At 44.0% G+C, this 287,689-nt stretch overlaps 6 protein-coding genes, 1 long non-coding RNA gene and 1 other non-coding gene across 19 annotated transcripts; 3 read left to right on the top strand and 5 right to left on the bottom strand.

Annotated features, from left to right (window-relative positions):
- Window positions 1-1,529: 1,529 nt before the first annotated feature.
- ARHGEF37 (Rho guanine nucleotide exchange factor 37) lies at window positions 1,530-63,331 on the bottom strand. Of its 6 annotated transcripts, none has more exons than XM_010989489.3 (15): window positions 47,083-47,444; window positions 45,528-45,692; window positions 44,361-44,472; window positions 32,554-32,750; window positions 31,226-31,349; window positions 23,388-23,535; window positions 17,170-17,369; window positions 15,797-15,927; window positions 15,007-15,111; window positions 13,164-13,274; window positions 12,194-12,523; window positions 9,600-9,728; window positions 6,943-7,138; window positions 5,281-5,438; window positions 1,530-4,481 (listed from the first exon to the last, which is right to left on the bottom strand). In XM_010989489.3, exons 3-15 carry the CDS (start codon window positions 44,455-44,457, stop codon window positions 4,272-4,274), a joined length of 2,136 nt encoding a protein of 711 aa, XP_010987791.1. In that variant the 5' UTR covers window positions 44,458-44,472; window positions 45,528-45,692; window positions 47,083-47,444; the 3' UTR covers window positions 1,530-4,271. The 6 variants fall into 6 exon arrangements, with proteins under 6 accessions (XP_010987791.1, XP_064340500.1, XP_031305186.1 ...); XM_064484430.1 differs by having other exon boundaries at window positions 45,632-45,692; XM_031449326.2 differs by lacking the exon at window positions 44,361-44,472.
- Window positions 24,740-24,845, top strand: LOC116152433 (U6 spliceosomal RNA). Its single transcript, XR_004136064.1, has one exon. It is a non-coding gene; the product is annotated as a U6 spliceosomal RNA (small nuclear RNA).
- Window positions 63,332-63,467: 136 nt separating the features above from the next.
- On the top strand, window positions 63,468-107,746 carry CSNK1A1 (casein kinase 1 alpha 1). Of its 6 annotated transcripts, none has more exons than XM_010989483.3 (11): window positions 63,468-64,119; window positions 64,748-64,854; window positions 81,625-81,751; window positions 85,265-85,363; window positions 87,762-87,845; window positions 91,969-92,108; window positions 93,304-93,382; window positions 94,433-94,507; window positions 97,060-97,166; window positions 98,111-98,223; window positions 100,005-101,833. In XM_010989483.3, the coding sequence occupies exons 1-11, from the start codon at window positions 63,997-63,999 to the stop codon at window positions 100,037-100,039; spliced, it is 1,089 nt and encodes a 362-aa protein (XP_010987785.1). In that variant the 5' UTR covers window positions 63,468-63,996; the 3' UTR covers window positions 100,040-101,833. The 6 variants fall into 6 exon arrangements, with proteins under 6 accessions (XP_010987785.1, XP_010987787.1, XP_010987784.1 ...); XM_010989485.3 differs by lacking the exon at window positions 100,005-101,833 and adding an exon at window positions 105,233-107,746 and having other exon boundaries at window positions 63,469-64,119; XM_010989481.3 differs by lacking the exon at window positions 100,005-101,833 and adding an exon at window positions 105,233-107,746 and having other exon boundaries at window positions 63,472-64,119; window positions 98,111-98,259.
- Window positions 107,747-146,055: 38,309 nt separating this feature from the next.
- Window positions 146,056-167,196, bottom strand: LOC105097023 (uncharacterized). Its single transcript, XR_837894.3, has 3 exons — window positions 167,000-167,196; window positions 155,332-155,453; window positions 146,056-153,001 (listed from the first exon to the last, which is right to left on the bottom strand). It is a non-coding gene; the product is annotated as an uncharacterized LOC105097023 (long non-coding RNA).
- A 13,988-nt stretch (window positions 167,197-181,184) lies between these two features.
- Window positions 181,185-186,876, top strand: IL17B (interleukin 17B). Of its 2 annotated transcripts, XM_010989507.3 has the most exons (3): window positions 181,185-182,245; window positions 184,494-184,789; window positions 186,500-186,876. In XM_010989507.3, the coding sequence occupies exons 1-3, from the start codon at window positions 182,225-182,227 to the stop codon at window positions 186,729-186,731; spliced, it is 549 nt and encodes a 182-aa protein (XP_010987809.1). In that variant the 5' UTR covers window positions 181,185-182,224; the 3' UTR covers window positions 186,732-186,876. The 2 variants fall into 2 exon arrangements, with proteins under 2 accessions (XP_010987809.1, XP_064340498.1); XM_064484428.1 differs by having other exon boundaries at window positions 181,185-184,789; window positions 186,500-186,764.
- Window positions 186,877-191,241: 4,365 nt separating this feature from the next.
- PCYOX1L (prenylcysteine oxidase 1 like) lies at window positions 191,242-202,719 on the bottom strand. Its single transcript, XM_031449324.2, has 6 exons — window positions 202,606-202,719; window positions 198,541-198,747; window positions 196,913-197,087; window positions 194,950-195,161; window positions 192,707-192,847; window positions 191,242-192,221 (listed from the first exon to the last, which is right to left on the bottom strand). The coding sequence occupies exons 1-6, from the start codon at window positions 202,688-202,690 to the stop codon at window positions 191,563-191,565; spliced, it is 1,479 nt and encodes a 492-aa protein (XP_031305184.1). The 5' UTR covers window positions 202,691-202,719; the 3' UTR covers window positions 191,242-191,562.
- Window positions 202,720-205,476: 2,757 nt separating this feature from the next.
- On the bottom strand, window positions 205,477-215,308 carry GRPEL2 (GrpE like 2, mitochondrial). Its single transcript, XM_010989478.3, has 4 exons — window positions 215,211-215,308; window positions 212,700-212,853; window positions 211,649-211,730; window positions 205,477-208,294 (listed from the first exon to the last, which is right to left on the bottom strand). The coding sequence occupies exons 1-4, from the start codon at window positions 215,285-215,287 to the stop codon at window positions 207,930-207,932; spliced, it is 678 nt and encodes a 225-aa protein (XP_010987780.1). The 5' UTR covers window positions 215,288-215,308; the 3' UTR covers window positions 205,477-207,929.
- A 3,978-nt stretch (window positions 215,309-219,286) lies between these two features.
- AFAP1L1 (actin filament associated protein 1 like 1) lies at window positions 219,287-276,841 on the bottom strand. Its single transcript, XM_031449317.2, has 19 exons — window positions 276,718-276,841; window positions 253,795-253,923; window positions 252,671-252,754; window positions 251,765-251,862; window positions 251,007-251,115; window positions 247,735-247,833; window positions 246,844-247,055; window positions 244,986-245,165; window positions 242,972-243,064; window positions 239,712-239,793; window positions 239,316-239,468; window positions 237,995-238,206; window positions 237,185-237,330; window positions 236,483-236,555; window positions 234,819-234,930; window positions 225,718-225,882; window positions 223,557-223,735; window positions 221,462-221,590; window positions 219,287-219,634 (listed from the first exon to the last, which is right to left on the bottom strand). Exons 1-19 carry the CDS (start codon window positions 276,731-276,733, stop codon window positions 219,611-219,613), a joined length of 2,295 nt encoding a protein of 764 aa, XP_031305177.1. The 5' UTR covers window positions 276,734-276,841; the 3' UTR covers window positions 219,287-219,610.
- Window positions 276,842-287,689: the final 10,848 nt, after the last annotated feature.

The raw sequence follows: 287,689 nt of genomic DNA, 5'->3' as shown, positions 1-287,689 counted from the left end.
ACATGTTCCCTCACTACACAGCATGGACGCTCCGGTTGTCACCCACAACTGTTCACATCAAGTGTTTTATTTAATCTTCTTACTCACCCTGTGAGAAGAGGAATTGGACCCATTTTACAGATAAGAAAACAGAAATTGCTAGTAATAGAGAAGAGCAAGGTTAAGTGAACGGATTGTTCAGGATGCAAGCTCCTTGGGATGTTGTCAGGAGTGGCATCCAGCTCTTTCCTCACCCCTAGTCCAGGTATCTGAGTCTCTGTCCTGCCACAACAAGCCCTAAAATGACTCTTCCAAAATGGAAGGTAGGTCCTGGTGGAGGAAGCCAAGGACTCCTTAAGATAAGCTAGAACCCCACAGTGAGTACTTTGGGGCCGACTGGGGAAGACAGGGAAGGCTTTGGGGTTCACCAAACTTCCTCACATGCAGAAACTATGATAAATGAGTTTGCAACATGCCTATGGTCAAGTAGGCCTTGAGCTCAGGGGTTCTAAGGTCGAGCACTGGGCACTTCTCACACCACTACACTGCCTCCCCAGGCCTGAGAAGACCTCACTTCCTTTTTGCTTTCCCCAATCCTACCTATCCCACAAGGCCAGCACCTGCCCCGCTTCCTCCAGGAAGCCTCCCTGACTACCTCAGTGACTCCAAAGCTCCTCCTTGTCTGAGCACCTATAAGCCTGGTCCATTGCATTCTTCTGGGGCTGACAGCATCCTGCCCTCCAGTGCCAGGTAACTGCCTGATACTCATATGTCTTTTACAGCTGGACAGGAGATTCCTTGGTGGCAGACTTTGGTGTCCCATGTCCTCTGTGCTATTTATCTGAGCAATATGTATTGAACATTTATTTCTTGAGGCACATACCTCGGAAGATTCTGGGATGAACCAGAACTTGCATCCTAAAAAACAACCCTGGGTATGTCACTCCTCTGCTTCAAACCCTTTAGTGCCCCACTTCCACTGCCCTCAGAATAAAATCCAAAGCTCCTTACCAGGCAGACTTTGTTAAGCCATTTCCCACTGCACCCACCACCCCTACACACACCGTGTTCCAACTCTACAGTTTCAGTTCCCTGACAAGCCTTACTTGCTCTAACCTCTGGGCCTTTTCATGTGTCCTCCCTCCCACCTTCATCTAACCTGCCCATCAGGCCTCAGTTTGGCTATCACTTCTTCCAGGAAGCCCTCCTTAGCCACCAGGTCTGAGTCAGGAGCTGGTCCCTCTCCTGGACTATGATGGCGCCTGTTGCTACCTTAACACTTACACTGCGTGTCACTGACTGTTGCCTTGTCTGCCTCCCTCATCAGACTGTGGGCTTTGAAACGGCACAGCCCTGGTCTGTCTGATGTTTCACTGCAGCCTTGGCAGCTAAGGCCAACTCCTGGAGGCACCAAAGATGTACAGTAGATACTCATTAAATGAACACATGAATGAGGTGCCATTTTTATGTATAGCAAGTGTCCAATGAACAAACATCACACTGTGGCATCTGACTATACAATGGTTAGAGTCATACACATTCCAGAAACATTTTCATCTTTGAAGCCCTTTATTCCCAGTAGTTCATATCAGTTACTCCCCAAGCTAGAGTCTAACATATTAACCAAGAATTCACTCATCTTTCCTTTGATATTGTAATCTTGTCCTCATGTCTAAAACTAGGCTGGGGCCCAAAAGATTAAAGAAGTCTCACTCCATTGCAGGGAGCAAGGGGCACCCTTGTGAATCTGTCTTCAGTTCCTGAAAGTCTTGTTCAATTCACAGGCAAACACCTTAGCAAGTCTAATATGTGACAGCCCAGCATTGAAATAAATAAGACACAGTGGAATGGTTCTAGGCATTTGGGGGGAAAGAAAGGCACATTACACAGAGTCCCCTGGAGAAAATTCAGGCCATTCTCCATCTTCTCAATATGCATTTTCTCACCCTTCAGTAATTTTTAATCTCATCCCCTGATGTATGAGAAACCATAACCCATGTGCTACTGAATACATTTTTATTTTCCCTTCATGAGATAGATTTGGTTCCAAGTTATTTCAGTTTTCTCCCTTATACCTACAAGAACATCCAATTTTGTTCAGGCCCCTTTTAATGGCACTTAATAAGTATACATTCTGGGACCTGACAGGACAGGCTGTCCTATTTCAAACCACCTCTCAAGCTGCCTGTTTGAAACATGTGAGCAAGTACAAAGACCAGCTGGGGCACACCCTAGCTCACAGCTTGTGGCCATTTCTGACCCCAGGTCTGTCTTGCCCACCACTGTGTGTCTAGGGCAGAGGTCGCCAACCCTGGCCACATACTAGAAATACTCGGGGAGCTTTCTGAACTCCTGAGGCCTGGGCCACACCTCAGACCAATTATAACAGCATCTCTGGGTGGGATCCTGGCCTCAGTCCTAGTTGAAAGCTGTCCTGGTGACTGCTGTGGGCAGCCACGTTGAGAAGACCCCAAGCTAGGGTACTAGCACACAGGAGGCTCTCGTAAGTATTGTGGAACCATGGCTGGACTTCCTATTTTATTATCTGCTCCCCTGTGTTTCCTATTTGTTATCAGAAATCTGAGCAGGAAAGACAAAGGAAAATGAGTCACGAGCATTTTAGAGAGTGAATTTGGTCCTGGGAGAGGGATTGTGGGGACTGAGTTTCTCCTGCATTATGTATGCAGCCTTCACGCTTTCACAAGCCCAGAGGAGGTAAGTTACAGACTGTCTGACACAGACATGTATACACTTCTTAAAGGCTCTCCAAAAACCAGAGCTAACAGTTTTAGGCACTACAGTTATAATAATACAGAGATGTTCTTGGAATTAAATCTAAATTGCCACCTGTTTTCACATGTACTCTAACTTGGATTGGTTCCGACATTTGTAATTGGTTTTTAAAGTCACACTGGACAACTTTTCCCTCTACTATGAATCCTGCAATTTATCTGAGCCCAAAGCGAAAACCTAAAGATAATGATCCAACAGTGGCTGCACTCAAATATTCCCCACTGGGTCAGTCTTCCTTGAAAAAGAACTGTTTTGAGGGGCTTTGCTTTCTAGGTTCTAGAAAGGATGACAGTAAGTTTGACCTCACGAAGTTCAAGAGTCTGGTGACCTAGCATGCAGCACTGAGAGAGATCCTTGGTTTATGGGAAAGGATACCACATTGATTAACAATGTTGGCCTTGGCCATGGGCATGGGGAGTGGTCAGCTGATGGCTGGGGACATCCTGACCACTTCTGGCACATCCTGCTACCCCTGGCAATTTACATTTATATCACACTTCACGATTTGCAAGGAGCTTCCACATCCTTTGCATGATGGCATTCTCACCACAAGCCTGTGAGTACGAACTTTATGGATGGGAAAACTGAGGTTGCGCCCTATGTCTGAGGTCCTGCAGCCAACTAACATCACCTCCACTGTTGCCTCAAGGCCCTCAGCAGCCTCCTGAAACCACCGGGGGTTCCCCTGGCCTCCCCTTCTTCCAGAAACAGGAAACCAAGTCATTACCCACCCACCAGGCCTTTAATTACCTGCTTCACAGAGTTTCCTCTGTGATTTGCATGCCCCCTTGTCCCCTAGTCCAGAGAACCCAGCAGCAGTGTGCATCCCATCTGACACACCTGGAAAATTCCCTCTTCCTTGGAGCAGCCTCTGCATTTGCCTACACACGTTCCAGAGCTGTGACTTGCTCACACCCACTCCCTGGCCCAGCCAAGAGCCTCCTGAGAGCCCCTCAACTGCCCAACAAGCCCTCGATCCCAACTAGAGAGGGTTGTCAGGGGTTTACTGCCCATGATAGCTCAGGTCCCAGCATGGAAAAATAAAAGCTCAGGTATCTCCTGGTACCACAGGTAGGAAGTATACTGTCAGGCCAGGCAGTTCTGGACTCTCCAGGGCCCCTCCCTGTAACCATACAGCATACAGGTTACGTTCACCTGGATGACCCACTCCTGTGGGCAGGCCCAGATATGGGCACAGGTAAGACTGGCCATAGGCTATAGCAAGTCCTAGCTGATCGGCTGTGACCTGCCATCCAGGGTGCTGTGACTCCAGGTTGGAACACCCTCTTCATACAGACATAATGAGCTGTCCTGATGGGAGCACTTCATGCCCACGCCAGGCACTCTGTAAGGCCCACCCACCTCTTCTGGCTGCTTTCTGGGTGCCCTTCACCCCACCATGGCTTGATCTCTCCTTAAACCTCTGCCTTCTCTTTGCTTTACCCTTTTGGGGTCAAAGCCTCTAAGCCTCTTGGAACATGGGCTCCAAGGAGGGAACCCTAAGAGGGCAGACTCCAGCCCCACGGAGCTGGGCTTGGGGCCCTGGCAAGGAAGCTGGAAGGCACATAGCCCCTCTGTCCGTTCACTTCCACAAGGCTCCATTCTGGGTTCCCCTTCTTGTCCTGGGCCTCCAGGACAGTCACCCGCTGGCCTGCCTGTAGACTCACTTCATGGCTGCTTCTGGCCGCAAAGGGATACACTGCCACCACCTGAAACACATGGAGAGTGACACAGAAGTGGTCAGGGTGGGAGGACAAACAAACTGAACCAGAGAAGCTATTTATCCTCTTCCCTTCCCCCACCCCCACCCCCCGCTTCAGTTCTGATTGCTGGGCAGTCATCGCCTCCCACATACATCCTCTGTCCAAAGACAATGGCTACTTCCACGGCTTCCACTAATACCTACTATGTGGCATGCTCTCTGCCTGGTTTTGATTTCCACAATTCTGTAATTCCATTTGCCCCATTTTTCAGAAAAGGAAATTGAGACTCAGAGAAGTCAAAGAACTTATTCAAATGAAATCACACAGCAGGGCAGCCAGGCCTGTCTGACCTCAGAAGGGGGGCTCTCAGTCCACTGCTGCCATCTCACTGAGCAGAGGAATCGGCACTCCCTCCCCAGATCAGAGGGTGTCATCTGCCCAGGTCAGTTTCCCAGCTTGGAGGAGAAACAGGAGGTTGAGTGACACCTTTATTCATATGATTATTAATTGCTGTTTTCCCCATCCCCAGATTATAAATTTGAGGAAGGCAAGGGCCAAGGTTGTCTTTTCATCATTTTTATCACTCATCTAGCACAGTGCCTGTGAATATTGAATGCAGGAATGAATGAATGAACAAATGAATCCTACTTGCTCTGCTGATAGGGAGCGAGGGGTCAGCTCTCTGCTGTTGACATGGCAGGGATGATCAGACCCTGGGCTCACAGGGTGGTAGCTCCCCCAGACAGGAGGAAAATCAAAGCCCTAGTCCAGGTGGCCATGACCCCCACCCCTCTCCCAGACTCACCTGGGTCATGGTTGGGACAGAGGGGACTGGGGCTGGGGTGGGCTCTGGTGTCAGATGTCGGGAGTTCTCGTGAGGACTTGTTTGCCCTCTGAGGTCTTCCTCACTGGGGACCACACGGTACAGCTCCAGTTTCCCAGCTGGCACGTACCCTCGATGTCCTGTAGGACATGCAGAACATTATCTGGCTGCAGATCACCTTCCCCATCCCTTTTAGTGGTAGAGGAAGTCACCATCATTCATGGACATGACTACTTCCAATATAGCTTCTTGCACTAAAGTGGACCTCAAGAGGTTATCTAGGAACTTCACAAACCTACCCACTCCACCCCACACTCACTGTTTCCAGCTTTTGCTTGCTCATCCCCAGTGACAGGGAGCTCATCCCCTGTAGAGGCAGCCCACTCCATTTTGAACAGCTCTGGCAGAGATAAAAAGTTCTTCCTCAGACTGGTGGGAAAACTATTTTCCTGGTGCTGGCACCATGGGTCCCCTTTCCAACCAATGCTGCTTCCTCACCCCAGGACAGCCTTTCCCAGGAGGCAGAAACTGCCCTTCTCTTCTCCAAATGCTCCCAGCTCCGTCTCCTGTAGGAGCTATTCCACTAGTGTTCTAACTGCTGTCAACGTGAATGGCCATCACTTCTCCAGGGCTTGCTCAGTACCAAAACAGGCATCTGATTAACCAGTCTTCACATCAACTCTCGAGATTAGAATTGTTATCTCCATTTTATGGCCAAGCCAACCGAGCTCAGAGAGGCTCCATAACTCCTCCAGGATCATGTAGTCAGTAAAATGCTGGAGTTGGGAGCCAAACCAGGTCCTCATGACCCCAGGGGCTTTGTTTTCATCCCCATTCAGCTGTTTTTCAACTTGAGTCAGGAGACTGTTTTTCATGATTTTTGTCAGATTTGTATCATCTTAATTTTTTAATAAGCTTACTTTTTAAAACCTAGTGTTGTACAATATAATTGTGAATAAAATCAGGTGTTTCTGTACTAGTTATATTTTTTCTAATACACATTAAAGTACTTAATTATAATAAACTGTCTGAAGGGTGAAAAACTATCTGTAGACCCCCTCCCAATAATCCTGTGTAGCCTTCATCTTGTGGGTCACATGCCCCTCTGTGGAAGACACTCTGCTGGGCCACCTCCTCTTGGGTTCATGGTACCCCTTGCCTCCAGACCTGCTCCCTCCTGGGACCCTGAGCAGCATACCCAGGGGTGTGACCAGTGCAGAGGGGGCAGGATGACACCTCCCTCATTCTGGAAATCAGATGTCTGTCCACACAGCAGAGATCCAAACATCCTTTTTCTGCGTATCTCCATCTTTCAAGGTGATGCTGAAGTTCTTTCCCCATATCTCTGTCTACACCAACGATCTATGAGGTCCCCAAGGTATGGTCTTTGTCTTCCTTCCACAGCGCCCAGCACATAGTAGGTGCTCGATGACAGATGTTGCAACGTAAGACTAAATTTCTTTTTGGCATTTCATGCACCACACTAAGCCAGCTGTACCCCAAGCCCTCCACGTTCACCTGTGTTCATTCTCATCCTGTCTTTGCTCAGCTAGACTTTGGCCTACAAGAGTGCTGTGTCTCCCCACTGGCTCCCATTGGGAGGTTTTCCCTGAGGGGGGGAAGGGCTCACAAAGTCCTACTTACCTCCGGTGTCCACCAGCCAACGGCCACTGTTGCCTTTGGTGTCCTTGTTTTGAAGGAGGGCCACGATGTGACCCCGAGGCAGTGTCAGGTCCAGAGCCCCAGCCCCACTGATGTTGCTTGTCACCTGGTACAGCTTTCCCAGACCATACTTGCTCAGGAGAGCCTGCACTTGGCGTTCAGCCCCGGGAAGGAGTGGCTGGGAGAGACAGACACGAGTGTTTGAGCTGGCATGTCAAAGCTGGTGCCAACGTTGGCCCACGTGCTCACAGCCAGGAACCCCACCTCTGCTGCCGATCAGCCCATCCCCGGTGGGGCAACAGTCTCCTCACTAACAGATGGCCGGACTGGATGGAAAACAATGCTCTTAATACCCAAACGCACCTCAAAAGAAATGTCTAATTTAACTTCTAAAATACCTCTCTGGTCTAAACTTCTGGGGTTTTCTAAAATTCTAATTCAGTTTCTGAATTTCTCAGTTACAGAACTCCAGGACTGAGCCCTAAACTCTGCCCAGGGCATCAAACTAAGCAGCCCCACAGAAAAATGCCTTGTACATGTCTTTCAACCCCAATGAGCAAGACTATGAGTTTCATCTGGGCACCAGGCCTTACTCACCTGGCATCTTAAACAGCCAGCACACACATGTGAACAAAGGGAATGCAGTCTTTTATTCCATGGGTTTTGAGTTCATAGGTATTATTGAGACCCTACTGTGCACGAGGCACAGTAAGCTTTGTGAATGGCACAGCAGAAACAGAGGAGAGAGTCTTTCTCTGATGGAAATTGCCACCTAGCTGGGGAGAATGATTCAGTGCACATTCAGCGCATCCAAAAATCTCCTGGCATTGCCTTTGTTTTTTCATTCACTGCTTCCAGCAAAAGTATCAACAAGAAGGGACTCAGACGATTGTCCCCTTTTTGAAAAACAAAGAAGAAACTAAAAATGTTGAATATAGATTTATTACATATTTTCTATCACTGTATAGATACCTATGGACGTATATATATTCACCATGTTCTATATGGTTATTTCCAGGTGAGGAGGTGGTGAGTGTAGGGAGGTAGGCAGAGATGCTTTTCAGGGGCATTTGGGCCCAGTCTCTGCCATTACCCCTCCTCCAATGGGTTCCAGAGTCAGGATCAAAGACCAGAAGAACCCAAGGTTCCCAAACAGACCCTTCAGTGGAAGTGTAGAGACAGGGTAGTTTTTTTTTTTTTTTTTTTTTTTTTTTCCAGAATGGTGATGTTAACATGAGTAGCAAATGCTTGCCTTCTTTCTCAAATCTCTGCCCCTACCTGTGCAGAGAACAGCAGCACTCCCTGGGGGGGACCGGAGGAGGCCTGTAAAGATCTCACTGGGACTGCTCCTGTCCTGGGTGGTCACCTCACCTCTGTGGGTTCTGCACCCTTGGCCAAATAACTCAGGAATTTATAGGTGTGTGTGTTACCGCGGTGGGTGGGAGGGGAGGGGGGGACGAGGCGGGTCTCTTTTCCTATCAATCTGCAACGCACACTGGGACTGTGATGTTCCCATTTGTTTCTTGTTCTTATTTTTCTGCATCTTCTCTCTTTTTCTACACTTGGGCATGGAGTGCTTTTCCAATAAGAGAAATGCTATTTTGTCTTAAGCAGAAAAAGATAAGCGTTTCTATGACTCATCTGAGCGGCCGCTCTGTTCTTCCTTTTCTGCACCCTTCCTCTCCCCAAGCTGCAGGGCCTGCGTGGCAGCCCAGGTCAGTCCTCTGCTGAGGCGTCTCAGCATGGGCAAGCAAGTGGGGACAGCGGTGGCCCCAGGGGGACGCCACCTCCGCTTGGAGCTCACAACATCTCTGATGGTCTCTGACGTCCTCTGCACTCAGCTCAGGTGCGAAGCCCACCCGTATCTGCCCAGCTCTGCCGGGCTCCTTTTCTGTTCGTCTGTGTCTCTGGGGCCCCCTTCTCCCTTCTGGGGACTCTTGGAGCTTTCTCCGGACCCTTCACTTCACATCTCACATGCGACTGAAAACACAGGTTCAGTTTTCTCAAACTGAGTTTTCATCATACTCTGGGAACTCCTTCTCCCTTCATCTACTTCAGTTACTTTAAAAAATATACATGATAATCTATATATTCTTCAAGTGGACCGCAATTTTAGAGAAAAATACTTTGCTGAAAAAAAAGCCTTTGGATGGCCAAAGTTTTGTAAACCGTAACACAGCTAAAATACTGTCTTTTGCAATTAAAAATTCCATAGCAAAAAGAACACTTATATGACTTTTTATTCATTCTGAGTGCAGGTTCTATGAGAAGGTGATGAGAAAACAAGGTACATTTTGAAGAAAAATTTGAAGAAGTTCCAGGTTTCAGGATGTTAATGGCACTCATCCATTATCATGTCTGCTTTTACTTAATATTAAAATTTCTTATTCTTGACCTAAACCTTCTGTTCTGCTCTTATGCTTACTGGCCATGAAGAGCGCATGCGTGCGTGTGTGCGTGCGTGCGTGCGTGTGTGCGTGTGTGTGTGTGATTGCCACCTGAACCCCACCCCCAGCTCACAGAGAAAGGACAGAGGGAAAGGCAACATGTTCCCGGAGTAACAGGGAACACTGGGAAAAGAAAAGGGAAAGGAAATAGGGTGTTAACCTTACCCCCACTGGCAGGTGAGGGACACTTACTTGTGCGGTAGGAGGTGGCAGCACCTTCTCGAAGTTCTCTTGAAAGGAACGAAGCTGGTGACCAGCCTGGCCCAGTGCATCCTCCACCAGCTTCCTGAAGGCTGGCTCAGCCATGTGGTGGTGGGGCAGCTGTGTGGGGACAGACAATGTCATCAGAGCTTTCCTTGGGTGAGAGGAGAGAGGGGACAGGGAGATGCTGACAGCCACACTCTAGCCCCAGATGTGTTAGGATGTTATTTGATCATCTGTTGTTTCAGACTGGCTACTGCCCCACTTTCCTTTAAGAAAGTGTCCCTCTATGGGGGTCCAGTGGTATTGCCCCTCCTGGTGCTCTGGCCACAGGACTGGCCGTCAGGGCATCCCCTCTCCTATCCACTGTGATTGGTCAGGGACTGGACAATGGACCCAAGCAAGGCCAGTTGGAATCCTCCTATGAGATTTAGTGCATGAAAGCTGAGAACAAGAGGGTGACTCTTCCTTTAGATTCTGAGATGTAATGGTACACACTTGGAGCTGTTGGGAGCCGCCTTCTCCCACCATGCAGAAAAGGCCTCCTTGACAATAAAGCTAACCTGGAGAGGGAAACAGCTGGGAGATGGAGTGAAAGTCAGTGCCCCGAAAACACTGTTTGTACTGAATTCAACCAGGCCTGACTTGACACCCTCCTAGGCCTTCCAGTTATGCAAGTCAATATGTTCCTCTTTATGTCTAAGCTGGTCTGGAACCTGAGGAGTTCTGAGTGATGCTCCATCCTGAGACCTTGGCTCTGTTAGGCGTCTCCTGTGTTCCCATCAGACAGCCTTGGAGTAAGGAAGGCCCTAGAGCCAACAGAGACATGTCCTCTCTGATTGTCAGCAAAATCACAGCTCTTGGTTCTGACTTAGCGCCTTTCCCCCATCCACAGGATGCAGACAGATTGAGTTCTACTATGTTGGCCTTTCCCAGGCTCCACAGGACTGGTCCAGCTGAATGGGTGAGGGAACACTGACAAGGAAGCTGGCATCAGTCATTGACAGGCCCTAACATTTTGTATATAGGACCAACCAAGAAATGCCCTCTTTCTGTTCTTATAAAGTTACCTCCCCGTTACTGCATCCTAGAACACTCCCCGGCCCTGCACATCTCAGTCAATATACAAGGAGGTCTGGCCACCCTGCAGAGAGCACTAGAAGGTAGGAGGAGAATGAAAAGATCATCTAATCAGATTTACCCTCTGCCTTCAGGAAAGAGAAGTGCAGGTGGTTCAGGCTTCATTCAAAAAGAGTGTCTGAGACAGAACTCTGTACTAAATGCTGTGAGGGCCAAAAGGAAGAAAAGCCCATAGTTCTGGCTCTCCTCTAAGAAGGGAAACAGCTTCATCCAACATCCCAGCAGGAGGAAGGCTCTGATAAATGTTGCTGGAACAGAGGATGGTGAGATGGGTTCTCCCCATCAGGGGAGGAGGGATTCTGAGAGCTTCATGGAGAGACTCGTTCATCTGTCGCATATTTGTGGAGGTCCTACCTTATGCCAGGCAGTGTGAAAGGCATGGGGGTGACAGGGAGGGGCATTCTAGGCCGAGGAAGGAGTCTGTGCAAAGGGACTGTGGTCACATTCAGAAGCACTGGGCTGGAAGTTGAGGCTACAGTCATAGAGCGGGAATATGGGCTGGAAAGGTAGTGACAGTGGGGCAAATTTTGGAGGAATTTTCATGAAACAAACTGGATGGGGAAAGTTGAGCTGGGAAATGGGAAGCACAGGAGACAATATGCAGTATGAGGAATACTGAAATTGCTCTAGGGCTGAGACTCACAGGCCATTTAGCTCTGGTATCAACATCAGAGACAGTTTTAAAAGCAGTTAACTAAGTACTCTTTCCTATACTAACCCCAGTCTTCAAAATTCTAAAATCAAGTTTGCATTTGGAGGTTTGTCTAAACCTCATTGTGACCTATTTATGCTTTCAGCAGACGGCTCCTCTTACAGGAATTATGGTTCAGAACCCAGGCTCTGGAGTTGAACTGCCATGATTCAAATTGCACTACTAGCTGTGTGGCCTTGAACAAGCTGCTTAACCTCTCTGTGCCTCAGCTTCCTTTTGAAATGAGGATAACAATAACACCTCCTCTGTAGGATTACTGTGAGGATTAAGTGAGATAATACATGGAAGGTACTCAGTAAATACACTTACCGGAGCACAGTAAATGTTCACAAGGAGGCAGCTACTAGAATTAGTAACAGTGGCAGGAACACCAGCTTGAAACAATTACTCCTGATGTGTAGAAGAGACCCTGTCTCTGTCACCAACCTCTCATACATTCTGGGGACTGGCCGCAAGCTCTGCTATTTTCCAAGCAGAGCCTCCTCTGCTTCTGAGTTCCAGAGCCTGGGAAGGTCTGGAGTCACAGTTCTATCCTTGCTTTCATGGTCTTATCCATTAATGGAGGGAGAACAGGGAGGAGAAAGTTCCAGAAGGTCCCCATAGCCTCCTGCAAAGCACCTGTTTGAAAGGCCCAAACCTCACCCCATTCCAGCCCGCGCAAACAGCTGGCTGAAGGTGCTGTGAGGCCTCCCCTGGCTATTCCCCGGAGTTGCCCCAGTCCCAGAGTCCTCACCTGGGCCAAGGTGCCCTCTGCCCTCTGTAGCACTTGCTCTGCAAGGTCCCTCTGGAGGGTCACGAATGTGCACAGGATCTGGCCCAGCCACTGCATGGCCAGCTGGTTAAACTGTGGGAGCTCGGCCACCAGCAGGGAGTTGAGGGCCTGGTACGTGTGCCGGGCCATCTCCTCCTCGTAGGTCATGCTGCCCACCTCCAGCAGCTTCTCTTCCACCCTCTCAAAGTCCAGTAGTTTGTCCAGGCGCTTCTTGATCAGGTTCTGAGGGCCAGCCAGGGTTTTGGTCAGGCTGCATAGTGGCTGCCACACCAGACCTTCCAGACGCTGCTTCTGTGGGGAGAGGTGACCTTGGGAGTAGGGGAAGGAGGTGGCAGAGGGCAGCACAGGGAGAAGGGGCTTTGGAGGCAGGCAGGACTGGGTTCCAGTCCCACTCCTACAGACCAGCTGTGACCTCTAGCATATTACCTAACCTTTCTGGGCCTCAACATGCCCATCTGAAAAATGGGGCCAATGTATGTAACAAGCTTACAGAAGTGTCACTTCTTAATATGGTTACTGGGCACAAACCTTGAGAAAAATTTTTACGGAGTGGTGGTCAAAAGCACAGTCCTTGTGGCTCAGATCCCAGCTTCCTACTGACCATCTGAAAATCTAGGAAGGTCGCCCCCTCTGAGTCTCAAGCTCTCATCTGCAGAATGGGGCTACTAACAGTACATCCCCTGTAAGCTGGATTGTGAGGATTAAATGAGGTAAAGAATGTAAAGAGTTTAACACAGTGCCTGGCCAATAGCAAGGCTCAATAAATGTTAGTTGGGGCTATTTTTATCAGTAAAACACACTAATAATCTCTGCCCTGCTGACTGCCCAGAGCTGTTATGGATGTGACAATCATGGAAAGAGCCTGACTTCTAAATATTATTCATACGGGCTTGGCCACCTGCCTAACAAAGGAAGGAGAAGTTCCACTCACAAACTCGGGGAAGGCCTGGAGCTGCAGGTCTCTTGCCAGGTAACGGTACTGCACCACGGGGGCCCCAGGAATGTCCAAATCATATTCCTGAGGCCGGAAGCGGAGGAAAGCCTGGATGGAGTCAAACGAGACAGCCAATCACAGCCCGTCGTGGCCATCTCACACCTGAATCCCCCTCCACCACAGCCCAGGAGAGGTTGCCCAGGCTGCCTGCATACCTCCACTATGCATCTGCACAATCGATTCTAACCTTGCACAACTTGGCTGATCAGAAAGTTCTCCCTTAGACTGAGCCAACATCTTTCTCTCTATTCCAATGCTCTCCCAACTTCGTACATCTGCATACCCCCTTGGTGATTTTTTGCGACATCCATATTCCATGTGTTCTATTAATACTTTTTCTTAAATCAACTAAGCATTCCTATTTAAATCAATGCATTTAAAAAAAAAATCTTATGATACTCCCATAAAGGGAAAACCAGTAATAATTGTCATAAATAAGCATGTAAGAATAATTGCTATAAAAACAATGTTATTAAGCTCTGACTGGGCATCATAGCCTGCTACAGGCTCCCAGCCCAAGACTTGCTCAACCTGATTGTTATAGACATGCCAGCCAAAGAGGCTTTTCCTGGACTCTAAGGATTAAAACAGAGAGTCATTTGCTCACTATGGGATTCCATGTCAACACTGTACCTGTCGTGTAAATCCTGCATTTAAGGAAGCGCAGCCTTAATGCTTCCAAGTATCTGTTTTCCTCTGCAAAGCCAGATGTTTCTCTCATGGGCCTCTGGTTTCTCTCTCTCTCTCAAGGCCCCTCCATTCTTTCTCTGAGGGTCTTCCCCTTCTGGCTCACTGTGCTGTTCAGATCTTTCCACTCGGGGGGTCCAGGATGAGCCGGAACAAGCAAGGGATGTGCCTCACACAGAGGCCACGTAACTATGATCTCCCTCCTTTCACATACTTCCAATAACACCACCCCAAATCCTATTACCCAAAGAGCCTTCTATTGCCTGACTGAGCGGCTTTGCGCAAATGGATGTGACTGAGAACAAAACCACGTAAGAGGGATTAAGTGGTTGGAATGAGTCAGCAATGCTGACAAGAATGAAGGGGGAATTTTGGCGTAAGGCAAGAGATGTGCTGGATGGAAATGCAAACTAGTGTCTCTGTGGGCTGAATTTGGCTTGCAGAAATATATTTTCTTAGGCCTGCATAACATTTAAATTTTTATTTAATTAATTGCTCACGTGGTCACATCATGAGATTTCACCTAAAATTGTTAGTTTTCTTTTTTCCTTAAAATCAGAAGGACTGGCTGCAGTGGGTTCACATTCCCACACAGCAACAACTCCCCTGAGCCAAGGAAGAGCTGCCTCCTTAGATTTTACTCATTCATTCGCTCATTTGGTCATTCAAACTCCAAATATTACCATATATTGAACTCTACCAAAAAAGTCTCATAAACAGACGTTAAGTTTTGTATACTTGCACACTTTACTCAATAATATTACCTGCCTGGTCCCTTTGAGCACCCAAGTTTGTCACCCTGGTCTAAGAGCATCCCTCCAGAGGGCTCTGATTCCAGTGAATTTTGACCCTGCCCAGTGGGAACCTCACCCTCTGAGAACTCAACGGGCTCAGAAGCTGCCCCAGTCAGATGACCTGTAAGCTGAGGGGTGCTTGCCTGTGGCCCCTCTTCTGGCCTGAGGCAAGCAACTGGATGGTCTTCCTTTAGGTTTCTGCAGCTGGTGCCTTTACTAGTTTGTTCAATGGGCCCTGCACGCCTCCTGCCCGGGAAGCTCAGCCCTGCCCCACCCATTATTAACCATAAGATCCTCACCTCCAGGTTATCTAGGTAAGCAGCCACGTTGTTCTTCAGCTCAGTCACACAGAGCGACACCCAGTGGAACCTCTCTTCTAAGTCATCAAATTCCTTGTCTTCTGTCTGAGAATGAAGTTATGCTTGTGAAGGCTGAGAACATCCACATGGGGGCAGTGTACACCCCATACCCCTGTCGCAAATCCTCAATGGGGACCACCTTTCCACAGACCCATCCTTCAGAGGCAGTTCCTCTAGACCCAAAACCGAGTGGGATGATTAGAAGCAGTGAGTGCAGCTTAGTGATGCTGCATTCAGACTATGGAATCAGACACATGAGACTATGAGTCCTGGTTCACTTACTTCCTGGCTGTGTGAACTTAGGCAAGGGTTTTACCTTTTCTGAGCATGTTTCCTCCTCTGCAACATGAGGATAATATGAATACCTACTTCACTATGTGGATCAATTAATGCCTGGTTCAGAGTAAGTACACAGTCAACCTGAGCCGCTACTAGAAGCTGTTCAAGGCTGGTTTCTTGCCCAGACTCAGATATTAGCTCCCTGATCTATATAAAGAGGCCCCAGAGAAAGAGCAACACAAGATGCAGTGGAGAAAGCCCTACCCTGTCTCTTCAGAATTAAGTAGGGGTGCCAACCCTGCCTCTTCCTGGCTACGCAATGCTGGGAAGTTCACTCCCTCAGCCTCCGTTTCCTCATCTCTGAAGGGAGTCTAAGACCCCTGCCCCACCACTGCACAGTCTTGTCCCTTGGGATGGCTGGGACGGTACCCTTCCTCCCACCTGTGCTCACCTTGGATACAAGCCCTGCCTCCTGCTTCAGCAGCTGGCTCAGCCGGGTGGTCTTCTTGGAGAGGGTGTGTGTGTTGATGCGCGCCAGTCGCTCCCGGAGGCTCAGCTGCTCCACCTTGGTGTACTTGGAGGCTGCATCAACAGAGGAGAAGGAAGGCACATGGACCAGAGCCAACCCAGGAAAGCAAGGGCCCCTGACATACCCAGCTAGGCACCTACTTGGGCCTTCTTCCCAAATGTCAGGGTCACACCTATTAGAATGGCGAGTCACAGAAGAAAAGCACTGGGCTCAGAGCCCTCACTCTGAGGTGAGAGCCCTGGCTGAAGAGCTTCCTGACTTCTTGAGCCTCAGTTTCCTCATTTGTCAGTGAGGCTTGCCACCTCACAGGATCGCTGGGAGGATCACATAAAATAAAGATGTGAATGTGCTTTCTAAAGAAGAAGTCAAGTGAGAGGTGATTTGCCTAAAGTCCCTCAGTTCCAGGTCAGGATGGAACCATGCTTTCCCACTTATGGCTCAGGGCCTTCAACTGATCTGTCACCTGACCCCACACCTGAGTTTGAAACCTGGCTCTGGCCTTTTACCGGCTCTGTGACCCAGAGCAAATGACTTAAACTCTCATTTTACCCAACTGTGAAATGGGGCTAATAGTGCCAACCTCAGAGCTATTGTTAGGATCAAACAAAATAATGAACGAAAAAATGTGCCATAGTTACCCTCAGTAAACATTAACTAAATTATCATTACTATACTGTCTCATTGTGCAGTTGAGCTTTTCTTCTACTTAGGACACTACTGCAATTTCCAGAACTTTCTGTTTTAACAACCTGCACAGCCATGTGGTTTGGATAAGACTGATACCACTTTAGTTCAAGGGGTGGGTGCTGACAGCATAAGCCAATTCATATAATCCCATCCCCTGGACACAGAGATTGGTTCAAAGAAGGGCACATAACCCAAGGCATTCCTCTAGCCATGGCAATTGGTTCAGGGTGAGCACATGACCCACATGAGTCCTATCAAAGTAAAGCTCCAATTTAAGTATTACAGCTAGGAGGAAAATGGTCCCATTTTATCCTGGAAGGTGTGGTGTGCAGATGTGAGTCTTAGAATAGCAATAGCCATTTACTACTATGAGGGAAGCTAACCTGAAGAGGAAGGTGACACAGAGTAAATGCAGCGACAAGAGAATTACAAGGAAATGAAACCAGCACCCTGATCAAACCCTACCTAAAGCCCATCTTACCTGTAGATTTGTGGGTTACATGAGCTGCTATATTTCCTTTACTGGTGAAGCCAGTTGTAGATGAGTTTTTTGTAACTAGAAGCATTTTTACTCACGTACCCATCCCCTAAGTGACCCAAGTCCTTACCCACTTCTTTGCGCCTCTTGTACTCATTGATGTTGGTGATCACGTCCTGGAGGGCAGAGGTAGCCCTCTGAAGGACAGCATAGGCACTGGCATCAGGAAGTGTGTTCTCCAGAATTTTCTGCAGCAGCAATGGGTATTTGGTAATCCTCTGAAAAGGGATTACCAGCAAAAAACTGAGGCCTGAGGATCCAGCTTGCGGCCTGAGGGAGAAGGCTAGTGTTAGGTAGGCAAAGTTCACCCTTGGGGGCTCCGGGGGGCCCAGCCTCTAGTCCCAGCTCTGCCATTTAACTCACTGTGTGATCTCAGGCAAGACACCCTCCTTCTGTGGTCCTCGGTTTCCTTATTTGTAATGTGTGAGGTCTAGATGTTAGGTGGTGCTGCTAGTTCTCACTTTACCCCTTTCTGGGCCTTGGTTCCCCATCTGTACTAAATCCAATGGTCAGTTCCCTTCCATCAGATTACTTGGTCTCTCAACAGCATTCAAAGCTGACTGCTCCCTCTTTCTCAAACACGTTCTTTTTTGGTCCCAGCGATGCTCTTTGTCTCACTCCACAGGACACCCTCTTGGCCTCCTCTGCTCACTTCTCTCCAATGCCAGAGTGCCCCAGGGCCTCCCCGTCTCCCTCTCTCTCCACTCACTCTCTTACTGATCTCATTTAGTCCTATGGCTTTAAACACATCCCAAACCCAGATCTCTACTTTCAGCTTCTCTCCAGAGCTCCAGACTCACACAGTCAACTGTCTATGTGAGATCTCCACTTGGATATGTATGTTCCAAGCACAACTGTGTATGTTGGACATCCACATGATATTTCATTTAATAAAATGGTTCTGTTGCTTTATAAAAGAAAAGCTTTTAAGATCACAGGAACTTAATGTTTAAAGATGCACTTACGGTATTTAAGGGTAAAAAGCTGTAATATCTGGAATTTCCTTTAAATTGTTTAACATAAGATTAGATGAGGCAAACAGCAAACACTAATACTTATTAACTTCAGGTGGTTGGTATGTGAGTATTCATTACATTATTCTATTTTTCTATAGGCTTGAACATTTTTATTTAAAAAAGGAAAATGTAAAACAAAACAAAGGAACTAATAGTGTCACGGTCCCTTCCAGATGTACCATTTGATACAAGGATAACTATTTCCAGTCCCCTTTTTAACAATGTCTGGAATTTGCAGAAAGAATGCCCAAGTCAATGGCATCTGGGAAGAGATTTCAACAGTTTTTCCTTGATTATGACCAGTAGCCCTCAGACCCACTTTCTGAGAAACCCACGAGGGTTTCAAACCTCCATGTCTAAGCATGCCTCCTCCGTGAAGACTCAGAAATGCTGTTTACAATCATTATCTGGCCTCCTCTCCACGGTACTCTTGCCTCTTGTTTTTCTTCCTACGGAAAAATCTCCAGACCAAATGTCCAGGGAAGATCAGCCATGAGGCTAGAAACAGCAGGTGGGAGCCCCCTCATTAGCTGCAGGGGATGGGGGTGCATGGTGGGATTACCTGTCAGGACACACCTGCGCTGACCATCTGCTCTCATCCAGAGTTTCCTAGTGTGGGCAGGTTAGGTGGAAACAGTCACCAGAATTTGCAGAACTCTGTCCTCTGGGCTTACTCACGGGGACAGCTGTCACCTCACAAATCAGAGAGAAGTGGGGCCTTCAAGGAGATGATCACATCTCTTCTCCAAAAATACCAAGGAGTCATTGCCTAATTACAGCAGTCTCTTACATTTACAGCCTTTCCAAGGTAATTTGGAAAAAACTCTTTATGTAGCCTTTCAGGTAGACAACAAAAATTGAAGGATAATAGCCAGAGCTGGGTGAGTATGGGGAAACCAGCCCTCTTACATTCTCCTGGTGGGAGTATCAGTTGGTGGGATCTCTTTGAAGAGAAGTTTGACAATTTGTGAAATGTACAAACTCTTTATTCTATCAATCATACTATAAAAATCTACCCACAGAAATATCAACTCAAGTGAGCAAAGATAAAGGTAGAAGTTATTCAGCAACTCTATTTATGATACAATTTTGGAAACAACCCAAATATCCATTAATAGGGGAATGGTCAAGTAAACCACAGACTATGAGCTGCCCTGGAAAGGAACTCTATGCAGCCATTAAAAAGAACACGGTAGAACAATTCATACTGTCATGAAAAGATATTTATGGCCATGGTTAAGTGAAAAAGCAAGTTCTAGAACAGCATGTATAGTAGGAGCCCCTTAAAAATGCATCCATCCATCCATTCATCCATTCTATCTATCTATCTATCTATCCATCCATCCATCTATCCAACAACTACACTTTCCCATGGGAAGTCTATTTCCTGTCTGTCCATAAATACACAGAATAAAATTTAGATGACAGAAAGAATGTCATTCCTGCTACAATATTAGATCAAAGGATCATTGAGGACATACTGAAAACTTGTAGGCTCCAGGGTGCTGTAGGCATTTAGTGGGCAGGGACCAGGGCTGCAGGATATCCTGCAAGGACAGTCCTACACTATGCGGAATTGTTCTTTGTCTCATATGTCCCTCTCAACATTCAGGGACTGAATGAATGCCTTGAAATGGGCTGAAACTTAAGAATTTTTGTGACACTTGGACTCCATCCAGTCTCATATCATTACCCTTGGAATTACTATGACACCACCTTTTGCAAATAAGACCCAGATCATTTGCAAGAGCATCATACTTCCTTATTTCCTCTGCCTCCCAAGTATGTAACGTTATCCCTACTTTAATTATGTTCTTTCTTTCTCTTATCATACACAAGGAAGTCAAGTTTCATATCACTGCTCGTTCTTATTCCAAGGTACACATATTCTCTGTTCTTTACTTTTTCTGTACTTCCTGTACAGAATGGCTTTTGACTTTTCTTTGCTTAAATCCAAAATTATTTATTATAAGTAGATGCAAGCATCTGATTGTTTCATTGTATCTTCCAGTGTAGAGGTGCCCAAGCATTTGTACACTGAAATATATATTTCTTTATTAGAAATTATTTTCCTTTTATTTCTCCTTTACATTTTGGTTAAGCTATTATACTGGTTTGCTTCAGTCACGTATACAGGTAGAAGATATGTATCTTCTTTCCAGAATATATCTCAGGATAATAAATGTGTCTAATGTTTGTAGTAAAAATGGGACCAACAGTGCTGAAAATCACAGTGTGATATCAGAGAAGCATAATCCTTGCCTAGCCAAGATAACTATAGTGGCTGGGCTTTATTGAGTATCACTTGCATGCAGTGAGTTTATGTCTCCATGAGCTGCTATTATTACTCCCACTCTACATGTAGGGAAACTAGGCTCTGAGACACAAAATGACTCTTCCCAGGTGAATAGGGGCAGAGCCTAATCCACTGCCAGGCAGCCTGGCACCAAAGTCCATGAGAAAAGCTTGGATTCACCTGGCTGGGAAGACCAGAGTGCAGAAGATGTAACAAATAGCAGCCTCTGTGCCAACCAGGGCCCCCGCACAGTGTTTCTACATGTCTGAACTACATACCAACATTTAACACTTGGGAGACTTACATCAAAGTTTCTGGTTTCTCTTGAAAGATCAGAGGATCTGGCCACAGTGGAATCACATTTCTGCATGGCAACTGAGACAGATGGTTTACAAAAAATGGTTATTTTACTATCTGTATCTATATCCTTTGAATATGACTTTGGAGCTTCTCACATCAAGAAGTGGGGTCTCCTTCTCCATCACTTGAGTCTGGCACAGCATGCCAATTCCTAGCCAAGACCTCAAAAGACAAAGCTGAGTCAGCCCGTGCGTCCAGATACGTAAGAGCACCCAGCCAACATCAGCAAAGCTGACCCCTCGCTGATCACAGACACGTGAGGGTTTTCAGACAGGAACAGAAGAATCATTTACTGAGCCTAGCTAAACTGCTAACATGCAAAAGTGTGACCTAAAGAAATGTTTGCTTTAAACATATTTTGGGGGTGTTTTATATGTTAAACCACTATGTTCGTTACAGCAAAAGCTATGCAACACAGCAACACTCAGCTGAGGCTGGGCTGCAACTGCACTCTATACAGGGTCTGCTGGCTCTGGTTTACCACAGTCTCCACTACTCCCTTTTGTACTACATCTGGCATCTTGCTTCCCTCATTTCTGTTATCTGCCTCACAGCTGAAGAAATGTATTTAGTGACACTTGCAAAAGCCTAAATTTGTAAGATCCATGATGGGATCAAAAGAATCAAAGGAGAATATGAGTGTAGGTTTTTTTGGAGGCAGGGAAGGGCTAGATACTTGAAAAGGAGGCTTCAGGGGGCTAAGGATAAGATAAGGGAGAGAAGAAGGACAAGGAGCAGGAAGCTATGAGATTATAAGAATATACGAGATGGTGCAGGGGAGGGAAGGGATAAATTGGGAGTTCAAGATTTGCAGATACTAATATATATAAAACAGACAAAACAACAAGTTCATACTGTATAGCACAAAGAACTATATTCAATATCTTGTAGTAACTTATGGTTGAAAAGAATATGAAAATGAATATATGTATGTCCATGTATGACTGAAGCATTATGCTGTACACCAGAAATTGACACACATTGTAAATTGACTGTACTTCAATAAAAATACATATTAAAAAAAAAAGAATATATGAGATAATGTCAACTTCAAAGACCTAAATCTCCACTGTCTTTCTCTTGGGTATAAAGGAAAAGTCTAAGTAAGATAAAATAATAATAAAAACTTTTGTTCCTCCCACATTATTCTGATTTCTAGAAAATAGCCTTCATTTATTTCCATTTGGTGAGCTTGTCCTAGGAAGATATAAGCTTTTCTAAAACAGAAAAGAAGCAGAATAATATACAGGCAAGGAAATATAAATGACTCTTAGATATACAAAAAGATGATCAACTTATCAACATAAGATAAATGCGAAATGAAACCATACTAACATGCAATTTTCCACCTATCTTGGTGAGAAATATCCTATAATTTAATAACACACTCTGCTGGTGCGGCTATGGAGAAACAGACACCCTCGTACATTGCTCATGGGAGTGTCAATTGGTATAGCCTCGACCGAGGGAAATTTTGCAGTATTACAAAACTTATCAGTACATACTTCCATTGAGTAAGCAACTCTACCTCTGGAAATCTACCTTACAGAAATACTTGCACCTGAGTGAAATAACATATGCTCATGAATAATCACTGTAGCACTATCTATACTATCAAAAGAATAGAAACAAACCAAAGTCCATTAATAGAGACCAGTTAAATGAACTGTGGAATAGCCACATGGTAGAAAACCATGCAGCTGTTTAAAGAATCATACATGTATGTATTGAAATAGAAAGACCTCCAAGATATATTGTAAGTAAAAACTAAAACAAACTTCCATTAAAAAGGTAGGAAAATAAGGTATGAGTTTGTATTTGCTTACATAGGCATAATTGGGTATAAGAAAAGACAGAGTTGAGAAGATTTTTTTGTAACTGTATAAATTCAGTATGTTTTAAAGCTTTTGAACCATGTAGCTGTTCAAACTTTTAATTAAAAAAATTTTTTTCTCTACGTGTATCTACTTGGAGCTTCCGCCACTGGTCCCAGCTCTGAACTGAGAGGCCCCCCCCAGGGCAGTTCTGACCCTTTTCCTTGGAATGAGACTTCAGCCATCTATAGAGAGGCCTCCTCAGGTGATACAAACCTGCTTCCTGGCACTGCTGCTTACAGCACACAGTTCCCACCATCTCCCTGCACTTCCTATGGTAGTTATGAGCGCTGTTCACCAAATGTTTCTGCTTTTCCACCTTGAGAGATATGGCAGGATAGCAAGCCCTTGCCTTAGCTGGATGAAGCCATGTGATTAGTTCTGGCCCATGAATTATGAGATACAATGGCTATCATTTCTGGTCTAGAGCATGTAATTACCAGTGTTAGACCCCCTCTTCTCCTTTGTCACAATTACTGGCAATATTCCAGACAGTAATTGCTGTTAGCTTGGGTCTCAGAGTGAGGATAACGTACAGAAGAGCCCCAAGATAACCCACAACGGAGCATAAAAGTACAGACCTTGTTGTTCGAAGCCACTGAGAGATGGGAGTTGTTTGTCTCTACAGCATAGCCTAACCTAGCCTGACTGGGACACTCCTGAAGCAGTGTGACCAGCACCAAGCAGGGGTGAGACCTTTAAGGCCCCTGACTTTGCGGTGCATGGGGGTCATTCTACTCACAGCACCGCCTCAATGACACTCTGGATCTCCTGCTGCAGCTCCGGCTCCTTCCGGTAGGTCTCCACCAGCAGCAAGGCCTGTTCATAGTTGGCACAGTAGACCTTATAGACTTGCTCCAGGTCCTCTTGGAATTCCAGGAATAAGTTACCTGACAGTGAAAAAGAAACAAGTTTTCAAAGGCATGTCTGTATGTCCCCTTACTTGGGACAGAGACACAGCTGTAAGTGACACAGCTAAGCGCACCAGTTCTGGAGTGAGAATGCCAGGCTTAGCAGCACTGTCACCTTGGGTGAGTCCCTTCATATTCCTGAGTTTCCATTTCTTCATCTCACTTTCAAAATCTGCTGTAAGGATTAAGTGACAGAATGGTGTAGAGCTTAGACTGGTGTACTGTGTGTACTTAATAAATGGTAGCTATAATTTCAGCAATAATATTTGATAATTCTCATATTTGTACGGTGCTTCACAGCTTACAAAACACACTCATGTTATATTTTTACAATTACCGCGGACGGCAAGTGTAACTCCAAACCCCCTGTTTACAAAGACCCTATAGCACAGCACGGGTACTCACAAGTGTGGGCTTTGGGGTCAGAGAGAAGTAGGGCCAGATCTCCAGCCAACCCTTTCCCACTGGTATAACCTAGGGCAAGTATGTGATCCCTCCAACCTTCCATTTTCTCATCTATAGATTAGAATAAAAGCAGTACTCACCTCCAAGTGTTTTTATGAGGATTAAATCAAATAATGCAGACAAAGCATCTGACAAACTTTATTCACCAAAAATTTACCAACAATTTATTTATTGACTATGTGCCAGGAACTCTTCTAAGTTCTGTAAACAAAATAATGAACCTGCCTCATGGGGTTTATATTCTAGTGGGGAGACAGACAATAAATAAATACATATGCCAGGTAGGGATGAGTACCATAAATCTAAACAAAGCCATATAAAGAGCTAGAGAGTGGTAGATTTATCTAGGGAAGGCTTCCATAAAGATGTGAATGTTTATCAGAGACCAAGAAGACCTAGCCCTGGGAATGTTTAGTGGAAAAGCAGCACGAGGCCTAGGGAAGAACAAATGCAAGGGCCTGAAGGCAGGTGGGCACTTGACATGTAGGTGGCACGAGGCAGGTGTGGCTGGAGCAGAATGAGCAAGAGCACAAAGCAGAGAAAATAAACTTCTGGAAACTAAAGCCAGATCTTGTAGGGCCTTGAAGTAAGTAAATAAGGCAGAGGTATACATAGGTATAAGGCATTCAGATTTTATTCTAACGGTGGCAGGAAGCAACTGGAGGGCTTTAAGCAGGGTGACATGATCTGGTTTCTGTTTTAAAAGGATCGCTCCTATGTACAATTTCAAAAGCACTTACACTAAAGTTAGAACAATATGGAGAAGGTTAGCATGGCCCCTGCACATGAATGACATGCAAATTTAAGAAGTGGTCCTAATTTTAAAATCAGAACCTTATGAAACTGGTTATTTGTTGGAGGAGGTGGAAAGAGTAGGGAATGGGATGAGGCAGCAGAGATGAGAGGGGAGCAATGCTTTGCTCAATATACCTTTCTGTATAGCTCTGACCCTTGGAACCATGGTAATGTTTCACATACTTCTAAAATAAATATATAATTAAGACCAAGCAGGATGTGGAGGGGGAACCCCAAATGGAATATACCAACAATACGGAATGAACTTCACTCTATACAAATGAATTAACTGTGTAGGAAGAAATCCACATAAGTAACTGTTTTTCACAGGGATGCAGGTTAGTAATTCTGAAACCACTTTATGTGAGGACTAACTTTGAACAAATAAGTAAATATACTACAGATAATGTTTCTCCCTGTCACAGAAATATGTTAACAAATAAGAAAAGGGGGAAGATTAGAATGAACCCTGAGATGCTGGGCTGGAATTGGTATAGAGTATGAACTCATGGTTTTAAATACTTTAAATAGCTAAATACAGATGGATAGAAAAAGATGTAGATGTGTATATGCGTGTGTTGGTATATGTGCATATATTTCCTACCTCTATCAGCAGAGAGGGCCTAGAAGCAAAGACACTCCCGGAGCAATGAGCATATCTAGATCCTAGAACTTGGTGTCTAAATATTGCTCTCCAAAGATAGGAACAAGGGCTACTAGGAGAAATGGCCACTTCCAAGGCTGGGAAAGGGAGAATATACGATAAGCCTGAAACATCCTGTGGTATCAGAAAGTAAGAAAGTGCTCACAAATTGTTAGAGACATATTGAAAGGACACAGGAGCCAAATTGAAGGAGTTCCTGATGGACAAAGTTGGTAAAATTTGAGCAAGAAAATTATAGTACTGGATTCTGACTCATAGAATAAAGAAAATATCCAAGAATTTATACTTAGATAAATAAACATTTGAATAAAGAAATGAAAGGGGGAGAAGAGACAGTTCTTGCTTATAGAAGAATTCCAATTAATAAGTGTAGAAGGTAAAGGGGGTTGAGGGGAGCACAAAATGGGTAAAGGGGGTCAACTGCACGGTGACAAATGGAAACTAAACTTTCGGTTGTGAGCATGCTGTAGTACATACAGAAGTCAGAATATAATGCAGAGCACAGAGGATTTCTGGAGAAGAGAAACTATATGTATGATACTGTACCAAGAGATACACGACATTATACATCAGTCTAAACCCACAGAACTGAGCAACACACAGAGTTAACCCCACTGTATGCTATGGGCTTTAGTCAATAATAATACATTAATATTCATTCATCAATCATAATAAATGTACCACACTAATGCAAGGTGTTAGTAACAGGGGAAACTCTGTGGGTGGGGGAGAGAGTACTAGGAGCGCTCTGTACTTTCTGCTTAGCTGTTCTGCAAATCTAAAAGTGCTCTAAAAAATAAAGTCTATTTAAAAATCCACAAATGACAAATGCTGGAGAGGCTGTGGAGAAAGGGGAATCCTCCTACACTGCTGGTGGGAATGTAGTTTGGTGCAGCCACTGTGGAAAACAGTATGGAGATTCCTCAAAAGACTAGGAATAGACTTACCCTATGACCCAGGAATCCCGCTCCTGGGCTTATATCCAGAAGGAACCCTACTCCAAAATGACACATGCACCCCAATGTTCATAGAAGCACTATTTACAATAGCCAAGATATGGAAACACCCTAAATGTCCATCAGCAGATGACTGGATAAAGAAGATGTGGTATATTTCTACAATGGAATACTATTCAGCCATAAAAACGGACAACATAACGCCATTTGCAGCAACATGGATGCTCCTGGAGAATGTCATTCTAAGTGAAGTAAGCCAGAAAGAGAAAGAAAAATACCATATGAGATCGCTCATATGTGGAATCTAAAAAACAAAAACAAAAAAAAAAGGATAAACACAAAACAGAAATAGACTCATAGACATAGAATACAAACTTGCGGTTACCAAGGGGATGGAGGGTGGGAAGGGATAGACTGGATTTTAAAATTGTAGAATAGATAAAACAAGATTATACTGTAAAGCACAGGGAAATATACACAAGATCTTATGGTAGCTCACAGAGAAAAAAATGTGACAATGAATATATATATGTTCATGTCTAACTGAAAAATTGTGCTCTACACTGGAATTTGACACAACATTGTAAAATGATTATAAATCAATAAAAAATATTTAAATAAATAAATAAATAAAGTCAGTCTATTAGGTCTATACTATGTTGAGATTAAACCAGGGGTCCAAAGTGTTAACAGGAATAGCTGTTAGAAGGCTACTACAAATATTCAGGCAAGAGCATTTGGTTATCCCTCTAGGGGGAAGTGGTGATGGTGAAGAGAACTTATTAATCACAAAAGGGCAAGTGAGCCACAGACCATAGGAAGCCCAGGTGACCCAACTGCTGTGGGTTGTACCTCTGAAATGCACCAGGCCCTCCATGGGACACATCAGATGGCACCTAGACCAGCATGGTCCAGCTCTCAGCAAAGACTCCCACAGCAAGACTATCACCCCAGGATCAAAACCCTTCCCCAGTGCTGGTCCAGCCAATTCTCAGAAAGAATTCCCTCAGGAGAGCCCTGAAACTGAGGGAGACTGTGGCCAGGAAAGATCACCTTAAACCCACAGCAAAGGAGAAGGTGTGTGACAGGGAGATCAGTCAGCTGCAGAGATGATCTCACTAAGAGAGAGTTTGGGCGTAGCCCTCAAACCACATTCTCCTTGAGGGTGATTCTGCAGGAATGTGTCTAATGTCAAAGAAACCTATCATACCAGTATGGCCAGAGGCAAGGGCGTTTTAGTAACTGAAGGGTGGAGGAAGGCAAACTAGAGCAGAGCTGTCAGAGAGGTAGGAATGCTACAGGCACCAAGGACTTATTTCCTCTCCTCTTGTCTTTCTAGTCACAGACTGTAAAGAAGTCACAGCAGCAAAGAAGTTACTCCCAGTATCAAAAGGACACTCTATCTCTAGCCCGGGAGAAATAAGAAATGGAGGCAGGATGGTCAAGAGCTAAGGCTCTAGAGTCTGAAAGAGCTGGGTTCAAATCCTGACTACCTGGTTAAGTTGTGTGACCTTAGGAAAGTTACTTAAACTCCCTGAGTCTCAGATTTTTCTTTAGTAAAATGGGGACTACAATAGTTATAATAATAATAATAATAATCAACAAATAGCAGTGTCAGAAGAATGAAAAGGGCTACTACATGTTAAGTACCCACAGTCATGGCTGGCACAGAGATGGGTACTATTTTCACACAGAAGGCATGAAACTGAGGCTCAGAGACATGAAGGAGCTATGGGTGGCAGAACCTTCACAGTCAGACTCCACAGTCCCTGCTCTAAAACACTAGACCTGCAAGCCACAGCCACATGTGGCTATTGGGCGCTTGAAATATGAAGAATCCCAACTGAGATGTGCTGTCAGCTTAAAAGACACTGGGATTGCAAAGGTTTCACACAAAAAAATAATAATAATAAGTAAAATGTACCATGAATGAGTTTTACATTGATTAAATGTTGAAATATTATTTTGGATATATTGGGTTAGGTAAGATACATCATTAAAATTAATTTCACCTGCTTTAATTTTTTTAATGTAGCTACTCAAAATTTTTAAATTAAATTTGTGACTGTCATTATATTTGTTTTTCTTTATCTGTTTTTGTTTTTTTTGTTTTTTTTTGGTTGGTTGGTTGGTTGGGTTATTTGTGGGGGTTTTTTTGGGGGGTGGGGAGGTAATTAGGTCTATTTATTTATTTATTTTTATTGGAGGTACTGAGGACTGAAGCCAGGACCTCAAGCATGCTAAGCATGCACTCTACCACTTGAGCTATAATGTTCCTCCTTCACATTGTATTTCTCTTGGACAACCACTGCACTAGAGCATGATGACTTCCAGTGACAGGACCCTATGTGGGAACTCCTGCGAATATCTGAGTTGCACTGGGAGTCATTCATAAGGACAGGGAACCTGCCTCACTTGGGAGGGGAAAACTGTTAAAAACAGTTATGCCTAAGGTCCAAAAATCTTTTAAAATGCTGTGGCTGTGGGACTGGGAAAAGGACCTTTACAGCAGGGCCTGGGGGCTGGGCAGGGAACAGAGAGAGCTGGTAGGAAGCAGCCTGGATCCTAAAGCCTTGATCCAGCACATAGTTGCACCTAGGAGAAGAAAAGCCAAGTGGATTCTTTGCGCCTCTTCTTGGCTAACAATGAGGAGTAAAGGATGAGGAGGCTACTTTCTATAGACTCTGTAAATGCCAGGGAATAGGTTTGCCAAATTAGTGAGGGAAAATACAAGATGCTCAGTTAAATTTGAGCTTCAGATAAATAATAAAGTATGTTTCAGTATAAATATGTCTCAAATGTTACATGGGAATTACTAACACATTACTGTTTTTCTGAAATTCAAATTTAATTGGCCATCCTACATTTTACCTGGAAACTGTACCAGAGAAGCAGTGAAGCAGTGAAGGCAGGGAATGGAGATGTCACCAGGTATGCTTGGGGGACAGAGTGGCATCTTGACTCCTAGTAGGTCAAGCAGGAAGGCAGAAATGGACAAGCGAGGAACCCTAACAGGAATCAGGTCAAATCTCAAACCTACAGCAACAGAAGAGCCTGACTTCAGAGTCCCCAGACCCTTAGAGTGTCTGCAGCCTGAAGCTTATCTACCCAAATACTTTAAAAAACTCTTGTTCTTTTTTGTGTCTGTGTTCATCTATCATTTATAGGAAACAGCACCTCATTCACATTGCTGTTTTAAAAAAGAATCATATTTTCAAGGGAATAATAAACACACTATACACAGGCTTTAATCCCACTCTACTGCAAGGGAGCTGTTCAGTGCAGCAGTTGGAAGGCATGGGCTCCAGAGGCCTCCTGCCCCAATGAATATCCTGGCTCTGCCACTAGCTGGATGACCTTGAGCAGGTTACTTCCTCTCTTTGTGCCTCAGTTTCCTCAACTATAAAATGAGATGACAGCATCTACCTTTCCAGACTGTTGTGAGGATTAAATGAGTTAATACATATATATCAGAACAGTGCTGGTCATTCAGTGAACACTCAGAAAGAGGGCTTTTTCAAAAAATTTGTTTGCATATTTGTTACTCTTTATCCCCATCAACACCATTCATGTCTAAGAAAGGGTAGAAGATTGGGGGTGTGAAGGCCAGAGGGACTTGGGTGGCCACGGGACTGAGTGCCCTCACCTTGTCCTCTTCTCTGCCTGACACCATTCTCCTTGTCCCCTGACTCCATTTGAAAACCCCTGACCCTGCACATTTTGTTAAGTAGCCCCAGAACAGCAGATGGGAAGAGATTGCAGAAGATAGGGAAGAGGTTTACACCCACTCATCCCTCCTTCTTTATACTCTGGTCATCCTAACCATTTCAGCATCAGGAATCTACCTTCATTTCTCACCTATGTGATATTAAATCCCCCAGCTAGTCTCCCTACTTCTGCCCTTGCCACCCCCTCACAATCCATCATCCACCCCAGCCAAAGAGATCTTTGAAAAACAAATCTGACCATATCACTTCCCTGCTCAAAGTTGTCCAACAACTTGTCATCACATTTAGAATAAAATCCACATTCTTTACCATGGCCTAGAAGGCCCTGCACAATCTGTTCCTTCTCTGCCTCTTCTATCTCATCTCCAAACACTCTCCCCTCACTAATCCCCCTGGAGACACATCAGCGTTCTTTCTGCCCGTCCTTCGAATATCCCAGGCTCATCCCTGCCTCAGGACCTTTGCACAGCTATTCTCTCTACTCTCTTTCCAGATCTTCTCACTGATGGCTCATTCCTAACATTTAGGTCTCAGTTCAAATGTCACCTCCTCAGGAGGCCTTCTCTTATCTCAAAAGTTAGTACAACTGTTAGTCTTCAAATTATAAATTACTACTGAAAATTCTTCTGTTTATCTGTGTATCATCTGTCTTTCTCACTAATTTGTTAATCCATAAGAACAGAAGATCAAATTCTCTTGTTGATGCTGTGACCAGGCACACAGCAGTGACTGGCACACTGCAGGTGCTCAGTAGATAATTGTTCAATGCATGCATGTGAAAGAGTCCATACTATAGACTCAGCCATGCCACTAACCAATTATGTGTCCATGAGGATGTCCCTTCTTGTCTCTGGGCCTCAGTCCATCTGTAAAGCGATGGGGTTGGACTGGATATTATTTGAGGGTCTTGCCAGCTCTAACATGCAATGTTTCAGGGATTCCCAAGACAGATTAATTAAGCTGCATTTCCCTGGAACTCTGGAGACAGTACAGCAGTGACCACATGCTGAAAACAATTCCACAGGAACCTCAGGCTAACAGCTTCCTGATCTTTTGCTTACCAATCAGCTGCACTTGTTCCTCTTCCCTGGAGGCTGTTTCCTGCAGATCATGAAGCAATCTGCTGTTCACCTTGATGATATCATCAATGTTTGAGAACAGGACATCCAGATCTCCCTGTGGCAGCTGGAAGGAACAAAACAGCCACAGGAAGTCACTTGGGAGGTGGGAAGAGTGACTTTTTTTTTTGCAGGCTTTGATGGTAGTCTAGAACATTCACATCATCAGGGTCCCATCATTCTTGGCAAGAATGTCCCAGTGGAATGTCTGCAAGGAGTTTGTAATGTTATAAATTAGTTATTTTCATTACTCTACAAGAAGAGAGGACGAGATGGAGCGCTCAGCATAAAAGGAAAGCTGAACTGGGGTTTTATCCTAGATCTGCTGCCAACTGTAATTTTCATTCTCTCATTTTCACCATCTGTCATATAAGGGTGGGAAGCTGGACTTCTTTCCAGCTTTAACATACTTGGCATCTACCACCATTACCTTGAGAAACACTCTGAACTCCAGCCCCTATGAATTAAGCCATACCACTGTTTAAAAGGATGCAGGACATCTATATATGTTCATGGATAGACAGATGTCCTGGAGGCACAATCAAGTGGGAAAATCTAACTTAGAAAAACATCCAGAGTAAGCTCTTATTTTTATTAAAGTAAGTAACAAACTATGTTTGTTTAATGCCTGCAGAGAAAAATCCTAATTTCTGGAGGGTGAAATACAAGAAGACTTTCATCTTCCACATTACCTACCTGATTATTTCATTTACTCAACAAAGACTAATTGAAGTCTATTACTTATGTATGAAGAACTGGGATATATTGAACTAAACAGTTTCTCCCCTTATGGAGCTTACATTCTAGGGCATCCTTGAACATTTAGAGAGAAAGCCTGTGTTATTTCTGAAATCAGGAAAGAAAAAGATGCAAAAAAAAAAAAAAAAGAACATTAAAATAGAAACCCATCATAGTGATAACTTCTCCATTTTTACCATCCTCCAAATGAGACAATTAGAATGTAGGTCGCTTAAAGTAATCTGTTCTAAACCTAATAAATGGCTATTTTACCCATTAGCTCACTTAATTCTCTGAGGTGATTATTCCTCCCTACATTCAACAGGTGAATATACAAAGGTGCTAGGGTGTTTAAGGCCTTGCTGAAGGTTGCTGGGCCAGTAAGTGGAAGTACTGGGGCTTACATCCAGGTGACTTCACATCCACCACACTTTCCCCTCCAAGCCTGCTCCAGGAACAGATGTGAGGTCTCAGAAGCTGGGACCTACGTTTGCCCCTATAAAGACAGGCTAAGTGTGGCCCCACCCTCGTACCTGCTGCAGGTGGCTCCTGATGTCTGAGGCACAGAGCTGGAGCATGTGCAAGTAGGAGACCTCGGTGTCGATGAGTTCCCTGACTGCCAGCTTTTGATGAAGCAAGGATTTGTCCTCAGAGACCCGACCTTCCCCGTTCGGACTCCCTGTACTGGAGGATGGCTCATCATCCCCATGATCAGTCATGTCAGCAGGTTCTGAGAAGACAAACACATCCCGACTCACTTCTGGAAGCTCTACTGGGACATGCTGTCTCTAATCCAAAGACAACCTTTCATCAAGTGACCTAAAAACATCTTTAGCTGCATACAGAGTCAAGACCAACTGTGTATTAGTGTTTGTGGGCAGTATCTGAACAATCTTAAAAGGTAGAACGCAGCTCAGATAATTGTTGACATTTTAAATTCATTTCCCAGGATTCAGACAATGTGCTTGCCTGGCTTTTCTTCTATTTTCCCCCAGCTCTTGACCCAGATTTCTTCATCTGGTTAGCGGAGTCTCCCTCCCAGTAGTTCCCTCCTCTCCTTCCCGACTCCCCGACTCAGACTGTACTACCTAGTACCTGGGCTATTTCCACAGCCTCCAGAAACATCTTTCCAAATCCAAACCCCTCTCCCACCTGCTTCCAGCCACACCCGTTCATCCTGGACATGCTTCCAGTTTATAAACTTCCTGAAACAGAGCTTGTGATCCTTCTATTCCCTGCTGTGAGACTTCAGTAGCTCTCTGCTGCTCCATGGTCTGGCTCTAATCTCATTTTCCTTTTCCCTGACACATTCCAGTGAAAGAAAGTTATGTGCTTTTCTCCATTCCTGCATGGTCACTTCCTGCCTTCATGCTTTTGCACCTGCTGTGCCCCCTCCCACGTCTCTATCCTCTGACATTCATCTTTAAGGCCTTTCCTGATCCAGTGAGATGTACTTTTCTCCTTTATTTCTAACTTCAAAAAGTACAAAGGCAATACTGTAGACAAGAAGAATCTCCCTACTGCAAAACACCTAGAAATGCCAGATCAGCTATAACAAACTTCCTTTTCACTGCATGACAGGGCTTGCAAGAGAGTAAAGGAAATCAGCAGGGCCCCCAAAACAGGGGGAACTGAAAATCAGAGCAGAAGCAACTGAGCTGATGCAGCTCTAGCCAAAGTGGATGGAGTGGGCAGGGAAGAGGACACTGTTGAGCTCAGTGAACCAGAGTCTTGGGCATTAGCACCCATGCAGGAACAGGAGACAAGCTCCTTCACAGAACTGGGACCCTCAAAACACACCAGTGAAATGGTGAATCAGAAAAAAATGTCCCTCCACCCACACAGAAGATGACAAAGATGCTTCTACATCTTGGCTTGGATCCTGGGTGAAGAAAAAGATCTCCTCTGAAAATTCGTAACAACAAGCCTGCTTTCACTGGGTTGTAGGTTCAAATGTACACTCTACGTGTGGTCCAAGTAGCCCAATGCTGAGAAATAAACAAACAAAAAAAAGAAGTCCTGGACTAATGCTACTACGAGTACTCATAGGAAAAATAAAATGTCTCCAGGAGGACATATCCTTCACCTATGCCACATGGTACTCCAACAGATAACCCTGTCCTAAAGATGAGATAAATTCCAAAATTATAAGAACTTCATTGCAAGTGAGCATCATCAGAGACAACAAAGAGCAGGATCAGACCACAAGAACATCAGATAATCAAACTATTAGATAGAAACTATAAAACAGACAGGACCAGAAAATAAAAATAAATAAATAAATAAATAAATACATACATACATACATACATACATACATACATACATACCCATATGATTTTTTAAAGCACCAAGTAGAACTTACAGAAACTAAAAATTAGTCTTTGAAATTAAAAACTGAATGGACAAGTTAAACAATTATGATAAAGAGAAATAATAAAGGAGCAGACAGATGTTAAGAAATTATCCAGACTGCTAAAAAGAAAGAAAAAAAATCAGGAAAAATAGGAAAGAGAATTAAGGGATCTGGATATTGAAACAAAGAGGTCATGCATCAACTCTGTGTTCCAGAAGCCAAGAACAAAGAGAATGAGGAGAGGTAACATCTGAAGACATAAGACTAAGAACTGTCCAGAATTTATAAAAGCTATGAATTCTTAAATCCAGAAAGTGTAAGTCCCAAGCAGCATGTTAAAAAAAAAAATTACATCTAAACACATTGAGGAGAAACTGCAGAACCTTGAAGGCCTGGAGAATTTGTCTTATATATTCCTGTCCTCAGGAAACTGTAGGAGAATATGTTCCACCAAAATAAAGAAATAAGTCAATGGAGAGGCTGTGGAGTAAAGGGAACCCTCCTACACTGCTGGTGGGAATGTAGTTTGGTGCAGCCACTGTGGAAAACAGTATGGAGATTCCTCAAAAGACTAGGAATAGACTTACCCTATGACCCAGGAATCCCGCTCCTGGGCTTATATCCAGAAGGAACCCTACTCCAAAATGACACATGCACCCCAATGTTCATAGCAGCACTATTTACAATAGCCAAGATATGGAAACAGCCCAAATGTCCATCAACAGATGATTGGATAAAGAAGATGTGGTATATTTCTACAATGGAATACTATTCAGCCACAAAAACCAACAACATAACGCCATTTGCAGCAACATGGATGCTCCTGGAGAATGTCATTCTAAGCGAAGTAAGCCAGAAAGAGAAAGAAAAATACCATATGAGATTGCTCATTGTGGAATCTAAAAACAAACAAACAAAACATAAATACAAAACAGAAATAGACTCACAGACATAGAATACAAACTTGTGGTTGCCAAGGGGGCCAGGGCTGGGAAGGGATAGACTGGGATTTCAAAATGTAGAATAGATAAACAAGATTATACTGTATAGCACAGGGAAATATATACAAGATCTTATGGTAGCTCACAGAGAAAAAAATGTGACAATGAATATATATATGTTCATGTCTAACTGAAAAATTGTGCTCTACACTGGAATTTGACACAACATTGTGAAATTATTATAAATCAATAAAAAAATGTTAAAAAAAAAAGATGTCAAGAAAGAGAAAGACACAAGATACAAGGAATTGGTGATCTAATATGTGAGAGGGACTGAGGAAATCCCCAGGATAGAGGGAAGGAAATCCTAGGTTTGACTGTTGGCTACAGGGAGACAGCAAACAAACTGGGCTAGAGTACTAGAATGTCTCGAGAACAGATTTTTTGAATCAGTAGAGAATATGGTGCTTATTTAGGCATAATTACACAGACAATTCATACAAAACTGAAAAACAAACCAATGAACAAAAACAAGAGTTGTTGTAACTGTGCAGAAAAGATACAAGTAATTATATGTCACTACCTGGTTCGGATTATAAGTAGAATCCACAGATATAATAATGCAAGTGATCTAATTCATATTAAGTGCTGAGAGGATAGGGTGATGGAGAGGGAGTGAAAAAAAGCTAAAGCCTCATATTCCATAGAGGAAATCAAAGAACAATGCCTAAATTGAAAGCTCAAGAACCAGCAGTACATATGTGCTATAAAGTAATCAGCTAAAAATAATATAAGGAACTGCCTGGCAGTGGCTGGAGCAGGAAAGAGAAGAGGACGAGCTGCTTTTCATAACAAACATTATAGAATCATCTGTCTGTTTCTCATGACAAATGCAGAACTATCCATCTCTTTAAATTACACACTTTTATAGCTTTGAAGTGAACTAAAAACTAACTGCAAGAAAAAGTGAGAACCTCTTAATTTTGCTAGAGATCAATATTGAAAAAAAATTATCGTATTCCTATATATACCAACAATATATAAAAGTGCAATTTAAGGAAAAATAGCAGTACAATAATAAAAAGACTTAATAATATATTAATACTTACTCCTTCTTAAATATCGATTTAACAAAAGATGTATAAGACTTTTACAAAAAAATCATAAAATTTTATTGAAATACATCAAAGAACTAATTACAAGTAGAGATACACTATATTCATGGATAGGATGAATCAATATCATAAAGACAAAAAAAAAATTGCCCAAATGGCTTCAATACAATTTTAGTAAAACTCCCAATAGGGTTTGGGGGTTTTTTGTTGTTGTTTTTAGTAGAACATAATAAAATTATTCTAAAATATATATGGACAAGTAAAAGGCTATGAGAACTCTGAAGAACAAGGTAGGGGTATTTGTCCTACCAGACAGCTAGATCTATTTGAAAGTCATAATAATTAAAAAGTATCGTATTGACATAGGGGAAAACAGATCAGTGGAACAGGTTGGAGAGCCCAGAAACAGACCACAGTAAATATGGAAACTTGATATATGACATAAGTGTCACTATAAGTCACTGGGAAAAGACAGTCCATGGGACAATTGGTCTCCTCTATAAAAAAAACCCCAAAACACCCCAAATACACTCCAGATAGATTAAAGCCCTAAATGTTAAATGTGAAACTCTAAATTCTTAGAAGAAACAGGAAAATATTTTTATACTCTCTAGAAGGGAAGGATTTTTTTCAACAAAATACAAAATGTGCAAACCCCAAAAGAAAAGTTGATACATCTGATGACAGTAATATTGAAAAGTTTTGTTCATAAGCAATTGTAAAATCAAAATGAAAAGAGAGGCCTTGGATCAGAAGATATCTGTAGTTAATATAATCTAAAAAAGTTTAATATCTAGACTATATAAAGAACTTCTATGAATCATTAAAACAATGCAATTAAAAGAAAACCAGACAAAGGATATGATTGCAAATACAGTGTTTGGGTTCATTCAGTGTCAATTTTAATCTCCTCCTATTATGTCTTGCTGCAATGCTGATACTGGAGAGCTAAAACCCAGCTTTCCAGACTCCCTTGCAACTAAGATTCTAAGATCCCACCAATTTGATGGTCTCAAGTGAGCCCAGATTTGGAAATGAGCTAAGCAGGAAGAGAAGCAGTGCTTGAGATATCCATTTGATGAAGCAGGTACTGCATTGTGCCGAAGTCAATAGTTCTGGCAACAGACTGTGGCTAAAGTCATGGAATCCTGAAGCCAGCAGCAGGGACAGCAGCTCCCCAATTCTCATTTCCTGATTATTATGGGGTAGCAGTTTCTTTGGAGGGCCTTTCCTATATTATTGCTCTGGGACTCATTCCTGAGGCCCCTTCTGTGGCCTGCTTCTCCAGCCCCTCCACCAATTTGGTAAGCACCTTAGACCCTCTTTTAATGATTAAAACAGAATGATTTGTGTTATCTCCAACTAAAACCTGGCTGATACAGGCACGAACGGGTAATACACAAAAGAAAAAATTTAAATGGCTAATATATAAATGGAAAGATTTCCAATTCACTAGTACCTAGGCAAATGTGAATAATTAAAACCACAATGAAATACCATTTCATGTCCAACAGATTGGCAAGATATAAAAATAAAATGTTGGGAAGATTATAGATACATGGGAAGTCTCATATATTGATACGATAATGGAAATTGTTGCAACCACCCTGAAGAGCAATTTGGCAATATTTAGAGAAGTTGAAAATGTGCATATTCTCAGGCCAAGGAGTTCTTCTCCTAGATATATCCTGCCTTCAAGAGACTTCTCCACATACACACAAGAAATGTAGACAAGAAAGTTCACTGCAGTACTGTTGAAATAACAGAAAATTAGAGAAAAAAAAAACATAAACGTCCCAAGGAAAATGGACAAATAACTTGCGGTATAGCCGTTTAATGGAATGCTGAACAACAGCAAAAATGAATAAACTATAGATTCGTGTATCAATATGGATATCCTCACAAACACTGTAAAGAGGAAAATACATATATAAACAAGTCCTAGAAGGATACAGAGTATGATACCATTTTTTAAAGTTTAAAATATACGAAACAATGCTAGATATTGTTTAGAGATACAGACACATGTAGCACAGATACTAAATTTTTCATGGAAGTGATTAGCAATAAATCCAAGTGATGAAAAAAATTTTCATACAGTGAGGTATGGGGAAGTCATTCTGACTTATATATGATTTAACTCAAATTTTATGCTAACTAAAACAGCCTGTTTGTGGCCTATGGAACATACATTGTCACATCTGCTTTAATTATTAAAGAAAAGGGGGCACTGATCAGAAGTAAAGAATGTCCATGTTAAAAATAAATACTAAATGCAGTTGGAAGGAGTAATACAGAGGTTCTATATACCCTTTACCCAATTTCCCCAATGGTAATATCATGCAAAACTATTTAATACAGTAACACAGCCAAGATGTTGACACTGACACAGTCAAGATGCAGAACAGTTCCATCTCAAGGATCCTTCGTGTTGCCTTTTTACCCACTTAGTTCCAGCCCTATCCTACCCTTAACCCCCGGCAACCAGGAATCTATCTCCACTTCTACAATCTTGTCAGTTCAAAGTTGTATGTAAATCATATAGTATGCATATTTGAAGCAAACGGTATACAACCTTTTGGGGCTGACTTTATTTAATCAGCATAATTCTCTGGAGATTCATCTAAGCTATTGTGTGTTATCAATAGTTCCTAGTTCCTTCTTTTTTATTGCTGAGTACCTGAGATGTTTTGTTAAAAAAAAAAAACTGAAGCAAATATGGCAAAAATGTTAAAATTAAACAAAGCCACGTAGTAAGAACACAAGCATTTGTTGTTTTGTTCTCTGTTCTTTTCTGGATGGTTAAAATATTTCCTAATATTTAAAGTGGCATGCATCCCATTTGGCCTTGGGCTATTTAGAGCTATGCCTCATCTTCCTGGCTAGACACTAAGCCCTTGGAGACTAGAAGAACACCCATTCTTTGGGTCCTCCTCTGTCTCACAATGTTTATGCATATACAAATACATATTTGCATACATAAATGGCCCTTTCCAATGTATTAGTAGCAGAAGTTTCCATCCTGGGAACACTGACCCACAGATCAGATAGTATGTATAGGTGTTTGGGGACAGCAAGGTTGCTCAGAAGGCAGGGGGTTCAGAAAGGTCCTAGAACCCATTTGTCTGATGCACAGCTCTAGTCCAGATCCTGAACACTGCCACTGGCTTGCTGAACTGTCCCTGGCCTGAATTGCTGACATTTATCTCCCAGTACATTGCTTCTCTAGAAAAATCCCGATTGGATTTCAGGAGAGCTACTCAGGTTTCACTATTCAGAATTGTTGCTAAATAAACAAAAAGCATAAGCAATACTTCACAGAGCACTGCTAAATATTTAAAATAGCACTTAGGTTAATTTGCACTTAGGTTAATTGCAATCTAGACCTCCAAGCAGGCCTAGCAGAACATCTCTGTAGCATTTTGTTATTCTCTTAGTTTATAGCCCATATAATGGAAAGAAATACATTTTAATTTCATTAAAAATATTATATATTATTTGGCAATGAAAAGGAATAAAATACTGATTTGTGCTATAACATGAAAGAATCTTGAAAACATTTTGCTAAGTGAAAGAAGTTATTCACAAAGGACCACATATTTTATGATTCTATTTATATGAAATGTCCAGAATAGGTAAATCTATAGAAACAGAAAGTAGATTAGTAATTTCCAGGGCTGAAGGGACAGAGGTTTGGAATGTGGTGGCTGGGTTTCTTTTGGGAATGGTGAAATGTTCTAAATTTACTGTGATGATAGTTGCACAACTCAGTGAATATACTAAAAACCATTGATATGTACACTTTAAATGGGTGAATTATATCTCAATAAAACTGTTACTCAAAAAATATTTTATAATATGAAGTCCTGGCAAGGGTATGGAGAAACTGGACTTCTCATATGTTGCTGATGGGAATGTAAAAATGGTACAGCTACTCTGGAAGATAGTTTGTCAGTTTCTTTAAAAACTAAACATATACTTCCCAGCAATGACACCACAGGGCATCTATTCCAGAAGAAGAAAACTTATGTCTATATAAAAACCTGTTCACAAATATTCCAAATGTTCATAGAAGCTTTATTGGTAATAGCTAAAAACCGAAAACAACCAAAGTGTTGCTTAATAGGTGAATTTAAAGGTGGATAGCTAAAAAAAAAGTGGTATATCAAATATCATAGAATACTCAGAAATAAAAAGGAATGAACTACTGATAAACTGCAACTACTGAATGGTTCTTGAGGCTATCATGCTGCCTGCAAAAAAAAAAACCCAACCTGGAAAGGTTACATATTGTATTATTCCATTTATATAACATCCAAAATTATAGAGACAGAGATCAGAATAATCACCTGATTAGGGATGAGTGTTGGGGGCAGGTGGGTGTGACTACAAAGGAATAGCACCAGGGAGAAATTTGTGGTGACAGGATAGATCTGTACCATAATTGAGGCAGTGGTTACAGAAATCTATACATGTAATGAAACTGCACAGAACAATCATACACATATATTATGCCAATGCCAATTTCCTGGTTTTAACATTGTGCTGTGTTTAAATAAGATGTAACCACTGGAGGAACCTGGTAAAGAAAAGAACCTCTCTGTACTCTTCTTGCAACTTCCTGTTGACCTATAATTATTTCAGAATAAAAAGTCAAAAACAAAGTATTAGATAGCTTAAGTCATCCACTGTCTTTGTGACACTCTCAGGACAAATGCGGCTTAAAAGCCTGGGAGAGCAGGCGGGGTGCCTTTGTTCCATTTCCTCTTCTGGTCTGATAAGGAGGCTTGTCTTGGAGAATACATTTGGGAAAATAATGCCATTCAATATAGTCCCATGCTCAGCTCTGAGACCTCTTTGATGACCTGTGATAGGCAATTAAGAACTAAAATCGGTCTAGCATATAGTTGGTAATGAAAAAAAAAAAAAAGTCTGCTGAATGTTAAGCAGTGACTACTTCTGACTCTAGGATAGGATAAAACAGTTCATTCTCTTCTCTTTTCTCTTCATACTGGTACAGGAAAATTTGGACATTCACATGTTCATTCAACAAATATTTGGAGCAGTTATTTCATGCCAAGCATTTTTCTGGATTCTGAGTATACAAATTTAAAAGGGAAAAAAGGGCTCTACAATAAGGATGGGGCATTTAAAACACCTGGTTACTTGCTCCAAGTTTCATTTCACTAAAAGCAGAGAGACTAAATAAATGTTGTAGACATCCTGATAATTTCATGCCTTTCAAAATAGAAGTTAGAAGTAACAACAGCAATGATACTCTGAAGCTAATTCTGACCAATCAGAAGAACAGAATGAAGAAATGGAAGTAAGTAGATCCCAGGGAAAAGTGAAACCATCATCTTAAAGTTCTTTCATAAGAAAATGTAAAATGTCATGGCAAGAAAAGATGGACATCCATCAATCTTCCACCCCAGGTTCTAGAGGGAAGTCAATTTAAACATTTAAGAAAGAATTTTAAAAGGAAGTAAAACCTCTGTCTGAGATTCTAGGGATTAGGGTTCAGGGAAGACTGTCAAAGATGAAGTTCAAGCATCATGACAGCAAAAGACCCTGTTGAAGAATAAAGGGAGGAAATACCTATAGAAACAAAAGTGGCCACAAAGGGATCCTGGCTAATGAGCCTAGTTTATAAAGATATTCACAAAAGTCAGAGGGGAGGTCCCTATACAAAGAGATTCCAGAACTCTAAAATGAAGAAGGATCTGGGATTGAGGGGGAAAGGGGTGGGAAGGGATAAACTAGGAGTTTAAGATTTGCAGATACTTATATATAAAACAGATAAACAACAAGTTATACATATAGTACAGGGAACTGTATTCAATATCTTGTAGTAACCTATGATGAAAAAGAATATGAAAAGGAATATATTATGTATATGTATGTAAACATTATGCTATAAGCCGGAAATTGACCCAACACTGCAAACTGACTATACTTCAATTAAAACAAAGAAAAGAAGAATGATATGGGATTGACAAAAATGTAAGAATAACCTCCAAAGCTCTGCCCCTATCACTGCCAACTAAATTTTAAGATTTATGTTCAGAAAAAGTTAAGAAACAGGCACACTATTTGATGGCTTAGCTTTCCTTTTCTTACCCCTCAAGAGTGACTGCAGGGGGCACTGTGAAGATTAGGAGCCTAGACCCTGGAGTCAGAAAACCTTATTTCAAATTTTGATTCTGCAATCAATCAGCCAGGTTCCTGGGATAACTGTATAACCTTCCTTACAGGGCTATTATATAAGATTTCATAAAATACTCCATGTAAATTGTCCAGCAAAGTGCCTGGTACATGGTAAGTTCTCAATAACAGTAGCTGTTGTTTTTGTTACTATTACTGTTAAAATGGAAAGAGTGGCATGACCCTGGATGAGACACTTCGCTGATCATATTCAAGTAGGTGGTGAGAACAGCTAATCATGATGATAATAATAAGTAATGAGAACTACAAAGCAGAGCCTGACTGACAATGCATCTAATACCAAAGAAATAAAACTGAGATACAGAAAGACCATGAGTCTGAGCCCTGATGGCATTACTCAATCCAGCCATGATGGAAGCTGATTCCCTTTGGATTTTTTTGGTATGAGATAATACATTTTCATTCCCCATCCTGCATTGGCCTAAGCCACTCAGAGTTGGGTTTCTGCTACCTGATTAAAACAGATGGTCTATCAGCCCTTAGAAAGGGAAACAGGGAGCCAGCATAGGTTAACAAAAAAACAGAACAGGTCATGCCAGACTATCCTCATTCCCTTAACCAAAGTAGACTAGATCAGTAGATCAAAGGAATGCCATAGCCTAGTGTAACTGGATCAGCAAGGTGTTGATGGTCTCTCATGACATTCTTACAAATAAGGAATGAGATGCAGTAATGGAATAAGATGTGGTGATGGAGGCTGGGGGAGGAGGGGAGGCAATAAGAAAGTAACAAAAACTAAAAACTGATAAAACTGCCAAATTCAAAGAATGTTGATCAGTGTAAACGTCAACCTCTGGGATCTGTCCTGTAGTATTAAGGATAGCCATTAGTTCTTTTGGTGCTTCCCACCTCTAAGACTACCCAAGTCTAAACCTCCACCACCCTTCTCCTGAGCTGGATGCATAGCACTAGAGTAGAGTGGTGAAAAACATAAAACTGACTGCTTTATTTCTTAGCCTGAAACCCAGACAACTCTTCCCTGACTCCCATTCCCCCTCCAAAGAATCACTCCTCTCTCCCAATAATCATGTTTCTTATTCTATTTGTTTTACTGGTTCATTGAATGGAGCAGAAGCTCCATAAGGGCAGGGATCATGTTTCTTTTATTCATCAATTACCTTGGGTCTACTCTAGATCTTGCACATGGTAGGTGCTCAATTAATTGAATTAATGACTGAATGGCGTGGATAAACCCTGGCAGAACAGCAATCAAATTGCCAATGACACTCTTACAAATGGAGTTAGACTAATATGATCATACACAACTCCTGGAAGCCACCACAAAGTTTGAGGTAAGATAAGAGACAGAAACTTCCCTTGAATTTTATATAACGTATTATAAGGTATGTACACTTTTTTGTCTGGCTTTCTTCTTTAGCAAAATTATTTTGAGATCCACCCATGTTGTAGCATGTATCAATCGTTCATTACTTTTTATTGTTGAGTAGTATTCTATTATATAAATAGACCACAGTTTGTTTATCCATGCACTGGATGAACAGTTGGTTGCTTCCAGCTTCTCTATCACAATAAAGCTGGACCTAGGAATGGAATGTCTGGATCACAAGACAAGTATATATTTAACTTTTAAAGAAAATGTCAAACTTTTAAAATGTAGTTGTACCATTTTACATTCCTATCAACAGTGTGTAAGAGTTCCACAACCTCGACAACACTTGGTGTAGCCGTCTTTGAAATGTTACCTGCTTGTGGTTTTAATGTGCATTTCCCCAGTGATAATGATCTTGAGTATCTTCTCAAGAGCTTATTTGCCATCAATATATCTTCTTTGGACATCATGGGTTTCTTATTTGTCTGTTTAAATTACAAAAGAGGCTCTTGCTCATTACACAACTAGATAAACAACACAGAAACTTATAAATAATTAATAGTTTCCCACTCCCTTAAACACATAACTAGAGGTGCGTAAGAATCACCAGGAACGCTTATTAGGTATGCAAATTCTTGCCCCCACTCATGAAGATTGTGATTCAGTACGTCACAGACAGGGCATTTTGACAAGCCCTTAGGTGATTCTGATGCAAGTGATCTGTAGAAAATTTATGGAGAAATTCTGCTCGTACTCTTATCCTATAAAGGAATAGCTGAAGGAATGAAGACAACGAGTCTGAAGGAGAAGATATGTGGAAGGGGTACATGGGTCGTCTTCAAATAAGGAAGAGCCTTTGCCTGAGAGAGTGGGTGTTTGCTCTATGTTCTCCCATGGAGCACCAAGAGTTTGGAATCTAAAAATCAAATTTAAAAAAACAAAAAAACCTTTCTAACAGAGCTACTGTGAAACAAAATCAGGCAATAGAACCAGCAATTTAAGGAACCTGCCAAAGTCACCAAGCTTGGAGAAAAAGGACTCCTCTGAGTAGAGAAATTACTGATTGAGGGTGAAGAAGAGAGGGGAAGAGACATGCCAAACATACACATACATACACTCTCTCTTTCTGAGGAAAAACTCCCCTTTATAAATACACAGAGAGGAATGTAACCACCAATCAGGTAGTGTGTCTCCTAGCCCAAATTAAATAGCAGCTAGTTGCCCTAAACCATATTTCCCTGGCTCTATTTGCAAGGCCTAAAATGGTTGAGAAAGAAGACAACACAGTATTTGGTAAGAGCAGTTCTTTTTATAGATAAGTAGGTCTGCCCCGGGCCCTGTCCTCACAATTTTGGATCCACAGATTTTAAAGAGCTTAAGCCTGTCAATAAACAAACAACAGGCTTTAGACAATCAAGCTCAACAAATACCATTTTGCTTTAGTTACAGCACCCAAACAACCCCACCCCCACCCCCACCATCAGTTAAATAAAAAGCCATTTATTTGTTCTAGGGCAGAATCAACCAAGGCACTGTTTACCACAGCAAGACTCTGATCCAAGAGGGATGTGAGCCAACTGCCAAGTTAACTCCTGTACCCTGGCAGAAACTCAGCTGAACCTCCATCACTAGGCAAGTGCACACCATTGCTGGTGGTGTCCAGGTTCCCATGTATGTCCTTCTCTTTCTTCTCATTTAAAAACAACTACAAATAAATAAATAAATAAATAAATAAATAAATAAATAAATAAATAAATAAATAAATAAATAAATAACAACTATACAGGTGCTGGCTCCATTCAAAAGCGGCAAGAGAGGCCCAATAAATGGTCCTTGTTAGAATGTCTGGTAGTTTCTACTTTCAGCATTTGACCTTGGGTCAAATACTCAGCATAGTGCATTATTCCAAGTGCACTCTTGTTTAGGTTCCTATCACTAAGGTATGTGCTGTCCTTTGTAAGTCATAATAGGACTGACTTAATACTTGCATGTTTTTAATTTTTTAATTTTGTTTTCTTTTATTTCGGATAAGCCTAATTTCCCCCAGGTTATCACCCTTTCTTAACTGGCACAGCTTTGACTCACTGGGTTGTATGTACCAGTCTTATGTAGCATCTACTAGTGCCAGGCACTGGGCTCAATGTTCATTTGCAGTCTGACAATAACCTGAAAGAGGAGGCAGACAATCTTTTCTTTGGTTTACAAAGAAAACTGGGCCTTGGCGAGATGAAACTATGTGTCCAAGATCAGGCAGCTAGGGGCATCAGGACGCTGTCCGGACTCACAGAAGGAACTTACTCTTTTACCAGCTGCTTCCCTTCAAAAGAGCAAATAAATTGCTCTGAAAGAGCACAGTCTAAATGCCAGTCTTCAGTCATTCCTCACAGCAGGGACGCTTCACCCCGCTGTCAAATCTGAAACTGTATGCAAGATTATGCGTGAACCCACGGGAGGGAACCCAGATTTTTAAGGAGTCAGTGATTTCAAGGTTAAGAGCCAGCGCCTTGGCATGCTGTCAGCTTCGCCATTCCCAAGTTTCTGGCGCTCGCTGTTCAGGGAGCACTGGAGCCGGAGCCGGAAGTTCTGGCTTCCAGTTGCAGCCTTGGCACTACTTATCTGAGGGACTTTGGCCAACGCAGCTCACCTATGGACCACAGATTTCAGTTCTCTTTTCCCCTGGTCCTAGCTGTTTATTTATAATTATACTTACGTGGGTAAGGTTATTTTTTTGTTATTATTTTTGTTTTTTTAGCCATTGTTTGTATTATTTCATTGTTTTAATGTATGGATTCTTATTAAAAGTCGCCCCCAATCCTACAGTGAAATAGGTAAGGATAAACAAAGAAACACAAGGAAAAATAATTAGTTTTTACAAGACCAGCTTACCTCTCTGGGCCTGTTTCCCACCTGTAAACTGACCAGGTTGGGTCAGACGAATCAGATTGCTCATATTCCCTTAAGGCTCAAGACAAAAAGCTAGCTACTGAGCAACCCAGGCGTTGTTGCTCCCGCTCTCCCCCACCTCCCTTTCCGGATCTGATCAGCAACTGTTTTCCAGCACCCTTCCCCGGCCCCAATTACCCCGGTGGACTCACCGCGCTGCGCGCAAGGTGCCGGCTCCCGCGGGGAGCTCGGCCGCCCCGGTAACTGCGCAGCCAGGGCTGGAGGGGCGCGGGGGTCCCGGACACGGCCGCCGCGCGGGAGCTTGTGCGCGCTGTTCCCACGAAGGGCGCAGGCAGACACCAATCTGCCCACGCTGCGTATGTGCGTGCGCCGCGAGAGGGCGGCCCCGACTCCCGCCTTTGTTAATTGTCCATCTGGAGGCAGGTTGTTTTCCACTCGCTTCTCTGGGAGTTCGGCCCAGCCTGGGGGCCGCAGCAGCAGCAATGCAGTGGCCCGCAGGACCTCTGGGTTCCTGTCCTAGCTCTCCTGGGAGCCCTCTGCGCAATCTTAGATAAAGCTGCCAGTCTCCCTGCACCCTAGTTTCCTTTTCTATGACTCATAGTAGTAAACAGGACACTGTTCTAGGCACTAAATATTGAGCAGTCTACAAGACAGACAATTTTCCTGTCCTTTCGGGGCAGGTCAGACAATGAACACACACTTGAAACTGATCATTACTGTGAAAAGTATGGAAAGTTTCATTATCAGGGAAAACAACTGTTGTTTATGGAGTTATGCATAGACTAACTTTTCTCAATTCCCCGATTCTAACATTTATTCTTATTCTCATTCTGTGAATTTATTATTTATTATTATTAGTGATAGCAGTAGTAATATTGCTTACTCAGTGCCAGGTATTATACTGAACATTTTACTTGTATTTTCTCATTTATCTCGTTCACAGCTTCTCTAAGAGATAGGTATACTTATTATTACCATCCTGATTTTAAAGAGAAAAACTGAGGCTAGAGAAATAACTTGCCTACTGTCACATAGCTACTAAGTGACAGGACCAGTACTCAAATTTAGACCGTCTGAGGCCTCGGGCTGTTTAACCACTACTCTACACACATAAAAATCTGAAGAGCAGAATGATGCTGTATCTTGAACGTGATGGATGAGAACAATAGGACAGGAGAGGGTGGTTTTAGTCTGAAAATGAGAAAAGCAAAGGAAGTTGAGAGCTTTCTTAAAGAGCTGTCCATGGATAAGACTTAACACATATGACCTTAGAGGTCACTAACATGGGGAAAGACATACGGAGACAAACTGCAAATATGTAAGGAATAACTTCTCTAACAATCAAAGCATTTCAAAAATGACACCAGTTGCCTGAGGAGAGTGAGCATTCTGTCAGCATTTAGTGAAAACGAATACATGTATGTATATGCATGACTGGGCATTGTGCTGTGCTGTGCTGTGTACCAGAAACTGACACATTGTAATTGATTGTACTTCAGTAAAATAAATAAATAAATACATATTTTTTTAAGGCAAAAAAAAATTTTTTTAAGTCAGCATTTAAGCAGAGGTGCTTATTGGGGGTGCTTCAAAGAAGAGTAATGCAATAGTTAAAGACTGGCTTAGGTGGTCTCTAAGTTTCCTTACAATTCTGAAGAGAATGTGAGTCCTACAGTGGTTAAGTGACTTGTCCAAAATCACCCAGGGAATGAAGACCTTACCCCAAAACCAAGTCTGACTTCTAGATTAGACTTTGTTCGTGGGTAAAGGTCTTGTGAGTGTTCAGCACCTCAGTTTATGGTCCTTTAATACGTGTGTGTGTGTGTGTGTGTGTGTGTGTGTGTGTCTGTCTGTCTGTCTGTCTGTCTCACTAGCCTTGTCCCAGGTGTCTGGAATCATCTGCTTTACCTATTTAACTTTACATTACTAATATGTGCCCTTCTTCCTTGCTTGTGTTGAGTATTCTGTTGTTTTCAGACATAGTGACAACCTCCTTGGGCAAATTACTAGCAGTCCAGGAGGCGACGGGGGTCCCTCTTCCCCTGGAGTAGTGTTTATTTGCTATTTTAAGGAAAAGGAGACAAGCTGGATGCTGTTTTTATTTGAAACTGATGTTTCTTTGATTCTATTTTAGGACTCTGGATTATCTTGAGTTAAATTTTGAATGCACTGGCACTAATTCCCCATCTCTCATCCTAGTCACAAATATTTTGATAAGCAGCAACCTAGTTGTCAACTTCAGAAGAGGCAATCTTTTCTCAGAGCTCTAGAGAGCTACTTGGTGTTTTTGACTTAAACTTCTAACAAGGGAAACCAATTGCCTTTTGGGATTGATTTCTAGAACATTTACAAAGAAATGGACATCACCTTGTCCCCAGTGAACACTAACTCAAAGATAAAAAGAGTTCCCTTCATTTCTACCCTCAACAGAGTGATCAATTTTTCAATTTTTTAAAAATATATTTACCTGATTCAAAATTTCAAAGTATACTGTCAGGGTTATAGCTTATTGACCTTTGGATTCCTCTCAGTGCCTGGCATATTGCCTTGTGCTGCATAAGTGATTATTCACTATGTGGATGAGTGAGTGTAAATTATGAAGTTGTGGGAGACAGAGAAATAGGTGGTTTAGATTGGAGAAGCAGATATTTTCCATGAGGTGCATGGGCTTAAAGGGAGCCCAGACAGACCTCCCAGACCAGTTGCAAATTTGACCATGACTTTATCCATAGATCTGTACTAAAAGCAGCAGCATCAGACGCTTTCTGGGTTGAATATTACCTAAAGACTACATACTAACCAGAGTCTTTTGGTTGTACACAACAAAAACTGATTTTGGTTAACTGAAGCAGAAAAGGAATTTATTGAGAGAGTACTGGGGAACTCATAGAATCAATGGAAAGGCTAGAAAACCAGGTGAGGCAGGCACCAATGGAGGCTGGGTGGCTAGACCCACAGAAGAAACCATGCCACAGGAAGGATGCCCTTGCTGGACGCTGGCAGTGCTCTGGGGACTGGGTGCCACAGCTGACCAAGCTGCCATCACTATCACCAGATGCTGAATGCCATCACCACCAGAATAAATTTTACCCATTGCCTTCTTCTTTTGACTTCTATCTCCAGAATCACATTCCTTGAGGGGTGGGCTAATCAGTCATGCCTGGGTCCCAATCAGGAAAAGCTGATACCAGAGCCGTTTGGCTTCCACGAGTGAGATGTTGGGCCCTGCCTCACACAGTGGCCTGTTCCCCAAACTTATAAAGGCAATTTGGAGGCTGGGCAGCCAGGAATAAGATAAATGTCTATTAAACAGTCATCTTCTAATAATTTGTAGGCAAAAAAGGGAAAGAATTAAAGAGTATAATCTGTATAAAATACTTAACACAGCACCCAAGCTGAACTCTCAAACCCAGAAGAGATGGCTTTCATATTTATTACTCAATTAAAATTTTAGCTAGTCAAAGAACTTCTCTACAGTACCAATAATTTCTTCCTAAGCCTCTCCTTTTATTTCTTATTGGAATCACAACTGCAGAGTTGAGCAAAGAAAGGTTCAGAGGAAGAGGTAAATTGTGCCAAAAGTATACTTAGCATAATAGGGGCAGTGCCATGAGCATAATAAATTCAATTTATTTTTCTGATAAATTTTAAAAAACATTGCCTACCTCTTGGGATAGGTCTTGAGATCATATCTATTTTTCTCATTTAACTCTGTGAAATTTTACCATTCTAATATTTATCATAATAATAAAAATAGGTACTACTTACTGAGTGCCTAAAATATACCAGAAATCTTTGATGGATTATTCCTAATCCTGAAAAACATCCTATATAATAGATATTATTTGTGTTACAGACGAGGAAGCTGAAGCTCAGAGAGATTAAGTAAGTTGTCTAAGAGTACACAGCTCATAGATGACGAGTGCGTAGCCAAGTCTACTGCTGCACCATACTGTCTCTCATGTAGTTGCTCTCTCCAAAGATTCCCATCACCATTTAACAAAAATTCTAAGCCCAAATGTATGTTTCTTAAATCATTTCTTCCATCTTCTGAGATATTAAATTTTCAGAAAGACAAGTCAAGAAATTACTGGTTGCCGTGTCTTTAGCAGACTTAAACTTGTAACAGATAATAGGCTAGTGTGGTAAACTTATCACTAACATATAAAAATATTTATAACAAGAGTGTCTGCTTTATTGAGCCCATATTATAAGCCAGAAACTCTGCTTATCAGCCCTAAAAGAAAAGTATTACCATTTTCTTTTTACAAATGAGAAATCTGAGATTTAGAGAGATTCAGCAGCTTGCCAGGGGCCTCGCTGCTAGAAGTGGCAGAACTGGGACTGCAGCCTCAGCCGTCTGACTCCAAAGTCCGCATTTCTTCCAGTGTGTCATGCCCCTCTGGGCCAGTGTGATAATTTGTATTGAGAAATGCAACTTTGTACCTCTCCCGTTTCTTTCTTTTCCTGGCTTCCAGTGGTTTTTCTGTGGGTTCTCGGCTCTTTCCAGATATAACCCTTCTAAGGACAGAGCTGTTCTCTCTTCCCTTCCAGGTTTTCTGGTACTCTCTTCCCAAGGGCAAGGCCACAACCTCCCCACACAGGTTCAGCCCTGTGCTCTGGAATAGTTCTGTTCTTAATCTGTAGAAATATGTGGAGCCTTAGCTTTGAAGCTTAGGAGAGTCCCTCTAAATCTACTTTGTTGGAACTCATCACTGATGAGTTAGTTCTAGCAACTGGTTTAAACCTGTTACCATCATGATTTGTTAGCCCAGTCTGGGAGAACTTGCTTTGCTTTTACCATACACTTTGTATTAGTCAGTACTCCTCTGGTTCTAGGCCCAGAAATCCAACTCATCCAGAAACTATAATGTCCATTAGAAGAAAAGACCATCTCTGCCTGTGTGTCTCATCAAGAGAGAAAACCCTCCAAAAGGCTCTCCAGCAGACTTCTTCCATTTCATTGACTAGAATAGCATGTCCTTACCTAACCATACCTAAGCTCAATCACTGACTGGCTTAGATGGATGAGGAGTCAACATTAGGCCAGCCCTCTTCTGAAGCATATGGCCATATAGCCTTAACAAAATTAGAGTCTTGTAGGGAAAGAAGAAAAATAAGGTGGAATGCTCTTGGGTAGGCAGCCAACAGTATCCGCTGCAGGAGAGAGAAAGCAATTCTACAGGGAGGTTGGAGAGCCAAAGATAAGTTGCCCCTACCTGCTCAGTCTTTAAAGAGAATCCTTACCAAGCAGACAGGCATAGAAAGTTATGCCAGGTAGAAAGGACTACATGCAAAGGCATAACAATATGCAACTACCTTGTGTTTTTTAGAAATTGCAATCACTTCATTGCAACTGGATTGAATGATATACTTTGGACTTTGCAGTGATAGATAAGACTAGAGAGGTAGGCAGGCACCAGATCATGCAAGGCATGTATGCCATGCTAAGGAATTTCTACTTTATCTGTAGGCAATGGGGGAGTCACTGAGGAATGGGGATAGCATGATATTATTTGAATTTTAGGAAAAATCTCTGTCCAAAGAATGGAAAATAGATCCTAGAAGGATATAAGGCTAAAGGCTGGGAGATCAGTTAGAAAGTTGTAGTTTTCCGTCAGGGGAGAGATAATAGGCTTCAGGTTAAGGCTGAAGTAATAGTCAAGTAGAGGAGGGGAGGATAAGAGTAAAATGTTGAAGAAATACTATAGAATTTGATTTGATGACCTATAGGATGTGAGAGGATGGACGGCCTATGCTGACTCTGAGATTCGTGTTTTGAGCAACTAGATGGATAGTGGTAGCCCTCATTAAAGAAAAAGTATCCTAGAGAAGGAACAGGTTTGGAGCAAAGGTTTGGGGGAAGGTAATACAACCAGTTTGTGACTAGTTGATCCCTGCGGCTTATCCTAGTGAAAGTGCCTGGTGGGAAAATGGATATAAGGTTCTGGGAGAGAGAAGCTTGGTTTGGCAATATAGATTTGAAGGTCACCAGCACATCTATTGTACATGAAGCTGTAAGAGTGAATGAGATCACCTGGGAAACAGGAAGGACGTAAAAGAAGAAGGTTAAGGACAAAGGCCTGGTAAACACAACCAAGGGGCAGGCAGAGAAAAGGGAGACAGCAAAAAAGACTGAGGAGAAGTCAGAAAGAGCTGGGAGTAGAGCCAGCCTTTGATTAAACTTCCTTATGAACAATTCCCTTTAACTGCTGTGTTTCAATCTGGTCCCACACCACCAAGTAAAACTACTATCAAAATATTTGGCCAGGGCTTTTTAAAGTATTGCCTGAATTATTGTAATATTTGATTTTTATTCATCACTCTCTAGTTGGAAATCTCCTCTGCTGAGTCAATGCAATGCTTTCTTGGAAGCTGCATGAGAAAGAAGTCTAGTGAGAAAAGCAAACTAACTCCCTGTCCTGAAGTGTGCATTTACCACCCTGGAGTACAGCCTCAAAGGCTTGCTATTCACATTTAAGGATAAGCAATTGGGTGGGCAAGGGTATAACCAATTTGTAAGAGTGGGAGTTGACAAAACATTTTTGACTTAGAAATTTCACTTCTATTAATTTATGCCACAGAAATCCACACACAGATGCACAAAGATGCATGCATAAGGTTGTGGTTTGTGACTTTTTAAAAAAATCAAAGTGAAGAGCTATAAACAGACCAAAAACTATCAGCAGGAGATAGTTAAATAAATAAAAAAGCAGGTTTCACAGCCAAATGCTGAACATGTACATATGTAAATCTACATTATATATATATATATATATATGTATGTGGGTATATGTGGGTATGTATATGTATATATGTGTATGTGTGTGTGTGTGTGTGTGTGTATTCAGTCACTCAAAAGCTATTATTGAGGAAGGCACTGTTCTGGGGATACATTAGTGAACAAGACAGAAAAAGTTCCTGTCTCATTGAGCAAGTGTTCTAGTGAAGGAGGCTAAGTCAATACAAGAGTAAAATATATATATAATTTTAGATACTAGTAAGTATTGTGAAGGAAAATAAATAGGGTAAAGAGCTTAAGAGTAACTGGGTATGGGGGGGGTGTAAGGGGCTATTTTAAATAATTTGGTCACGAAAAGTGTTTCTAAGGAGAAAATATTTTAGCAGTGACCTGAATAAAGTGAGAAAGTGTATTAGAGTTCTCCAGAGAAAAAGAACCAACAGGATATGTGTGTGTGTGTGTGTGTGTGTGTGTGTGTGTGTGTGTGTGTGTGTGTGTGTGTGTGTGTGTGTACATAGAGAGAGGGAGACAGGGAGGGAGGGAGGGAGGGAGAGAGAGGTTTATTTTAAGGAATTAGCTCATGTGATTGTGGAAGCTTGATAAGTTCAAAATCTGCAAGGTAGACTGGCAGGATGAGACTCAGGGAAGAGTTCCAAAGAGTTCCAAAGGCTCTCTGCTAGAAGAATTCCTTCTTGCTTTTGAGAGGTCAGTCTTTGTCCTATTCAGACTTTCAAATGATTGGATGAGGCCCACCCACATTATGGAAAGTATACTGCTTTACTCAAAGTCTACTGATTTAAAAGTTAATCTCGTCCAAAAATACCTTCACAGAAACATTCAGAATAATGTTTGACCAAATATCTGGGCACTACAGCCCAGCCAAGATGACACATAAAATTTATTATCACAAGTCCATCCTTTAGCAACTTGGCACCAATATGCAACTCCTTAAACCACAATTACTTCCACCTAACATGACACAACTATCTTGTATACAACAGAAAACACTCTCTCCTCAGAGAGGATACAAAGTCTTTGGATGATGTTTATACTCTTTTTGATAACCTGTAACTGCTCTCTGCCATGTAAGAATACAAAAAGTCTGCAACCTGGAAGAAGGCCTTCACCAGAACTTGACCTTTCTGGAACACTCATCTCAGACTTCCAGCCTCCAGAACTGTGAGAAAACAAATTTCTGTTCTTTAGGATACCAAGTCTATCTATGCTATTTTGTTGTAGCATCTCAAGCTGACTAAGACAGGGAGAAAGGAAAGTTTTGCCAACCAGTGATGCTGGAGTAATTGGTTAACATATGGCTATATACATACATAGCCATATGGATATGTATCCTTGTTTTCATTCTTCTCCTCTTATCATGTAACATAAGATGCATTGACTTTATATCATAGCGTTCAAGTATTGTTAACAAGAAATAATCCAATGCTTGATTTTGTTCAGAAGGCACAGTATGTTTGCTCAAACTCCTGACACTTGCTTAACCCCTCAAATGTTATTCTAAGTTCCCCAACTCCAGCCCTTTCCTAGACATTTAACACGTATTCCGGCCCAGCATGATGCTAGGCTACAGAAGCCAGCTAATGCAACAGCAAATAAGGACATCCACAAGATGGCAGCATTGTGTAATTATTGAAAACCATGATCTGGCATGGGTTCTTTAACATACCCTTTTGTGGCATATTCTGTAATCTATCAAGTGGACGTCTGTTTTTATATCTTCACTTAATCTTGAAATAAATGAGCAGTGTTTTACAGTTGTGAGATGCATGGACTGGAGAAATGAAAAAGCATGTTCTTTGGAGTCAAAATAAAAATCTGACTTCAAGTACAGAATGCACCTCTAACTTAGTGCAGTTGAGCAAGCCAACTAAGATCTCAGGGCCTCAGTTGCCCTATCTAAAAATTTAAAACAATGAAGTTACTTTCTCCATGAAATCTTTTCCTTTTTTTAACATAACATAATATAGGTAAGAACAACACTGTATACAATGTTGTATAAACACTGAAAAGTAGTTATTACTTTGGCGCAGGAAAATCAATCAAAGTAGATGCCATCTGAAAACTTCTTCAGGTTGACTAGAAGAAAAGTTCTGAGGCCTTTAGAATAGCCTATAATATTTTATTTCTGTCTCCGATGACACATCTTAAAAGCCTATGGCGGTGACCTTGTCAAAAGGAATCACCTACATAAAAAAATCAGTTGTGGTAGTGTCAGAGTTGATACTCTTGTCTTATTTTTGGTTTTGGACAATTGTACAGTTTCTATCTCAGCTGACAGCCTGTCTTCCTCCACCAGAAAAGTTAGAAAAAGTCACCCCTGGCTTGAATGGGACTAATAACAGCAGCAGGGTACATTTGTATGAGGTTTATGGCTTAAACAAAGTACTTTCACATATCCTATTTCAATGAGGCAGAAGCTATGGTAATCAATGACATCGTGTGGAAGAAAATATCAGCTAAGAAGGTCAACAGAATTTGAAATTCTAAGCAACAAAAGAAAATATAAAAAATACGAGTTTCATATAGGTTAGAAGGTACTGGAACGTAAGTAGAAAGGGTCTTATGTCTATCATTTGCCTAGCCTTGAAGTACACAGATAAGAAGCAATCTTAGGAGTTCAGATCAGTTTCAGGGAGCTGGTAGGAAGTAAGGAGGGTCTGTAAAATCTGATAGATAGCTAACATTTCAAGAGGTCAGTTGGGCTTTAGAATCTGAAAGGGAGAGAGGCAGAAGTAATTAACCCTGGGGAGGCATTGTCTAGGAGGGATGGCTGGTAGGGAAGGAGAATGGAGGTAAATAACTAGGTAGCCAGGACTAAGGAACCACCTAAACTAGAGCCAGGGACTACTGAGTTTGAGATATGGATTTGGAGGAGATGGGTGTCAGCCCTCAAAAAATGTGGGAGTTCAGACACATCTGGAAGTCAGAACTCAGATCCTGCTTGAGCACCAAGTTACAGAACTTTTGACACTGAGAGATCAATTGAGCTGCAAACGGGCTGGATCAACCAGTTGTTAAGAGATGATTTTAGTCAAAAGTAGGTCTACTGAGGTAATGGCTGCTAGTATGCTCCCTAACCAGATCTGGAGCAGGCACCGAGGGTCTGGACAGGACACACTAACTGTGAGAGTGAACAGGCACACACAGAACAGTGGTATGGATCTTGGGGTGTTCTCAGAAGCTAGTGTTGTCTGGTAAGTCATCACACTTCTCCAGAGCTTCAGCTTCCTCACACATAAGATAAATATAACAAGATGCTTTACCTATCTCTAAAACTGGTCCTGAAAAGAGTTAGGGCATTACAAATTGTTTTATGAACTATAAAGGCTATGTAAATATAAATTTGACTTTTTTGCTCTGTGGATTAGGGGCCTACAATCCAGAGTTCTTTTGTTTTCCCCCAGTCAGGCCCAGAACTTTGTTCACAGTAGAAAGTCTTTTTGCAGTGGTGTGGGTTTGCCCAGGATCAAATGGTGCAGCTATTCCAATTTCTGTGATCAGTATCAGTGCTTCCTGGCATTAGCATGGACAGTTGAGAGTTAACCGGATGTGTTCTTAGGACCTGCTCTCCTCAGGAGTGGCAACTCAAGCATCTTCCAAATTTAGTCTCACAAAGAGTAGATTACTATACTGAGTAATAATGAGTCACTGGGCACAGAGTTTCATGCCCTTGCTAATGAACAATGCAGGGGAAGAGAACAGAGGTTGAGAAAAGAAAGGGACATAGAAATTGCAGAAACACCAAAACACTAATAAATTCTTCCAAATAAAAATAGTATACAGAAATATCCTCAAATGCCAATGCATGACACTGCATTTCCAGGAATTTTAATAGTTCATGTGATTAAAATAGAAAATTTAACATATAATTTGATTATCAAAATACTGCCAGGTCAGACAGACTGACCACAGCAAGACAAGGGGGGTTAAGTGGGGAACACAGGGGAAACCCAGGCATTTCAACTTTTATGTTGCCTTTCAAGTCCTGGCTTTGGTAAGGTATTCAATGAGTACATGGAACATCAATGATTTGAATTTCCTCCCTGTCAGGACACATCTCTGTCACTTAATTATTACACTGCAGAATGTTCACTGCAGACAAATGAGTTAAAGCCTCAGGCACTATTTCAAAGGAACTCTGGGAGGGAGGGATGGGGTTAGCAGAAGCAGTATTAGAAGAGGATACGGAACAAGCTTTGCTTGATTTTCACTGTTGAATCTCTTTCCTTGCCAAGAATAAGACTGCAATGAAGAGTAAGCACCATTTCATGCTTTCCCTGTATCAGAATCTAAGCAAGGAGTTTTTAAACTAAAAGGGACTGACTGATAGAGGTCATTTAAGTGAGGCCCCTCCCCCAGCTCCAGGGAAAGCTATACCTAAAACTAAGCTATAATTACTGCCTTTCTTAAATATTTTAAAAAGATAATTCCCAATTGTTTCTAATTTGGGAGTCTATTCTGATTTCTAACTACCTATCTATTGCTATGTTTCACGGTTATAAAATCTGATTTTCCTGACAATTAAGCATTAAGGAGAATGAGTGAGGACCTGCCCATCAGAATTTTATGTATTATCTGAATTTTAGGAAGCTATAAAAGGAAAAGAGCATGTTAATTTCTTCCTTCTACTTCAAAATACAAGACTCATCTTCAGTAAATTGTGCAATGTTTTTAAAGCCTGAAAGAACTTTAGAATCTGACTTCTCTTTTAAAAGATTACAACATTGAAGCTTAGAAAAAGTTTTTCAGGTAGTGTCACAATTTTCAAAAAACAAATTTTTATTTATTTGCTTTTAGGTGGAGAGGGATATAATTAGGTTTATTTATTTATTTATTTTTAGAGGTACTGGGGATTGAACCCAGGACCTCGTGCATGCTAAGCATGCACTCTACTACTTGAACCTCTACCCTCCCAATCCCCCAGTACAGTCACAATTAAACTTCAGTTTTTCTGAATACTTAGGTTAGGATACATTTTCTTAACCCAGCCTTTAAACACTCAAATGAAAGGATAATTTGGTTTCTCTTATCCCACTTCAAACTACTTTTTAAGAGTAAAATAAATGTCCACTACTCTAGTATTGCTTCCATGGGCTCTTGCTTAAAGTTAGGAAAACTCCTTAGTCCTCTGCTACTCTAAATGTAGACAGTAATATTGCATTCATACAGGTGACAAATGATACTTTCTCATTTAACAAAGTACACTGAAATGCTTAACTCAAGCATTTAAAAGACTTCTGTAGTAAATCTGGATTGACCTCAGTTTGGGAACAATGACAATTTGGAGTCTTCCCCATCTCTAAGACCCTGTACATTTATTTTTGTGGGAATACACTTTTATTTCTGCGGGAATACTTGAACTCATGCAAAATATGGGAGATGTGAACATATATGAGATTATTCTGTTTTTCATACTTGATTAACTATATTCTTAATTTTGAGGATCCTTTGATCCCCATTCTCTCTCACAGGAAACTAATTTTCCCTCCTCCTTCAACTAAATCTGAGTATCTATAGAATACAATTGCTTTACCAATGGCCAACAAAAGTGTCTTGTTAGCAATGTTCATAAAAGGGACACTTTCAGTCTCATGAGCACTTCCTTATAAACCACACAGTTGCAAAATTCTTGAGATTTTGAAATGGGTGGGGAAGGGAACAGGGGACTTGCAAAAAAAAGATCTCTTCTAATTAAAATGATTGGGTCTTTACAAAACTGGCTGGTCAAAAAAGAAAATCCAAAAACCCCTTTCTAGAACAGAATGAAAGGACAAGGATTTAAATTTGTAAAGATAAATCTGTATAGATACGTAATGAGAAGGGTAGTCCATGAATAGGGTTTAATCATCACAGACTGTACCAAAACAGAAGTTGTTGTTTATGATACAGGGATTTTAAGTCCAGCAGCACTTCTAGAAACATATCCTAACCAATTAATTTTGAATATGGGCAAAGGTTTAGCTACAGGATTATTCATTAAGGCAAGTATATTCATTTATACTAGCAAAACTTTGGAAATAACTAAAATACTCCATTGGGATTGATTAAATGTTGTTCTGTCAATATGATACATATTTTATATGTAGACACTAAAAATGATACTTTGGAAGATTACTTAATCATATGGAAACATGTCTTAAACAAATCATTAAGTGAAAAAACAGATCTCAATTCTGAATGCCCACTAAGACTATTTGTGGCAAATTTCAAGAAATAAAATAAATACATGTGCACACACATACACATACTGATAGATATACCCAACACATACAAACACGCACATAATATGCATAGAAAAAAAAAAAAGACTGAACATTTATATACAGCAAATTGTTAACATTTGGTAATTACCTCTAAGAGATTTTTTTCTTTTTTTCTGATTTATCTAAATTTTCTAAAATTTTGTCAGTTTTATAAGGACAAAACAATTGACATTTTATATGTGTACATGATTATTAAAAGATCATTAGGTGATAAATATATATGAAACTTAATCTTTAGATCTTGAAGCCATACGGGTAAAAAAAAATGCACAGATATGTTCAGAGTTAAATTAATTGAAATACATTTAAAAAACTAAGAAATGTTTGCTTACTTAAGAATGTCTCAAAAGTGTTTGAAGTTGCTATCATAGATGCAGCAATATACTTTCAAAAAACCCTATAAACAACACAGAGGGAGAGAACAGGAACTGAGACATGAAAGGGACATAGAAACTGGTGTCACTGTTTTAGACTGGAAAAAAGACTAAATGGATTATCACTCTGATGAATAGGACATTTCTAATGTTCTTCTGTTTTCAATCACTCCACTAATTCACATATCTGACACTGATTATGCACAAAGCTCTGTAACAGTCAAACAACACCTGAGAGTTTGTCATGTTCTAAGGTATTCCATTCTTCCACTTATTTGTACCAAAGAACTCCAGAGATGGGCAGGCCACCCTTGTGTTTTTATTTTCCTCCTTACTTCATCCAGCTATACTTCTTGTGCTTGTCCTTATAATTTTACTCAAAACACACTCTGGCTACCAGTAACCTTTCCTTGGGTAAATACTGTGATTTGAAAAAAAAGTTTTCAATTCATCTTGACCTCTCTTTGAAAACAGAAGTAATCACTGGGGCATGATTGTCCCAATTTGTCTTATACACTTTTCTTTTTCTCTTTCTTTTAGTTAGAGATTGGGGTTCTAGTCTTTTCTTTGCCACTAAGATCTGTAAGATCTTGGGCAAGACACTTCGTCCTAGTCAGGCACAACTGCTGTGTGTGAAAGCACGATACATATTGCAAAGCATTTAAAAATATGATTATTGAACTAGATGATTTCTAAATTACATTCAAGATCTAAAATATTTATTGTATACTTTAAATTATATTTTTGGTTAATTCATCTGATCCAGGAGTCGGGAATGGCATTTTGGCACATTTTAGAAGATGCCTTCTGTTACACTAAAGCTGCTGCTGACTCAAAAGTACAAGAATGATTCATAACTAAAATAGCACCCAAAACAGGTAATCCTTCAATTACTGAGGCTGAAAGTTACTACAAATAATACATGATTTTAAGGAGAAAGCTGAATTCATAGCCAATGCCTAAAAACTTCATTTCCTACAACAAAAAAACCCCCAACTTTTGCCCTTCTTAAATCTGATAAATTTAAATATTATGATGGAATCAACTGAAATCACATTTTAAAATATTACAACAACTCATACAGCATTTTAGTACATTTTGCTGGATATTGTCAATGCTGGAATACTGACTACAGCAAGCAGGAAACAAATGAAACACGCCAAATATACACATAAAATCAAAGACTCTCAGAGTTGAAAGGGCTTCTAAAAGTTATTTAGACTAGTAAGTCCCAGAGTATGGCATTTCAAAAGCTTACAAAATATGGGGAGAAAAAAAGGCAGACATAAAGCATCAACTTCTAATTTTGCCAAACAAGGACATCAATAAAACCACCATCCACCATTAGGACCATTTTATAAAAGGACACTTTAACAACACACATGTAGGAAGATGTAATCTCAGAATAAAGTATAATTTGAAATTAGATAAATGAAAGAAAAAAAAGCATTATACTGCAGTTTTGTAGTATTTCATGGGAAAACTTTGTTAGACTTGTCCACTGTCCACACACGGACCTCTGGGAAGCCCTAATCTAGTCCACAACATGCACGTAGCCCACTGTTACCCCCCAGCCCCCAGTTGAGCATGTAAGCCTCACTACATCCAAAAAAAAAAAAAAAAAAAAATCCCTTTAAATGTATACCCCACAGAGAACTTCTTAGGCTGAGGAATCCATTAAAATTTGGATGGCTGTGGTAGAAAATCAGCAGAATGGTAGCTATCGCTGGGAACTTACAAACTTCAAGAGGATTACACTTGACTTTTTTTTTTTAAAGAACAAAATTTAACAGCAGAGAATTTTAAGTAGGCCAGACATGCTTTCGAGTCACCAAAGGAGAATGTCTAACAGTGCTGATTTGGAAGTCAGGCAGCCTGGGTTTTCATAGTGCCTCAAAATTTCAAAACTTCAAGCTAAATCTTAGAGCAATTCTCTTTCCCTGTTTTCAAATTCAAGACTTTTAGGTTAGAGCTTTATGAATACAAATATTTAAGTTAAAAATAGAGTAGTAACATAAAGGAATTCTAGTTATCTTCCAGGATGAACCCCATTACTATCTGATCAGCTTTCAGTGGCAGTTAAGCCTGTATGTTTTTTTCTGTTTCAGTGAAATTATTTTATTTGGGGTGGATTTTTTATTTAAATTTTCACTACTGAGGCTGTGACTTATTCATCAGGGTTTGATTCATATTGCAGGTGACGATGAATACGGTGCTTCCTTTTGTGATCATCATTACTAAGCCCAATTTTTCCAGGTGAAAATTTGTAAACCAAAATGTGTTCAAGATTTGACTCTTTAATCAATTTTTAGTAAAAAAAAAAATTTTCTGTGTAAAGTTTTAAACGTTGTCATTTTTATTTCGTAATAGTTGTTTCTACTCTTATGTTTTTAGGGTCAAAACTGCAGTTTTCAACACTACTAAGATAGGATTTTTCAAGGATTTTGGGGGGGAGGATAACAACTTTCATTATGTGCAGTTTTTTCACGACTGTAGGCCTTATTTCCTATTGATTATATATTCGCCACTAACATTGTAACTTGGGTATTTTTTTTTCTTTGGGGATCGAGTATCATCAGTAGGGACACAACACAAAGACAGAGCAACAGGGTTAATTCCTGCTTTCCCTCTTTTCCCCTCCTGTAGAAAGAGGGACCCTAGCACTCCATAAAGCGCAGAACTCTAAAATTAAGAGTAAGTAACTAGACTCCGCTAAAAACAGGGGGCCCTAAACAAACGCAGCCCACATAGGGCTGCTTTTCGTTTTCTCTCCACCAGAGGCGACAGCCTCTTTCAAAACAGAAATGGGCTGTAATAGGCCGGTTGGGGGAGTCGCCCAGTAAAGATCAAAATGTTAAAAACCGCCTCAAAGAGCAAAGGTCAATACCCGACTCCCAAGGAGGCCTGACGCTTCCATCCTCCACGAAAAATGAAGGTGACTCCTCCCTAACATGCTCTCGAGGCCTGAGGCCGCGCGGCCTCTCAGAAACCGGACCGGTCTGAAGTGACTAACAGGTAGTTAACCGTGGTACAACCGACGACCGGAAGTGGAAATGAGCCCGGGGCGGGGGTGAGGAGAGGCCACCGCACGCCTGTGCAGTCCGCAGGGTTACAGTACGCATGCGCATTTGGGCGGTGACGGGGTGACGCTCGGAGCGTGGGCCGCGACTCTCACGGATCCGGTTCCGCCCTCCCTGTTGCTGTCGACCCTCCGGGGTTAGCGCCCGCGATCCCTTTCCCAGAGTGCTCTGCGCCGTGAAGAAGCGGCTCCCAGGGACTGGGGGCATTTTGTGTTGGCTGGAGCCGGAGTAACAAGATGGCGGCGTCGGCGGAGTGACAGGGGTCCCTCCGAGCGGGAGCCGGCGGCAGTGGTGGCAGCGGTATCGCCGCCCTAACTCACCGCGCCTCTTTTCCAGCCCGCGACGTCGCCGCGAAAACGAGGCAGCGGCGTCCGCCGAGAAAGAAGTGGCCTATACTGGTAACCGCCAGAACCCCCTCAACAATCTGCGGCCTGGCAAAAAGAAACCTGACAGCGGCGGTGATCAGGTTCCGTTTGGCCGATCCTGGTCCCGGTAACGCCGAGAAAGCCAACGTTTTCCATTTCCGGCCGCCCTCAGCAGCCTTGCTCGGTGGACGAGCTCTAGCGGCCTTCGTTCTTCTCTTAGAGGTGTCGGGGCTTAGCCCCAGCCTCCATCTTCGTCTCTCAGGATGGCGAGCAGCAGCGGCTCCAAGGCCGAATTCATTGTCGGAGGGAAATATAAACTGGTACGGAAGATCGGGTCTGGCTCCTTCGGGGACATTTACCTGGCGATCAACATCACCAACGGCGAGGTAACCACCTGGGGTGGGGTTCACGACAACGCTGCGCCTGTCCTCACCGCCCCCCCCACCCCCAAACTGTTCGGGCCTTTTCCCACCGCACGCATGCACCCAGAAGTCCAGAGGGAGCCAGTTTTCCTGGCTTAGGAACCTCCTCCCTTCTCTTTCCCTTTTAGGGAAAGAATCCGAGAGAAAGGTTGGGTATACTGTGAACTTTCCCAGCTTGTTAAAAATATACCTTAATCGAACTTTTTAAACCGTCGTTTAAGGTGGGGACGGCAAAATCCTATTTCTCTGATCCCAGTGTTTTTCTTTATATATTCTTTAATTCTACTGGGGTTTTTGTTTCAGTTAGGTCAGCTTCCGATCGCCTGGCTCCTTCATTAACCTCTCATTACGTTTTCTGGATGAATCCTTTTCCTGAATTTTAGAGGACGTGCCGCTTTCGTCACTACCCCCTGAAGAGGACTTTGAGGCTGGTTGCTTCGTTTTATAATTACAAAGAGAGCTTTCTCTTCCCAGCGTCTCGCTTCCACCTTCTAGTCGCGAGTAGGAGCTTTACTAATGTCTCCCCCTCCTTTCCCAAGTGACATTGAATCCATAGGGATGTTGATGCCATCATCCCCTCTTTCCCCTGCAGGAAGTGGCAGTGAAGCTAGAATCTCAGAAGGCCAGGCATCCCCAGTTGCTGTACGAGAGCAAACTCTATAAGATTCTTCAAGGTGGGGTCGGCATCCCCCACATACGGTAAGAATCCATAAGCAAATTGACGATCCTCTGAGGGAAGTGGGGGAGATGTGTAAGAGGCCGGTAATACGACCAGCTCAATCGGCTCTTGACATTTGAGTTAACCTGGGTTTCCTAAGAACCATAAGTCATCACAATCAGAGTAAATTTTGGTTTGCCAACTTAGTTTAGAATTTCAGTTTGTTACTTTCTGCTCCATTTAGCGTCCATCATTCGTCCTGAGGTTTTCATTTGCAGTTTAGTGTGCAGGTCATCTTTGATCCCAACGCGGAAGCGTTGCCCGCTGCTTGTTTTACGTGGACACCTCTGATGTTCTTGGGTTTGTCCAGTGAAGTGGATTTGAAGGTGCCGAGGTGACCGGGCTCGGCCAGTTCGGGTTGCTATTGGAGCTGGCTTGGGAAATGGCTGCTCTTTTGTTGTGTTTTTGTTCCAATATGTCTTCCTCCTCCGCTTAGAAAATGGCGGAACGACGTGACTCAACCACATATTCCTACCCTTTTCTCTGCTTAGGTTCATAAGTTATGCTTCTTTGATTCCCTCTTTAGCCTTGAGTGACTAAACCTTTGAAAAGCCAAGAATAAAGCTGCAGGCAGCGGTGGGGTGCCAGGATGGAGATGGCATAATGACAGTCTGTGATCTCTGCAGCAGATGCGATGTGAAATTAAGTTATACTATGCAAAATACTTAATAGTCCTTTCAAAAGTGTTACTCTTTTGAGAATGATAATATTGGCTACTTTTCAGTCTGTACTAAATTTTTATGGGTAATGGCAAAGGCAGTTGAAGCAGCACTATATTGAAATTGACAATCAGTCGTATTAAAAGAAAACTTAATCATGTAACCACAGTTTGATCTGTAACTTTAACCTGTTGAGTTAACTTCCTCAGTAACTGCTCACATTTAGAATATTGAGGCCTCTTTTGGAGATGGGACATTGGTGAAGGCAAATAGTAACAGTAATGAGAATAAAAAATGACCAGATGAAGACATTGGGTTCTTTTAAATGATTAAAGGATTTTTAGAATAGTTTGCCTTTTGAGATTGAAGAGTCTCTTCCTAAAATAGACTAAAATATAGTTGGAAACCCAGCCATTTTCCAACAATTAATCAAAAATAAATTTTGCAAAAATATGCAGAGACAGTTGAGAATTAACTGGAATGGTATTTACTGTAGCTTATTCCTGCCTCTGTTCCTCAAATCTTGAATTATGGACTGGATTATATTATGTTAATTCTGATGTGAAAAAAACCAAAGTAACACTATTCTTAAAAAATTTCCAATCCTCATAGACGTTTTTAATGGAGAAGTTAAATAATACCATCTTTTATTGGTTAGAAGTGATAAATTATTTGAAAGGAAATTCCAGGTTTATCCCATGAGGTAAAAACTAATGTGAATTCTGAGATGATCCAATTTGATTTTTAATGATTTTTCATTCCTTAAGAGAAAAAACGGCTGTGTGAGAAATTAATTTGTGATTGTGGAAGAATGAAAATCTTGGTTAAAATATCTTGCTTTTCTCTTCACAAGATAAAAAAATGTCAGTTGCATTAGTCTAAAATTAAAATTCCTTTGCGTTTAATTTCATTTCTTCACCCTGGCCACCACTGATTTGCTTTCCATCACTAGGTTTTCCTAGAATTACATGTAAATGCAATCATAAAGTATGAGGTCTTTTGTGTCTGGCTTCTCTAACTTAGCATAATGCTTTTGAGATTCATCCATGTTCAGAGGTTTTCTAAATTTCACAGATCAGGTTGAATTTAGTGTATCTGAAATCATTTTCAAAAAGCATTAACCATCTGGCATTTTCACTGCTAAACCCAAATTAAATACACACACTTTTATCTGGTAGATTTTATTTAAGGGCAACTCTGATATACACCAACAGAGGGTAGCAATAGTTAATATACTGTATAAGCACATATATTAATGAAATTAACTTGTGAGCAAAATTGTAAAATATTAAATGCAGAGAGTTGTGGTTTTAAACTGTGGGTGGAGCTAAGAAGAGATTAACCTGACTGTCTAGTTAAGGCTTCTAGGGAGAGGAGATGGGATTTCAGGATCTGGCTCTAAGGAAGATAGCTTGGTGAACTGGTTGGGGAAGGCATCCAGGAGTAGAGTGTGGCTTCTGGGAGTAGTCTCCAAGACAGAATGTAGTAATTGGATAAAGGTGGGGGAAAAGTAAATTTGTCTTAGGAGTGGTATAGTCCCAGGACAAAACAAAGGTGGTTCATTGGTATTAAAATAAAGTGTGAGAATTGTTTTTCCACTGAAGTAGAGAAAATAAAAAAGACTTGTGAAAGCTCTCTTTATTTGGGGTAGTGACATCTTCCTCTCAGCTCAGTTTGTTCCTCACTATTTCCACATCAACTATATACAGTATACACTCAATAAACATTTACTTGGTAAGCATTGCATAAAATTGACTCTTTAGTTAGATTAAATAAGGCAGTGTATTACCCAGAGCGTTGGAAATGTTGACAGTAAATTTAAAGTTTTAGATTTTGCTGTATTTACGCCTCATATCCACCTCCTCCCCCAGTCAACCCTCCCTATTTTTCTTAAAGATACTATGAGATGTCTGAAAACAATGGCTGAAAATTACCTGGCATGTGTAGCATACCTCCCATATCAGATCCTTAGTAAATGAGGACCTTACTGAGGGATCTATTGTTACACAGAAGCATAGCATCCAGTGTAAAGAGCAAGAATGAGAGGATGGCATTCAGTCTCTTGATATTTTTAAGAAACTAAAAGACCTTAGGCCTTGTGAATTAACATCTGGGAGCTCTTTTAAAATTTCTGTTACAACCCTCCCTTTCTTTGTGCCACTTGGAAGTGAATTAAATTGTTCTCTAAAGAAGTATTTCTGTTATAACCAAGCTCTAAATCTGCCATGTGGTTTTGACTATGTGATCTGGGGTCAGTCAGCCCCTTAACCTCTTTGGGTATATCAGTTTCCTTATCTTTGAAATAAAAAGAGGATTTTACCAAGCTGGTAATTTTCTAATTTTATTGGAGTAGGAAAGGAGAATGCTGGACAGAAAAGTTTAGGATTTCCTTTTCTTCTGCTGGAAAAAGTTTCGCATGCTGAGCTTTCGGGTAGGATTTTGTTTGATCAAGTTTCCCTACTTATATAAGTCACTGGCCTCGTTGATCTTAGAACTTCCAGCTCTGAATCTTAAGATTTGTTTTCAGATGATGGTAGCTAGAAAGTATTTCATCATAGTTTGATGTTTTGTCTAGATCTTACTTTTGAATGTTATTTTAGTAGTGAGATACCACTCAGGACCTTAAAAATGCTGTCTCCAATGGATAAATGGGCTACCAGTTAGGAGGAAGTAAATTAATGGAATATATTTTTAGAGGAAAACATGAATAAAGAAGATGAGATGGCATAGGAGAATTTTTGTTGCCTTGTTTATTTAACCACTTTTTCTTTTTTGCCCTGTCTGAAGGTCAAATATTCTAGGAGATATAAAGTACTAGTTAATCCTTACTCTTCAGTGTTAAAAGCAGCTTAAATTTTAATCTTACCTTTTGGCACTGAGCGTATATCCTGTAAATAAGTTCTCATGCTGTTATCAGAGAAGAAAGATGACATCTACATTGGGTATGTCGTTATTTGAGAGAGAATATTACAGATCATTGGATACATGAGAAACACGATTTTAATTCATAGAGCATACTAAAGGTACTTATTTTGTCTTGTGCAGGATTTCTAGTAATGGAATAATGTGATGGTGCTTAGATAGCATTTTGAGCTTTGTGAAACCTGAGAGATGACAGCCCAACACCTCATGATACAAATTAGACTATTAAGTGTCAGAGGAGTTTCTAGAAGTCTCCTAACTCCCAATTTTCCTGTGAGCCATTTTCACCTTTATGTCAAGGTCAAATTATGTCTACTCACATACCCTACAGCTTTTTATTTGATACTGCAGAGCCATATTTTGCCTCCTTTACTTTTATGGCATTTGGTGTCATACAAAGAAACTGATCCTTGTAAGTAACCTATTGTTTGTATTATATTTAATTAGATGCTTATAATTCTTACTCTCCCTTTTGAATCCATGGGTTGCTGGGTGAGAACTTTTGTTGGACATTATTTGTGTTTAAAATTGAGTGAATACTTGTAAACCATTCTATATATAGTACATGGATTTTACTATCTTGGCATTGGTCATTTTTATAGCTAGGTCTTTTTGTTTCAGAGAATACTTAAGCTATACCTAAAGTCTCTTTTAGTAAGGCTTTCTTATGATAGGTCATACTTAGTAAAGAAATTTAATGTCAAGAGGTCTATACAAGAGAAAACTAGAATTTGAAGCAAATGTTATAAATTTAATTAAGCTTATTCTGTTATATTCTTAACATCAGCCCTTGAGTTTTAACAAATTTTCTTGAGTTAAATGAGTACCTTAATAGCTTTCATAATATAAATGAATACTTAGTTTAAATGATGCTTTTTGTCACTGTTTTTGTTTCCAGTACAATTTCTTTCAGGTGGCTCTTGGAATTGTGAATGACTAGAAACAACATTCTGAATGACTAGTACATTAACAGAGACTGATGCCTGTCTTAATGGGATTTTTTTTATGAGATGTAATTTTCATACAGTAGAGTATATAGATCAATGTGCCATTGAATCAGTTTTGACAAATGGGTACACTGGCGTAACTCACACTCCCTATTGACATAAAAGAATGTTTGATTTTTTTTTTTTTTAGTGCTGCTAATCCTTGATAAGATACATTGTGTGACAGTATAGGTTTTATATATGTGTGTATAAAAGTTGATCTTTTGAATCATAGTTGTATATTATTTTTCTTTGATGTTGATTTGGCTGTATGTAAGACTATAAGTTAGTACTCTTATCACCATGAACTATACTAGAACTTACCTAATAAAATGATCAGGTGAGATTGGTGAATACTCAGTGGTGATTGTTATCTTTACCTTATTTTCTTTTTTTAGAATACTGCCTTTTCCTTGTCTGAAACTCATCGCTGGGGTATGTTGTTTAATGGGGACTTTGGAAATGCTGTAGGAAAAGGTTTAGCTGGACCCTACATTCTGATCTTGAATATAAAGGGAAATGAAAGAACATTATATTGAGAGTCAAGAATTACAAGTTTTGTCAGTGATGTCATCTAGATTTGAACTTAGGCTGAATTCTATCAGGAATGTCAGCTTTGATTTCTTCTTTAATTTTTCAGTTTTGTTAGGTAGAATTACTACAGTTTGACTGCACATATAAAATATATTGCATATTAATACATATATACAATGTATTGCACATACTTTTTTAGTTTACATATATGTACTGATCATCATTTCTAAGAACAGTTTATAGCTTTAGCTTTTTAAACTTACATGATTATCAAAGTAATAAAGCCAACCACAGAAGAAGAATCAACAGAATACAGTAATCTAATCATAAAGGACAGTCAGAGGACAGTCAAATGTGCTTACACATATTCAGGAAATCAATCATGTAAGTTATAAATCATAAGTAGTTCGTTTGTGTCTTTTTTTTTTTATGATTCCATGTGGCATTTTTCTTTCTCTTTCCGGCCCACTCCACTTAGAATGACGATGTCCAGATCCATCCATGTTGCTGCAAATGGCATTGTTTTATTTTTTAATGGCTGAGTAGTATTCCATTGTGTGTATTCCATTGTGTGTAGTATTCCATTCCATTTTTATATACACATACACATCTTCTTTATCCAGTCATTTGCTGTGTGAACATTGGGGTGTGTGTATCCTTCTGAATTATAGTTTTCTCCGGGTATGTGCCCTGGGATGGGATTGCTGGATCACATGATAAGTATTTTTAGTTTTTTAAGGAACCTCCATACTGTCCTCCATAGTGGTTGCACCAACCTACACTCCCATCAACAAGTGTAGGAGGATTCCCTTTTCTCCACACCCTCTCCAGCATTTATTGTTTGTAGACTTTAATGGTGGCCATTCTGGCTGGTGTGAGGTGATACCTCATTGTAGTTTTGATCTGCATTTCTCAGCTTTCATTTCTAAAAGGGATTTTGTAATACCAATTAGGTCTTAAAAGGTTTTTTTTAATGCATTATATAAATTGATGGGATCGGTAGAATAAAAGATACCTCTTAACATTCTCTGATGCAATGACAATTTGTTTTAACTTCATTGTTGCCTTTTATTCATAACTTTGATATGTGCTTTGAAATAAGTGGGTAGTAGCTTGAATTTAGTGTAGCTAAACATTTTTTTTCCCATCTACGTGTACGAAAAAAAAGTCAACCACTATCCAGGCATTGCACATGGTCTCATTTAATCATTGCAACAACCCAGTGAGTTGGGGTTTCATATAAAGTGTAAAGTCACAATGTTAATTTGCCTAAAGTCATACAGCTAATGTGTTATTGGCATAGGTCTTAATGTCTCTTTCAACTGTATCAGTGGTTCTCAAACTTTGCTGCACATTGGATTCATGCAGAGAACTTTTAAAAAAAAATTGACACCTGGCTCCTAATCTCAAAATTTTGATTTAATTGGTTTTGGAGGTGTGACTTAGATACCCTGAGTTATAAAATGTCCCTAGGTGATTCTGATGTGTAGCCAAGTTGAAGGACCATTGTATTGCACCATATTTCAGAGATTAATTATAGTTGTTCCCTGTCCATATCCACCGATCTCCATCTTTTCCTAGCACTACAACTTGATACGGCTGGATTCTTAACTTACTTACCACCTCATATGAATTAGGAGTTGCATTCAGGAAATCCTATACCAGGAAACTTGGTATTGATTGGGATACTGTAATCCCATACAATCAAATGCTTTGATTTCTGAAAAGTATCTAAAACCAGTACGTGAAATCATTTTCCTGTTCATGTCTTATCTGCAGTCCTGCGAGAAAGCCTTCTAGAAACTCTTTGAGGGAAAGAACCTCCTCATGCTGATAGAAATGTATTTCATGTTTCTTAGCAAAGTGCTGGGTAAAAAGGTGCTAAGTATTCATAATAAGGAAATTCTGCTCATATTTTCTCTGTGTATTTACTTTTTCAAAGGAACCCTGTGGAAAGTTAAGGCACCTGCACATTTATAGAATTTTAGGAGTGCATGGTGCATGCATAGTTCCTTAGTTCTAATGGAAATACTTATCTCTGTAGTACTTAAGTGTTTCTGAAGTGAACTCAGCTGAACTGAATAGCTGGGAGCCAATTTACAAATGGAAATATGGCTGAATCAATTCATTTAGCTTTGAACTCTGATGTAAAGATACTACCGTATCATAAAATACTAACGTCCATTAATTTCACGGTAAAGCATTGCTAATGTGGACATTTGTTAGCTTAAGTATTTATTAGCATCTCAGTAGTGAATTGGCCTTTTGAAATTTCTTTTGGTTCAAAGTTGCAGTTTTTGTACTGCAGAATTTTTTTTTAAGGGAGACAAGATGGTGACACTGACTAAGCATACATAGCATATATCATATGTTTCATTTGTGCCTTCATTAAGTGTACAGTGGAGAGGTTTGCAAATTAATTTTTTTAATTGAGGCTGTTCTGTATTTCAGCTCATATGGAAGCTCCTCTGAGTAGTTATATTTCCCTGCACTGCCAGACTATTCTGTCCTTAAGGTGGCTTCTATGGAAAGGGGAGTGTGAGACCTGATTTAAAGCTACTTTGTTTATTGGGAAGTAGCATGAAGGTTTTTTTGTTCGTTTTTTTTTTAACATTTTTTTATTGATTTATAATCATTTTACAATATTGTGTCAATGAAGCTTCTTTTTAACAGTATCTTTCATTTTTTAATTTTTCTTTGCAGCTTAAGAAACATTACCTTCTTCAGTATCATGAAGTTTTTGTAAATTTTATTCTCAGTTCCAAATTTTCCAAATCTTTAAGACATACTACATGTGTCTAATATACTGTCTTTGGTAACAGTAAAATGAAACCCTTCTTAACCAGGCTGAATTTTATACCTTTATGTAAATACCATTCTTCCCTTTTTCATTCCTTTACTGTGCTGTTCACTACATATTCAGGTTAGGTTGTTTTGCTTTTGACTCTTCTCATTTGATTGGCATTTTTACAGTGAGCTCCACTTACTGAAATCCCAGAGTTCCAGTTTTTGAACCTCTGTAATGCTAATACTTTGTTTCCTTCTTTAAAAAGGGAGTGTGATGTTAGCTTCTTTAAAAATTAAAGCTCTGTTTTTGGAGAATGTCTTGGTGAATTTAACATACTTTACAGTACCTGTGTAGTACTTTCTAGAGCATAAGCAAACATTTCATTCAGTCAAATATATGTATTTGAGTGCCTGCCTACTATATACCATGCGGTTTTAGATACTGCACACCTTTCAGTGAATAGACAAAAATTTTGTGAGACTTAACATTCTTTTTTGAGCTTATACCATATATCTGACATATAGTTGCGAATTTGTCTCTTGCTGACAGTTAGGAGCAAAGATGCCTAAATCTCAAACTGTGTGAGGATGTGAACATTTCCTTAATATCGTTGGGATAGTATACTGAGTTTGAGCCCCAAACAGCATTCTGAGCCATCCAGAGATTGCCTTGATTGGACAGGTCAGCAGGGACCCAATTAGGTCTCCCTTTGAATCTTCCTTAGTTAGCATTTCTCAAACATCAACCATGCATAATAATTACCTAAAGAGCTTGTTAAAAATGTAGGTTTACCACCTCATCCCCAGATTTGTTTGACAGGTTCTGGAACGGGGCCCAAGAGTCTGTATTTTTAACACATACCTCAGATGATTTCTGCTAAAGAAAGACCAGAGAACAACGCTTTGAGAAGTACTGTGCTGAGGTTTTGACACTCCATTGTATTGAGCGGTAGGGGTAGTTAGCAATTATTTTGCTGAGAAGGCTTTGACTATTGTAGGAAATGGCTATTGTCTTTATTGTTGTCATTTCATAATTGTTGGGCAACTGCTTTTTGTAGTGAAAGTAATCCTTGTATTTGTGTAATGCTTTGCAGTTTACAGAAGTACTCTTACAATCCCATGATTATTACAGTACCTCTTGATATGTAGATAAGTTTCGTTAAGAATGTTTGACCAGTGAGCAAAAATAGCTTTTACAGAGCCAGAGAACAAGAAAATGGCAAAGCCAGAGCTAGAACCTGTGTTTTTGGCTGCTGGCTCAGTATTCTTTGCACTGTATTAGATATACTGTGAGTTTAGCCAGCTTCCCATTCTTAAGCCCAACTACTGGTTTAGTGGGCCACTTCTTAAGTGTCCAGTCACTGAAGGGCTTAAATTTTTAAGTATATATAGCATGATTCTGTGTTATTAGTTCAGGTTTGCCTAGAATTTAAATTTATGGATAGATATTCGTGTGTATATTCGTTGCTTTTTTTTCTTTAAAATCAGACCTTTCCTTTCTAGAAGCTTATATTGCCTCTTCTACATTCCCTTTCCTATGTCTTACGGAACATTTTAAGCCCAGACCTTGTGTTCTTTCTTCTATTACCTCTGCTTTGTTTTGAGGGTGTGTGTGGTTTTTTGTTTGCTTGCTTGTTTGTATGTTTTGGGTAGGGGGAGGTAACTAGGCTTGTTTACTTGCTTATGTATATATGTATGTATGTATTTAGTGGAGGTACTGGAGATTGAACCCAGGACTTCTTGCATACTAAGCACACATTCTACCATTGAGCTATAGGCTACCCCCCCACTTCTATTTTTAAAAGGTTATATCAGACTTTGGAATCATTCTGTTTTCTCATTGTGTTCATTTGCTAAAGTAGAGAAATTTGAGTTAATTTTTAAAAACCTAGAATCGATCTATTTTAAATGTTTTGCTAAGCAAATTAGTTAATGTAGAGTGGGGCGGGAGGAAATGTTCCATCCAACCAAAATTATTTGTTCCGTTAGATCTGTAATATAAGTGATCACTGTAGTGTAGAAATTACCCTGGAGGAAACGGTTTGGTCTCTGTATAGTGTACTAAGGGATAGTTTGATTTCCATTATTTTCTTGGTCTAACATTTTAATGTATGTTTTCCCACATTTTCTCTTCTTACGGAATAGAGGTAAGTTGCTTTAGCCTTGAGAATTTGAAGTTTAAATTAGGAAGTGAGAAAAGGGATGGGTTTGATACTAAGTAGAGTAAATAGTTGTAGCTTTGGACATGTTGAGTTTAAGGTGACAGTGTATCCCAAGTTTAGTTCTTGTATAGTTAAACCTAGGCCAGGGAATTAGGATTGGGGATAGATATGAGTAAGAATCAGCATAGAAGTGATATTGGAGAAAGTAAATTGAAAAGTGAGAACTGAAACCCTTGGTGGAAGTTCAAAGTTAATCAAGGCAGGAGGAGAGTTGGGATAATGGGCTGTGGAGTGTGCTGGGCATGTGCTCTACCACTGAGATATACCCTCCACCCAGTCTTATTCAATTTTAAATTACTTACGTGCTTGTTAATTCCCTCCCCAGGAGGGTAAAATTGTAAGGGTGGGAAAAGCAGCCAGTTTTAAAAGATTTGAACAGTTCTGGGAAAGTCAATGAAGTAAAAGATTGAATTAGTATCTAAAATTTCTTGAAATCATCACATTATCAGAATTATTACTCTGATCACCATACCCATAGCTAAAACTATGGTTCTTTTCTTAGTTACTTCATGTCTAAATCAGTATGGAGAAATGGGTCCATTTGGTATTTGTGTTTCTAGTTTTAATTGCTTGTATTCTATAGAAAACATATACTGTCTACTAAACCTAATTTTCCAGTTCTCTGAAGTAGCCAAATAGCAGGATTACCTAGCAAAAATGATCCGATCCCAAACCATTTCAAAGGTATTTCTGCAAGTTGTAAACCAAAAGGATTATGAATAAAAATTTTGTGTTACTGACCTTATAAAATCTGAATGTATTTTAAATGTGAAATAAGAAGAGAAGGAAATAGATTGATGCTCTTAAGTTTTTGATGGCAAGAGAAAGGATGTTAAGATCATGAAATTCTAGGTGTCTTCTATTCAGAGTACAATGAAGGCTACAAATGTCAGCAAATATGGGCAGGGAAGCTTGAGGAGAAAAAGAGTTACACAGCCATCTCATATACCAAAAATAAAGCAAAAATCAGGTGACCCACATTTAGTCTGGTGTCTAGTTCTTCAGAAGAGCTGAAGAGTTACCATGAATCAGAACATAGTCAAACCTGTACATTACAGTCCTGTTTTCATGATGAATGCAGTTAATAAGATGGAGCTTAATAAGTATTAACAATTTTAGGTTGAAGGGGTTATAGTGTCTTAAGACTCAAATTCACAGGTGGCCTGCAGCTTCCAGAAGTAATCAACAAGTGAATGCAGTACCAGGAGGACTGGTGACTTTTGAGACTCAGGAATTTAAATTGAGACTCAAGGGATTGTGTTGTGGTTGAAGGTAGCCTACTTTTGGAATCTGGTGATTTAGGAGGACAGGGGGAGTAAGAAGTGCCTTTCTTAACTGTTGTAAATGAATTGTTAACCCCAACACATACACCAAAAACAAAAAAAGGAAAAGAAGTCAACATGGCATGATTACAATAAGAAGCAGGAAAGGAAGAGGGTTTAGGAAAAGATAAACAAGAATTGCCTGTTGGTTGGTAATTTTTTTTGGCCCATAGTAATTTGGATGCTTTTGAAGGATGGAAAGAGAGCTATCTGTAATTTTAAGAATATTGTGAAGGGCAAAATTATACTGTTAAGGATGATACACATAAATATTAATGTATAGGAACATTAAAAGGAATTTAGACAAAAAAGAGTAGGGTAGCTGGAACTGTTTGCAATGACAACCTAAAGGGGGAATTTGAGCTAGTTCTTAGGTTTAGCAAGATTGTACTAGACCAGGTCCTTAATTTCTACCCTCATTAAAAGGAACATAAAGGTTGGATGATGGTGAGTTGGCAAGAGATTAAGATACAGTGTTTTTGAGACTTTAGATGCTATGAAAACGGATATGTTATAGCACTGATTCAGTGTTTACATTTTAGTCATTTAGTAGGGACTCTTGACATTACTAACCTAAAGATGAAAAGGTAAATGTCATAGGAAAAGATATTTACCTCTTAAAACTATCGCTTTTAAAATTTTATAATTATTTGGTTTATTTGAATCGAAGGTGAGTAGATGCTTCCTGATGACCTTATACTTTCAGTGCGTGAAGTTTTTTGTATTCCTTGCTTTGTTTTCCTTGCCACATCAAGCATTCCCTAGCCTGTTAAAACCTCTGATACAGCTTTTTATTTTTTAATTCAGCAAATGTTACTGAGCATTTCCTGCATGTAAGGCATTATGCTGGGTGCTAGGAATATGGCATTGTGAATAAGACCAAAAAATGGCTATATTGTGTTAGGATTCTCCAGAGACACAGAACTGATGGATTATATATACAGGCAGACCTTGGATGTATTACAGGTTCAGTTCCAGATCACCACAGTAAAGCAAAGTTACACAAACTTTTTGGTTTCCCAGTGCATAAAGTTATGTTTACGCTATAGTGTAGTAAGTCCTAACCATTATTTGAGCTTTCAGCAAGTTGTGATCTTTTTGCAGTAGTGACATCAAACATAAAAATCACTGATCACAGACGACCGTAACAAATATAATAATAATGAAAAGGTTTGAAATATTGTGAGAATTACCAAAATGTGACAGACACAAAGTGAGCAAATACTATTGGAAAATGGTGCCAATACACTGTTGGACACAGCGTTGCCGCAAAACTTGAATATGTAAAACGTGATATCTGTAAAGAACAATAAATCAAGATCTGCTTATAGATATACAGGAAGACATTTATTATGAGGGATTGGCTCAGGTGATTATACAGGCTAAAAAGTCCCATGATCTGTGGTCTTGCAAGCTAGGGGCCCAGGAAAACCAGCAGTAGTTCTAATCCAAGCCTGAAAGCCTGAGAACCAGGGAAGCTAATGATTTAGGTCCTGGTTTGAGTCCTGATGTCTGAACAGGAGCATGGCTGTCCAAGGGAGGAGAAGATGGCCGTCTCAGCTCTAGCAGAGTACATTTTCTCTTCCTCTGTCTTTTTGTTCTATTCAGGACCCCAGCCCTGGCCCCACTTTGGGTGTGGGGTGATCTTTACTTAGTCTGTTACTGAAATGCTAATCACCTCTGGAGACTCCTTCACAGACACCCCAAAATAATGTTTTACCAGCTATTACAGCATCCCATAGCCCAGTTAGAATGATGCATACAATTAACCTGTAGTCAATTCCCACTTACCTCATTTTTCTGAATTCTGTTAGCATCTTTCTTTGTCAGCACCAATAACTTGTACCAGTATCATCTTAGATGTATGCTTTTTGTGTGTGCCTTCATGTTTTAACTAGAATTTGTTTGGATATGGGTTTAGAGGAAAGGAAATGAGAGCAGAGAGATTTGCTTTGCCTTTTCTAGCATCTTCTTCAGACCTTAAGGTACCCTTTTTTTATGCTCTAAGTAATGATGGTTTTCTAAATTGCAGGCTCATTCTTCAGCCTACTTCCTTGATTGGCCAGGCAACACTAAGTCTAAAGGCATTGATTTGAAACAAAGGGAAATTGAGTCTCCTGCATTTCTTTTTCTTCTGTCCATTAAATTCCTTGATTCTTCTGTATGTTTTGAAACTGTTAGGAGGAATAGCTCCAAATCATGATCACTCCAAATCAAGAAAGCTCCAAGTCAAACCAGTTTTTTGTTTTTCCCCAATCTTTCAGGAATCTGAGCTACCTACAGTGCATACATTACTTTACCACAGGGTACTTAGTACCAACACATTGTTGCTCACATTAAAAAAATGTCTAAAGATAAAACCTAAGTTTCTAGGCTGAAGGCACCTCAAAGTGAAGAACAGAAGTGAAATTTTCGTGTTGCTATGTTTCAAATTAATCTGCAAACTTAAATGCTCTCAGAATCAGATTAGTACTTGCTCATTACCCAGGTTCTGTGAGGACTGAACATTAAGCTCTATCTTACCAGGTATAGAGTGAGAAATACCAAAGTAACTACTTGAATATTGTATTGTCAAGGGGTTAGATCTTGGGTCCAAGCAGTAGTCAGTGGCTATGGGAATTCCGTGAAATGGGAGAACACTGTAGGATAGGCTACTTAAGGAAGATTTCTTTGGCATTCAAAATTGAAATGGGGAGTTAGAAGCTCTCAGAGTAGAAGTGGAAAACATGGAAGTGAAGGTAGAACTGACTAAAAGTAGGATTTGGATAAGCAGCAGACTGTTCCTGGCTCCTAATCTGTGTGTAATAATATCTGGATGGAAAGCACAGATGGGGAGGGAATGAGGTGTTAGCTTTAGAGAAATAAAGCTATCTATTCCTTGAGATCAAAAGGAAGTATGAAAGATAGAAACACCTGTCACTTAGGTTTAAGGAGCTATAGTACCAATCTCTAAGCAAAAATCCTAATTATTTTAGAAATGGATAGTTGTTCCATAGAGGAAATGCCTTTGAAACATTTATGTTTTAGCAGTTTTTTTTTTAATGGACTGTTTATCTTTTTGACGTTGCAAATAGTGGGTATGTCTAAAACTCTTAAGTAAACAAATAAGGATAGAAGTGCCCATTAGCTTGACTTAGAGTATTCTGTTAAAGGTTTAATTTGCAGATGACTTCTCATAAAGTGCACTATGAAATTGTATAATTACATGGAGAAGTGTAAATTTGTGCCTTTTATATTTCCGGTTTGTATTTGGACACGGGTGGTTGTAAATTTTACTTGTTTATTGTAGTTTTGTTACGCAGCCATTGATGCACATCTGCTTGTGTAGACATGGCTTGTAATCTTAAGAGAGTTGATTTATGCTTTCCCTTTTGCCTTTGACTTTTTGTGACTTCCTGTCATTGCCTTAGCTCTTTCTGGAGTTGGTGTTCTTGTATAGAATCTTTTTTCCTTTAAAACCTAGATAAATTAGATTTACATAAAAAATCCTCTCTAACACTTACGATTGGACATTTAAAATGGCAAAGGCTGGTTCCTGCCAGCTTCCTAGCACAGATTTGCCTCTGCAGTTAAGTAAAGGAATACGAAAAAAAAGGAAGGAAAACAGTATAAACAGAGGAAAAAGGAAAGGAGAACGTAACCTTTTCACTTTGTTAATCACTTACCTTTTAAAATTATTATTTGTTATGTTTTATCCATCTTCACCCACCTACACACCCGCCCTACAAAAAACCCACCACCGTGAGCTTTTCTTTGAAGTAAATGTTTGAATGAATGTGAAGGGTATTGAATTCCTATATGGAAAATAAGGATAGAAAAGGGAAAATTAAAGCAGCTTGAACACAGTTTTAGGTGCAATAAGGACAGCCCAGCTCTACCATTGACAAATCTGTTGCTTTTCTTAGGCTAGTGGGGACAGTCTCTATAAGTTAAACAGAAACTCTTTACCTGTCAGGCTACCTTTTTTTTTAAAATTTTTTTTTTAACAAAGTCAGTATGAGAATGAATACCTTTTTATGTGTTTGATGATAGTTACTCATGTGTCATGTTGGGAAATAGTCCTCTGGAACAGTTGAAGCAAAAATGTAGTAAGGAATGTGAACTTTTTAAGCCTAGTACCTTTATGATCTTTACATAAGATTCCAGGGAGTATATTCGTTGTATCTGAATATGGGGCCATGCTTGCATTTTCTAGAAAAATATAATTATTAAGATATTAAACCCCTATTAGCTAGTTTCAGTCTTGGTTTTCTTTCATATCAACTAAAAACCTACATTACAGCAAAATTTTTAAAAAGGAGTAAAAAGCGGTAGACAGGTTCCCACTAGACCAATACTTATTAATGCTTTTGACACATATATATTTTTTAAGCCCTTTTCCCTTGTTTTGAAAATTCTTTAAATAAACTTTTCAAATGGTAAATCCTGGTATCAGTCTTAACTGGAGTTAACAAAAAAAATCATTCCAGTCTAACTGTAAAATACTCCCCCACACCTTTTTTTTGTTTTTGTTTGTTTGTTTCTGCTTTTTTTTAATATTTTAAATAATGGCCAGTTTTCTTTTCAAGCAGAATTCATAATCTAGATTAGTTTGAAATAAAAATAGTAGTGCTCATTTTTAGAAAATTACCCCTACCAGACTAAGAGGCATATAGAAACTTGAAATCATTTATTGCAGTGATTCCCAGTCCTTGGATTGAAGTCTCTGAAATTAGCAGTTGATATGCCTAAAGTTATTGGAGACAAGTGGTATGTTTATCTGCAGTAATGTAACATGGGATAATTAAAAGCATGATTCCTCCATAAAAAGCAGATGTCATCTTTGTGGTAATACTGTTCAGATTCTGTAATATGAAATTAAGCAAAAAACTTTATTAATATAACTTGGTAGGAAATGAAATAGTTATAATAAAAGATATCTCTGCTTTTTGAAATGTTTTGGAATGGCTATGTAATCTCCTTCATTTCTCCAGTTAGAAAGTAGACCAGATGAAATTAAGGAACTTGCCCAAAGTCACAGGCATCAGTGGCAGTTGGGTATAGAATTAACCTGCCCTGGTAAGAGGAGTGTTAAGTCTGCCACACAAGTCCTAACTTAATAGGACAATGAGGTCACTCTTTACCCTTATTTTGTGTTGGGCAATGTGGTCAGTTAGTGGGTTAGTGGGTTCATTGACTAAACAGAGGAAAACTTAACTTTAAGTAAAGCCTAACCAGAGAGGAAAAACAGTCTTATTCTTACTTAAAAATTTTCAATATTTGGTGATACTGACTTTTTATAATGCCCTTCCTTTTCGTTTCCCCCTTTCATTTTGTTAGGTGGTATGGTCAGGAAAAAGACTACAATGTGCTAGTCATGGATCTTCTTGGACCCAGCCTCGAAGACCTCTTCAATTTCTGTTCAAGAAGGTTCACAATGAAAACTGTACTTATGTTAGCTGACCAGGTATGTGAAATTTTTATGAGAATAAAAATTGAGAAATACTATTGTTCACCACTATTTGACTATAATTTAAATGTATGTAAGCTAGACTATTATAATCTTGTGTGTCACTATTTAAGCATTATATCAGCAAAAAAAGATATAGATAATAAGATGTACTTATTCAAGTGTATTACTCTAATATTACTTGTAGATGTTTTCCTATGGGTATGGAAAAAAAATGGATTATACTGGTTTATTACTCACCTGTAGACTGGTAGTTTTTAAGGTGCTTCCATCAGACGGAGTGTATTTGTTTTAGTGTTGAATGTAGCAGTTTTCCTTGTAAAATTTTGAAGAAAGGATTTGGAGTGTATATATGTATCCATAAATATGTTGAAATTTTGGTTAAATTAAACAAATTGAATGCTATGTATTATATGTGGAACCCTTATGAAAGGTGTATTTTTTGAGGAAAATAAGGAGGTACTGAAATAACTTAAGGAAGAATTTTTGACCAAGTAGATGTTTCTTGCAATAAAGGATTCTTAGCCATTGGTAATATTTAAGCAGCACTGGGGAAATTTTAATGTCATGAATTAGATTCATGCTGGAGGTTTGATTAAATTATTTAAAGCCAGAGCTCAGATTTTTTTTTAATCTAAAGGAGATAAAGAAAATTAGTTTTAAAGAATTTTAAAATAGGGGAATGGGGTCAGTAACAAGCCTTGAGGAAACCTAATACAGTTAAAGATAATAGGTAAATGTCAAGGAATTTATAATTTTAAAATTTTGGTCACGATACCTTGAAGGTCAAGAAAATGTTAGAAGTGCTTCAAGTTAAACTAAATGTATTTATAAAAATGCTGTGGAAGAGAATGACGTTATTAAAATTTAGATTGGATGTCATAATAAATTTAAGTGAGGTGATAAACAGAATTGGCATTTGAGATAGAGTTTTACAAAGTATGAATTCAAAGTATTAAAAAATAATAATAAAGTCAAGGGATTAGAAAGTAGTGCTTATTTTCTTAATCAGCAACTGTTATTGCCTAAGCTCAACGGAAAAACTCTTGAGTGGCTCAAGCAAATATTGGCAAATTACAGTGTTCTATTTGTGGCACGTTAAAAATTCAAACATTAAACAGTTAAAAAAACCTTTCAATATGTTTTAACTAACATGAGTGAATCTTAACGAAAGTTTATATTCTGTAGGTTCAGTAACATGCATTCATGCAGTGAGCATTTGTTTGGGGCCTGCCACTCTACTTGGGTACAAAGAAGAGTAAGAACTAGTATCTTCCCTCTAGGAGCGTAGAGTCTAGTGGAGAGAAATGGAAAGGTTCTGTCATAGAAGTTTATATTGGATATACTGGTATCATCAGAAAAAGAATGTAATTCAGGGAAGGGAGTTGCAAGAAAGCATTTGTTTTAAGGAAGTCACAGCTAAGTCTTGCTCTGTAGATGACAAACAACACTTGAAGTAGTCTGTAGTTTGTGCCATTAATTATCTTTTGCCTGACCTTAAACCAGTAAGTGAATAGTCATAGTGTAATGATAGATTTTACTTAGCTAGGACAAATATATACATAAAGTGAGCCAAATGTGTTTTACTTCTTTAATATACAAGTTGCTGTTGTACCTAAGAGTGGTATTTGGACATTGTATAGTTCAAGCCACAGATCATGATTTGGCTTCAAAAGGCATTTGCCAAGGTGTAGAGGAGTAAGATTTAGAATCTATATATCCATGGTGATAAAAGCTCTGGAGTTTGAGATTTACAAATGTTAGCCACTATATATAAAAATAGATTTAAAAAAAAAGTTCTGTATAGCACAGGGAACTATGTTAAATATCTTGTACTAACCTTTAATAAAAAAATATGAAAACATATATTTATGTATATGCATGACTGGGACATTGTGCTGTACACCAGAAATTGATACATTGTAGTTGACTGTACTTCAATTTTTTTAAATTAATAAATAAGTAAAATGGAATCCTGACATATACTACTGAGATGAGCAAGAACATATGGGTAGAAAGATAACGTTGGCAGCCTTTGGATATGAGAAACATTTTCAAATTCAGCTTGTAACTATTTTACAGAAAAGGGAGACATATTTGATAATTTGAAAATTAAAACTATTACAGAAGATGCCATAGTGAAGACACTTTTCACAATTTAAATCTATTTACATAATAAATGACTGATTAAAGACTGTCAATTATATGCAAAGAATTCTTTAAAATTGACAAGGACAAGCCAAAATAATAATGGACAAAGGCTGTAGATTGACAGTTCATAGAATAGTACTAAATCCAAATGGTCAGTAAAAATGAGTAATTACCAAATTGTTAGGAAAATTCAAGTGAGATCAATACCTGTCAAATTGGCAAGATTTAGAAAGAACTAAAATAACTTTGCTAGTAGGAAAAAAATACTGCCGCTGGGAAAGTGAGTTGCTATAGCCTATTCTGAAGGGCAGTCCTGTAGCACCCATCAAAATGAAAAAAACACGTACCCTTCAACCCAGTGACTCCCCATGTAATCTTACAGGATTCATAGCCCATAGAAATAAAAGCACTAGTAGATAAGGATATGTTGGAATATATTAATAACGTTATTGTTTACAATGGGAAAATAAGGCAAACATTGGGAGTACTGTGAGTTAGGGGATAATTGAAGAATACTTCCATCTATACCACAGAATATGTGTAGCCATTAAAAGCAATGCTAAAACCATACCATTTGACTTGGCAGATTCCAAGAAATTAAGAAAAGCTTGTTAGAATGGCATGTTTCCTTTTCAGTTTTTTAATACGATTGTAGTATGAAGGAAAATCATGGGAGTCCAAAAAACATGCAGGAAGGAAACTCAGCTTGTATATGTCCTGTTGATATAAAAGTTACATACTTACATTGTACGCTACCAACTTTCAGGAGTGTTTGAGATATGTAAAAACAAGGGAACAAGAATAAAATGAGTAGAATACTTTTATATCAGTTTAAAGCAATAACAACAACTTACAGCTTATATAACAACTACTCTCAAATATATGTGAATTTGTACGTACATATATAAGAGCTTGGAAATAGATATGGCTAATACTAGGCTTTTTTAACACAGGTACCTCAGGTGGCGTAAGATTGGTTTTTACTTTATATAATATATTACAACTGAAACAATTTTAAATTTTACTGCTTTTGTGAATAAAAAATTACAAACATCAGTTCTTCCTATCAGGTTAGGTACTATCTTGTTTATAATCATTAATATGGAAAGAATAAGCCCAAAGAACATGGCAGGTTTATTCTTAGATCACCATCAATCTAGAGAGAAATGGAGAGCCTGGTTGCCCCTTCTGTTTAATTTTGTCTAGCACTATCTTTGTGAACTCTAAATAAAATTAATAAAATAACCTGTGATCTTGAAAAATAATTGACATGTTGAAATAGTTGAGAAGTAATGTTGCTTTCTTTCGTCTCTTAAGTCAAATCACTTACCTTGATTCTCTCTCCCCTCTTTTTTCCAGATGATCAGTAGAATTGAATATGTGCATACAAAGAATTTTATACACAGAGACATTAAACCAGATAACTTCCTAATGGGTATTGGGCGTCACTGTAATAAGGTTAGTCAAATGTTCTTTGCATGACAGCACAAAGAGTAAAAAACTTGAAGAATTGCTTTGGTGAACTTTTCAGTCTTTATAAAGTCATAGTAAGTTGAATTTGCTATTGGTAGTTGCTTTAAAAGATTGTGCTAAAAGGATAATCTATTAACTTAGTAACTTGAAATACTCTATTAACTTAGTAACTTGAAATAAATTCTCTCCAACTTAACCAAGATTAGTTATCTATGTGGAAATATAAAATTCCAAGGGCTTTATAATGAAATGTAAATCATGTATATCATTTAACTATTCAAAAGTTGTATCTTTTTCATTCATTCAAATGGCAAAAAAAAAAAACCCCATAAACTTTTCTTCCTGAATGCTAAAAATTAGATTTTAACCTTTGTCTCTGAAGTGTGGGTTTTTGTAATACATGTGCTTGTGCCAGTGTGGAAACCACTGACATATCTGTCACCATGGCGTTAACATTTGCTGACTGAGCATGGTTGATAATGAGAATTCTTCAGTCCTTGGATTTGTGTATTCTAAGGATAATTTGGGGCGTGCTTCAAAAGTAGTTTACAGTTTTTACTTGGATGCCAAGTTGGGTGAGTTCTCCACCCCTCTTCTCCCCTTTTTAAGGAAAATAGAGACAAGTGAAATGAATATTCATACATTATTGAGGGGAGGTCCCAGAATGATTGAATTTATTGGGTCATTGGGTTTTAGCTAGTAACGTATGATTGCAGTTAGAAACTAATTATGTTGAAATTTTTTCTGCAATGATTAGTTTTACTGAGTGAATTGCTTTACCGATTTCAATGTTGAGCTCGGGCAGACAGGCAGCATTGGCAATGCACTAAGCATGTTGTGATCTGATGATCTGATAGAAATTTGTCAACTTCAGGACAACTTGGGGGCTTTTTGGGGGTTTTTGTGGTTTTTTTGTTTTGTTTTTGGAAGGACTATTCCCATGTGTTTTATTAAACCATTAGGGAATGTTTGGTGTTTTTAGGTCTAGCTATAAATGTTTACCTTTGTTTGCCTGTATGAATGCCAACTTGGAGCCATTACCATTAGAACTGGTGTTATTTGTTAATGTGTGAGACATTAATGTTGTTCTGACCAAGTTTTAGGAAATCTAAGGGTTTTTTTTTGTTGTTGAAAGCTTAGCTTTAAATAATAAAAGGTGTTTAAATCTACATATAACCTTTCTTGCCATTCCCAAATTGCATCTTTTTGTTTTTAATACTATGTGGCTTCTCTTTTTGAAGCATCCAGGTTCTTAATTTTCATTGTATAACCTGGTAATTTAATTGAAAAAAAAATTACTGGTCTTAATTTTGGGGGGCACTTTTGTTAGTCTGACCCTAATATTTTGACCATTTCCCAAGCCCTTTTCCTTCCCATTTTCTTCCTGCTTAAGATCCATTATCCTCATGTGATCCGTGTTCTGCATGTTGACATTGCAGTACATGGTTTTTGTTTTAAATTTAATGATGGCCTAGATAATTCCTCTTTGCTCCCCCCTCCTTTAAAAATAGCTTATTAATCACATAGTTGTGTTAGAAGTCCAAATTGCTCAGTGATATGTAAACCTTTATAGAATCTTGTGTCCTCTTTTAGAGATAGTAAAGAATATTGTGAAGCTGCTTTGCTGCCATACAGATTCAGAGAGACCCAATGGTAAAAATGCAGTGTTTACCTAAGGTTCAGATTCTAAATGTTGTTCTTGAACATTTTGGATTAGTGTTTGTTTACGTAGTTGGTTTTTAGTGTTTTCTGTATTGTAGTTTAAAAAATGCCAATTGTATGAGACTGGATTCTTGGTAGCTCGTTCCAGTAGTTTTCTGTTTGTGGGAAAGAGTGGAGGGGATGCTTTTGAGGTTGATTTTTAAAGTCAAATTTCTTACTTGGAAAATTGTTCTGAATTTGATATTTAGGAGTAGTCACTCCAGTCTTAGTGAATTTACTCATCTCTTCCAGTAATCAGCCCTGCATGCTTATGAAAATAAATTTTAAGGTGACTAAATGCCTTCTACCTCTTCCTTACTGAAGATTTTTTCCCTTGTACAATATTTTTTGGGGGAAGGGCAGATTGTGGTACCAAAGATTACAGATCCAAATTCCCCATTTTTGATTAAAAAATTAAAGAGCCAAATGTCACCATTGCTATCCCTGTTTCAGGCAGTGACACAATATAATGGCATTAAAAACCTGAGTAAAGAATTCAAATGTTCTTAAGCATGTGATTCTTATTTGGAAAACTGAGAAGCTACAGTGCTTGGTGGAAGAAGGATGGCATTTGGCTACCCTGTTCTTTCTCTAATGCCTCGGTGTTGCCTGTCTGCGCCGGCCATTGTTGCAATGTAAGCAATACTGTTTGATGCACTGCCACCCTCTATTGTCTGTTTAGTGTTTAGAATCTCCAGTGGGGAAGAGGAAAAGAAGCATGACTGTTAGTACTTCTCAGGACCCATCTTTCTCAGGATTAAACCAGGTCTGAAACTGTCTCCTATTCCAACCTCAATCCCAAATTCATGTGCTTTTCTTTTTATTGTTTTATTTTGATTATTTTTGTTTTGTTTTAATTCTGGAGAATGTAGATCTTACTCAAGCACCTCTTACGTTGGCATTATTCAGACATACTTGGCAAACATATAACATTACTAAGATGTTTCTTTGTGGCTTTTGCTTAAAGCTTCTAAAGTTTAGAGAAAACCTAAATGAAAACAGGGTTATGTTTAGATCTCTAACATCCACATGAAGAAATATGTTGGTGTAGTATTGAAATTCTGTACCTAATGGTAAACTTGAAGTAGACTGTTTAGTTTTTTAAAATGTATTTGGAGTTTCAGAACTTAATGCATGAAATTATATACATCTAAATTCAGTTGCATCAGTGCTGTGTGATGAATGTATTCTGCCTCAGCTATCTTCCCCTTCCCTAATGATCTTCAGGTAAGTGTAGATCAGATTTCAGATCTAGTGTTTCCAGAATTGATTTACCTCAATGTGAATTCTCTCACCTTCAACCAAGTGGCATAAGATGCTTAAAGAGCATTATATGTTCTGGAACTGGAATACATTGTATTCTAATATATATCTATCTAATAATGGTAATATAATTGAAGCACTTATCAATTCCCATTAGTAGCACATAAGATACATTAAACAGATGCATAACCTGATTTAGTGTTTAGGAGGCTAGATAAACATTTCAATAATTTTCTAATTTTTTTTAATGTAAGCAGAACTCTTCACATTTTATTTTAGTTTTATAGGAGTTACATAGCTTTATTACTGTATTAATTTTCAGATAAGGGAAAATAGCTTTAAAAAAAACACATTTAGGTTTGTAAATTTTGAAGCTCCTAAACAAAAGAATTTTTATCATTCAATGTAGTATATACTGAGAAAGAAGTATTGACATGAGTAATCAAAGATGCATTTGATGTGTGAGCATACTTTATAGTTCCTTAATTAAATCACACACATCATCTGGGTAATCATTTCATCCATTTCTATACTGCCCAGCATTATTTCAAGGACTACATTCTCCTGCTGCTAGAAAGGTTTCAGAAATTCAATTTTATTTTTATTCACAAATACCAACTGTGGTGCCTAGATCTTGGTTGGGCAGAGAGGTGTAGCATGGTGGGTAATTAGGTACATTGTAAAGCATCTGTACTGCCCTGTTTCTACTTATCTCCATACATTTGCACATTTTTACTTAAAATATAAGTATAACATAATCATTTAATAATTTCCATAAAATTGTGTTGAATTGGTCATACTCTTTACATATAGTTTATCTTGGTTATGAGAAAAAGTGACCTTGTGAATTTTTTGGAAGGACAGGGAAATGTGACCCCTGGTTAAGAGAAAAACTGCTTCAAATGCCAGAAACTAAAATTGGCAGTAATGTTTCTGAAGTGCACCTCTGCTAAGTAGAGTTATCTCAGTATAGCCAACGTTAACTCATTTCTACATGCCTTTGAAGAATATGCTGCATTCTTTAAAACAGGCACAAATTTTGCTTAGAACATGTAGTTAAAATTCATAGAAAAGCAATTTGACATACCAAAGAGATTAGACTTCTCTTTGCATCTGCAAACCTATAAAAATATATTGTTTTATTACTTATTGAATACTGACTTTTCCTTGTTTGGTTTTACCTTTGCATATTTGCAGCTGTTTGCTTATATCCTTGGTATTACCTGGTTTCATTGCACTTTCATTATATGTTTTTATTTATTTTAAATTCAAAACGTAAAGAGCTACTAAGGAAGCCTGATAGGTGCTAGAAGATAATGTACTATCATGAGATTTAAAATTTTTTTTATTTTAAGTAGTTTTCCTTTTGGTTGTTTGCTCTTAAAATGGATACCTTTGTTTAGCAGTAGCATTACTTTTCTTGGCTTATTTTCAGTTTTTGTAAGGAAATTTAAAATTTGTTTGCTTTGTTGTTTTTTGCTTTGATATTAAAAATTGAGATACATAAGGAAAATAGTGTCTACATTTTTTATTTTCTTAATAAGTTAGATTTCTTCCTTTAGAGTTGTGTAAGAAAAGAACTCTCTAGTGAACACCTAATTTTTATAAAGTAGTCTTTTAATTGTGATAAAATGATTACTGAGTTGCAAATGGAGCTACTGAAAGTAGCTTTAGACATGAATGTTACCGTCAGACATAATCATGTCAAAATTGTTCCTATTATTTTTCTCCTCCATTTTAGGGGTAGTAAAGGAAGCAATCCCAGAAAATAACCCTTAGAGAAGAGTCTATGTCTGAATCACTTTTCATTTATAACCCACATAATTTCTTAAGGGTCATTTTAAAGTACCATAAAGCTGGATGTCCTTTTATATTTGTTTTCCTTTGTTCGCTTTTCAGTGTGAATCTGTTGAATTTAGTCATACTTTTTTTTGTTTCACCTAACAGTGTATTTTGCTCATTTTAATATTTGTATACTGAGCTAATTTTCATTCCAAAAGAAACAAGAGTATGAGCTTTATTTCTTTTAGTGTTTTATAACATTTACTTTCATATTTCTATTTTATAATAACTCAGTTACTTAAGAAGTGGGTTTTTTAAAAGTGAGTTTAATCATACTAGAGAGCTCTCATCCAGTTACATTTTACTAAAACGTTAGTCTTCATTCTTTTGTAGTAGACCAAAAGAAATAAGTATTTCATTGTTACCATGGTTTATAGAAGCTCAAACCTCAGTCTTTGCCATTCAACAGATAACTAAGACAGTATCTTAGTTATTTTTCATCCTCCTAAAAGAAGCACTTGGTCATATCTTTTTCACCTTAATCAGTAACTTGCTTAATTTATTTTTTGATATAAACCCTAACAGTCTAGGTGATCAGGTTTCCCAGCGCATCTCAGACTGTACCTTCGGCATAAGGGACCTTATGTCGCCCTAGTGAGAAGAACTACAAAATTTAGGTGTAACTAGAAAAAAATAGTATAGGGCTACGTAGTATAAGGGCACAGAGACCTGCTTTGCTTGATAAACTTTATAGATATAACCCATAGTAAGTGATTAATGAAAAAGTCTAAAATTTTAAGTTGAGCTTATTTTGCTTTAGAAAGTAGGTAAATATGAATATATTTTGGGTTTGGGGTATTTTTTGTTGTTGTTGTTGTTTTGTTTTGTTTTGGCTTGTTATTTTGTGGGTTTTTTTGTTGTTTTGTTTAAGAATACTTTTGTTTGGTTTTTTTCTTCCTCTTGTAAAGGTTTTAATCATGGAGAGTAAACCTGAATTGCTTTGAACAATTAGCTATATTACAAATGAGTATCTTATTCCCTGTGTACCACATAAATGAGATAGCACTAAGTATTATTTTGTTCTAAAATGCTAGTTTGGTGTTTTTGTTTGTTTGTTTATCTAGTTTGGTTTTTAGTTGGCTCATTTAAACTGTTAGTTGTAAGCCACCTTGATTTAAATAAATACTTAAGTACTTTTTTTAAGATTTTAGATCAACTTGTTATGTTTTCTAGAAGCTTAAACTTACCATGTGCATAAATAAATGTCAGTTGGAAATGAAATGCATGCTTATTTTATAAATGCTTATTTTTAGTAAATAAAAATCTTGGTTTTGTTGTCAGTATCAAACTTTCAGAGTTGTCTTACTTTAGATAACCAACATTCTGTTTGCATACTAGGGAGTGGCCCTTGTTAAATGGAAGAGTTTCAGATAGTTTTTTACATTTAGTTTTTAAAATCCCATGCTTGTTTACTAGTAGTAACAGGATGTCAGCTTCATTATGGCACACAGCACACCTGTCAACAACTCTGCTATTCAAGCCACGTATACATTTCTCCACTACTTTAGAAATTCTGAAGACAGGCTCCTGAGTGTGTAATGAACTGAGCCTATGAAATTGTTCAGCTGACAAGGATCAACCATTTAACTTTTTTTTAACTTACTTTTTTGATACGGACTAGTAAAAGATGATTGGAGTGTTGAGTTTGTTCATTATCTGTTCTACTTATGATGCTTTATTTTGATACAATTGAACAAAGTAGAATAGAGATGCCATTTAATGAATAAGAAGCAGTTTAATTGAACAAGGTTGGAAACCTAATGTCTCTTTATTTTCTTTTAAAGTTATTCCTTATTGATTTTGGTTTGGCCAAAAAGTACAGAGACAACAGGACTAGGCAACACATACCTTACAGAGAAGATAAAAATCTCACTGGCACTGCTCGATATGCTAGCATCAATGCACATCTTGGTATTGAACAGAGGTGAGTTTGAAAATTGAATTTTTATCAAATCCATAGCAAAAACCATTAACAGGTTTTAGAAATATTTTAATTAGATTCTTAAAATTTTTAAAGATGTCTCTTGGCTGAAGATTTGAAGAATGCTCATTAATCCTTTTTATCTGCTGGTTTAGACAGTAAAGAGAAGCCAGTTAAATGAGGCCTCTTTTTTTTTTTTTTTGGAAGGTTGTCTCTTGGGGAGAAAATATTGCACGATGGAAAGTTAAAGGATAAATGCAACTTTATGTTTATTTTTGCAGCTGAAGACAGTACTTATTTTCTTAATACTGATCTTGGGCTTTTTATATTTTAGTGATGCAAGTTGAGTTTTGGGGAACAATGTATTGGTTTTTTTTTTTTTACAAGGAAAATGTTACCCTAGTGAACCAAAAGGGTGTTGGTGGACCAGCTCCTGTTCTACTCTTCTAGTCCTACATAAATTAATAGGATTTGATTTAAACATTGTCATAATTTCCATGCTTTCTATTTTTTGACCTGGGTTCTAGTTTTTCATCTACCTTCATCTTTCATCAGTCTTATTTTTGTTTTTGTTTTCTTAAAACAAGCATAGAAATGACATATTATATGCTTTCAGATTAGGGGACTTCATGAGAAGAGTTTTAAGCTTAGGAAATAACCATGAGTATCTGAATACCTTGAATTAAACTATAATTTCACATCTTCTGTAAGTCAGTGTATTACCAATCCTTAAATACATGTTTCTATCTGAATATGTGTGTGTGTGTGTAAATATAAGTGTGTGTTCATTTATATATTCATAAAGTTGTTTGAATAGCTTTAAAATATTAATTTATTTCAGTATCCCTAAATTATCTTTGTGAGCTTCTGCAAAACTTGTATGTCCTAATACGTGGTTCTTCCATCTTTATTAGTAATCTCATTTAGAAAATTATTTGGCTAAATTCTTTTCGTTTTTCTTAAAAATTAAATATCTGGATGATGTGTTTTATAGTTTTGGATCTTATAAGAAAATTTTGTTTAGAAGTAACCCATTATGAACTTCTTTTAAAAAATTACATAAACTAAGTAAGTTTTTCACTAGACACCAAATTAGTCTCTGTCCTTGCTTGGGAATATTTGTTCTTGTGTACCTGACTTACTTTCACATGTTCTTTACAATAATTCCAGCTTATAAACTTACGTTTTCTTTCTCTAGTCGCCGAGATGACATGGAGTCATTAGGATATGTTTTGATGTACTTTAATAGAACCAGCCTGCCATGGCAAGGACTAAAGGTAAGCCAAACTCACGTTACCAGTGTTTTGGTTTTGTTTTAATAATACAGATATATATTGGAGATGACCTTTAAGGTCCCTTCCAAGTATGAGGTTTTCTGAGAGTGAATAACTTTATCTTTACCTTTTATTGGGAAAATTAAACCTGATCACTTCAATAGGAAATTCAGTAGGAAATAATAGACTACCACTGTCACACCTGAAGAACAGTTTCCTTTGCAACAATAAGCAGGTACCCCATTGGTAACCAGTAACTTTATTGGGATAGAGCTTGACATGGGCTAAGAAGAGTGGAGACTGTCTCATTTTGATGTATTACCATTATGTTGACAATCCACATATACTTTTATGTATAGTGGAACTGGTTTATCCAGTAATTCTAGCTATATTATTTAGTTATCTTAACATTTTACTTCTTCCTATTAATTAGTTTTACCATTACTTTTGTGAATATTTGTGTGTTAATGATGAAGTACTATGTTCTAGAATTTAATGGCTATTTGATATTTTATTGGTCCTTTAAAGGAAAATGGTCCCTTTATTTATTGAGCATCTGAGTTCAGTGTTGTTTAGGTAACATTATCCAATATGAATACTTCTTTGTTGCAGAAACATTTTGACTTTAACATCAATTATAAATGTCACTAAATCATGGGCACTTTTTTTGGAGGGGTGGTATTGATCTGCTTATATATTTGCCCTGTTGTTGAATGTGGGTTAAGAAATCTTATTTCTCCCCCTCTTTTCCCCCCAAAAATCTCATTTCAAGTTTAACTCTACCCATTTTTACTTAAATCATGCATCTTGATGTTCCTGTTAGACTCATCCTTTCCTAATAACTAAAAACATTCTTAAAGTAGGAAGTCATGTGAAAAGTTAACAGTTTAGGAAAAGAAAAATTCAGATGCATTATACTTGGAATTCTTTTTTATCCTAGGCTATGATTTCTCTTGAATATCAAATTTTACTTTTATGTCTAGTGTGTTAAACTAATAAGGTTCTTCTCAGTAGTGTTGAGTATGTCTGTGTGGTTTAATTCATTTTCCACAGGCTGCAACAAAGAAGCAAAAATATGAAAAAATTAGCGAAAAGAAGATGTCCACACCTGTTGAAGTTTTATGTAAGGTCAGTGTACATGATGAGTTTTTTGTTTTTGTTTTTGTTTTTAAATATGAGTGATCCCCAAAAAGGGAACATTTTACTTCTGTGCTCCAGAAGCTAAGCACCCTATTAGGTAGCTATTTTATTATTTTAAATTTAATTTTTGATGATCTAGATATCTCTAAGAATAGCTTGAACATATGAGTCATTTTAAATATTGTTTTATGTTTCTGGTTTGTTTGGGCCCTATAATCTAATCTGTTTGAAACTGGAGGAAAAATAAGAAGGCAGGCAAATTTTTCTAATAGAACCATATCAATCCATGAGAAAATTAAAGTAAGAAATACTCCCCTTATCCCTAAACTGCTTCTGGAGAAGAAAGGATATCCACAATTGGAATATCAAGGAGTTAGGGAAACAAAGGCAGGCAGATCAGAACAGTCGAAATATAGCAAGTGTTCAACAATATAGATGGCATCATAGATGAATGAGGTTCATTTCTCTGAAATCTCAGACTTTATAGAGAGGCATGTGAGTTGAGAATGGAAAGATATTTGTTGTCATGATGGATGATCATGGTCCCTTTCATAGAAAGAAGACCGCTGGTCATCTTTGTGACAGTTGCATACCTGAAATGATTACAAAACTATAATTACATAGTTGGGCGATAGAAGGGAGAAACCAGCATGAATTGAAATAGTACTTTGTGGAAGGGGGGAAATGGTGATGTTTTTATGCATCCACAAATTTGCTTTCTCTTTTCCTACACACCTACAGGAAAAGAGGGGATGGTTTGGGAGAATATGATCTTTTGGGGCTCTTTGGGATTTGTTTTAAATTATGAAATATGTTTTAGGTTAATGAATAAAATATTCATGTTAATTGTCCTCCCCACCCAAATAACTTAAAAATCTTACACTTTAGGAAGCAAAACATTATATTTTCTTACACTACTTACTTCCAAAGATTCATTGCCTTATCGGGAAATTCAGCCATTTTTACAGGAAAAGAAAGGGAGGATTTGGTACATTCTCTACTTGTGGGCTACATCTTAATTTTGATCTTAAAAATTGTATACTATGTATTTCTGGATTAGAAACATAAAATTGATTCAGGGCACAGTGAACACGGCAGTATCAGGTATTACTTTAAGTAGTGGGATTGTTTTTAATCTCACGGTCCCGAGGCACTTCTTATTTCACATGTGTAATGTAAGTGGTGTTGGTGATTTTGTCAAGGTTTTGCCTGTTTTCATAAGGTGACTGTGCATAAAATTCACTATTTGACCTTCAGTTCTTCAGTTGTCGTTAACTCTGTTTGTAATACGTGTAAAAGCAAGTTCATTTGCTAAATGCTGCTTATCATCAATGCAGACCATGAATATATATTCAGAATTTAAAAGTCTTAATAAGTGTTTTTTAAACAATAAAAATGTACAATATTTTAGTTTTAGCTGTCCCCTGAAAAATGAAACAGTATGAAGGTATTTTGTAAAAATTAAATCTATTTGCATCAATGCAATCAATAAAAATAAATGTTGCAGGTGTATACATTCTACCTTCTGGGTGTGAAAAATTTCTCAAAAGCATAAGATTGTGGGAAGAGACTGCATCTTTTAACTCACCTCCCTTAACACTTCACATATACTCAAGGGGGGGAGTTGTATGGATTTTTGTTTTAATAATTTATTTCTGCATTCCTGAGGGTGAAGTCCTTTGGTGACCAATATCTACAGCCTTAAAAATGTTTATATAAATCCTCAAGAATCTTTCCTAAGAAACCAGACAATGAAAAAGTTCATGCCTATGGATGTACTTATTAGTGTTGTTTATAATAGAGAAAAATTGGAATCCCCTAAATGTCCAATTATAGGGAACAGGTTAATTATGATATATTTGCTAGATCAAATAATATGCAGTGTATTTGAAGTTTGTGAAGAGGTTGGAAATAACCTAGAAGAATGCTTGCAATCTGTTAATGGGAAAAAGCAGGCTTTTATGAATGGAATTTAGTAACAGTTATGGGAAAAAGAAAAGACAAGCCTGGTCAATTTGTAGGACATTGGATTGATCTATATCATAATAGCAGTTGCTTTGTATGATTGCACTCTTGGTGATTTGATTTTTCTGTGTATATATATTTCTCTACTACTATTAAAAAAGAAAAGTAATTTCAGAATGGAGTACCCATTACTTACCTTGTTCTAGCAAAGAACATTGCTGGCTTCCGTTTTGTCATTTGTTCATTGTTACCATCCGATTATTAGATACTCATAAAATAATAGATTAACAAGTGGGATATCTGGATTATTTAAAAACATGATATAGGAAAAGGATACTTATTTTCTTCTACCAGTATTAAAAAATATTGTACATAATAAGGTGCTCAGAACAATAAAATTTTGTTAAATTTATGTGAATACCAAGTCATAGTATAGTTTTTTTAAGTTCTCAGATCTTCCAACAAAGTAGTAAAACATCCTCAAATACAGTTTTCGCTTGTATTTAAATACCTCTTTTTTTCTGTCTTAAATAAATTTGTTTTTTTACTTTGTGTTTTAACTCTTAAACTTGTAGGGGTTTCCTGCAGAATTTGCCATGTACTTAAACTATTGTCGTGGGCTGCGCTTTGAAGAAGCCCCGGATTACATGTACCTGAGGCAGCTATTCCGCATTCTTTTCAGGTAGGTTTTTAAAACTATAAACTCCAGCGAGGGAAATTAGTTAAATCCACCCAACATTATCTATTCTGACAAGTAGTAAGTAAAATTATGTCTAATCCTTATGAATAAAATGTTAACCTGTAAGTTTTGACATTTTTCCATTTCCAAATGTCGTTGAAATATTTTAGTTTGGGATGGAGAAACTGTTGAATCAGACTCAAAGTAGAGTATGTTTTCCACAATAGTTACACAATTCACATTAGATACAAGTGGCTGTTGGTGGCACTTGGGACTCCCCAACTTGATAGAGAACTCTGTTCAATTCTAGCTGAAGAGCAGTTGAAGTATCAGACAGTTACGGAGTTTATGACAGCGTAGGGGCAGGCCCAAACTTTGGGATCCCTAGGTGCAGCCCACAAATGGTCTTGGAACAAACTATATATGTAGAAAATAGAGTATATGTAGCTCAGAATCTTAGTTGGAAGAGAAGAATTAGAGGTAATCTCTAATTCCAGCAAAGTCTTTCCAAACCACCAGCATAGATGTCTCTTTCACAGACTTGCAGTCCTATGTCTACTCCGTATTATTTTTAGAAGGTACCTCCTATTCTCATTATCCCCCTGGATAATTGGTAGCTTGACTTGGTTTTAGTTGCTCATGCTTTCATTCCCACTCCCCTGCTCCTTTCAGGAAAGTTTAAAGGCAGCTTCTTTTTGAAAAGGGGAAGGATTTATTCTTCTTGAATACAGCAGACCAAAGTGGTGACATGATTTCTCTCCAATCATGACATGTAAAAAGTAGACTTAACTGAACAGTCATCTATAGGGAAAGAAATCTCTTAAAAGCTACCACACCTAAAAGATTCATTTCCCTGAAAAATGCTCTCATTGTTTTGAAAGTTCAGTACAGTATTAAACTGGACCCTGTTACTAATGGATTGATGTATATAATTTTGTATTTTCCAGGACCCTGAATCACCAATATGACTACACATTTGATTGGACAATGTTAAAGCAGAAAGCAGCACAGCAGGCAGCCTCTTCAAGTGGGCAGGGTCAGCAGGCCCAAACCCCCACAGGCAAGCAAACTGACAAAACCAAGAGTAACATGAAAGGTTAGTAGCCAAGAACCAAGTGACGTTACAGGGGAAAAAAAATTGAACACAAAATTGGGTAATTATTCATTTCTAACAGTGTTAGATCGAGGAGGTGGTTTTAAAATACATAAGAATTTGGCTCTTTGTTTTTAAAAAAAGACGTCCTTGGAAAATTTGACTACTAACTTTAAACCCAAATGTCCTTGTTCATATATATATGTATATGTATTGTATATACATATATGTGTGTATATTATATCATTTCTCTTGGGATTTTGGGTCATTTTTAACAACTGCATCTTTTTTACTCATTCATTAACTCTTTCCAAAATAAACATTTGGTGTTGGGAATATGGTATAATCAATCAATCCAAAATCCTAGACCTAACACTTGTTGATTTTTGATAATGAATCTGGTTAGCCATGGTATTTTGACTTTCAGACTAACAGTTTTAAGAATTTTTCTGCATGTTAATGCATTAGCATTTAAAATGGAAAATTGTGAATATGATCTAATTTCAGGAGGTGAGTCTGGCATTGCCCCCACAGTGTCTATCTTCTCAGTTGCAGAGCACCTCATTTATTCTCTTACATGCTCAAGTAACTGAAAAGCTTGACACATCTTGTCTAGTCACAAAAATAAACCTCTTTTAGTTGCTATTCAGCTACAGATGTTAATTTCAAAATGATTCTTTTCTTTTGACTTTATTTTTTATATTATGCAAATATTCAGGGATCCACTGTGGAATTGAATCCTGCAGTTAGTCCTTGCAAATTGTGGGGTTGGGGGCAAACGGGGCAGAGACCATTGAGCTGCTACCTGTTTCCTTTCTTTCTGTCTGTGGCACTCTTAGTGCTACTAAGGAGTAGAATTGTTAGTGCACGGTGCCATTTCTTTCCACTGCTGCCGTACAGTTTGACTCCTGTTATTCCTTCGTTTTTCTTTTCCCCCTTCTGGGGCTTACCTCCTGATTGATACCTGCCTGCCTCCTGGAAGTGGTGGGCAGGTACGGTTTGTTTTTTGTTTCTAGTTACTTAATTTCTGAATGACTGCTCTAGTCTGAACTTGTTCTTCTTTGGTCCATGTTTTTAATGTTGAATTTTTAAAATTCTGTTATTTAAAAATAAACTCTAATCTCAGGATACTTTTCAAGAAATGTAATTAACTGATGTCATCCTCATCCCAGCAGCTCATCCATTAGGAATGAAGTTGAGATGCCATGTTTCTGTATTTGGGAAGGATTCACTGTTGAAGGTTTAATGTAGTGGGGTTCTTACATGATGAAATTTGAGCTCAGGATAGCAAACACTAATGTTTGCACAGTGTTCTGCCTCTGCATCATAGCTGGGACGTAATTGTCTCTTCTGAGTGTTTTAATCATTGTGTAACTAATCCTAGTATCAACAAGTTCTTAATGAGGTAGGTAGCTAGTATTGCTGAGGAATGGTCCTACCGTTTAGGTAAGACCACACAGAGTCTCAAAACTGAGAACTTCCTACACTTGACATCTACAGTGTATTTGCTTTTTCTCTCAAAATGAAACCAATTTTTTCCTAAAGCTGACTGGGATAATAGGATCATCACAAGTTACAGTTTCTGGAACTGAAAATTAGATTGAAATCTAATCTGACCTAGAATATTTTACTTCAGGCATTCAGCAGCCTTCAGAAAAAATTACCTTGTTTTGAGCTAGTTCCATTGTTAGTTTACTGTGTGTGTTTTACTCAATAAACAAGCAGAATTTTTGTCCTGCTTTATCCAGGTCTTAAAGATGAGAAGTTGGATCCACTGAGTTAGTATGTTTCCTTGGAAGAAACTGTAATTAAACTTAAGTTTAATCCTTCTTTTGTATTGTAGTTATTTTTCATAAAAGCAACTTAAAATCTTACAAAAAATTTATAGCATTATTAGATACAAGAGTTATACAAATTATCACATAAACACAGACGTGTAACATTTTGAAGAATTAGATTTTTCATAAACATACTACATATTATTGATTACTTTCAGAAATGCATTTCTAAGTGCTGTGTTTTGACTCCAAACAAAATATTGCTTGCTATTAAAACTTGCCACTCCACAGAATACAAACAACAAAATTTTAATCTGACTTGTTTTATTTTGGATATAGAACTTAGTGCCCTAAACAAAACTTACACAGAATCCACCATATATAAAGCCATGAAAGCATAGCAGGTTTGAGGGTGGCAGAAAAAAACATAGTACATTTTTCTAGGTAAGATTTTAGAAGTGCTTTTAAAATACATCATATGATTTGTTATTTGCAAGTTATACTTTCAGGGGCTTCCACATCAGAGAATTCAGTTTCTTAAAAGAATCTTCAGCAGGTAGATCTCTGTAATTTGCAGGAACATCAGTTCCTGAGGGGAAATCATTTCCCTCAATAGTGACATTTACTAATATGTTTTATAAGATTTTGCGGGGGAAATCTATATACCTGATGTTTCTTCCATGAAAAGCTATAAATTGTCTTAACAGTTTGCAAGAATGTGCAAAGACTTTAAACTCCAACTTATCCAGCTTAGATGGGCTTCTTACATGTAATAGACTTGTTTACTTTTCTCAAGAAAAGATCTTTTGAAATATTCCATTCTGAAGCCCATCAAAAGACTAACAAACAAGACATCACTCCTAATGCCCACCATCATCAGTACTATATTTAAGTGTTCAGGTACCACAAGACTAATTACTGTTTTTATACACATTAAAGAGAAATATAAAAGTTTTAGATCTGATACTTCCAAATGCATTTTCACTTTCTTCTGTTCAACTCTGTGTGATTATCTGGAAGGTACTTTTCAAGAAATTTAAGAAGTAGTAAAGGAAATATTTTTAGGACACTTAGAATCCATTTAAGTTCACCATTTCTTTAGTTGAGTGTGGCAGAGATGGGGAGAATTTCAGAAGGTAGTAGAGCCAAAGTTGGATCTTCACATAATTCTATTCTCAGCATCTCAACCCATCTGTTCACTATTTCAGCCATCAATACTAAGCATAGGTGTATCATAATATACATGGATGTCAAGTTATTGGCATTTAATAGATTAGAAGTATTTTTCCATCACATTATCCTACCATGTCCATGGTCTTCCTTGAATTACCTTCCAGTATTTACTGGGCTTCACCTACCATTTATGTCTAGCTTAACTTTTTCTGGCTTCACCAATTGCTGCTAGGATCGTGGCTGGTCATTCAGCAATGTAACCCAAATCACAGGGGAAGACCTTGAAATATCTGGAGAGACTGATCTGCTCTGAATACTCTCAATCCAAAGAAGTGCCAGGGAGCTGCATCTGCTTGCTGAAATTTTTGTCAGCTTGTTTTTACTGTGGACAATAAAGCTGGAGAGAAAAGAACCAAATAACCCAACAGGAAATGAAGATGGGCTCAAGAGTTGATTTGTGGTCATCTGAAGCCCACATATCCAAGGCTTGCTGGACCTATCAGACTTTTCGACTTGTCAGATTAACAACAACCATCAGGAGACCTAGAAGAGTACAGTGTTGCTGTGACTCAGTGGTGTATAATGCAGACCATCTACCAGTTGGGGAAGGAATCATTCGTAACAGGTATTTTAAAATTCAACAACCTCAGAAATCTGTAGCAGGATGTATTCTGTAAAAGGGAAGACAAAAGAAACCAGATCATCAGTCTTTTTTTAATGCAGTTTAGAGATGATGTGTACCCGCTGTACTTAAATTGTCATTTATCTTATTTGTAAAAATAAAATCTCTTTCCTTTATCTTTTTCCCAACTTGATACATTTTTAGTTACTGTGGAAAAGGGAGAGTTAGTCTAGTTTTTTTGTTTTTCATTAACCTTTATACTGCCCATCTGATTCAGAATTCTCTAAGCTTGATTCTATGAAACCAAAAAAAAAAAACACACTAGCATATTATAGGAAAACTTACTTAATATAAACGGCATTGCATAGTGAATGTGAATATTAGTCAAAATTAATTTCTAAAAGTTAATTCCTTATATTGTGCAAAAGAGCCTGAATTTTGAAAGTCCATCACAGACTTTCCAGCCTTACTTTGTGTAAATATCTCTGTGAACGAGTTTGTGGTTCTATTGAAAAAAATCAGATTCGTCTGAAGTTAATTCACAAATAGGAGCAGATGCATATTTTACAGATTTCAGATTGAGGGATAGAATCTCCAGGTTAGTTGTATGAAAATAAACGTTTCTTTTCTTTTTGCATATTTGAAAAGAAACTTAAATGTAGCTATTAACTCCTAAATTTGTCACATTAATCCTCCAACCCTATTTTAACTTTTTCCCCCTCTCTTTTTTAGGAACAAAAGGAGTCATTCCTTATTTTAACTGTTGTGGTGAAGATGGGTTTTTGGACTTTTAGAAGCCAGGAGACACCACCTAAACTACAAGACAAGCCAAGGACTGATGCACACTGGAGAAAAGAATGCTTAGTACTTGAAGATTGAATACTGAATACCTGCTGAATGCTTCTATTGAGATTTTTCTTAAACATCAGTAACATTTTAGGACTGATTCATTGGAGATACACTGATCTCTGGGTGGAGTATCCTACCATTGGCCAATCTGAAGAGTTAAATCTGGATTTGACGCTCTTCTCTACGAGGAATATTGTTAGGCTAGCCTTTAACGAGCCCCTAAACAACTGTAATCATTAATTGACCCAATAGTTCTTCAAGTATCAGATTAAAAGATGAACAGATACAATTCTTACCTAGATAAAACTTTTATCCATATTAAAGACAAGAGTTTTCTAATATTTTAACTGAAAATGTAGCATGTTTTCTTTTAGTTTGTTAGTGACAGTGGTTTCCATTTTAAAGCTGTTTGGATATTCAATGTAGTACAAGTTTCCCCTGCTATCTGAAAATAAGCATTCCAGTGAAATTTTTTGTAAGCTAAAATGCTGTAAAGTGAAGAAATAATTACCTTAGGATACTTCTTGCCAATAAATCAAGGTAACGCACAGATGCTCACAGACACTGTTCAAAGCTGTGGGCCCCTTGAGGCTGAGGGTAGTTCCCAGGGAAGGAACTTGGCAGTGCCACTCACTACTCAGGGCACATGCTACCTCTGTAATGACTTGCTATAAAACACTGAACACTATATTCGTTTTTTACTTTCTTTCGTAAAATCAAGTATCCTTTGGATTTCCAGTTAGTGAAACAGGTAATAATGTAGGTCTTTTGTAAAAAGTGAAGTGGCATAAGGTGAAATTTTGACAAGTAGGAGATACCTGTAATTAAATAATTCAGTATAATGTATAAGAAAGCTATGGGAAAAGAAAGTCCAAGAGTTTAAGAGTTGTGAAAACATTTTTCTTACATGTGTGTGTGTATATATAGTACATATATGTATAAATTATTATTATGTGTATGTATATGTGCAGTACATGGAACCAGTTGCTCATTGGGATAAAGTCATTGTTATTTAGCTAATCCATAGTTTTAATTTGTTTTAAAATACTCTTGTATCTTAACATTGGAACTAAGTTACAGGATATGGTTAGATTTTTAAACTTTAATTCAGGTTTGATTTGACAATCTCTTTGTGCTTGTGTTGTTAATCCTATTTAATAATATGCATCAAATGGGTAATATTCCTGTGGTAAAGTACATTTTCAGAAAGTTTCATTATCTTTCATTTTTGGCATTTGCTTTATAAATTTATTACTTGGTCAGGCAACAAAGATCTATTTTGCATCTACCATGTTAGGCACTATGGAGAGATAGAGAAGTTCGATACTCACATCTTTGTTCTCGAGGCTTGTCACACTATGTTTTCTAAATAAACAAAGATGACTTTCTGCCCTTAAATGAAAAACCTCCTCGTTAACAAGTGGGAGAATATTTACCAAGAAATGATCTGTAATTGTTTGGTATTATCTTTGAAAAAACCAAGGCATACATGCTTGAGAAGTAAATTACGGAAGTATTTTTCCCACAAAGCACGTTGGAGATAGTCTGGCAAATGTTGAAGTACAAGAAAAGAAGCATCTTCTGATTGACAAAAACATGGTTTGTGCAAAAGAAAGTGAGCAATCAGAGTGGGCTAAAATGAGCTGTAAATTAGTTTGGCTTTAAGAGAGGGGGTTGGACCTAGGGGCATTGAAACCTTAAAGAAGGACTGTAGGTGAGAGATGTTGATGAGATTTTCAGGATATTGAGAGACAGGCATATTTTCTCTACCTTTAGCCACAGATAAAGCTTGTAGTTAATAGAGAGTCATATTTTCTCTGATTGCCTTTAGCTGTGGATAGAACACACAGCCATTATTTATCTGAAGCAGCCTTGTACTCAAACCTGCCCTTATGTGGAAACCCTAAGGTCTAATTTGTGGTAAAGGTGTGTCTATAGGGGGAAAGCCTGAAGAAAACTCAAAAAAACCTCACTTGTTTACATTTTTGAATCAGTGATAAAACCTAGTCTTTTTAATATAACTGATAGAAGTAAAGAATTTTTAAAGATCTAAGGTTTCTGTGTAGAAATCTTATCAGATGTGTGTTCAGTGGAATAACTCGATAATTATGCCTTGAATACATTTATTACTAAAGTCTATTATTCCTCATTTGTATTAGAAATAATGTACAGAAAATTTCCTGTTCATGGTATATTTAAAACTGTGCTTTCTAGTTGATAAAGTAATTTTATTTCTTATTTGAGAAATATTTGAACACATAATGTGTTCTAGGTTCTAGAAATACAGAAGTAAACCAAACAGGCTCATTGGAATTACCTATAGTTCTCTGCCTTGAGACTGGAAGGCTTTAGTTCAGTGTACACTACTCCTGTCTAGAAGCATCTAGAACAGAAAAGTTTCTTGTTTATAAAAATTGACCTAGTGATTTTCAAGCAGATAAAAATAACATGAGTTGTCATTCTTAAAGTAATTTTCCTACTTTAGGTGTGGTTGAGGAAATTTTTTAAGTTGGAGTTTTAACATTCTCTTTTCTGTTTTAATTTTTTTAAATAGGTTTCTAAGCATGAATCGAGGAACAGAAGAAGCAGAGCAGATGATCGGAGCAGCATTTGTTTCTCCCCAAATCTAGAAATTTTAGTTCATATGTACACTAGCCAGTGGTTGTGGACAACCATTTACTTGGTGTAAAGAACTTAATTTCAGTATAAACTGGCTCTGGGCAGCATTGGTGATGCTGTGTCCCGAGTTGTAGCCGCTGTAATTGTGAATATTAACTGAGATAGTGAAACATGGTGTCCAGTTTTCTATTGCATTTTTTCAAGTGGAAAAGTAAACTAAATGGTTGACACACAAATTGGTGGAGAAATTGTGCATATGCCAATTTTTTGTTAAAATCTTTTGTTTTGAACTATACTGCTTTGAGATCTCCTTTCAGAAGAACGGCATGAACAGTCTTCAGCCACAGTTGTGATGGTTGTAAATGCTCACAATTGTGTGTTCTTAGGGTTTATCCATCCTGGGGTTTGCAAGTTGTTCACTTAAAACATTCTTAAAATGGTTGGCTTCTTGTTTGCAAGCCAGCTGATATGGTAGCAACCAAAGATTCCAGTGTTTGAGCATATGAAAGACTCTGCCTGCTTATCTGTGCTAGAAATAACAGCATCTAAAGTGAAGACTTAAGAAAAATTTAGTGACTACTAGATTATCCTTAGGACTCTGCATTAACTATAATGTTCTTGGTATTAAAAAAAAAAAAGCATATTTGTCACAGGAATTTAGTTAACATCTTACAACTGAACATGTATGTATGTTGCTTAGATAAATGTAATCACTGTAAACATCTATATGATCTGGGATTTTGTTTTTATTTTGAAATGGGAGCTTTTTTGTTTACAAGTTCATTAAAAACTAAAAACTGTTTCTGTAAGGAAATGAGATTTTTTTTAAAAACAAAAAAAATGCCTTGCTGACTCACTATGAAATCAAAATCTCCCTAATTTTTTAATAGACTACTTCAAGCCATTTGTTACATAGTATTTCTTCGCAAATCATTTTAGATTTAGTGTTACAACTTTTCCTCAGATTTTTTTATTTAAAAAAAATTTTTTTTTCCTGTAGGGGAAAGGCATTCGTCATTTTTCTTTTTTTAATGACTTACAGACACAGTACTCACTGCTGCGGCTGCAACTGCCAGGACTTGGTCGATAGCCAGTACTTGGTATTGTAACTCTTGCAGCCTCAGACTAACAAACAGCTGGACTGATTTTGAATAAGAATGAAAGCGTTAAAGGGTTTAACTATAAAGTGAAGCTTTTCTTTAAATTTCTTGTTAATTGGCTTTGAGCAGATAGACTCCTAACCTTGGAGAGCATTACACCATGTGAGGTTCACGTGATTGCTGACCCTCCCTGGCCCCTACCCATTTCTAGAAGTTATCTGCACTTCCTCTCTCAATTTTATATGCAGCTCTTTTGTCTTTCTGACCCAAGAGAAAGAAAAACTTAATTCTTTAGTGTAATTTATTCATTTATAGCATGTCACGATAAATTAAAAGAACTTTTGTCTGAAAATGCTGCCAGGAGCCTATCGTGTAAATGTAGATATTTTATAAAATAACCTTGAAACTGTAAATTGACACGTTTGGTCAGATTGTCAGTTTTAATTTGTTTTTTTGTTGATTTTTTTTGAAAACTACATTAGCAATAATTAATTAAATGGTTACCACATTCTGCCATTAACGGATATATTAGCACCATCATACTGCAGAAATCCTAGTGAGTATGAACTTTGGGGTAGGCAGCTTCTTTGTTTCCTTTCTATCCACCCATGTCAGTTAAGGTATTTGTTTCTTGACTAATAAACCCTTTGATACTTTTAGCCAGAAATCAGTCTCATAAAGCTATTTTTGAGTATAGTTTGTGTAAAATAAAAATGTTTAGCTCTGGTAATAACTTTTCCAAGCTGAACTCCCTCTAGCAAGATATTTTTCAGTGCTTTTATTTACTATGCACTTAGACTATGCACTTTTTCTGAAATATTTTTGTAACACTTAACTTTTTTGTATTTTTGCCATTTGAAAAGGTTGTGGTGTAGTTGGTCTGTAATTAAGTTGCAGATTTAAAACTGCTGTTAGCTTTGTAAATCAAAATAATAGGTGTTTTCGTCCTGGTATATTGTCATTCCATCTGCAGCTGGAGCTGGAATCCCAATGATCTTCTAGCTACCATTCATTTTCTTCACAGTTCACAAAAGAAGAATGTGAAATTCGGTGAATGCTGTTACTAATCCTGTCGGGAGATGAATCTCATTTCACCAAAATTAAATTATGTTTTTCCAGTAAAAATGATGATACAAGTTGAAGACACATCACTCTGAAATTTGGAAGACCTCACCACTTAAGGCTCCGCAGTGGCTTACTCAGCTGAACTCTAGGTTACTACTCTTTACTTTGTTCACCCATTGGGGGGTGCAGTTTTTTTAAATGTTGGGAGATGGCCATTCTAACTACTGTTGAATGTCTCTGTTTTGGGAAGGTATAACAAGAAAATAAAAAAGAATATATATGAAGGGAGAGACTGGTTATCTCCTCCCATACGGTTGTGCTCATGCTCCTATGACCTACAAGTGGAATTTTGGAGGGTTGCTTTTACTGTTATTTTCCATCAACAAGTATTACAAGATTTTCCTACTTCTACTAATCCTTCCAATACTATTAAATGTTTTGAGCAGGTTATACTTTAATAATTACAAACTTAATTCCGTTGTAATAATACCTAGCAAAAGGATTTTAGAACCCAAGCCAGTGACTGAGCTAGTTTTCCCTAACATTTGCTGAAATACCGAGAATAAGTTCTTGTAACTTGACTACAGTGAACCATGGGAATTTTAAGAGGGGGTGGCCTAGGTATTTTCAGCTTATTTCGTAAAAATTCAGCAGTAGTCTGAGATAGTTGATACTGAGCCAGACTGATACTTCGTGGTATTTTTGTTTTTCTTGTCAGTTTTTAAATATTGATAACCATGTGACTAATGGGTGAATGGGTCTATGTGAGGTATAGTAAAATGTTACAAGCAACTATAAGAATTTATGTATCTCAGATGTGCTGTCTCCTTTAAAAGGAAATTTTGTGAGACTATAACCATGTTACCATTGCTCACAATATTTTGAGGATCTCCTCCCTCAAAAAAAAGTACACTCCCTCTACTGCTCCTTCGGGAGTAGAAGTTCTTTATTTATTGACAAACTTTTAGTGCGTTGCTAACCATTGAAACGGCCAGAGATGTCAATGAGTCAAGTGTAACAGTCTAATGAGGTTGTGCATTCTGTATTTAATCGTCAGACAGTATATTGTTGAAGTGAAATGATTTATTTTCTCAAACGACCTGTTAGGTCAGTTTTCAGGATGTACACGATTATGTAGTGAAAATGTTGAGCAATTTCAGAGCTGCTAGAGAAGCTAGCTGCCCCAAGAGAGGTTTCAAGTTGTTGGTCAAGTACATTGTGTCTGTTGGTTGAGGCTATTGAACCCAAGGTGGCTAGAATTCTACAATGAAGGTGTGGCAAGTTGGAAAGACCTGGAAATTCACACAGTTCAGTTGTTTGGTCTCTGTTCCTTTTCATCTTGATGGGGTGAGTTGGTTTGTTACACCTGTTACCAAATCAGAGCCCTTAAATTTTTTTTTGAGGAACTCCTACCTACTGCCTTTCATGTGCATCTATCTGGATTGAAATTAAGAAATGTTTGTAATATTAGTGATTATTTTTAGTATGGGAGCAATGTTGAGTTACTTGGTGTCAATACCACCCAAAACCTGAGTGAAAGCACCTGACTCAGATGACTTCTGCATGAGTAGATGAATAGAATGGAGGTGGAGAAAGTCTGTACGAGACCAATAGGTCCATGTCCTTCATCGTGAGGAGGCCAACAAGGGCATATAAATCAGTTATTTTAAAGTCAGTTTTTCTATTTAATCTGGCCTATTTATCACTCCAGTCATGTACACTTTTCATAGGTAAATATTTGTGTATGGACAAGTTTGAAGAAAGGATTTTAACTATTTTAGCATCACACTGCATTCCAGCTTGACTTGATTGTCAGGAGCTGCACCAGCCACAGGGAATTAAAAGGTGACTAAGATAATTCCATGTTAACTCACAGTGTAGTAGAGGAGATCACAATTTTGTGTCCCAAAGTAACCATTGGTAAAGAATAGGCGTTCGGATGCTATGGGAAGACTTATCAGGGACACCCTCTTGGAGTTGTTTAAGGTTTTTGGAAGAGTAGGCTAGAAGTCTAAACAAATGTGGGAGCAAATATCTTAAGATGAGAGCAGCAAAGGAAAGCTCTGAAATACAGACGGGTCTAAGTGTGGCAGAGAATAAAATAGCTACAGAACCATCGGAAAGAACGGACAATATTGGAGGTGCTCTTTGGGAGGATCACAAAGTATTGATTGAGGGATATGTTAGAGGTAGGGAACCCATTTAAGCTGTTGTCGGAGACCAGGATCATTCCACAAAAGGAAAAGCATTGTGGAAAACTTGTGACTGAGTAAGAGACTAACCTATCCAGAGAGTCCAAGCAAAGAGATCTTTAGAATCCATTGGAATATAGAATTAAAAGTTGTGAGAGAGGGTTAGATCACCCATTGGTACTGAAAAGAGGACAGAGGGTGAAATCTGCTGAATATACTTTATTTTGAATGAAAAATACCAGAAGCATTTTATTTCCTGAAGTTGGTAAGACTCGGGTTGCATTTTAGGGAAATTTATATGGTTCATATCTGAATTTCAGTTCAACATGGTGACCATATCATTTGGAGGAAGTGGAAAGAGATTACTCCATTTTAAGGTGAAATTAAGCAGCTCTGTGAACCTACTTTACTAACCTTCAAAAACGACTTGCTTATAGTAAAATCTAGGTGTTCTATATCTACATTTCTTTGATACTATCCAAAATGTTAACACATCATTTTAAAACTCTTCGTACTCAGGATAAAAACATTTCATTGATGAAACAGTAAATTGCTCATTTATCATTGTTCAAACTAACAAGACAAACAGGAACTTAATACTAGATCATCTTAGTGCAAGGCCCCTATTAGAAATGACCTGTGGTTTGTATAGTCCTTTAGGTGACAGTGTGCTTTTAAGCTTTTTCTTTTTGTAACTCATCATTTAAAACAAAAATACAAGAAGAGTTTAGTGATCCCCTTATTCTCTTTACACAGATTAAACAGTTGATTCAACAGTTTGCCCCCTTTACTGTATGTACATTTGCTCTTTAAAGCCATTTGAGAATCATGGCCTTTTTAAAAATATATATATATGTATTTTTTGTTTTGGGTGGAGGTAATTAGGTTTACTTATTTGTTTTAATGGAGGTACTGGGGATTGAACCCAGGACCTGCGTGCTAAGCATGCACTCTACCAGTAAGCTATATGCTCCTCCCTGAGAATCATAACCTTTTACACCTAAGTATTTTAGTGTAGGTTTCCTAAGAGTTAAGATATGCTCTTAATATCAACCATTATGCAATTATCAAAATCAGAAATTTTAATATTGACCTGACTTTCTAGTTCTAGTTCAGTTTCATCAGTTAGCCTAGTGTCTTTCATAACATTTTTTTTCAAGCTCTGTCACAGATCCAAAACAAGGGTCATTTATTGTTCTTTGTTTCTGTCTAGTGTCCTGTAATTTGAAACAGTTCTTCACCCTTTGTCTTTCATAACACGTGTCTGTGTCTGTGTAACGTTTTATTTACTTCCCAACTGTGTCCACTGAGGGCCTAGAGTCCATGATACTACAGTAGCAGTGAGCACACCTACCACCTAGATCTTGATTTCTAAATACTAAAGGGAACTATGGCTCCTTGGAGAAATGTTTGACTTCAGGGCTGAGGCAGAGAAGGTACAAGATGAACCTGGAACATTCTGATGTGCCAGAAAGGAAGGAAATCTTGAAAAGTGATGGTTACATGTCAGAAGGACACAGGAGCCACTTGAAGGTTTTTACTGGCCAAATCTATCAGTTACATTATCAGAATATCGATAGCAACATAACTCACTAAATAAGAACACGATTTCCATATTGATACAAAAATGGGGAGACAGGAAAGCTAAAGTAGAAAGTCAGCTAATAAAGGTAAAAGTAATGATTCATTTAAAAAGTCAGACGTTGACTTGCAGAACATTTACATTGTCTTAAAAGTGTCTCCCTACTTTACTGAGTGCCTGAACACTTGGAAATATTTTTAACATTTTTGATCCTTATTCTCAGTGTTTTCGTAGAAGTCTTGCAGAATGTGAATTCATGTCGAATTTTATAGTTTTCAAGATTATGTACATCATCTCAATCCTCTTAATAATCATACAGAAGTTACTGTTACTCCCATTGGGTAACTGGAGGAAAGTGTGGAATGGGATAACTGGGGAAAGTGTGGGACTACCTCAGTCAAGACAGTAAAGTTTTGCAGAGCCAGAACCTAAACCTGATTTCCTTTAGTTTTTCATACTGTTAAACCGTGGTGTCCCTCCCTGTTTTTCACCACTTCAAACCCAGAGATTGATAATGTTAGTTACTGAGTGATTTTTGCCAGGCACTTTTATAAGCACTTCACCTGTTTCTACCTAAACTGTCACAGCTTCCCATAAGGTAAGTGTCATCTCCATTTCACTTTTGAAGATAACAAAGCACAGGGTTGGAGGAGGTACTTCTCCCTGTTCTCTTGGTTTCCTAAGTGAGAACTAACTATTCCCCTTTTAAAACTGTTTATATTGCCTATGTGTCTTAAACAACAAAGTACTGAATAGGATGGTAGCCTTGGAGGAATTAAAATTCAAAATGATGTGATAGGAAGATTTTCATAAACAAGTCATCCACTTAACTATCTGGTGTTAATAGAATCTACATTTAGGACCAAATACTAAAGCTTACTTTTCTTTGGTCTCAGAGATCAGTTGATGGACGTGAGGCCAAAAAGATGTACAGTACATATGTACTCAAGTTCCCAAAACCAAGACTAGGTTTTTTGGTCCAAAACCCAGACCAAACAATACTGTTGACATTTTAAAAAACTGTTCTTCCTAGTGGCACTTGCCATTAAGCCAGAGTGATTTTTTAAATACTGCACTTACCAGCCAGTCTCTACCTAGTTATCACTAAGTACCTCATCTGTGTGTTGACAGGAAAAGAAAGTATCTGCTAGTTTTGCTACTGAGCAGTCTTATTAAAAATTAACATTAGTTTCAGTCAGTTTAAACCTGTTGGTTGAAATTGTTGGTATTGGATGGACTTAAGACCTGTTGTCCATATCTAATACAACCATAGGATACATAAGTAAAATTGCGTTTTGCTGGATAAAAATCAAATTTGATCAAGTTATTTTTGCTTGTGGTTGTGACTACTTCATTTACACTTTTGGAGCAGTTGCATGTAACCAGGTTTATATAGGTAGGATATATACTAGTATATTCACTGGGAGATTTCTGTCTCTCCAGTACAATAGTACTTTTATAGCATCATATATGGAGTAGAATGTCTTAGGAAAGTGTGGCATTTTTCTCAACATTACCATTTTAAGTCTGCAGTGTTACTGATTCAGAGAAGAAATAACTGAAGTAACCATTGGAAACAATTTCTGTGGGATGTCAGGCAGTCATCTGCTGGTTCTCTGCCAATGAACAGTGGCACAAATCTTGGTGATGAAGTGCTGCATTAGATTTTTAGGGTTGGAAGGGGGTAGGTGGGTATTTTTAGAAACTGCTCTCAACAGTTGCTAAGTAAATATGTTTTTATTAATTGCAGAACTGGTTTGTACTGTGCTAACATGCTTAGTCTAATGTTTTAGTCTAGATTTAGACACAGTAAAACTAATAAATTAGCATCTAGATTTTGTGTGTGTGTGTGTGGCCACCAAAAAACACGAAGGTAAATACTTTGGACAGTTTTAATATGCTTGATTATCCTGACTCCTGCAAAACAGTGAAATGTGTTACCTTGAATTTTGTGATGGCGTGCATGATTTTTTTTTTTAGCCTGTGTACAAAAGTGCAAATTCTATAGAAACAGTAATAGAGATTAATTTTACTTGCAGATAGATTAGCAATTAAGGAGTCTTTTAAATGCCAGGCACTGTGGTGGTCCCCAGGGATTCAGGGGTGACAGTTCACATGAGGCTATATGCAATATGGGATGTTATCAAAATGGATTCATTGCTAGTGGAGCAGATGGAAATGAGAGAAGATGATCTCTGAATTGCATCTTAAAGGATGAGAATACCTGAGTAATACCTAAATCATGACCAATTTTTTACAAAATTTGAATAATATGGAAGTATGGAGTGTAGGAGGAAAAGTCCCATGCAGCCATGTCCCTATCCAGACAATTGTATAGGTCTACAAGCCCTTGCACTGCCATCAAGGAGGAAATCTGAGAATGGTAAGATAAATGACCTTAAGTGGTAGGGGCAGAGGAGGAGGATAAGTTGTGAGAAAATGCAAACAGCAAGCATAAAAACTTTAAGGAGTGTTGGGCAGGGAGCAGAGGACAGGACAGTTTTCAGAGCAGACTGCAGTCCCAACAATAGAGTATCTTCCTGGTGGTGGTTAGGACTCCTTGAGTTCTATTACATATTAAAGCACGTGTTTGTTGGATTTTAAGGCTGATAACCTGCCTCTATGAGATACATTGTAATGTGTCCTAAAATGCCACTTGTCTACAGTTTCTATCTTTAGAGGAAAATGTGTTATAACTGGACATCAGGAAGAAAAATACCATACATTCATTTTATTCTGTGCATTGTCACCCAGGAGAATATTAACTCTTGTAGGGGGGATTTTGCCGCTTGCAAAATCTGGAGATACCCACCCTTGTGCTTTTTTGTCTCCAGGTAGTGTATATGGACTGGTAACAGGCTAAGGTGGATAAGAAAACAGCAAGGCATGGAAAGTGTACAGTATGGTCATTGAATCTTGAAGCTCTGATCTTCCTTTGGAATAATGCCTGTCTAAGGTTACAGAACTGATTAGTGCCAGAGCTAGAAAAGGAACCTAGCTGGATCCTCTTGTCGCTAAACTGCGACTCCAGGCACAGGGCAGTGACTCTCCTAAGTAGAGTTCCAGAACCAGCAGCAGCATCTGGGAACTTGCTAGAAATGCGAATTTTCATGCTCTGCTACCAACCTGCTTAATGGAACTTTGGGGATGGAGTCCAGCTATCTGTGTTTTAAGAAGACCCCTTGAGTATTCTCATACTCACTGAAGTTTAACACTGGCAAAAGAGTGACACCAGATGGGTGCTAGAGTGAACCAGAAGAGACCTATGATTTCATTTTGTTTTCTCATCTATAAAAATTTATGATTATAAATAAACCCTAGATTGTTACCTGCTGGTGGTCGTGAGTGTGGAATGAAGTCAAACACCATATATAGGTGAATGATTGGTCGCAGATGATGGAAAGCTGAAGCATTCTCTTAGCTCATGAAAGCTGTGCATCTCCTCCCAACTCCACATTTGGTGACGTGTTGGTAACTCAAAATAAGCTGTGGTGGGAAATTGGAAAATCCTATATACCAGGGCTTAGCCACCACCCCCAATTGGTTTATGAGCATACTCCTGGTTCCAGATTACAAAGCTCATCAAATTTCTTTATCCTAGTTTGTGACTCTCAACTTGAGTTAAAATTACTTTTTAAATGATTGATGTAGAACCCTTTTAAGTTGGAAGCTTTTTTTAAAAATTAGGGGCAGGTATAGCTCAGTGCTAGAGTGTGTGCTTAGCATGCAACAGGTCCTGGGGTCCATCCTCAGTACCTCCATTAAAATTAAGTAAATAAAGCTAATTAACTCCCCCTCACCCCAAAAAGGCAAAAAAAAAAAAAAAAAGAGGAGAGAGATCTGATTTCTGTATCTTAACAGGACTTCACTTTCTGTCTAAACTAGTTATTGGTGAATCCTGTGTCACACCTCCCTGCCCTCAACACACATTTTCAGTAACAAAGGTATGGGGCCAGAAGTGCCCCAAGCCATATATGTTGCTTTGGGAGTTGCCACTACACAGGTGATAGTTGAAACTCCAGGACTCAGTGAGTTCTTCCAGACTCAGTTTTGACCTGAATGTGAAGAAGTTTGAACACAGAACTCTGGGGCAATACAAAGATAAAGAATGATGAATTACTGAAGAAAAATGGAGAGCAGTCACAGAGGAGGGCATCCAGAAAGCCATGTGTCATGTGGAGATGTCAAGAAGGAAGCTATATTATCAGTCAAGGTACTTTATGTTGATTCCTGCAACAAACAAACTGTAGAATAATTTCTTTACGAAAAATAAGTAAGAAAACAGCAAGGCAAAATAAATTTCTCCTTAATATGAGTGGAGGAGTCTTCCATCTCAGCCTCCCAGGTTGAAGCAGCAGGGGAAAGATGCTGGAGGCGCACCGGCATTGAATGGCCTCATGGGATTGACATGTATTACTTTTTCTTTTCACAGACCATTGGCTAAAACTAGTAAGGCCCAATCTGTCTGCAAAGGAGGCTTATAAACTTTGGAGCACAAATTGTTTGCAGGTGCTGTTGTAGAGAAAGTTGGGTGTGTCAGAATGTCCTCTGGCTCTTTGTGCCCTCAGGTTTTCAGGCTAGATCTTCCAGGACCGCAGAGCCTGGAGCCAATAAACTGATGGCTCTCTGGCACAGGCTCCTCACCTCTTTCAGGGCTTGTCACATAGGAAAATAAGCCATGAAGTCACTGTTGCTAGGAAATGTGTAAACACAGCAAGAAATCTGCCTATCTGCTGAGGGTTTAGTGTTGCAATTTTCCCATAAATGACCAGCAGCTGTTTGACCCCTGGGGCACTCTCTCTCCATGTTGACATAGGAATAAGTAAGAAAAGAGTATGTATCTACCCTGCTAGAAAAGTTTCTTTTAGGGCAGAAGCCATAACTTTTTTCCCTTGTTCATGGAATCTAGTACAAGAAAGTGACCAGTAAAACCGCTGTTGAATATTAATACAGACCAGGATAATATTAGCTTTCAGCAGTAGTATGGATTTTATGGTCAGTTAAAATCTATATATCTCTTTTTCAAGTTCTGTTGCTAGGCCACATCTATCTTGGACCTATGCAAACAAAAAATTATTTTTTGTCTAGCAGCTGGTGGTTTTCTTTTTTTCTTTTTTTAAATTGATGTATAATCGGTTTACAATGTTAATTTCTGGTGTACAGTATAGTGATTTATACATACATGTATATTCCTTTTCATATTCCTTTTCATTATAGGCTATTACAAGATATTGAAAATAATTCCCTGTGCTATACAGTAGGACCTTGTTGTTACCCTATTTTATATATAGTAGTTAGCATCTAGAAATCCTAAACTCCCAATTTATCCCTCCCCACATTTCCCCCTCCCCTAGTAATCATAAGTTTGTTTTCTATGTCTGTGAGTCTGTTGCTGTTTTGTAAATAAGTTGTGTCTTTTTTTCGAGTCCACACATAAGTCATATCATATGGTATTTCTCTTTCTGGCTTACTTCACTTAGTATGACAATTTCCAGGTCCATCCATTTTGTTGCAAATGGCATTATTTTATTCTTTTTTATGGCTGAGTAGTAGTCCATTATATACATATACCACATCTTTATTCAATCATCTGTTGATGGACATTTAGGTTACTTCCATGTCTTGGCTATTGTAAATAGTGCTGCTGTGAACCTGCTGGTGATTTTAGATTCAACGCTTTTAAATGGCTCCACCATTAATCGTTACTACCCCCAAAAGAGACTAGCAAAAGCTTCCCAGATTCAGCTTCTTTGAAAATTGTAATCTCCTCCCTAACTGTGAAAGGAATTTTATAGTTACTTGATACTTGATCCTGGGCTTGGGTATGTGTGTGTTGTGTTTAAGTATGTTTTCAAAAGGTCAGGGTTGCAGGCCTACCTAAATTGGAAAATTTTAATTCTTTTTCTTACTCCAAACAGTGCTGACCCTTCAAGTGGACTTAAAAACTGAAGTGCTTTTTTTTTTCTTAACATGTTTAAAATTGAGTTATAGTCATTTTACAATGTTGTGTCAAATTCCAGTGTAGAGCACAATTTTTCAGTTATACATGAACATACATATATTCATTGTCGCATTTTTTTTTCGCTGTGAGCTACCACAAGATCTTGTATATATTTCTCTGTAATCTTGGAAAACTGAAGTGCCTTTTTATGCTTGCCTTTTGCTCAAGAACCTGCTATCCATTCTGCTTTCCAAAAGGCCCTCAAAGATGACTTGAAAACTTAATTTGGGTCTGTTTAATAGCAAGCTTCAGAACCCATACTTAAGGTGGTTTGTTGCTTTGTTAACATTGTGTGCCTAGTGATTTGCCACATACAGTGTGTGATAAACTCTCACCTCTGGCTTTTTTGCAACCTGAGCTCCAAGATCCTCATGCATTGCAATGGTTAGCTAAGTTTCTTGATTGGCTCACCATGTCTACAAATGAAGCTACTATGTTGCCTCCTTAAACCTTCTTTTCCTCCTATAATTCTCTCTCTGTCTTGAAGAATGGAAGCTCCCAAGCAGGACACCTGGGGAGCCATCCTTCACTCATCTGCTCCTCACTGGTTCTCCCTAAATTTGGCCTTTAAAGCCTCTCTGAACTCTTGCAGTAGCCTCTAATATAGTCTTCTTGCCTTCAATCTAATTTCTCCAATACATTCTCCCCTTCATTCTTCCTGAATGTGCCACCCTTATTTCAGGATAATGATGAAACTCCATGGTTTGTCCCCTGCTTACCAAGCTATTCAACCTCATCTCTTGGCTTCTATCCTCAGCTCCAGTCTCCATCCCAACACCCTACATTCCAGATACACTCAGTTCCCAGGACTCACTGTGCCATCATGTCTTCATGTACTTCTTGTGTTAGAAATACCTTCCACTTTCTCCTCCTATCTGGCCACTTGTTCAATTCACACAACTCTAGGAAGCTGATGGCATTTAATGACGAACTAGGGCCCACACCCTTCCGGAGCAGCTCTGCTCACCATTGTCCTTTGAAAAAAAACACATGGACAAATACCAGTCAGAAATTCTACACCATTCCCTTTTCTCCTTGAACTCCTATTTCCATTCTGTTTTCCCCACAGGGTTTAATTGATTATACATGCGATTCATTTTCATGCCTTACTGTCTTTTGATGATTGCCATATTATATTTCCTTGAAACAAAGATATGCACTTAACTTCAATTTTTAATTTCTTGTGACCATGAAACTTGGAAGTGCTGTATCTTCTGTCTAGAGTTGCTGTTACAGTTTTTAGACCTAATTGATCAAAGCCACATAAATGTATTACAAGTTCTGATAACCATTTGAATATTAAGAGTTAAATTTTAGTTATTGAGATGGGTTTTTTAAAATGCATGTTCATATATACATTGATAAATGTTATTTATTCTTAGATTGAGACAGGAATCAATGCTATCCCTGTTTTTCATTTTAATTCATGTATTAGTTTAGAAGTCTTGTTCACATAAATATATGAAACCGGAAGAAGTTTTGTTATTACATTGTCACTTAATTCTTTGCCTTCTTTCCAAGATATATGTCCAAATCACTTAGAGATCTTTTACTGAAAATCAGTGAACAATTCCATTAGACCTTCCTTCAATGTTGTACCATGGCAACCTCTTTTCTATAAAGCTGATTCCCTGAAGGAAGAGCACTGTACGCCCACCGTTTGAAGGCCCATGAGAGTAGAAGCTTCTTGGGGTAGGGCTGCCGTCAAGGCCTTAGGCTCCTAAGCCCACAAGGGGCCACCAGTAGTTTTCTTCTGGCTCTCGCCTTACTCCTTTCCCTCTCCAGGCTTGAATCTCTGGATCTGGTTCTTGAAACTTCCTTGAGCTGAGTATCAGGATTGTTTTCGGCCTCCCACTCTAACAACCCCTCTCCCTGAGCTGACTATCTCTGCAGGACAAAGACTCACCTAGTATAATTAGCAAATCAACTCCATGATCTAAAATGATGGTGCTGCTCTTAAAAACGTCAACAGAGAGAAGGCCTCTCTGAAAGCCAGCCCACCACATTCACCTCCTGGGTTCAAAGTGATGCGCTTTTTAAAAGACAAGTTGGTTGGAAGCTTTCAGTGTCAGCTTTTTGAGCCATGTACAGTCAGCTCTTAAACAATGTAGGGAACTAGCAGGCTCTACCTAATTCCCTAAACCACTCTAGAAAATTGTGCGGTGCTGGCCCCAACTTGCCTCCGTTAGCATTTTAGCTCAGGGCATTAACTTCGCTTTTGTGTCTGGCCCTACTTGGATCCATGCCTCTTTCTGACCACATTAATTATCTCAGTTTTCCCCAAGACCCTCTCCTTGTCTTGCTCCCATTTCCAATAAAGATGAAGTCACAACATCAATGCTGTGTATGTTGGTAACTTTCTCTTGCATTAACCTTTGCTCTGAAACAGAAACAAAATCCTCTTTGCTGCTAGGAGGCAGCTTGATGCCTTGGAAATAGCTAGGAAGCTGGTGGAGACAGAAGACCACAGACCACAGTTACTAGACTTCACTTTATCTTTGACAGTGACCCATGTTACCTCCTTCCTCCACTCTGACACTCAATTCCTGCATGTAAACAATTGGATACAGTTTTTTGCCCTGTCTTATCCGCCTACCTAGGGTCAAGGGAAAAGCAAAAGTTTTGCTATGTTTAGAACAGTACCAAGCATACAATCAGCTGTTGACAGCTGTTGACAAATGTTAGCAACCGATATTGATATCCAAGGGGAAGGTAGTCCCAAAATTTGCAGCCTAGTTCCCAAGGAAATCTTTCTCATGATCTCACGGAACATAGATTATGTGGATTTTGATAGAGGAAGATGGAGCTCCAACTGGTGAGCAGACCTAGAGAGTTAAAGCATTATCTCCTTAAGCCCATCATCCAAATGGGAAAAGCCAAGAGCCACACTGCTGAGGCCTGGGCTGCTAGGGAAAGTTGGGGGACAGGCTGCTTTGCCAGCTCGGACTCAGCCCGCTGGTTTCCACAGCTCTTCATGGGGTGAGTCATGGTAGCTGCATGTCTGGGCAGCCCAACTTGCCTAGTGGAGGGAAGGCTCGGGACACCTGGGAGAGCCAGTTCTGCCCCAGGGTGACTGCTGGGAAGAGCCTCCACTCCCAGCCCTGAGGTGGATAATCGGGAATGCTCCGGGTGGAGCAAGGAAAAGAAGATATGCTGGACAACAATGGCCCAAACTGAAGTGGCTGAGGCCCAGGCCCTTTCTCAGACAGCTGTGGTCCATCCAGAGCAGAGACTATGCACCCAGGAGCTGGGAGAAGCAGTGTGAGTGGTTAAGAGCTCAGTGCTGGAGTCTCAGGACATCTGGGTGTAGCTTCCAGCCCCACCACCTATTGGCTGTGTGACTTTAGGCAAATCACTCAGCCTCGCAGCTCTAAAGGGGGAGATGATACCTGTCCCCTGAGGTTTTCATGAGAATTCAATAATGTTTTGTAAAAACACAATTCAGGATAAAGATCTCTGCAAATGTCTAGCCAATGGAGTTGGAGGCATTCCAGGCAAAGCTGAACCAAGGGGCTGAGGCTGGAAAGTGATGTCCTCCTGAGAGCTGAGGAGGCAGGCAACCGAGAAATTCACCGCACCGAGTGAGGTGCGGGAGGGGAAGGAGGCGTGGAGGAAGGTTTCTTCAAGTGTAGGGGGTCAAGAAGACCCGATTCCAGAGACAGCTTTTTACACTTTAGGACACAGGGAGCCCGTAAATGTGTTTTCAGAGGTAGGGGTGCCTTCAAAGCACTGGAATGCAGCGCTATACTGTGTTTTCAGGTGCAAGTTTTGGCACATTTCCTTGGGGAGGTGACATGGGCAATGAGGACAAGGCAAAGCAGCAGCCTACCCGGACACACCCACAAGCAGTCGTCAGCCTCACGCTGCACCCCTGGAGGAGGAGGTAAGAAGCCAGCGGGTGACTCGAGTCTCAGGTCTTGGAGACTCGTGGTCTGAGCTCCCAAGGCCCAAGCCCAGTGTAGAGACCGGGCGCTCCGCGGGCTCTCTGGATACAGTGTAGAATGAAAGAGAGCCAGGAGCCTCTGACCCAGCCCTGTAGCTGTGGAGGAGGAAGAACAGCCCAGACTGGGAGCCGGAGGTGCAGGAGCCCACAGCAGGCTGTGGGAGAGCTGGGCCTACAAGTGCGGGGGCTGCTCCCTCCACTCCAGCCTCCCCCTCCCCGCCCTCGCTCTCCGCCCCTCCCCCAGGCCGAGGAGCCCCGCCCCCACAGCCAGCGGGCTCTCACCCCCACCCGGGGAAGAGAGGTGAGGTCAGCAGTTTTCCGAGAGAGCAGGGTGCCGCCCTGCCTGACATGGTTTCACAGTCTCTCCCTCGTCTCTCCTTCTCACTACAGTCAGGAGCTTCTGATGAACCTTGCCAGGCAACCTTTGCCTCCTTGGAAACCCTCCAGCACACTCACAAGGAAACCGTCCTTGCCTGTATTCTGCATTCTCGGAAGCCCTTCGCACTCCCTGTCCAGAGAGGCTTGGCGCTGCTCCTCACCCACTTCCCCTGTTCTGGTGGCCTCCACACACAGTGCGGGGCACAAGGCCTTTCCCCTTCTCTCCACTGCCCTGGAAGGAGGTCAGTGGCCACCCGGAGAAGCACAGGTAGGAGGGCAGAGGCGCAGGGCAGTGAGTGAGCCTCAGGACTTGCCTCTCCGTGGCCCCCCTGCAGTCTCCCAGTGCAGCAGCAGCAGCCCAGTCCCCCTTCACAAATACCCAGCCAGGTCATGTCAGCCCTCTGTTCAAAACCCCACCTCAGTCTGGGTAAGGCCCAGGTCTACACAAGCCCTACACTCACGCTGTCTGTCACTTCCCTGATCTCATCTATGTGGCTCTCCCTCAACCTCCCCTCCAGTCACCCGGACACCTCACTGCTTCCCTCTCACCAGGACATGCCCACCAGTCTGGGGCATTTGTATGTCCCCCAGAGTCCTCCTTCTCATCTTTGCTGGAATGTCAGCTTCTCAGGGAGGCGGCCTTCCCCGACCGCGCTCTTTGCAGATTCTACCTGCTCTTCACTCCTCAGACCGCTCTCTCTCTGTTTTATTTTTCTCCAGCTAACCTACTGGATATTTTACTTATCATTTTAAAGTAACAATCATCTCAGTCCCAGATAGGATGATGGCAACACGAGAGCAGATGCTTTTGTCTGTCTTCACTGCTGTATCCCTGGGTTGTAGTACCATGCTCTGCACACAGCAGGCCCTCCACAAACACCTCTGAACACTGAAAGGATAAATGAGGGGATGCATAAATGAATTAAAACAGTGACATATGCTATTTTGCCCTCCTGGGCAGAGGAAGTCCCCTCCCAGCTATGGGAAGTCCCCTCCCAGCTTTGGAAATCCTGGAAAGTGCCAAATGCGGCCTTTTGTAAGAGAGAAGGGACCAAGCTGTGGGCCAGGATCTTGGCTGTTAAAACCACCAGGTGCAGTCACCTCCTCCCAGCCACCTCCTCTAAACATGCTTCTTTTATATTTTAGAGAGAGCTTAATCCACCCCTTTGGCCCCAATTGTCATTCTTGACTAAATTTTCTCCACTTTCTTTGCATCTTTCATATTTATTGGAAGTACTATAAAAGGCTCAAATCTTTAGCATGCAGCTTGATGAATTTTTATATATATGCCCACCTGGGTAACTGCCACACAATTCAAGATCTGAGCCATTTCTGTCACCATGGGAGGCTTCCCCAAAGGTCCTCACCCTCCTGACCTTGTCACCGTAGGATCGGCTTCGTCCGTTTTAGAACTTCATTTAAATAAAATCATACAGCATGTGCGCTTCTGTGACTGTCTTCTTTTGCCCAACATTGTGAGGTTTCCCTGCATTGTCCTGTCAGGAGTTTGCTTTGTTTTTTTGTTTGTTTTTTTTTATTGCTGTATGTATTCCTCGTCACATCTTCTTGAGCGTGGATTACATGATCTGGACCAGTTCTTTCTTCAGCCTCACAAGGGACACGGGGAGCCCCACACTCGCTTATCCCTCTGGTCTGTGGCTTTTCATGAATACACAGGTTGGAGAGAGACTTGGTTGCTCGGCTCCAGACTTGGAGACTTCATCACAGGCCATGGAAGGCAGACCAGCTTCACGGGCAAGGGCTTGGGCCTTGGAATCAGGCCTGGGTTCAAAATGCTCATCCATCACTTCTTGGCAATGTGAACTTGGGCAAATCCCCAGGCCTTCATTTCTTTTCTTCATCTGTATAATGCAGATATAATTATACTACTGACTGTGGCATTTCTGTGAATATTAAAGAAAATGACCATGAGTCTGGTGCTCAGGGCATTGTAGATGCTTGATAAATGCTGGTCCTGTTTATTATGGCTTTATACCACCAGACACTCCTCCACAATGGTCTTTATTGGCATCTTTGCCCAATAGGCCAATCCATAGCTATTTCCTGGCCATCTCGCCTCACCTCTACTGGGCTGCCTGCTGAGGCCTCAATTTCCCCAACTTTCAAAGCACTTTTATAAATGGGCACAGGGGAGCAACCAGAATCCAGAAGAAACACGAGGAAACGCACATATACATTTACAAGCATCATGATGAAAGCTTTGTATCCTCTCTGGATAAGATCCATTATCAGACCTTTCCCGTAGGACTTTGAACTTGAGCTTCACAAAGTGCTGAGTGAAGAGGTAGCTTAAGTGCAGGAGGCTGGCCCCAAATTGAGATTCAATCTGTTTTCCTGAACGGAGACGCCTGGGCCACTCACACCTACCCACAAGGAGCTGTTGCCTCCCAGCTAGAGAGCTGCCGTCTGCACCAACGCAGCCACACGTAAGACCCAGCCCCACAGAGGGGCCTGGGCATCTTGTGGGGTTCCTAACGTCACGCCATGACTCAGCTTCTGGGACTACCAGCCTGGCCACGACACAGCAACGTGGCACACGCCATGGCTGTGTCAAGGGTGCATTGGGAGCATTTAGTCACTCCACCCGCCACCCATGATGACCTAGGAACCATCACAAAGGACTGATAACAAGAGCAATAGTATTTGATATGGGTGACAAGTGACAGTCTCTCAGTCACAGATTAAGTGGGACACGGAGTGGCTTAGGAACTGTGGCTGTCCTTGCTGGTGAGAGATCTCAGCACTGTCAGCGAGTGCTGAGCCCCTCCTTCCTCAGCGTCCTCCTTGCGGTGAAATTCAGAGCCATGTACCAGGGCTCTCTCACTGTCCCTGCGGCAGTCACCCTGCAGGATACGCTGCAGCACACTGGCAGCCACTGTGCAGCAAATAATATGATAATAACGAACTTCCATTGCGTGATGACTCTGTGGCAGGCACTTCATGCCTTAGCTCATTTAATCCACTCAACGGATCTGTGAGATGGTGGTGTGGGTTGAATTGTGTCTTTCCTCCAAAGATGCTGAAGTCCTAACTCCCAGTATCTGTGAATGTGACCTTGTTTGGAAAGAGTCACTACAGATGATGACGTTAAGATGAGGTCATTAGATTGGGCCCTCATCCAGTACAACTGGTGTTCTCACGAAAGGGGAGGAATTTGGACACAGAGACAGCACACAGGGAGAAGGGCATGTGAAAATGAAGGCAGAGATCAGGGTGATGAGTCTAAAAACCAAGGAAGGTCAAAGACTGCCAGCAAACCCCAGAAGCTAAGAGATGGGCCTGGATCCGATTCTCCCCACAGCCCTCAGAAGGAACCTACCCTGCTGACACCTGGATTTCAGACTCAGCCTCCAGAAAGACACACTTTTGTTGTTTAAGCCACCCAGTTGGTTTGTTACAATAGCCCTAACAAACTATCAAGGTGGGGACTGTTTTTATCCACATGTTGCAGACGGGAAACTGAAACTTGAGTCTGCCGGGGCTTTAGAGAGAGCTAGGGAACTGAGGTGGGATCAGCAGAGTTCCCGAGGGGCTGTTTGTTCCCTGACAGTTGAGCAGAAGCCCCCTACTGCCGTCCGCCCACCATGGGTGTCCACTCCTATAGCAGCAGGAAGTTTCACACCCAAGCTCAGCTCTCTGTTGCCTTAAGGCCTGAAGAAGGAAGTCAGTGGCTGGGGAAAGGAGCTGCCAATACAGACCCAAGGCTGCAGGGTGGAGGGGCAGAGGCCTGACATGCGTGGGGGCATCTGGCTTGAGGATGAAGGAGCCACCAGAACAGCCTGTGTCCACATGTCCTCTCTTTACTCTTCAAAGTCCTGAACAGACCTCTGGTGGAGGTAAGGACTCTGCCAAGGCCACAGCACAGAACAGCATGGGCCCAGCCAGGAAAGGAAAGGGTCTTTTTGTCTAGAGGGTGTGGAGATGTGGTGAAGAGGGACTGGGTACACCAATGTCCAAATTCTGTTTTCTTCGCTCACTGACTGGGGAAATAATGATATTACAGCCTTACCTTATAAAGTAGTGGCAATTAAAAAAAAATCCTCACCTGGCACAGCCCCTGGCACAGACCAAGGGCACAGTGTTAGTGGCTGTTTTAATAACTGTTATAGGAATGACCCTGAGCAAATCCTGAGAATAAACATGGTGTGGCGAGAACGATGTCTCTGTCCTGTACAGAGAGGCAGAGCCGGGGCAGCCAGCTAGCAGGGCTGGGTGTCCCCTGGCTCTGCCACAAATCCCTGGGTGAACTTGACTGAGTCCATGGGAGGCTTGGGGAGCCGGCTTTTGGCTTTTGCAGCCTCTGTAGTAGGAGGCTGGAAGAAAAGGGGGCTCCTGTCAATTCTCCAATGTGCAAGGCCAGGGCTTTGCCGGCATCCAGGGCTCTGAATAGCTGCCAGCAGGATGGGGTGACGAGGCCTTCCTCTGGGTGCCAGAAAGAGTGGGGTTTTCTGGGAGCCAGTGTTTCTGGGTTTGGCTTGTTCCCCAGATAGGGTGTGGTGGAGGGGCTGAGCTTGGCAGACTTGGTCTTGGCTCATCCTGGACTCGCATTAGAGTGCTTTGCCTCTTTGGGGCCTCTTATCTCCCACATGTAAACTAACTGATTGTTCATTTCCAGTGATAAAATTCTGGATTTTCTTTCTTACCTCAAATGACAGTAGGTACTTACTGAGTGATTACTGTGTACCAGGGGCACAGCTTTTCACACACTTTATCAGCTTAAACCTCACAGCTCTAGGAGGCAGCTACTATTACTCTCCCACTCTGCAGATGAGGACGTTGGGGATCAGAGAGGCAGATACCTTCCCCGAGGTCACACAGCTGGTAACCAACAGAGATGGGATTTATGCTTTTGTAATTTTGTCTAGGAACTTGCTTCCCACCCCAGCCCTCTCTGCTCTCCCATGTTCACACACTGTGTAACTGGGCCTTTTCCCTGAGCACATTCACCAGAAATGCCTCCTCTTTGACTAATTTTTAAAGATGGTGTTAAGAACACAGTGGAAGGAAGTTGTGCCAGAGCCATGACTCATCATGGGAAGAAGGCAGTCAAGGGATGGTGTGGTTTTAATATGCGTGCTGCCTGACCAGGCGCAGGCCCCACTCCCCTCCTGCCCTCACCCCACCCAGCCCTGCTCTGAGCACTGGCCACAGCACTGACCGGCCTGGGAAGGGATGCAGCGCTGGCTGTAATGCGGGCCCTCTCCTGCCCAGGGTCAACCCAGTGCTCCAGTTTCCCAGGACCAGGCCTCCCAAGGAACGAGGCCCCCTGGGTTGCAGGCTCCCAACTGACTGCTGCCTGATGTGTGTTTACGCAGCACCAGGCTCTCCTGACACCCTCTGATGCCTTCAGGTATGCTTGTGTCTGGTGTCTGGACCCCAGTGCAGCCCACCCAGCCCTGCATTGGGCAGTCTCTCTAAAGGTTTCCTGCACTGAGTTCCACAGCTGGTCCAAGCTAGTTCCACGGTGCCCGGCCCAGAGCCACACTTGTCAGCCTGCTCACATTTGATTTATTGAAAATGCTATGAAATATTTGAATTGTCCGGCACTCCTTGTGCTGGCCCCATGTTACCCTCCTACCATGTCACTTCCTGGAGCCACTGCCACAAGGGTATGTGTGTGCATCCTGGCTCATCACTCAGGATTCTGAGAAGACCGAGAAAAGAATCCATGCTCTGGGCTGGTCAGAAACTGCCTGGTTTCTATGGTGACAAAGCGAGTGGCACTGGTGTGTGTGAGCACCTGGCAGAGCGTGGCTCTGGGAAAGCCTCTCTAGTCCTCACGGGCATCTGAGCACAGTGACACAGCAGCCCAGAAGCCCGGCACAACATCGAGCTTGGGCCAAAGGGCGAGAGAACCCGCAGTTTGGTTTTGGGGAGCTGACATATTCAGCCCTGCTCATGAAGGAAGCTTGTGGAAAATATTGGAGGAAAAAACCTGAGATTCTTTCTCCAGGGATATGAAACACACACAAATCAAATGCCACAAGTGAAAATGAGTGTTCTGAATTAGTTACCACAATTTAAAAGTAAAATTCACATTAAAAATGTGGATTTTTGTTTTCTTTTGAAAAACTGGAGAATCTGGCAGCACTGGGCTCTTGTGTGGAAAAATTCGAAGCAGCTGAGGATCCTCACCCTGACTTAGCCCTGAGCTCTTCACTTAGGATCTTTCTAACTGTGGCCCATTCTCCTTATGCCTAGCCCACTTCACTCTTTTCTGCTGTCTGCCGCCTTCCACAGGTGGGAGAATTTTTTTTCCATCTTTTTTTGGGAGGGAGGAAGTAATTATTTATTTATTTACTTATTTTAACGGAGGTACTGGGGATTGAACCCAGGACCTTGTGCATGCTAAGCACACACTCTACCACTTGAGCTATGCCCTCCCACTGTGGGCGAATTTTTAACTTCTATGTAGTCCAACTGTCAAAATAAGTCCAATAATTTGAGGAAGCCATGCACACTCTGACCTGCTCTTGTTCATGCACAGACCACATGAACATTTAAGGCTCTGAGAAGTCCTGCAATTTCATAGTGGTCCCCATTTGACATAATGGGTGTCTCCCCCAGACAAAAAGTGGGTGCCTCCTCAGACAGTCCCTGTGTCTTTGGGGCAGCCTGACCCTCCCCTTCCCTGCCCCCATCCCAAGCCAGGGTTGATGCTTTGGCATCTTCTCAGAGCACTGGGCAGGTCTCAATGAACTGCCTGAGGTGCACCTGTGTGATGTGGGGGATGCTGCCTGTTTGACTCACAGAGACAGAGACAAAAGGAGATCAGGTGACAAACTTCAAACCCAGAGCCACTGAGTCAGTGTCTTACACCCAGCCTTGACCTTGGCCTGGGCGTCCCCTCACAAGCCTGGATAATGCCAGTATCCTAAGGGCTATCAGTAATTAAGATCTCTCCCTCAGGACCACTGACCACTGATTTCAGGCCCCTCCCAGGCTGCGTGCTGTGTTAGGTAGGAGCGCTGACTCAGGCCACGCCAGCACCCAAAGCAACTCTTGAGATCACCCCATCTGGTCTAGTTCTTTCATGTCAGCTTGGCGATGGCTTCCTGGAGGGCACTGTCGATTCTGAGTGAGTCTGATTCAGCACTCAGCTCAGCGAACAGGTAATGCTATGATCCATTGGTAACACCGGCCATGGTTGGAAAGGAAAGAGTGGTGGGTTTGCTCCAGATTAACATCCTGGCTCTTGTCTGTGGATCAGTTCAGAGGCCCTTCCTGGGGTTGCAGGGAGACTATAAGAGGGAGCTGGGCTCTACAGGCTATAAAGGGAGCTGAGGCGTGAAGGAGACAGCTGAGGGCACAGCCATCTGGGAGGACCTTCTCCAAGCCAGCCTCAGCGTGCCTGCCACTCCCCAAGCCGCCTTCTTAGGAGCAGTCATGTTGGTGCCGTGTGACTGCACTTTCCTGGTTACAGCCGATTAGACTGCACTTGGGGGCTGGGGGGGCCCAGTCTGTAGGGTGATTCACCAGCCTTTGAGTAGCCCGGTGGGAAAATGAACTGGACCGAGTAGATCTCCTGGGGAATGTAAATCGAAGGCAAAGAGCAGAACAGTTTCCGCCACAAAAACTGAAGCAGATCCACAAACAGAATTGCAGGGAGGAGAGAAGCCGCGGGAGGGTCAGTGATGCACCCGAGAGTGACACCCCCAGTTCCTGCAGCTGACACGTCAGTGCTGGGAGTCACCCTAGGGCAGGGTGTGTAGGGGCAAAAGCCATGCTTGCCGGTTTATCCACAATCAGTTCCCTATAACCTACAGATTCTGATTCTGGCCAAAGGGGCTTTTCCTTCCCTTAGGGCTGGGCTGTCTGGGTGGGCTCCGGAGGGCAGGTCAGCAAGGTCATGGGTGGGGTTGGTCACAGTGACAGCCAACTCCAAGTAGAACTCACACCAGACGGATTCCTGGGCCACGACGGGCACAGCACCTACCCTGTGACACCCGCCCTCACTTGCAGGGCCTAGTAAAGCTCTCCATTTCAGGAAGGGATGGAATTGGGCCTTAAGACAACCTGTGTGAATTCATCATTGGCTGCAACCTGGTTTTAGTCTTTCATGACTTCAATAAACCTTGATAATGAGCAGATAAGAGCCTGGGCTCTCTAGCCAATCACCTGGATTTGCCACTTACTGTCAGCATGACTTTGGGCAAATCATGTAAACTCCCTGTGCCTCAGCTTCCTCAGCTGTGGAATGGGGGCAGGGATGACACCACTGGGATCAAGGTAAACACTGAGAATAAGGCCTGGCACAAAGTAAGGGCTACTGAATGTCAGGCCCTGTGCCAGGCGCTGAGGGTACAAAGGGATTTGGCCCCAGCCCTCGCCAAGCCTGAAATCTAGAATTAAGTGGCTGCTGAGGGCTCCTGTCCACCCTGGGCCTCCATGCTGTGGGGAAACTGGTCTCTTCTGGGACTGATCTCGCCAGCCTTGGTGAGACTGACATCTGCCCGTGCAGGTCCAGTCCTGCTTCAACCCTCCCGCCCAGCTGGCTGGCATGTCCTGGCCAGGCCTGGCAGCGGCCAAGCCTGTGCCCCAGGGGAGGGAGGCATTCAGGGCTGGGGGTGGGAGGAAGAAACACTACCACCACCGGAGCAGCTGTGGGGCTTCCTTCTGCTGAGTGGCCATGGTGTGGCGGGTACATGCTTATGGAAATCCCTGTGTCCATTTCCTAGGGCTGCTGTAACAAATTACCACCAACCAGTGGCTTAAAACAACAGAAATTTATTTCCTCACAATTCCCAAGGCCAAAAGTCCAAAATGAAGGCATCAGTTGGGCCATGCTCTTCCAAAGGCTCTAGGGGGAGAATCCTTCCTTGCTGCTTCCGGCCTCTGGCAGCTTCTGGCATTTGTTGGCCCACGGCAGCATCACCTCCGTCTCTGCCTCGGTCTTCACACAGCCTTCGCTCTGTGGGTGTCTGTGTTTTGTCTCTGTGTCCAAATTTTCCATAAGGACACTAGTCATATTAGGTTTAGGGCCCACCCTAATCCAGTATGACCTCAAGGGAAGAACCTTGATTACATCTGCCAAGACCCTATTCCCAAATAAGGTCACATTCACAGCTGCCAGTGGTTGTAAATTGTAAAGGGACACTATTCAACCCAGTACAATTCCTTAGGCATCCCCTATCAGAATGAATTTGGTGCAATTTCCCCCATTTTACAGATGAGAAAACTAAGGCACAGACCAGCCCAAGGACACATAGCAAGCAGGACTTCAAACCCAGCTCTCTGACCTATAAAAGGCCTCTGAGTCCTTAACAGCGACCAGACGCTAGGGCGCTGGAGGAGGGACTGGAGACACGTGTATGAGGAAGAAGGAAGCAACAGTAGGAAATTCCTTCTCAGGGCAATGTCCAAGGCTGCTTATCAGCCCAGGGACTGGACCTCAGCCTCCCAGCCCTCCTCCCCTCTTCCTCCAGCCCCACCACCCTCAGTCCTTCCCCGCAGCAGGCAGGAAGCAGCTTAGCCTGATGCTCTGCTGAGGTCTGTTCTGTGCTGATCTGACCGGAATAAGCCAGCAGCAGCTCAGGAGGCAAAGCTGGAAGGAATGTTTATCTGGGGCCAACAGAAGGGAGAGGGCTGGAGCCCACAGCCAGAGCCCTTTGCCTAAGAAGGGCCCCTATCTTGTGTGTGTGTGTGTGTGTGTGTGTGTGTGTGTGTGTATGTTTTGACTGGAGGCCCAGCAGAGTGCTGTGACCCAGCCCTGCTGCCTGTCCTGAGGCTCTGTCAGAGCTGAACAGCTGCTGATTCCGACCACAGGAGTGTGTTCATTAGGGAGGGAGGGCCCTAAGAGACATACCAGCCCAGGAGTATGAAATAAATGGCGGGTCTACTCCCAGACTCCCTTCCTCTGAATCATCCCCACCACCGTGCCCCACAGCTACTGTTGATCGATTGGAGCTGGCAGAAGAGATAAAGATTGCCCTGTGGCTCCAACTCCAGACCCAGGCTCAGACCTTCTATGACGTCTCCCTGAGGGGTTGAAGAACCCCCTCCAGGTCCTAGGGCTTGAAGACAGAAGCAGGCCAGGGCCGGGTCTCCCAATCTGGATCTCAGGCCCTTTTCCATGACACTCAGATTTATTACATAGGGTGACACCCAAGCCTTCCCGTCTTCCCGCTCCCCATGAATCATCCCTGGCTGCCTCCGAGAACCAGGCTTCACAGCTGCTGAGACTGCGGCCCTGGCGCTGGCATCCGATGACAGCTGCTGCTGCTGCAGGGCCCACCCCGCCCTAGGCCGGCGGTCTGGTTGGCAGGGAAGCACAGAATGGTTCTGAAGTACAGGTAGGGGCGTGCCCAGTCAAGAGAGTTCAAGGAGGGAATTCTGGGCAGAAGAATCCGCACGTGCAGAGGGCCAGACAGAGCTGAAGGGACAAGGGAGGGTGGGGTAGGGGCTGAAGGGGCTGGGAGGCGGCAGCCATCCTCATGGCTTCAATGACATGACGCCATTGTCCACAAGACCTGGGTTCTGATCTTGGCTTAGTCACGATCTGGCTGTGGTGCCTGGAGCAAGTCCTTGCCCATCTGTACAGTAGGGAAGCAGAACCCCGGTGCTCATATAGGCCATTCCTGCCCTGTCAAGGGTCCCCAGTGCACTCCTCACTGTCCCAGCTGGTGGAGGGGACCAGATGCAGAGAGAGGCTCAGCCTGGCTGGGAGCTAGCTCAGCTGTCCCTGGGTTTCTGCACAGCCCAACACAGGATTGGGGTGGGGAGAGGGACACTATATCCTTCTCACCTTTATGCGCTGGGGCAGGAGGCAGCTTGGCAAAGGGTACCAGCCACCACACACTGCTCTGACCCTGGGTGAGTCATGCACCTTCTCTGGGCCCTCCCCTCCCTAGGGCAACAGACCACTGGCCAGGGACCTGAGGCTCTGGCAGCTGGTGGGGCAGCTGGAGCCAGGGAGGGGGGTATGCCGGCACAGCCGAGGAATGTGTTTACTTCCCTCTGTGCTGGGAGGAAACTGAGCAAGGCCCCTACTGGATTCCTTCCCAGGCAGGCCAGCAGGCCTCTCTGTCTCCTCCCAAGGCTGGCCACATTGTTCTGGGAAGCCCCTCCTACCAGCCACATTTCAGGGCTCTCCTGTCTCACTTTATCGTTCCATAGTTAAACCTGTACCAGCTGGGGCCACCCACTGGTGTCTGGCCCTCGGCTTGGAACCAGGACCCTCTCTCCCCCAGCTATGTGTCTAACCACTGTGATGCCCCTGACAAGTTCCTGGCCTTCTCTGGCCTCAGTTTCCCCTTTCTATCATGCAGAGATGTGATGAGGTAAGAAGCTCTGACAGACCCTTCAGGCCCAGGTCAGGGCCTCCATGAGATGTCCTGGGAAGGCAGGGTGATCTGATGGGAATCATGGGTGACCATTCATTCAGTAAGGTTTCATTGCCTGAATGTGCCAGGCTTTGTTCGAGGTAATGACAGTCCAGCAGCAAACAAGACAGATGCAATCTCCGGCCTCAGTGAGGGAGACAGGTGAAAAAACACATAATCGTGGTGAAAAGCAGACCCCCTGCTAACAAGCTATCAGAGAGGGAAGAGATGGAGGGTCAGGGAAGTCCTTGCCCAGGAGGTGACATTTAAGTAGAGGTGTGGAGGAGAAGATGGTGCCAGTGTCACCATGGAAGAACACTCAGGCTGCAGAGCCAGACTGTCTCAAGGAGTGAGGAGGAAAGACTGGTGGGGGACATATAGTCAAGGAACTGACTCTACCATTAGAGGCCTTGGGACCTTAGAAAGTGCCCTTGATCTCCCTCCCCGAGGCTCACTGTTATCATCCGCAAATTAGCCGAAATATCTAACTTGCAAGGATTTAATTACATAGTGTCCCCTGCTAATTTCAGGGGCTTACAAAGAATACACACTTAATAAATGGCAGCAAAGTATCTAGTTATGCCCTGTGCATATATAATTTATAACTATTGGTCTGATTATATTTTATAATCCAGTCCTCTTTTTCTTTTTTCTTCTGCTCCTATTTTTAATTTGGAATTTCATGCTACATTTTTTGTATTCCTTTAAATTTCTGTAAAGAGGACATTATTATTATTATTACAAATAATAGTAATAAAATAAGAGTGTGAGAGAAAGTATGTAGGCTGCTAGGCAAATGTGAAGCATTCTTAACACGTATTTCAAGTGTCTCAAGCTGCATTGGTATATAATACCTTGCACCACAGATCCAAAAGATCCTTGCAAACCTGAAGCCTCACCTATGTGCCAAGGAGCTGTGGACATTAAGTCTCTTGTCCCATGGGGCTCTGGGAAATGGCACAAGGGATGCACTGGAAGAAGGCAGGCCTTGCAAGGAAGGGAGAGAGCCAGTAAGAGAAGCCCTGGGTGCCCTGAGCTCTGTCAGCAGAACTCTGGTTGACCGTCCTGAGGGAGAGAACTTGACTGTATGCAGACTGAATGAATGAAGATGGGGAAGAAGTCTCTAACACACTCCTAACAATTCAGTTCCAAAGATGAAATGACCTTGACAGGTAGTAATTGTGTGAGCTGTACAAATATCCTTTAAGCAATGGATTGGAGAGGATTCAAGCCTCTGACGGAAGATGGTATGGCGGGGGGTGGTGGTGAAGGATATGGGAAAGTTGGAAGAGATAATGTCATCAATTAGGTTCAGATCTGACTACAGGAAACACAAGTTCAAAACTGTGGCTTACACAATATGGACACTTATTTCTCTCTCCCATGAAAGTATTAAGATGGGTCTAAGGCTGGTGTGGTGGCTCTACTCTACTTAACCCTCTGGTTCACACCCACCTTCCCATGGTATGGCCCTCATCTACATGGTACAAAATGGTGGCCATCATTCCCACGTTCCAGGAAGCAAGATGGAAGAAGAAACAGAATCAGAAAGGTGAAGGGACAAAGATGGAAAGGGCAGAGGAAGACTATCAGAAGCCATATCTCACTGGCCAGAACTTAGTCACTTGGCCATGTCTAGTGGCAAAGGAGGATGGGAAATGTAGTCTTTATACTGGGTAGTCATGGTTCTCCCTAATAAGTCCACCTGTGGAAGGAGAGAATTAATGTTAAGGAGTAATCAGAATGGTGCTTCCGATCTCCTTCAGCTCTAAAAGTCCATGAGTTTGTGATTCTTAACCCTCTATCACCCTCTAGCCAAGGTCTGAACCCTTGCTTTTGAACCAGAGTGGATATCTGAGTGGAACAGGCTGAGACTGCTAAGGGAAGGCAGGGAAGGCTCACAGAAATGCTATATTAGAGAGGAGACTGCCTCTCTGTTCTCCATGCTGACTGAGCACCATCCCTGATATTTGGAAGCCTCTCAGGGAAGCCATGACCTCAGCAGCTTACAGAATTGCCTTTCCTTGGGGCAATGAAATGTTCTGTCCTCAGCTTTCACAGGTGAGCAATCTACTAAATGCGCACTTGAAGGATGTTTCCATATCTATCCCAAAATGGAGTGAAGCTGCGGTGCACTATGTCAGGAAATGCCCTGGATTTACCTGTTTGTGCGAAGGGATCCTTTCTGGAATTCAGAATCAGGAAAATGCTTATCTCCAGCTGAGTTCACGTGATTTTCTTTCTCTGTTAACACATCAGATAACGCAGTGGCCTTATGCATTATGACTCCTCTTCCTCCTTTTGGTAATATCACCTCCTTTTCTTTGGGGACCCCCCACCCCTACACCAGCTTTCAGTCCATGTAGTTCTGGTGGGGCTGACTCCACCTTTTCTTCTCTTCCAGGGGGTGGGCACAATATGCAGGCCTGGCTAATTGGGGTCACAGTGACTGGGTCCCAGATTAGGTCATGTTCTCCTCTGGGCCATCATAGACACGCCTGTGATGTTCACTGAAATTACTGAGGAGAAGCATATCTTCTTGTGAGTGTTAAGTTGATAAGATGCAAATCTGAAGTTACTGGTGGTCATTTTTGCACCCTGCAGAAAGAGCGTGCTTGAGAGTGTGGGAATGAGGCCAACGCAGAGGACAACAGAGCAGGGAATGGAAAGTGTAATACATTCCTGATGACATGAACTGAGACTCTGAACCCAGTCCATCCCTGAATTTCCCAGTATTTCCCTAAATTTCCCAGTATATGAGTCAGTATATCCTCTGTCTCTTTTTTTTCTTTCTTAAGCCAGTTTGAGCTAGGTTCCCATCACTTACAAATGAAATAATCCCCAATAATGTGCCAACCAAAATGCAATTCTGCCTGGAAATGGAGATAAGAGTTTTGTGATTAACAACATTAAGTTATCGCAGTTGCCTGACATACCTGCTGCTAGGCTTCTCTCATAGCAGACATGCTGGGAGCTGAGTGAGTATGCCCGCTGTGGCGGAGAGTCTGCAGGAGTGCTTGCCACAGATTTCTCTCATCCCCGCACACCTGTGCCCCTCTTCCCGCTGGGTGGCGAAATCCATTTTTCTCCCCTTGAACCATGAATCTCGGTTTGTTTCATGATTTGCTTTGACCGATAGAACTTGGTTGCACTGATGCTGTGCTAGTCCCAGTCTTAGGTCTTAAGAGGTCTGGCAGCTTTTGCTTTTGTCTCTTAGGCTCTGAGCTGTTGTATAAAGAAGTCTGGCTATCTTCCTGGAGAAACCATGTGAGAGAGGAGGTCTAGCCAGCCCCTGGTGTCCTAGTCACCACAGTGGAGGCACTAAACAAGGGACAGAAGCCATCTTGGACATTCTAGCCCCAGCCAAGCAGGGCAGAGAATTGGGAGTGTCGTATATTCCTGATGTCATTACTTGAGCCTCTGGATCCAGTCATGCCTGAAGGCAGTCCAGCTGGATATAGCAGAATGCAGCAGCCTGAGTGGTCCTAGCCAACACCGTGTAGAGCAGAACCACCCAGATGAATCCAGCCAAACCACAGGATTATTAGAAATAAATTGCTGTTTTAAGCCATTAAGTTTTGAGTTGGCTTGTTATGCAGTAATAGCTGACTGAAACGTCCACTCCATTCCAGCAACTTTGGAATCTCAGGATGTGTCACCAGGTGTCTTGTTTGAATGAAGGCATTCCTGAGATCTGGTGGAGGGAAGGGTTGGGGCTAATGGTCAGATGAGTGGAGGCTGAGGACTGAGACTCTAGGACAATGAGGAGAGGAACTCTGCTTCAGTGCTGGGGGGCCCTGGGGGGCTGGGAACTCACCTTGAGGGGGAAAAAGGCCAAAGCCGAGGTTTCAGTTCAGGAGGATGACTGAAGGTGGATGGGAAACACTATTCGACAGCTAGTCATTCGAATAGCTTTTGGCCCAGCCACCTTTGGGGAGTGGCAAGGGGGGCTCACACAACCACCGCAGGCAGAGTTGGCCATGTTGGCAGGGAGTAAGCCCTTCCACAGTCTCTGAGGGACAAGCTGGGGGCAGAGAGGGGCCTGCAAGAGCAAGTGCAGAGGGATGGTTAGAAACAGGCAGGGCTGGACTGATAGAGCTTTGAAATCACAGATCACTGGGTCCCTACAAGGTTAGACGACCCCGAGTCTGGAGAAACAAGGGTTATGCTTTATTGCTTCAGCCTGCCTATTTTTCTTTTTCATTATCCTGTTTTATTTGGGATTTAATCTTCCAAATCACCTCAAATCCTTTATGGAAGTGGGTGGGAAGCAGCGGGTCACAGATGCCTGAGAGCTGGGATTATCCCTGGAACACAGCAGGAGGGATCAGAGCTGGCAGACTGTCCCCTGGCTCCACCTACTCTTCTCCGGGGAGGCCCTCAGGTGTGCAAATGTATGAGGGTGTGTGAGTGTATGAATAGATAGAAATGTGAGTGTGTGTGACTGAATGTATGTAAGACATGTATGTGAGTACCTGTGAGAGTCGTGTGAAAAACGGGCGTGTGCTAGCATGTGATTAAGAGTATGAATGTGTGTGAGTTGTGTGTGTATCCAAGTGTGAGAGTGCTTGTGAGTGTGCCAGCTGGGTAGAAATGGATGTGCATTCACATGTGTGGGTGTGAAAGTGTGTATGAGTGTGATTAGGTAATGTGTGTGTGTGTGTGTGTGTGTGTGTGTGTGTGTAAGTCCACCACCCTCACAGCACCAGCCCATCTTTAGAAAACCTAGTCAAAGACTTTGCTAGGTGCACAGGGCTCCGAGAACCGCCCCCCGCCCTATGACATGTGACCCCGCCCTGACTAAAGATCCTAGTGCAGGGCCCTCCCTGGCCCTTCTCTGCCGTCTTCCCTTCTCCCCTCCTCTTTCCCCCTCGCAGGTCACGGCTGGTCATTCTGGCCTCATCCTTGCACTGCCCGCGGCAGACCCAAGGATGCCCTAAAACGGCTCCTTCTGGGACAGGAGAGTGATGGGGTGTTGGCTGGCCTGGGGCCCAGGGCCGAGAGAATGCTGCTGCGCCAGAGGCCCTTGTGAAACTTTTTCCGGACAGCAGTGAGGCTGAAAATCCCCAGGCCTCCGCCTTTTCGGACTGCCAAGGTCACGGCTCCCTCGCTCAGGGATCCCGCTCTCTGCCGCCCTCTTCTGGTCGTCTGCCGCCGACGGGAGCAAAAGGACGCCAGCCCCACATTCACACGCGTACCCCACGTAGAGCAGCTTCCCCCCAGCTTTGCTGCCAAGAGGGCACAGGGGGGCCGGGCTGGACGCTCCCCAAGGCCTGGGATCTGGGTTCATTGTCTCCTTGATGCTTACTGCAGGTCTGACACTCAGTAGATGTCCTACCAAGAGAAAATGAATTCATGGATTGGCTCAGTAGTCAAGGAGGAAACTGAGGCCCTGAGGAGGGAACACAGTGAGCTGGTTGCATATGCAGGAAGCATACCAAGCTCGCCAAGTGCCCAGGGTTTTTTCTCCCTTAGCTTCATCCGGGAATGAGCCCTGGCCTTTTCCTGCTCAACCTGAGTCAGACTTTCTCAGTTGACTGGGGCTGCCCTAGGAGAAGTAGGTTGTCCCCAGATTGGTGCAAGTGGCTCAGATTGGGGAGGTGGGCGGTGAGGGTCTGGAAACCAGCCTGCCTCTGCTGGGCACCCAGGCTGGTCCTGCCCGATTGTGCTGAGCTGGCCCACACCTGGGCAGATGATGCTGCTGACATAGACACGCCCGTGAGCCAGAGGGCATGGGGGTGCCCCAGTCATCTCCACCCCACCCACTGCCTCCACTATGGCGTCATTACCCCTCCAAAGGAAGACACCAAGGTTCAGAGAGGCCAGAGTTGCCTAAGGCCGTTCTGCACCTGCAAGTCTCTTTCACTAGACCCTGGAGCTCCCCTAGGAGTCTCACTCCAGCTGTCCCTCTGTGAGACAGCACCACCTGGTCCCCATCCCAGGACTTCCAGACAATGATGCCGCTCCCTTCTCTTCTAGTTGCTCATTGTAGGAAAAGGGAAAACATAGAAAAGCAGAGAGAAAGCAAAACCACCTGAGAGACTGTCCCATTGATCAGCCCCACTCCCCAAATAGGCCCGTTAACTCTGCTGGAGTTGACTTTACTGGAGTCAAATGGATTCCTCCCTGGCTACTTCCTCCAGGACTGAACCCCTCCCTGACCTCTCTGTGTGGCCTCACCCAGTCCACTTGCAACCCTCACTCCAGCCCAGATTGTCCCCACCCCAGGGTCGGCCTCCATGCCCCTCTCTCTTCTGCTGTCCCTTTCCCCGTTGTGCCTGCCTCGGTCAGTGACAGCTCAGGAGCGCTGTGGGGTCGTTGGTGCTAAGATTCCATGTCTAAGTGAGGTAACTGGGTCAGCCACTCTCTTGCTCCAAGACCTGCCATGGCTCCCTGGCAGACAAGAGAAGTTCTCAGATTACTCTGGCATTCAAGGCCACACATCATCCTGCCCAGTGCCATTCCAGACATTATCCTTCATGCTGCAGGCCAACAGGAACGATCTGCTTCCTTCTGGGCCAGTTTCCTCTGACAGTGCATGAGCTAAGTGAGCTGGAGCTGTGTCAACTTTTATCTCTTTGTCCTCAGTGCTTAGCCCAGGACCTCAGTGGGCTAAGTAAGTGGACTCTCAGTAAGTGTTCACCAAAAAGAACTAAGCTGGTTGGGGGCAAACCAATTCACTCTTGTTAAAAATGATACGAAGCATTTGGTCAGCATGTATTCTGTCCAGGCATTGTGTTCCGTGCATTACAGGGATTCCTCATTTTGTCCTCACAACTGCTTTCTAAGGTGAGGCTACTATAATGCCCACTTTCCAGATGAGGAAACCGAGGCCCAGAGATGCTAAGTGATTTGATCAAAGTCATATCTAGAATCCCACCCCAGCCCATGACCAGCTGCCCTAGACTGCAGGGTTTTCCTGCTCCTGCCTTATAAGCATGCTGGCTGTCTGCCCCTTTTTCCCCACCCTCCTCCATCTGGGCCCAAAGGCCCTTCCATTCTGCCCTCACTTCAGGCTCAGCACCAGGGCCTGCGCAGTGCAGGGCAAGGCTCCGGTGAGCCTCAGGTGCCCGGCTGTGGCCAAGCATGCCAGGAAGGCTGCAGGGATAGTTCTGTAAAGAACAGGAGTACTGCTGCTCTGTCAGGCATCTAAACAAGATTCAGCAGGTTGACTTTAGGTCCTAGAACTCAGGTCCCTGATGTGAAGTTGTACTGATGCAGCATTGGAGAGACCTGGCCTGGGAATCTGGGCCCAGGCACAATCCCAGACTCACCATGTGACCTTGGGCAAGGAGCTGAGCTTTGCTGAGCTGCAGCTTCCACATCTATACAATCAGCATGAGAATATCCACCTCACACAGTCATCGGGAGCATAAAATGGGAGCTGGCATGGGAAGACATTTCATAAACTACAGAGCTGCTGATGGAGGATGAGGGGATATTGTTGTCCTGTGCAACTGGGATTGCCAGAGGCCTGGTTTAGAGGCTGGGAGGGGCAGGGGCAGGACAGATACTACTGGCTGGCAGGGGAAAAGGTTTTTCTGGTTAGGATGTGCAAAGTAGGTGGAGTGGGGCAGAACTGGGAAAGGGGCCTGTGAAGGGCGGGGCCTCTGTCAGGAGCTGCTGGGGATCCCAGAAGAGCTGCTGAGTCACCCTCCTCCTCTTTATCCTTCTTTTTCTTTCTTTTTAAATCTTAATTACCTTTTTCTGCTTACAAAAGCAGCAAACACCCATTGTATAAAGTTCAAACAACAGCGAACTGTTAGTGTAGAAGGTAGACAGTTTCCTGTTTGTGCTCCCCAGAGGTAACTGCTGTTGACATTTTGAAGTATGTTCTTCCAAACTTTTCTTTTGAAAAGTAAACAGATGCATATTTTTAAATTGAAAAATCCTGTTCTTTGAAGACAATTCAAAGCAAGGCAGAACAATGTAATGTGTACTCCTTTTACACCCATCTCAGAACCAAACGCTATTAACAGCTTTGTATGTATTTCCATGAACTGTTTATGTGCATTTATATCCACAAGAGGGCAAGAATGAGGAGGGGCAGTAATGATTATAGACACAAAAGCCAAGACTACCAGGGTGCAAGTCCCAGCCCTAACAGTTACTAGCTGGGTGACCGTAGGCAAGTTACTTTACCTCTCTGAGCCTCATTATCTTTCTCTGTAAGAAGGCAATAATGATAACACCTACATCAAAGTATCATGGAGAGAATTAAGTGGAATAAAGTCTACAGTGCTCAGCATAATGTCTCAGTGAAGATTAGCTATCGTTACAGACACACCTAAAGAGATTTCTCCCCCACGAAATTGGGATCATATGATGCATGCTGTCCTGTTTGGTTTGGGGGCAGAATTACGTGGAAAGGTGAGTCATAGGGATCCTGAAATTTGCATTGGAAACGAGAAGTCTTGCATTTAGAGTCAGAGAATTGATTGCATAAGTGTAGGATGGGAGAAATCTAGATTTCCCAAGCTGAGTCACAGCCACCTCTGTGATGTGGCGGCCCCGGCTTGCATCAGTGGATGTTGAGCTTTCAACAGGAGGTTGGTGATGGGTTTTCTGCAGCCTGGGCTTTTTGTCCACCTGAGGCTCCCATTCCCTTAAAAGCTTTTGTAGGCCTCACTACATATAAATCCAGCTACCTACATGGTAACTTCTACCTTTAAATGTATACAGTTTTTCCCACCCAGTCTCACTTCCCACCTCCCTGGAGCCCCCTTGTCCTCCAGTCTTTCCAGCCTCAGTGAGAGCACCAAAGTCTGCCCTTTGCTCAAGCCATACCCAGGGCGGAGGGTGGGGTGGGAGCTGCTTTCTGCTTCCATCCTACATGGAATGGAGTCCTTTGGGTCTTCCCTCCACCTCCTTCCTCTCTTCTGTCTGTCACCCTCAGTCCCTTTGCCACCCCAGAGCTACAACAAAGTTTTAATGTTCACTTTGATCTTATGGGATAGGTATTGTGGTGGGTTGAACAGTGGCAACTCCAAAGATCAGTCCACATGCTAATTCCCGGAATCTGTGTATATGACCTTATTTGGAAAAAGGGTCTCTGTAGATGTAGTTAAATTAAGGATCTTGAGATAAAGTCATCATCCTGGATTATCTAAGTGGGCCCTGATTCAATGATAAATGTCCTTACAAGAGACACACAGGGGAGATTTGACAGACAGAAGAGAAGGCGGTAACACAGAGCAGAGAGTGAAGGAGCTGTGAGCCAAGGAGTGCTTGAAGCCACCATAAGATGGAAGATGCAAGGAACAGAAACTTCCCAAGCATCTTCAGAGGTAACATGGCCCTGCCAACACCTTGATTTTGGATTTCTGACCTCTAGAACTATTTTGGATTTGTTTTAGGCCACCTAGTTTGTTATTGTTTGCTATGGCAGCCACAATGTCATTCAAATGTCAAAACAATATAACATGTAAATATTGAGAAATCTTGCTTTTCTAGGTAAGCACTCTTACTAAGTTCTTTTGTATTCTTCCAGAATTTCTTTCTGCAGATATAAGAAAATAAGAAAGGGGAATACATTTTGATTCCCCTGCCTGTTTGAGTGAGCTTTTGAAACACATAACTGGTTGTGTTTCACTCACTGCACTTAGGTGAGACCCAAACTCTTCACATGGCCCACAGGGCCCCACTTGGCCTGGCTCTGTGCCCCTTGACCCCGTCTCACCCCCCTCCTCCACTTTGGGCTGCAGCCCCCCTGGCCTCCTTACACTCCTCCTGCCTTAGATTCTTGACATCCATTCTTGCTTCTGCCTGACCCCCCCAACTCTTCTGTCCCCACTCTCTTCCTGTCATCAGATCCCCTAATCCTGCCACTTCTCATTGTACCATTCTGTTTCATTTTCTTCCTTGAATTTATCATGATATAAAATTGATGAAGTGGTGGCTGATTTGTTTGTGTCTGTCTCCTGCTCCAGACTGTAAATTCTTGGAGCTGGGATTTGTTTTATTCACCCCTCCATCCTGGGCACTGGAAACAGTGCTTGGCACATGGTAGGCCCTCTGTAAACATTTATTGAATACATAAATTAGTACTAAAGGCCAACCACTTTCTAGAAACTGACATGCATTAAAGAAAGGGTCCTTAGAGTCCACAGACCCTCTAAAGTAGTAGGTAACATTTTGTGTGGGAGTGTGTTATTTTCCATGGAGATGGTTGACTGCTTTTATTAGGTTCTCAAAGAGGGTACTGACCCCAAAGATGTGAAAGGGTTTTAAAATCAGGCCTTGATTGCACAGCAAGGGAAACAAGCTTACATTCAGTCTCTGAGGCCCACTAGGGGCCCCGAGCATGTTTAGTCTGGAGGAGAGGAGCCCGAGGAAGCCAGGGCCACTGTTTGTAAATCTCTGTGGGCAGCAAAGGAACCAAGGAAAATGACAGGGCTTTCATTCCAACAGGAGAAGGACCTCCTAACAATCCAAGTTGACCAAGGACATAGAGCTGCCTGATGAAGTGGTGAGGTCCTTGTCACTGGAGGTATGCAAGCAGATGTACATGCCCCTCTGTCAGAAATTGGTCTGGGATGAGCAGATAAAGGAAACACACTGTGGAATGTCAGAGTGGTAAATGGCTTGGGTCAGAGGGGGCAGACTTTAATTTAATGTAGCCGTGTATCCTTCCAGCCTCCCACAGGTTGGAGTGCAATTGACAGGCCCTTGATTGTCCCGAGTGAGGCCGCTTGGATGCCATCCCCACATTCCATGAAAAATTAGCAAGTCTGGACCTATCCCCTCCCTGCTAGGCTGGTTTCCACTTTGCCTGCTCCCATGACCCCGAGAGGGGCTGTCTAGGTCTGAACTTCAGGGATAGGTCTGAGTCCCCTCTTCGGCCACTGCCTTTTCTCAGCAATAAGCTTGGTTGCACAGGCTGCTGGCCAGGCCCGTGGGAGGGCTGGAGGCATGCAATCCCCTACAGCCAGATGGCCTCCCTCTTGCTCCCTCCAGCTCCCTCAGGGTGGGCGGCTTTTCTTTCAGGACCAGAGGAATCCTTTTCACCTCCTTTGTCTGTATCGTTGGACCACATCCTGGAGCAATCTTGGGGTGCCCTTCTTGCTGTCTGCTTTGAGATACGCAGCTCTCAGGGAGCCTGAAGGAACCTCATAAAGCAGGAAATTAAACCTCTCCACTGAGCCAGGGGTGCCAAGTCCCTCGGGGCCCACCAGGAGGCGGGAGAAGGCACCTCCAGCATGTTGGTAGGTGTAACAGGATCAGTACTGCTGGATGAAGTCTCCCAGGCCTTCTCAGCCCAGGCAGCTGGGAATCTTCCAGGAGCTGGAGGACCAGGTTGGACACTCCTCTATTCAAGCTTGTATATAGGGAAATTGTTGGCCCGGGTGCGGGGCTGGTGCTTGCTTCCTGCTGTAGCCACTTAGCACTTATGGAACCCTGGAACCATGTCTAATGGCCTGTACTTCCAGGTACGGCCACAAGAGGGCAGCACCCTCACGGCGGGAATCGCGCCTCTCCCTGGACGTTCCTCCAGGAGGGACCCCGTGCAGGACGTCCTGTCAGGAAAAGGAGGTGCAGACCCTCACTGCCCAAAGAGCCTGAGCCTCGTCCTAGGACTCTTGTCACCAGACTTGTCAGGGGAGCCAGTTTCTTCTCCCCACAGAAAGGAGGCCCTCGGCACATGAGATGTATTTGAAAGTGTTACTACGTCAGGGCTGTGTGCACAAATGGTCTCATCGCTGACATCCTGGAAGACGAGGGCAGGATCTCACAGCTTCGTGTGTGCGAGGGAGTCGTCGTCTCCAGGCCGAGTTCTCTGGCTGTCCCGTCCCCCGCCGCGTCCCCAGCACCAGGCGCACGCGGCCCCCAGTGCCGGCTGGCGCGGAGCTGCGCTGAGGTGAGTAGAGGCGACGCTCCCTGTGCTGGGGATTGGCTGTTGGGCCTGGGATTCTCGGCCCGCCGCGTGGAACCCGCCTGTGGGGGTCAGGAAGCCGCGTCTTAGCGCGAGTTCCCCGGGGGTGTGGGGAGAGAGTTCTAGAAGGAACTCAGCAGGACAAGGCCTGTGAGTTTCGAGAAGGCCCCAGGGCCTGACTGGGCTCTGTGGCGAAGCTGAGCAAGACCGGGGTGCGTCGCCGGGGACGGCGGGGCGGCGGCGGCGGCGAGAGGAGCTGGCGGGCCGTCCCGCCTCTTCCGCCCGCCCTGCGGCTCCCGGGCGGCCGCGGTCCGTGTGCGACCGGGGGCCCCTCAGCAGTGAAGGGCCGGCGCTCGGGCCTTGTTCTGGGGAGCAAAGGGGAGACGAGGGGAGGCCTTGGGCATCTGGGAATCGTCATGTAAGAGCCTGTTGGTCAGTTTGTTGGGGTTTTCTCCTCACAATGTAGCCGAGTTTGGAGGCTCAAGCTAAAGGTGGGGTAATTGTGTTTAAAATGTCCCCAGGTGTTGGGCATGAGGCCTGTGCTGCAGTGAGTGTTAGTTCACTCTGAATGCCGACACCTGTGTGAGGTGTGATTTCAGACTGTCCTGCCCGCTCGTCCTGGTCAGTCACACCTTGGGGACTGAAGGGGAGCAGCTGCCGTGTGGCGAGGCCCGAGGTCTCCTCAGCCCGCGTCCTGGTCCTAAGGGACCTCATCTCGTGGCACTGTCCCCCTGACCTCCCACAGCCGGCGTTCCCACACACCGTGACAGCTTCCCGGGCTCTGACTGGCCTGAGTGGGGTCCTGATTGCTATCAGGCCGGCCCCTGGGAACGTCCGGCAGCGTAAAGGCACCGAGGGTTACACCAGCTGGGGCTGTTACCCCCTCAAATTCATGAAGTCTTAACTCCCAGTAGTTCAGAATATGACCGCATTTGGAGATAGGGTCTTTAAAGAGAGAATTAAAGTTAAATGAGTTCATGTGGGTGGGGCCTTATCCAACAAGACTGGTGTCCTTATAAGAAGAGATTAAGACACAGGGAGAAGACAGCCATCTACAAGGCCAAGAGAGTGGCCTCAGAGGAAACCAACCCTGCTAACACGTTGATGTTAGACTTCCAGCCTCTAGAACTATGCTAAAATAAAATTCTAGTGTTTAAGCCACCATCTGTGGTGCTTTGTTATGGCAGCCTTAGCTGATTGATACAGGCTGTTTGTTAGGTGCTTTCCCTGCCTTCACCTCCTCCCCTCCCCCCATGTTCTCAGGAAGAAACAGGACACAAGTCAAGGGTCCAGCACTTTATTATAGTCACAGAACACAGGAGGAACCACTCTGGTCTCACTGAAGGCTTGTTTTACCCTCTCCCCCTGGGAAAGTCACAGGGATAGCCCTATCTGCCAGGCGAGGCCAAATGGGAGAAAGGGGGCAAGGGCAGGTAACAAGCATAAACACAGACTTGATTTGACCCAGCTCCACAACTTATTAGCTGTATGATCTTAGGCAGTTCTCTCACCTCTCTGGGCCTTGGCTGCCTTGTCTGAAAAGGAGTAAATGACAGAACCTACCTCACTGGGTTGTAGTGAGGATTGAATGAGACAGTGCCTGTGAAAGTGTTTAGTACAGTGCTCTGTAAGTTGTAAATACTCAGTGAGTGGAAGATAGTATTTGGGGGGGGGTAATTAGGTTTTTTAAATTATTTTTTTAGAGGAGGTACTGGGGATCGAACCTAGGACCTTGTGCATGCTAAGCATGCACTCTACCACTTGAACTCTACCCCCACAAAATAGTATTATTCGGAGCAAATCAGATTTCTTCTTGGTCAGGTTGGCTCCAGTCTCTGTGGATGAGGGGGAGGGGGAACTCATACTTCATAAACATCTTCAATGTGGCCTCTTAGGAAGACATGTGTGGGAGCCACCTGGTCTGTGGGAACGTGGTGATCAGACCCCAAAGTGAGGATCCTGGAGCCATGGCTCTTACTGTCTCTACCGACTTCATGAAAAGCACTAGGAGGAGGTTTGTTTAAAGTTCTAGTGTTGCTCCTGGGCCACTTCAGGTCTCTGGCATTTAATCAGTTAACATTTTCTATGTCTATTTAGATGGTCTTCCTTTTATTTTTTTATTTTTGCTGTTTTTACTTTTGGCTAAGGAATTGGCATAAGCCAGTGAACTTGGAATCAGTTCTGGCTCAGCCTTATGCTATCTGGATGATCTCGGGCTAGTCACTTCACCTCTCTGAACCTCACCATCCCACTGACCTTCAGGAGCTTTGAGGTTGAAGCCAGGTGATGCAAATTAAAGTAAGTTATGGAGGCAATATTGGTAATGAGATGATGAATGGGACTTAAGCAGTCACTGGCTCAGAAGGGTCTGGGGTGGCAAAAGGAATCTCAGCGCTTGCATGCGTGTGTGTGTGTGTCTAGAAGTGAGCCCTACTGTTCCTGGACTGGGTGGAGGCAGGCATCACCACAAGAGGGCACTCTAAGCTTTTTTGTCTTCTCTACCTCGATGGAAACATTTTTCATTTTTCTGTGGCTGCATTCCAAATCAAACGAAAACTTGTGTTTTTTTAGTTTACCTAACTAATTTAGTAAACTTTAAAAAATAAATTCATGTACATTTATTCGTTTATTGATAATAATTGATTTGATACTTGTGACCCCTACTGCTTGGCATGCTGGGAAGTGGGGTGAGGGGTGGGGTGGAGGCAGAACACATGCTTCATGGTGTCCTGGTTCAACCACTGCTCAGCTGAGTGCCTGGACACATTTCCCAAGAGCAGGACAGTGGTGAACTTCCAATTCCAGACTCACAGGATGTTACGAAATGGAGAAAATGGAAAGAAAAGCAACTTAAAGGTCAAGAACACAGTCCACAACCCTCTTACCTCCAGCACATGGCCTTCCACTTGACCTCATGCTGTGCTTGAGCCAAAGCCCCATAGGGACAACTCTGGGGTGGGAAGGAGGCGAATCCAGCTGTTGAACCATGACCTCAAGAACAGTATTTCCAGGAATCCCCATCTTAGCATCTAAGGGATTCCTGGGAAAACTGGACCGTGAGGACAAGGTGAGAGAGTGGCCGTCAGCACCAAGGCCCTGCCATGTCCCCAAGGACCAGCTGGAGTTTTCTTCTGCATCCAGCCCCATCTGCAGAAGCCAGCGTGGGTGCCATGTATCTTGGGATGTGGATGAGATTGCTCCAGGAGTAGTAGTGACTGGAACTTCAAGTGTCCTGGAAAGTACCTTCCCTGTAGTCAAAGGCCATGTTGTCAACTAGAAACCATCTGGTAACTCCCCGCACCCCCACCTCCCCATGATTGCCATGGGTCCTGTGTATTCTGAGTCTTCAGCCAGAGGGAGGGTTTTACTCTAAATTAACCTGACAGATCTGGTTCCCAGTCTCTGTTTGGCAATTTCCTCGCTGGTGACCTCCAGCAAGTCACTTAACCTCAGCTTTCCCCAACTATAAAATGGGACAGTATAGGACCTACGGGATAAAGTGAGATAAATATAGTTATGGGGAAAGGGGAGTAGGAGGAAGGAAGTCCATAGGATTGATGGAAAGTGTTTGGGTCTGTCTTTGCTAAAAGTGACCCAAGATGTAAGGACAAGACCGGAGCAGGATTTATTATGTTCTCCTCCTGCTCCCCCATCCCCAGGTTCCTAAGTCAGTAAGAATATGGATCTGAAGGGGGAGTATAGCTCAGTGGTACAGTGCATGCTTAGCATTCATGAGGTCCTGGGTTCAATCCCCAGTACCCCCACTTAAAAAAAAAAAAGAACATAGATCTGAAGGCAGACAGATTAGGCTACAACTCTGGCTCAACACAATCAATGTGTGATCTTGGGTGAGTTACCTAACAGCGTCAGTTTTCTTATCTGGAAAATGGGTCAGTAACACTGCCCACCTCCCAAACTTGTTGAAAAATAAAATAAAATTGTGCTTAGCCCAGTAATTTTCCTGTGCTGCTCCTTGCTTGTCTGAAGCCCCTGAGAGAGGTGAGGTATTTGGGAGATGCCTGGATTAGTTTAGGCAATACCGCAAAGAGTGAAGAACCTAACTCAAAGCCCAGGACTTTTATCTTTAGCACTGAAAGTGTTTTTAGGAATTGTCCAATGCACAGATGATGACTGGGTTTCCGCTTTGAAACTGGGTTCTAGCTCTCTAGAACTTGGTGTTGAGAAGGATTCTGAAGCAACTGAATGCTTCAAGAAAGGATGCCTTGACTGATTAGCAGTGTCCACCCTGGGTTCAGAAAGAGAAAGCAGAGTCAGGTTGCTGAGTAATAGCCACCACTGAGTGCTGCAACACCTCGTTTTACAGCTGGGCAAACTGGGGTACACAGAGGAGTCAGCACTTGCCCAGAATCACAAAGCAGATCGTGGCACAGGTAGAACTTGAGTCCAGGAACTTCCTCAGCTGACAAGATGGAGACTGGAAACATTCCCGTCCTTTCCTGGTGCCTGCAAGCACCTCTACTACTTACCGCTCCCAGGCTGCCGGCCGGCCGCAGAACAACTTCTCCCTTCCTGAGCTACAGTGCTTCATCTCAGACTCCCAACTGACCAGAGATGCAGCACTGCACCTCAGGCTGGGAGACAGGGCGCCACGCTGCTCTGTGTGGGGGGCTGATGGCAGGGAGTCCGCCCTAGGCAGGAGAACGGGCGTTAGAGGGGCCTCAGCTCCACCCTCCAGCTCTTGCTCCAGAAACTGCTGTAACTACCCAGGATGTGTTTCCTGTCCTCAGCCTGGCACTTGCGCCCTCTGGAACCAAGCCTCAACCTTCCTTTTCTTTCTTTCTTTCGTTTTTTTTTTTTTTTTTTTTAAGTTTTATTGAGCTATAATTCACCCAGTTAAAATGTACAATGAAATGGTTTTTAATCCTTTCACAAAGTGGTGTCACCATCACCACAGTCCATGTTAGAACATTTCATTGCTCCAAAAGAACCCTCTCACCAAATAACCCCTCCCAGCCTCCCATCACCTGCTGTCTCTGTGGAGCTGACTTTTCTAGACATATCAGTAAATAGAGCCAGCCAACAGGACAGCCTACCTTTTTGACCCCACATCCTATCTTTATGCTTGATGCATCCCAGCCAAACAGCACATTCGTGGTACTTTATATTTTAATCAGTAAATGTTTGCTTTGGTCTCCTACCTGGTCTCCCTGCTTCTACTCCCAGTAATTTCCCAGCCATCCTCACACAGTGATTTCTCAAAATGCAAATATGCCTATGTCTCACCCAGGCTTAAGATGCTGAAAGGTCTCCCACTGCTCTCTGGCTAAATTCTGAAACCGTCACCAAAAGCTACGAGGTCCACCCCATCTGGCCTCTTCCTCTTGGGCCCTTGCCCCCTTTCTCCTCCAGGGAGCCCTGTGCCCCCCACCTCAGGGCTCCCAGGTACCAAACTGCTCCCCATGATTCTCCTGCCTGTCTCCTCTTGGTGGGCTGAGTCTCTACTCAAATGGCCTCTTCTTCTGTGAAGCTCTCCCTGACTCCCTCAGACACCAGGAGACCTTGGTCCATGTCTGTACACATTCTGTGCCCTCTTTCTAGTCCTTTACCACACTTGTGATGGTAGATATGTAACATACATTGTCTGAGTGGCTGAATCGTATTCTTCGATCACATTCTCTCCATTGTCAAAGCTATTTACATCTGGGTCTGACTTGGGGTAGATCTCCAGTTCCCTGAGGACAGTACCCACACTTGTTAATGGTGGGGTCCCTCGGCCTTGTGGAGACCTTTGTACGTCATAGTGGGCCCCAGAGAATGCCACTTGGTAGATGATTGGCCATGTAAATAATTCATTTTCCTCTCAAGACATGGCTTGGGTGGGAAACTCTGAGTGGGCAGGCAGAGCCCTGCCTACACTTCTCCTGCCCTACCAAGATCTCAGGGCACCCCCGGAGCACCCTCCTGCATTGCTGATGCCATCTGTGGTGGCCTTAATGCTGGATGACATATACTGCCATCTTGGCAGCCTTTTCTCCGGCTGGGAGAGAGCAGGAAAACACATATACCTCCGTAAAAAATAGTGTCTCTTAGGCCTCTGGCAGAAATTTGAAATCAGGCCCCTATCTGAAGAGTGTTTTCCTCTGGTCTGCCACTTGCGGCAGATCAGGCCCAGTGGCCTGCTGAGTGGGACAGCCCCTTCCTGAGGTATTCCCACCTAAAGAACTGCCTTCCTCTAATATGGTAATTCTTGCATAGGAACTCTTTCCAAACTTCATTTGGCTGGGGAGTGATTCCAACATCAGGATCCACCTTGGGGGGTCCTGGGCAGGCCACAGCCTGTCTAGTCCGCTCTCAGATGTCTCCCACTAGCCCTGCAGAAAAAACACTTGTCTTGGCCAACATGGAGCTTTCAGTAAGAAGCTGGGGAGGGTTGTCCTGAAAAAGCGATCATTTGCTGCTGGGAGGCAAGCTGGTAAGGCCAGCCCCCTGCATTCCTTGGTGTGGGACTCTTTGCAAAGGTCTTTCTCCTGACCACCCTTGGCATCCTAAACGCAGCACAGCAAGGGGAGCAAGCGATTTTGCGGAGTATGTGGCCTGAGTGCTAACTTTGGAAGACTGCTTGCAGGCCTTCTGTTTCCCTGGGGAAGAGAGCCTCAGTTGGGTGCTATCCTGTCTCTGACACTTTTCTGGCTCCTGTCTATCTCCCTCAGGCCCAGGGTCTTGCAAGCCACAGTACCAGGGGAAAGAGTAAGAACACTGTTGCACTTCTATGGTCTTTTGTCTTAACTGTATTATTTCCTAATCATGGATAGTGTTCTAGTTTCCCTTTTACAGTAGCCATTTATACTTAGGTATTAAAAAGGACTCATCTTAAATTTTAAAATATTGTAATTGCTTGCAGATATGGCAAAAATAAGAAAGGGGGCACCTGAGCGCCTGCCTTTTGAAAAACTGCCCCTCACATTTCATCTGCACAACAGCCAGGCGGTCGGTCGTTTGGCAGGGGAACCTTATCACCTCCACATAGAAGGCCAGGAAGGGGAGGAGACAGTTCCAGGTCACAGCCTGGCTTGAACCAGGGGAATGGATGGCTATTTCCAGCACACCCCACTGGACTCAGAATATTGCCGCAAAGATAGCAGCTCTCCTGGGTGTAGAAACAGGAAGTGGATGGGAGGCAGTCTCACGCTCCTGTGGGAAACTCTTTCACGGGGTCGGGGTTGAGACCTTTGACTGGGGAAAGTATTTGCCTCCATATTCTCTGTGGCTATAGGCTGCTTAGTTCTGTTCTTTAGTATCTAGAAAAATCATAGTGATGCTGATGGTAATAAGAATTGTCATTTATTGAATGTTTTAATTGTGCTAATCCTCATGCATCCCCAAGGTTCCATAGGCAGGGGATTTTCCAAAGGCATGGAGCTAGGAGCCCAGCTGGGATTCCTAGCAGAACAGCTGACCCAGGACCCTTATTTTTAAACTCCATGCTGCATGTCTCATCCACTGACTGACTTACCAGTTCTCTGGGATTGGGGATAGGGTCTAAGCATTTCACCTGTCCTTTCAGCAAACCGAGTGCTGCTTCTATGTGCCAAGGGGAGACAGGTCTGAATCTGATGTGATCCTTACCCTGGAGGAGAGCAGTACTAAGGTAGAAGGAAAATGCCCCTGGCAAGGTGCGTGGCACCAGTGGCACAACAGCCTGCCTGAGAAAGGACTGCCAAGGGCTTAGAGGACAAAGAGGTTCTCGCCCCTGGGGGGCCTGGGAGGGCATCCTGGAGGAGGAGGTGGTGCAGCTGGATTGGGAGGAGGCCAGAACTGCAGGAAGGGTGTCCTCCTGGTTCCCTGGCCCCAGGCACCCTTCCCTTGAGTCTTGCGTGCCAGCTGGGCAAGCAGGCTACATTAGCCCTGATCCCCAGTCTCCTTCCAATGAGACCTCACTAAGAAGGCGGTGGATGGCTCTCCTGTTCCACTTACCCCGTGAGAGGCTTCTTCTCACTCTGGGTCTCCAGTTAGCAGGGGGGTCACTCGGAAGACTTCTCACGAGCCCTTCTCCTCTCTGTTGCTCCATTTCTCTTTCTGTCGAAGGAGGCAGTTGAACAGGTGGCCCCAGTGTCTGACCTGGCAGAATATTACCTGCTTCTGGCTGTCTGCAGTTGTGGGGGCTGCTGCCCGAGGAGGGGCTGTTTTCCCTCTCTGTTCCCCACTGTCTTCAGGAAATGTCGCTTAGCTGGGGGGACCTCTGTCTTCTGCCGGGAAGCTCTGGGGAGGCTGGGAAGGAGAAAATAAACAGTGGCTGTCTGGATTTTCTCGCCAGGCCTGAGAGAGGAGACCTTCCTGGCTCCTTTCCTTATATGGCCAGGCTGCTCGGGCTGGGAGCCTGCTGCTGTGTGCCCCCACCCTCCAGCTTGAGTGAGGGCTGGGGGCCACCGTTGGTCACCTGGGACTCTGGTACTGCACAGGCCAGAGCAGGGCTATAGGTGGAGGGCAGGACCCAGGATATGTCCCAGTAGTCGCCGGTACAACCTGGACAACTGTCGTGGCCTCTGGGCTGTGTAGGGTGGAGCAGGTGGGGAGGATTTATACTGGGGTAAGGGGGTGGGGTGGGGGGGAAGGGATCCATCTGGTTTTGTCTTAACCCCTAACTCATAGTGTGACCCTGGTCAAGCCCTTTCCCTTTTCATGCCCCTGTTTCCCCCTGTGTCAAAATGGGTATGGGAAACACGAATTGATCCACCCATTCAGTCCCATGAGGTGGGAGCTGTTGCAACCCCATTTTACAGAAGGGAAAACAGGCTTCAAGAGACTAAGGAACTGGACCACAGCTATCTAACTAAAAAGGGAGCAAGGCTGGATTTGAACTTGGGGCTATCTGACTTCAAGTTCTGTGTTCTAAATGGACTGATTGCTAAGGTGCCTCTTGGTGATAATCTGCAACCACTCATGTATGCCTCACGGAAAAGGGATTCTGCTGGGGCTGCTCCCCCAGAGGACCAGGGGGCTCCAGTCCCAATGACCCAGCTCAAAGGTGACTGTTATGTCAATCAGTGGGGGCAGAAGCTGTAAGTCATTCACATTGGTTCCCCAGGGCCCCACATAGGGCCCGGCAGAGACTTGGGGCTTAGGAAAGGGAGGTTGTGGTTTCACAATGAATGAACCTCAGTAGTCACATCTGTACTATGGGCACAATCTCCTAACTCCCAAGCACATTCTGAGGATTAAACAAAACTGGATGAGAAAGCGCTGAGATGCCACCTTTACGATGGTGTTGTCTTTCTGTTCACAAATTCCTTTTTCCCTCTAAAGTACCCACGTACTTTTCAGCCCCAGGCCACTGTCTCCTGAGCTGACCAGTCCCTTCTCAGCCCAGCTGTGAGACTGAGTGATGGGGGGTAGATCTGTCGCGCTCTGGGCTCTGGGCTCTGGCAGCAGTGACCGTGGGAAGGGCTGCAGGAGGGGAGGGTGGGAGGGGAGCTGGGGGTGGGTTGCTGGGAACAGCTCAGAAATGAGCCTTGCACAAGCATGAACATCCTGTGTGCTCTTGAGCTAATCCTGGAACCTCCCTCAGCCCATCCATCATCATGGCATCCTCTCAGACCCCAGCCCCTTCCTGGGGCCCAGGGGGCGGGGCAAGGGGGCTGAGGACCGACTGTCAGCGTGGTGAGAGACCGCAGCTGGCTGCTCTGTAGGCCTGCTCAGTGTCGGAGCCCGACAGCGCGCGGGAGGAGGCGCCTGCAGCCCTCCTAATCCAATTTGTTTGGACCCAATCTTCAAGGCTCATTTGCTAGTGAATGAGGGCCGGGTGCGTGTGCTGTGCTGGGGCGCACGTTTGCACACACGTGTGGTGCATGCAGAGGTGAACAGGTGTGATTTGTTATATAAACCAGGCCTGGGCCTCGCCTCATGTCTCTGGCGTGTCTGCTCTTTGTCGGAGGCTTGCCTCCCCTGCTCACTTCCAAATCTTCCTCCTCTTTTTCCATCCTCATGAGATCTGGTGCCAGAACCCCTCTCTGCAATTGACTGTCTGCTTGACTCTGCATGGAGTTCCTTCAACTCCCTGGGCCTCAGTTTTTCCACGTGTCTTTTGGAGTTGGTCCCTTATCCTGTCTGTTCCACTAACAACTGGTAGGTGGGGAAGAAGGTAACGGACAGTAAGAACAACTGCTACTGTTTCTATAGCTTTACCATGTTCCAAGCACTGTGCACCTGGGCACACACCACCCCACGTCTAGCTGCTTCTAGAGTATGACCCCATTTACTCCTTTCCAGGGAAAATTACCATCCCCCTCAACGGCTCCTTCAAATCCTTTGTTCTCCACAGAGCGCAGTCTCTGCGTTGTTAGTTTGTAGGGAGCATAGGGTGGATTCTTGGCTTCTGGTGGGTTTTCCTTTCTTTGGTTCCATTTTTTTTTCACCTACAACCCAGGCCCTATGGTCCCGACTTGCTTGCACCCCATCAATCAGCAGGGCCTTCCTTCAACTCTTCCTTTCTGAGGCCTGGTTTCTTGGTCATTCTGAGTGTTGGGATGGGGAGATTATCCTGAGGCATAGGGTTATTGCAGGAGTGTGTGTACCGATGAGCAGAGGTGGGGAGCACTCACAGTTCTGTGTCCAGGGCCCCTGCTGCCAGCCCTCCTTGGGTCCACAGGAGGCCCCTCTCTGGGGTGCTTGTTCCTTTAGCATCAGGGATGCAGGGGTGGCTTCCACCAGTCAGTGCTCTTGCCTGAAAGGAACAAAGATAACCCCTATCAGAGGATTCTGGGGGGCCCTGTGACCAGAGCCTTGGTCTTCATGGGGCCTGACTGAGCTGCCGGGCCCTGAGGAATTGAGATGATTCTGGGTTGCTGCTGGGTCCTCAGAAGCCTTGGGCTGAGCCTGCTGATATTTTCCAGACCTCAGGGAGGCTGCTTCTCGGGCCCTCGGCCACCATTATCTCTGCTGTGCTTGCCTGTCTTTCATAGGGGGTCTTCTGAGTAGCTCTAAGTTCCAAGAGCAGAAGGGGCCACCTTCCCTTCCCAGCACACCCAGGCTCCATCAGCGAAAGAACAGGTTTGGAAGGAAATTTCCTGGAGGCCCCTCTGACCTCCAACTCTAGCTTCACACATGGAAAAGGAACTATTTAGGGATAGATGGAAATCTGAGATTAACACAGTGGCCAAGGATGAAGGGACAGCCCTAGGTCTGCCAGTGACCAATTCCAGCTGCACAAGGCTTTCAGCCTGCAAATGCTGCCTCCTGTAACTCAAGGAACACTCATAACTACAGCCAGAGGTAGGAATGACTTCCCTGCTTACTGAGGTTCAAAGAGGCTCTGCAGTGTACCCGGGTCAACCCCTGGCAAGTATCAGAGGCTGGCTCAAACCCCGGGTTGCTCATGCTTAATCCAGCTGTCTCCTGAGCTTGGGCAGCAGCCGACTGGATGACCACAAAACAGAGCTCACATCGTCATGGTCATTGCAAAAGCCCCTCTGCCCTCTCCTGGCCTTCATTTCCAAGAAACGCAAAGGGCTGGGAGTGGGCCACATCTGCAAGCCAGATGGCACTGCTGTGGGAGAGGGCTGACGCTGGGCCCGTGCTGATTTTTTTCTGGAGGAGCCTTCTTGCTCACAGCTCCCCTTCCTCTGCTCCCTCACACATGTGCGTGTACCATAGCCTGTGCTCTCCTTGGGCTCCAAGGCCCTGGAGTTTCCACCATATGTGGGGGAAGAATTGAGAAGACATCGGCCCTGGAGCCCAGCAGACCTGCATTTGAATCTCACCCCTAGCACTTTCTAGCTGTGTGATCTCAAGCTTGTGGCTTCACCTCTCTGAATCATGGCTTGTTTTTGAAGGTCAACTGAAGGGCAAATGAGGTAGATGGCAAGTGCAAGTGTAGTTGCGGGCACCTCATAAGCCCACAATAAATGACTGCAATTTCCATTATGAGCACAAAGCTGGGCCTATGGTGAGGCACAGGCATGGGAGGACGAGAAGCAGGAAGGATGAGGGCAAAGGTTCGAGGAGCCATCCAGAGAAGATGTGGTAGCTGGGGTGAGGGCCTCCATGTGGGGGCTCTTACTAGGTCCCCTCCGTTGTGTGGCTCTGTTGTTCCCAGAGCACCCTCCCACCCCCTTGACAGCCCAGCTGAGTTCACCAGCCTCACACGCTCCCTACTTCCTCCCCAGGGAGGGTCACTGCTGGGGACTTTGGAGCAAGCCCTGGGAACGCAGTCTGAGGCTGAAGCAAGATGATGCAGGAGAAAGGGAAGAGAGGGAAAGAAACGGGGCCCAGAACTGCCTGGCTTACAAGCCCAGTCTTGAGTAGCTCAGGTTCTGGGAGGGTGGGGGGTAGAGACCAGGATCCCCAAGAATCCACAAGACCTTCCAGTGAGAACAAAGCCTGGGAAAACAGTGACAGTGATAACAACTTCTGCCCACCTACCCGGCTTACATTGGGACTTGCCATAATCCTAACTGGCTAACATACGTTATAGCTGACACGCTGGTGCCTTCGAAGTGCTCCACACCTGCTAAGTGCTTTGTTTTACCCAGGATTTTTCATCTGATCGTCACAATTGATTATGAGTTAGCTGCCTTTCTTATCCCCATTTTGCAGATGAGGAAACTGAGGCTCCCAGAAGTTACAGTGCTCCTCAAGCTCACACACTTGGTAAATGTCAGAATCAGGATTGGCTCCAGGCAGCCCAACATGCATTTTCAGGCTCCCCTGTGAGAGCAGATGGCTCATGGCTCCCTTTTTACAGAGCGATAGCCGGAGTCTCTCTCATGACATTCTGTCAAGCTTGTGTTCCTGTTTATGGAAAGGTGGCTGTGAGCAGAGAGAGCATTTTCAGTGTAAGTAGAGGCTGTGTGGGCCCTGGCAAGGGCATGTGTCTCCATAAGCAAGGAGACTTCTCATTTTGGTTTGTTTTGCCTCTTTTCCATGGTATTTCTCTCTTGTATGCTGTCTGTTTGAAAGAAACAACAACCCACCATGATAAAGGAGTTGGTTCTCCCTTCTGTCTTGTCTACTTTGCAGGGAACTGGGGACCTCCAGGGTTCCAGTTTGCTGGGCTGAGTGATACTTTCTGGGTAATACAAATGTTGGTTTCTTCTGGCATGTGTTGGATGGGAAAGCAGCAGGTTAGGCACAAGGTCTCCTGTAGGCATGCTGTGTGATTGCAGACAAGTGTCTTCCCCTCTCTGGGCCTCACCATGATGTGGTGGGGAGAGGACTAGATTCAGTGGTGTCCAGGGATCTCCCAGGGTTAGATAAAGGGGGATGGTTTGACTCCATGCCATTCTCCTGGTGAGTGTCAGTGTGAAGGAAGGTGAGTGGTCTGCACAGAGCTCCATGGAGTGAAAGAGACGGGCATCAAGGCTGGAGCTCCCCACAGCTGCCTCTCGCTCCCCTTGCCCCCATCTCACCCTCACTGCTAAGCCTCAGGCAGGCCCCCAGGACCTGGACCGGGTGGATTTTCTGAAGCAGAATGTGAAGTCTCAGAGCATGAGTGCTGGAGGCACCCGAGTTGTGTGCCCACGTGTCAGATGAGGGAACTGAAGCCTGGAGAGGAGAAGCAACAAGCTCATGATGCAGTCATTCAGAGGCCTGGCTAGGACTGACTCCTTCCACTCACTGAGGGATCCTAATCGGTCAGATCTCAAGAAAAGGGCCCTGGGAGGAAGGCGGGAGAGAGGAAGGCCTTTAAATTCCCTTGGCTTTGAAGATGGAATAATCATGACTTCCTTTTCTGAGTATCTTTTGGCCCTTCCTAGAACCAGATGGCGGATGTTTGGAATTTATGTTGTAAATAGTGTTTAAGAAGGGAGTGGGGGTGCAGATGTGTTACTTTCTCCAACCACCAAAAACAAGATCTGAGGGAGGAAAGTGGAGGAGGGGAGCTGACGAGAAGGAGATTTGAGGAGAAGGGAGGAGTGAGGGGGAAGGAAGAGGGGAGGAGAGGGAGAGAAAAAAAGAGATTGATGGAGTGAGAGTGAGAGCAAGGCAGAGAGGCAGAGAGGAGAGGAGAAGGGAGGGAAGAGACAGCAGTGGGCCTAGAGGGAGGCATACAGAGGGAAGGTAGATGAGGGAGATGGGGAAGGTCTCCCGGGTGCAGGCCCAGAGAAGCTCCATCTTGAGTTCGGGAGCAAACCCTTGAGTTTTCTAAAAATAGCTCAGCCTTTCCCCCAGTGGGGCTGGCAGCAGGGACCAAGAGAGGCACGCTTGTCCTTTTATGGTAAGAAAAATCCAGATCCTCTAAGGGGCAGCTGGGCTGGAGCCTGTAGTTGTGGATAAGGCCCAGCCCTGGGGTCTGGGGTGGGACAGGGATGGACAGAGGTTGTGACTTGGTGGGATTTCCTGGGCAGGGTAGCCCCACCCTCTGTGAACACAGGGCTGAGGAGGCCACACTGGAAAGGCCTGGGGTCCTAGGGTGCACGGGCTCCTAGAGACATCTTACCACCCTTATCTCCCTGTTTCATAGAAGAAGAAACTGAGCCGCAGAGAGGGGAAGAGATTGTGGGCTCCCCATGTGAGGGGGTTTGAAGTGTCAAGGTAAATCAGTGCTTAGGTCCACACGAGGTTGGCTTACATGCCCTTTACTCTGGAGGGCAGAGTGGTCTGTGGACAGAGCACTAGTCTGAGTGTCAGGAGCCCCAAGGCCTCCTCTCAGTTGATATGTTATTTGCTGTGTGACCTTGTGCAATCTGCCGAACCTCTCTGGTCTCAGATTCTCTCATAAGGGCCTTTGTAGCTTTTTGCCTCTCTGGGAATTCCAAGGCTGGAAAGCAAAGCTTGGGCAGAAAGAATGCTATTCCCTGGCAGAGGGGAGCCTGCAGGCTTCTGTTCTACTTCCTGTACTGAGAAAAAAGCTAAGATGGACTGAGAAAGAGAGAGGAGGTGCCGCAGGAGACTGGGGCAGATCATGGATGGAATCTCTGACTGTCCAAGCTGGCTGGGTCCAGCCCCTCACTGGGCACACTGATGCCTGAGAGGACCTCATCTCAAGTCATGCAGCGCATTAGGAAAGAGCCAGGAAAAGAGCCAAGGGCTTCCCCTCCTAGCCGTGGGCTCTTTCCTCTGCAAGAGGCCTCCCATCTGCAGCAGTCCACAAATTAGGGGATCATGTTTGGCCAGTAAAAGCGCCTTTCTGGGGAGAGCTGCCAGAACTCAATATACGCTGTCATCCTCTGCCCACCTCTTGGAGACAGTTCTTGGAAACAATTATGTCCTGTCGGGGTACCCGCCTCTTTTCTGTTCCCCTCCTTTGGCTGCGAGGACCATACCATAGTCTCTATCTTGGCTTAGAAGGCAGGGAAGAGGCAAAGAAGGATGCACAGGACTGGGTGGCCACCCTGGCAGTGTGATCTTGGGCAAGTCTCTCCCCATCACTGGCTTCAGGTTCTGCACCTATAACATGAGTAGATGGCCTTGATGCTCTAGGTCGCTTTCGGGTCTAATAGGACTGTGACACTATGAGTTTAAGATTCAGCACTAAGAGTGATTATTAAGCATTTACCAGGATTACCAGTGTGAATGAGACGGATCTAGTCTTATCTACAGATCTCTGTAGCTTTTCATTCCATTGAGACAGGGACCCAGTGCCTGGAAGCCCAAATCCCAAAGCCCTCTGTTCTGGGAATCTTGGCTAACTCTCTGACTCCAGCTTGAACCCAGAGCTCAGGTAGCTCTGGTCTTGCATGTCCAGGAATGCCTGCTGGTCTGGTCAGTGATCATGCCCACTGCCCACGACCCTGCCCAGGCCTCGCTATTCCCTCGACTTTGCTCTCTGCCTCACTCTTCCCATGTGGTATACAGCTCCCCAAGGCCCAGCCCATCTCCTCCCTGTCTGCCCCACCCCCCCATCTCTCCACACTGGTCTTCCTTTGATTCTGCCCAACGAGAACCCTTGCTTTCCTCTCCCAGCCTCCAATGGCACCCCTGCCCACCACTGGGGGAAAACAGGGACAGGAAAGAAAGGGGGATAAAAATAAAGCATTTTGTTCTAAATTGGAAGCTTCCCTGTGACCCTCCTGGAATTTCCATGTAGACTCTTTGGGGCATGTGAACAGGTCTCCCAGGAACCCTGACCCTCTCTGTCTTCCTGCTGGGTGGAAGGTTCCCCAGGGACCAAGTCTCAACCAGGCTCCAGGTCTCTCTGGTCAGGCCTGGTGCTCCATGGGAAGTGCAGAAGGCAGCAGTGGATTGGAAGGAAGTGGGAGGGAGAGGAGGTCCCTAGAGGCCCCTGTGTGAAATCAAGACAGAACTGATGTCATGCCTAGCTGGGAATCTGACATCCAGGCAGCAGAGGGGCTCAGGATCATAAGATTGTCCCAGGGCAGCTAGGGCTGTGATGTGAAGTCCCAGCCTGGTGGCGGGAAAGGCCATGAGGCCCAACCTCCTCTACTGTTTGACTTCTCTCTACAGTGTCCGTGCTAAGCTTGCATACCTCTGGTGATAGGAAGCTCACTGCTTCCCAATCGCCTCATCTCTCTTTGGACAGACTGTTGAAGACACCTTCCTAATAACCCACTGACACCTGCCTGCTTCTCTGGGGCTGCATGCTCTGATCTTCGGGGCTATGAAGAACCAGTTTCTGATCACCAGAAAGCTCTTCAAATTTTAAAGATGGTGACTGCAGCCCTTGGGCTTTCTTCCGCTCCTAATCCCACCTTGAGGTCTCCTGTCTCATTACTTGATATCTCAGAGTCACCAATGCCCAAATTCCCAGGTCTCTCCTGCACTGGGGCTCTTGGCTGGATGATGTTTTGGGGAAGAGTACCAATCTCCTGCCCAGAGACAGACACCAAGGAGGACTTCTGTCTTCTGGGGCTTTGATTTCTGGCAGTCAAACCACTCCATGACCAGGCCTTCCCTGCTTTGCCAGCCTCAGACTTCACCAAGCTTCTAGACCTACCCGCAGTTCCAGCCAAATGGGCTTGTTTGCTGTTCTCCTGAAAGTCCTGTCGCCTTGCCTTTATACAAATAACTCTCCACCTGGAATGCCTTCTCCTCTCTTCTCTGTTTATCCAAAGTGTGCCCCCTGCTATTCTGACCACCCCCACCCCAGGTTTTTCCTCCCTCCCTTTCCATCCACTGTCATACATGGGATGACCAGAGCTGTCCTCTTCCCATCCCAAATCCTGGATCATCTCAGTCTGAAGGGCCCAGAGGAATGGAAGAACTTACTCATGTGTTGGCTGTAGAGCTTGGGCCAGAGAACTAGCCTGTTTCTTTCCCTTTCTCTCCATCTTGTTCAGCTTATCTCAGCAGATGCCCTTGGACTTAGTGGGGTTATTGGGTCACATGCCTGAGGTCTGGCAGGCTCCAGGCAGACTGACCAGTGGCCTCTCAGCCCAGAGCCCAGCCAGGGTGGTGTCATGGCCACTATGGATGGCCTCCTGAGGTAGCAGCCTCTGTCTGGACACTTCACACCCACCTGTTTCCCTGAAGGAGGAGGAGGGTACGGGGCAGACGCTAGTAGCAGCGGAGCAGTGTCCCTGTGAAGTTTGTAAGGTCCAGTGTGTTTTCCAGTTTGGGGTTTTTCTATCTCCTTTGGAGCTTGGCTTGGGTCAGAAGAGGGTGTTAGAGGAGAAGACCTAGATTTGTGGCTGGGATGGGCTCTTGGGGATGTGTAAGGATGAGGCTGCCTCCTCCAGCCTTGGCTTAGCTGACTGCCCCTTCCTCAAATAACTGATGAGCTGTGTCAGTCAAGGGCAGCCCAGGACTGAGCAGGCCCCCAAGGGTACTAAATCCATGCTAATGTGTGCTCATGGATGAGGATTGTCTGCATTTTTGCCACTGGCATTTGGCAGTGGTGGAGGCTCTGTTTATATCTTACTATAACAATGCCTAATCTAGAAGGAGGCATCAACCTTCAAGTGGCCTCCTTCCCAAGTGCCAAGAGTTGGTCCTACTAGGCAGATAGAACCAGAAGCAGCTCTTTTTCACAGACTCATTGGGGGCAGTGCTAGAGCATATGTGTATGGGTTCTAGAGTCAGCTAGACCTGGGTTTGAGTCCTAGCAGAGCCTCCTATAAGCTGTGTGACTTTGGGCAAATGACTAAATCTCTCTGAGCCTCAGGTTCCCAGAGGGATAATGGTACTTACCTCAGAGAGTGCTGGGTGAAGGGTTGGCTGCTTGGGAAGATACGATACATGGCAATTTTTGAAAGAACAAGGGCCACTTATCCCCCTAGAGGGAAAGCAGAGTTAGGGCCCAGTATGGCATCTCCTTCTCCTGAAGAAACTGCCTTTTCTCATCACGTTTTCGCAGTTATTTTTAATTGAGTACTTATTATATGCCAGTCACTGTTGAGAGCTTCATGAATTTTAAATCATTTAATCCAGACAACTCAACAGCCTAATGAAGCAGGTACACTTATCATGCCCAAGGTCATACAGCTGCTATAAGGCAGGTCTGGGATTCAAACCCAGGCAGCCTTATGCCCCTCTGGCACCTTTAGTGGCCAGCCTGCTGCATCTTAGCCCCACTAGCAGCACTCTGACCCCAGCCTGGTCCCCTCATCACCTGGGGATGGGGATTCACTCAGCCCACACTGGAAAGGCCCCTGGCTCCAGAATCAGCCTCTATTTTCTCATCCAAACAAAAAGGGGCTGATGAGTTGGTCTCCTAGGATCATGACAGTGGGTGACTCATGCTGTGTGTTAAGGCATGTTTTGAATTGGAGAAAAGGTTTCTGGTGGTGAAGCATTGCCACCAATGAGCCTCTTTTGCAAGAGGGGAGGGGGCTGGCCTCTGTGGGCTCTTACCATGTGTGGTGAATCCCCATGTGGCTGTCTAGACAGGCTGTTAGGAGGTGGCAGCCACTGTGGGCTCTTTCCCCTGAATTCTTTTAGACCATTGCAGGCGAGCTCTGATTGGATCATGGTCACTGCAGACTGCTGGGCTAGGGAGGGCCATCTGGGCTGTGCTCCCACCCCAGGGCCTGCCAGTGCCCTGTTAACTTGGATGCATGTAGGGAAAATTTCTAAATACCTGTGTGGACAGGAATGCAATGGCATTTCTATTTCTTTCTTAAATTCTTTATTATACAAACTTGATAAATATAAAATAAAATGTGTAATATGTATGCTTCAAGAATTCGGATAATTTCCAGGTTGTCAAGAAGGGGAAATGCTCATACACTGCTGGTGGGAGTTATGACGTGGTTTGACCACTTTAGAAAATAATCTGGTGCTTCCCTGTAAAGTTGACAGGAGCACACCCCAGACCCAGCCTTCCCTGTCTAGGTATGAACCCCGGAGAAACTCTGGCTCATGTGCCCCAGGAGACATGGATGAAAATAGTCATAATAACAATCAGAAACAGTCTTTATCACAGCTTCTTTGCATGCCCGCGTGTCCCTGAGCCCCAGGGGCTGTTTAGTTGGGAAATTGCTATTGAGACATGGCCCAGGCATAACCCAAAGGTGAGGACCTCAGAGACCATCTGTTCAACCCTCAAGGCTCATGTGGGAAATCAGACATAGCCCTGAGGGTCAGTGGCGACACCGGGCCTGGAACTTTCTATTCCTCAGAGCTATGTGTGTCAGCTCTTCCTTAGAATGGGCCAGCCTGGGAAAGGGCTGACTTTGCCCAAAGAGCTGCCATGTGGCTGCTAAGGACCAGTGACAAGGAAACTCCTTTCCGTCCAGCGGGGCATGGTGGGGCTGAAGGAGGGGCAGTGGCCTTGGAACTAGGAGACTCAGGTTAAACTCTGGTGTGGCCACCCACCTAGCCCCGGTCTCCTTTGTGAAGTGGGAGATTCCACATCACTGCGCTCAGAGGTGCCGTGGTGGACAGGCTACGAGCGTGCTTTTTGCAGACTAGATTCAGATCCCCTCTGCCACTTTCTAGCTGTGTGACCTTGGGTAAATTCCAGTGATTTTCTTTCCCTACCAATGGAGATGAAGGAATGATGCTGATTCCTGCCTCATGGTAATCCTGGGAGGATTAAATGATAATGCAAGAGCTTCAGCCCAGGACCTTGGCTCCCAGGAAATCCTCCATATACATTCATGAAGTATACTAGAGGATTCCCTAGATTCTTGGGTGTGGTGGCTATGGGGCAGGGCAGGAGGTAGGAGACCCCTGGGGACAGAGCAGCTAGGGCAGCCAGCCCACATACTGTGTCCAGGTTTAACAGTTCATGAGCTGTGTTACCTTAGGCAAGCTACTTAACCTCTCTCTGTTTCCTTATCTATAAAATGGGGATAATAGTTGGACCTACCTCACAGGATTGTCTTGAGGGTTAAGTGAATTAATTTGTGTAAAAGCCTTGGGTAGTGCCTGAGCCTCCTCAATTGTGGTATAATTTTCCTATCTGCACCACCATACAGGCTAATTCTGTTTCAGCTCTATCAGCCCTCTGTGACCTAGAGTGGTGCTCCCTTTTTTGTGGATTAAGTTACCTTAGCTCTGTTTGCTAAGGTGGGTCTCAGGCTGCTTGACAGCACAGCATTCTCAAAACTCCATGTGTGTGGGAACTCCCCAGGGAGCTTGTATCGCAGCTTCCTGGGCCCCACCCAGGATTCTCTGTTAGTTGATGAGTATACAGTGGTTCAGACACCACACTTTGGGATACACTGTCCACACAATACCCTACAAGTGCTGGAAAGGAGACCTCACCTAGCTCTTGAACATTTTGAGCTGATCCCTCTTCTGTGCCCCTTAACCTCTGACCTCACCCCTCCTGCTCTCTCTTCAGCAGCTCTGTGTGCTGCCTGCCTGGGTCTCACTCGCACATCGCTCTAAGCATAGCTAAGGTCATCTTACCCCACAAAAGGAATAAGGCTAATTGTAATAAACATTAGCCAAGTTATCCTGCTCTTATGAGCATATGTCCCTCACTCCTCATGACAGCCAAGTGAGGTCTGATCCAAGGCCATACCCATTCTATAGGGGAGGGAGCTAAGACTCAGAGATGGCAAGTGACTTGCCCAAGGCCACTTGTTTGGTAAGTAAACAAGCCAGAATTGGATCCAGGCAGTTGAATTCCAGAGTCTCCTTTTGGACTTTTACGGCCTTAGGTCTTGTGTGACCAGAAGTGGGGAAACAAGGGTGCTGGGCAGGCTGGAGCTGGAGGGCTTTGTCCATTCTAGGCCCCAGATGTGCCAGAGCTTAATCTGAAGAGCAATGTTGCCTGCCCGTCTTCCAGCCCTGACTCCAGACCTCTGCCTCTACCCAGCCCTCCCTCCCACGTTGCCCATCATGAGTCCCCCGCCTTCCTCTGAGTCTCCTGGCCCCACCACTTTACCTCTTGAAACTCTCCTATCTTTTCTGTCCCCATCCCACTCCAACGTCCTGAACCCCAAGTACACCGAATTTAGAGATCAGGCCCCTTCCTCAACAGAAGCTGCCTTTGGGCCAGGCTCGTCCTGAGGTCTCCAGATTGGGCTGGCCCTTCCCCTGGCCAAGCCTGAAGTCAGAGACCCTTCAGCTTCTTTCCATTGCCTGAGGCTCAGACTCCAAAAGCTCCCTGGGCTTCAGATGTCTACTTAGACCCTAAGCCTGTGGTCACACAGTAGACTAGCTCAGGGCCTCCTGGGGGAACTTTCCAACCCCACCTGCCTTCTAGGCTCAAATGGGGTTCAGAAGCCATGTCCTGCATGGAGACCATGTTGTCCATCGGCCTCATACTACAGATGGGAAACTGCAGCCCAGAGGGGGTAGGGCGTCCCCCCAAGGCCCCAGGGCCAGGCAGTGAGAGGCAGAGCTGAGGCTGCAGCCTGCGTCCTCATCCCCCAGCCAGGGAGCTCTTCCCACCGCTGCGGCCGAGCCAACACCCCAGCCTTTCCGCCTCTCTGCCTGTCTGCCGGAGCCTGAGCTGACATCGCTTCTCCTCCAGCTTTGCTTCTTGAAACCATTATTTGAAAACAGTTTTCCTTGCCAGGAGCCCCAGGCTCTTGTTGCTGAGAAATCAAACTCCATAGACAAGGAAGAAGCATTGTCTACAGCAAAGCCAGCAAGAAGGGTGCAGACTCGGGGATGGCGGTGATGCTCAGGCGGTGGGACACTGACGCTCTGCCCTCCCTCTGCTCCCACCCCCTCATTTAACCACAGCCACAAGGAGTCCTCAAAGCCAACAGGACCATGGATCCTGCACATCCGGTCAGGGCAGGATGGGCGCTTAGAGATCATCCAGTCCAGCCCCTGTGCGGATGGGGAAACCGAGGCCCAGAGTCGGTTAGCAAGAGAGCAAGGACTAGACCCCAGATGCAGCATCCCCCTGGGGAGGATGCCACAGAGGCCCCCCTCCTCACAGACCCCACATTTGCCGCTGGTTCTTACCTCTCCTGCGTTCTGGTCCAGGTGTGGCTCCTTGTGACCTGGAAACGGGGACCAGCCCGTTTGGGGGATGATTGGAGGTGTCACTGCTCCTCAACTAACTTGACTGGACCTCTGGCACCCCTCCTCACTGCCACTGCCACGGGGGCACTTTTAAACAGCTGGCACTGGGCCCCCCTCCCCTTAGCCCCTTGCCCACTGCTCCCTGGCCACAAAGGCCCCTCTGCCTTTTACCTTATATGAGCTGAAGAGGCGAGCCCAGTGTTGGGACAAGGCGGGTACTGAGTCTTCTCGGGCGCCCCATTGGCCCAGGCGCCTGCCACGTGACCACCTCGCCTTGACCTGCCCCCGGTGCCGAATGTTGCTTTTACCCCCTAAGGAAGGAGTGGTTGACAATTTTCATATTTCTTCTAAATTTGGAGATTTCAGACAATGCTGGGAGGCTTGGCTCCAGCTGCCAGAGGCCCATGTGGAAGTCATTAAGCTGAGGAAGGGGGGCCGGGGGAGAGAGGGAGGCAGGGGGAAGAGGAGAAGGAGGAAGGGGGTAGGGGCCAGAGTTCTGAGGGTTGCCAGTTGTCAGCCTGGGAACATGAACAAACTCCCTGGGAGCAAGCTGTGTGTGAGAATTTCCTTCCTCTTCCCGAGTCCCTGGTCCCAGGACTGGAGTGGGAGTTCTGAGATTTTCTGGGAACTGTCAGTGGGGAAGACACCATTCCTGGCTCCTGGGGTCCAGAGGGTGGTGGGAATGGCAGGGGATGGGGGCCATGAGGAAGTAAATCCTCTCTCCAGAGAGCCAGGACCCTGGGAGGCTAACTCCATCATTGTGCAAAGAAGGCCTGGGCCCCAGAGGGGTAGGGCCTGCCTCAGTGAGACAGGAGGCAGTGACGGGCAGGAGAGAGAATCCAGGGACTTGCCTCTGGGGCTCCCTTTCCCCAGGAGTCCTAGTCATGAGAAGGGCCCATCTCTCACCCTTTCTTATTATGCTCTGGTCACACTGGCCTCCTTGGAGCCCTTAGCATATTTTCATGCCTCAGGGCCTTAGCAATTGCAGCCCTCTCAGACAAGTGCCCTATCCCCAGGGCTTCTGCTAGCTGGTTCCTTGACTGCTTCTGGTCTCAGCTCAAAAGTAACCTCTGGGAGAGGCCTTGCCTGGCCACCACTTTATTCTCTACCACCTTCCCTGCTTGTTGCCCTCTATGACTGTGCCTGGGTTGTACATATCTACTGATTTAGTTGCTTATTGTCTTAACTCTTCCAGGAAAGCATGACTCCCCTGGGGAGGGTCTGTGTCCCCAGGCCTCCTGCAGTGCCTGTGAGGAATGGCCAGAAAGATGTGTGTGGAGGGGCAGCACCAGCATAGGCTTGGCCGCTCTGAAGCCCGGGGAGGGCTCCTCCAAGTAGCCTTGTTGCTCAGAGCTTCCCCTCTGTGGCCAGGCAGGCTGGACCCCAACTACCTTCGTGCACAGTCCTCCAGACCCCTGGGCCTGCACAAGACGCTGCTGCCTCCCTCCAGCAGGATTCCCTCCAGCACATGGCCTCAGCCTTGGGCCATCCTGTATGGGGCGGCTGTGTGGCCTCTGGGGGTGTTGGATGCTGAACCCAACCCTGTCCTGACCTTAAGAGGCTCCCAGACTAATAGGAGAAACTTCACCCCCACTTCGTTCCTTCTGAGGAAAAAATTCTCTTGATGTCAGGAGGCCTGCGCCTTTGTTCTTGCCTCTGCCACTTTCTCCCTGTGAGGTCTGGGCACAGTTATTCAGTTGCTCCTCTGAGCCTCACTTTCCTCCTCTGTGAAATGCGGAAAATAGGGCCTGCCTTTCAGTGTTGCCGTGAAGGTCAAGTGGGACAGCCCCTGCAGTCCCGGGAAATGGGTCAAATCTGGAGCCGGACTTCACTCAGCACTGCCTCCATTGCTTCCCACGGGGGATGGAGGTGGGGACGATGTTTAACATCCATGAACTTCGCTTTCCTCCTCTGTAAAATGGAGCCAGAAACAGCCCCTGCCTCCCAGGATTGCTGTGAAGATGAAGTGAGGCCATGCTTATGAGGGGGTTAGCCCAGAGCTACAGCTGCAGAGCAAGTGCTCAGTAAATGCCAGGTACTGTGAGGGTCACAATGCCACACCTGACATACAGCAGACTCGCCATTCATGTCATCCCTCTCCTTTCTGAACCAGGAAGGTGGATGCCATTCACAAGCCCACTCCTGGGGTGTAAGATGGTGGGCGTGGAAGCCTGGTACCCCGCACTCCCCACCCCTGCTCAGTGTTCCAGTCTGACACTCCAGAGCACCACCAGCAGATCCCAGGGTAAAGGTAATTCTAGCTCAAGGGAACCATCAAAAATATGAAAAATCCACTTGAGAGGCTGTGAAACTGTTATACTTTTGTTAGTTCTTCTACTGTAGCCTCAAAGATTTTTTCATCAAGACAGAAAACAGAAAAATGACCAGTGTAGGTTGTGGAGAGACCCCACCATTTGAATATCCAAGCACTCTGTGCCTGGCCAAGGTTGAGTCGGCCACCTCTCCCAGCCAACAGGCTCTGTTATCAGAAAGTCTATTATTAGAGGACAGAACAAGGAATTGAAGCGACCTGGAGACACATCCTAGGAGAGGAGGTGTTCCAGCACCAAAATATCTCCAAAAGCTAACTAAATGGCCGCCATTTGTGACTCAGTCTCCATAAATCTGTCTCAGACGTTTGTTTTTGAAGCCCTGTCTGTTTCCTCCGTGCCTCTCTTGGGAGTTATGAGTGCTTTATGTCTATTAACCATTGTGTGAAGTGGCTTTTTTTCCCAGTCTGTGGCGACGAAGCCTTAAACTCCCTCCACTCCCAGAGGAAACAGGTCAGTGAGACTCTGGCTTAGTATGTGTGAGTAAGTTTTGGGAAGTGAGGGGAGCTTCTTGCTGGAGGTTGGGTGTGAGAATGTGTTTGGTGAGATCTGTGTCCTCAGAGGGGGTGTGCCGTCAGGGGCAAGGGAATCCCAACCTAGAGGGTGAAGGGCCTGGAGACCAGAAATCTCATGGGGCCTGGTGGAGCTGCTCCACCTTTATAGGCGATCAAGGAAGAGACTGAGTTGGTACAGTTGGAACCTTCAGGAAGATGGAATGCAGGCCTACATAACAAGGGCTTTTTAAGTCAGTGGCTTTACTCAAGGATGAGGTGGACTAGTGGGCTGTCTTACAAAATGACGAGTTCTCTATTGTTAGAGGAATGCAAACAGGCTGGATGACAACTTGGTAAGTCCCTGCCAGCCCTGAGATCCTATGAAATTTATCTCACACTTTGTGTTCTCACCCCCAAACTGTTCCTAACCCCCAGCCCTGATTTCATGCTAATTCGACCCAAAAGGCACAACTCAGGGGTGACCATTTGGGAGACAGTTATGTATTGGAAAGTGCTATACCCCTGAGTTAAAAAAATCAAGCTCCATATATTTTCTTTGATGAGCATCAGATTTTTATTTCATTGACTGAGTTTGATTCTGAGAGGTAAGTAATAGACAATTAGTGAAGAAATGCTTATAATTGTCATCAAACCAATTTTTCAAGAATTTTATAGATAGCTGTCCACAACATATTACTGAGGTTAAAGATCATGGTACAGAAGAATATATGGTATAATACTATTTAAGTAAAATGATGTATTTGCCAAACTGTAGCCATCCATACCTTTTAGGATGGCTATGATAATAATAGTAATAATAATACCACCACCAACAAAACCCTAGATACTTAGATACTTGTACACTGATGCCTGTAGCAGTATTATTCACAATTGCCAAAATGTGAACACAACCCAAATGTCCATCAATGGATGAACAGATAAGCAAAATTTGGTACATGTGTACAATAGAATATTATTCAGCCATAAAAAGGAATGAAATTCTGGTACATGCAACAACATGGATGAACCTTGAAAACGTCATGCTTTAAATGTTCAAGACTCACATGCTAACATCATGAAATAAGTCGGATACAAAAGGACAAATGCTGTATGATTCCACTTATATGAAGTATCTTGAATAGACATATTCGTAGACGTAGAAAGAATAGTGGTTGCCAGGTCCTTGGGGGGAGGGGAATGGAGAGTTATTATTTAATAGGTATAGAGTCCCTGTTTGGGATGATGAAAAAGCTCTTGAAATGGGTGGTAGTGATGGTTGCACAACATTGTGCAACTAATGCCACCGAAAAAGTTAAAATGTTCAGTTTTATGTTATGTGTATTTTTACCGTAAGAAAATAATTGATGTGTCTGCATGTAGGGGTAAGTGTGGATGTAGCCTGGTTCCCTGCCGGAGGCTGAGTTTGTATTTTGTCTGTCCCTTGACAGAAGGTCACCATGAAGTGCCTGAAGGGAGTATTTCTGGGAAAGGCAGGGAGAAGAATGTAACAAATCTTTTGTGCTGATCCTTGGGGGAGAGCGGTTGTGGGGGAGGGAACAGTGATGGAGCCCAGTCCTCCAAAATTTCTGTGACCCACCTCCCTGGCATGTGAATGCTGATAGGAAATGATGCAGGTTTGCCCTTGTTGAAGGGCTCTGGGCAGTTGGTTTGGATCCTTTCCCCGGTCTAGGGAGAATATTAGCTTCCACCTCTGCAGCTGCTTTGGGAGTTTGTGAACTTGCCCCACAACGTGGGATATGACTCAACAAAACCACCTTCAGCTCAGACGTTCATATCCTTTTATCATGGTCAGTGTATTGATACAGCACCAGATGGGCCTGGATGCTGTCCCCACCCCAAAACACCTGTAAGGACTAGGGGACCCCTGGTTGTATAAGAGGAAGGTGGTAAGAGCCTGGGGGAGAGTGGCTGCACTGCAGATCTGACCTCCTGCCATTACCAACATGTGGGTCTTGAACATTGGTCTGAGGACCAGCTGGGTAGTAGTAATCACACCCTGAACTGTGCAAAGATTAACACACATAAGTGTGCATGTGGTGCACTTGTGCGTGAAAATTCACTGTTGGATGTTTGAAGGAATGTGGGAATTTGGGTGATTTTGACTTATGTCATTGTAGTTTCTGTATTTGATTTTTTTCCTGATTTACACTGAGGTAATGAACTGAAGGGGCTTAGTTATACATTATAGCTATGTATATAGTTACTATATATTAGGGACTTCTATTTTTACTTCTATCTTTTCTAATTTCTATTTTTTATTTGTGTCAAGGGAATATAATATACGAGGAGAGTAGTACTGTACAGAATTTATAAAGATTTATTTAAAAAAAAACTTACTTAAAATTGATTTATTTAAATAACTGGAGATTGAGCCAACTTCTAGTCCACTTTTCCCCAGGGAAGGGGACACTGATCATGACTGCTGTTGCAGGGGGCTCAGTTTTTCATAGAACCCAAGAGTAATGCGACTATTGCTCCACCTGCTTGCCATAGCGCAAACTCATATTCATTGCCCATGTATGAAAGGGTTATGGTAATAGAAGAGAGTTATTGGAGGTAATTTCCAATTAGGAGTAACCTGGTTGATGGGATTAGGGAAATCTGCTTTAATATTCCCCTCCAGGCCTTGGCTTAAGTTGACTTTGCTTGTCCATCTCTCCCCTTTGCTGCTGAGAACTCCTCTCGGCTCCCTATCTCCCACCCTGCCCATGTTTCCCCACCTGACACTCCTCAGCAGCCCTCAGGACTGCAGGCTGACTCCAAGCCTTTGTAAACCACCAGGGACTATTAAACAAATCCTATAATTAGAAGCCAGGTTTCCTAAACGAAGTGAAAAATGTAACGTTACCCTTTGTTTGTTCACTGGATGCTCAACGCATGTCCCATGACCCAGAGGAGCTGTGACTTCGGGTTTCCAAGAAGACTTAATAAGGTAATGTTTATAAAGTTCTTAACTTTACAACTCCATTGGAGTACAACTCTGTGAAATGAGGACAAGCCATAATTCCGAGAGATCTGCCCTCCTCTTCGCCCTGTCCCAATGGTAGAGAATGTTGTCCCCTTATGTGGTGTGCGGTAAGCCCCAAGATTAGAAATAAAGCAAGTGGGGTCTGACACTGAATTGCTGTGTGATATTGTATCAGTATCTTTCCCTCTCTGGACTTGTGTTTCGCCATCTGTAAAAGAGAAGACATGATGAGACTTGCTTATTCTAAAAGCCTCTTCCAACTCTGACTTACAGTTTAATTTCTGTATCTCTCTACCACAGGGTTTTGTCTCAGGCAAGGATTCTTCTCCAGATTTGACCTCCCTTGTCTGGGCTCAAAAGGACTTGGTAATGTACCTTGAATTAGATAAATCTAGGTTGAGGTTGACAAGACACATGTTTACATCTTTTGTGCTTCAGCTTTGAACCCATAAGGCCTCTCTCATGTGATAAAATGCATAAAAAATAATGTAAAAATGACTTACAGAAAAAAAAAAACTCAACTCTTCAAAGGAATTCAAACTGGTCAACATGAGAAATAGTGAAAAGAACCAATCCTCTGTCTGGAGGTGGTAGCCACTACTGAGTATACATAATATTATGTTGACATTATATATAATAACTGACATTTATTGAGTTCTTTTTATGAACCAGACTGTGGGCTAAGGATTTATACCCATCCTCTTAGTTAACCTCACAGCAAATTCATGAGGTAGGTACCTTCTCATTATCCTCACTTTATAGATAAGAAACTGACATTTAAAAAGATGAAAGAATTTGCCTGAAGGAAGTAAGTGGTTGGAGCCAAGACCCCAGTACCCATTATTGACATCTGTCAATCCACTGCTTACCAACTTCTGGTGCTTGTGGAAGTAAGTATCATAATGAAGCTTCCATCACTCTATGTCCCTGAGTGATTCTGATGTGCAAAGCACACTCAGGTAGCCTACACATGACTTGTAACGTAGGTGAGAAAGTCACCTTTGCTGGGCTAATCCTCCAAGATCTGAGGACTGTTTATTACTGCAGCGCAACTTGGCCCATCCTGACTGATACTGCTTGGCTCCAGGCAGGGGGAGCAGCTTTGCTCTTTATATTCTCAAGGGCAAATTTTTCATCTGCAGATGGAAGGAGTGGGGAGGTAGATGTTTTGAAAAAGTAGAGACTAAAAAAATATGTAGTAGCACCTGATAGCAGTATCACTGAGAAGCCAGCAAAATGAACTGTAAGGTCCCATTGAGTCTGTGATTCTAAGAAATGGTTTAAAAAACAAGATTTAAAAGTGATTCTGGAATGATAGGGTCAGAGCCGGTTATATGGTTGAGATAATGAGCTAGAATGCAAAGGAATCCCAGTATGGAAGACAAAAAATGATGGACATAGCTATGTGGTGGCTTGACTGAAGTGCCAAAGGATCCCAGTTTTTTCCGAGAGTGCACTGCTGGGGGAAGGGAGATTGGGTTCAGCCAGACCCTTGAACTCTCTCCAGAGCTGACAGAAAAAACATATCCCTTGGGCACTGAGCCCTCTTGCCAGACACATTTCCCTCTAACAAAGGTTTGTCCAGAGAGCACGGCCAGGCCATATCAGAAATGATTTGGATGGCTTTAGGCGCTCTGTGCACACTGCCTAATGACAGGATGCCCATCTCCCACCACTGCCTAGTTCCAGTGCGCATTCCCTAACTGGGGAAAGGTTAGGGTGGGGCGGTGGTCAAAAGTGGCCTCAGAGGCCTCGCCTTTCATCTCAACCTCTGTCCCTTTTCCCCTGTCTATATAGACATGGGCAGGTTAATTCCCTTCCCCGAACCTCAGTTTGTCCAGTTTTGTAAAAATCTTTGTATTCACATGGGATTGATGCAGGGAGTAAATAAATTCAAGGATATAAATGTGCTTTGTAAACTGTAGTGTTCTATCAGTGTATGAGGGATATCACAGGTACCACTAGGCAACTACTCACAGCATCTGCCTGGGTCCTAGGGCTGGGCCGCCTCTCTCTCCGAGGGCCAGAAACTTTGAAGCTGTCTTCTAACAGTAGAACAATGATCAAGGCTTCTTTCCTGGGAACCAGACTTTGGAAATGGTCAGATTCCATACAAGGTACTTCTTCCTCCTTCCCCACAAATACAGTATTTATGAGAACAGAACTTCCAATTTAAATCTGGCAAGATTTCACATTCTGGAAGCATTGTACCTTCCTCCACATGCCCCAAGGGCTGAGGTCAAGGGCTTCCCAGGAGATGCAGCAGTTCTCAGGGATGCAGGAGATACAGGAGACTGAGAGCAGAGGGGCCCAGAAAGAGCCCTAAAATGGTCCTAATATGTCGATACTGTTACCTCCATCATTCTCTATGAGAACATGAGCTCAGGAACTGTTTTCACTGTTCACTGCTGTATGCCCAGTGCCTAGAACAGTGCCTGGTGCATAGTAGGTGCTCAGTATATGTTTGTTAAATGAAGGGAATGAACTCGTCTCAAGAACTCTCAAGGCTCTTCATTGCCCATAACTTGAAGATCACAGCTCCTAGAAAATTACAGAGCCTCTCAGGCAAGTTATTTAAATCACCATCTAGGGCAACTTCTCAATATTGTCTGCTAACAGGTTCAGGCCACAGAGACAAGCTTCTTCAGGGAGGCCTCGATTGGGGTTCAGTGCAGCCCTAAGAGCCTGTAAGTTTTGGAGGCTGTTTTCTTGGAGGGAGGCAAGATGAGGACGGGGACTTTGGCTGTGGCCATCAGGGTTCCTTGCTGAAGAGTGATGTGATAAATCTTAGAGTCACTGTGTGTCCACCAAGTGGTGGATGGTGAGTAGTGCTCAGCGTTTCTCTGTTCTCTCGGCAGCTCGTGCCCTGGTCATAACAGGGCCCAGGCACTCAAGCCAGGCACCAAGAAGCATGTGTGTGAATAAGGCATGCTCACTGCCTATGAGAAGCTTCCACCTAGTGACCCTTCAAAACGATAACAAAACAAAACACACACATACAAGACCCCATCTGCAAATCTGCAGTCACGCAGATACACACCAAAACCAGAGCAATAAAAGCAGTACTATCTGAGCCAATAGCAGAAACCAGCATGGAAGTCAAACTTAGGTAAGTATCATCCTTTTTCAGCTGTGTTGGGGAGCAGGCCTTTGAACCCACGCTGCAAAGGAAGTGTCCTCCCTCCCCCAGCCTCTCCCTCCCAGGACTGCTCTTCCGTAAACTGCCAAGAGACTCCACCCCCTTTCCCCCACAGCACAAGCTTCTTCCTCCCCTGGGGTCTGGGCTCCAGGGGTCTGAAGACAACATTTCTCATGTTGTACCCTTTTCCTGCTTCTGCTGGAGAATGGGGCTTCCCACCCAAAATAGATGCAGACCCAGCAAGAGGAGGGGCTGACAGCTTTGTGGGGAAAAATCAGAACTCTGGATCTTGTAAGTCCAGACGTCCTGTAAACTCTGACCAGAGTATAAACATCCCCCGGGACTAAGGGAGGATATGCTGGTGGGCAAGGGGCCCAGCGCCTCCATCTGCCCTGGGGACAGGCTGTTTATTCCACATGCCTCGTGGGCCCCCTTGGGCTCCTTCCTGTCTAGGTCTGGGCAAGTAGAGGCAGGCAGGACAGCCCCACATGGGGGCCTGAGGCCTTGGATATAAGATTCCACCTCTCAGGGTAGAAGGAAACTTTTTAAAGCTCAGTAAGCCCAACTCGCTCCTTTTCTTCAGTCTCCATCACAACTGGCCTTCTGGCCTCTGCTAAAACCCCTCCACTACTTGGGAACTCACTCTTTCCCAGAGCAGCCATTCCATTACTGGGACTCTGGGAGCTGGAAAGTTCTAGAAAAAGAGCAGTTCTAGAATTGTTCAGTGCGGCCTGATTGAGCAGAGCTAAGAATAATGTGTACAACAAGATAATAGCAGCGCCATTCCCGGAGCCCACACCGTGCCAGGTGCTTTACCTGTGTTATCTCGTTAATTCCTCCTCCTCTTGAGGAGGACACATAGGCTCAGAGAATTTAGGCCACTTGCCCAAGGTGACCCAGCTGTTTTGTGGAGAGGCTAGGGTCCAGTCACTTCAGTTCAAAGTCTGTGCTTTAAATATTAGTCTCTACCGGTTCTTCACAATCAAAAAGCAAAAATAGCACATACACCACAGAAACACCATAAAACAAACACAGGTACACACAAACCAACTAAATTACAATAAAAACAACCCAAACTGGCTAAATATTAAGTACACATCGTGTGCCAGAAAAATCACAATTTTTATGATAAAGGCATTTTAACAACCCTGTGAAGACACTGAGGCTCACTGAGGTTAGGAAAAATGGATGTGGCCACATGAGAAGAGGCAGAGCAAATGTCCAACCACCATTTCTGAGGTCTGCAATCTCCTGCATGCCAGGAAGGAACTTCAGCATAATGAAAGAGAAAACTTTTATTGTTATAATGATTATTTTCAACAACGAGAGCTTTAAAAAGTGGAATGTGTGTCCTCAGAGAAATTGATTCCTTACGTTGGAAGTGTCTAGCAAAGATGCTTTAGAAGGGATTCCTATACTGAGAGGGGCTACACATGATCTCTCCCAGGGTCCATCTGCAACCCAGAAACACAAATTAGTGTTTTCAAGGCTGGACACTGGGCAGAAGGGAAGCCTCGGCCACCCAGTCCCAGAGCACAAGCCCACCTCTTGGAATCCTACCCAAACTCGCATTTCCTTGACTCCCCCCCTGGGGACAGAGGCATTGGCGCCTGGCCTGGGCAGAGGGTCATGTAGATGTGGCATCCCCTCTGTACATCCCAGTGGCCACCCATTCACCCAGGCCTTGCCCTTTTTGAGAACTGGGAGCTTACTGGCTGAGTCTGTTCCCACCGACAGTGTTCCCGTCCAGGGAGCTTAAAATAGTGCCTCTTGGCTGGGGCTCTGGAGCACGCAGTGAGGGAGGCATTTGTGCAAATATGGGCCTGGGAGAAGGACTCCTACCCTGAGAGGGTGGGGGCTGGGGTGGGCAGCGCGGCAGGAGAGCCAAGACCTCCAGTGGAGGATGCGCCCTCCTGGCCACAGCCCCACTCCATCTTGCAGCAAAGGCGCCTGCTAGTCTCCTTCTGCCTCTCCTAAACTTATTGGGTCCACTTGGGCAAATTTTTACACCAAATCCCACAGGTCTTCTGGCCCAGCCAAGGCTCCAGAGTGAGTCCACTGGGAACAGGGACCTCTGCATTCTTTACTGGTTCGATCCTAGTTACCACCTCACAGTGCTCTTCCTACCTAGGAATACTCCAGAAGTACCCTTTTGAAGGTCCAACTCAAAACTTGCAACAATTACAGTGACAATTGCAGATGCCACTAACTGAGTGCTTACATTTGTCAGGTGCTCTGCTAAGTGCTTTAACATGCATTATCTCGTTTGGTCCCCACAACCATCCACTGAAGCCCAATTTACTATTATCTCTACTGTGCAGTAGAAACTAAGGCTCAGAGAAGTCAAGTAACTTTCCCAAGGTCACACAGTTGTGAACTGGTAGAGGCTGGACTAAAGCTCAGGTCTGTCAGTCTCTGGAGTCTGAACTCTTACCTCCTAGTCTGCACCTTCTCCTCCAGATCCCCACTACTCTGGCCTCCCATCCTCCATGCAAGTGTTATCACCCTGTATTACATCCATATAAGCAGTTTGATTCAGTGCATCAGGTATTTAGTGAATGCCCCCTATGTGCCAGGAACATTGCTGGGTGTCATGCCCACACCCTGGGAGCTCTCAGCTCCTCTTGAGGACTGTAGTTTGGGCTTGGGCTCAGTGACTTCCCCAGCATACAGAGTCTGCTTTGTTTGAGGATGTCAGGGTGAGGCTGAGGCAAGCATAGACCCTCCTCAATGACCAGCTGACCAGTTGGACATTCTGGCTTCCCCCCATGGCTGTAATTCTCCTCTCCTTCCTCCACTGCAGGGAATCAGACAAACTCATTTTGAATCCTCTGTGACTTTGGGCTTTCTGAGCCTCAGTTCCTCCACCTGTGGATTTGGGATAAATTTAGGACCTCACCACAGGGTGTTTGGGAAGATTTAATGAAGCAATGAAAATGAAGGACTTAGTGCAGTGCCTGGCAGTCAGTAGTAGATATTAAGTAACGGCTATTGTGATTACCCATTGTAATTTTCTGGAAATTACGGTATCTGGGTACTAGATGGCTAGCGCCTAGCTCGTAGTAGGTGCTTCAGGTGAAGGGATTCAATCACACAGCAGACAGAAGCCCTCACCCCACCCTTGCTCCCTCACTCCTAGCTGGCTATGCTGTTCCTGCTCTGACGTGGAAGGCGTCCCAGGCGCTGGTCCTCATCAATAATAGAGTTGCTCAGGCAGCCAGGGGCAGACACAGGACCTTTACGTACTTACCTGGTTCCCTCATTTTCAGCTCGGGGCCCATTCCAGGGAAAAGGAGTGGCTGGCTTGGAAGCTCTGCCACGGTTTGCCTGTTCCTCAGGGATGTCTGGCTTTCTGGTGGTGCCACCTGGTGGTGAGTACACAATGGCTCAGAGCTGGGTGGCAGCCGCAGGATCTGGTGGCTCTGAGCATGACCAATCCCTGCCCCTCGCTCTCCCATCCATTTGCCCCTTCCCTCATTAACCTGTACTGACCACCTTCTCCGTTCCTCAACTCTGCTGTGGGGCAGAAACCCCTGAAGCCCAAGTTCCCACACCTACCTCAGGCCTGGCTCTGACCTGGGGGTAAGTAGGGTCCCTTGGTGGTTGGCCAGGGTTCACACTCAGGATATCCTGTGGGGCAGATGACCCCTCAGTGGTTTCTAGAAACCAAGGCTGGAAGGAGAGGCCTCTTTCCTGGCCTGAGATGGCCCAGGAATGGGAAACCCAGTGATGGTCACTGGGCCCCTCCTTGACTCTGCACAGCACCTGCCTGGGTACCCACAGACACCCCCTTCACATTGGCCTGGCCCCTGGGTCCCCTCTTGACCAGCAAAGAGGCCCAGAGATGTATGTATAAAGTTTTGGGGAAGAGTAGTAAGAATTAGGAGACTGAATTGTGCTCAAACCCAGCTCTGCACCAACATGCTGTGTGAGCTTGAGTCAGACCTGTCCCTCCCCAGGTCTTGGGCTCCTTATGGTAGAGTGGGGGCTGGGCAGGGAATGAGCTAGGTGGTGGGTGAGGACCCCTGTAGCTCCTAGACTGGGTCCTTGTTAAGATACAGACTCCTGGGCCTGCTCTGTCAGAACTCCGGGGCCGGAACCCTAGAATCTATATAAACAAGTACTGAAGTTGGGAGCCGAGGAGGCCAAGTCTCGTCTTTGGGAAATGGGAGCCAGGGGTGAGTGCCAGCAGATAAGGAGATAGTGGTGGTGTCAGGGGTCCTGAGAAGCAGAGGAACCCCTTGCAGCTCAGGCCCTATCTTTTAATTTCCCCACTTCTCTGTGGGTATAGGGAGGGGCCCCCCCAGCTGCATGTCTGTCAGACCCTACTGCCAGCAGCAACAGAGGGGCAGCAAGGAGGCTGCACAGATAACAACCAGGCTGCCCCATCCTTCGCCCCCTCATGCTTGTTTGACACGCTCAGAGGACAGTGGTGGAGGGGCTGGGACAGCCTGGGGTGGGAGAGGAGGCCCTTGTTGCTTGAGGAGGTATTTTCAGAGTCCCCCTCCCTCTGGAGTTTCCAACGATAGAATAGAGCCCTGTCTAGTATTTGACCAAATATGGTGGTATCTTTCATGAGCTCAAGCCTCAGCCAGCTTCTCAGTTATGCTGTGGAAACCTGCCCTGGACAGATTAATCTTGTGACATTCAGGAGTGCCTCACACCCTGCGTTCTTCCCCTTGGCTGATTCCTGTAAATGGCCAAGAGTGGCCCTGAGCAAGACGGTACAGTCCTAGGGGTCTGTTCATGGTATCCCTCCCCTATCCTCTTCACATCCCTTCCACGCAGTCCTCCGTCTCTCCAGGTGGACTCGCTCACTCAGACTCAGCTGGGCTGTTCACTTGAGGTAGGAGACCGAGACCAGCAGGCCTGGTCTGGTCAGCGTATGATTCCAGGACACATAGACCCTGGGGTCACCTGAGCTCACGAAATTGTGGCCAGACCCTGTGAAGCCCAGAGCTCTCTCAGCCAGGAGGGTGGGCCCAAGGAGGTAGAAAGGAGAGTTGGCTGAGCAATGAGAACTGAGCTCATTGGAACAGCTAACATTTACAGATAACAATGATACAATTATTTTACAATGATAATTTTCATAATAAACAGCTGTGTTAATTGAGCACCTACTACGTGCCAGGCACAGTGCCAGCTGTTTAACATAGGTTTTTCCCCTTACTCCTTGTAACAGCCCCAAGAGATGGATCCTATGGCATCCCCGTTCTAGAGATGGGGGAGCCGAGGTTCAGAAGGATTTCAGGGAGAAACGGTTTAGGCTACTGTCACTTCTTGGCCATGACACCTATTTTACAGAGAAGGAACCTGAGTCTGAGAGAGAATGGAAGTCACAGGGGCAGGCCCTTGGGGCAGAGAACTTCTATACAGGAAGGGGAAGGCTGCATCTGAAAGATCAGGACAACCAGCCATCAAGTCCTCATGGACCTGTGACTTGGCCTGCATGAGAGCACGCAGATTCAGAAACATGTTCACAGCAGGCCAGAACTGTGCAGAAAATACGCCAAGAAAAACAGTGTGGGGTGGTGGATAAAGCCCTGCATGGGACTCAGTATGAATCCCGGCTCTGTCACCTCTAATTTGCCGTATAATCCTAGACAAGTCCCTTCTTCGTTCTGGCCTCAGTTTCCCTGCCTGTGAACTAAGGGTGGGACTCTGGTCACTGAGGGCCGCTTAGCTCATCTGAGGCTGGCTGAGGCCGGAGTGCCTGAGGCTGTTTCCCTGGGAGATGGGGCCTGTGTCCTGCTCCTGGCCAGCACACTCTGAGAACATTTGCTCTCCTGACCAACGGACAGCCTGTCCCTCCTCCGCCCTTGCCCCCTTGCCATCCCCCAAACTGACGAAGCTGATTGTCTTAGCCGGCCCTGTGGGTGCTGGCTGGGCGGCCGGCCGCAGGCCACAGGCGGAGGTGCCACCCGCCAGAGCCCCACCAGACACACAGGGCATTGTCCCTCAGTCAACAGCCCCTGGGCACCTCGGCCCGGCTCCTGGCCTGCCCCCACGGCCCTCACCGTCTGCCACTGCGCCAGGCCCAGCCAGCTGGGGCCCAAGGCGCCCGGGCAATGATGAGCCCACCCACCCACTCCCCCAGCAGCCCCCTGACGAGCTATAATTGCTTCACTCCGTCCTGTTGCTGCCATTCTCTTGACGGAGGCATCTGGGGTTCCAGGCGGGCGGCAGCTGCAGGCTGGTCGCCTGGCTCGCAGGATGGACTGGCTGCACAACCTGGTACGTGGCGATTCCCCACCCCACCCCCACTCCTTTTTAGGGCCTGAGTGTTTTGTTACTTCTTTCCTATTGATTAATGGCAGCCTCTGTTTGGCTTGGAATCTGCAGAGGTGAGTTCTCCCTCTGTCTTCTCCCTCAGGACGAGAAAGAAACAGAGACTGGTCTCAGAGCCTGCAGCCATGGCCAGTAGCTCCAGCTCCTGAATGGAGCTCAGCCCTGCTACACTGAAGCTCAGCCCTGCTACACTGAAGCTCTTTTAGGCCAAAGGCATCTGGGGAGATCCTGGCAAACTTGGTTATCGGGGTTTTTCCAAAGAATTTCTGGGTCCTGAGATCCAGGCTGTGTAACCTTGGGCAAGTCCTTCTGTTTCTCTGTTCCCATCTATAAAGGGAAGCAGGGAGACTGATTCTATTCTGGGTTTCTCTGAGTTTAAGAATGCCATGTAAGAAGCTCAGATGAGAAAGCCTATTGTTAGGGAGAATTTTGTCTGCACCAGAACCTAGGACCAAAAAGGAAGAATTCAGCGATTTGAATCTGTCATGGATTTTGCACCAAGAAATAGTTCTGCCAAGAGGGGCTCTGCTGAAACTTGTATCCAAGGGTCAAGACTGGCTAGATAGGCTGGAGCGATCAGCATGGGCCGTGCGGGGTTTAGGGTTCGGGATCCAGGGCAAGTGGGAGCCTGGCTAGATTCAGCAAGGGAAGGCTGAAGAGATCAGTGTGGGCTGTGCGGGGGTTAGGGTTAGGGATCCAGGGCAAGTGGGAGCCTGGCTAGATTCAGTGAGGAGACAGAATTCCCCCTAGAGGATCCTCCTTTCTGATCAGCCCTGGCCTCCACCCAAGTCCTGGCCCTTCACTCCTGGCTTCCTGAGGAGTCTGCGTACTGCTGGGCCCCCAGGTCCTCTCCTGTGTGAGTGAGAGGCTTTCCTGATGCTCCCAGTTCTAGGGGGAGAGGTGGATGGCAGCAGGTGAGAGTGGACAAGGGATCAGGCAGCCAGAGGGTCAGGGTGTGGAGGAAGAGGGCACAGGCGTCATGGAGTCCAACAAGGATCCTCGGCCATGACCTGCCCGTCTCCCCGACTTCATCCTGCATCCCCTCTTCCCATCTACTCTATTTCAGCCTCACTTATTCCTTTTGGCAAAGCTCTTAACCAACAAAAACTTCCTTTCATGCTGTTCCTTCCCCCACCCCCGTACAGTTGTTAGGCTCCCTCTGCCCACATCTGTCTCCGTCTTAGCTCCGTCAAAGCTCTCCAGACATGCCCCCTCCTCAGGAAGGCTTTGCAAGACCACCTCACTGCCACCAGGCTGAGCAGGTGGCCCTGCTCTTCTCTAACCACACACTGCACGGTCCTATCCTCACACTTGCTGCTAGCGAGGCTTAGGTGCTTGGTTTCTTGTTCACTGTCTGTTTTCCTTGCCAGACTGTAAGTTACAGGAAGGCAGGGATGCTGACAGGCGTTCATTCACTCAGCACATGGTTACTGAACACCTATGTGCTCAGTTCTGTGCAGACACGGGGGAGCAAGACAGTGTGTGGAAATGGACACCATGCTGACCCTCATGGAGGCTGTGCTTAGTGCAGGACTGACATATAAAAGAATCACACGTCCAAATTGTTAAGACAGCAGTCATACAAGAGGCATGTGGTGTTGAGAGCCCAAGAAGGTCCGTGGAGGCATCACTAAAGAAGTCACACTGGAGCCAAGGACTTGAGGGGTGAAAGGCAGGACGCCGCAGAGAGCAGCCTGTACAAAGTCCCTGTGCAGGAAGGAGTGTGAGGAAAGGAGGGTGTGAGGGAAGGACCCAGGCTAATACATGGGTGTGGGAGGAAGCCAGGAGGGATTTGCAGAGGGAAGTCAGGCCTGGGAAGGTGATGCTATCAGATTTGCATTTCAAACAGCCGTCCTTGGCCAAGATGTGGAGAATTGATTGGGAGGAGCCAGGGGGGAGGTGGGGTACCAGGTAGGAGACTGTTAAGCTGTCCAGGAAAGTGAGGCTGGTGGTGCAGATAGAGAAGTGGATGGGTGGGGAGATTTTTCAGAGTGCAACAGGAGTTAACGATGCATGTGGTGTGTACATGTCAATACATATGAGAGGTGGGCTGGTGGGACCAGGCCAGGGCATAGCAGGTGAGCATGCCCCTCCTAGAGGCCTGTCTTCTTCCCTCCCCACTCCTTGGGCCCTGAATCTTAGCCCAGAAGGAGACCTGGGTTTCCTAACTTTGACCTGTGGCTTTCTTCCCCAGCTGTTCCTTCTCACCATCTCCATCTTCCTGGGGCTGGGGCTGGGCCAGCCCAGGAACCCCAAAGGCAAGAGGAAGGGGCCAGGGCGGCCTGGGACCCTGGCCCCTGGGCCTCACCAGGTGCCACTGGACCTGGTGTCCCAGGCAAAGCCATATGCCCGCATGGAGGAATACGAGAGGAACCTTGGGGAGATGGTGGCTCAGCTTAGGAACAGCTCCGAGCCGGCCAGGAAGAAGTGTGAAGTCAACCTGCAGCTGTGGCTGTCCAACAAGAGGAGCCTGTCACCCTGGGGCTACAGGTAGGCCATGCTGGGCAGCAGTGGGTAAGCTGTGTGTTGGAGGCTGGGGGAATGTCTTGCCCCCTCTCCCTGTCATCATAAGAGTTAAGACCTTGGATTCAGAGCCCTGGGTTTGCATCCTGGCTCTGCTTCTTACTGGCTGTGTGACTTTGGTCAAGTTGCTTAGCCTCTCTGGGCCTCAGACGCCTCAACTGTAAGTGGAGGTGATAGTAGCATCTACTTCATAGGCTTGTCAGTAAATGAGATATCCACGCAGAGCCCTGCCATTATGTTCTCCAAGTCTCTGATGAAATGCCTGCAAGGCCTTCCCCAAATGTTACGTCCTCCAGCTTGGAGTGCCTTGTACACACCTCTAGTTACAGCACTTCCAGGCAGTATTGAGCTAGCTGTGTGCACATCTGTCTCCCATGCTAGACTGGGACCATGCCAATGCCTGCATCAGAAACATCTAAGGGATTCTCATGCCCCATTCAATCAAAATCTCCAGGGGTGAGGCCCAGAGAGTGGCACTTCAATGTATCTCCACATGATTAGGACACAGAGCTAGGCCTGAGAATCAAGACCTGCTGCCCTTAGGGGACAGGAGTGGTGTCTTACCTTGGCTGAAGCTCCACTTCCCAGCACAGCACCTGGCACACAGCAGGGGCCACATGTACATGTGTTGAATAAATAATGCAGAGGACTGACTCTGAACTCATGAACCCAAGCCAAAGATTTTTAGCCACATACTTATGTCCTGAGACTGTAGAACAGCAATGTTCAGTAGAACTTTCTGTGACCGTGTAAAAAGTCCAGTATGGTAGCTGCTGGCCTCATGTGGCTACTGAATGTGGCTAGTGTAACTGAGGAGCCAATTTTGATTAATTTAAACTCAAACAGCTACATATGGCTAGTGGCTCCCACACCTGGAATGTGGCACTTGTGATAAGGATCCTCTGAATCTGGGCTTCTACTTTACTATGTCCTTGACTTTCTTGAGGATCTTATAAGTATGCAGGTTCTGATTCAGGAGGTCTAGGGCAGGGAGAGATTCTGCATTTCTAACAAGCTCCCAGGGGATGCTGATGTTGCAGGTCCACAAGTCAAGTTCACCCCCAACATTTAGCAGATGGGGACACTGAGGCACAGAGAAAGAAAAGTCACAGAGTGAGTCCCTGTACTCTCAGCTCTGGGAGGGAGCTCATCTGTGTTGTCCCTCAGTGACTATCTAGTGTCCAGGACAACAGACTCACTCACATGGTGGTGTGTGGAAAATATTTGCTGAATAAAGAGAAACTAAGTCAGAATAAACCCACATCCCCTGACTCCTCTTCCTGTGGGGTTAGGCATCGATATGCTCACATATTATTTCCAGTGGATTAAGTTTCCCAAAAATATAAACAAGTGAGAGGGACGGGGAAGACAGAGGGTTAGGTTTCTTGAGATCCCACGGTACAATCTAGTAATGGGCTGGTCATCTTGCTGGATGAAAGGAAGAAACTGGGTAGCTGGTGACCTTGAATCTGGATAACCTTGGGGTGGTGACTTGCCTTCCAAGATCTTTAGTTTCATCACCTACGGCACAGAGTTGATGACTGCTGTTCCTCCAGCATGGCACAGTCTTGCTGTGGAATCAAAACCTGGGTTAGGAAAGGGAGGGACATGGGGAATGGGTGCTGGTTTGTTTTTCCCACCACCTTCTGCCACGCACTCTCTCCTGCCTTCCTGCAGTATTAACCATGACCCCAGCCGCATCCCTGCGGACCTGCCGGAGGCACGGTGTCTCTGTCTGGGCTGCGTGAACCCTTTCACCATGCAGGAGGACCGCAGCATGGTGAGCGTGCCCGTGTTCAGCCAGGTGCCAGTGCGCCGCCGCCTCTGCCCATTGCCGCCACGCACTGGGCCCTGCCGCCAGCGCGCCGTCATGGAGACCATTGCCGTGGGCTGCACCTGCATCTTCTGAGACAGCCCTTCCTGCACCCCCATGCCAAGCAAGGCAATGGAAAGTAAAGGCTGTCTTTTGTAAAGCAAGACTTTGGGTTTGCTCCTTGTGGCTCTGAAGCCAAAACCTGGGTGGGAGGTAGATTTTGATCAGTGTAAAGGAGGATTTTTCCATCACTCAGAGTTTTACAACACTGCAGCAGGTTATTACAAAAATACTGCATTCATTCCTACCATTTAGGACAGTCAGAGACTTCCTTTAATTTGGGTTTATAAGGCTATATTTCAGCCATGTTATTGGAGCTTGGTTGGTATAAACCTATCTAGGAGTGAACAAGAGCTGATTCTCCTCCAGTTAAGTCAAGGGCCATTGCAAACAAGCCCTTTAGAAGTGGTGAGCTCCCTGTCTCTGGAAGGGTCCAGTTAAGGCTGAGCCTCTCAAGAATATTGAGCAGATTCTTTCTCTGGGTGGAATAGATGATCTACATGGTCTCTTTCAACTCTGAGATTCTCTACAGGTCAGATTTATATCCAGAGAAGTGCCTCTGTGTTGTCAAAAAGCAGGGTTTTTTAACCTGGGCCAGTGAGCCCCTAAATTTTCATGTGAGTATATCTTTCTGGGCTGGAGATCCCTGGCTTTGAACTCTCAAGTATTGAGAACATCAACGCAAATCATTCTTTCACCCAGACTTATTATCCACAAGGGGATCTGGTTAGATGATTTGCTGATATCAGTGGCTCTCAAACTTTACTAGCACCAGAATCTCCTGGGCTTGTTAGAACACAGATTGTTGGGCCCCACACACAGAGGTTCTGAGTCAGTAGATAGGGGCTAATACTTCGCCTTTGTGATGCAGTGGTTCCCAGGTGATGCTGATCTGGGAATGACACTTTGGTCTGGGAACCACACTTTAAGAATTGCTGGCTTATATCAAGACCCTTTGCTGATCAAAATGGCAGTGTGGACAGACTTGTCCTAAAGCTCCTGCTGGCCCCTGACCCCTGGATGCTAACTCCCCCCCCACCATTAGCCCCTTGCAATTCAATCCTCCCCTGCCCTTCTAGCCTCTGCAGCAAATCCTAAATCAGCTGTTCTAGGGGCTAAAAATACCTTCCCTCCCCAAGACAGCTGAGGGGGTCAGGCTGTTCTCTAAAGGTAAGAATAGCTGGCACTTTAGAGTTAACTTCAGTAACAGGGCCAGCAGCCAGTATAGGAATACTTTGCTTGGCTGCTGTAACTTCAGTGCCTAAAGCAGCTTTAGTTCTGAATGTTTTCAGGGTTTAATTCATGAAAGGGTTAGGTATGTGCCTGTCTGGGCTGGCAAGTAACTTACCTTTTTTGGTATTGTTCTAGAGTGGATACTGGTTAAAATTACCCTAGGAAGCTCCGGCCTGGTTCCAGACATGGAAAATAGACTTCATGTGCCAGCCCATACTGATGCCTTCAGTGGCTGCTTATCCTCCCTGTGTGGGGGTGGATTGCTCTTCTCTGAGGCCCTGCTCTCCAGGCCGTAAGACTTCAGCTGCACACAAGGGACCCATGGCCTCCAAGGCTTTTTTGTGGGGTGAGGGCCCCCCAGGTGTCTGGGGCATAGAGATTGGGTGGGAAAACTCCTCATCTGGGTTGGACCACCTGTTCTCTTCCTTCCAGAGCATCAGAAACACAGAGATGCTCAACAAATGCCTGTTAGTTTTATATGGACGTTCCTCTTTCTCGGCTTCAGTTTTCTCATCTGTGAAAGGAGCAGATGGGATTTAGGTTTTACCATTCTGTGACTTAGGAACTTGGCCTCAGGAGCTTGGGCTGGCAGCTGGCCCCTCCCGGTCCCCTGGTTCAAAGGCAGCACCAGGGAGTTCAGGACCTTTGGAGAGCCAGGTCTGCACCGCACCTGGGAACCTTCTTTGGTGAGTCTAAATGGGTTTCATGTTTTCCACTGTCTGGTGAGAAACCCCCACTCCATGAGAAGAGAGGCCTCATCTACCTCCTTCAGCCCTGCATCTCCGACACCTAGCACAGTGCCCAGTGCAGAATAGGGGTGCGGGGCTTGGTGAATGAATGAATGCATGCAGGCATGCACACACAGAAGCCTCTAGGGGGAGCCCATGATCTGCCCCAGCTCCTGTTGCTCCTTCAAAAGTGGGTCAGGAGCAAGGCATTCCTCTCTCTCCCACTGTTCCTCACCCACTCCCAACTCTATCCTCCACAGCCCCGCTCCCAACAAAGTGCTGAAATTTTTCTTGGGTCACCTGCTCTAGAGGGGGAGTCTAGGGGTGGAGTTTTAAATGTCTATGACACTGCACCCAGGACTGCAGAGGTGGTGTGGTCTCTCTCCCATTTTGTTTGGCAGATTGTAGGGCTCTCTCTGTCTTTGCAAATTCTCTCTCCTCTCCCAGAGAGCTCTGGGCCCTTGGGGGCTTCTTTCCTGGGCTGAGAAGGCTAGGTTGGGACCTGGGGCCTGCTGGTTCCCATGCTCCCTTCTGCTGCCTTCAGGAATCGCTGGCCTTTCCTTGCAGGCAGAGAAGTGGTAGGATCCAGCTCTCAGGTTCAGGCCTGCAGAAGCAGGCAGCGTGGGCATTTTGGCTTGCTTTTGTTCTGAGCTGTTCAGGCCTGCGTACTGGCATAAAGGAAGCTTCTGAAGGACCAGCCAGCTCCATTGCAGCCCAGCTGAGGATCAAGTATATCTGCCCTGGTTTGCTCCTTCTGTGCAACCATCCTTAGGGTTGCAAGGGAGGTATGGTTATTAGGGACAAGTCTGGCATTGGCCTTGGTCCTCTGGCCCAATACCAGTGATCATCAGTTACATCATGACAGCCCGTGGCATCTTCATTTCAAACACAGGCCATGAAAAGAGGCCATCACACATTGATTTCCCTGGACCTGAAAGAAGAGGGAGGGCACAGCCCCACCTGGCATCTGGTTGACATTGTGCCTGTCTCTAATACCTTTCTGCCCCTCTAATCTTGTAGTTTAGGTGAGACCCCTTTTGCCCCCAGGGTGGGGCCTGACTATTCTAAGACAGTCAGTTTACTCTTAGCGCCTGCATCCATTACTGGTCCGGTAGCTGAGTCCTAAGCAAGTCAGCATGTGGCATTCTCTTGGTCATAGGGATTGGTTAAATAGAGGGCTCAGTTGGCCCCGAGCCCAGACTTTGGTTCAGGGGTTGTGGGAGAAGGCCCTCTGGCCCTGGGAGCTGTTGGCAGCCATCTCTGATCATAAGAAGTAATGACACTGGCATTGCAGTGTTTTGTGCCTGCCGTGTGCGTGGACTTTTGTGATAACCAAAAGACCCTTTTATTGCTTAAGCTAGTTTGAGTTTTATTTTCTACTACTGCAAACAAAAGCATTCCTAACGTGTCAGCTTCAAATTTCCTGTAGTGACCAAGTGCTTGCTACTCACACTTTAAAGGCAGCCTCTCTTTCATTACCACTACCATCACCTACGCATAGTAACAACTTCAAAGACAATTTGGGACTCCACCTACTTGAAGGGTATTTTGCCCATGCTGAATTCAATTGATTTTAAGGAGAAGCTCCAGATTTAAGCTGTGTTCTATGGACTTGCCAGGAGACCTTGGGCAAATTCTCTTCTCACTTTGGGCTTTTATCTCTATCTCTACAAAGAGAGGGAAGTCAGTTGGATGATCTCTGGGGCTGTTCCCGTTAGGAATTCACAATATCAATGTCATTTGGCAGTGTTGTATCTGCCTGGGTATCTGGGCCCTCACCCCAGCCAGGTTTAGCAAGTCTGGATGGGACTTGTCATAGAGGTTAACCTCCAAAAAACTCCATCCCCAACTTCTTTTCTCCCTTTCCTCTTATGGGGTGAATGTTTGGGGGTGTGAGGTACAGCTGCCTTCCACCAGCTGGGAACTTGTCTTCTTATAAGACAGATCCATTGTGTTTTTTAAATTTTAAAACTTTTAAATGAAATTTATATGTTTTGATATACATATATGTGAATGAAATGTACATACACATGCCCTATTCTATATACATTTTATTTTACATAACTTTTTTTTAATTGAAGTATAGTCAGTTTACAATGTTGTGTTAATTTCTGGTGTACAGCACAGTGATTCAGTTATACAGGTCCACTGTATTATTCCTCAATTCTTGCATAATGGACAGAATGATCAATTCTTCCAGGTACCAAGGAAAAGCTTTCCTCTTCCTATGGCCTGGTATGTTTCCCTTTTTCCCACTGGTTGCCAGGAAGTTTGAAGCTGTGTTTCCAGCTCCCCTGAGGTAACCATTTCTTCCTTGGAACCAACACTTCCTACCACAGGGTTGTTTAGAGGCTTAAGTAGGTACCTGGCATCTAACAAGCTTACAGTAAACAGGAGCTATTATCCTGTCTTATGTCTTTTGATCTTCCCTCTATTTGCAACCATCTGGTTACATGTTTCACTGTAGGTTTTGTCTCAGGTACATTTTGGGAGCAGGCAGGGGAAAACAATAGATTCCGAGTTCTCTGCCTTATATTCCCTCCCATAGTTATCTCTATCTCCTAGCTAGAAAACCAAGTCAGAAGCAGCTTAAGACGGATTTTTATTTCTTCTTAAAAAAAATAAATAAAATGAATATGCTTGAATGTCCTTGCCTTCTCTCACTCTCCCCCTTCGAAAGAAGCAACCACTGTGAGAATCCTTATGGAGAGGCAGAGACTGGGTCACCAGGATCCACACTGAAGGGAAAAGATGCTCCACACATGAGAGGTCAGAAGGATGCTCCATACACGAGGGGCCAGAGAAGGGCTCGGTGGGTGAGTGCGGCTTGTACAACCGCGGCCGCTGTTGGTTGGGGGCACCCTTTTTCAGTAGGGGCTGGACATTTCTTGCTCTTCCCGGAGCCCTCACAGTTCAGTCTTCACCTTGTGCATCAAATCCTTTTGGTCAATCTTATCTAGGTCCTGGTACCAGCGGTTGTAAGCCAGCAGGGCCACATTCTTGGCAGCGACAGCTGTCACCTCCACGGAGCTGGCCGCCCACTCCAGGGCGTTGAGGTGGAAGAGCTGGTCGTGCAGTGCAAACCGTGGGAGGGTGGTGTGGGAGCCATGGAGGGGGTGGGCCTGCCACTCGGCTGTCTGCACCGAGTAATAGGAGCGGAAGAGGGTCTTCAGCTGGGACCGGAAGAGGGGCTGGGGGGATTGGACGCGCCAAACGGCTGCCTCCTGAGGCTGCTTCCGGCGGAAGCTGGCCGAGACATTGACAGGGCAGATGTTGTCCAGAGCACTGAAGAAGCTGGGGAAATCTGTGGTAAGGATGCTGGCGAAGGGGAAAAGCTTAGGGTCGGGGAAGCCAAAGTAGGAAGAGTTGAGGTAGCCGTGGACCAAGGAGACGACAGTGGGCTGGAAAGAGCCCTGGACAACATCAATGGGTGGGTCGAAGCCTTCGAAGGTGATGGTGCTGCTGTTGTCCAGGTGCAGAGGGGTGGCGATGACCACTATGTCGTAGTAGTCGGAGCCCGTGCCCGCCTCATTCTCATACTCTACGTGGTACAAGGGTTTCCCTTCTGGAAGGAGAGTGAAGAAAACACAACAGTCAGCTGATTTCTTGGCTTCCACCCACTGGTCTCCCATTTGGGGCCCAGCAGTGAGGGGATGAGACACTGCATGCAGCTGGGCTGACCAGATAGTGGGTCCCAGTCTTGCCATGCTGGTGTAGCTGCAGGTCAAGCCCTGGGCTGGAATCAGGAGACCAGGGCTCTTGCTCTAGCTCTGCTGCTGACTAGCTGGGGGAACTTGGGCAAAGCTGTGGGTTGAAGTCCTGGGTGTTCAAATGAAAGGAGCTAGATTAATCCAAGTCTCAGCTTTCTGGCTCTGACATTGGAATCAGGACAACAGTGCCCTCTGGTGTCACTCGGCAGTGCTGGGCTTCCCACTGGTTTTTTTGGAACCACTCCTTGGCAGGTCTCAGACCAGAGTTTAAGGACAGAGGAGGTGGAAGTGTTAACTGTCCAGGAATGGAGTAGCCGCAGCCCCAGCTCTGCCTCCTCACCTGTATGCTGCAGGGAAACAGAGGTCACCGTGGCGTAGATCACGTTGGCCTTGGTGACCTTCAGCAGACCGGAACAAACCAGCTTGTTGCCTCCCTCCACAGACCACAGGCTGCCTTGGGCCCCAGCTAGCGACATGGCTCCTGAGCAAAAGGGGAGGATGGGCAGTTGGTTCTGCAGAGCCCAGCACCATCCTACCTGGGCCTTTCTCCCAGGCCAAGGCTCCTCCCAATCCCGGGCATGGAGAGACAACATACACACAAATAAATACAACAAAATTCATAGTGTTATGAAGTAAAAACATTATGCTCAGTGCAAGAGCTACTACTATAAAAGAACACAGATTGTATGACTTTATTTACACAGACTGCCCAGAATGGGCAAATCCACAGAAACACAGAGTAGATTCATGGGCCTAGGGCTGGAAGGCTGGGGGATGTTGAGAAAGGGATGGGGCTATAGGTATGGGATTCCTTTTGGGGGCAGTGAAAAGGTTCCAAAATTGATTGTGGCGATGGAAGCACAACTCTGTGAATATACTGAAAGCCACTGAATCCTGCACTTTAAATGTGAGAACTGTGTGGTATGTGAATTATATTTTGAAGGATACACACAAGATACTGGAAGAATGAGCAGGGTAGTCTTGCTAAGGGGATGCCAGGCAGGACCTGAAGGGTGGGAAGGAGCTAGCAGTGCCAAGAGCCAGAGGAATAGTATCCTGGGCACATGGGAAGTGCTTGATAATTACAAGCCTTTTTCATTCATTCAACAAAAACGGGCTGAGTGCCTATAATGGTTGGCACTGTTGTGTCTGGGATACATCAGTAAACAAAGGGGACAGAGACTCCCTCTGGGAAGGCAGCATTCTAGTGGGAGGAGATAAAATAAGTCGATTAAATAGTTTGCTAGAAGATGATACCAGCAGGGCAGGGTGACTGGGACTGCTGGGGGCTGGAGGGGTAGTGCAGCTTCAATGAAAAGGCAACATCTTCACCAAGACAGGGGAGAGCAGGAGTTTACCATGATTATGTTTCAGGGAAGGATGTTCCAGGCAGAGGGATGACACCACAAAAGCCCCAAGGTGGGAGTGCACCTGCAAGGCTGGAGACACGGCAGTGAGGCCAGAGTGGCTCGGCTGAGGAAGGTGAGTGGTGAGGCATCAACCATGGAGGGCCTTACAGGCCACTGGAAGGACTTTAGGTTTTACTTGAAGGAAAGTAGGAGCCATTACAGTTTTACACACAGGACTGACATGAGCTGAGGGGGTCGGGTGGGAGACCTGGTAGGAGACTTGGAATAGTCCAGGTGAGGGATGCTGGTGGCTGAGACCAGACAAGAGGCAGTGGTAGGAAGCAGTCAGGTTCTGGATAGATGTGGAAAGTCAAGCAGATGGGATTTCCTGACGTATCTTATAAAGGATATGAGAGAAAGAAATGATTCAAGGTTTTGGCCGGAGCAAGTGAAAGGAGCCAAGCTGGGGAGATGCTGGGAGGGGCAGGCTCAGGGGGAAAGATCAGACGCTTAGGTTTAGACCTGCTGAGTCTGAGATGCCCATTAGCCCTTCCAGTGCAGACATAGGGGTGGCAGCTGACACAGGAGCCTGCAGTTCTGGAGGGAGGTCTAGGCTGGAGGTCGTATTTGGGAATCAGGTAAGAGGAATTGAAAGCCTTGAGACTGGCTGAGCTCACCGAGGGAGGGTGAGTAGTTGAGGGGAGAAGAGGACAAAGAACTGAGGCTGAGCCTTTCATCTTATGAGGTGGGAGAAGAGACGGACTCAGCCAAGCAGGCCAGGGAGTGCTCGTGCAGTTCCTCGACCTTGAATGCCCCTCCCTGCCCCTCCACCGCTCCAGCAAAATCCTACTGCAGCTTTCAAGGCCCAGAACAGTTGCCATGCTTTGGGCAAGACAAGCCCTGATGACTCTCTCAGGCAGATGTGTGCCCTGTGCTGGAGGATGGTGGGTGATGTGTGTGCCCATCTGCCCCAGTGATGAGCTGGGAAGATGAGGTCCTCTATTAGATGAATCCCCAGGGGCCCAGAGACCTCAATGGGGCAGCTCCTGAATCTGATCCAAACAGCACTGGACCTGAGATCTGAGCCTCCCTTTCACCATAGGGTGAATACCATCTCCTGCCAGCTCAGCGGGGCAGCGTTGTTTAGTTGACTGTACTGAGCTGAGTAAACGAGAAATCATTATGGGGAGGGTTGAGAGAGGGCAGACAGGCAGGCCGAGGGCTGGAGGCTCACCAGCAAAGGCGGGCATGGCGGCTGACTGGCCATAGCTGGCCCGCAGGACGGCGGAGACGACGTCATCGATAAAGCGCTGTGTGACGCCCACCTGGAGCAGAGACTCGGCCACGGAGCGCTGGGTCATGTTGATGAAGGCGGACTCCCCCAGCGAGTAGAGCAGTTCCTCCACACCCGAGAAGGCATAACCGTGGGCCTGGTACTTATAGATCCTGGCAGACACATGGAGCCACAGCCCTTGTGCAGAAAGGCCTTTTTGGCTGACCACCCACTACTGGGTCACTGTACCTGGGGCGCAGCAGGGACCAGCCCCTCCTCTCCATGTCAGGGGGTGGGGAGGCTGGTTATGGTACCCTTGGCCTGTTCACTGGCTGTGGTGGGACTGGCCACCCTAAAGGAACAGCACAGAAGGAAGGGCAAATACTCTGGAATCCCATTAGACCTGGCTTCACATTGTGGCTCTGCTGAACGATAATCATGTCCCCTCTCTGAGCCACTCCCTGCCTGAGGTCACAGTCCTCACTCAGCTGGAACTGGCACCCTCACTGACACATTCCCTCTCTGCAGCTTCGGCTCTGCCCTGGTTTCTAGGACCACATTGTACTGATGGCAGCTGCCTTATGCCAAAGCTGTCACCCTTTCTGCTAGCCCAGCCTGTCCTGGCTCAGTCTGACAGGGTTCCCACTCACCCCCTAATGAGCTGATGTCTCATTCCCCCACAACTCCTCCAATCTCAGGGACTGGCATTGCCTGGAACCATCTGCTGACGGACTTTCGGACGGCTGGCCTTTGAAATGTTGCTCCTGTTTGAACTGCTTTGTAAATGTGTTGAGTTAGGTTATTGACAGGACACCCAGATAGAGGTGTCATGAGATCAGTTAGAAACTGCTTAGTTAGTAGGCTTGAAACTTAAGGGGAAACTGGGGCTGATAGGTAGAAGTTGTCTCCCACCAAAGGGAGAACTCGACACTCCAGGTTTGGATAAAATTGACAAGGGAGGAAAATGTAAGAAAGAAGAAAGAGGGGTAAAGACATAACTTTGGGGGACACCGAGAGAATATAAGGAAGAAGTGCCATGAAAAGCACAGTTAGGGGAGTGGATAGAGCAGAGAAGTGCCAGAAACCAGGAAGCAGGCCTGGAGGCTGTGCTTGAGCGTCTGATGCTGAAGCCTCTGCATCAGGGCCAGGAAACAGGAAGAACCTTCAGGAGGGACTCTGGGAGGGGGGTGCTGGATGCCAGCCTGGCGAATGAGTGGACTGTGAGAGGTGGACAGGGTGACAACAGACCACTTGTCCTCGTTATCTGGAGGTGATGGGGAGGGGCTGGGACCCAAGGAGGAGACAGGTGATAAAGGTGTTTGTTCTAGACGGTACTGGGGGACAGAAGAGTTTGTAAATGGTGGCCCAAAGGCTATTTGTGGCCTACAGATATGTTCTGTTTGCTTCATAAGAGGAATTGATTGCCCACACTGAAAAACTGGGAGATTTCACAGATAACTCTGGATTTCCACCTTCTTCTGACACACTGGAAAATCTAGCCACGTGAGGCTGGCATTTCCACGTGGCCACAATTGGCTCGAGCAGAGAGCTGGCTGCCCCTTCACATGGGGCCTTGCTCTCCAGGGCCCCCCAACCCCTATCCTACCCTTCCACCCAACTGCTTCACCTATTTATAACCCAGGTGGGCCTTTGTAGGTAACTGAGTTTGTAACCCGTGCTTTTATTTACCAATTTAGCTGAGGGAAAGAGGATGTGACACTACCAGAGACCAACCACTGCTGCACCAAGTAAGTACCTTCTTGACACTGAGGGCTTGCCCAGAACCCGGGCTGAACTGTGCTGGGTGCTCACACCTGACAAGGACCTTTTCGTTTTCACTGATGTATAGTCAAGTTGGTTCCTTTGGCACCTCTTTTCCTCTCTTCCTCTGGAATGCCCTCCCCATGGCTCTGCCCAGCCCTACCTCATGAACTTCTCCATGACCTCCTCCACCCACATCTGCAGTCTCAGGAAGCTGATGCCATAGTGCCACCAGAGACGGAAGAGGTTCAGCAGGTACCAGTCAGTTTCCTCCAGCACGAAATTCTCCCCGTTGAAGATGGCACTCCTGCCTCCCACCTCGCGCCGGTGCCGCAGCCCTGAGGAGATAAGGAGGTCTCAGGTCCCCTTCAGAGGGCCCCCTGGGGGACCCAGCAATGCCTGAAGCTTAAACTCAGGGACTTCCTGAAGGATGCACAGGGACTGGCTCCATTAGAAGGAATATGAATGCTATGGTTTGTGCCTCTCTGATGCTTATTTAAAAACAGTAAACCATGCACTGGGAAGATGTCTGGCCTGGTTAGTCAACAAAGAATTGAAAATAAGGTACCATGTTACATTTTTTTTCAACAGGGATCCACTTGGTTACATGTGAGGGAAATTTGGATGTCCTCCTGGAATGTCCAGGGGCTAACAGCCACAGGGCTTGCTCTGGGATGGGAGCCCTGGGCACCAAGACCGCATGGAAGGAATCACAGCTCCTTGCAACCATCCACACTCGACGACTTATGGAACACTGGGACTTACATGTCTCTCATCATTCTCTCACAGCCTGAGGAAGGCAGAACAGGTGTTATCACCCCCAGTTAAAGATGTGGAAAGCGAGGTTTATAAGACCTGCTCCAAGTCATGGGTTTCTATTTCTCTCCCTTCTATTCCTGGCCCTGAGGCACAAGGTTCCCCTACCCTGAGGCAACCAGTAAGTACATTCCTTCTGCATCCTTCCAGAGATGTTTTGTGCAAACCCTTGTGGTGTGTCCACATCTATGAGTTATTCCTGCCCCAACCCCGACATTCTATATACACTGCTCTGTTCCTTACTGACCTGTGTCTTGGAGATTGTTGCTCAACCTGGGCATACAGGACTTCCTCACTCTGGCTGCTGAACACTCTGCTGTGTACTTAAACAATATTTTATTTAATCTCAGATTGCAGTGGGCAGGTAGGATATTTTCAACCTTTTGCTTTACAAATAGTACTGTCATGAATAACCTTGTGTGTCTGCCACTCTGCAAATCTGTAAGTGCACCTGCGGGATCACTTCTGTGAAGTAGAATTTCTGTATTCAATAGCATATGTATTTGTGGTTTTAACAGATGCTGCTGGGTTGAGTCTCAGCTCTCTCACTTATTAACTACAGGGCCTTAGAAGATGCGTATATAGTTCCCGAGCCATAGTTTCCCCAGGAGGAGATACAACAACCATGTGCAGGCAGGTAGGGAGGATTAGAGGTAATGCCTACGTACCATCTAGAAGAATGCCAGGTACCTGGCAAGCACACAGTGTATGGAAGCCATTATGATTATGATTATTAAGAAGCCGCAAATTGAAAGGGAAAGAAACTGGCCTGGTGGGGGGTGTCAAATCTGAGTTCTAATCCCAGTTATGCAACTAACTCACTGTGTAACCTCAGGCAAGTTCCTTCCCCTCTCTGGTCTCAGCTGCTCCATCTGTAAAATGAGGAGATTGACTGTCGGAGTAATCTGGGAAGGGTCCGATGGCTGCCTCCAGCCCTAGGTGCTGGATGCTGGAGCCCCGAGATGGCGCACTCACCCAGCTGCTTGACGAATTGCTGCATGTGGAGGCTCAGGGAGTGGAAGGAGGCGGCCCCACTCTCGTAGTGCTGCTTGTTGACCGAGATGGTTGCCAGGCGGCCGCCCACAGTCGCCTTCTCGAACACATCGATCTGCACCCTGGGGCCGAAGTGCTGTTGCAGGAAATGGGCCACGGCAGAACCCCCAATTCCGGCTCCAACCACAGCTGCCAGCAGGCCCAGGAGGCAGGCATGGGGAGAGACAGAGCATGGGTGTGAGACACGGGACACACCTTCTCAGCCTCCTGGGCCTGAGGTTCCAGGGCATTTACATTTCATAGGCTTCTTTCTTCTTTTTTTTTTTTTTTAAATTGAAGTATAGTCAGTTTACAATGTTGTGTTAAATCTTTTTCTTTTTTTTTTTTTAGTGGAGGTACTGGGGATTGAACCCAGGACCTCATGCATGCTAAGCATGCACTCTACCACTGAGCTATATCCTCCCCAACATTTCATAGGCTTCTAACATCTCAAAAAGGAAATCTGCAGACTAGTTCTTAGTAAAGGTATGAATAAAAAGCAAAGGACAACCTGAAAACAGTTACCTACTATATAACCCTTATTTTATAAACAAAAAGACATGTTAGCAGCAAAGGAACAGGAAAGAATCTCAAAATTCAGGATGCTTATTTAAAAAGAATAAATTTAGTTTCATAGCATTACATTACATTGCCCCTATTTTTATTTCACTATGAATTGGTGAAAACCTGGTCACTGATGGGTAACATTAGGTTAGATTAGCATTTGGAATCCACTCTTTAATCCAGGGGTTGGCAAGCTACAGCCTGAGGGCCAAATCTAGGCAGATGCCTGTTTCTGCTAGCAAAGTTTTATCGGAATGCAGCCACATCCTTTCTTTAGCTTGCTGTTTATGGCTGCTTTCATGCCAGGCAGAGTTGAGTATAGTTGCAACAGAGACTGCAAGTACAGCCTAAAATATTTACTCTCTGGCCCTTTCCTGAAGAAGTCGGCCAACCCTTGGTCTAGTCCAACCTACCAGCTGACACTTAACTCATTTCCACATCTGTGTTTGCCAAGCCTGGCATGCACCCTGTGAAGGGCTGCTCCACGGTATAGGGCACTCCCTTCCGGTTTGGACTCGTTACAACGTTTCAGCTTGCTGAGGTCTTTGTGGGTTGTATCATCCACTGTCTTTACTATGCCTCCTGACTTCCTGTTATTTGCAGACTTGGTTCATATACCATCAATATTTCCATCCAAGTCACTGAGAAAAGCGTTTCATTGGACACGGCTTTGGAGTGCTGCTAGGAACTACTGTCCAGACAGATACTAATCATTAAATAGCACTGAGAGGACAGTAAAGCAGCTGTGAAGCTAGTGAACTGGACAGCCACGCTACCCAGTTTTTGCCCACCATATATCTAAGACACAGCTTCCCTCTAGCTGGTCTCCATTTACTTATTCCGTTCCCTGCCTCGCCCTCTCAATACTCCACCTCCCGCCTGTCTTCACTTCTTTTGCTGTGGAGCATGTGACTTTGCTGTGTCAGGCCTGTGTCTTTGCCTGTGCTGCTCCCTTTGTCAGGAATGCTCTGTCACCCTTTGCCTGTCTGACCTTTGTGGTCATTTTAGCTGGCTTGCCTTGACCCACCTAAGATAAATATTCCTCCTGCATATTTCCACAGCACACTCTCCTTGGCCAGGCCTGGTCCACAGCACATTATACACAAATGGTCTGTTTAAGGATTGAAGGCAGGTCATTATGTCCCCAGATCCTGGTAGGCAATAGAACTCATTAAGTATTTGTTGCATCTTGAAAGAACTACTTTCTTCTCATTGTTTACTGAAAAGCTACTTCCGAGAGTGCCTTTAATCTTTTAAGCCAATGTGCTTCCCTCTCCTCCATTTTCAACAAAGCCTCAAATTTCCCAGTTTTTCCAGAGAAACTGCTATCACAAGGCCTGGACGCTGCGCAAGGGCTATAGGGAAGCAGACCTCACTTCATTGAGAACCAGCTCAATGCCTATGAACTGACACCTGCGCTCTGGTCTATGGTAAGATGTGCCCAGATGTGGATGAATCAAACAGGGAAGGCTTCTGTCCCCCCGAGCACAGGCAGGAATGGATGGACAGATTCACGCACAATTAGCTGTGACAATAAGTGACCAAGTGCAACAACAGGGTTCTAGGGAATCCTGGGGAGGGAGCAATGAATTCTGCCCGAGGGTGTGGACCCCAGGCTTCACAGGGGAAGCAACTTTGATCAGGACCCTGGAGGACAGTGGGCTTGGCCAATGAGCAGAAACACATTCTCTGCAGAGAACAGCACAAGCAGGGTATGTCTGGAACTACAGGGGAGTTTAAAGGGTCCAGTGCCACACCAGGGTGTTCAGATTTGATTATGCAGCAGTCTGAGGGTTAAGACATCTTAACAGGAAGCTCCTCATTCCTATTGTGGGTAGAGTCCAAACCACCAAGGACAGACAGAGGCTCTTGTCAGAGGGCTGAGGAAAATCGGGAAAGCTCCAAGGCAGCTTGGCATTGTCAAGTATTCTGCCTTGATGACCCTTGGGGCAAGGAGGGCAGGGCTGGCTGGAATGAGGCAGGCAGCAAGCTCTGCACTGCCAAGAATGGTAAAGCTGTGAGGAGGCCCTGCCCCTTTTGCAGTTATCAGTGGGAAGTGTCCTCTGCCACCCTTTCTCAAGAGATGGGGAAGGCCCTGCACCCTCAGACATTGCCTGCCTAATTCTTCTCCATCCTTCAAAGCCTAGCTCCAAATCCACCTTCTCCAACAGGCCTTCTTCGGCCAGTCTAGCTCTCTGGATTCTCTTTCCTCTGAAAACCCTAAATGTTCAGTCCCAAGCTGACTTTTGCATGCTTCAGCCTGTCTTAACCCTTTATGACCTGAGCTGTGGTTTGGTAATCCAAGAAGCCTTAGCACTGCACTAGCCCCATTAAGTCTGTGGTGCTTCCATGGGTCATCTCTCCCTGCCAACTGGGGTGCACAGAGGGCAGCCTAGTGGAGTAGGGACTCCTATTCCCCCACCCAGAAACCCAGCATCTCTACCTATGGGAATTTCATGTACAAGGGACTTGAAAGTCTTTGAGTCATGTCGAGTAAAAATGACAGATGTTAAGGAGAAAAAACTGTAAGCAAATACGCAATGTTAGTTAATGATATACACGATGAAGTATTCAGCAAAACGTCCTGATGTCTGCAGTTTATTCTGAAATGCATTAAAATGTAAGATGGACTAATGAATGTGTGATAGGTATGTGATAAAACAAACAGTGGCAGTTTCTTAACAGCAGAATCTATGTGATGGTATAAAGATGATCACTATATAATTCAACTTTGCTGTATATTTGCAAATTTTCAAAATAAAATGTTGAAATAAAAAACAAATAAAATGACTGCTGTTAAAAATTCCCCACTTTGTCGTTCAGCATATCTGTCCCCAGAGGGCTTGCCATGGGTTTCCCCCGCCTAGGACTGTATCCTACCCTCCATGAGGTTTTGGCTTAGATGTTACTTCTAGGAAGCCCTCCCAAAGCCGGCAAAGACTGGGGCGAAGAGCCTCTCCTCTGTATTCAACAGTGTTTTCTCAGCCTTAGCACTAACTTCCTCGTATTGTGCACTCTCTCCTCCTCCAGACAGGAACTATGGAGCACTGTGCCTGCTACACAGACAACCTTCAATAAACCTGCGTGAATGACACCATCCAGACAGGCCAGGGTCTCTGTCCTGAAGGCATCTGGCAAAGGGCCAGGTCCATGGCAGATGCTCAGTGTCCCTGGACGTTCTGGTAAGATCAGTGGCCAGTCCTGCCCCAAACCTCTTTTCCGCCACAAGTAGCCCTGGACGTCTTCCCCATCAGCACCCTGCCTACTGCGGTCCCTTCCTCGCCCAGTCGCAGAGCCTCAGCTCGTATCCACCCAACTCCTCTCCTGAGGACCCCTCCCTCGCCCAGCTGCCTTCCCCTCCCCCCACCCAGCTGCTCCGAGCTGACAACACCTTTTCCTCGAAGCCCGCCACAGCTCAGCACCCCACCCCGGTCCTTCCCGCACCGATTTTGCTGGGCCGGGCATCGCCTGTAGCGGCGGCGGCGAGGAGCGCGGCCAGCGCGGCGAGGAGCCGGGCAGCGCGGGCCATGGCGGGCGGCGATCGGGGCAGCACGCCTGGCTTCGGGCGCTCGCGGGTTGGCGCTGCGCTCCCCGCCCCGCCCCAGCGCCCCACTGGCTGTTCCGCCTTCCAGCCCCGTTGGTCACAGCCTCTCATTGGACGAGCAGCCGTCCCTCTCCAGCACGAGGCCATTAGCCGCATTTCTCAGGGGGCAGGCTCTGTCATTGGCAGCTTCTCCGTCCCGCCTCCTGGATGCGGGTTCCTCATTGGATAGCTCCTTCTGCTCCAGCGCAGGTGTGTGTGCTTTGGGTGCTCAGCATCAGGACCAGGGACCAGCTCCTGGGAGATTGATGGCAGAGAAAGAACTGAAGCCTTGACGACCTCCGTTCAAATCCAACCTCTGAGAGTTCCTAGGTCTGTAACATGCTTTCTCTGTGTCTCATTCAATTTCCCTGTTCTACCTTTCTAAGTGGTGTGATAATCACGTGACATAAGGGATGTGAAGTCGCTTGGCTGGATCTGCAAGTGCTGGAAATTGCTGACCAATTGTGCAGCCAGGATGGCTAGACGCTACCCTGTGCATATGCTGAAACAAGGCCAGATGCTTTTCAGATTGCTGTTACTCGTGTATTTGCAGTCTCGACGTACAGTTTCTATCTCTACCTTCTACTTAAAAACAAAAGGGAAGGGTTTCATCTGCTTTTCTCTCAGAGGGGAGAAAAGGTAGAAAGGAAAGGATAAGCTCCCATTTTCACCCTCTGAAAAAACAAGAGCCGCTCACTATGACTAGTTTACCCCACAATGACAGATTTCCTCTAGCAGAAAATAAAATTGAGGATGAGTTTCAGGATACTGTAAGAAAAATTCATGTTTATCCAGTCAGATTATGGCTAAGAGAAGAAAGTGAAGGGACTCAGAGGAGTGAAAGGGCATACAGCTGAGATTCCAACCAGCAATGTAAGTCTTAACAGGGCCAAACTGGGTTCCCTTAAATTATTTTTAAAACAAGCATTCATTGATCACTTTGTTCCACTTTCTCTTATGTGCTAACATGATTTTTGCAAGTTTTTTTTTAAAATAGGGTAAAATCACGTTACCTTTGAAACTTCTTGATGCTATTTTGCTTTTAATTTTAGAATCCTTGGTAACTAGATTCTAGAGCTTCATTTTCTTCTATTAAAAAATTCTTCAAATCATACAGCACATTGACAATGTGTGTGAAATTTATAGGACAAATTCAAAAGAGCTGTAAGGAAAAGGAAGGAAGCATAATTCTGGTGGCTGCTGAGGTGCAGAACTGGGAGTGAGCTTGGGTGAGTCTGTCAGTTATTTATTGCTGCATAACAAACCACCCCAAAACTTAGTGATGAAAGGTAACAGTCATCTATTTTGCTGACAAATCTGCACCCTGGGCAGGGCTCAGTGAGACCATCTCATCTCCATTCCATGTGGTGTCAGGTGGAGCTGTTCCACTGGAAGCTCGAGGGTCAATTTCAAAATGGCTGAGATGGCTAGCAGGATGGTGCTGGTCGTCAGCTGGAAGCTCAGCCATGACCTTCAGTTCCACTCCACAGGCTTGAGCTTGCTCTTTGGCTTGATGCCTGGGTACCAAGAATGAGTATCCAGAGACAGGAAGGTTTGGGTCCAGAAACCGGCAGTTACTTCCACTATATTCTATTGGTCCAGATTTGGAGATTTGACCCCATGTTTTAAAACCTCCAGTGAACTTGAGAACACGGACGAAGTTTGAGTGGATAGGAATAAGAATATACTTACTGACTAGCACTGAGAGTATGAGAAGTAATGGAGCCAGGGCATGCAGACAAGATTGGACGGATGATGAAAATGCAAGGCCAAACTACAGGAAAGGCTGGCTCCAAAGAGGGCCACTGAGCCAGGAGGCTGGTTATGTGGAAGCTGGCAGAGAAGCAGAGGTAAAGACAAGGCCAGGTAAAGGTTGGGAAAGGACATGTGGAAGTGGAAGGTCAGAACAAGGCCACATGCCAGTAATCTGGTTGAAAGGATGGTCAGAAATCCTGCAGTTCAAGTGAAATGATTAAAGCAGGTAAGACAATTAGAACCAAGAAGCAAACACAGGAAAGTAAGGCAATGCCAGAGAGGAAGGCAGAAGGAGGAAGAATTCAGATATAAGAAATACACAGATGTCAGATGGAAGCAAGCCAAGGAGGTAGAAGAACAGACAAGACTTCAACACCGAGGCAGGGTGTAGAATGCCTACACCGTGTCCACTGGGCTGAGCTGCTGTGAGATCTCAAGGTACGTCCACTGATCATCAACAAGGTGAGCCAGTAATCAATGGAATGACCATAACATGTCAATATACAATATGAATCTAGCAGACAGAGACATTAAGTGCGTGAACCACAGTTATTTCAATTAAGGTTTTATTAAAGTTGTTTCTGAAAATTACATTTCATCCTTAATTTCCATATTTGATTTTGCTTTAGTGTCTAAAACCTTACTTATCAAATCCTTTGCCATGAAAGAACACCATATAACTTTTATCAGTATCAAACTGAAGGATTCCATTATGGCAGTGAGGAAAATCCACAAAAGATTTGTATAATCCAAGTACTAAAACACCAAGATCCCTCTTCAAATGAGCCAAAGCTTCCTTACACATATTATCTGCAAGCCAATAATGTCTTTTCACTTTACCATCAATATGAATATAATTAAGAGCGCTGAAACAATTTTCTTGTTCCTCCAGTCACAAAACGTAGATTTCCTTCATTATGGTTAAAACAAACAAACACAAAAACAAGCTGAAAGGAAAATAAGTCCACTGTGATTGATTAGCTTATATAATTTTTTTTTTTTTTAAACAGTCAAGCACCACTTAACCAGTCTTCCCCTTTCCCTAGACTTTAGGCAACTATAACAACATAGGAAAAACAATGTGTATAATAAAAGCAATAAAAATAAATATATGAGGGCCTACTGTAATAGGCAATTTGCACATTTCATTTAATCCTCGAAATACTTTGAGAATTGTAACCATTTTACAAACAAGGAAGTAGGCTCAGAAGATTGAAGTGATTGAGCTGGGAATTATGTTCAAGTTGATGCCTGTATGTCTCGGCAATGCTGTGCTGGCTCCTGAAAGCCCTTCAACTTTTTGAGATTCACACTGTTATAGCTCCATCTTCTAAATTTATACTTTCAAGTCTGCAAAACTACTGAATAATAGAAGAACCTAAAATTATTCTCATTCAATCTACTTGCTAAGACAGGAAGTTGCAAGGAATATTAAAAAACTCTTCAAGTAATCAGACCATTCCACACCTAAACTTATGGTTATTCTAATTTATTGGTAATGATAGCTAGTAATCCAAGAACACATGGGTAGTTATAATTGGCTCATTTTCTTGTTACCATGTGTCAATCTCAAAGGAATGAAGGCAAAAAAATTCACAAATTCCTACTGTGAAAACTGAATGCTCATTAAATTTAGTCTGTCTTAGTGGAATGCCAAAAGAGGCTCTGGTTTTAAACTCTCACCACTAGTCTTTGTTTGCATCTTAGAAGCATGTATTTGTTTTTTTAAGTGTCTAAATCTGGTGAAAATGGTAGGACCCACTGGGGGATGGCTTTGTTGATACATGTCTGTGTGGTATGCTAGAACTATCTATGATGTCTAAGAGGATAGCTTTCACCACCCCATGGAATGGGGTCACAGAGTTCTAGCAGAGATGGATTTATTTTATGGGTAACTAACTTGTACCTAAACCTGGGCAATCTGGACACCTAACAACATTAATTGTCTGCTGGAGGAATTATTTGCATATTTATTACAGAACTGTTGAATCTTAAATGATTAAAGTTGATATCTAGTTGTTTCTTACTCAAGTTCTCACTGAAACTTAGTTTGTTATTTTTAGAGTTTTTTTTTCCTTTGAGTCCAGTCCTAAAAAGACCATGTTTTCACACTTCAGAAGAAGCTGAAAGGGCAAGATTAGATCATCATTAAGGCCGCTTCTAACATTAAAAAATCCATAATGACCTCCTTTCTACAGTCTGATATATCATTCATTTACTAACTCATTTATTGAATAAATCTTTTACAGAATACCATCTATAAGCAAGACTGAAATAAAAAATAAAGACATAGGCTCATTAACTCTAGGAGGTCAATACGTAAAAGGGGAGCTAGATGTTTACACATGTGACATGAGACAGATACAACAAAAACTAGAAAATAAAACTCATCAATGTAAGAGAGGTAGTGAATTGGGAGTGCCAAAAGACCCCCCAAAAACACACACAAAAGAACCCCCCAACCCAGCAAAACTAAATGAAATAAGAAATCATGGGAACGTAATATATTTTGTCCTGACACCTCCCCACATAATCTTATAAAGGGTCATAAGGTAAATCTGACAAAGTGGCAGAGAATTTAAGAGCTAGTAGAAAGAGAAGTTGTGAGTAAATTACCTGTACAGACTGATGTAGGTTATTAGCTATCGCTGCTGCCGCAATTTCCCTGAAATGATAATAAACCTACGGAGGCTGAAAATAATCTGAAGATAATTTAGCAAAGAAAGCACAAGGTTTCTTGGCCATACTTGCCTGAAAGGGACCTGGTATCTCAACTTCTTGATGCTCCCTGCCTTCCAAGTCTTGCCTGAGCCTTTAGCCTTGTACGTGGGATTTGAAAAGGGACAATGAGTGTGAATATGAAGCCTACCTGGCAGAACTACAAGGACAAAAGATGGCTAAAAGGAAAATAAAAAAGTGAAGTCCTGAAAAATCTCTGTGCATAAAAATCAACCCACATGGTCTAAATGCGTACAACTATAAAGCTTTATCATCTAAGTACCCAAATGTTGAACCAATCCCTACCATCTGCTTTTCCCACAAAACACAAGATCCTATACAATTTGTTTATAGGGACCATTAGGAAGGAACATTTAGTTGAAAATACACAAACATATACTCATTTCCACCTTTAGAAAGGATTTTGGGTTGAAAGTCATCAGAGTACCAATTTAAAAATAATTTTCTTAAACATATTTTGATAAGGCCACAGGAACACTTGTCACATTGTTCAAATGCCCAATGGCAAGACTTCTGATGAGACCAAACAGGTCACATTAAATCAATAGAGTATCTTAGAAATAAAGCCAATATGACTAAATCCAAAACAGATTACATGAAGTACCTCATGTACAATACAAACCTAGTTTAATAAATAAAAGAATCACAGGTGACTGCATGCTGGGAGAACACTCAGTTCCTCATGGCCCATTCATAGTCTCCTCTGAGACTCTACTGCCACTTCCACCTGGGCAAGTCTAATGGTGCGGCCATGAAGCTTGTAGCCGTCTTGCCTTACTAATGCCACGGTGCCAGGCTGCACCCCTACACCAGCTGGCACATGACAGATGAGTTCATGCTCATGAGGGTCATATTTGTCACCAATGGGTGTCATCTTCTCCAGGCCATGTTTGGCAAACACACTTTTCAGCTTTGCTTCTAAAAGTGACAACCCTCGGAAGATCTTCTCCAGAATGAGCTTCTGGTCCCCAGGCTCTGTTTCTTCAGAAATGCACTCTGTAGTCTTCTCCAAAATGTCTGCCACCTCTACCAAGTCCTTACAGAAGCTCTGAATGCCTACAGAGAGACCAGACACTCTTAATGTTTGTGAGGACATCACTCTGCTCTTGAGGGTAGAGTTTGGGGAAGGCCCAGAGAGATGGCTGGTATATTGGGTACCCCAGGAAATGGGAAGATTGCCACACAGGATTCTGGGATCATCATCAATGATTATTACTGCAACCCACTGACAAGCCAGCATTTCTCTTGGAAGAAATGTGACTAGGAAGCCTACCAGGAAATGGGGAAGATGGTTAGAACCCAGGGGCCAGGTAAGACTATATACAAAGGTTCAGAAAACTGTTCTTTAAAACTTGACTACTGTTATATGCTTCTTGTACTTTTGTTATTATTCACCTTTAGTAGTATGTTACACACATTTTGAAAATTCCTATCTCAGTTGTGCTAAGGCATGCATTTTCAATAGAAACAAGATATTAGTATTTCATTGATGGGGGAATAATAAAAGAATAGTTGACAAGACTAAGAGGAGACAAAGAGTGGTTTATTCTTGAGGATTAGCTAAATAGGAACAGGAAAGTAAGACACTCCATAGACAAGGTAAGTCTCTAAATGCCTGCTATGAAGTTTTCTATACCTGATGGAGACAGGCCACCTGACTTGTCTAATCTTTTTAGAATCACATAAACTTTATAAAAGTAAACTCATTTGTGGAAAAATCTTACTACTCCCAATGCTGCATCCTTGATTTTTCTCACAGATATGAGAAGGAATATCATCATTACAGATATCCATGGTAATACAAAAGTCCTGGATGGAGCTGATGGGGGGTAAAGGACTTTGTTGAATTAGCTTTAATCCAAGGACAGGTTCAAGGTCCTGTGCCAAAACAGGTAGCTTAAAAGAGATGATGACAGAGGAGACATTTTCTAGGTACATACTGCCTGGGTGGGAAGTAATGACTGACACAGAGGTAGAGATTCTACCTTTAACTTCTGGGTAACAGAAATCCACTCCAGTTTCTTGAGCAAAACAGGTGGAAAAGAATTTAAGTTATCTAACAATAACACATAATGACTGGGTGCTTGGGGCAGGACAGATGGGTGGGGTGAAAAGATGTCAGAAGAAATAGAGCAGAGCCAACTGAAGTAATCTTGGTATGATATGGTTGGAAGCTAGAGAGGAGGCAATGGAGAGGAAAGAGTGAAAGCAGCAGGCATTTCCTGGGAACCAGACTTGGTGTATTCAGAATTCCACAAAACACCTCCCCCATCACCATTAGGGATGGCAGCTGTATATATTAATGGCTGTTAGTAACATCAGCAGAAAAAGTGGAAGAGATTAAATAAAGGCTTGAAAAGTACACTGACAAAATTTAGAGAAAAGAATGATAAAGATCAATCAGGGACATCAAAGGCTTTCCCTGGCTATTCAGAGGAAGACAAATACTCTAATAGAATTTTGAAAGCTGTAAACTGCTGGGTTGATTTCTACACTGCCATGGTACAAGAGTCCTGGCTTTTAGTCAGTAAACTGGTAATAATCTGGGTAAACAGAAGCCTGGATTCTCTTGCCTATAGAGTGATTCTGTTTGTATTATTGTGTTACTTTAATAGATGGTTGGTGTTCACACCATTCCTTAGAGGGGATAAAGATCTCTGTGACCTGTTTAAGAGAAGGTGGGTAACTGAGACAAGACTATCCCTAGAAGGAGGATAGTCATCATGCTATACTCTGCATTAATTAAATAAAAATAAAAGCTTCCTACTTTTTTTCTAATTCCATGCTCACAGAACAATCTTTAAGTTTCTAAGTATTCCTCGCCACTAGGAGGAAATGACCCAAGCAAATAACTTATGTGGCATGTTTTGCTAGACATTTTTCTCTCTAAATTAATGAATTAGATTACCAAATTCTTTTGAATTTAGTTAATATGTGCTTGTTTCTAAGCACCTCATTAATTCTTGAGGAAACTGACATAATCCAGTTTCTAACGCATCAAAACTTGACTTCTGGTAAGTCAGCTCACTCTGCTCCCCTCAAGCAGGCAGGAAGTCTTCCCATTATCACAATTGGTCTATTTGCTACAAAAACTCCCTGTAGCTTAGAGGTCACCAAACTTTCTGTAAAAGTCCAGATAGTAAATATTTTAGGTTTTGTGGGATAAGAGGCAGAATTAAGCATCTTACGTAGGTGATTATTTAGCAAAAGAGAAAATCAATTTCCACAAATTTTTAATGATGAAATTCAGGACTGTATTTACTATATTTAACAGCTGGTAGGATTGGCCTGCAGGCTATAGTTTGCTAGCCCTGATAGTTGGAAATAGGAGACTAAAACATGGATGAAATAACAAGAACACAGTTTGGGGGCCAGTATTTAGCTATTTAGGAATACAACTTGGTGGTTAGTATTTACTCAAAGTCTTGAAAGATGAGTCTATAGCACTGAATGAAAAGCAGAAGGCTATGCCAAAGCACTGGAGTTGGACAGGGCAGGAACGAAGGGAATCCTGTGTACAAATACCAGATAAAACATAAAGAGGGAGTAGTGTGATAAAAGGAAAAGAATAACAGATTAGGGGTCAATGGACTCATGTCTACACACCTGTCACCAAATAACTTTTTCTAGCTCACCTATAAGAGGAGATTGGACTAGATAAAATCCAGAGGCCCCTCAAGCACTCCATCTTATGTGTAGTAAAAGTATACTGCTCCATATTAAATTATGAGTACAGCAAGTAATCACAGATTTGCCCTTTACCCTTGAATCCCTGTTACTTAACTAAGATTTTCATGAGCAAATTTGGAAAGAGATGTGGTGCACTTAGGAAAAAGTTTCTGAAAGACTTTGAAATGGACTAAAAAGATTACTCAGTGTCATCAGTGAAAAACAGATTTGATCTAGCACAGCCTTCAGGGTTATCTGATTCCGTGTGGTGTGAGCCTCTGAGTTGTAACTTAGCAAGTTGTAGAACACTGAGAGTATTCTCATCCATAGTTGTGAAAATTGTCTGTTGGAGACACAGGTGATTATTGCACTATGGATACAGACCAATTTTGCCTGAAGCAAAATTTCAGCATTTCTGACTGCTTACATGTTTGCTCTTTGAAATCTCCTGTGAACATTTCAATGATTTACTTGTTCATTAATGAGTTAAACAGAATTGCTTGTATAAGCACTAGAATATTAACTGTACAGGCTTGAAAATAAAGGCATGCATTATTTTAGCAAATGGTTCACTTGACAACATTCTCAATAAGCAGCACAGAAAGCCTCTGGGGATAGAGGAAGGGTAGGGTATGGATTAGTTAAGGACCCAGATGTGTTTTTGGCTAAGTTCAGTGTGCAGAACTGCTAGTAAAGTGCCCTTAAACTAAAAGGTGTTTTTATTATTAATAAATCTCTCACCAAATATCTTGGCATCTTCTACACATCTCTGGGTCCGCCTTCTTATATTTTCACCATCAGCTATAGCTCTCTGGTATCTCACCTGAGTATCAAAAGCAAAGTCAAAGTGATAAGAATAAAAATGCTTATTGGTGGAAAGGAACTTTTTGCTTACTTCACACATTTTACCCTTGTGATAGGTTTTTATTAAAAAAAAATTAGGAGTTATAGGAATCTTAGATCAGCTACTCTAAATTCTTAGTCAGAGCAAAACTCTTTTTATGACAGCCTTCATAGGCTGTCATTTAGCCCGCTAGTTTGAACACTAAACAACTGTTTTCAAGCTCATTATCCTGAGAAAAAGCTTTCTTTTTCACCATCAGCCAATACTCCATCTGCCAACTTTCTTTAGTTGAACTGAACTCTAGGACAACCAAGAGTAAGTTTTAAAAATGTGCCGTCTATTTGAAGGCAGTTATCTTAGCCTCTTTAGTCTTTTTCTCTTTCATTCTTACAATCTCTGGTTCCTTTAATTACTCTCATAAGACATGCTTTCCAACCTCCTTTCTCTTTTTGGGTGGTCTTGCTTTGGAATTACTCTAATTACTTATCTTCCTCAAAGTTTATCTGTCAGCCCAGTACGGCATAGTATCCCAGCTGTAGCCTGATTGGCAGAATACAATGATAAGTGAGATCACTCATTCAGCAAATATTTATTAAGTGTCTAGTACATGTCTACTACATGTACTTTCTTTGAAGCTACCAAAACATCAGATACCTAAGTACTGGAACACGGGAGGGAACTGCAGAGAAATGATCATCTGTAGTCAGTGATGTTTTTGAACTACTACAGATTATTTTGCCTAGTATACCTAGCAAGAGTGGAAGTGGGGTGAAGGGTAAGTAAAGAGCCAATTAGAGGAAACTCAATTTTAAAATCCGACATAAAAACTTTATGTAGATATTTAAACTGGAGGGAAGATGTGAAGATAATATAGATAATCTAAGCAGATAATAGAAAACATAATATATATTATAGAATATATGAACAGATAATGTAAAATTCACTCACTGTTAAATCCTGGACTTCCTTCTCCAGTTTAACAGCTTTTAGCTTTAAGGCTCGTTCTGCAAGAGAGGGCCCAAGCTCATCAGGAGGGTCCTCAGAATTGCAGTCCTCACCAGCAGTTCTCTGGGTAGCAGTGCTGAAAGGATGCAGCCACCCCCTAAAGTGGGAGAGAGGTGGTACATTATGAAGAAATGCCATCACAGACAGCTAAAGTTACAACAAAGTTCAAAGTCTGCAGTGTTTCCCAGACTGACTCTCTCTAGTCAAAGTGCTTTCAGTCACAGAAACAATACAAACACTTACAATGTGCTTGCTGGATGCAAGACATAGTTGTCAGGGTTTTTCTTAAATCATCCTTTCATCTCACAAAGTGTGAGGTAAATACTATTATCATCCCTATATTATAGATGAGAAAACCGAAGCTCAGAGAGGCTTCTGATTTGCCTAAGATCACAGAGCTCGTATTCTGTTGAACCAGGATACTGAAAATTAGGCAGTAGAAATAGCCAAAAGTGGGGACACAAAAGTCAACAAGAGAAAACCAAATTCTAATACTTAGAACCAGCAGGGCAACATCAGAAGCAGGAAATCAAACACAAAGCCAAACAGTTCAGGTTCACTCCTTCATTTTATAGATGAGGAAATTGATTCCAGTAAACGTACCTTATCATATCAAACTGAAGTTAGGCCTAGAATTCTGAAGCTTTTCTGACCCACAAATTCTAAGTAAAAGTAAGGCTTTTATGGAAAAGAATCTGTGCTAAGAGAAAATGAGTTGGGAACTCACCTATATGTAAAATTAAGTCAATTAAATACTTATAAAACACTGTATGTTGTGGACTGTGAACTATAAACAGGTGAATGAAATAGATCTTTGCATTCAATTAGTTTGTAATCTAGAGTTTTGTACAGCTAAAATGTTTGACACACAGTTCAGTTTATATAAAAAATTTAGAGTAGGGGCTAGCTGTAGATCTTGGATTGTAGCAGTCAATCAAGGAAGTTTCTGTTACATCCCCATGATCCTTATTTTTGAAGTAAAACCATCAAGAAAATCTGTGAATGCGAAAGGTCTTTAAAACAAATAGTTTATTTATGTAAACTGGCATATACTGAAGAGTGGTCACTGAGGTGAAATCTAAGCAAAGGCTTAAAGTGGATAAAGGAGTTTATTTCAAGAAAATGAAGAGGAACAGTCACTATAAGTGTGTGGGGAAGAGGACTTTTATCTTCTAGGCCAATCTTGAATTCAGCTATTATGATCTGGTGTCAGATTACATATGATTACAAATTTTTAGTTCAGAAAATATGGTCACCATAGATCGGGGGCACATCACACAGGGTGAAATAGATCCTTCCTCCTAAATTCCTTAACAAATTACATTTATCCAACTGAAAGTAGGTCACAATATCCTCACCCTCAGCTGAAAGGGAAAATGGCCAGAGCCAAAGTCGTGAAAAAGAAGGGAGTTGTGGCAGATCCTCTCAACTCCTAGTGCTTCAGAATTGGAGGGAGGGGAAATTTTGTTAGAAGGAAACATTTTTCTTTTATCTCTTCCCTACACCACAAACTGCCAAAAAGACCTTAAGGAAAAAAAAAAGAAAAAGAAAAAAAGCTTGAAATCCTGACTTCACCCTCTCAACCAGATGATGGGGGTGGGGAACTGAGTTAGGTGTGTTAAGATACAAAGGTGACAAACAGTTACGCAAAGTGCCCGGATTTCACCACAGTTTAATTTACTTTTCATAAATCCAACCTTACCAATCCCCCACTCAGCAATTTTTATTCTTTCAGATAAAGAAACTGTCAACGGGGAATCGTCCCTGAGAATAATTAATATTGGTCACTAATTAAAAGGACCAATTCTAGAACCCTGACTGGTTTCCAGTCTGGGTTCCACCACTTCCCAAGTATTTAAGTTTGGAGAAGTTACTCAACTTTTGTAAACCTCAGCTGCCTCAATTAAACGGGGAAATAAAAAGAACTACCCATAGTCTACAATCAGCATGATAAGTGATCAATAAAAGCTGCCGCAATCGAATAAAAGCAGCAACCGGAACTTCACAGACTCCCAAAGGCAGGTGGAAGGGCCGTTTGGAGAGAGGCCAAGTCCAATGCCCTCTTTTTACCGATAGGTAAAATCAAGCCCAGATAGTGGGGAAAGGACGGGCCAAAGATCATGCAGGGTATTGGGGGAAAAAATCCCAATTCACCAGGCACCAAAGCTGGAGAGAAGGGGGCGGGGAAGGTACACTCCCAACTCAATCAACGCTCGGGCTGAAGAAGAGGTCCCACCTCCGAGGGCGTGACCTCGGATCTTCCCACCTTCCTCGGCCTGGCAAGGAGGCGCGGCTGTGGACCTCAGTTTCCCGCTCCGTAAGATGGGGCCGTGAGCGCCCGGTTGTCGCGGCTAAGAGGCTTGGTGGGTCCTCTCGCCCTCCAGTCTACAATCGCCCCTCTGGCTCGCTGGTCCCGTATCGTCCTCACATCCCCAACCCCATGGCCTTGCTCACCTGCCGTCACATGCAGCACTCGAGGCCAGGAGGGGTTGCATCCGCCGCCGGACCGCCCACAGGAGCCGCGCGGCCATGTTCCCCACCTCGGCCCACGGAGACAGCGCACGCGCACTCGCTTCAAGTGACGAGCTACGCGCCCTTCAAAAACCACGTTTCCCGGTAGCCTTCGCGGGCGTTTCTCTCTCACCGCCCCGGAAGGGAATACCACACTTCCGGTTGCCCTTGCTCTCTGCGCGGTTCCCCATCCGGACTTCCCGATGTAACTCAGCTCTTCCGGTCCTCTGCGTGTTTGGCGCGTAAGGTGGGTTCCTGTTGAAAGGACGTACGCTCCGTCCTAGACGCGGAATCCGCCGCAAAACGGATAGCATCTGTGCCCTCATGGAGCTTACGTGAAGTTATGCACAACAAACAAATGCAAACGCGGTATAAAGTCAAAATATGACCGGTGTTTAAAGGTGAGGGGCATAGTACTGCGGAAGCCTAGAATACGGTGCGGCCGAGTGTGGGTAGTTTTCCCAAAGGAAATAATATTTGAACTGAAAGCTGAGTAAAGTAGGTGTAAAGAGGACGCAAGTGGTTCAGGTAGAGGGAAACAGTATTTGCAAAGTCGGGACGGAAAGTATTGCGGTTAAGGAGCTGAAATACTGGAGGCAGGGGAGAGGCAACACTAGAAGGTGGTTAGGCAGGGTCAGTTCACGTGAGGAGTTAAAAACATCGAAGCCCAACCCTCTTCTCTCCCATCACTCTTCCTGGCTTTTCCCCTCCAATTCCCTCTTTTTTTCTGACTATGTTTTAAAATGCTGTGTATTTTCTTATTTTCCCTCACATGTAAACTCCATTAGGGCAGAGATTTTTTTTTTTTTTTTGGTCTCTTCGCACTAAATGAACAGTGCCCTAATGTGGTTGCTAAATTTTTTTTTTTTTTGTTAAATGAACTTGGAGTCGTATTCTGATTGCAATGGAAACGTGTTACAAAACCTTTACATGTTTAAGGAATTACTTTGCTGTATGGAGGAGATTGTTGGGTCGAAGAAAAGGGGTAGGGAGACAAGCTATTGGACTAGTCCATTGCAAGGAAGGGCTGTATTCTGTCCTGGGGTCACCTCGACAGAGAAACCTTTGTAACCACCCTTTTTAAAGAATATACTATTTTAGGTTTGTTCAGCACATTTTCCTTTCCCTCTTAGTATTTTATTTTTTGCTTCCTTTTTGTTTGTTCTCCCAACTAGTGTATGAACTTGGATTAGGGTGTCTTGTTCACAGCTGTGATTTCTGACATCTCGAACAAAAGGTTTACATAGTAGGTGCTAAAATGTTTGTGGAGTGAATTAATGAAGTTGGATGGTGTCAGTGGAGATAGGAAAAAGTGGCTGGATTTTAGAGAGGCATAGTAGGGAAAGTAGACAGGATGTGAGGATGGACTGGTAATTGGGGTTGAGGGCACATGGAGTTGCCAGACTACTTACTAAATAGTCCCTAATATCAAAAAAAGTTTTTTAAGGGATGGGAGGTGTGCTTTCATCATTCTGAATCTTCACCATAACGTGGCTTACTTGTAGTATAGCTATTTGGGTCAGATGTTCTCTCTGCTTGTCTGTGAGTTCCATGAGGGCAGAGCTGGAGGCTTTTGCATCTTTATATTCTGTCCAGGGCCCAGCTCACATGTGTTGTAACCAACACCTTATGTTTCTTTTTGGCTTTAGGAGAAGAGTAACATGGTTTAAGGAGGAATTATGATTCTCTTTTACATATGAGAAAACTAAGGGTCAGAGAGGTTGGTGAACCTGCTCAAGGATCCCCACTGAGGATCCGATGATACTAGAAATCTGATAGTCTGAACACTTGGCAGTGCTGGAGAGGATGGAGTTTCAAGCCCAGCTGAGACCCATGAGCCTGAAAACTTTGAAAAAACAATCAAACCGTGCTTTTGCCATTTTGCTTACACTTCTCTTAGCTAACTTAACAGCAGATGTGCTGCATATATGCATCCATTCATTCATCTATTAAGTGCATGTGTGCTTCTGAATGCTGCAGAGCAAGGGGAGAGGGGAGACATGAATAAAATAGAACCTTGGAACTAAGGAGGGGGGCTATAGGGTCAGATTTCATGTGTTCAAGTGCCAGCCCCACCATTTCCTAACTGGGCTTTGGCAAGCTACTTAACCTCTTTGGGCTTCCATTTCCTGAACTGTGAAAACTGGGGTAAGAGAACCTAACTCACAGGGTTTTGGGAAGACTAAAGGGATAATACCTGCAAAAGTGGTGAGTTAGCCCCTGGATCACCTATATAATTTAGAGGGCAAAAGGAAAATGTGGAGCCCCTTGTTCAAGATTACTCGGAGGGTAACAGCAGAGCATTAAACTAAGCATAGGGCCCTGCTAAGTGCGGAACCCTGCATGACTGCACACGTGGCATGCCTGTGAAGCCGGCCCTGGCTAACACAGTGCCTGATGCATGTTGAGTGCTTAGTAAATGTTAATTTTTAATTTCTAAGAGTCCCCGCTCTCAAAGAATCCAAAATCTATTGATGGGAAAGGACATTTCACCTCAAAATAGTTGCATGAGAAAGAATGTGACACACACTGAGGATGCAATCAGATTGCTGGTTACCATTACAGGATCCACATTTTAAGAAAACACTGACAATCCAGATTATGTAAGCTCCTTTGTCACTGAAAACACTCAGGTGGAATCTGGATGAAAGCTGTCAGTTACAGATTGGTTGCCTTTTAGCTTTTGGTGGTTGTAATAACTATGTAAAAGTCATTTCTTCAGTGGAAGGAACAGAATTTTGAGTCAGTCATTTCTTATCTAGCTAATAAGAAGAAACTCTATTGGCTGAACGTTTCCTATTTCTCAGACATTGTGCAAGATGCTTCCAATGTATTGTCTCATTGAATTCCCCCTGTAGTCTTGGGAGAAAAGTACAATTGTTAACCTAGTTTTCACAAGTAAGGAAAACAAGAATCAGAGAAGTCAAACGACTTTCCCAAAGTCACAGCTGGTTAAGTAGAAGAGGCAGGGCTCAAACAGCCATGCGTGGATCCGGGCTTATCAGCCCTAAACCTTATGCTCTGCCACTGGCAGCTGGGTGCTTTTGGTCAGGTTATGCTACTTGCTCTGATCTCCAACTACCTCAGAGGGCGATAAAGTTTGAGTGAGGCTCAAGTATGTATAGCCATAGGTAAATAAAGTATGTGAAGCCTCTAGCAGAGTGTCCAGAGGTTATGCTGGGATTTCCATTCTCTCTTCCTGAGCTAACCTCTGAACTCAAGAGTTAAGTGGTTTTATCTTTACTGGGGGGAAAGGTGATAAAGACCTATAAAGTGCCTACAGTGTTGAGAAAGCAGTGAGTAGTAAGGAGACTACCTGGGACTTGAGGTCCTTGTTCCCCTGTAAAAATACCAAGTGTTTGTAAAAGGCTTAGCACCCTTGTGGCAGAAATGAGACACCATCCTCTGTCATAGTTTTTCTTGATAGCAGGTATGGAAAGGCAGACTGGTGGGCCTTCAAGTGTAAGATAAGGTTTAGACCTAAATAAAGGGTGTCACCTGGGTTTCTAACCATAGCTTCTTGAGCCTGAGTGCCATATAAATTAAGTAAGGGGCCTGATTGACAGCAAATGACCCTACCCTACAATGCCTGTAGCATCCTGTGGACATTAGAAATCCATACTCCTGTCACTTAGTGCCACTGTGAGCTTAAATTATGTCAGCTACTGAACCTCTCTGCCTAATTAACCTCTTTTTGCCAGATCTCTGACTTGAAAACATCCAAATCTGGGATTCTGGATTCTGTATCATGAGGATTCTGTAATCATGAAGAATGATTGTAGGATATACATGATCTCTGTAGTTTTTGTTCATTTTTATGCAGGAGATAATTCTATTGATTTTTTTTATCCTATTTATCTTGCCCAGAGGTTATCAGTAATGCCCAACATGAATCCATTTGGCACAAGTGTGATTGGATAATCAAGTCTTGTCTCTTTACACTGCACCACTGATGCCTCAGCTCTGCCCTCCTTTGCCCTAAGGACTGGGAATGGGATGCTGAGAATGGGATGGAATGGCTTATTCACATGTGCTTTCATTTCTTCTTCAGAAAGGAAGGCAAAGACATTTAACAAAACCTTTACAACTGTGCAGATTTCTGTCTTCCTCCACCCCCTTTTCCACCTTCCATAAAGTTACAAGGTTGCCCTCCATTTCCCACTTCTCTTCTACTTCTTCCCTCCCCATGTCCCCTATAATCATGCAGACGATAAAGGCTGGTCTTTTGGGTGCCCCAGAGGGTGTGGGCTATTTCCAGTCTTCCGAAGTCTCCTTGTGAAAAAGCATTTCTCTCTTGAATGGACAAGGTGATATTTCCTTTGGATGAAATCCTCATCTTCTTTCTAGGTCTTCTTCATTTCCCATTCCTGAAGTAGAGAAAGACAGAAAAAAATCAGTCTGTTGAATATTCTACTGTGACTTGTAGGATAAAACCATTCCACTGCACCTAATTATTTAAAGATCTCCATGGCCAGATTAGAGAGTCATAGGTCCTAATCTACTCTCATTCTTTGGCCTCAGGTAAGCCATACCTCCACACTGGGTCTCACCTCTAAGGGGACTCAAACACCACAGTTTGTCTTTTTCAAACAAGGAAACTGAGGTCCAGAAGGAGCTGGGGAGGGGAGACCACATCAGTGCTATTCCCCAGCACTGTGACTGGTGTAGGAGGCTGATAGGAGAGAAGGCAAGGCAGTTTAACAATAAGGGTGAGGACAGGCTGCTCACAGGGCCCTGTTCCTTCTGGGGTCATCTAGGAGTTCACCTGAGATGAACAATGAAGTCATGGCCAACAGTGAATGGCTTTTTACTCATATACAATCTATGGTGTTTCCAGCCAGCCCCAGAGGGGATAGTATGAACCGGGTTAGAAGGTGATGTTTAGAAAATTCTTGGTGGGAGAATTCTCCAGTCCCAACCTGTGCCTCTTGAGTCTTCACCATCTAGACTGTAGTTGCTCAGGGAAGTGACCTAAGTCATCCTTTCTTTTCCTCATCCTCCACATCCTCATCAGCAAATCCTTCAGCTCTACCTCCAAAGCCAGCTATTTCCTATCACCTCTACTAAACCTTTCTAATCTCTTACCAAGATTACTGCTTCTTACTGGTCTCTCATATTCCCTTATCATTCTCAGCATAGCCAGGATGGTCCTTTAAAAATGTAATTCATGACCAAAAATTCCTTGGTCAAAACTTGCCATTGACCTTCCATTATGTTAGAACAAAATCCAAAGGTCTTCCAATGGCCTACAAGGATCAAGGAGAAGCAAACTACGGTTCATGGGCCATATCTGTCCTGCTACATGTTTTTGTGTGACCTGTCAGCTAAGAACAGTTTTTAGATTTTTAAATATTTGGAAAAATAATAATTTTTCACAACACCTGAAATTTATATGAAATTTAAGTCTCACTGTCCATAAACAAAGTTTTATTGGGATACAGCCATGTTCATCATTCATTTACATATTGCCTATGGCTACTTTCCTGCTCTGATGGCCAGGCTGAGTCATTGTGAAAGAGACCATGTGTTCCACAGTGCCTCAAATAGTTACTATCTGACTCTTTTCAGAAAAAGTTTGCCAGTGTCTGATCTGATCTAGATGATCTGGTCTTGGGCCAGTTACTTCTCTAGTCTCATATCCTAATGCTCAGGTATTTGTATTTTTAGGTCCACACTTTCTTATCTGCAATTCTGAAATGCAAAGAGCTCTGAAACCAAAATTTTTCTCAAGTGTTTTGGCACATACTCATTTGGTGACAGAACCTGACCTGAACTGATAGGAGGCTGTTTGTAATCTATTTCTTCCACATGGTGTGAATATTCACGTCTTGCTGTAGAATTATTAACGTGTTCACTTACAGGGTACCTCCTGAGAATTTGGGGTTTTTCATCATATATAGCATATGCACCATATTGTCTCTCTGAAATTCGAGAAGCTGTGAAACACTGCTGGCCCCAAGTGTCTGCAGGCTCAGAAACCAGAACTTGTTAGAACTATGTGTTAAGAAAAAGTAAACAGGTTCTAAATGAGATTTGAGCAAATCGTCTCTGAGCAAAGTTTGTGAGTTTTACTATTTGGATATATTGGCATTTCTCTGCCTTTCTCACTAGCTGATTTTTTGGTTCTTGGTGAGGTTCCATAGAAGGCAGGCTGCCAGATCTCTGAATTTTGATAAGCTTAGCTTTCGGGGTACCTTGGCTTTTTGTAGCACCCTTCCTTGGTTGGAGGTTACAATGGATGGGCTTCTCTTCCGCAGCTCAGAAACACAATTGACAGGGAGAGGTTGCTCTGGGGCGTTGTTCTGGGGTTTATTTGCAGTTTCCTGTTGATGATAAGAATAGTTACATAGGTGAGGTCTAGTGCTGGCTACTTACACTCAGCCTGCCCGCAAAAGAATGTAAGTAGAAGGTACTATGCAAACATTCTGGCATCAAACGGGTGGAAGATACCTGAGGGCCTTGGAATAAAGATAATGACAAAAATTACTAAAATTAAAGTTATTGAACACTCATTATACACCAAGCACTGCATAGATTAGCTAATTTAGCCTTTTGAAGCCTATAAAGCAGGTGCTATTGTTAGTCATCCTATTTTACAGATAAGGAAAATGAGATCAGGTCACTGCTCAAGGCCATACAGTTGGTGAGTGGGAAAGCTGGGATTCAAAACCCACAGTCCTGTCTCTTAACTTCTCTCCTATATTCCTTTGCATTTTCTACACTGCCTTTACCCCCTGTATTTTCCCAGTGTTTGCTTAGTACCTTACTGGATGTAATTCCTTTAGTGACATACTTAGAGTTAAGCCTGCAGAGAATTTAGAGAAGACTATTTGTCTCCAAAAGCCATCATAAGGATCAAAAGTGGAGGGAAAAGCCTGGAATGTGAATATCGGGGCATACTGGTGGGAGAAAGCAGCTTGGATGAGCAAACCACTTCTAACTCCCACCAGCCCTCTGTGACTTTGGGAAGTTGTTTTTTCCCTGGCCCTTAAACTCTTCATCTCTAATTGAGATTGGAAATGCTCCACAGAGAGGAAGTGTAGGGGTGGAAGAAACTTCTCTGACTTCAGAGTCATGAGGTGTGGTGTGACCTCAGACAACAATAGGAATACTGTTCCCAGTGACAACTCACACTTATTGGACTAGTTATTTCATCTGAGTCTCAATTTCCTTGTCTGAAAGCAGGTATAACATGTATTCATTTGACAGACATTTATTGCACTCCTACTCTATTTCAGACTGAAGAACCAGGTGTATAATGATAAACAAAACAGACACAGTCCAGTTCTTAGTAAAAATACAATCTAGTGGGGGAGGCAGGTAAGTAAGGACATGAATATATTTTATATACATGTATACAGATACATATATTCACACACAAATTGTGCTTAATGTTATGAGGCAGAATAACAGATGGGACTGTCAGTAATTTAGACCACTGGTTCCCAGATGGGGGCGATTTTGTCCTCCAGGAGACATCTGGCAATTCTGGAGACATTTTTGGTTGTCATAACTGGGCCTGGCCTGAAGCATCAGTGAATTTGGCATCAAATGGGTGCTAGGAATGACACTAAACATCCTGCAATGCACATAATAGTCCCTATAAAAAAGAATTACTGGTTTCAAGTGTCAGTAATGCTGAGGTTGAAATATTGATAAAGACAGGTCAGTGAAGTTCTCCCTGAGGATGTCCTATTCAAGAAGAGTTGCTGGGAAAATTAGAAGTAGTGGAAGCAAATCCCTGAGGATGGCCTGGTACACTGGGGATCCTAGGAGAGGGCATGTGCTTGGTGGCTAAAGCAGGGCTCTGGAGTCAGACTTCCTGGCTTTGGATCTTGTCTCCCACTTAGCTGAGTGACCTTGAGCAAGACATTCAACATCTGAACCTTAGTTTCCTTAAAGTCTCAAATGGGGTGAGCACACATAATACTATGTCACAGACCTGTGAAGATTGTGTGAGATAATACAGGTTAAGATGCTGTACTGGCCTAAGGTAATTGATCAACACAAGTTTGTTATTATTGTCAATAGCTCCAAGGGCACTTCTAAGATCATATTCAGGATAAAAAGTCAAATGCTGGTGTTTCAGTGGAGAGAACACAGGCCAGAGAAGAGCTTGAAGAGTCCCCTTCATAGCTGTGCCACCTGTGGCATGTCTGCTCTCCTTGTGGGCCTCAGCTTTCTCATCTGTATATAGCATAACTCCTACCCCAAACAGTGATCATGAAGATCTGTAGTGTATGAGGGAGTTAAGGAGCAGCTCGCCTGGTGCAGAGGGAGTAGACTCACCCCACTTTTGTTCTTGCTGTTCACGGAGAGCCCCAGGGCTGGCCCCCCTGCCAGGGACTGCTGCAAACGCTCCTTCACAGCCACCAGCCGCAGCTCTAGGTCAATCCGGCGCTCCTCCTTCGCCCGACACTGAGCTTCCAGGGTGGCCAGGGCCTCCTCCAGACCCTTTAACTTTGCCCCTGTGTCCAAAGACATTGATGAGAAATAGCTGAGCCTGGCCTGGAAGCATCAGGGAGTTTGGCAGGACCTCAGGCCCTAGTCTGCCCTCCCCAAGGGCCTTTCCAGCCTCAGTCTTGGTGAAGGGATGGATTTTGGGCCTGGGGTTCTAGCTCCATGCTACGTTGTGTGGTTTTTACCTGCCCAGTATCCATTTCCCCATTCCGTTCTCATTCCTTACAGTTTGAATGGGGCTGACCTCACTCCTAGTTAAAGGGTTGGCACATAACTTAGACCCTGGCTCATAATTATATCTCCTTTTCTGGTCACAGTGATTGGTTTAGGGATCAAAGCTGGTCTAATCAGAGTGAATCTTGAAGTGTTTTGGGGGGCCTTTGGGAAGAGAAGCCTCTCTGCTGGGGTGGCTGCATGGATTGGATGAGGGCTAGAGTTGTGTAGCCTTTATACCACCACGAGGGACATAGAATGAAACCAGTGTAGGGGAAGGCAGAAGCAAGAACTAGAAAAGGCCTTGCTGTCACTGATCACTCAAGTTTCCCATTACGTTTTTCTTTTCATTTCTAAGCCAATTTGAGTTCGGTTTCTCTTTTAACAAAGAATCATGACACAGGGCTTTACATTGATCATAGACTCCTACTAGGATTTAGCTGCTTATTCAGTTTAAGCCAACAAAACTATGTTAGGACCTTTGTGCCAAGAGCTGTGTTGGATCTTACCAGGTTTAAAAATCAGTTCCATTGTTTGCCCTGAGGGAAGCTGCACTGGAGGTTTTTCTAGCAATGGTGGGTTTTAAAAATTCATTTGTTCATTCACTTGTTTGTTCATTCATTCATTCAGTAAATATTTATTGAGTGCTTACTACGTACCAGGCACTGTTCTGTGCCCTTGGGATATATCAGTGAACAAAATAGGCAAAGATCTTTGCCCTTTTGGAGCTTATAATTTGTGTGTGTGTGTGTGTTTGCGCGCACGTGCGCGTGCATGAGACAGACAGAGAACAATGCAGTAAATAAATAATATGTTAAAAAGTGATATGCAATAGAAAAAAATTGAGCAGGACAAGTTGGACAGTCAAGTCATTCTGGTCCAAATCCTGGTTCTGACTCATAGTTCTTCATATTGAAACCAAACTGCATTTTTGTGCCTTCTTCCCATTGATTCTAGTTCCTAGACACACATAACAAATCTTTAAGCCAGAATTTCTCAGTCTGAGACTCATGTATTCCTGGGCAATCTATGGCTCCAGGAGCACATGAGCTCCTAAAATTGCTTGCAACATTGTGAACTGTGGGGATTTTCTCCCTTAGGAAACCCTCCATAGGTTCCATCCGATTCTCATGAGGCTGTATGACCCTGGACATATTCTATATAAGGAGAAGACCTCTATTCCCTCCAGATGTTCAGAAACCTCAGTCTGAAAGGGTGCTGAACTGCAGCTATAGAGAAAATTCAACAGAAACCTGGCAGGAAAGTGGGGTGCAGAGGAGCCCAGGGCAGGCAGGGCCTGCAGAGGCCATGGCCTTGGGTTTCAGAAGAGGATCCTGGCGAAGTGTCACTGTCCATCACTCCCAGTACCTAGCCTAATGTCTCACACACTTGGATGCTTAGCATGTATTTGTGAATGAGTGAGTTAATGTGGAGTTCAAAAGGATATGTCTTATTTCCTTAATTGTAAGGTACACTCTGTTTTTCACATTTTAACATTTCTATGATCAGATCTTATTTTACCACATTAAGTGTACACATTTGTGTTGCTTTTTCATCCCCTCACTCTAAAAGCATTTATTAAATTGGTGGTACTTCCATTAGTCAGGAGAGAGGAGGAGGAGGAGGAGGGAGAGGAGGGGGAGAGAGGAGGTGGGGGGAAGAAAAGGCGGGGAGAAGCCTACCTGTTCCTGGTAAGAAACCAGGTGGCTGGTGCAAGGGGAGGTGTCAAGGCTGAGGCCCCCCCTCCATGTGCTCAGGACCACACCCACATAGGTACCTGGGCTGTTCCGAATGGCCTCCTTTAGTTCCCTTTTTTCCTGTCGCAGTGCCATCAGCTCTGTCCGGATTGTCTCTTTCTCTTTCTCCAGCTTCTCTTTTTCTATCAGGTACCTCCTGGCATCCTCCTCAGCTCGGTTCTTACCGTACTTATACTGATGGGCACCTGCAGAGATGAGGCAAGAAAAGGCCCTCAGTTCTGACCCCTGTGAAGGTATTGGGTGGTGGTAGCTTCTCTCTCAATCTCTCCATCTATAAAACAGCAATATTTAGATCTATGCCCCTAGATATGTTTAGTGTGAGGGAAAGGGGACAGGGAGCCAAAGGGAGGCAGTAGAGCAGGGGGATGAGGAACAAGGGCTTTACAACCAGACAGTCTGTTTTCTTTTGCCCTTTGCTGGTTGTTTGACATCAGGCAAAGCAGATGTGGTGTTTTCGTGCCTTCGCCTACGCTTTAGTTTCCTTGCTTGTAAGTATGGGTATTGGTCAAATTTACCTCTTGGCATTGTGAAAAGGACTAAGAGACAGACATGAAAAGTACCTAGTATGGTACTTGGCAAATAGTCAGTACTTGATAGATATTAGATATAATGTAAAACAAAATTTTTGATGCACACACTCTTTAGTTTTAAAAGGGCATTTTTATAGTTAACTCTATTATACATAAGACAAAGAGACAGCTACATATAACTCAGACTTGGGGCAAAAGTTAGGCATTGCTCATTTTATTACTGAGAGATCAGTGGAAAGAGAGGAACCTAGAAGTGTACTGTAGGCTCTATTCTATAGTGGACAGTGACAGGACATGGTTATGGCAAAAATGTATCAGCCATTTACTATATGCTAGGCCATTTATATGCATTTCTATTTAATCCTCACAAAAACTTACTATTAATATCTCTACTTTATCTTGACGTATCTGACACAGAGAGGTTAGGTCTCACTGCTAATGATGGTAGAGACCAGGTCTGAGCTCCAGGGTCCGTGCTGTGCAATACTGCTCTTGCTTGGGCAAGGCCAGAGTACAACCTCTCTGTGAAAGTTTTATTTTATTATTATTATTATCATTATCATTATCATTATTATCATTATTATTATTATTATTATTATTATTATTTTTCTGCTACAGGCAACTACATGTAGTCCTCTGTAAGTGGGGTGTGGAGCAATTCCCACGGTTTGCTGATAATTGGGGGTCTTGTCTCTCCAGCTCTGTGGGGATTGCAATGGTCATCTATTACCTATGCCGAAAGTCAGTTCCTGCCACAACTACCCTGCAATTCAAGCCTCATTGTAAATAAAACATGGAACGCAGAGAATGGGATCCATGGCTCCTTCTACTTCCCAGATACACAATGGTATCCCAAGGGAGCTGGCACCCAGACTTTTGGATTTTGTAGACTGGTAAAATAAAAATAAGTAGAGAGACCAACAAAGGATTGTCAGCATTATTATACTGTATCAGATAAGGACCTTAAAACTACCAACTACCATCTATTATTCCCAGTATTTATAAAAAATAATATTTTAACATCCTGGCTTGAACACAAACAGAATGAATGTCATTTATATTGAATAGAATTAACTTTATGAAAAACTTCATGCACTGTGCTTATTTTTCTCATTTATTGCAGATGAGTGAAAATTGCCTCTGGGACCGAAACAGCAAGTAAACTCACCTTTGGGAGCCACCGCCCTGATCCTCGTTGATGTGTCAGCACCACGGAGAGCAGCTTATCTCACACCCAACCCGTTAGTGCTTGAGTCACTCAAATGGTGGTAAAGAAGCAAACTACGTTTTTTCTAATCGGTAAGTTCTGTGGGCCTCATAGTATTAGGGATAAAATGTTTGTTTCAGAACTGCCCAAGTACCTTCCAGAAAAATCTGGGCCTCCATAGTAAGGAAAAAAAAGGAATATTTAATGTCCAAGTTAGTAAGGTAACTAATGCACAAATGTAGTTATGTATCAGTACTTCTTTCCTTTTTATTGCTGAATAATCTAGGTGATTTTAGGGGGAGCCCTCCATTGTGTCTGCTGAGAAGTCAGCTGTTAATGTTATTGGGGATCCTTTGTAAGTGATGAATTCATTTTCTCTTCTGGTTTCAAGATCTTCTCCTTGTCTTTGGCTTTAGCATTTTGAGCATGATGTGTCTTTTGTGGATCTCTGTGCCTTTATCCTCCTGGAACTTGATTGAGCTTCCTTGTTGTGAAATTAATGATTTCAATAAATTTGGCAACTTTTCAGCCATTACTTCTTTTAAAATTTTTATGCTCCTTTCTCTTTCTTCTCTCCTAATACTCTCTTTATGCATATGTTAGTGCACTTAATGGTATCTCATATTTCTCTGAGGTTCTGTTCATTTTTCTTCATTCTTTTTTTCTCTCTGTTCTTTGGAATGCATAATCTCTATTGATCTATCTTCAGGTTTACTGATTCTTTTGCCACTTCAAATGTACTGTTAAGCCATTTGATAGGATGTTGTCATCTTGCCTTTCTTTACTTTTTTTTTTTTATTAACTGAAGTTCATACTTTATTAGATTTATTTAGGTTTTACCTAATGTCCTTTTTCTGTTGCAGAATCCCACTTAGGCTGCCACATTACATTTAGTCATCATGTCTCCTTAGGCTCTTCTTGGCTGTGACATTTCTCAGACTTTTTTTTCCTCCCAGTTCAATTGAGATAATAATTGACATATAGCCATGTATGAGTTTAAGGTACATTGCATAATGATTTGACTTACATACATCATGAAATGATTATCGCAGTAAGTTTAGTGAACATCCATTATCTTGTCTAGATACAAAATTAAAGAAATAGAAAAAATTTTTTTTTCCTTGTGATGAGAACTCTAAGGATTTACTCTCTTAACAACTCTCATACAGCAGTGTTAATTATATTTATCATGTTGTACATTACATCCCTAGTACTTATTTATCTTATAACTAAAAGTTTGTACCTTTTGACTACTTTCATCCAATCCCCTTCCTCTCACCCCTACCTCTGGTAACCACAAATCTGATCTCTTTTTCTATGAATTTGTTTTTGAACTAAATTTGACCTATAATACTGTGTTAGTTCCTGGTATACAACATAGTAATTTGATGTTTCTATACATTTCAAAATGATCACCATGTAGTTATCATGTTACCATCTGTCACCATACAAAGATATTATATAATTATTAACTATATTCCTTGTACTATACATTTAATGTCCATGAATCATTTTATAACTGGAAGTTTGTACCTCTTAATCTCCCTCACCTCTCTCCTCCCCCTGACTCCCTCCCCTCTGGCAACCACCTGTTTGTTCTCTGTGTCTTTGACTCTGTTTCTGTTTTGTCATGTTTGTTTGTTTTGTTTTTTAGATTCCACATATAAGTGAAATCATATGTATTTGTCTTTCTCTTGACTTATTTCACTTAGCATAATACCCTCTAAATCTATCTATGTTGTCACAAATGGCAAGATTTCATTCTTTTTAATGGCTGAGTAATATTCCATTATGTGAATATGTGATGTGTGTATATGTTATATTCTTTATCCACTCATCTATTGATGGGCATTTAGGTTGCTTCCATATTTAGTTATTGTAAATAATGCGGCAATGAACATAGAACATATATCGGTGTTTTCATTTTCTTTGGGTACATACCCAGAAGTAGAATTGCTGGGTGTTATGGTAGTTCTATGTTTGTGGAACCTCTAATTTACACTCCCACCAACAGTGCATAAGAGTTCCCTTTTTTCCACGTCGTCACCAATACTTGTTAATTGTCGTCTTTTTGATAATAGCCATTCTGACAGATGTAAGGTGATACCTTATTGTGGTTTTGATTTGCACTTCCGTGATGATTAGTGATGTTGAGCATCTTATCATGTGCCTGTTGGCCATCTGTAAGTCTTCTTTGGAAAAATGTCTATGGTCCTATGCCTATTTTTAAATTGTGTTTCGGTACACATTTTAGAGTTATTTTTTCTAGTTCTGTAAAAAATGCCATTGGTATTTTAATAGGGATTGCACTGAATCTGTAGATTGTCTTGGGTAGTATGGTCATTTTATTCGCTATTAATTCTTCCAATCCAAGAATATGGTATATCTTTTCATCTGCTTGTGTCATCTTCAATTTCTTTCATCGGTGTCTTATAGTCTTCTGAGTTTTTACCTCCTTAGATTTATTCCTAGGTATCTTATTCTTTTTATGTTTTTAAAATTAAAAAAATTTTAACTTCTTTATTTTTTATTTAAAGATTTTAAAATTTTTATACAATTTTTAAAGGTTACTTTCCATTTACAGTTACTACAAAATATTGCCTATGTCCCCTGCATTGTACAGTACACCCTTGAGCCTGTCTTACTTCACTTAGCATAATGTGCACCATTTTGCTGCAAATGGCAAGATTTTGTTCCTTTTTAATGGCTGAATAGTATTCCATTATATATATTTTCATCTTTATCCATTCATCTGTTAACTTAGGTTGTTTCCATCTCTTGGCAATTACAAATAATGCTTCTGTGAACATTAGGGTGCATGTATCTTTTCAAATTAGTGTTTTTGTTTTTTTTTTCAGATATATACGCAGGAGTGGAATTGCTGGGTCATATGGTAGTTCTATTTTTAATTTTTTTGAGAAACTTCCATACTATTGTCTACAGTGGCTGCACCAATTTACGTTCCCACCAGTGCATGAGGGTTCCCTTTTGTTCACATCCTTGCCAGCATTTGTTATTTGTAGACTTTGGTAATAGCCATTCTCACAGGTATGAGGTATCTTATTGGGACTTTGATTTGCATTTCCCTGATGATTAGCGATGTTGAGCATCTTTTCATGTGCCTGTTGGCCATCTGCACTTCCTGTTTGGAAAAATATCTCTTTAGTTCTTCTGCCCATTTTTCAGTCGAGTTGTGTGTATTTTTGATGTTGAGTTGTATGAGCTATTTGTGTATGTTGGATATTAATCCTTATCAGTTGTATAATTTGCAAATAGTTTCACCCATTTGCAAGTAGGTTGTCTTTTTGTTATGTTGATGGTTTCCTTTGCTATGCGAAAGCTTTTAAGTTTAATTAGGTCCTATTTGTTTATTTTTGCTTTTATTTCCTTTACTTTAGGAGGGGGATCCAAAAAAATATTGGTTTAATTTATGTCAGAGTGTTCTGCCTATATTTTCCTCTAGGAATTTTAGAATATCCAGTCTTACATTTAGGTCTTTAATCCATTTTGAGCTTAGTTTTGTATATGGTGTCAGAGAATGTTCTAACTTCATTCTTTTACCTGTAAGCGGTCCGGTTTTCCCAACATCACTTGCTGAAGAGACTGTCTTTTCTCCATTGTATATTCTTGCCTCCTTTGTTATAGGTTAATTGACTGTAAGTGCATGGGTTTATTTCTGGGCTTCTGTCACATTCCATTGATCTATGTGTCTGTTTTTATGCCAGTACCATACTGTTTTGATGACTAGCTTTGAAGTCAGAGAGTGTGATTCCTCCAGCTCTGTTCTTTCTCAAGATTGTTTTGGCTATTTGGGGTCTTTTGTATTTCTGTACAAATTTTAGAATTATTTGTTCTAGTTCTGTGAAGAATGTCACTGGTGTTTTGATAAGGATAGCACTGAATCTGTAGATTGCCTTGAGCAGTATGGTCATTTTAACAATATTGATTCTTCCAGTCCAAGAACATGGTGTATCTTTCCATCTATTTGTGTCATCTTCAATTTCTTTAATCAGCATCTTACAGTTTTCAGCATATAGACCTTTTACCTCCTTAGTTAGATTTATTCCCAGGTATTTTATTCTTTTTAAATGTGATTCTAAATGGGATTGTTTTCTTAATTTCTGTTTCTGATAGTTCATTGTTGGTGTATAGAAATGTAACAGATTTCTCTATATTATTTTGTATCCTGCAAATTTACCAAATTCATTGATGAGCTCTAATAGTTTTTTGGTGTCTTTAGAATTATATATGTCTAGTATCATGTTTTCTGCAGACAGTGACAGTTTTACTTCTTCACTTTCAGTTCCTTCCTTTACTTCTTTAAACATGGTTTACCTTAGTTCTTTGAACATATTTACAAAGGATGCTTTGAAGTCTTTGTTAAATTCTACATGTGGGCCCTCTCACAGGCAGTTTCTGTTACCTGCTTTTTTCCCTCTGCATGGGTAACACTTTCCTACTTCCTTGCATGTGTCATAATTTTTTTTTGTGAAAATCGGACATTTTAGATAATATACTGTAGCATCTCTGGATATACTGATCGCCGACCCCCAGCAGGTTATTTGTTTGTTTAGTGGCTTAGCTGGCTCTTTTAGTGAAGTACATTTCTCACTGCAGCTGAATCCTTTGATGTTGAGTGTCAGCGGGTAGAGCCTTGGGCATGTGCACGGTCACCCTGGGAGAACAGTGGTCTTAGCAGGGCTCTCTCTGGTTCTCTTTCTGATCTTTCTGTTAAGTTGCCTGACTTTACTGGCAACTTAATCACACCGAGGTGTTAGGCTCCGCTAATTGTCAGCTGATTGCTCTATTGTTTTTGACAATGTCCTGGATCATCATTTGCTCTACATTCTGTTCCAACTAAAGTCAATTCTTTTGAAGGAGAGCTTTGAAATTCTTTGTTTTTATGACCTGCCTTTCACCCTAGGCAAAATCTCTGAGTCACTGTTCTGAATCTAGGGATAGGAACAATGGCCTGCTTCCCTTGGCGTGACACCTCTGTTTTATGAGCAGGATGCTGGGTGGGGAAAGTAACCTCTCATCTTAGCTTGACTCTCCCACTGTGGAACACCTGCCTTATAAGTGAGCTGGGGTGAGGGCAGTTGGCTCCCATATCCTTGGCCTTCCCTACCTGGGGTCAAGCCTCTGCCCTATGAGTGGGGTCTGGATAGTGAAGGGAGCTTCCTACTTCTGGGCTTCACTCACCTGGAATTTAGCATCTGTAACACATAGTTGGGGATGATGAGAAATGCTGGTGACAGCTCTTACTGGGGAGATGCTGCAGATCTTGACTGGGAACTAGGAAGAGAGAACCCCAATTTCCTGTCCACACCTGCCTAGAGTAAAGAGTCTGTCACACTGAGCTGGGAAAAGGGTAAAGGAGTGGGTTGTGGCTCCAACACTACAAACTCTCACTGTTTTGTTTTTTTTTTTACTGAGATTTAGTAAATTTTCTGGAATAAATCTTCATTTGCTATATGCCTTTAGGACAGTTTCTAGAGATTTTAAATGACTGTTTCATTTAGTAACTTTCACCAATTATGGTTGTTTTTCTGGGAAATGGGTCAGTGGAGCTTATCATGCAACCGCTTTTCTCAGTAATCCCCTTGGTTCCCATGATTTCTGTTTTCTTGTATTCATGTCCTCGTGCAGTCCCCTCCCACACTCGATAGGGCTGACCTGTATAACCATTAGGTTATGGCAGAGATGATCACAAAAGCTAGTTCACGAAAACATTGCAGCTTCTGCCCTGTGCCACCTTCCTGGGTCACTTGCTCTGGGGGAAGCCAGCTGTCTTGTCATGAGGACAGGCAGCCCAGTGGTGAAGTCCCCATGACAAAGAACTGAGGCCTCTGTACAAAAGGCAGCACAAACTTGCCAGGCGTGCAAGTGAGCCATCTTGGAAGCAGATCCTCCAATATATTCAGCCTTCAGATGACTTCACGTGACCAGCTGACATCTTGACTGAGACCTCACGAGAGACCGTAAGCCAGAACTGCCTAACTAAGCTGCTCCAGGATTCCTGACCCACGGAGACTGTGACAGAACACAAACTTACTATTTGAGCTATTAAACTTTGGATAATATGTTATGTAGCAGTAGGTAATTAATACATGATCTCTGGTAAGACTCTTCTGTTCTGTTCTTCAGTTTCTTCATCTGAAAAACGTTGGACTAGATCCATCTGTCTGTAAGGAGCCAATGATTCCATAGTGGTGGGTCACAGACTACAACTGTGTGGGGCCAAAGTTAGGCCAAGTGGGCCTCCTGACTGCAGCCAAAGCAGCTCTGCTTTTCTCTCTCTTATAAACTGGGCTTTGGTGTAAGATTTGAGTTGAAGAGTCTGTTTTTGTCATCTTTGTTGTTAGGGTTTTTTTTTCTTTTTAATATTTTGTAATTTCTTTAATTTTACATGCTTATTTCGATTTAGTTTCCAGTTCTGAAAAGGCGCTTTCCATAAGGCCCTGTATTTCCAGTGTCCATGAGCACAGAGAGGAAGGAATGTTACACAACAACCCTCTAATTGTTCAGAGGGGAAATTCAGAGCCAGAGAGGGGAGGGGACTTTTCCAAAGTTACATAGCAATTTAGTGACCAAGTGAGGAATCCTAGAAGAGATTATCTATTCTAATGAAATGGAGATATTATAAAGAAAAGTATTTTAAAAAATAAATCTTCAAAAGCAAAGACTAGAACTTTGTTCAGGTGTGGGGGAAGAAAGTTAAAGCAACAAATAAAAGACTCTTGGAACATGCTGTCCTACAGGAAGCTGGCTTGATCATAAAGATAAATCATACAGGAGTAGAAGTTATTGTTGGGAACCAAAGAGAATTTACTGTAGGGTTGTCTGGCATACTTAGTCATGACTGAGCAGTGTGGCAAACAGGCAATTCAGTAAGCTGTGGGGTGCAAGGCAGAGCTTGGGCTGGGACACAGGAGAGCTGTGCATGTATATATGTATGGCTTTATGTATTGTTAAATTTATAAAAAATAGTTGCTGATATTAAAAAACAAGTAGATTTCACATAAAAGTCTAGCTTTCTGGTCCATTTTGAATAATTGGCAAATCTGGGCTGGCTCCGCTGCATAGGGGCCTCAGCTGGAGCCGAGTAGTGGCTGTCGTAGAGCTGGGGTCTGAGCACTCCACTTTACTGCAGCGTCCCCCAACCCATTTCCGGTCTTTCCCCTCTAAGGCCACCTGCCAGCTGCCCCTTATCACTCTGCTTGTGCTGTTATTATTTTTTATGGTAGAGTATTTTCTGACACCTCTCTTCACTCATTTATTTACACGCCTGAGCCCTGGAGGGCTCTGATTTTGAGACAGCCCCCTACCCTCCCCGGCCACCTTGAAGTGTTTCCCTCCCTTCCTCCCTTCACAGAGAACTCACTGGAGGCATGGCGCTTGACTTTGACCTGCGGGTCCACCCGATGGGACTTCTCACTGCAGGACGAGGCGTGGCGCTTGACCTGGGCTCCAGAGGGACGCTCAGTCTCCTCGTCCTGGGCGGGAGATGAGGGGAGAAGCTGAAGTGCAGGCGGGCTCAGGGTCAGTGCAGGTGCCTTCTGGTGCACACTTGGTGGCTGAGTGCTGTGCAGCCTCTGAGATCTTGGCCTTACATTTTGAGATGTGCACCCTCAGCAGTGTATAAACCACATGCATTAGTAGTGTATCATTTGAAACTCATACCTTCCTGAGGGGGGCAGCAGAAGGCATCCCTAAACTGGAATTTCTGCTGAGAGGAAGATTAGGAGGTTGAATTCAAGAGACTGTGGGTGACCATATTTGATTTATCATAGATATTTTTGTCCTCACATCATTTGGACATAGCCTTCAGATTTTCGGAATTGCTAATATAGAGTCTTTAGTTAAAAAAAAAAGTCATGGATGAGATCAGCCAATGGTAGAAGTGACATAACTTAATAAACTGGCTCTGTATTTGTGCATGAAGAATACTGAGAACACTCAAAATCTTGTCAAACTCGGGAAACCATGAGTGGAATATGATAATAATGTAATATAATGATATTGATAACAGCAGTACCGTTTACTCCTCTGTATAAGACCTTCCAATGTCTAGGTACTGTGCTTAGTTCTTTCCATAAAGTATTTCACTTGGTTCTTGCAATAGTCCTGTCAAATAGGTTTTATCATATCCACGTGGAGCCAGGAAGTGAGGACCAGAGAAGTGAACCCCAAGGTAACTTGGACTCAGCCCTGAGTACAAAGTTCATGTCCTTAAGCACTAAGCTTTCTCGCTACTAAACTCTGCAGCTGAGAAAAATCTCATGCTACATCTGGTGGTTTGTCTGAGTCTAAAGAAGGACCATGTAAACAAAAGGATGGCTGAAGAAGCTTCTAGCACAGGGAGTCCTGGAGGTGAGAGGTGAGAGCTCAGAGAGTCATCCAGCACTATCTGAGGCAGAGGTCCTGGCCCACAGACACATCTGATTTCCTTGGCAGCTTGATTGCCCTTCTCTCTCCCCTCAGCCTGTGAGGCCTGACCCACCCTCCATCGTCTGATAAGAATGTGGTCTTCTAGCTCTTCTGTGGGAGGAGAAGACACAGGGCATGCTACCTGCTGTATGGGATGTGTGATGGCTACAGAAGCCTCACTGTAAATTAGTAAACTGGCATCTCCTTGGTTTAGTGAGCAAGACAGGGAGACTGTCCTGGTTGCTGAAGCCCAGAGTGTGGATGCCACCAGGTAAAGGCCTGAGGGGGCAGCCACCCAGTTATCATTCCCCTGAGATAGCACTGATTCAGCAGTGTTGGTTCAAAGAGTGGCAAAAAGGTGGACAGCCCTCCCCTTTACAGCTTGCAGAGCCCTTCTTCTTCTTGGTCAGGGGATCTTTCCACTGCACTGCCCAGCCTCTCATACCGGGGATTCCTCCTCCTGAGCCACGGTCTATGGCAAGGAGGCCCCTTCTCCCCCATCTTCTAGCTGCTGGTTAAATGAAAAATGATCTCTGAGGCAAAGGAAAAAAGAAGTGAGGGAGAGGGAGAACTAACAAGTGACCTTTGCTACATTCCCGAAGTCCCAAGGGACCATACCTGCATCTTCTCATAAGGAACATCATCATAGACTCGGGGCTCAGGCCACTGATCCTGGCAGGATCTTGCATATCTAGAAAATACAAGGGATGATGATGATGGTGACAATGACACTTTGCAGTGCTTTCCTCTCCACTCTCTCATTTGACTCTGGCAGCAGCTTATAATGGAGATCAGAAGGTTAGTGATAGCAACCATGCCAGGCAGCACTGGGCCATTGCTGTGTTAAGGGCTTCATAGGCAGGGACCCACAGGATTCTTACAACAACCCGGGAAGCAGGTTAGCCATTGCCTCCATTCTGTAAATATGAACACAGGACTCACGCTGGCAAACAAAAGCGCAAGCTGTTGGTTGTGATAGAGCTGTGATTCGAATCTGGCACTTCTAATAGCAGACCCCGCATACCAGCCTGGCCACAGGCTCAAGGGTATGGGAACCTAAGAGCCCAGGTCACTGTGCAAAAGGGCTTGTCCTTTCTGGCTCATTCCATCCATAGCATCCCCCAACCCTGGGCTACCTCTTTAGCCAGCTCACTCCTGCCTGCTGGGAGAGGAAGGCACCCACTCTGACTTCTGGAGGAAGCAGCCTTCCTCAGCCCTTCCTCCCTCCTCTCCGAGTCCCAAGGCTGGACTCCGCCTCTGAGAGGGACCCGAGACAGGAAAGGTTGTGGGTGGCTGTGGACCGTGGGGTGCAGCCCTTACAGGAAGGAGTTGCGCCCCGCACTGACGATGCTGGTTAAGGTCTCCACATCCACGTAGTCATAGTGCAGAGCTTCGGGAGTGACTTTGGAACCCATCTCCACCAGCAGCAGCCCCAGCCAGCGGCCCATGTCCTCTGAACAGCTAGCCTGGGGGAGAGGAGGCACAAGCCGAGTTCACGCTGGCACCATCAGGGACTCTGGCTACCCGCTCACTTCAACCAAACCCATATTCATATAGTATCAGTTATGTACCCAATACTTAGGGATCCAAGAGGAGCAAGACTGGAACATGCATCCAGAAACCTAAGTGGCTCCCACCTTCCTTCTGTTTAGGTCTCTGCTCTTAACGCCACCTCCTCAGAGAAGCCCTCCCTGACCACCTCTCTAAGACACATAGTGTCACTATCCTCAGAGTCTTCCTGACCATTTGTATGTGAAAACAAAATTTAGGTATTCTCTGAATTTTAAAAAAAATTTACTTTTTATTAAAACTTAAATAACTACCCCCTCACATTCCAGATAAGGAAACTGAAGGCAGAGCAGCCACATGCTTTGTTCAAAGCTCCACAGAGGATCAATGGGCTCTTGGTCTTTTCCTGAACTAAGACCCAACCTCTTGGTCTTATTTTCTTTGCCCAGTACTTACTGCCACTCTCAGTTCTTAAATTTAAGGAAATAATGACTCTGTAAGTCACATTTATTTTTGGTAGTTTAGTCCCTGTAATGTCAGTAGCAAGGTCCCCAGGACAAAAGCCAGTGCCCAGGCCAGAGCTCCTCTCAGCTAGGAACAACAAGGATTTTCTCCTCTCACCTCCAAGATGGCAACCTCCTGCCGGTTGCGCAGGATCCTGAAGGCAAATGGGTGTCTGGGCCCAAAGCCTGGGGCCACCTCACAGCCACGGAGGGCAATGGCGTTCACGTGGGTCCGCAGGTCTGTGCGGTCCTTATGGAAATACAGGGTGTTGCGCTTTAGGCGGCACCAGCGTTCCTTCCAGCTATGGTTCACCAGCACATTCAGATAACCTAGGAGGGGGAGACCAGAGGTGTGACCTCCCAGTAGCCCTGGGGGATGCAAGTCTAGGTGCATGGGTCTGCACCCCAGGGACAGGGTGCCTGGACAACCTTGTGCTCTAGCTGAAAAAAAGGCCTTCTGAATCCTAAATCAGCTCACTCCTGGTCTAAGATCTCAGGCATCCTCTTCTCTCTCTGGTTTCAGTTTCCTGTCTGAAATGGGGACTGATAATCATATTTGTACATCCCTACACAGCCTTTAGACCCATACTAAGCTTGGTGAAAAGGGAGCTACTATATAGAATGAATAAAAGACACAACTCTTCCTCTTGCCTTTCCTCCTAAAATATCAGAACTGTTACTAAAGACAAAATAATGGGTGATGCTGACACCTGGTGGCAGCACGTGGGAACAGAAACATCTGGCCAAGATAAAAGAATTATCAAACCCATGAGGTACAGACCGATGACTGCCGAGTTTAAAATTCCCTCTCAACATTTTAGGTTTTAATTTATTTTTTTACCGTAATGTGTCCTGATTCACTTACAAAATATTTCTTTATAGCCATGTACTTCTATAGTATTTTTTGAGGTTAGTAAACTATTACTGCATATCTAGAATATATGATTTTCTATTGGATTCCAGTACATGGAACAATGCATTTAGGTAAACAATATGTTTTTCCTTCCAAACCACTTTTAATGCACTTTGAATGCATTTATGATGAAAAGTACTTAAATATTTTTATCCAAGAAATATCTTTCAAAGACTCGGCTGTAACTTACATACCTGGCATATTATATACCAGGAAGTAAGATACTGTCCTCTTGTCATGGTGGAGGAAACTGAGGCCCAGACATGGGCAGTGATTGGAGCTAAGGTCACAGGGAGTATAGAAATAAGGGACTCAGATGGCTTTTCCTTCTGTTTAGAGTCAGGGCTTCATGGAGCAGTGATGGAAGGGTGTGGATTATTGATGGAGTGGGGGTTAGCCATTCAGTAGGAGGATTCTGTCCTCTGCCTTGGGAGTGAGGTGGATGAGGCCTGGAAGGTCTCCTGGTTTGGCTCCAGGACTCATCAACAGGGTCTGAATTCTCCTCCTCTGCATGCCTGGTACCCACCGCAGCACGGAACCTCCTCTTCAGTGGAGGATGTCTGCAGGTCATCGGCAAGCGCCTTCTTCTTGGAGAAGCTGATGATGCGGTTGATCTTGCGGCCTGCAGCCCTGCTCATTGAACCCTTCAGCTCAGCCAGGCTGCTCTTCTTCCCTTTGCCTGTTGCCATGGAGATGAGTTAGGGGAGGGGAGGGAGCCCGAAGTTCAAGATCCACCCATCCTTAGCCTTCCCAGCAGCCTTTCAGCCTGTACACAGGGCCTGGCCTGCAGCTTCAGTTATGGACAGGCCAGGTCACATCACCCAGGTCTCCAGAGTGTTCAGGACTTGCTCTGCACTGTGTGCCCATGGCAAGACCCTCCTAGCTCTGGCATTCTCCCGACTGAGCCCCCACAGGCTCCTACCATGTTCGCGGCCAAGGGTGGAACAGTTGTCGCCCATGCCCAGGCTGTCAGAGTCTGAGGTCTGCTTCTCTTGGGATAGCCTCTGGGGATGGACACAGACAACCTTCCATCAGTGGGTGCACTCAAAAAGTCTCCCTTTGTTGGTTCAATCTCCCCCTGACCCTGGTGCATAGGGTTAGCTAACAAATATTTGTCAGCAACTGTCATGTGCCTGATACTGTACCAGGTATGAGGAGGACAGTGATAACTTAGGATGGCTGTGTATTCCAAGTACTCGCAGTTTGCTTAGGGAGTGAGGTAATTCATTACAGTAGACTCAGATAAGTGTCCTAGGAGTTTGGACTGTATTTGGTGCGTGATGGGGATCTGGGAAGGTATTTAAGTGGCACACTAATGTAATGAAGTTGGTTTGGAAGTTGGTTCAGAAGTTAGCTCCAGCATCATCATATGGGATGGATAAGAGAGGCAAGACTAGAAGCAAAAGAGGCACTTAGAATGTCATCTTGGGAAAGATGAGACTTGACATGGGGATGAACCAAGATGTCAGTGAGGATGGAGAAAAAGAGATGATTTGGCATTTTCAAAATAGTCATGACAGGACTTGGTGACCAATAAATATGAGTGGTGATGAGAGAGGAGTCCATTACAATCCTAACTTGGGTGGGGTATAGCTCAAGTGGTAGAACACATGCTTAGCATGCACAAGGTCCTGGGTTCGATCCCCAGTACCTCCTCTAAAAACAAACAAACAAACAAACAAACAAACAAACAAACAAACCTAATTACCTGCCCCCCCAAACCAAACCAAAACAAAAAGAATACTCCAAAAACCCCCCAAAACAATCCTAACTTGGATGAGAGGATAGTAAAGACACACAGACACATATATATACAAACCATGGTAACAACTTCATTGCCAGCCAACATTATTTCCACTCATTATGCCAACTCTGGACCAATCATCCATCCATCCATTCATTCATACAAGGTCAGTTAAGTGCCTGCTAGGTATTATGGGGAGGTAGTGCAGCATAGTCAGATGGACCTTGGAAGAAATGATGTCTCTACTACCACCTATCAGCTGTGGGAATTTGATAGAATTCTTTCATCTCCCCAACGTTTGGTTTTCTCATGTGAATTACACCCCTTTCAGTGGGCTGCTGTGTGGGCTCCCTGCAACAGGGAGCCGGCCCAAGTGAAATTGTAAGGCCAAGGGATTGCATCATTTCTGACACCTGTGTGGCATGCTGCCCTCTTACTTTAAGAGGCTAAACTTTGCCAGCCAGATTCAGGACAAGATTAAAATGACACTCACGCACTTAAAAAAGTGAATTTACAGCTCTGAGGCCCCTAAACCTTTTCTGCCGAGGACCTCTGAGACCAGGCTCAAGGATACTCAGTACTGGGGGGCAGGGGAAGTAATAGAGGCCGTGTGCTTCGCCCAATTTTCAAAGGCTGGAAAAATGGCAACTATCAGAAATGGGACGGAACTGTCAAAAGTATAAAAAAAATCACCCCGTAAATGTGAAACAGAAGTTATGGTTCTGTTTGTTCTGTGACAGGGTACAGATGGTAAGTTTTTCATTAAGATAGAAGGCAAATAGAAAGGAACACTGTAAGTACTTTGGAATTGACTTAATGATGATGGCATTTCAATCACAGCAGTCCATGGAGAGACAGAGCCACCAATACCACGTCTTCACTCCCACTCTTCTCCAAAAATACCACCGTGAGCATTTTGATTACTCCTGTACACTCAGCCCCAGGAAGGTTCAGCTCTACAGGCTTGCGCCTTCCTCCTCTCTCCACAGCGTCTGAACTTCACCACAGCATGCACCTGCAGGTGTGTACATAAACACACTCTCACACAAGCTCGCACTGTCAACACTGCTCTCCTCAGGCCCCACTAAAGGCAAAGGCCAAGTGAGCACAGGTGGAGGACCCTCTCCTAATGACTCTGCTGACCCCACCTTTGCTTCTGCTGCTCCCTTCCCTTGCAGCCCCTGTCCCTTGGCCTAACCTTTGCCCCAGTGCAATCTTGCCCATTCTTTAAAGCTCAACATAGGTGCCCATCCCCGCCCCCTGCCCTTGCCCCACCAGCCAGCATGAGCCCCTGTCTCCTCACTACAGCTTTCCTGGAGACTCTTAATAGGGCCGACATGCTTCCCTTCTCTCCAAAGCCAGCCACACTGGCCTCTTTACATCCATGCTTCCTCTTCCTCCAGGGCCTGTTCCCTTTGCTTGGAATGCCTTTTCCATCCCCTCACTTACTCATTTTTCACCGTCATCTGAAATGTGCTCCCTCGGGGAAGCCTTCCTTGACCCTAAGACAAGAGCAGCCCCCTGGCATATGCTCCCAGGGTACTTGGTACTTTGCCCTCCAGGCAGTTACACAGCCTGGCATTTCTAAGTCTGTGTGATGACTGGATTCATGTCTGAACCCCTCCCCAGGAGGGCAGGGGTTGGGCCTGTTGCTGTCAGGGCTGTACCCCGTGCCTAGCAGAGAACCTGATGCACGGCAGATGCTCACTAACTACTTGTCTAGTGGAGCTCAGGTAGCTCCCATTGAAAGGCAGGGTGGCCAAATCAAGAGCCAGGCTGGCTGGGTGTAAATCAGCTAGCTAGCTCTGTTTCTTATTCACTATGTGGCCTTCGGCAAACCTCTTTGCCTTGGCTTCCTCTTCTGAAAATGTAGTTCATCAAAGAGTTGTTACAGAAATTAAATTAGGCAATACATATAAAGCATTTAGAACAGTGCCTGCCACACAGTCATATTTTCTGTAATGCTAGCCTTTATCATGTCGTGTGAGACCCATGTGTGTGGGTCTTAACCCTCCTCCTAGGATTTGGGGCTGAGTCCTTTGATCACCCAGAGTACCTGGTGAAGCATAGGTGTTAGCGTGTATGTGCCAGTGGCCTGACCGACTGTGAAATGACTGCTTCACTCATGTCCCACTGGGGCACGCTCCTTCTCTGACACATTCCAATTTAGTTTTCATGGCTCTGTTCAACCTCCTCCTGTCCTGACAGGGTAGTTGCTCCCTCCTCTGGCTTGTACTGCACCTTGGTCATGGGCATTCATTCATTCATGAAATTCAGTAGACATTTATTGATTGCCTAATGTTGTGTAAGCATTCAGGGCTCATACGATATCACTGTCAGTGCCTGGCGTTGCCACCAGCCTTCAAGTCCCCTGGGGCAAAGTCTGTGCTGACTCCCCACTTTCTGCCCCAGAGGGGACCTTGTGAAGACAGAGGTACCTTGTCCAGGTCCAGCTTGCACAGGAGGACTGGGGATCTGGGCACATCTGCCCCCTCAGCGCCCCCAACGGGCTTGCTGACCTCTCTGATGACCTGTGGAGAGGACACGTATCTGATCAGATGGGCAGAAACGGTGTGGAGGTAGAAGCGAGAATGGGATCTGTGTGGTCAGGGCCATCGAGCAGAACAGTTGGGGTTGATGTGGCCTCTTGCCACACATGTGGGGCAACGTCAGGATCTGAACAGGCTTTCTCCTGTGCCTGTCACTTGAATTGAAAAGATAAGGAGCTGGGAGCCCAGAGGCTTGGCTTCTAGACCTGGTGCCACTGCTAGTTAGTTGTGTGGTGTTGGGAAAGCCATTTCTCTGCTCTGGGTCTTGGTTTCCCCATCTGTTACATGGGGATGTTACCAGTCCTCTGTTTACCTCCTTGGGTGTGTGAAGACTGGTGAGGTGATGGGTGTGAATGGCCATGTTAACCAGGATGCCCTGCACATGTGTGAAGGACTCACTTCTGTGACCTTTCCAACAACCTACACAGGGCAGCCGGGGTTATTCTCTCCATTTCAAAGATACGGAAACTGAGACCCCAAGGCATTCACCCAAGGTTACACAGCACAACCATCCAGATTATGAAATAATAACGTACCACTTGTTGCTCATCTGTCAGATGGGTTTGCATGGATTATCTCATTGTATCCCTACAGCAGCCTTTTGGGGCAGGGGCTCTGATCCTCAAATTACAGATGAGGATGATGAGGCTCTGAGAGGTGAAGCTGTGGTTGCCTGCCCTATCTTCTGGGCTAATGGCCTCCTGCGATTGGGATGTCAAGGCAGGCCTCTTAACTCTGGGTCTAGGGCTTTTTCTTCTGACCCACTCAGCCCTTGGAGGACAGAGCCTCTGCCCCACCCTCCCCCAGCAGACAGGTTCTCTTTCTTCCTTCCCCTCCTGAGACAAAGGCAGTAATGAGAAACTGTAAACATCCCAGTGGGAGAGCTGGTTATCACAGGAAGGAAGGGAGGATGGGGAGAGGGGAAGGGTTTGGTTTCTTTGTTCCAGTAGGAAGATCAGAGGAGGAGAGAACTGCAGAAAAGGCCTGGCGCAGGGGCTTCACCATCACTGCCAAGTAAATCCTGACAGTTGTTGAGCACTTATTGTCTGGAAGACCTTGTCAGGTACTCTCTAGAATCTTTGCAAGAACCGTTTTATAGAGGCAGAAGCTGAGGCACAGGGAGGTGAAGTCATTTGCAGAGGCTCACGCAGCCAGTAAATGCCGCTTAGGTCTGGGACTTGAACTTAAGCCTGTGTGGCACCCAGGTCCTCCCTTGTCATCACTATGCCACCCTGCCTGTGGCATTGGAAGTGAGTTTCCTTGTTTGCTTCTAATCCTGGCCCCACTTAGTTGTTGACCTTCAGTGAGTCTCAGAATCTCTCTGTGCCTCGGTTTCCTCATCTGTAAAATGGGAACAATATTAGTCCCACTGTGAGCAGTGAAAGAAATCATGTATAAAAAGCTCTTAGCACAACACATGGCACAAATAAGTGCTCAGTACATGGTAACGCTAATTGTTCTATAGCTGCAAGGTGCAGAGGCTGGGTCATAGGTAGATGTTATAGATATGTACATTTTACCTAAGACAAAGGAGAATTTCTCCTTTACTAAAAGAGAAAGGATTAGCTTGTCTAATGATAAAATGAGCTTCCTTTGTAGGTATTAAGTTCCTCATTCCAGATGTACATGCAGGTTGGACAAACTCACAATGAGCATTTTAGAAAGGGGATCCAGATAACAAGAAGGAACATGGGTCTCTAGCCCAAGGTCTGTCTCCTGGAGATGTCTCAGGCCCATTTCCACATAAAGCCCTTGCAGTGTGCAGGGCACTGACCCCCTCTCCCCTGAGCAAGCCCTGTTTTTCAGGGACAGGAGCCCATCCCACTGAGGGCTGGGCCTGGGGAAGAGAGGAAGGAAGGAAGGGACGGAGGGCAGGCGGGAGAAGGGCACAGGCCCCCTGTACCTTCAGCCACTCCTCGGCCTGCTCCCGGCTCTGCAGTGCCAGCACCAGGACTTCGGTAGCCCCCTGGGAGAAGCGCAGCTCGTGCCTCTTGTGCCGGCTGTCCTTGGGCACGTAGATGACGTTGCACACATCCAGCGCTAGCCTCAGATGCGGCTGCTGGTCCTTGGAGCTTTTGTAACACTGGACAGGAAGAGAAGGGGTTAGGGGGAGGGCCTCCTGAAGTGGAGAGTGGAGGGAGGAGGCAGGGAAGATCAACCTATACCACAGAGACCTCCCCCACCCAGCCCGACTGTGGGCACTGTCCGGAGACAGGGCTGTGGCTATTCACCAGAGAAGAGAAGCCTGGGGGGCTGTCTCTGGACAATCTTCAGATCTCAGGGCTACTGAGGGGCCCCAAGGGTCACAACTACCTATTTAGGAAGAGGCAGATTTTAGCACAATACAAGGAAGACCATTCTAGTCTAAAGAACCGGAGAAGAAACCGGCTGTTTTGGGAGGAAGCCAGCTCCCTGCTATTAATGGGCTACATGGCAGGAATGTGGAAGAGAGAATTCCAGCAGAGGTGGATGGTTGGGCTTGGGAATTCAATAGTTTATCAATAATGATTCTCACTTCCCAGCTCTTATTATGAGGCTTAACATTACCTTGATACCAGAACTTGACAATGACATTACAAAAAAGGGAAATTATAGGCTAATCTCTCCCATAACATAGGGTAGAAGCCCTAAAAAATATATTAGCGTATAGAATCCAGACATACAAAAAGCATATTGCCTCAAGACCAAGCTGGGTTTATTCTAGGAGGGCAAGAGTGGGTTATCATTCAAAAACTAACCATATAGTTAATTATAGTAATAGAAAAGAGAAAAACCACGTATCTCAATTGAAGCAGAAAAATATTTGATAAAATTCTGCACTCATTTGTAACATAACTCTTCGCAAACTAGGATGAGATAGCAACTTCCTTTATGTGATAATAAGGAACACCTACCAAAAACCCATAGCGAACATCTTCCTTGATGGTGAATTACTGAAACTTTCCCTTTAATATCTGGATTGAGACAAGGATGCCTGCTCTCACCACTTCTATTTACATCGTACTGGAGGTCCTATCCAGTGCAATAAGTTAAGAAAAAAATGGAAGGCATAAGGTGTGGAAAGAAGTAAGTCGTAATTCTTGGCTTAGTTCTGGCCTGAGATGAGCTTTTCACTGTTTCAGGGTGAGAAAAGTTCATACTTCAAATGGATATATGTTGGGAAAGGCTTGTCAATAGATTTTTAGGTAAAGAGATACCATTTTTTTTCCTGAAATTATGTCCATCCTATTTTGGAATTAAAGGTACATTTTCTTTTATAAAATGATAGTGATGAGAGATGGTGAGTTAAATTGAAAAAAAGCAAAAAATACAATAACAAATGTTGCATGGGCTAAGTTTTAGAAAAGACAGATATGTGGAAACGAGGATGGAAATACATGCTTTAAAACTTAACAGTGGTTAAGGTCAATGGGATTATAGGTGAGTTTTTAAAAAATAATTTTTCATTTTGTTTTCTTCTAGTTTTGAAGGAACAATTTGCTTATATAATGAAAAATGATAAACATGGTTTTAAAGGGATAAAAAATTCATCTCTGGAAAAACAAAGTGTTTATCAGGTCTTCAAGTTTTGTTTTGTTTTGCTTTGTTTTTTAATTCTGTTCGAGTGGGAGTGCCCTGATCTCAAAGGTACCGGGCTTTGAGCCTCTGTGCACAAAGCAAGCCCAGAGGAACCGAGGCAGACACACCTGCACTCACACAGACACATGCACGCACATGCAAGTCCACGTGAAGCCGAGAGGCGAATGTCTGCGGCCACTCACCAGGAGCTGGTCCTCCTTAATGACGGTCAGCTGCTTGGCCCACTGCCCGAAGCGCTTTTTCCGCAGCAGGAAGGCACATATCCTGCAGTCCCTCACCAGGTGCATGGAGGCCTCCTCCGAGGGCCACTGGTGTGTGGGCTGCGGCCCTTTCCCTTCCTCTTCCTCCTCGTCGTAGGACTCGTAGGAGCTGCTCATGGCGTCAGAGTCATTGTCTGAAGGAGCCACGGAAACAACCCGTCCCTGTGCCGTTGCCCTGGGGGCACCTTCTTACCCCTCTGCAGGTGTCCCTGCTCTGGGGCCCCTGAGACCATGAAGTGGTGGTTGTGAGATGCGATCTTGGTAATAAATAAGCCCCCGTATGGGCACTGTCTTACAGATGTACCACTTGCTTTGTGATCTTGGTGACTTCACCTCTCAGAGCTTCAGTTCCCTCATCAGTAAAATGGTCATAATAATAATACCTACCTCACTGGGCTATTACGAGGAGCAGTGAATGCAGAATGTTTAGCTGAGTGTCTGGCACTCAGTGAGGGCTCATTAAATATCAGCTATTGTCATTCCCCGTCATCTTTGCATCCATTGTCTCAGGTCATTTTCGTGGCACCCAGCAAGTCCCCATTTTATACAGAAGGAAATTGGATGTTCAGAGAGAATAAACCAGTAGCCTAAGGTCAGTCACTAAGAATCAGGGCAAGGGCTTGGTTTGGGGCTTCTGACTCCTATGCCAGCAGTCTTCCCACTGAGCCCCAGGGTCACTGAAAACAAGGGCTTTGGGGCCCCCATGGTGACCCCAGAAGGGTGAGAGGGTGGTGGGCACCAGCATGCCAAGGTCAGGTTGAGGTCTGCTCTTCGTGAGGACAGAATCAGACTGAACGCCTGACTGGTACTTACAGGAGTTCTTCAGCTCCCCGTTCATCTTTGTTGTGGGGTAGCTGCTGTCTGCATCTTCGTAGTAGCCATCCACGATTGAGTGGGCTGGGCTGCAGCTGTCTGTAGGGTTGGAAAAAGAACAGTACTTGGAGAAACACAGGCAGACTCCAGGTGCCAGGGCTGGGAAGATCCTGGGCACCATGCCTTCCTCAGGGAAGAGAGAGTGGAGCTCTCAGCAGCTCTTGGCCAGGGTGCGGGGCCTCCTCTCTGCATCTCGTGTGCTGTAGTTCCCCTTGCCCTCTGTGCTCTTGTCACCAGGAACTGTCACACCTCCAGGCCTGTGTTCATGCTATTCCCTGTGCCCTCTTAGCATCTGCTAGAGAGCTCCTACTCACCCTTCAGGACACAGCTCAAAGATCTTTCCTCTGACCTTCCCAGGCAGAGAGTGGTCAGCCCCTTTTCTCTGACCCCAGAGCATTGGTGTGTGTCTTGGTCACAGCTCTGGTCCCCCCACTGCAGGGAGTGGTGTCCCAGTAGCTGGGGTCAGACCCCCTTTCTGCTCTGCCTTTGCCTCATCTTCCACCTCAGCCCTTCTGCTTCTTAATACAGTCACCCCCTCATCTCCTTCTAAACCTTTGCGCCTGCAAAGGCGGAACTGGAGTAGGGGAGATAATGATAATACAATAGTGAGTACAACAGCTGCCGATGCTGAATTTTTGTGCTTTCCCGTTCACGGGAGTCAGTGCAGTACAGGAGTGGACGTATCCCACGTTGTATTCTGCATCACAGTTACGGGGGAGGGGGCTTTTTAAAATGGAGAACCCTGGACTGTATCTACAAAGATTTGATTCACTGGTATGGGCTGGGCTGAGGAGTCTGCACTGAGAAAAAAAACTGTTTAATAGGACAGTTCTGAACATATGTAAAAATAGCAGATGTACTGAACTCCAAGGAATCAGATTTTTTTTAAAAACAATTAAGATTATTTTGATATAGATGGTCTCTGGAGCACACTTTGAAGTTCATTGGATTAAGGGCATGTGCTTTGGGGTTGATCAGATTGGAATTCACATCTATTTCCATCATTTACTGAGTAACCTGGGAAAGAAAACAGTTTCCCTGCATTTCAGAATCTTCACCTACAAAGCGACATGAACAGTTCTCACCTTGGATCAGGGATATAATGCATCTGGACTCTCAGCACAGTGTCTGGCACACAGAATGTGCCAGACAAATGCCAGATATTATTATAATTATCTCTTTGATTCCCACAAGGTAGGGAGCTAGGTACCAGACTCACTTTACAGTTGAAGAAACTGAGGCCACACACTTTGCTAGTGATAGAGCCTGGATCAGAGCTGAGGTTGCCAGCTCAGGAGATAAGTGCGTGTCCCCTCCTCCAGGAAACCTTCCTTCACCCAGTCCAACTCGCTCTCACATCACATTGTTCCTCAAAGCACTGCTCTGGGCTCACTGCCCCTGCCGTCCATCTGTTTCCTGAGGACGGCAGCACTCAAATTCCCAGCACTAGGACACCCAGTTCTATCTCCCAGGCTAGGTTCAGAGCTGCCTTTCCCAGCAGGCACTCACTCTGAGGTCTCAGATGCTGGTGACATCTCTGTGATGTGGACTGAGGGTGCTAAAGCAAGAGGTGGGGGTGGGGGAGGAAGAGATGCGAAGGGGGAGAGGGAGGGAGCATTGGGGGAGTGCTTGGACACCTGGCAGGCTGGACGCTGTGTGAGAGGAAGGATACTTCCTGACGGGCTTGGCACCCTCTCCCTGGACGTGGTCCTTGGCCTTTCCTGAGACACTCCCTTCCCTTCCGCCCCAGGATCCCTGCTGCTCCTGGGAGGTGGGGTAGGAGCCTCACCCAGCTGAGGGCCTTGACTTGGGATTCAGGGCCCAGCAGCACTTGTCCCCTGGTTCTTCCCTGTCCTCAAGTGGATAAATTAAGTTACCCACGTCACATATCAGCTGCTGGCAGTGACACAGACCCCAAGACTATCTGGGCTAAAGAGGGCTGCTGATCCCCTGTTCCAAACCCAACATTTCACTAGTTTTGTTTGAACTAGTTTATTAATCATAAAAATAATATATCATGATAGCCCAAAGGCGGAAACAACCAAAATGTCCATCAACTGACGAATGGATAAACAACTTGTGGTATATCCATACTATGGAATGCTGTTTGTCCATGAAAAGGAAGGAAGTACTGATATGTGCAGTGACATGGATGAACCTTGAAAACATTATGCTAAGTCAAACACTCAGACATAAAAGGCTATACATATCATTTAATTCTGTTGATGTGAAATATCCAGATTAGGCACATCCATAAAAACAGAGAGCAGACTGGTTGAGAGGGGAACAGGGAGTGACTGCTTATTGGTTATGGGGTTTCCTTCTGGAGTGCTGAAAATGTTTGGGAACTAGATGATGGTGATGGCTGCACAACACTGAGTGCACTAAATGCCACTGACTGGACACTTTAAAATGGTTGGAGCGGCCAGTTTTATGTTGTGTGTATTTTACTGCAGCATGGTGAGAAGCACAATCAGTACAAAAGACTATGAATGGGAAAATGTGTTCCCTCCACCCAGATTTCTATTCATTTCCTTACAGGAAAATAATGTTAAGAGTTTCTTATCCTAGAAAAATTGTTAACTGCATGTGCGTGTGGGTACCCTATTTAAAGACAAATGGAATCATTTTGTTGTATGCAGTATTGTTTGATTTTTTTTTTCCAGTATGTATCTTGGGATTCATTTCTGATCAGCACAGACAGACCTATCTTACGTATGTTTTGGTGGTTGGAGAATATGCCACTGTGCTGCTGCATGACAGGACAGCAGCACACAAACGTATTATACAAGTTGCACCGTACATGCTGGGTCATCTAAAAACTATACTAGAATTTCTTGTATGTGATGTTAAGTCCCTGTGCTCAAGTCAGTAGTAGTCGTCTGTGAATCTCTATCCTAGTGCATTTATATGTGTGTGTCTAGCTCCCCTTCCTGATTTTAAAGGTAGGGGAACTGAGGCTCAGAGAAGGGAAAGGGATTGTCCAAGGCCACACAGAACTGAGACTAGAACCCAAGCCCCTGACCCCCAGGTCATGCCCACTGGCCCACCCAGGCTGTCACTGGAGAGGCCGGGTGCTCAGGCAGCTCCTTAGGAGATCAGCATGGCTGGATGGTGCCAGGCTTGGCGCTCTAGCCCTAGCAGGACACACAGGAACTTCAGGAGAGGAGCCTCCTTCTCCTCACCACTGACCCCCAGGGACCAGAACTTACTGTGGGAGCTGATGTACTCTGGGGACTTGCCCGGTCCCAGGGGAAGGGCCTCCTCATAGTAGTCCTCAGGTGGAGGTCTGTTGGGGAGCGGTGGAGGCAGGTCAGCTGCCTGATGGGGGACAAAGGAAGTGTGTGAGACCCAGAAAGCCAGGAGAGCAGGCAGAGTGATGGGGAGGAGGCTGGGGGAGAGGGAGGCAGGAACTCCTAGAAAGCAGGATGCAGTCTCTCAGTGTGAAAGGACACAGTAAGTGGTCAACAATTGGTACCATTTATGGTGATGATAATAGTGAATTATGCAGTTGACAGACAATGCTTGATGTGATTTGAGCCCTTTGTCCTAATTCCATGGCCCCAAGGCTAGGAACCTTAGATATGATCCTAACCTTCATTTTTGTAGGTGAAAATGTTAGGCTCAGAGGAGGGAAGTGATCTGCCCCAGGCCACACAGCAGGAGGGAGGAGGGCAGAGGCCACCCAACTTGTGATCCAGAGCTTTCCCCATCACTCCACCTGTACAACTGTGATCAGAGGTTGGGGTGGGGATGTCCTTGGGCCAGAAGGGACAGGTCAGTTTATCACATTATCCCTGCTTGGCATGGGCACAGTGAGCATGTCATGAGTCATTGAAACATTCTCACAATGCTGTTTCTGCCCTTAACCATCACATAGTAGAGAGAACAGGTCCTGCACAGCCGCATTGGAGGGGAGCTTCTCTCCCCACTCCAGAGGAACAGAGGGCCCAAGAGTGTAGGAACTCACTTGTCTCAGAGATGGACTCTTGGCTGGCTCAGGGCTGGCTCCTTTGCAGGGCTCCCCCTCATCCTCTGGCATGTCTCGAAGGTCGCTCAAATCACAGTCTACAGAGGGTCAGGCCATTGAGGCAGAGAAAGTGGAGGATGAGCATGGCAGAGGGAGAGGAGGACTGAATTTGGGGTCAGGGGCTACATTGCCTCCTCCATTAGTAACCTTGAGCAAGTGACTTCATCCCTCTCATCTGTAAAGTGGTCACAATAATCCCTGCCTTGTCTAGCTCCCAGTGCCATTGAGATGATCAAATGGGTTAATATTTGGTATGGTGCTTTGGAAATTTTCAAGTGTTATGTTAATGAAGGCACAGTGTCTTCCCTAAATCTGTCAGTCCATAAATCGTTTCACCTGACCCGTAACTTTCTCCCTGTGCCCTGTGTTGGACAGTGCAATTTCCCCTCAGGATACAGCAGAGCTCGCGCACACCCTGCACGCAGCCTGGCTCACCTGCTCCCACACCCATGGTGCCTCTGCTAGTCTGTTACAGCTCCATTATCTGCTGAGCGGTGGGACAGCTCAACCCAGGGACCAGGCAGCCGCCATGATGGATGCGAGCAGCAGGCGAGACAATGCCCTATGTGCTAGCCTTCTTTGGCCTGCATTTTCATCGGTACCATTCCTCAAGTCTCAGGGATGACTTTCCATAACCGTACAGATTTTGACTAGATTTTCAGATCTGGCAGGGCCCAGAGAGACAAAGGGACTTGGCCAAAGTGACTCAATGTTGTAATGTTAGAGCCAGGACCAGATGCAGGTATTTTCCTGCTCAATCTGGGGCTCCTTCCAGGGACTGGGGCAGCTCACATGCACATGGGGGAAAGGGTGACTTCCACCTGGGGTTGGGACAGGGTTGCTTACCAAATTCTTCAAAGAGGGACTCCACGAAGCTGGGTCCTGAGTGGAGGTCCGCCGTGTTCACGTACAGGTAGGAGACTTCTTTGGCTGTGAGGACGGAGGGGAGCACCCCAGCAGTGAGGAGAGGGCGCCTGGGGCTGCTGCTGATGCTGAGGAGGGCCAGATCCCCCCCCCCCCACTCGGACTGCTGTCCCACACAGGACACAGCACTTAGTTGGTAAAGCATGTGCACGTTCTAAATTATTCCCCTGCTTTCAAACTTTGTTTTCCTTTTTAATTGTTACTGAGGATCTCTTTTTCCAAGTGAAAGGATGCTCAGAGCCCAGTACAGAGAACAGAGTGGAAGGGATGCTTTGGGGACAGCTGGGAGACAGTTGGTAAACTACTGCCCCTTTCGTCCTCCAAAAGCCCTGTGAAGGTGGCCAATGACATTGACCCGTTTTGCTGCTGAGAAGGGAGGCTCCGTGTCACCCAGTGGTGACTTCCCACTACATCACTCAGATCCCGCCAGCTCTGTGGGACACACTACAGCTCATTAGAGTTTCCAGAGCTCTTGATTTACACATATCATCTTGTGGCTGACTTGGGGTTAGAGAAAAGCCTGGGGCAGATGAGGAGGCCTTGCTGCTGAGCATACAGTGAGGCACAGAGGCTGTGGGAAGTAGAGGGAGGGGCAAGAGTAGAGATGGGGGCACGTATACAACTCTTAGAGATGAGGGAATGTGTGTGTATGTGTGTCCGAGTGTAAGAGTGAGTGATGTGTATGCACATGTCAGAGTGTGCTCGAGTGTTTGTTGTGTGTGTGTGATGCGTATGTGAGCGTGCTGCATGTGAGAGAGCATGTGGGGTGTGTCGTGTGTTATGTATGGGAGGACATCTTGAGTGTGTGAGGGTGGTATGTGGTGTGTAGGTGAGTGTATGTGGCATGTGAGTTGTGCATGTGAGTTTGTAGAGGGCTGGGGATGGACGAGGACGAAGAGCGCAGCCAGGGCGGTGGTGCAGAAGGGCTGAAGCGGGTGGGCATGCTGGCTAGACCATGAAGAGTTGCATGCCGTGCTGTGAGGCTTAGGCTTCCTCCTGCTAGCCGGCCCTGGGAGGGTTCTTGAGGCAGAGTGCAGATGGCTGACCTGGGAGGGGCTGCAGGCTCTGCAGGATGGAGGCCACGGCCATCTTCTTCTCCAGGGTGGTGTCACTGAGGTACTCGTGGTCCAGGAGACTGAGCAGCCCTGTGAGCTCAGGGAGCAGCTGCTCCAGCACTGAGGAGGAAGGCCCATGGAGCATGGTCACAGCTCTGTGTCCAGGATCGAGGCCCCACCCCTACTCCAGGACCCAGGGAAGCAGGGGCCACAGGGCAGGGCCCAGGGCAACAGGGAGACCTCAGAGGCCCTCACACAGCTGTCCCAGTGCTGGCCACCAGCCTCCCCTGGGACAGCCCTGCTCAGTTAACTGTGACGTTTTTCCGGCCTCCCCACTCTGCCTCAGACTTCATCTGGTCTTAACCTGAGGACTGAACCTTCCAGATATCCTGAGTGGAGGCACTTAGCCCTCTCTTTGTCCCAGCCTGCCCTTTGCTTTGCAGGCCCAGAGGTCCTTCCTCACTGCAGCTTGAAGGTCAGTGCAGGCCCAGGCAGGAGCCCCGGCTGTCCAGGACACAGGGCAGGAAGGAAGCCTTCCTGTCCAGTCAATCCATACACTTCAATCTCTGGAACCTTCTGTTTCCGGTGGCTTGGTGGGAGCCAAACTCAACGTTAACCCTTCCCACCCTGGGTCCCAAACTCTTGTTGCCATTCTTTCTTTCCACGCTCACTAATGTTTCTCAAACTTGAATGTATATAGGAATTACCAGGAGATCTTGTCAAAATGCAGATTCTGACTCAGGAGGTCTGGTGCGGGACCTGAGATTCTGTATTGCTGACAAGCTCCCAGCTGAAACTGATGCTGTGGGTCTGAGACCACACGGAGTTGCAAGATCCTAGAGCACAGAGTTCTTTAAAAAGACTGGAGTGTGCCAAGACCATGATGTCATCAATGTCTCCCTGTCCCAAAGCAGTATCCTGGGACTTGGTTTGCCTTAGAGTCGAAGACCGGCTCCATTACAGTAGTAATATTGTCCTCCTTTGCAACTTTGCATAATAATAAGAGCTAACGTGTGTTGAACAATTATTGTGAACTTTGCTAAGCTTTTTCCCATTTATTGTCTAATTTAAATCTCATCTCATGTATTTTATTATCTCCATTATATGGAGGATGCAGCTAAGGCTCAGAGAGGTTAAATAACTTCCACAGGGCCACACAGCCAGCAGAGCCTCAACTGAATCTGATTCCCTCACTCTATACTTTAAACCGTGGCACAAGATCACTTTGCAGTATTTGATAGGATCCTACCAAATTTTGAGATTGGTCTGATGATCACACCCATTTTTTAGATGAAGAAACTAAGGCTCAGAGAAGATAACTAGCTTGAAGTTACACAGAGAAGCAGAAGAGCCAAGACTTCCTCCAGTCTCTTGACTCTCAGCTCCATGTGCTTCCCCCTACCAGGGCCCTGCTGAGGAAACGGTGAGGCTCTGACCTGCAGCTACAGGGTCTGGATGTATAAGAGGGGCTATAACATCTTGCATAAGAGAATCAATCCTGGAGCCAGATTTCTTGGGTTCACATTCAGGCTCCATCATTAGCTGTGGGACCTTTGGCAAGTTACTTAACCCATGACTCAGTTTGCCCCTCTGTAAAAGGGAGAAATAACAGCAGCTACCTCAGAGGGTCACTGTGAGGATTAATTATGACACGTGTGAAAACTGCCTTGCCTTGAACAGAGTAAATCTCACCCCCAGTCAGCTCTGAGTACTGTCACTATGGTACCTGCCATGCTGACCTGTGCTGTGAGATCTGAGTGTCCCTCAGCAGGCGTGAGGCTCTGGGAATTGTGGACTGTACCATGAATCTCCACTTCCTTAGTGTCTAGTCTGGGGCCTGCTCAGAGTGGGTGTGCTGTGTGTGTTGGATGAAAGAGGGATGGAGAGATGAGCACAAGAGAACTTTCTAAGAATAGAAATCTTATGTACAGAGAGTGGCACTTGTTGGAAAACTGTGATGTTGCAGACTCTGTGCATCTCCTCATATGTGTTGGAAATGAGCTCAAGGCCCTGTGTTGGAAATGAGCTCAAGGCCCATACTGACAGCTACTGCCTCATGGGCTCTCTCACCTCAGGGTCCTGAGGTAGGGGCTTCCCACGCCATGTCTCATTTCATCCCCATAGCACGTATGTGAGTAGGTCCTACTGGGATATGTATTTTCCAGGAGGTGACTCTGAGGCTGAGGGAAGCTGTGGGACGGTCGCCCAACTTGAAAGAGGAGGTGCTGGGCTGATCTCAAGTTTGCGTGATTCCTGGAGCCACTGTGTTGTCAAACTCCAGGCCTCACCCCAGAGCCTAAGTGGAAGGGGCCTGGAGGCCCTGCTGCTCCCAGGGCCAGAGCCCCTGCAATGACATTGGGTGAGGGCTCTAGAGGGGTACAGCTCTCTCTTTGAAGCAGGGAATTGTTTACAGTCATTTTAGCCAAGTTTTAGCTGTTTTGAAAGAAATCTTTTCGAATGGAATCACAAACCTCTCTGGCACCAGCAGACACACCAAAAGTCAGTTAACTCAATTCCAAAATGTGTCCTGATTTACTCTAACTATGTGCCAGGCTGGCCACTTGGGTGAATTAGAAAATGAGTAAGGTACTGTACCACTGTCACCCTCTCTCTCTCTCACATGCACATGTGCGTACACACACATGCGTGCTCACACACACATACACACCCCACACTCATAATTACTCACCAGGGAGGCCGTGGTAAGTGCTACAAGGAAGGCCCCACAGGGTAACCGTGAGAGCTTTCTTGTGGCCTACAGCCATGGTTCATGTTTGAGCATCCATGACGCGGCTGTGCTATGCAGGAGTGTCAAGGCTTCAGGGTGCAGTGGCTGTTTACCTCTCTACCAGTGGTTCTGAAACTTTCTGGCCTCAGGACTCTTTTACACTTTTATTGAGGACCCCCAAGAACTTTTGTTTTATGTGGGTTATAGCTAGCTAATTGACTTTTTTAGCGCTTAAAACTGAGAAAAACTTAAAACGCAAGAATACTCAGGCACACATCCCATTAACCTTCAGAGCTACCACATCATCACATGTCACATAACCTCTGGAAAACTCCTCTGTACGCCCATAAGGGAATGAGAGTGAAGAGTGCATATAAGGTCTTAGTACTGTATAAAAGTAGATTTGACCTTGTGGACCACCTGAAAGCATCCTGGGGACCCCGAAGGCATCTCCATCCCAGACATACCTTTCTGAGAATTGCTGTCCTTCAATAAATGACCTCAGATTGCTCAGCTGTTTGTATTTAAGTCAGTCAATCTGTCTGTCCCACCCTATCTCCCTGTCCGCCTTCCTTTCTGTCTCTCTTTCTTTATACTGTGAGGTTCCAAGAATTTCTTCTTGCTGCTATCAGCTAGTGCCCTGTGTGGCAACATTCTGGCTTCTAAAAACTCCCCTGCTTCTACAGTAAGAAAAATAAGGTTCTGAGTGAGTTCTCTGCATTTAAAAACATGAGTTTTAGTACCCAAGCTTTCTTCATAACACTTTTTCTGTTTTTGTTTTTCCTGGTCCTTGATGGGATTCCTAACATGGGACCTTGATTTCTAAGTGTTTTCCTTTCAACTGAGTTGTAATCATAAAAGTCCAAACAGGCAAAGGAGGGAGCTGAGTGAGTCTGAGAGAAGCACATGGGAAGTGAGGAGCTGCCTAGTCCTGGTAGCTTTGTTTCTGCAGCCTGGAAGCAACTGGCAGGCAGCAGGTGGTCTAAAGCATGAACCCTGGGGGAAAGTTCAGCTTGCAGCATTAAGGGGCAAGAACCCTTCCTTGACCTGAGCAGTTACCATTGTGCGGGGCAGTTAACGCACATCATCTCATTTAGTCCTCACAAACTGCACGAGTATTGCTGTCTGTGTGCTACGAGGGACGGAAGCTCAGAGAAGTGAGGTCACCCAGCCAGTAAGTGGTGAGGCCAAGCCGTCTGACTTCAAAGGTTGCACCCCTGTACCTGAGTCCTCCATCAGAGGACTTGGGCTCAGAGCAAGGGAGGCCAGACTGGGGCAGGGAAGAGGCGAACCCCCTTATTGTAGGGCTGGAATCCTGCTCGGTGGGTCTTTCTCCACTGGGCCTGTTGAACATTACAGCCCTAACTGTGAAGATTACAGAAAAGAAAAACAAGTGACTCAAAACATATAGCTGACTTAACTGCAGGATGCTATCCCAGGGAGAAACTTACACACCATGGTTGCAGGAAAGCTCTCAGCCAGCCCTTAGCTCTTCAAAGACAATCCAAGACTCTGCCCAAAATCTCACTTTCAGGTGTGATGAATATACGTGTGTCTTTGATGGCTCCTTCGTCTTTAACTCCAGAGAATTCAAACCACAGGGATTTAACCCATCAAATAATTTAATTTGGGGAGAAATCATATGCATATAATGGTATAATGCTTACGACAAATGGTCATACCCTCTCCCAGGGGGTTTGCTGGAAAAGCAGATTCCTGGACCTCCTTTCTGGAGAATCTGATTCAGTAGGCCTTGTACTGGGACCCAGGAATCTGCATTTTAGCAAGTACTCCAGTGATTCCAAGGTTCAACCTCTGAAAAATACTCCACCAGAAGACATACTAGAGGCATGTCTGTGAACATAAAAAATGTGAGACCTCCCTCACACATTAAAAAATTATCATTAGATATCCCCTTCTGAAATAACTGAGAGTCAGGGTGGGACTGAGAGCCCCTACAGCAGGTTGTAACTAGCTGGAAAGTGGAATCTTGTTTAGAAGAGCACAGTGATTAAGAGCTTTGGGGCGAGACCCATGCGAATTGGAATGCTTGCGCTGCCACTTCTGAGCTGTACAAAGATGGGCACATTAGAGAGCTCTGGCCTTGGTTTTCTCATCTGTCAAGTGAGAATAATAGGATCCCAACCTCCTAGGCTGGGAGAACTAGGTAAGGTCATGCTTGCAAAGCACTTTGTTTGGTGCTCTGCCTGGAGCCAGCAGTCATCAAGGAGACCATATTATTATTGTTGCTATTTCCTAATATTCCCCAGAACTAGTATTGATCAGATAGTATTTAGCAACAGATTTGCTATAGTTTTTTTTTAAATAAGCTCTGTGAGGACCTGTTTCAATCTGTGTCTCATAGTAGATGCCCAATGAGAATTTATTCAGTAAACACAGTAGTGATTGACCTTGTCTACCCTCTGATTTTAAAGATGTCAGAAATGAAGGTCTAAGAGGTTATTTGACTTAGCTATGGTCATACAACTAATTGAAGCCAGTGTTAAATTTACACAAAGCTTGATTATTAGATGAGTCATAGAAGACTGGCTGAGAGCACAGGCGGGGCGTACCCAGTCTGGGCCCCGCTCCCAGCTCTGCCATTTTCCACAGTGGGGAGTATCTTGACTTCCCTGAGCATCCAGTTCTTCATCTGCTAAGGAGGGGTAAAGCAGTAGCTGCTGAGCACGGTCACTGTGGAGATGAAATGAAGAGATGCATATAGTGCTCAGTGTACTTGGCAGTATTCTCTTCACTGGACTTCCCAGCAGATTCAGGTGCAGTGCTGGGCACAAGGGAGAGGGTAACTGGGGCAAGAGGATGTTGAGGGACTCTGCCAGTCCTGCTGCATGGACTGTTCATGGCCCTGGGTCTGACACTGAGCTTGGGTGGTTATGGCAGTTGGAGGCAGTGGAGCCCCTTTCCTCAGAGTGCTCCCTTCCCAAGGACCCCCTCCATGATGGGTGAGGGGGCAGTATCTTTGAGTTGGAAAGGCACTAATGCAACCCAGAATCCTGTCCCTGCCACCCCGAGTCAGGAAAGATCTTATCCCCTTCACCAACTTCTCCCACCTTCACTTCTGGTCCAGGTAATATCTGCTCTCGGCGGGCATCAGGACAGGGCTCTCTTTTACATCTAGAATTTCTAGAATTTATTTAGAACAATGAACACATTTCATTGATCTTTTTTTTTTTTTTTTTTTTTTTTTGGTTTAGTTGAGCCTTAGGGAGGTACAGTGAAGTCCAGTGAGGGAAAACCAGGAAGAAATGGTCTGATCGTTGTTTATAAGTCTTCAGTCTTTCACCAAGTGGACCAGACAGGCACAGAAACCCAAGAGGGGTGATAGTTGTTCTCTGGGATGCAAAAAAGTTTGCCAAATAAAATTAGCAACCTACTTAAAATATATATCTAAGATTAGACCACTCTGTGCTTATTGTTCCTGGTGAATACTTATCTAAGACTAAGATCAGTTTTCTTTCTGCTCCTCCACCCTCCTCACCTAACTGAAATCAACATGAGATGGTAGAGAGCAGATATTTAAGCCCCAGGCAAAAAGCACTGCCACTTGCTCCCAGGACCGTATCCCTGGTCTGTACCCCTGGTGCAACCTGAGTGAAACCTTTAAGCAAAAGGTTTTCATCACAGCCAGTGTGGGTTCTAGTGCAGGGGAGGTCAGATTTACTGAGCGATCTCAAAGGTAATAAGTCTAATTTCCATGGCAAAAGAGAAGTGAATAATTCATCTTCAGGAAACCGTAGGAATAATAAACCCTGTCTGGGCCCCTACCAAGTCAGTCCGTGGGCACTTTGACTTGTGATCTCATTCCTGGGCACCTTTTAGTCTTTGGACTTTACAAAAATGCTTGGAAACAGCTTGCAAGTTGCAATTTCATTAAATGCAAAGCTGAAGGAGGAAACCAATTTCTCTTTTCCCCACCTCACCACTTGACAAGCCTCTTTAGAACAAAGATAACTCATCCCTCTTTGTTATCAAAGTCAGAGAAAATGCAACCAGCATGATTCAAAAATGGAAAACATGAAGAATTGTCAGAATGTGGTTTATGAAGGGTCTGCAGTTTTCCTTTTGGTTTACTTAAATTTCCTTTCTCATTTCCAAACAGCAAAATAACCCATTTCCATCTCATAAAGACTCCTGACCTGGCTAAAGAACCAGTACATTACTTAAAAATTTTTTGATCATGGTTTTAGACATGATTTTCAGCATACTGTGTTTTAACAAGCTATCACATTAATGAGGTGTGGCATTATAGCAGTGGAAAGAAAAGCAGTACACCTAGCAGATGCGGCCTCAGTGCTTAGGTAGGGGGAGGGAAAGAAAGAGGAACCTTTTCTGTGGCCTTCAATCCCACAGGCCCTTCCAGACATACCTCCCTCCAAGCTGCTTTCATATTCCATTCCTTAACCAGTTAACCCAGGCTATATACTGTTCCCTCTGCCTGTCAGAATTCCCGTCTCCTGCCAACCAGTAATGCCCCCCTTCAGCTCTCAACTCGTTCTTGACTTCCTCAGGGAAACCTTCCCTGTCTTCTCGACCACATACGTTCCCTCTATTTTATACTGTCATAGCATCACTGTCCCTGTGGTGCTTATCATAATGAAATGTTAGACTTTTCACTGGCCCCCTGGATCCATGGATGCAAAACTGGTAGCTGCAGAGCCCTTGGCGTACAAATGCTGACTGTGAGAGGCTTGAGCACCTGCAATTTTGGTATCTGTGAGGGTCCTAGAACCAATTCCCTGTGGTTTCCCCAATTTGAGCCTTAATTCCCTGAGGGCAGGAATAGTGCCAGCTTTTGCTACTGCCTAACTGAGTAACTGCTTTAAGTATTTGTGGAATGAGTGAATGCTTGAAGCAAACTTAAGAGTTATAAGGTCTAATAGCTAGTTAATGTGATTTTAAAACCAAGCCTGTCCTTATAGTGCTGCAAGATGGTAAGAAGATGCTTGAAAAGAAGAAAAAAAAGATAACAGAAAGCCCCAGGGAACAAAAGAGAGCAGAAGCCCAATTTCTTATGTGGCTAAGCTTCCCAATAGGGTTTGGGAAGCTTAGCCACGTCAAAACTTGTATCCCTCATATGACTATGGCTGCCAACTGGTTTAGTGATGTGCATTTTGTAGTTGGTGAATTTTAATCCTAACATATAAATTGGGAAATAAATAATAACCAACTTATATAAGCAGCCTAAACTACTTGAGTTCATGTCTTGTTCTCCATTTTCTAGCTGTGCATCTTTGGGACACTTATGTAACTGCCCAGTGTCTTATGTACATCACTGGTGACCTGTGAGCATATCTGCCTCACCAGTGGGAATGGGCCCTAACACATGAGAATGTGCCTAAAACAGTATCTGGCACACGGTAATTACTCAATAAATGTTAGCTATTTACATTACTCTTCCTTTACTATTACATGTCATATCCTGCTTTAAGAGATTTATGTGTATTATTTACATAATTTAGCTTAGTGAAGTTTGTAATTTTATTCTTACAGGCGTGGGAACTGAACATTGCAGAATGGGAAGAATACTGCTCCCAGTGCTCCTTCAGGATGCTGCTTCCATCTGTGTTAAGCCCTGGGTTAACTCCGCGGAAAGGTCCCCAGCAATGCAGGTGAGGTGTGTAGAACTGCTCTTTCACTCCTTGGGTACAGAAATGTCTCCTTCCCATGCCCACAGTCTATTCCAAGTTGTTGCAGTCTACCCATCTGGGGCCATTGGGATGCTTCACTTCCTTCTCTGAATATACAAGCACTTCTCTCTGAGTCCAAGTGAAGGCCAAACAGTGGACAGGACGTTGGAGGGGACCGTACGATTTGGTCTAGCACTGTTGATCACTAAAACAAACACTTCCTGTTGTCCCAGAGCGCACAGGGAAGACCACGGTTCCTGTGGGCTGGAAAAGAATAAAAATGGAGCAGCAAAGAAACCCAGCTGCAAAACCAGTGCCTTGTGCTGACTGCTTTCCAGGAGTTAAATATAGCTCCTGTGTGAGGGAGGCAGTGGGGGCAAGGTCACCTTGAAAGGCTTTTGTGTGTGTTAATTACAGCTTATGCAGGAAACTGAATATCCTTTATGCTGAAGAGAATCGTATAAGTTTGACTCCCTGGAACAGAAACACAGAATCCCAAGGAAGGGAGGTGGTAAAGAAGAGTGGAAGATTTGGTAGGAGAGGATCTGGTTTGGAGTCTAACTCTTTCTACTTCCTAGTGTGGAATCTAGGGCAAGTCATTTAGCCTCTCTGAACATCATTTCTGTCTGTAAGAAGGGATTTAGGACCCTCATGTGCAGGTTTGTGGGAGGGGAAATGGAGAATGGCTGGGAAAGGGTTTGTAAACTGTGGGGATTCTTACTGGGGATGGACATGTTTCTCTGTAGCAGAATTCTCTGCTGTACTCTTGTTTCAGGAAGACAGAGAGGCAAGAGGTCAGGGAGGAAGCAGGTCAGTAGGGAAGCAGGTTGTGGGGATGTTTCAGGGTGACTCACTTCCTGGGAGTCAGGCCAGGGTGCCAAGCTCAGGGAAGCCCTGCATCTTAGTGGCCTTTTGAGCAGGTCCTGCCCAGGTCCTGTCATCCGCCAGCAGAGCTTTTGTTCCAGGCACCTTGTTTCTCAGCCTTGGATGGCTAGGGAAGCTGCAGCTCTCTCTCATCAAGACATTTCCACACAGGAGTGGGTGGGGTAAGCCATTGACTTCCGAGGAAATAACTTTTGGCCATGGGACTGGGCTCTCCCAGAATTGTTCCTTTGTCTGCAGATTCCTCCCTGTTTAGCTGACAAAGGAAATGGTTCCAGGAGGAAGTGGAAAACTGTGACACACACATGCTCACCCCTCACACACAAGATGGCAGCTGTTTCCGTTTGTGGTAGTCCCTACCATCTCCTTACCAAAAGAAGTGGCCTGGAATACCTGATACAAAAGCAGGTAGTATTTTTGAGCTCTTAAGTGATCCTAAGCATTGTGCATGGATTACCTCATTTAATTTTCATAATGGCTTAGTGAGGTAGTTACTGTTCTTTACCCTCTGTTTTACACCTGAACCAAGTGAGGCTCAGAGAGGCACAGTCATTTGTCTAAAGGCACACAGCTAGCAGAACCAAGACTCAAACCTAGACGCTAACTCTAGGGCCTAAACTTATATTTGCTGCATCATAATTCCTTCTGGCTGCCGCCTTCTAACAGAGGTTCCCTACCCGCAAAGCTTGCTGGAACCAGCAGTGAGCCCATCATGACCATTCCCTACTGGTGACCATTCATAGGATGGGCTCTTGGCCTGAGGCCTGAGGAACATAGCATGTATTTATCTTTATTCTGTTCAATGGAGTTTTAAAAAAATTATCATTTTTTACTATTTCTTACCTATTCTCAATATCTGAGGCCCCACCCTAGTACTCTTCACTTGTGGTGTTTCCGTTGCATGGCTTGTTTTCCAACTACTGCATACTATTAGCTGTGTGACCCTGGGCAAGTTACTTCACTCTCTGTCTCTTCATCAGAATAATGGGGATAATAATAATACCTACACCTTACAGAGTTGTCATGAGGGTCCAGTGAGGTGTTATATGGACTGCTTAGAACAGTTCCTGACACATACCAAATTGACTATTGTTATTAAAATTTCCTCTGCTCCCCAGGTAGTGCCCTCTTATCCTTTGAGAGTTGGTTTAGAGGCCACTTCCTCCAGGAGGCCTGTCCTGCTCTCCTGGACAGGTGAAGTCACCCTGTTATACCCTCCAGAGCAGACAGTTTGTTCACTGTCCTTCTCCATTAAAGTGTGAACAGTGAGGGTAGAGATGAAGCCTGACTTAATATCTGCCACAGCTGCCCAGTGCCCAGCACATACTGAGCACACAGCAGGTGCCCTGCAGAGGGATGAACTAACAGCCCAGAATTCAGAGGAACAACCACAGACTAGGGAGGGGGCTGTAAGTCCTGCCTATGACAACTGTCTCCAAGAGCAGAAGGGCTCATGGGGGTAGGGGAAAGGGAAGGTGAAGTAGACTTGTTCCCTGGGGCTCTGGAGGACAGACCTGGACCAGTGGTGCCAGCTCCAAGACCACAACATTGGGTTCACTGTATACAGGAACTCTCCAGAAATCTGAACTAAGAAGAGAGGCAGATGCCTTTTCCAAGAGGGGCTGAGCCCAGGTGGAACAGCCTCTTGGCAGGAAGGTGGGGTGCATTAGTACAGTGGGTAATTGTGACACTGGGTGACTGGGGCAAGAAACATGCAGAATCAAACCTGGGATTTGCCCTCCCAGCCCAGCGACCCCAAGAGGTGACATCAGCTTTCTCATTTGTGAAGCGGAGATAATGAGAGCACTCATCTCAGAATGTCATGATGACGGAAAGGGAGATAATGCATGAGGAGCTTTAAGCGTGTATGAAAACTGCAAAGGTTGGCTATTACTACTGCTGTTGTTGCTGTTGTTAGCAGTTACAGGGGATTCAAGCATCACCCAGAGGTTAGTCTGGACATTCTAGGTCAGAGGCTAAAGGTTAGTCTCAGAATGGCCACCCTGATTGCTGCCTGGATGGGAGGTCTAGGATTTTCACTGTCTTCCTTCCTTCCCCTTGCCTGCAAAAGCCTTCCAGTACTAACCCTGGATTAGATTCTGGGCCAGGTACCCAGGAATGCAGCACACAGGGAGACCAGCCACCTGGGCAGGCTTTGGGAGGTGCCTAGGGTAATTCCTGCCTTCAGGGCTGGTGGGTAGGCTCAAGAAAATCATGATTGAAGGTCCTGGGAATGAATGTCTTGAGTCTTAAGGAACCCCAGACAAATGTCTCCTTTGCTCTCCCATTAGATCAACAATTCTACACACTTAACTCTGTTTGCAAATGGACAAAATTTGAAGTTTTACATTTCCCTGTTCTTAATTTAAACATGAAGGTAAGTTAATCTTATACAGTTTGCTGTTCACTTGCAGTGTTTGCTGTGGCTCCTATCTGGTCACTTCCTTCCAATCTCTCCCTTTCTATTCTTTTTTTTTTTTTTTAAACTTAATTAATTTACTTCGGGGGTAATTTGGTTTATTTATTTATTTAATGGTGGAACTGGGGACCTCATGCATGCTAAGCATGCACTCTACCACTGAGCTATACCCTGCTCTTTCTCTATTCTGATGTGAGCTTTAATTTCCCCCAAATGGCAACATTTGCATAACCCCCTCCTGCTCAAACCTAGTCAGCAGCTCCCCAGGGCCTAGGCACCAGTTTCTTTTGTGACACAGATGGTAAAAGATCTTCCCGTGCTCCCCGCACTCCCTGTGGTTTATCCTCATTCCCTCTGTAATTCCATCTCTTCCCAGGAATGGGTAGGCGAGAGGCGAGAGGGAAAGCGTCAGAGAACTTGGATTCTATTCTGATTTGTTAAGAAAGGTGATCATTTATAAATCCCTAATTTAAGCATTAGCTTTTTTTTTTGTTTTAATTGAATGCTTCCTGTGTGCTGAGTGCTTTCCTTGCATGAATCCAATTATCCCCCAGAGGTAGACAGGAGATTATTATCTCCCTTTCTGGTTGAAGAAACTGAGACACAGGATTAAGTGGAAGGAGTAGAGCTGGGATTCAAATGCTGGCAACCTGACACTGCCGCCAGCGCTCTCAGCTCTCACGTTATGCTGCCTCTATTATTAGTTACCAGTCACACTCTCAGGGCTCTGGAGGATAAGGCCCTGCTCGAGGCTGCATTTTACCTCTGCCTGCTTCTCTGGGCTGTAAACACACTGACCAATTTGTGCCCTGAGCACAGTTTCTGTGCCTCTCTTCTTTCAGCTCTCTTTTCTCCACCTAGAATACCATTCCCCCAGTGTTCCTGAGGTTCTTGGCTGGAAAGTGTCCCTTGAGTCTTCTGGGTCTTCATATATTCTCTTTGATGGACACTGACCAGATAAGACCCCATGTAACAGGCATTGGTGACAGAGTCTCACTTTCTCTGCCTCAGTAGGAGACTTGGGGTGCAGGGACCCTGAGCTACCCCTCCGCAGCCCCTTAGAGCTACAGCTGGTTGCTGGCTGGAGGTGAGGAAATGCTGTCAGTCCCCCCGGCTTCCCAGCACACTCCTAGATCAGTTTTCTTTTTGGTTCAAGTGGAGCTAAAAAAAAAAAATCCCCCTTGGTTTCATATCAGCTGGATTTGCTCTCAGTAAATCCTTCAACAAGAATGGGCAGGAAGAATAAACATTTATTCTACAGATGAATAAATCTGATTCCATCTTCAAAAGAAAGCCTTAGTATAAATTATCATAATTTCTCCATTCTAAGATTTCACTGATTTAAAGATGTTTTATTGACTAAATAACAGCTTTTTGGAAAAAAAACAGAAAAATGAACAGATTAATGTATCAAATTTAAGATATGTTCTGATTTTAAAAATGTCTTAGTATCAGTGAAATATTTTTTAAAATGTTGCCCAATTCAATTTTTATTTTTTTCTTTTGATTCTGGTGGTTTTAGAAAAAGGGCTCCCAAGCCTTGACTAAACCCCTGCGAAGCCTGGGCAGGTGTCAGCAGTGTCCCAGCCCTGAACCCCTGGGCTTGCTGGGTCAGCAAGGGCATGTCAGGCTACTCACACACCAGTGGCAGCCCTGAGGCCCCCAAGGCCAGTGGACAGGTTTTCTCCCTATCAGAACTATGTCTGTGCTCTACTGATACCTCATGACCATGTTAGTGGTTCTGGGGAAAGCCAACTTGGAGTCCATCATATGACCTTAGGCAAGATACCACCCCCGTCTTGAGCCTCAGTTTCCCCAGTTGTAAAGTGAGGGGCATAGGATGAGACAGGTAACTTTCAAATGCTCTTCAGTTGGAGCTGTGGGATCTGGGAGGCTTCCTTAGGGGCTGCCTTGAGAGTAGCAAGATGGAATGGGCTGTGCTTAGCATTCTCATTCCCATTTCCCCCAAAGCAGTGCTCTGTTACTTAAGATTCTGTTTGCAAAAGGATTCTGGGGCTAAAAGTAGTTTGAAAAACACTGGTAAATGGCATTCTGGAGTCTTTCCAACGTTAGTCTTGAATACATATTCTTGTATCATCTAAGGACAGTGCTTCATTCCTCAGCCTGGACACACCCTCAGAATCCTTCTCACCAGTGCTCCAGGCAGACACTCCCAAACTCCCTACAGTCTAATCCAGGGGTTGGCAGACTTTTTGTGTACAGGACCAGATAGTACATATTTTAGGCTTTTAAGGTCACATATGGGCCACTGTTGCAACTACTCAGCTCTGCCCTTGTAGTAAGAAAGCAGCCATAGACAATATATAGTGAATGGGCATGGCTGTGTGCCAGTAAAATTTTATTTACAAAAAGAGTTAGTGGACTGGATTTGGTCTACCAGCTGAGGTGTGCTGATCTCTGTGCTATAATAAATACTTTGACCTGACAGGTGTAGAGACTGAAGTCCAAGGAAGGGATTCAAGGAACTGGGTTTGGTTGGGGTCCCCATCCCCTGGACAGTGAGCATGCTTCCACTACTCCACACTGCTCACTGAGCCATGACCCTTACCCTGATTTGGATCATGGGGATCTGGGACTACACGTTTGAAGGAATGGTGCCTGGAAAAGACATGTGCCCCACTTCTCCCTCTCAGGAGATCAGTTTTCCCCTAGGTTCTTAGAGGGCTATAAAAAGCCCCTGAGCTTGCCTCCTGTGGGACGTGCTGTCGATAAATTCCCCAGAGCTGGAATGATTGCAATGTGTGCCACATTCTGCCCCCCATGCAGCCTGACAGCTGTGCAGGGAGAAGTATCAGGCCCGGCCAGCTCTGCACCTCCACCCCCACTAGGGGTGTGGCTGGGATTCCCCAAATGGAATTTTAGATGGAGGACAAACCCTGCCTGGCCCTCCTGGGGCAGGCTCTTTGCCAATTCCAAGAGTATGAGTGCTTCTTGAATTCTAAACACCAGAACCCCAAGGGCCACAGTGGGAGGAGTGTGAAGGGTAAGAAACAGAATCTCACACCAGCTGCCTGGCCATACCATTCATTGATGGAGGATGTCTGTCCTGGACTTGTTCAGGTCCTCTTTCCCTCCCCTGCTTCCCACCTTGAAGTCTTTACCTAGTAAGTACTTGTAGCTTATCTAGCAAGTCCCTCATTCAACTGGCCTGGGAATGCCCCTCTAGCATTCTTGGAGAAGCAGTGGAGAGCAGTGGTAAAGAACATGGGTTTGGAGGTGGGCAGGGCTGGGTAAATAAATTGACCTTTCTAAGCCTTAGTTTCTTCACCTGTAAAATGAAGATATTTTAAAAAATACATATACAACACATTTTAAATTATGTCCTAAAAATAAATTACAGCAAATACATTTAAAATGCAACACATGGCAAAGTCATGATAAACATTCCCACTGAATTCCATTGTCGGGGTGAGACTGCAGGGCTCGAGGGAGATAAATATCACAAATATATCAAAAACTTCAAATGGTCACGCATGCACACGCTCACATGGATCACAAACATGCCTTCACAGGGATTGTGCTTGCTTGTCTACCACAGAACCAGATTCTGCCATAAACTACAAAACTTTTAATACAAAATTATATTTACATATTAATAATTTTTATATATGTCCTAGCTGTGATTTTAGAAGATAAAGGCTACACACTGTACAGAAACTCAACTCATAGCTGCTGGCAACATTTTTGGATAGAATTTCTCCTCTAGTAAAATTAGTGGCATATTTAATGTACATGAAGGTTAAACTGCATCAACTTTATGATTGTTGAGAGGATTAAATGGCTCAATGTCCATATGAAAACTGCCTGACTCCTGGTGAGTGCTCAGCTGGCACTTATTATTAAACATTTGCTGTGTGCTGGACACTAGAAATGAGATGTAGAGACAGTCTCAGATCACAGCCTTCCTTCATTTATACACATAGGAGGCATTTAAGTTAGTACAATACAATCTTCTTAAAGTGGAGACCAAGGAGGGTGGTGGTAAGCCAAAGTCAGAGGGAAGTTCAGGGGAGGATGTGGCAGGTAGTTTTTGTGGAGATGAGCAGTCTCTTTCAGGGAGGGGGAATAGCAGAGTCATCTTTTTGAACGTCACTTTTTGCATCTGTCCAGTGGGGAGAATGTCTCAGCTGACCACGTCACAAGTCTTTTGCCAAAGTTAAGAAAAGTCATAGAAGAGAAACTCAGGGCTGAAAGGGTCACCAGAGAGAGGATTTTAGTTGTCAGTTCCCTGTTTGAATAGCCTTCCTATTATACAGGTTCCTTCTGGCTCAGAGTGACACCCCCCTGCCCCGACCCCCTCAACCCGTGGACAACTGCTGAGTGAGAGCATGTATGATTACCAGAGATGGCCCAGGCTCCAAAGGAAGCACACTGTGATGCTCAACATCCCTAACACTAAGTGGAAATGGAGTTTGGGAAAGATTGCCTTGAGGAAGTAATATTTGAGCAGATCACTAAGGATGAACAGGAAGGAGTTAACCAGGTGAAGGTACAAAGGCCAGTGTGAGGAGAGCCTAAAGAAGGAGATGATAGGTAGGGCAGGGCCTTGAGGGCCACCACCAGGATTGTTGTCTGATCCTAAGAACAATGAGAAACCACTCAAGAGTTTAAGCATCATCAGATCTATAGTTTTGATTAACTGTCTTTAATTGTATCAGGCCCTTTTCTCCAGTTCCATCCACAAGCATAGATAATTCATAAGTCCCATTAAAAGCTATGATACATATTTGCATAAAAGATGAATGCTTTAGGTTAAAATATCCACTCCTACAAGCCCTGTTCTCTATAGTTTGCAAAAGGGTCATGCCTGTGGAAAGCTCTTGAATATTGAGTAACAGCTGTTTTAACCTATATATTACTGGGCTCCCCATAGGAGCCATTCTGTGGCTCCCCTGATCTGTGGCCACTCAAGCTCTGCTTCATCATGTTCCTAGGCGACTCCTGCTCTGTCACTGAATAGCTCTTTTCATTTGTACGCTTCTCCCAGATCGAGCCCCAGTTGGCCTCTGTTTAACCTCTTGTACAGCCTTCTGAGAGTCTATTACCTCTTGTACAGGACAGCTAGTTTGAGAACTGATCCCATGTCCCCCCTTCAAATTTAGTCTTGTTCACAAACAGCCCCATTTCCTTCAATAGCTCCCCGTGGGTTGTGCCGTTAACAGAAAAAGAGAAACAGGAAGGATGATCTGATTTGGTGGTGAATAAGATGAGTTCAAAATTGGGTCACTTGGAGGTTGAGTTGACTTCCAAATGGAAATGTACCACAGGCAGGAGATAGTGCAGGAGTGGAGCTCCACTCATGGCTGAAAATGGACATTGAGAGTAGCCCTTATACAGGGGCTTGGTTCTCTGCAGGAGTGAGTGTAGAGAGGGCTGAAGTGTTGGGGAGAAGGGGTGAGAGCCATCAAAGAAGAAGAAATGAGCTAGAGAAAAAGATGGAAAATAACAATTATTAGACACCTGTGATGGGCCAGGCACTGGGCGCTGGGCAAATAGTACCACGTTGCAGCCTCCCAATTCTGGGTGTCATTCTTCCTGCTTTACAGACTAATGGAACAAGACTTAGTTGGGTCACTAGCCTTAGGGCAAGAGAAGCCCAGAGGCTATAAGCACCTGTAACAGTGGGACTGGAGATGGAGTAGGAGGAGGGGCAGAAAAGGCTTCTTGGAGGAATGGAGCAGTGCAGGTTATTCAATTTTCCTTTCCAGACTTACGTGATTCCAAAATCAGTGCTTTCTCCATCTTTGCAAATAGGAGAATCCATTTAGAAAAGAGTAGAAGGTCAGAGCTACAGAAAAGCCCAGGACTGGGAAGGGGTGAAAAATTAGACAAAATGGAAGCTGCCTGTGACTCTCAGGAGTGGGCTTTCAGCAGAAGGCATGATTGGAAGTGAGACTGCTGGGAGTGAAAGAAGTGTGTGGGAAGAAACAGGAGGCTGCAGTGTGCATGTGTGTGTGCAGGGAGGGCCTTATTTTTTTGTTCAATTGCAAGTTGTTTTTAGAAGGGTAAGAAGGGCATGAGAAGCTAATGGTATCCAAAAACAGGATTGTTTTTCTGAACGAAAAATCAGGATGGAATAATGATAGGCTCTTGGCAGAGGGCAGGGAGGGAGGAACTTACTTGGCAGGGTGTTCACCCATGTGAGAAGAGGGGCTTGAAACTGATATTTGAGGGAGAGGCAGAAAAACCCCGGGTGGAACAAGGAAATGGAAGCAGTGCCCAGTGATCAGCGAAGCCTCTACATGGAAAGGAGTAAGGTTAAATCCTATACGTACACCCACTGCAGAGTGTGGCTAAAATCTAAGTAATTATATTTGATAAATGTAACATTGATCATCCACTGAATGTTTCCTAAGCCCTGGCTTACATGCATTACCTTTTCCCATGACACTCCAAATGAGATGAAACACGTTCAGAGAAATCAAGTAATTTGCCCAATTCATACAAGATCATACAGCTAGAAAGTTGTGGTCAAAACCTTAATTTGACCATTCTCTGAACCACCTGGCTCTACTGCATCTCCAGGTTGACAGAGATGACTTCATGGAACATGGGTGAGCATTCCTTTCAGAAGATGAGTAATTGATAGAAGGAATAGAGAATGAACTCGGGTGTCAGGGAAGAGATACAGGAATTCATAACCTTAGGGACAGAAGTTGGGCGATGAGTCATGGATGGGAGCTTATCATAGGAGTGGCTACAGGCTAGTTGACCAGTAGAAGCCATGGATGGGGAAGATGTGGCTTTCCTAGTATAGATCTCAAAGCTGGTCCAACAGAGGCAAGACACAGAGTGGGTTCGTCTATCATCTCTTGAATAATCAAAATCTCATTTAATAAAAAGCAGAGCTTCACATTATTTCCTGAGTTGCCCAGGAGGCAATATGACCTCCCAGAGAATATTGCATGCAGCAAAAGAAACTCCCATCTTGGGCTGAATTCAACTAGCTGAAAAAGAACTTGCTGTGAAGTGGAAAGGAAAGAACTTTGAGGAAATCGATTGCTTCATGTGAGCTAGGCAGATCAGACATAACCTCAGACATTAAGAAGGCATATTAAAAAATCAGAGAAAATTTAGACCAAAGACTTTAAAGCAAAAATAGCTTGAGAAGACTGGAAAGTTCACAAAAGCAAAATTGTAAAGACCCAACCATGGCGGGGAGGGTATAGCTCAGTGTAGAGTGCATGCTTAGCATGCATGAGGTCCTGGGTTCAATCCCCAGCACCTCCATTAAAAAAAAAATGGTAATAATAATAAATAAATGAACCTAATTACCACCCCTGCCCTGAAAAAAAAAAAAAAAACTGGCCTAGGCACAACCATAGTCAGTAGGCACGAATAAATAGAATAAATAAGAGAAAATAGATGTGTTGGAGTATATATCAGTAATTCATCAGTCACTCAGAAATGCCCATGTGATGGCTCAGTTACTGCAGGTCAGAGACGGATTTCCAAGAGATAAGCACTATGAAGGAACTCCAGGATACAGAGATTATGATATGGTCCCTGTCTTTGTGTTGTACAAAGAGCTGATTAGCTCAGTTCTTAAAACAGAGTAGGGACTCAAAAAGTGTCCTCAGAGTCAGACCAGCTTGGAGCCAGTAGAATTTTATTACGTTGAGTCTGATAAAAAAGATTCTAATTATTGCAACAGCCAGCATTTATTAAATGGGTCCCATATGCTAGGCATTGTTTGAAGTATTTTTCATACATTTACTTTTTATAACAACCCCAAGAAATAGGTATCATCAGTGTCCATATTTTATCCTTGTGAGGATAGAAAATTGAGTGACTGGTCCTGTAGAAGGTGGTGTCTATAGAGTTACCTTTACCAGTAGCTGATTCTCTAAGTATGATATTCATGAATTAGGAAATCCTGCTGGAAGACTTTGATTATAATGTAAGTGGTTTCTGTGTCTGTTGCTTCATCATATAATCCTGCTTTACTCATGGGAAGACACATTTCCTGTTAGAAGAGAAATACTACTTCCCAGGTTTGTTTTCATTCCTGAGTCATTTGACTTTGATGCTGAGCTTTTATGATGTAATTGCTACTGAAGATCTGAACAACAGTGCAGTTGTGATGTGATGGAGGTGCCCAGACCTGGAGCAGGAAGGTTTGGTGTCCAAGCCCTGCTGTAGGGCTTTGGCAGATCACCTGCCATCACAGAGGTAGCCAGCAGCAAGCTTAAGATCAGGACTTTGTTCAAACCCAGCTCTGTCTCTCATATGGCGAGTGACTATACAAATTAATGTCAGTGACCTAATCCTGCTATTATGAACTGAGTTGTGCTCCCCACCAAATCCATACATTGAAGCCCCAACCCCCATGTGACTACATTTGGAGATAGGGCCTTTAAGGAGGTAATTAAGGTTAAATGAGTTCATAAAGGTGGGCCCTAATCCAATAGGACTGATGTCCTTATAAGAAGAGGAAGAGATACCAGATATCTCTCCATGCGTGCACAGGGAAGAGGCCATGTGAGGGCACAGTGAGAAGGTGGCCATCTACAAGCCTGGAAGAGAGGCTTCACCAGAAACCAACCCAGATGGCACCTTGATCTTGGGCTTTTAGCTTCCTGAACTGTGGGGAAATACATTTGTTGTTTGAGGCATCCAGTCTGTGGTATTTTGTTTGGCAGCCCTAGCTAACTAACACACTGCCAAACCTGCTTTCCTATGAGGTGGGGATTAATGATAGCACCTGCTCATAGACCCACCCCATTGCTTGTTCTGAGAGAAGCCCTGTAAAAAGCTGAGTGCCTTGATGATTTCAGTTGTTACTGTTGTCAATAGCAAAGTGTCATTTCCTCCCCAGTCTCCTGGGCATGACAGTCACACTCCCTACATGGTAGATATGGGGTTGAAATGAGACCTGTACTTCTTAAACCTTCCCTGACAACAGAAGAGAGTGCACACACCCACCCAGGGATATGGGCACAATAAGAAATTTCCACTGGAATGATTTTTGAAGTCTTAGATTTTATCTTAAAAACCCATAGATTTTGCATTCTAATTCATATATAGTTGTGCTTGCTTTAATTAATACAATGTTTGCAGTAACTTCTAAAGGTAGACAACTGAGGATCTAGACAGCTGAGGGTCCTGTGTGCTTTGGTCACTTCACTCAAATTTGAGAAGGCCTTTATAAGTCACAAGAACTGTTCTGATGTGAGGATTTAGTAGTATGTATTTTTAAAAATCAGTATTACAATTAATCAACTTGGGGTGCACTATACAATATGTTTCATATTACCAATTAACTAATGAGACCACTGGTTGTGAGCTCCTACTGTGTGCCAGGCATTGGTGTCAGCAGAATGACCACTCAGATCCTCTCCCAGCCTTCTGGAAGCTTACATTCTGGCAGGGTAGGTAGACACTAAACACAGAGTCAGATAACAAACTCTTAGAGTAATGGCACATTGTGCCAGGAGCTGTGAAGGGGAAGGAAAGTAGGCTAGGAATGCCTGCAGCAGGGGAGAGGGTCAGAGCCCTAGAACATTGTGAGTACTAACAGATTCCTGGGGAGTCTGGCTTCCTAGCCGAGTGCTCTGGAGGCAGCCTTCTTAAGTGAGGCATCAGTTTTTAAGCATTTTAAACTAAGTGAATTATTGTCACCCTTGATCTGTCAAGGAGGACATGGTCTGTTCTCCACAGTTCTGGGTAGGCGAGGTGTGGATTTTTGTACTGGGGACCAGATGGGGTTGGATGTGATGGGGTGGAGGGCAGTGCTCTTTGCTTTGTACAGTGTGGGAGGTGGGGATGGGAGACTGAGGGACATTAGACATGCCTCTTTTTCTCTTTCTCCTCCCTGGCGAGTGTATGCTCTTTGCAAACTTGTCCAGGAGTCAGTTAACAGGTGAGAACTGCTTTACAGATCACATCCTCAGTCCCCAAAGAGCCAAATGGAAGTCCCCTCCATTTTCTGCTTGTCTTTCCAGCTCCCAATAGGAGAGAGTGATGCAGCATTTTGTGTTGGAGATGGTGTGGGTGGGGAAGTTGTCCCCAGCATCTTGACCTGCAAGTCGGGGGTCCCTTACAGCCCTCTGAACTCTGGCTTTACCTATAATAGGAGTGTAGGGAGGTTACCCTGACACCTGCTCCTGCTCTCATCCCTGCCCCCAGTGCCCTCCGAATTTCTTCCACACCCCTGGCCACTCCTTTATTTCCCCTTGGAAGCCTCAGCACAGCAAACTGGTAGATGGAGGAAGGGTGTAAGATTGTAGGGAGGGGGAGGAATTTTCCATCAATAATAATAGCCATAATAATAATGCTTCTCATGTTGGTACAGCACTCGCCAGTTTACCAAGTGTATTCATACCTGTGAGCTCCTTGGACTCCAGAGGTGAGGAGTTAGGACCCTGGTGTTCTGATTCCCAGCCTTTGATACTGCCCCCATGTCCAAGCAGGCCAGTTTTTTACAGACATGAGCCCACTGAGGTGTCTAGGTCTTTACTTAAGCACAACCCCCATCCCCCATGAACACCTTCTCTTTGCTCCTGTCAGTTACAGTTTCAACAAGCCTGCACCATGTTTGTGAAATTTTATCAAATACTTTCATCAAATACTCTCATCAAAAAAGAGTCCAATCAGGAAGAACCTCAGATACCATCTAGTCCAACCCTGTCACTAGCCCAGAGAGGAGAAGGGACAGGGCTAAGGTCACACAGCTTGTCAGGAACCGAGCCAGGTCTTGGGCACACCCTGCGCCCACCCACACGCATGCCTGCTGTTCCTCCTCCAGATGCCCTGGGTAGCTGCACACTTCGGTCTCCTGGGGCTTCACAGCCTGCTAACAGTAGGGCCTTCACATGTCGGGGTGTTTCGGGAGTGTGACTGGTCAATCTTATTCTACCCTTGGGAGGAAGGGGAGGGAATGGAGTAGGAGGAGCTCGCTGTCCTCAGGAATCTCGTGGGGGATTCTTTTATGAAGTTAAGACTGAGTGTATGAAAACTGGTTTTACACATAGGAGGCGACTCAGCTCCGGGACATGAGTCCCTAACAGACCCCAGGCTGCCCCGGCACAGGAGGCACCTGTACACACAGCACCGGCCTTTCAACCCACCCAGACCCCGCGTCCCTTCCGATCGCTCCTGGCCGCCCCCAACCCCCGCCCGTCTCTCCCTCCTCCTCGTCGCCCGCCTCTAGATCGCCCAGTTCTCCCCTCCCCACCCCGCAAAGCAACAAGTGCTGGCGCTGCGTTTCTTCTTACCCCGGCCTCGGTCCATGGCGCCGGCCGATCTCGCGGAGCAGGGCGCGGTGGCTTCCCCCGCGCTGGCTGTTGCGGGCGCGCGGCACTCTGCAGTCCAGCCCCGCGGGAGCGCCCTTCGCGCGTCCCCTCCCCCGACAGGATGCTCCCCCGGCGCCCCCGCCCGCCCTTGCACGCTGCTCCCGGAATAGACCCGGAGCCCGCCTCCCCCCACCCCAACCCCCGGGCCACCACCGGTGTCCCGCACACGCCCGCGCCACGCCCTGCCTTCTGCAAGCCTTTGCGCCCCTCCGCTAGGGCCTGGAGGACCAATGTCCCGGTTCACACACTTGCCCGCACAGACCAAGGCGTTGTTCAGCTCAGCTTTCACTCCGCTAGTGCCGGTGGCTGACTAGCGCACTTCCCAGCCCCAGACTGTTAGAACGTGTTTTTCTCCAATGGAATCAAAATCTCTTTCCCTGCCGCTGCCACCCATTTCCTGGCTTTGGGTTTATCTTCTCCATTCAACAGGTCTTTCCTGAGCACCTTCTAGTGCCAGACAGTGAAACAAACACTATGCTGGTGCAGTGTCAATAGGGGTGTCAATGAGGAGTGAAATAATAATAATAAAGATCTTTAAAAAATAAAACCACCTAGGAAAAGGAGAGAAAGAGAGGATTGCTCAAAGATGGGCAGTGGTTTGGGACACTTCTGACTTTTGAGGTTCCCTGTGTACTACAATGTGAAGAGTGCCGATACAGAGTGATAAAATTGTGAAAAGAATGAACAGGGTTTTTGTTTGTTTGTTTGTTTTTCGCATATAAATTCAGTAAAATGTAAGTGTGCTTGTCCCCAAATGATTACAGGATATAGAAAAAATATTGCTCTGGCCAGTATAGTCAGGAATGTGATTTAAGTTTAAAGTTGTATGAAGAATGTTAACATCTTTCATCCTATTAGTGTGTCTCTGTGAAAGTAAGGCTAACCCATTTATAGACAGTATGAAATGTCTAAATTTAAGACCCTTCATAAAGTGAAGTCCAGGCTTAATTCTTCTAGGCACTCCTCCTCCCCAAGATAGGTCAGGTCACAGTTTGCAGGTTTGACTAGGCCATCTTTTTACTTAGAACATTCTGGCATTGGGACCACCTTGTGCAAAGACAGAGACAAGGAAGGGCCTGGGAAAGAGCGTCCTGCATTTTCCTGGACTGGGAATATTTTCTCCATTGCTTTGATGGGCAAGTTGAAATTAACCCTGGCTTTGCCAAATTGCATCAGTAGTTTGTTTAGTATGTCTGTGTGTGAGCACAGAAGAAATACAATGTAGTGAAAAAACCATAATAGGATTGGAGTCTGAAAACTTGTGTGTGAGCTCCTACTCTACCACTTACTAAGTGTATAACTTTAAGCCTATGAGGTTTGCTTGCTCATCTATGCTATGGGAAACCTCATGCTGACCTCCAAGGCTGTTGGGAGGGCAAATGAAATGACAGTACAAACCCACTTTGTAAACCGTAAATAGCTATAAAAATGTGAGCCATTATTATTTTCCAAGTTCTTCTTTGTTCTTGCCTACTTTTCCAATTTGAAAAGGTCAGTTTAAATTCTAAAGCAGACAGCCAACAATTTACAAGTGGATTAACTTCCAAAAGTTCACTGTTTGAATTCTGAAATGCTTGGAAACAAGGCTATAAATTGTAGTCAAATTCCCAGGCTAGCTCATTAATACTTTAAAAAAAAACTATTTAATTTGAAATAAATTTTAAAAATACATAAAACATAACTATTACAAGAACAGTTGGAGGCTTTGGTAGATTTTTAGATGCTTCAGAAACTTTCAAAGACTTTGAGGTTTATCAGAGAATTGGAAAAGAAAAAAGAACTAAAGGGAATTTATATGTATATACAGAATAATTTATGGAGTGGAATTAACTGGGCTGTGGTCTAGGAAAGATGTAAAAATGGGAGAACAGTGCACAGTTCTAAGGATTAACAAAAAAGCTGCCGCAAAGGTGTAGTGGTTCAGGTTTAATAATTACCCATAATGTCCACTAGGTGGCACTGTTGACTAAATTGACTACAGCTTGGTTGCTGTTGGGTAACTGAATGAGATGGATGAGGTGGCTATTTGTGGGTTTGGGACAAGAAATAACTATATATTTTTTTTCTGTGATTTTCCTTTAATTGGGTCTATATTAACCATAAAAACTACCCCCACTTTTCATCAGTTCACCTAGGAATATTTGTTACATTCTGTGCCAATTCCTCTTGGAAGAAGTAATGCTAAATAGGCATGATCTCCGTCCTCAAGAAATCAACAGTCTAGTAGAGGAGATAAATATGTACAAAATAACTTAATTAAAAATTATTACGTGAAAAGTATCAGAGGAGAGATAAAGTGCTCTTGGAGTTCATTAAGACAAAGCAAGAACTCACTGATCATGGAGACAGTAATGGATGACAGACATTTGGGTGAGCCTGCAATGAGGAGATAACATTACAGGCAGAGAAAACAGTGAGAGCAAAGACACAGAGATAGAGAACTGCAGGATGTGTCTGCACAGCAGTTTGGCTTGGCTAGATTGTAGGGGCCGGGAGGGAAGCGCTGGACCGAGAATGGGGTTGAAGGTTGTGGATGCCAATGCCTGGTCTTCTCTTCCCCTTTCCACTTCACTGTACAAATGCAACTCTTTAGAAAGGATTTTAAAGATCTGCCTCCTATCTTCCCTTTCCTTATTGTTGTACTAAGTTTTCCAGGTTTGCCTAGTGCTTGTCTGAAGGTTTGTGTGGAGAGCTTCAGCTCTGTAAAAAAGATATCAAGTTTGGTTCCAGTGAACAATTCCAGGAAAAAAGCTTTCAGCTCCTGTATGCTCCCAGTCTTGTGAAAACAAATGATATTCCCCAGTCTCATTCTTAGCTTATCAGGTGGAACTGGGAAGCCCTGGGAAAGAAAAATTTGGAGGCTAAACGTCCTTTGTCCCAGTGAGAGAAACGTACTTCAGCTTTCTAACTTGTCCCCTTGCCTCCAGGTCTGCTTCCATCATGGCCACCAGAGTGTCCATTCCACAGCTCCAGTCAAATCCCTGTTTAAAGTATTTGTGGCTCTCCTTTATCCCCAGTGCAGAGTCCAAATTCCTTATTATAGTCTTTGGGGTGCCTTCTTCAATGAGCCCAAACCCGCCATTCCTCAGAATAAATAAACAGCGATCTCAGGAGATCCTGGGAAGAGTAAGAAAAACTACAGGTTAGGGGTTCAGATCCGGGTTCTTGAACTGACTCTGTCACTGTGTGACTCTCCGTTCTTCCATCGGGTCATCATTGTTTAACTTCCTACTTACCTCTCTCCTTACCTCTCCCCGGCACCCTAGATTGAAAGCGCCCTGTGTCTTAACTCGTTGCTAGATCCATAGGGCCTAGCACAGTGCCCGGCACCTAGTAAGTGGAATACGTATTGTGGAGTGAGTCAGTGAGTAAATGCTCAAGGACTCATGAGGCTTCTATTAACACAGGTATCCTGGGTGGGGGGTTCCCTTTATCCTCTGGGATTGTATGTTTGCTTATTTATTTGCAGAAGAAAATGAGATTGCAATGAAGTGCAGCCTCACTGCCTGCCGCTGCAGACTTGCAGCCTAGCCCACGGCACTTCTCCTTGGCTCAGGGCCCACTCCTGAACCCCTTTGTGCAGGGTGAGCCCCAGAGCCCTTTGCTCGAGTGTCTGCCCAATGCTGGCCGCTAGATGAAAACCTCTCTTGTTCCACTTAGCACAATGTCACCATTATAGCTCCTATCCAGGGAAATGACACATGCCTGCTAATTCACCCTGGGCCCCGGAAGGCAGATAGAGATCTGAATGGCGGCTGATGGGAGGAGAGTTTCACAGAGGGATGAAAACCCCTCCTTTTGTTGCACCTTCAGGTTTTGGTTCCAGGGCACTGGGCTCCTACCTGCACCCGGGTTGCAGGCTCAGCTTTAACTGTCACAGAGCCCAGGGCACTGTTGTGTCTGGAGGAAAAGGAGCTTTTGTTCCTGTGCCCCAGTGCTGCGTGCCCCCTCCTCTCTGGTCCCTCCTCAAGAAAACAGCACCCTTGGCTCCTTAAGTGAGGCTCACAGGCCGAAGTGCCCACAGAGCCAGGCAGGGGAGGTGTGTGTGTGAGCTGGCTACCTGGCAAAGCAGAGCACTCTTGTTCCATCTGAAAGGCCAGGAGCCAGCAACTCAGACCAGCATGGCCAGTGGGAACATGGGCCTGGAGTGACCAGATCTTCAGACTTTTCAGGAGAATCTAGGAATCCAGATTTCAGCTTTTGATTTAGAAATGTTGGTAACTAAGTCAGCTGTTTTAAAACATTGCAAGGGCCAAATAAACACCCCAAACACCCCTGTGAGGTTAATCTGGCCCATAGGCTACCCTGTGGAACCTGAGAAAAACTGTGGGCTTCTAGACAGCCTGTCCAGCTGGGTGCCTCTACCTGAGGGCTGAGGTGATAACCCAACCCTTCATACTGCAGCAGGGACTAACTCTCTTTTGAAAGGCTGCACTGCATCACCTCTTTTCATCTCTAGGCTGCAGGCTGACGCCAGTGTGTAGAAGTCCAAAGTGAATTTCTTAAACCTGGAACTAGAAAAACTTCAGAGCTGAAAGGAGCCTGAGAGATTAGCCAGTGTGGTCCCTTCGTTTGTCAGATGAGGAAACTGAGGCCAAGAGAGGGGAAGAAATCGTGCCTGAAATCACACAAGATCTTACAGGCAGAACCAGGAGTGGTGCCCAGGGCTCTAGACTTGATATCTGGAGTTCAAGTTCAGGCTCTGCCACATACAGCTGTGAAACCTTGAATGGGTTACTTACCAACGGCTCAGTTTCCTCATCTGTAAAATGAGGATGAAAGTACCAGAGAACTAGCTGAGATATGTAAAATGCTTAGTGCAGAAGTGTGAGTTATTGTAATCAGTGTGGGTTTCCTCCAAAGACACTGTCAGATGCTTATGGAAATATTAAGGAACACTGAAATCTCAGCCACACATCCAGGCTGCCCCCTGCAGGGAGTTTTATGTAAATCAAACCATTGGAAAAGTGATAGATTTGCCAACGTCCTCCTTCTCTGTAGGAACACCTGATACCCTTGGACTGCGGAGCTTCCAGCTCCTGTTACCCACAGAGTCCGAGAAGGGGTGGCATTTTGTAGTAGGTATATTTTTAAAAATTAAATAGTGCTATTATTTTGTCAGAAGGACAAGTTGCTTAGGACAGTTTCTGCTAGTCCAGGGGACAAGATCCTGTGTGTGAGGCAGTCACATATCTTGTATGACAATACATTCTTTATCCACAGGAGGGCTTTGGGAGCCAGGAGGCCTTCGGTCCAGCCCCTACAAGAACTTTTCACGACTGACTGAGGCAGATTTTGACCCTTTCACATGAGCCACTTGGCTTCCCTGGTGAGTCCCACTGCCCATCGCTTGCTCCCTGGGGGCAGATGCCTGTCCTAGTTAAACAGGGATCACGTGATCTCCCACACACAGAGAGCAAAGCTCTGCATATGAGACTCCACTGTCAGTATTAATTCACTCTGGGAGCCAGTGTGTTTGTCACGACTCCTTTGGTGGCAAGTGACATAATCACAACTCAAACTGGCTTAAACCAAAAAAGGAATGTGTTAGCTCTGATGCTAACTGGGGATTTGAAGGGTGAAGCTGGATTTCAGGCAAACTCAGATCCAGGAACATGAACAGTGCTTGCTACTTTCTTTCCATCTCCTGACTCCACCCTCCTCTGTTCAATCTTCATCTTCAGGTGGTGTCTCTTAATCTGTGCCAAAGGCCGCAAAGCTCCAAGCCTGCACACCCTTACCAGTTGAAATTCCAGGTAAGAAAGGCTTGCCTCTCTTCCTGTAGTTCCAGCACCGGCCCAGAGAGGGCACTGATCATCTGGGTAAACCACCTGATCTAAGAGCCAGTGAGATGCTGAGCAGTCAACTGGACCTCCCCTGCAGGCAGGTGCTGTGCTGGAAGCGCATCATTCAGTCCTTACCACCTAATGAAATGAGTGCTGTTATTCCTATTTTGCAAATCTAATTTCATGTGGTGTATTAGTTTGCTAGGGTTGTCATACCAAAATACCACAGACTGGGTGACTTAAACAATGGAAATTACTTTTCTCCTGGCTTAAACAGTGGAAATTAATTGCTTCACTCCAGTATATTTTAGTTCCTCAAATACACTGGAAGTCTGCAGTCCAGGTGTTAGCTGAGTTGTCTTCCTCTCAGGCCTCTCTCCATGGCTTGCAGATGGTGGCCCTCCGGCTGCCTCGTTACCTGTTCTTTTTCCTCTATGCACATGCACCCCTGTGTCCTCATTTCCTTCTCTTACAAGGACACCAGTCAGATTGGAACACGCCCATCATCATGGCCTCATTTTAACTTACCACATCTTTAAAGGTCGCATCTCCAAATACAGCCACATTCTGAGGAACTGGGGGTTAGGGCATCAACATATAAATTTCAGGGGGACACACTTCAGCCCATAACCCTCCCTAGTAAATGGTGAGTTTGAGACTTACAGTTAGAGGCTGAGCCTAGCCATGGTGCTGTCATTTCCCTGCCACAGCTCATGGTGATGCCCACTTAGGCGAAGTCTTTACAATTCAGATCAGCAGGGAAAGGGACGGTATCCAATGAGAACCTTAGTGTGATGTCCCGGGAACAGCCTGGTGGTATATGGGAGTCTTGGCTCCCCAAGGTGGGTTGGGGTTAACTGGGCCCAGCTTGATTGTCAAAGTACTCGTGTTTTCTTTTCTCTGAAGCATCTTCATATTGTTTTCCCTTTGGCTTTCCAAAGTCCAGCCATCATGAAGAAACTAGGCAGTACAAATCTTTTCTCTCCTCCCACTTCTGTCAAAGAGAATACATTTCCCAAAGTGTGGGATTCAGACTCATGGTGAATATGGGAGGTAAGTTTAGATGTTACCCAGGTCAAAATATTTGAAGAGTTACGAATTTATTTGAATTTGTATTAAAAGCCTTAAACTGGTCCTTATCCATATTTCACTGATACTGATACTAGAAAAGTCAGGTATGAGTCAATTGAAAGAAATACATCACATAAATAGCATTAAGTAAATAAATAATCTGATGAAAATTGTGAAGGTTGGTATCTGAGTGACTGAAATTCGGGAAACACTGGAACAGTCTCCCTGCAAGTAGGAAACATTTTGGTCGTGGGCATAGATGTCACCTTGCTTTTTTTGACCTGATTCATCTATACTCTTGGCCCTTATTTGCCCTGAGGACTCATCATGAGGGTGACTGCAGGACTTTGGTTTCTCTGCCTGTGCCCCTGTGCCGATCACATTGGGGGCCAGGTGAAGAGGCGAGTGGATGCTAGGGTGATAGTGAGAGGCCAGCTTTTGTGGTCATGGCTTCTGGGTTTTATTTATTTAGAGTCTTGCTCTAGGGCTCCTGAACAGCTTGGCAGTGACTCACAGCTCTGTATGTAAAAGCAGGTGTTTATCACTGTGTGATCAAGAGTTTTAGCAACTCAAATTCTGATGTGGAAGGAAGCATTTAAAATTTAATTACACATAAGGCATAACTCTGCAGACTCAATTCATAATTGCTATGAATTTTAGCAGTGCTTTGTACCCCTTGAATTTCAAGCCCTTCTGCTCCACATTTGGCTCTGTTCAGTGGCCAGCCGCAGCTGCTGACACTTGCCACTGCCCGTCCCTGTGTTTCCGTACCAGGTGCCTGGTGAGGACGAGCGGCTCTGGGCGCAGGGGAGCTGGCTGCTTGTCCTGATCTGCTCAAATGCTCAGTGGGCCTGTTACCATGGCTGCATTTTGCAGCCACTGTATTGGCTTTAAGCTCTAATTTTCTGTGATTCCTGTGCACCTCTCCCCCCAGGTTGTGTTCTGCTTTATTAATGTAAGGTTGCCCTCCAGTGTCCAGAGAGATCATGTGCCTGGGGAAAGGGCTCCCTTCTAGAACTTGAGAAAGTTGGACACAAAATATTGCAGTGTCTGTCCAAAGAAGAAAGATAGTTTAGAGCAGCACTTCTCAGACTTCACTATGTGTGTGAATCACCTGGGGGTCTTAGTGAAATATGGGTTCAGACTGAGTAGGTTGGGAGTGGGGCCTGAGATTCTGCCTTCCTTGCAAGCTCCCTGGTGACTCCAGTGCTGCTGGTTGGGGCCCACATGTTGAGCAGCAAGACTTGGAGCAATTCTCCCTGCTTCTTGTAGGTTAACAACCACAGTGCAGGCCAGATAGTCTCCACAAAACCTGCATGAATGAGAGGTGTCCTTCTAGTCCCTCTGTATGTTCCGGCTCCTGCCTTCCACCTCTTCTAATCTCACTCTCCCCTTCATTTGCTTCACTCCAGTATATTTTAGTTCCTCAAATACACTAAGCTCTTACCCACCCCAGTGCCTTTGCAGATGCTGTTCTCTGGCCTAGAAAACCTCCACTTTTCCCTTGAGTGCTTCGTTGTCATCCTTCAGTAACTGTATGAAGTGAGTTTCTGTCTTTTCCTTGTTTCCAGTGCCCTGTTTGTGTCTCTGTAGCAGTTATCTTTGTGTTCGTCTCTTTTTCTGTTCACTTATTTACAATCTGTTTCCTCTTCTAGACCAGAACTACATGAGAGCTCACACCTGCCTTGCACACAGTTGTATTCTCAGTGCTCCTGCCTCACAGCAGATACTCAGTAAGTAAATATTTGCTGGGCGTGTGTGTAGCCAGGGAGCAAGGGAACATTGTTGAGTATCCTTTTGCACACTGGAGCCACCTGTCTCGAGGGGCCATGGTGGGGATGATACTTAGAAGAATCACAGAATTAAAGGTCAGGAAAGGAGCTACTTTTAAGCTATATCTCATCATCAGAGATGTCAAAATGTGGAAAAGAAAAAGTATGTGTCTTAGAATGGATAAAATACATGAAATCTAACATTTCTTAAACAGTTATGTCAAATTAGTTTATGACACATTAGATTAAACAAAGACACTGCAGGACTTCATAGGACTTTTGGCAATGTGCATTGTGATTCTCTGAGGAGAAGGACAGAGGCTGTGGCTGAGACTCTGCAATTCACTTACCCAGAGGCCATTCCCTGTCTGCTCTGTTTCTCTTTGTCAGCAGGGTACCCACCTCCCACTCTTGAGGCTGAAAATGCCAGTTACTCAATTTACCCGCTGTTTTTGCAGCAAGGGCGAGGGCATATTCCCTAGTCCTGCCAGCAAAACCTGCGGAGAAGCCTACTGAGGACTTCTGGGGAGGCTTTTCTGATTAAAAGAAACACACAAATGGAAATTTCTTGAATTTCTTTCCTGTTTTTCCATGCCTGGGGCTGCAGCAGTGTCTTGTAAAGATAAGGAGTCACACCTGAGGGTGGTGGAGTGGAGCGATACAAAACACCTGGGCAAGGCTGGCGGCGTGGAGAGATGCAGAGAAGCTGGGCTCCCAACACGCATTGCTGAGCTGCTGGATCGGCCGGCCATGAGCCTAGGAGCTCTGCTTGTGCAAAACGGTGTGTGTTCTCATTGTTTAAGCCACATGTAAGACGGCCCTCTTTACTTGTAGCTGCAGGCATCCTGACTGATGAGTAACTAAACTGACCTCTCCAGTCAGACAAGCGGGAATTGGCTTCTGGTTCCACCACGGTGTTCTGTGTCCTCTTCAAAGCTGCTCCCTCCTCTGAGAGACGCAGGTAAGAATAATGGCTACTTCTTGGGTTGTTACAGAGGCTTAAACGAGATGATGGGTGCAAAGTCCTCAGCAGAGAACTCGGCACATTGTTGGTACTTAATAATGAGGAACTTACCATTTCTTGGAATCCGTTTCCATTTACTTTATCAATGTTGCATAGTTCTGAGGGTATAGGCCTTTCACTTTCTTGGTTAGGCTTATTCCTAGGTATTTTATGATTTTTTGAAGCAATTTTAAACAGGATTGTTTTTTCACTTTGTTTCATTGTTACTGTAAAGAAATGCAACAGCTTTTCACCGTTGAGTATTTTGATGGGTATTTTGAGTATTGATGGATTGGGGGTGCTGATAGGGGATTTATGGTTTGTTACATATAATCCCTGAACTGTGAATTCACACGTAACTGATCAAGAGTTGATTGCGTTAGGGTTTAGCTCCTGTAAAGATCCAGATACAAATATGTTGGCTTTGGGTTTGTCATAAATGGCTTTTATTATGGTGAGATATGTTCCCTCTGTAACCACTTTGGTGAGACGTTTCTTTTTTTCTTATTGAAGTATATGGTCAGTTACAACGTGTCAACTTCAGATGCACAGCATAATGTCCCAGACATGTATATATATAGACATGTTTGTTTTCATACTCGTTTTCATTAAAGGTTATTACAAGATATTGAATATAGTTCCCTGTGCTATACAGAAGAAATCTGTTTTTTATCTATTTTTATATATAGTGGTTAACATTTGCAAATCTCAAACTCCCAAATTTATCCCTTCCGACCCCCTTTCCCCCAGTAACCATAAGATTGTTGACTATGTCTGCGAGTCTGTTTCTGTTTTGTAGATAAGTTCATTAGTATCCTCTTTTTTTCTCTCTCTTATTTTTTTAAGATTCCACTTATAGTGATATCATATGATATTTTTCTTTCTCTTTCTGGCTTACTTAGAGTAATGATCTCCAGGTTCATCCTTGTTGCTGCAGAAGGCATTATTTTATTCTTTTTTTTTTTAAATTTCTGAGTAGTATTCCATTGTATAAATAAACCACAGCTTCTTTATCCAGTCATCTGTTGATGGACATGTAGGTTGCTTCCATGTCTTGGCTATTGTTATATAGTGCTGCTATGAATATTGGGGTGAATGTATCTTTTCGAATTGGAGTCTCCTCCGGATATATACCCAGGAGTGGGATTGCTGGATCATATGGTAAGTCTATTTTTAGTCTTTTGAGGAATCTCCATACTGTTTTCCATAATGGCTGCACCAAACTGCATTCCCACGAGTAGTGTAGGAGGGTTCCCTTTTCT

This window comes from Camelus dromedarius, chromosome 3 (assembly GCF_036321535.1).
Source record: "Camelus dromedarius isolate mCamDro1 chromosome 3, mCamDro1.pat, whole genome shotgun sequence".
Taxonomy (NCBI): Eukaryota; Metazoa; Chordata; class Mammalia; order Artiodactyla; family Camelidae; genus Camelus; species Camelus dromedarius.
Note: the sequence above shows the minus strand (reverse complement) of the source record. Positions and strands in the feature narration are given on the sequence as shown.

Bases quoted from the DNA above. Each gene is read 5' to 3' on its own strand.
- AFAP1L1 (XM_031449317.2), bottom strand. The intron at 251,116-251,764 runs GTGAGTTCCTAC...GTCCCCCATCAG, and splicing joins AGAGTCCATCTCTGAGACAA to GCAGCTGACCTGCCTCCACC. The intron at 239,469-239,711 runs GTAGGAGCCTGT...CCATGGCAACAG, and splicing joins CACCCTTGGCCGCGAACATG to GCAAAGGGAAGAAGAGCAGC.
- GRPEL2 (XM_010989478.3), bottom strand. From the start codon at position 215,287: ATGGCCGCGCGGCTCCTGTGGGCGGTCCGGCGGCGGATGCAACCCCTC. The intron at 212,854-215,210 runs GTGAGCAAGGCC...CTCCCACTTTAG, and splicing joins AGTGCTGCATGTGACGGCAG to GGGGTGGCTGCATCCTTTCA. The intron at 211,731-212,699 runs GTGAGTGAATTT...TTTGATACTCAG, and splicing joins AGGAAGTCCAGGATTTAACA to GTGAGATACCAGAGAGCTAT.
- IL17B (XM_064484428.1), top strand. From the start codon at position 184,269: ATGGGTGGGGAGATTTTTCAGAGTGCAACAGGAGTTAACGATGCATGT. The intron at 184,790-186,499 runs GTAGGCCATGCT...GCCTTCCTGCAG, and splicing joins CTGTCACCCTGGGGCTACAG to TATTAACCATGACCCCAGCC.
- CSNK1A1 (XM_010989481.3), top strand. From the start codon at position 63,997: ATGGCGAGCAGCAGCGGCTCCAAGGCCGAATTCATTGTCGGAGGGAAA. The intron at 85,364-87,761 runs GTTAGTCAAATG...TTGTCTGTTTAG, and splicing joins TTGGGCGTCACTGTAATAAG to TGTTTAGAATCTCCAGTGGG. The intron at 97,167-98,110 runs GTAGGTTTTTAA...TGTATTTTCCAG, and splicing joins CTATTCCGCATTCTTTTCAG to GACCCTGAATCACCAATATG.
- PCYOX1L (XM_031449324.2), bottom strand. From the start codon at position 202,690: ATGGCCCGCGCTGCCCGGCTCCTCGCCGCGCTGGCCGCGCTCCTCGCC. The intron at 198,748-202,605 runs GTGCGGGAAGGA...GCCTGCTGGCAG, and splicing joins TGCCCGGCCCAGCAAAATCG to CTGTGGTTGGAGCCGGAATT. The intron at 192,222-192,706 runs GTGAGGAGGCAG...CTCTCCTTCCAG, and splicing joins TGTTTCCCTGCAGCATACAG to AAGGGAAACCCTTGTACCAC.
- ARHGEF37 (XM_064484430.1), bottom strand. From the start codon at position 45,682: ATGAGAAGAAAGAGAAGGACATACATGGGAACCTGGACACCACCAGCA. The intron at 12,524-13,163 runs GTGAGTGGAACT...CTCTCCCCACAG, and splicing joins TCCAGGCCTTCCCCGAGTTT to AAGCAGCGTCTGGAAGGTCT. The intron at 9,729-12,193 runs GTGAGGACTCTG...GTCCCCACACAG, and splicing joins CAGAGGGCACCTTGGCCCAG to CTGCCCCACCACCACATGGC.